Raw genomic sequence first — 260,035 nt, 5'->3', positions numbered from 1 at the left:
ACCTGCTGCCCTGCTGTACTTCCAGCTGAGTTCCAGTAGAGGACAGCATCCTATAATGTTGGGAGCAGACACTGGCAGGTTTGTACTGTATATTCTGATACATGAGGACAGATAAGATGCAATTAGTGAAAAGAAAAACACAGCAGGAACAGATAGTTTGATTCTTTCTCGTCTCTCTTTTCTGCTCTTTTTTCTCATTTCTTTTCTTTGCAGGTTCATCTGCCCTCAGTGCTGTAGAGTCTGGATCTGCCCCCATAATTAGTCTCATTAATTATTATTATTACTCCTGTTATTAGTCTCATTATCATTAGTTCTACTATTGTTATTGTGCGCATTGTTCTTGACTTGACCGGAAATTGTTGTCCTCAAATCATCAACAGTTTAGTTTCCTGACATAAATTAACATAATTAATTACTTAATTTCTACAGCTCAGTTTCACCTTTAAAGTGGCTTCTTAAATGTGGGTTTTATTTCTTCTTGTTTTTTTTTCTGAGGTACATACATATTCATGACAGCTATAATTCCACTAATATGTCTAAGAACCTATTATAATCAGTGTAAATTACTGTATCATTCCCACTGAAAGATGTGGAGTAGTGGATTCATACTGTGACTGCACTGACACAGGTATGAGTTGACACGTTGGACCAGTCCACAGACAGATAACCTGTTAGAATGACTTGTTTTAAAAAGTGTGATGAGTTTGATGTGGCGTTGCAGTTCCTCAGTGTGACAGCTGGAGTGCACCGGACACTCAGGATTCAAAATACATTCACGTCAACCACCAACTCCACCAACATCAAGGCAGCACCACCAACATTCACCGCCAAGGTAAAACAATAAATGTAAACTCCAGCACCATTCAAGTGTTTAGTGACACATTCAGTGGTTTGTAAGTCTATGAGTTGCTTAAAGCTAAAAGCTCTGCTCTTTTATGAGGTCAGTATCCTCATTTTTGATTCTACCACTGTGAGTGTCCAGAGTCTGTACATTTCAAAACGTGCACACGTGACCTTTGAATTAATTATAGATTAAATAGTTGTCTCAGGGCTTCTCTGCACAACAGAGAAGGACCTGTCAGACACATATGAGACGGACCAATCCAGAGCCACATCACAGATGCCATGTCACTGGTGACCTTGACCAGAGCAGTCTCAGTGTGATGAGAGTGAAAAACAGACTGAAGACCAAAGCAGTGACATTTAACATGGTGTTCAAAGTCCATCCAAATGGGGGTCAGACTAGAAGCTTAGATGTCTTTCTTTGCACTAAATCCTATATTCTGTAGATATACTACGTGTACTATATTCTACTATTTCCCTGGTAATTATCAGATGAAATCATTTCCAGCTCTCTGCATTTGTTAAGCCTTTAAACTCTAGGATGTATCACTCAAATTGGACTTTTGGGATTTGATTTCATTTTCTCCCTGGTACCCCTTATGCTGTTAATGCCTCCTTCATTTCCAGCCCCCACTGTTGCAGTGTCTTGATGCATCTGTGAAAGTCACTCAGATAGGAACCATTGCTGGCTTCCCACCCACAAGCACACTCTACTATACTAGTTGGAATACCATACTGGAGGAACCGCTGCCGGAAATCTTTTAGGTATCCATTTTTAGCTTTATTGTCGGTCCACATTTCTTCAGAGCGTCTGTTGCAATAATATTAGTTAAAGATTATCTACAGAATAAAATAACAAAGCTTGTGGAGCAGGAGGACTGGACCAAGAGCTGAGCCTAGTAGCCAACACTGGAAGAGTAGTATCATCATTATCAGCAGCAGTAGTAGTAACAGTAGCACTGGTTCCAGACACAATGAGAGTGGTTGTTTCAGGTGGGGTTGTCCTTTGAATCAGTGTTGCCGTCACAGTGTTTACTTGACTATGAAACCTGAGTCCAAACAGGATCCTTTGTGGAAATGCTTACTTTAGTCCCCCAAAAAAGTTTGCTGTGACACTCTTAAAAGAGGATGAGTCATGCTCCACACATTCGCTTTCAGCACAACAAGCCAATAACAAGTCATATGGAGACGTGTTATTGTCCCACACTGTGTTGAAAAGGAACCACTTCAATACATCCTTCTTCAGGGTACATGGAGGGGTGGGGGTGGACCGGGTTTCCTCTGCTGGGGTCGGTGTGTGTGTGGCAGTCCAGGCCAACTTCCACAACTCTGTGAGGCCCCGTTGATTTCTGACATATTTCCTGTTCCTCTGTCAGGCCCATGCTGAAAGTCACAGCTCTCCGTGAGGCTGGACAACACCTGTAGCTTCCAGTCTGGTTTCCCAGCCAATACAAACTGCTGTGGAGCATCACAGCACCGCAAGCTGCCAAGACAATCACGTTTAGGAAGCCCCCCTCACTGTGATGTGGAGGGACCCTTCCGTCTGAGGCTCTATTTTCTCTCTCTTGAGGGTAAGCATGTCAGTGTTATCTGAGTTTTGTGGTATTAGTTGAGTCATCCTAAAGGCTTGATGTCTCTCGAGTCAACAGGTACTGACAGGATTATTATGGAGTCTCAAAGTGCTGTGTTTCAGAAAGAGAAAGTCAGCAAGTTGATCATTACTCAGTGGAAATCAGTGAATTTCAGCAGGATTCGTACAGTAACTGTAAAAAAATGTTTGTTTTCTCTCTTCTAGTGCAGTCACGCTATCAAATGATCAGTTTAATGGAGTGCTAGTCATAGAAAATCTGAAGGTGGAAAAGTCAGAAATTGTAGATCAGGGTCAGGGACTGTCTGTCAGTGGTCTCTGGTAGGCCGGGCTGAAGCAGCGGTCACAACACACAGCGACACTGGTCAGTCCACGTGAAGTAGATGGTGCTGGAAGCTTGGTGACGTAGTGACCACTTGCAGGGCATTGACAAATGAGCAATCACACGTTGTCATGGGACACCGGCTGTCATGTACAACAACTCTGCTGGAAGGATCATTTCCCTGAATTTACACCAACTAAACAGCCCAAGCGGACAAACAACGTCATCAAAGGTAATGCTGAAAGCTCTGAGTCAAATAGGAACCAGTGGCGCCATCAGCGATGACAGCAGATGGCGAGTCTCCATGGTGAGGTGGTATGCCATGTGTGCTTTTAGGTTCCTGCCTGCCGGTGGGACGGTAAAAGAATTTCGCCTCATCTGAAGGGAGATGCAGAGAGGAATACTACTATTTGACCTATTGTCAGTGTAATTTACGATTGATAGTTCCAGTAACAAAGCGTGCCAATATTTCCCACATGTCATCCAGCCCGAGATAGAGCACTCATGATGAGGAGTATTCAGAACACTGGGTATGTAGGTGATGGTGCTGAGAAGTTCTTTCCTATTGGAGGATCTGTCTGTTTTTGTCTCAGGGCCCACTATAGTCCTGTTCTGTGGCCAGGTTTTCATAAGAGGGTCACGTATCGCACGTCACACTGAAATTCTGAGACACTGTATGGTCATGGACAAACGTGATATCTGAGACTGCAGACTACAGACAAGCTGAAAACACAACATATATATGCATATTATCACCTTGTAAAGTTGTTATTAGATAAAATAGGCTAAATATCTCTGTAGAGCTGAAGGGAATTTCACATGATGCATGTTCTTTTGATCCCCTTTCAACTGTTGACAGTTTAACAGAGCTTTCCTCTAGCGCCCTCCTCAGGTCAGAATGATTCATTTCTGTCCGTCTGTGTGTGGCACCCACCAAGCAGTTCATTATTCTGCCTCAGTTATGATCTCAAACACTAAATAAGTCCATTCTAGTTGTAAGTGGAGACTGAAGAGTTGGTAGAGATGAAGCGAGATGAAGCACACACCGCTGACCAGGGTCTGACTGTGGCAGTCAGGAGGTCGGAGTGTTCCTCCCTCCTCTCAGAAGGAGGCAGAGGCCAGGGTGAGGAATTTAGTGGTCGACCGTAATGTTTGTGCTACAGAGGCAGCCGGAGCATTGTGTAAGGCCACGAGGCAACAAGAACAGAGCTCTGGCCTGTGTACTGAGAAGCTTTGTGGAAAGAATAAGGCACTGCCGATCCAGGGTTAAGGGTTCCACTGTTACAGCAAAGAGCTGAAGGAGACGAGTGGGTAATGATACCTTTGTTGTTTTGTAAGTATATTCCCAGTCGCCATGTAGAAAACTACCACTGCCAAAGCTACAGCTCTGTGCAGGTCAGTGGACATTTTTTGGTCCATAAGTGACACCCCTTATGGAACCTGTTCAGAGGCCTATGGACAGTCACTGCAGGTTCCTCCTGAAAGTGCTTCCCTGCCAAGTAATGATTGGACAAAGTGTTTGACATGTGGTCCCTGGCTGTTAAGTGGCTATAAGCTTACAGTTTGCACAGTGCACTTTGAATGCGGACGAAGAGATTAAAGAATATTTCTGGTTCATTACAATTATTGTAATATTGTAAATGTGTTTGGGTCCAAACTGAAATAGCTCTATCTGACGGATTTACAGTGATGGTGAAATTCTGTGCAGACATTCAGAGCATGAAAGCTACTGACTTTGGTGATCCCAATTTTCCCATTATACAACCAGGAAGCTGATCGTTGTGAACATTATACCTACAAAATATTAGCACGTTAGCATGGTCCGTGTGAGCATGTTAGAATGCTGAAGTTAGCACTTAGCTCAAAGCTCAAAGCACAGTCTCACAGAGACGATAGCATGGTTATATAATCTCCATAGGTTTCCAAAGATTTGAAGTACAACTGCAAAGTCTTGTGATACATTTAATTCCAACATTAGCCAAAAAATAAGATGCATTACAGGTTATGTTTTTATTAGATGTACAGGAGTTTGCAAAGCATCCAAAGAACAAGTATAACATGTCTTAAATATATCTCCTCCCGCGAAATAAAAAGCATTGTATGTACAATCTGAAGGGGACACACGCACACACACATAAACTAAAATAAAATCACACCCCGAAAAATGAGGTGATCTTAGAACTTACCGCTCCACAATTAAGAGTGAAGTCTATATACACTGAATGCTTTAATCTATATACTGTGGAAGGATAATAAGCGAAACATCATAGTTTCCCATTCTTCTAACAGATCAATACACTTTCAACTATACACACACACACACACACACAATCAGCACATGAAGAAAACATTGTATGACAAAGTACAGGCCATAATGAACACACAGTCCCTATAGTCACTAATGAATATGTCATCTAGTTCTTCATCACTAAGTCAAAAGTATTAGAAGATGCATGAGACGTGCATCGTTCCTTTATCTACTCTAAACAAGCTTCTCTATGGCAGACGGTCACGCTGCTGGCTGTGGAGATTACACAAAGTTACAAATAAATAAAAATAAAACTCTCTGCCAGCCTAACACAGCAGCATCCTGTGTGTTCTCCTCAGTGCCGCCCTGGTCCCAGAGAGGTAATACACCACTAGGGTGGGCAAACTGACGTCGTCGTGGCATGAAGCTTAAAGTGCAAGCAAGTGTGTCGCCTGGTTGGGGAGGGGTGGGGGGGCACCCACCCAACTGACTGAAGGGGAGGCGGTGGGTTTAGGTAGGGATAGGTGCAGAGTCTGTTCGCCCAGAGAGCCAGGCCAAGGCTGGGCATGGTGAGTCAGCCTCAGTGGCTGAAGGTGTGGATGTCATTGTGTAGACTGACTGAAGGGCTGGAGGGCCCACTGCGTGTGTGACAGCTTGCGTTGCAACTGCAGCGCTGTATCCACATGACGTTCCTGTAGAAACCCTCTCCATCGGGGCAGTGGAAATGGAGACGCACGGTGCGGGAGAGGGAGGGCGTGCAGCAGCGGTCATCGGTGCAAGTCCCACAGGTGCGAGGGCGGTACCGCCGTGCTGTTGAGCATCCGGCGAAGGTGATTCTGACTGGTTCCTGGGGACGGACGGTTCGCTGACATTTCTTCCCCTTTTGGATGATAGAAACAGTTTTTTCATCAGGGGCAGTTGAGAATTTACAGATTTATCTATTCATTTTATGTGAAAATCATATTAAATCTCAGGACTACAACTGACAAATACAAAAACAGAGACAAGTACAAGCATCTCAAAGCCAGTTCACTACCAGAGTTTGTAATCTAAATCTTAAATCCTACTAATATTTTATATTTATCTCCAATATTCTTTGACTTTATCATGGGGATGCTCCTTAGCGTACCTTGCTAGCCACAGGAAGCTGCGGCTCACATTGTCGGACCTGGCAAAGCCTGCTTTCTTTGACCAGCCGACAGTCTGGGTTGTTATTGGTCACCCTGTTTGAAATGCCCATCCCACATGTGGTGGAGCACTCAGTCCACACAGTGGTTTGTGGGAAACAGGTGGATCCGAGTGATACCTCCGACGTGGGCAAGTACGCCCTCTCTGTGGTAGGGCCGAAGAAAGGCAAGGCGTTACAATCAAACAGTGAATCCCAGCACACATTCAACACTAGGATTTCTTTGTAAACATTTTGTCAGAGCCTTAGTTCAGTGTTTTGTAGAAGCCTCTTTTGCAGCAGTTTATTAGTTTTGGACAGTTTATCTCATTCTTCCTGTCAGATCCTCTAAGGCTCCATCTGATTGGATGGGAAGTGTCTGTGAACTGTTGTCTTCAGGTCTCTCCACACATTCTGTGGGGTGTAAGTCTGGACCACTAAAGGACAGACAGAGACCTGTCCTGAAGCCTCTCCAGTGTTGTCTTGTGAGTTTGCTTCAGGTCATTGTCGTGTTGAAAGATGAACTCTCTCAGCAGGTTTTCTTCAAAGATCTCTCTGTATTTGGCTTCATTCATCCTTCCCTCAGCTCTGACCAGTCTCTCTGTCCCTGCTGCTGAGAAGCAGCTCCACAGCATCATGCTGCCTCCACCAGGTGCTGCTCATCACTGTGTTGATGAGCAGCACCTGGTGTTCACCAGACACAGTGTTTGTTGTTCTGCCCAAAGACTTTTTGCAATTTTTGTCTCATCAGACCAGAGAATCTTTGTCCTCCTGCTCTCAGAGACATTTAAATGCTGTCAATCAACCTCCAGGCAGGCTGACGTGTCTTTTACTGTGGCTCAGTTGAACCACTCCACCATAAAGGCCTGATTGATGGTCGTCTTTCCTTGGTTTTATACCCTTGCTATGATCTGTGCTCCACCACAGTTGTATTGCTGAGGTCTTGGTTTTTGTCCTCACATGCAGTGTGAATTGTGGGACCTTACATACACAGGTGTGAGCCTTTCCACAGGTGGACTCTGATCGAGTTCTAGTTCTAGCTCTGTCAATAAGGAAAATTACGGCAAACAGGAAGCACCAGACCACAGTTTAAGGGCCACAGCAAAGCAACTGAAAACTTGTGTAAATAAGAAATTCCAGCTTGCAATTTTCAATGATGGAGGAGAAAGGTAAAAAGGTGACCCATCTCCTGCACATCAAATATGAAAAACCTCCTTCAGAGCACAGAAAATGCATGGCTGGTAAACACTGCCACGTTTACCTCTGAATGTGGCCCCTCTGGTGAGAGCCGGGTGCCGAGGCTGAGCCTGCGCCTGCGATAGGGCACTGATGTGGTTGGGAAGGTCCTGGCTGTCTGGTAGGGAGCTGTGCGTCGGCTTGTCGGGCTCCTCGCTGATGTGGTTGTCGTCGTCACACACCCATTCCTCACAGCAGCCGCCCTCTAGCAGGGCCAGCCGGGGCCGTGAGCAGCGCCAGTCAGGTAGGAGCACTTGGTAAGGACAGAGGGGTATGCAGCCCACCACGCCGTCCATACAGGTGCACTGGTGCTGGCAGTTGGGCTTAAAGTCCTCGCCGTGCTGGTACACCCCCCCGCTGAACTCGCAGGGCAAACCCTGGGCCTCAGCTGTCAACAAGCATACACAAAACAGGAAACAGAGCTGTTAAGAGACCTTTGAACTTCATAGAAGGACGCTGTAGAAAACACAACTAGCACGTCACAGCCTGTAGGATGAAACCGCAGAAAGAAATATGTTTTCTAAGAGGGAATATTTCATGATTTCATGCTTTTTAAAGGGGTATTCCACTGATTTTGTATCCTGATGCAAGTTTATCAGTGGGCTGAGGAAGGTAGCCATTGTTTTTCCTCCTTGTGTAGTATTTCATAAGAAAAGTATAAGAGGGAAAAGTTAGAAGAAGGCCAGCAAGCTTTTCTTTAATATTTGAATGACTCCATAGATTGTTATTAGAGCCTCGTGGGGGTCTGAACTACCAGGCTGGGAACCACTGATCCAGTTCTTAGCTGTGTTTTATATTTTTCACTTTAATTCACTTTTTATTGTTCACTACATGCAGGATTTACTTTCCAGAAGCTGCACAATATCCTAATTCTTTTTCTGTTAAATTATCTACATATGACAACAAGATAGCTATTAATTAAGTCTAGTTTGGTTAGTTAAATGTAATAATGTGCTTTTGCTCAGCCTTGGTGGTCGGCCTCACCTCGACACAGTCCTCTCTCGGGGTCTCCTCCAGCCCCAAGATGGCAGTGTAGCCCCTTGATGTGATCGCAAGGTTGTACGGCGCTGCAGTCCTCATTGAACTGCCGAGCACAAACTTTGCAGCAGCCGCAGCCGTCGGTCACCCAGCTGACACCAAGCGGGCACGGGGGAGGTGAGGGGGCACAGGAGCACTCAGCCGGACACTCTGTGGACTGGGTCAGAGGTCAGAGGTCAGGTCAGGATGTGTGACAGTGGTTGGTGTGAGATGACAGTTCATCCAATGTTAGCCATAATGACTCAACAATATGAAACTTCCCAAACAGAAATGAACACAGAGAAGCTTTAAAAGCGACAGTTCACGTCAACTCACCATCACTGCACCAGCGCTGCCGACCACAAACAGGGTGGAAAGGATCTGCTGCAAAATAACAGGGCTCAACATCCTGATGGCAGCAATTGAACAGAAAGAGAAAAACCTTCAAACCAAATAAAGAAGTGTAGAAGTAAGAAGCCGCTCAGATCCACAGTCCAGGAAGTCCCAGGAAGAAAGAAGTCTTGTTTGTCAGCTCCAGGATGAAAATGTATCCACAGTCCAGAGTCCATGCACTGAGACGTACACCAGTCTGCTCTTGTTTGCTCATCTACAGTATCTTGTTGTCAGCACAGCTCAGCTCAGCCCAGCTCCACAGAGGTCTCCCTGAGCGGGGCCTGTACTTATAGACACACATGCCTCCGCCCCCGCTGTGATATCACTGACTCTCCTCTCAAGACGGCTGGAGAGTGTCCAGAGGGAGGAGGAGGAGGAGGAGGAGGAGGCAGGTATATGGGTGTGAAATACTGACATACAAACACTCACAAATCCCTGTATAATTGTGGACATGTGACCTCAAGGAGAAATGTCAAGGTGTCAAAATAAAAGCCAGCGGCAAATCTTTAATAATCTATAGTTATACTGGTACTAGTCGCATATGAACAGGGGTGTTACTCAGGTTCAATCATATGACAGATGTCTGCAGGAAAAAAAAAGAAGACAGCAGCGGTGGGACAGGTGTAATGGAAAACCTGAGCAGGGAATCCCGCACCATCGAGGCAGAGTCTTTAACAGAGGGGAAGTGGTGATGTGAAGAAAATCCCTGTGAACAGCTATTCCACCAGCCACGGCCAACCAGCTGGAGCGGAGAGGACAGAGCCCAACCAGCTGGGCTCTGTCCTCCCCACTCACACACTCACACAGGACATCCTGCGTTCCCTCCATCTCTTTCCTAATGGGCTGCATTCCAGGAAACACAGACCTATCTTCAGGTTCCCATGATTGGAAGGAAAAACTCTGTATTCCCATTGTTATCCCAGGGGCACGTAAAAAAGTGTTTTGCTGGAGAGCAGGAAAGTCCTCACATTAAGTGTTGGCTTGCTGTCATGAAACATGGGAAATGTACTTTGTCGTATTTGATACTGAAGGGCCCCCTGGCTCCATGAAAACATAGTATGCACACGTCAAACTACTGAGACTTTAAAAACAGTAAAAAAACAATTTACAAGGGAACTTATTAGGCTATAATACACTCACACACGCGTGTACACACATGTTTTTTTGTCTATAAAAAACTGCACAGGATAACTACATTTTTGCTATCACGTCTGCTAGCTACCAGCCTTCTTCGTTGCTGGATAGCTACATTTCTTGGCACGTTACTGCCACCAGCTGCTGATCAGTGGATTAGCACAATGCTGTCGACAGGACAGCTTAGCTCTATGTGTCTGTTCTTGCTTTGTCCACACTAACAAAATGGAGACCAACTTCTAAAAACATTGCTCCATAGTACTACCAGTGGTCAGAAAGTCCACAGGGTAACCTCAGTCCACCACAGCCCACCCTGCAAACTTCTTCAGACTTGAATATGTTGAACGTTGGTCCCACTACACACAGCTCACTTCCTGAGAGCAGGTGGTGTTGCTCCAGACTGAAGCAGTGATGTTACTGTGCGCACACAGTCAGATCAAACCACACACAGTGCACAGACTTACGCAAGCAGGCACCCAGACACCCAGCCGGCTGTGCTGTAAAACCACTGAGGGGGTTCACTGGGATGAGATGGGGCATAAGGGGGAGGAGGTGGGGTGAGAGCACCTTGTTGGGCAGCAGCAGCAGGGAGGGCAGGAGTCTGGATTCTTAGCATTCCTGGCCCACAAAGGCAGGATGTGTGTACTGGCCACGCTGCGTCAGACACTGATGGAGGAGTGGGAGGAGCGGGGATTTGGGGGGGAGTCGGGGGTTGCCAGTGTCATGTGCCAACCATTGTTTGTCAGTCAGGCAAACATTTCCAAAATACATGTAGGTCAAGAGTCGTCCGCACTTCATCACACCACTGCCCACATTTATTTTCTCATCTCGATATCTCCCACCACCGTCAGCCTAACGAGTCCTTCCTTTAAAGTGTTTACACTTAAAAGTCTTTTTGTTTTTTTTGTTTTTTTTTTGTTTCAAATGCAAAAACCAGCTAAAATCCAGAATTTTCTTCAATCTCCTTACATTTCATAACCGCAGAGACTCTCTTCAGTGGGAGGTTTCCTTTACAAAAAGGACAAATCCTGCTGAACAACTCGGAGTCCCACTCTCAGAGCAATCCCAAGGATAAACAGGAAGTGTTTGCAGCATGCAGGAAGCGGCGCTGTAACGCCTGAGTCAACCACAGAGAACTGAGAGGACACAACAGGAACCCAGACAGGACCCACAGCAGCGCATGGATTAGGCAGAGTTTATATTGGACTCAAATAAGAGCTTGTGAATAGCAAAGTATGAGTCTGTACAAATGCAAAGGAGCGAATAGAGGGCTTACTGGGTTATAGAAGAAAAACACTCTACAGGGCCAATATGGAATGTCCTTAGCTTTTTGCCAACATTAACAAATAAGCACAGAGATTTTAGGCTGACTGTGTCTCCTCACAATTTGGACACTTCAAACAAATTCAAAAACTTGTCTTGTTGTTGGCTGGGAACAACATGACATTATGCACAGGGAAAGAAAAACAAGTGACTTGATGTCACAGGTATTTTCACTTCACGTCTGGCACATTTCTAATATAAGGGATAACCCCCCCCCCCTCATCTTACCCATAATGCTACGGTTGGCTGCACTGTGAACAGCCACACCACTTCTTTTTATGTTGTATTTCAAAGTAGCAGCTCAACAGGTGTTTGACACTGTGGGACCTGTAGTGTTAAACTGCACTTGCTGTTACCATAGTAACCACAAATGTCACCAAATAAACCAGGACTGAAATATAACAGAATAAAGCATGATCACTACAAAGATGTAATAAGGTGTGTTCTTCCCATATGGAATGCAGCATGAGCCTGCAAAGGTCTAGGGCTCATGGGAAATCAGAGCCATTAAAGAGCATTAAAGAACAGAAATATCAGAATAAACAGCAACATTATTATCCTTACCAAACCTACACAACATACTGCTGAGGAAGCTTCTGTTCCAAGGCTGGAGTTTTACTAATCTTCCTCACTGATTTATCTAACAACTTCAACATTCACTGGCATCAAACATGCAATTACTGCAGGCGAACGTATGTTCTGTGTGGAATCAGCTGTGTGTAAATGTGTGTGTACAGTGTGTGTGTGTGTCATGACACCACCTCCACAGGTTACGGCTCTGCTGCATTCCTCATACTAGTGTCCTTAAAAAGCTCCTGGTACGCTGCAGTCATCACTCATCCCATTGTTACCCTGAATGGGCTCCATTTTTCCCTCCGTACACATATTTTCTTTACTTTACGCACTGATACTGAGCGGCCGGAGCTGATCACCAGCTGAGTATTAGATTTCGTAGATGAGTGTGAGCAGATTATGTCATGAGCTGTGGTGCGTTTGGATGCCCATGACTGGCAGCAGGCATCTGCACATCAGCCCTCTGGTGCCCGCAGATATAAAGCTTTCCTTCATCTTGGTCACTTTCGACATCACCAGTCACTTTCCTACACACTGGGACACATTTTTTTGCACATGACAGTTTAACGTTTTATTTAAAAAGTCTATTCGGTAACAAAATGTGATTTAAATGATCAATGTTACCACATCTAAAACCAGCATAACTGCAGTAGCAACACCAGCAACAACAACTTAGTTGAATTTTAACATGTTTATCTTTTGGGGTGTTTGAAAGTTTAACATGTTTAAATACATAGATGTGATGTCACTAAGCCCTAACTGGACCAAAGAGGTGACTGGCTTAACAGTGTTTCAAATTTTCCTACAAATGATTTCTTTAATGTGACTTAACACAGAAATTCTCTCCTTGGCCATCGTTGCTATGGTGAAGAAGTCAGTCAGAGGCATGATTGGGAATTCAAATTGTCTTGTGGTGGCAGCTGTTAACAGAACATGGCACCAACTGATCTAAGCTGCAGATTGTGTTTTCGGTTTTCTCCACGGTGCAGTTAGCAGCATTTTATTGGATGTTTCTTGTCAAAATATACCTTGGGTGTCAGAGTTAACTTCTCTCTCAAAAACTGTATAAACTTAAGTTTGTACCTTTGACTTTTTTTTATCAGAGAACCAGATATTTTGTAATGCAGTTGTGAGTAATTTGGACTGATGATTGAATCAGGAGAGTTTCCTGCCAACCCAAGTCACAGAAGAGTTTCAGCTGTGAATCATTTATTGTTTTCTATGGGAAATTAGCCCCAGTCCTCTGAAGTCATTTTTCTAATAATCTCTGAAATCTCTGCCGTCTAAAAACTTGTTATTACAGACATGTCTGAGCTCGCTGCAGCCTCTTGATTTTGCTTATGGACTGGCCTCTTTTGTTGAACCGAGACGTTCATGCAACATTCACATGATGACATCATAATTATTAGTAACCGAGAGGGAAAAACCGTTCGCGTCCGCCTCCGACTAACCAGTCAGAGTTTGGAGATATTGGGAATGTCTGACTCCAGAGACATGTCAACAAGCTGCTGACAGAACGGATGAAAATGCACCGCCACAGCTACATCCAAATAAAATCCAATACTAACACTGATTCAACTGATTCAGCTCATCATAGAGGATTATACACTGTTTGTATCTCCTGTCACTTGTTAACGAACTGCTACACATTCATTACACAACAAAGGAAGCTGCTTTAGCCTTTTTATTTTGTGTGACTCAAATGTTAGCTCTAAAACTATAACCATGTTGGATTTAAGAATAAACACTCCCAGGCTCTGTTGCAAGTCTGGATTTTTAGTTAAAAGATTTGTTACAAACGTCAAAAGTATTTTCCATAAAGTTTCAACCAACTCTGCAGGATTTCCCCCCGTTTGTTAACGCTTTGTAAACCCTTTGTTTTTGTATTGTACAATACAGTACTGTTTTCTTGCCAGCTCCAACTAGTGGTCAATGGAAGAACAGCAGCTTCAGGAACTGTCACAGAACTGTCCTCCAGCTTAAAACCTCAATCATACTGAGAACCACTGTGGCTGTTCATTCAGCCTCCATGCTATGTGACAGAGCCTGATATAAGAGTATATCTGCAGAAATACACTTCCATAGCTTGAACACTCTGAATAAAAAGAAACGAGCTAATGCAGCCGATCAGTGTAAAAAGAGACTGAGAGGCTTATTCTATTTTAGTACTCATTTTGGGGAATTTATTCCAGCTATTCACACATCCTTTAACAAGGGTTTGGTTGGACAGGTTTTCATTAGCAGGATGAGGCAGTTCCTCAAACTCTTAAAGTCCTGGGACAAGTAAAAGTTAATGAAAAAATGGGCTAGTCCTGCATGTGGGGGAGGGGGTTGCAGGTGTGGCTCTGCTGCAGCCACATACAAAAGAGAGTCATGATTCGAGCTGGCAGCTGCCCAGGCAGCAGGGCAGAGGGAAGCTGTGGCCTGCACATTCCTCCACAGCATCTAATAGGAGTGATGACAGCAGGGAGCACAGAGCAGCAATAACTGGCCACAGTGCTAGCAATACTAGCAATAACCTGGCCGGTGTGTGTCTGGCATGAGCAGGTGTGCTGCAGGTGCTGACGGACGGACCCCTTCACAGAGAGGCTGAAGTATGTAACAAGTGGGTTTAACTAATAACTTTTACTGCTGCTGTGACCGAACGGCTTCTCCACGAGCAGAGCTTTTATTAAATTATTTTTGAAGTCAGGAACTTTGCCTTTATTTTAAGGTACGTTACCGAAACAAAAGTCATTATTTTTTATTTTTTTAAAAATGGATCAAATGATGTGAAAGTTTTCTCCCTCAGAGAATTATTACAGTTCTGCTCATTACCACTGAGCTTATTAGCTTCTCTCAGCTCATTACTTTCTGGTTTTCTGGGCAGAAAATTCCACTCTCATCAAACTTGTATAATTTTGTCTTTTTTTGTACGTGTATGTGTTTTGTTCCCCCCCCCCAAAAAAAAGATCTCTGATAAACCCACTGTGTGCTACAGCACCAAATGACTCATAGATACCTTTAAAGAGTAGCTGGTGAACATAGTAGAAGATTTTCTCAAAAGCTCATGGAGACCACAACAAAACCGAAAAGGAGAGTGAATATAACACATAGATTTATGTGGCAGACACACTAATGCTACACAGTGTCTGTTTACTAACAAACAAATGAGGTAAAGTGTAAGTTGTGCCGCCGCCAGCAAACAGCCTAAAAAAAAATCAGTTAATGCAGATTTAAGTAATATGTATGTCTGATCATGACATGTATGAATGGAATTACAACAATAACAACAGACTTTTCTCTTGCACTTTAAAAGTTCCATTAGAGCTATCATTATCGGATTTTAGAAAATGTGCTTGACCAGTTATACCAGTGATGATGAATTATTAAGAGTATTTTTTAGGTTTTTTTTTTTGTACAGCATCTCCTTGTCAAACAAACAAAGACTGTTAAACCTGCATTTATCATTACACTACGCTTTATTTGAACAGGTGTTTCTATTATTTTGTCCACCACATTTATATCAATGAAGGTAGGTTAAAACAACCAAAACATTTCAACAGCACCACAAACTATACAGCCTCAGTCATGGGAGCGTTGAATCAGCACCTCCAAAACAGTTTCAATAACATAACATCATAACCTTCATGAAGGAGAATTTACTGCAGGACTCTTTGTGTTTGACTGCATTTGTTTTAGCAAGGTGGACCTAATGAACTGACAACTGAGTGTATCATCAGACTGGAAATGTTATGTTAGCAAACAGCTGCTTTTTTTTTTTTCATCCAGCAGATACAAAGCAACATTAGCATTTATATCTGAGAAGACAGAAGAAAATCATTTGTGATATTAAAATGAACAGCTTTAAACAAATGATCTGGACTGTTTCTTTATGAAAGTACAAGATGTATTAAGAACAGGAACATGGGGGTCTGTGTCTCAGCTGCCTCCCATGAGTGCAGAGAGGATGTTGTGGTTATAGAGTAAAGGTTACAAGGGTACAAAGAGAGCACATAATCAGAACTGAAACTTTGTCTCAGAGTAAGTCCAGTATTCACTCTCTTATTTTTTTTTAAATCTCATGAAAACATGATGAGATTGAGCCCAACAGCAAAGCTATGGGCTGAAAAATCAAAACAATGAGCTAAAAGTCACTAAAACATTCTGTAGAGCTGAAGTGAGGTGAGTTCATGATGAGTCTGTGGGTTTGTCACTACAAGCAATTTCATATTACATACAGTCTATTGATCTATTGCTATTATTCTGAATATTAACAGGAAGCCACTTAAAGACAACATGGCCACGCTGGGAAATAAATTGGATTCTGTAAGTATTTAGCTTCACAGTCATAACTTTTGTACAGTAATAAATGTCAGTGTTTCATCACTATATTGTACATGAGGGGTGATTGATAGGTTCATGGCCTAAGGTTGAAGGAGTCAGGTTTAGAAAACATTTATGTTTCAGCACAGTCTCCCTCTACATTTACACTCTGGTGGCCACTGAGCTCCTTCTACATCTTAGGGACGCGATAGTCTGAGGGAGACAGATTCGGTCAAATCAGACCAAGGACCTCCTTGGGTGATCAATCCTTGAGACCAAGGCAGCAGATGGACAAAGGCTAAAGTGTCCCCTTTCTTTGATAGAGCTGATTTGCAAATTTCAATCACCCAAAACAGAAAAACCACATAAGTTATTAAGTTCAAACTTTCTGCATCATCACTTATCAGTCTTCATAAACCATAGCTGGACTATGGAGGATCATTTGGACTCTTTTCTGATTAGTGTGTGTGGATTTTTGAATCTAAAATGTTGTCAGTAACATCTCAATCCTTGCAGCAGAGAGTGGAGGACAATGCATACAGTGAGTTTATATTTAAAAACTGACAAAAAGGCCTAAAAAAGGAGGTGGGTAATGGGTGGAGTCACCCTCCAGAACATCCCAGACACAAAGATGCAAAAGAAGATACAAAAAGCCACAAAAAGAGAAAGTAAAACACAGTGTCAGGAGATACTGTACCCACACTGTAAGTATGTGTGGAAACACACTGAGCACAATTGAAGAAACAGCAGGATTTAGCTAAAAAAGAGCTATCGGTGCAGATGCTACCTTTCCCTCCAGTGAATCTGAGGTGTCTTAAACTGCTGCACATTTAGTCCACTAGAATAAACAAACTGGTATTTCAAAGGGCCTTTAGTGTGGGAGCTGGTGGTGTAGCCAACTGACAGAGAGTGTCCTGTTAGTGGGCAGGGGGAAAGGTGGCACCACTACACAGAGCTGCTTGTGATTCAGAGGGGAAAATGTTATCACAGTAAAGCCGTAAACAGAAAAACGTTCCAGGGCTCCCCTGCGGGAACTGGGACACAAACACATAAAGCTCACTATGTCTGAGGCTGCTGGAAAAGCAATATACAGTAAATGGGAATGAAGTCACTTTCGATCAAGGAATGACAGCACGGAAGGTATTGTATCTGCAGAGTAAGGAGCAGGCCTGGCAACACTCAACCTTTTCCCCCCCGCTCGCCGTTTCCTTCGGCAAACGAGCAAGATCATTTGTTTGCTCAGCAGCTAGCAGCATGCACTAATACCCGATGACAAACATTCAGTGTTATTGGCATCTAAAATTAGGCAGGAGTGTTTGTGCTGATATTCAGCTGGATTGAGGTCATTTATTCAAAGGGCTCTTTGAAACCTCTTCGAGGTTTTGGGCTGTGAACGCTACACGTAGCAGCAGCAGCAGGTAGCAGGACTTCCTTTATAAGAAGTGATTTAGAAAATCAAAACACACGACAACAGATGAGATCTGATCACAATGAGGGCAAAACCGTGGTAACACAACACCAGGTTGTGTTAAAGGTGTCTTAAAGGTGTTTCCTCCACCAGGCCTCATCAGTTCTTTAGAGTAGAGGGACGTCCCAGGCATTAAACCTGTGTGGGTCCTCCACATCCTGACGTCATGTTATGGTTACATAAGTCATTTAAGGAACCTTGTTGCCAGACAGGACATACCCAACCCAGACTATGTCCACTGATAATGTTTTTCTGGGATATCTGCAGATGACAGCTATGGGAAAGATTGCAGTCGTCGCAAATAAACTATGGTTAGTGTTAGGCTACTAAAGCACTCACCTAAGGTGAGGGAGAGATTGCGGCTAAGATGAATAAAAGCAAACATCAACTGTCTGTTGATTCTGGAAAGTGAACTACAGTCTCCCACAGGAAAATCTCATCCACTTCCACACCACAACTTTTCTGCACTACATAAAAAAGACACAACTTCCTGCATAAACCCGTGTGCTGCAGAATCATCCAACACAACTGCAGCTTCCAGGCCTGCTGGGCCAATGATCATATGAATAAGTACAGACATAATATGTTTGCTATTTCAGTTATTATACAGACAACCGGGAACATAAATCCCATTTGAATGAGTTGAGCTTTGAAATTTATTGGAATGTTTTCCAGTGTAATGGTTAATTTATAGATTTTATCTGTATTTATTTATAGGGTCATCTCATATTGCCTTGTTTATTTATTTAATATGGAACACTCTGGGCTCCTTGTAGGAAATATTTCACTTACTCACTTATTTCACTTATAAATAATTCTTGTCTCTGGTACTTTAAGTTGTCTTTTGTCATGTTAAAGCTGGTGTGTTCACATGAGCCTCAGTGACTCTATGGTGACACCTACTGCTCTACTGTGACAATAACCCAGAAATGTTCTATTTAACAGGAACCAAAGTCTGATCTGTCGCTGATGATGCTCAGTTTGAGCTTGTTCTTCAGATACCACGCATTTAAAGCTATTACATATTATTTCATTAGAAACTTTTGCTCACTTTAATACTGAGTTAGACAAGGACAGGACAGGACACGACTCACAGTCTACTCTTCATTGTTGGCCAGTGGATGGTTCTAAAGTTAGCAGGGAGTGGTTTGCTGGAGCTCAGGCTCTGTATCTGCCAAACATCTCAGATGTTTCTATAAAGAAAGAAAGACATTGCAGAAAATGCAGGTTGTTTTTTTTTTTTTTTTTTTTTTAAATAAATAAATAAATAAATAAAATAACTGATATCTTTTCAGAGGGCTGTCTCAGCACAGAGAATTATGTGCAAACTCATTCCATTTAATCCCGCACCTAGGCTTGATATTGTGTGTATTAGTGGGAAAAAAACAGGCTCCTTGAACTTTTTGTAGTACTGAATTTCATGGTGTTATAGACAGAGAGAGATTTGTGACTGACCTGGCTAGATTCACTGTGCTTGATGCCAGGGAGCTCTGCCTGGAGTTTAGGAGAGGAAGGCTTCCCTCATCCTGAAGATCTGTATGGTTTTTATTATCTGTGTTCGTGGCCTGGGAAATCCATGACACTGTTACTTCTGACTGTTTGTTTCTGTTGACTAGGAGTGGACACATTCATATTTTAAATACTGATAATTATGTATGACTTTGCAGTGAGATACAGACACTTACATGTTGTCCAGGGTTTTGGTGAAAGCAGGCTGAAAACCAAAACCTGAAGTCATCATTCCTAAGAAGGCTGTTCTTGGACGTAGTTGATGCCAGACTATAGCTCTGCCATGTCCCAGTTACACAGCCCATATGTCTGCATTTAGAGGGACCTGCGAATATCAAATATCAAAAATCAACTTTCTAGACTGATGAGAAACACATCATGATAGAACACAAACATCAGATACATTATTTTGGACCACAGAGCCACCATCAGGTCATTCTGGCAACAACAAGTATATCACACATAGTACAACTCATGGATGGACGTGGAGGTTTGGTGTCAGAGTTGGAGAATGGTGTATGGACACTCGGTTTGCCCCCACATGCATCACCCCCTCACCTGCACTTACCTGTGATTAAAGAGCTCTTGAACTGGTAGTGATAGCTCTGCACGGGCTCTGGGTGGAGGCTGTATGGGACATAGTCTGCCTTGTCCTCTGAGGATGCAGGACTCACACAGTCAGAGTTAACAGGCTGGCTGTGTCTCGTCCTCAGGTATGTTCGTCTGTTCAGACTCTCCCAGTCAATCCCATTGATTCCAGGCTGGGTTCACAACATAGAGAAGGAAGATTTAGCTTAGCCTATGTAAAATAGCTGCTAATCCAATACTACATCACCCAACACATAGATACTGAAAATGTGAAATGAACCCAGTAGGAAAGTGTTATGTCTGTGATGTTATCAGAGCTTTGGAAGCTGATGTCTCTTTTGCACACTTGCAGGGGGTGTTACTGATGGAGAAACACACACACACATGCTGTGTATTATCATGACCAACGGAGTGAGTGACAATCTTCAGATTCAATGACGTGTTTTATTGGGAGGAGGTGTGTGTCTAACCTTCAGGTCCAGTTTATAGTTAAAGGTACGGTGCTCCTCTTTAAGGTTCTTCCTCTGCATTCTCTCCCTGACAGGCTCAGAGACCACCGGCGTCTTCCTCGGGTGGAGGGTCTGGGCTGACCTGGATGGCTGCTGGTCGTCTCTTGCCTCAGGGGCTGCCGCCAGAATTTGACCCACAGGAAGAAGACAGCAAACGTGGGAAGGGGCATTCCTCACCTGGAGGTCACTGTCTGAACCGGGCCAGGCCAAACCAGGACCTGATAGGTCAGTGCTCTTCCCTTGCTGGTTCAATTGACACCTCACAGGAGTTTGCTGCTTCATCAGAGGCTTTTTCTTCAACTTGTCCTGTTTGAGTTTCTAAACAAAGCATCGCATTATATGGTTTGAGTGAACTCAAAGTTATACGTGTTCGCCTTGTACAGTAACTTATTATTCACCTTGTTTTCAACAGATTTATTCATCACAGCAGAGGGGAGGAGAATCAGTTCTTTAACAGCCAGCGCAGGCAGAGACTCAGCGCTGTGGACCAAACACAGACTACATGATGAGTAGTTTGAGTAACAAGAGATGGCACACACATCTAAACAACAACAAACAGAAGGCACTATGATTCTTTGTTTGTCATGTGAAGCTGTTTTACTGTTTTACCAATAACATGACCTCTGAACTTATATTACATTATGTGGTATTTAATTCCATGTAATGTGCATCTTCTACTGTGTGAAATCATGTTGTGGCTCTATGTCATGTCATGTTGTGTTGTACCATACTGTTATGTCATGTTATTACCATGCCATGTCGTACTCTGAGCTGACTGTAGAAAGATTATACATCACCTGTGTTTGCATTCATGAGGTGGAAGGTAACAAGAACTGGGCGCTCCCACCCCTGTGGCCTGTGAGGACTGGGACATACTGGTGGAACTGGGCAGTGGGCTGATGTGGATGGTCCTTAGCTGCAATAACAGGCAAAGCTTCTGTAACACTAAATTTACAGATGACAGCTGGTGATGTATGTGTACTGTGACCCCCCATGTTGCTGTGTAACCCTCGGTGATATGAAGAACCAACCTTGATTGTCTTGTTTCCTCTGCGCCTTTCCAGAGGAGCAGACGTGGCGGAGCCCAAATTGCGAATCTGGACCTTTTTCCTGCAGTGTGAAAGATCATTTACTTCGTTTATTTACATCTGTGCTTCACATATAGCCAACTTCAAACAAAGTAAAATAAAAAAAAGCTACATACTCTCTTCTTGTTGCTCTTGGTAAAGCTGCCTGGCTGATGAGAGTGTTGGTCGCAGCTTCACTTTGAAGAGGAAAGACCTCAGTGGGTGACCCAGCATTAGGCCACTCTGATGCATTAACCACAGTGATGGCTGGAAACTTGTCCTCTGCCAACCAAGAAATAAAACTATATGACTACTATTACTTTTAGTACATCAGGTTATATATACAGACAGTATAAAAAAATGACACATAATGCACATTGATTAAAAGTAGGGTTATAGGAGGGTCACAGTTGTGTCTACCTTCAGATGCTGTTGCTGAAGCTCTTTTAGGGGTAAAGGCCTTCACCTCTCGGGGTTTGCCTGCACGGATACGCTGCTCAGCCTCCCAACAGCAGGTATGGGAGCACAGAGGCCACAGACAATGAGGTTCAGCGATAGTGGAAAGGCTGCCCATGGCTCAGCTGACAGAGGGAGGCCACAGCCACGCTGGTCATACAGCCAAAGAATACAGAAGGAACTAATATAAAACCTGTAAGCTATGCAATCAGTGAATTAATACTTAATTATTATAATTACAAGATGAACACACATGAGCTTCCAGTAGAAGGAATGTGCTTAATAAAGGTGGGTCATCTGTCAGGTAGGACGTACCCATCAAAATGTTTCCCATGTCATAGCATGGAGACATTACAGGGGGCAAATCTGAGTTTTACGTAGGTTATTAACATTTCAGAGCAAAAAGTAAAAGTTTGTATAAGAAGAACATACTTGAGTTGAGTAAATGGTGACCTGTTAGACTTAGACAATGCATGCTAGAACAAAACATATTGATGTTTGGCTTCATCATCCGAAATTCCCATTTCCTGAATGAAGCATGGCGACATAACTAAGAGGGAGCGTGGAGTCGACTCTGCGCTGCCAACGGCGAGTAAGAAGCCTGTGGGAAATAAGTCCAAGTCCAAACAGAAGACAGTGAGAGTGAGAGTGCCGATGTCTCTGATAAGACCACACTGGATATACTAAGCCTTGAAAAGAGAGTGGAGCAGAGCAGCTGGCCAGCTTAATCGAGCAGACAGAACAAAGTAACTCCATGACTGCTAACCTAAGGAAGGCAGTCCAGTTCAACACACAGGTGGAATGAAAGAATGAAAGAAAGTCAAAGACCTGGACAAAGAAAACCACCAACAATGCAAAGAGAACATCAAAAGATGAAGAGTGGTGCTGGCTATGCAAGAAAAGTTTCAGCATAATATTTTTTCAATTCAAAACCCAATCTTTACTGAATGCAAAGGAGGACCATTAACCATTCGTTTTCAGCCTACATCACTGAAGCCTTACTTTATATCAGTCTGCAGGGTGCAGGTATTAAGAATCTACTCTCCACGCTCTGAGCTTGGGGGTCAGTATTCATCCCCGTTCCCCAGAAGAGGTGCACAACTTTCTCCCTTTAATTAATGAGAGTGAATAGTTTGGCATGCTCAGCTCGTCAGCTGGAAGAACAAATGTTGCTATGTGTTAATTAAATCCCTGACTGGAGTCACTTCTATTTATAAACGCAAAGTTTCAGTTGGGCTCAATGCCCATGTAGTTGGCTGATAACGTAATACACAAAGCTGTGTACGTTTAAATATAAGCAGAGGTTCACCGATCACACCCCACAGGACTGGACTGGCCTGCTTTCTGCCATCTTTCTCTGCCTGTGAGAGACTGAATGACCTTCTACCCATTCCTCTCCCTGGAGATCAGAGATCAGATCTCCTGTTGTAAAGCATTTTTGGTCACCACATCAGTCCAGGTTTTCCAGCACACACTGTCACTTTTCTACTTAGTTGTTTTCCTAGCAGCAGCAGTGAAGGGGATTTGAACTCGATGGCAAGCTGGTCCTTAAAGAGGTTAGAGGGTGATTGACTCTGAGATGGGGCATGGAAATGTGAATTATTTCCATCTATGTCTGTCACGGTTCTTCATGCAAATCTCACACAGAGCCTCACTGAGATTTGCTGCCTCTCCCTTGTCATTCCAACTCTCTCGAGCTCGCCATCTGTTTTTTCTAATTCTCCCTTCTGCAGAGAAGCTGTCACATGATGCGCGATTCTTATCGCTTCTAAATGGTTTTTCTTTTATTTGACAGAATATTTTGTTTACAAAAACTTCTGTCATCACACTCCTGTATCCGGGACTCCTTTAAGGATTTATGAGGATGAAGATGGGCTCAAACAAATCTCCATGGACAGACGGATCAGTTCTTTTGGAAGTATGTAAGGAATTTATTATTCAAAGCTTTAAAGGAGTGTGTACTGATGTAAAGCATGGAACAAGGTTTAATCACCCTGATCCACAGATCAGAAAGATAAGAGAATATTAGATCATTTGAGACCAATCACATAGTTTAATCTCAATTATATAATACTTTCCCGGGTTATTGCTGCGAGGCTGAGAAAAGGTATTCCAAGACTCAGTCTTGGAATCCAGAAGTTAACAGGTCTGTTAACTGTGTGGCAACTTACCATTAGTGTATGCTATGGTTTTGGAGATGCTATGTATTTTGATCAAAAACAACCGCAATGAAAGGTTTAATGTGATGGAAAGACAAATAATAATGGAAATAATAAACACGAAATAAAACATGATTATCTGCTGCAGCCATTAGACAATATCAAGATATTAATACATAAAGAAGAAGGTTAAATATTTGGGGATGGTTATTTCAGTACTGAGACAGTACTGAACGAAGCTAAACGCTGCCTCACACTAAGTTTTACTCAAGTATTTTCCTGTATGTTGCTCAGCCATTTTGAATTTAGCTTTGTACTAACTCCTCTACCATAAACACTTACAGCTTACCTTCCAGGTGACTGAAGTCAAACGTTTTTCTTTATCCGGTCAGCTGGTATGATACAGTCTGGTTAAGTTCACGGGCGCGCTCCTGTTGCTTGGTAACGGAGAAACTTTTCCTAGGGCCTCGAGCGCCCCCTGCTGGTCCCTGGCGGACACCACCAAAACAAAAACACACTCGATAGTTTAACTACTTAATAATTAACAAACGAATACACTTAGTTTGACTGTCTGACTGACATTAAATTCAAAATACAGTATTTAGGGACAATTTCATGCACAAGCACCACGTTTATTTATTTCAAATATCCCTGAAATATCTGAGACTAAATGCTAATATTAACAGAAACGTTGAACTACAGCAGACAAACCTGATTCCACACGCAAAAACAAGCCGGCAAGAGAAGAAATAAAGGCCACACTTTTCGTGTTATTTATTTTCTGGAATGAAATTTCAGGTTAGCAAAATTGTGTAAAAGTTCTATTCTTAAAGCAGCAAGCTAATAATTAAAAACCATGGTACAGTCTGAAACCACTGACAACAGGATTACTGCTGATTCAACAAGCTAATCTGCTACAGTGCCATGTAAAAAAAAAATCTGGTATTAAATTGCATCACCAACAGATATCACATAATGATAATGAACAGTTTTTGCTTTTAATTCGTCTGAGAATTGCTTGTTATTTCAACCACAGTAAGAGCCTCAGATTGTAGCTTTGTTCTCCAGGACGCTGAGGCAGCAGGAGTCAGTCCGCAGAACAGCACAGAGGGGAAGAGGCCAGGCTGCTCTGTCCACCCACATTCATCATCAGCTCAGGCCGCTCACCAACCTCCTCATCTTGCGCCTGGTTTTAGAGTCGAAAATTCAATTGCAGAATCATATTTTATCTGGTTCCATGTCAGTTCAGCCAGTCTAGATCGTCATCGTCATCATCGTCATCACCAAACAGAGGTGCAGGAGGTGGACGCCCCTTCAAGCTCTGGACACAGAAGAGAGAAGAAAACATGAACGCTGTCCAATGATGTTTTATTGATGGATTTAGCGACTAAAGCACAGAATTTAGTTTTTTTTAATAAGAACTAAAACATCACCGACTGACTTAACATTTACACAAAAAGGGGAGAGCAAGGGGAGAGCTGGGGCTGAGGCTGCTGCTGGATCAAATCTGAGAGCTCTGATTGGACTCTACAGATCCTTCCTCACCATCTCATCCTCCTCTTCCTCCTCGCTGGGTGACGCAGGGGGTTTTGCAGGAGTTGTGGTCTGGAAAAATGGCTCCTTTCCATTTTCCTCACCAATTCCCCCAGTTAGACTGAGAGAATAGCAGAAATAGGATGTAGGGTGGGTGGGAACGTACAGAGAGACAGAGAAGAAGAGAGAGAAAAGGAAAATGGGGATAAAGCAAGCAAGAAAACAGTTCAGACAGTTAGTTTGCAGGAATACATGTGTATGTCAGTAGAGATTGGGGCAGGGGGGGCACACGTGTTACAAGTATAGTCAGGCTAAATGAGATCTAGTTAATAAAGTTATATTGACATTTAAGACAGCATCAGAGTCCACAGGTCAAAATGCCTTCTTAACTGATGCCAAGAGATATATCATATATCACCATCAAATTAAGCAGTCATGTACAAACAGCATATAGATTATTCACTGGGCTCCTGTCTTCATCCCCACCACCAGGCTTCAGCTCATCTCAGCACAGTTAGGAGATTTTTCAAGCCTCAATATTGCTGCAAGCAACCCATTTTCAAAACTTTGTGGTGCATTCAAGGATGCTTTGATGAACAAGAATTATGAGTTAAATACAGGGGGAGAAAAAAAACAAACAAAAGAACAGATTATATAAGCAATGCTGTTAAGATTATAAGTAAGAATAACACAGTTGTGCTCATAAGTTTACATACCCTGGCAAAATTTGTGAAAGATTGTCCATTTTTCAGAAAATATGTTTGATCATGCAGAAACTTTTCTTTCATTCAGGGTTAGTTAGTTATTTATTATCACAGAATTATATTTGCTCTCTTTTTAAATCATAGTGATAAGCTGAAGCACCCAAACGGCCCTGATCAAAAGTATATATACCCTTCAAATATTTATTTTTAACCAGTGTGGTTTTCTGAGAATAATCTGTTTCAGGAGTAACCGTCTGTACCACGACTTACCATGTGTCCTGTCCTGAGATGTTCTGAACTGCATTTGGTGGTGGAGGGGGGTTGGCTGGGGGTCCAAAGGCTTTCTCAGAAGCAGCATTCATGTCTCCTACATGCTCTCCATTGTCTGTGCTCTCCTTGTCCACCTCACTGCTCACGGCAGCATTTCTCTCTGAGACACTTTCCTGTCCATCCTCAGGAGGTGAACTCTCATCAGGTCCATCGCCTGGATCTGCAGACTTGTCGGTGTCTTTTGGCTCTGTAGGGGTTTCAGGAACAGACTGCTCTCCCTGCTCCTGCTGTCCCTCAGACTCTGTTGCTGCTCTCTCCTGTGGTGTCTGTTCAGAGGAAGAAACTGGATGGGGATCAGGGGCCTGTAATGTCTCTGCCTGACTTTGTGTCTTTGACTCAGTTTCTGTCTCGGTCTCCTTCGCTGCTCCTCCTTCCTGATCCAGCTGGGTCTCATTGACTTGGTGAGAATCTGATTCAGCCACGGGTTCTTCCTCGTCCTTTTCTTCCTCTTTGATTTGTCTCTCTCCATTCACATGTAGATTGTGATGAGGTTTGTCTTCTCTGTGTTTCGAATCATCGCTTTCTTCTTCCTCCTGTTCCTCTGCTTCCTCTTCCTTCTTAGGGAGGACAGAGGGTCTGTCTGTGCCACTGAGCAGCTGCAGAGTTACATTCTTGGGAAAAGAAACAGTAGTTTGTTATATATAACATTAGTTACATGTGAACTGGACATAGGACGCCTCTTTCCATCCATAGATCATAAATCAGATGTATTTTCAGGCATTTTGTGTGTATGGAGCACTTAGCCTACCTTAATGGTGCTGACAATCACTCCCAGCACAGCCTGGCCAGTGTAAGATTCACCGAGGTCGAACTCCCCCCGCAGAGAATGAAACACTCCGTTCATCACGCGTTTCACCTGCGAGTGCACAGAGATGGCCTTTGGACTTTCATTGCTTAGACATGATGAGTGGTGTCACACGCATGCAAACCTTTACCAGCATGTATTATATTCTGGTAACATCATTCAATGAAATCACACATATATAAACCTCCCTAATATCACACAACCCTGATGACCTTTCCTTTACAGCCATCTTCAGCTTAAAAGAGACATCATCTGTTTCTGGAAGTATATTTGCGCTGCTGTGTTTATGTTTTGAAACTCTGTATGGTTTCCTGTGAGATGAAGTCTCCACAGGATTCCCCAGCTGTCAGTGCATCATGACGGAGAGAGTCCTGAGGTTTAAGGGGATGAAAGTGGTGAATGCCACGGGCCAGTTTTCTCCCAACCACTAACATGGCCACCTATTATGTATGATAATATATTCTTTCACATCCTACACACTTCCATGTTCATGTATGACTCCTCACCTCTGCTGCAGTGTCTCCTGAACTCTCCTGCTCAGCCAGTTTCTTCTCCAGTTCAGCCACTCTTCTTCCAAGCTTCTCCCTCACAGATGTTCCCTGCTGCTCCAAGGCTGCATACTGAAACAGAATGACATATAGTGACTGATAGTGTGTGTGAGATCACTGACAGGCGCAGGCTGACTGATGACGACTCATCCATCTTACTTTCTCCTGAAGGGCCTGCAGCTCCTCCGTCTGCCTGCGGTGCTGCAGCAGATTCTGCTCCTCTGAATCTCTCGACTGCTTCAGAACCGTTAACTGTTGAGAGTGAGAAAAAAAAGAAACAAGACAAACATCACATCACATCATATACTCACTCTTAGATCACACTATGTATCCAACTTTGACCTGTCCAAAGAAACAGAGACAAAAAGTTCCTTGCACCTCATTAAAGACATAAAGTTTTCTACTGAACATGTCTGATGCTTTTTCTACAACTACTGGTTTAACTTTAACAGTAGTTACAACAGAGAGACTGACATAAGTTGCATGGACTTGTGTGTTTGGGTCTTATTTGTCTACCTTTTCCTGTAGCTGGGTCAGCTTGTCCTGCAGAGCATCTCTCTGCTCTGTTAGTTCAGCCAGCTCTCTCCGGTGCTGCTCTTTAGCAGAGGCCAACATCTGCTCAGACTTCTTCTTCCAGTCCTCCTCAAGCTCTGCCTGCAGCTGAGACAACTGCAACACACACACACGGGGTGTGTGACATTAGTGTCCTTTGTAATGTGATGTTAACAGATGAACACTTCCACTAAAACGTCTTTTATTAACTGATCCAGAAGATATTCAGGACAGTTCAGAGAGAAGACTAATTGCAAGTTATTAAACTTTCACATTATAATTAATATTCCTTATATTCTTTGCAGAACAGCTCTTTCAGTGTATGCAACCTGTTCAGATGCAGCATTGTCAGTGCTGGTCCTGGCCTTGCGAAGCTGAGCTCGGAGATTGTCCAGCTCCTGCTGGCTGCTCTTGCGGAGCTCCTCCACCTCCTCGTCTCGACGCTGGCGCTCGGCCTGCCACTTCTTCTTCCTTTCCAAAAGTGTCTTAAAGGGGAGGGAAACTAACTGTCAGAATTTACAGGACAACTGTTTTACATGTTTTCAGAATTTTTTTTGCAAATGTATTAAATATCAAAAATTAAAAATTCTCATTGACAAAAGTATTCAGAGCCTTAGTTCAGTGTTTTGTAGAAGCCTCTTTTGCAGCAGTTTGAAGTCTGGACCACTAAAGGACAGACAGAGACCTGTCCTGAAGCCTCTCCAGTGTTGTCTTGTGTGTTTGCTTCAGGTCATTGTCGTGTTGAAAGATGAACTCTCTCAGCAGGTTTTCTTCAAAGATCTCTCTGTATTTGGCTTCATTCATCCTTCCCTCAGCTCTGACCAGTCTCTCTGTCCCTGCTGCTGAGAAGCAGCTCCACAGCATCATGCTGCCTCCACCAGGTGCTGCTCATCAGTGTAGTGATGAGCAGCACCTGGTGTTCACCAGACATAGTGTTTGTTGTTCTGCCCAAAGACTTTTTGCAATTTTTGTCTCATCAGACCAGAGAATCTTTGTCCTCCTGCTCTCAGAGACATTTAAATGCTGTCAATCAACCTCCATGTAGGCTGACATGTGTCCACCATAAAGGCCTGATTGATGGAGTGATGCTGAGATGATCGTCCTTCTAGCAGGTTCTCCCATCGCTGCAAAGGACTTCTGAAGCTCTGAAGTGACTGTTGAAGAGTTCTGGTAGTGGCCACAGGAACAACAGAAATCCCAAATGTCAGTCTCCTTACCAGCCCCCCTCTGTGTGCCCTGTCATTCAGGGTGTGCCTGAGAGCATGCTCTGTGTTTCAGGACTGGACTCACTGACCAGTCACTGTGCGTCACTTCCTGGAGGTCCAAGATACTGACTTCTAGAAAGAAAAGATCTGTATGCTCCATGACCACTGGACTTAGGGTGGAAATGTATGCTGAAAAGTAACTGACTCCTTCTACCTTGGGCTATGAACTTATCACCCCCCCCCCCCCCCTGTACACAGGTGTGAGCCCTTGTTTGTAATCTACGTCCAATCAATTCAGCTTGTCACAGGTGGACTCTGACCAAGTTCAGACACCAGAATAATTAACACAAACAGGATACACCTGACCACAGTTTGGAGTCTGAATACTTTTTCAAATGAGAGATTTAGGTTTTTCATTTTAGATCAGAAACATATGAGGTTATACACTTAATTGATATTAAGTGTATAACCTCAGTCAAGAACCAAAGGGACAAAAAGATGAAGCATACTCACTCGTTCCAGGCCTTCTTTATCTGTCTTCAGGTCCTGCAGTTCCTCCTCCATGTTGCTGACTCTCAGCTCCATGTCTTTGCGCCTTTGCTTTTCTGAGCGGTACTGGACCTGAGCCCTCTCTGCTGTCTCCTTCAGCTCTGAAACACACACACACACACAGTAGTTTATTTTGACTCAGTCCCACCATGAACCCCGTCCTTGAGCCCCAAATACGCACTAGAGCAAAAAATGTGGATTAATCTGCCCCTGAAAACACTTCCAAACAAATTTCTTTCTTCGAACTATTTCTTCCTGAGTAAAAGAAGCAAAAGAAGAGAGCAGCTGTTTTAGGAAATTCCTAAACCCTTTTAAAATGAAACCATATATTTGAGATTTGTTTTTAAAGATTCACTAATTTATCAGTTTGTTGCAAATTAGATTGTGTTTAAGACTGTTTGCTAGATGAGAATGAACAGGTTTGTTTTAGCTGGCTTCTGTCTTCTGTGTTTTAGCTGGTTTAACCAAATACACTCCAGTTGCCAGTTTAGTATGTTAGTTTGTTTGTTGAAGCTTTTTTTAAAGATGTGTAAAATCTTTTTTTGTTTTTTTTTTTTATTTGTGCTGCTGTTAATTAAGAAGGAGGGTTTATTCCAGGACCATTGTGGTTTCAGACCACCAGTGATAAAATGTGGTCCGAAAAGTTCAATTTTAAGCTGAAATCCAACTTTTTGCAATCTTATAAACCAATAAAAACAACATCAACACACACCTTCCAGCTGTGTTTCCAGGGCAGCGATGCGTTGGCACTGGTTCTCACTGTCCTGCAGCACCGAGCTCAGTTTGCTCTGCAGCTCCACAGCTTTCTGCTGGTGAGCTGTAGCTTCTAGCTGCAGCTGAGAAAGCCGGGCCGTGGACGAAGCCAGATCCTCGGTCAGACGGACCTGAAGGGGACGCAGAAGGACAGAGGGAGGGATGAGAGGAGGAGGTGCACCGGGGGCTGTCTACATTAAAGTAAAGCCCAGGCCACAAACAGACAATGTAAGGAAACAGTGACAGCCTGGATGAGTGGCTACTGGTGATAGTGGTGTGGCAGCGTGACCCTGTGAAAGAAAAATGGAGAGTGATGACTGATGGAAAAGGAGACAGACGGAAAAAAGGAGAGAGACAAGTCAGTTAAAATGTCAATGAAGTGTGATATAGAAAGGATTACTCCAGTGAAAGTGGTTATATCTGGGTCAAACAGTACGCACCACGTTATTCTTGCCATTTTGTGCAGAATGTTTGGAAGTAGGTGGTAATCAGGACAAACCAGATGATCACATTAGTTGTTTAGTCCCAGAATTACATCCAAAGTGAATTGGAAATCATTTGCAGACACTGTCTAAACTTACTGGCCACTCACAGGAAGTGTCCTGTGTCTTGTGAACTGATTGTTCATTGTCTCAGGGACTTACATGTTGTGCTCCATTGCTAAATTATTTCAGGCAGGAAGAGCAGGTTTTTCTTCCTTACTTTAAACAGACAATCTGTTTTTGAGTTTGCTTGCTCAAAACAGAATGTGCCTCAGTGAAGCTGCTGATTTGAAAATTTGAACTTTAGGAGTGTTTCCACAAATTCAATTTTTATTTTTATTTTTCCTTTGGTAATTTTGCGGATACCTTTTGACCCCAGTCTGGTAGCAGTACACAGAGAAAACAGGCTCACCTGGCCAGAGCCCAGGTCCTGAGGCAGTGCATGCTGAGAAGAGAGAGCAGTAAATGCTAGATTTTTTTTTTCTCAGAGCAGAACAGCAGCACAAACAACCAGGCAGAGAGCAATCGGCAAAGAGTGGAGCAGGTAGTATGAGCGTCAGATTTGTAACAGGAAAAAAGACAGGTGCAGGCTTAAGAAAATACCAACCCAATATCCTCAACCTGCCTTGTGTCAACAGTCCAGGCTGCTGCTGGTGGTGGTGGTGGTGGTGGTGGTGGTGGTGTGATGGTGTGGGGAAAGTTTTCTTGGTTCACTTTGGGCCTTAATACCAATCAGTCATGGTCTGAATGTCACAGTGTGTCTGAGTATTGTTGCTGACCATGTTCATCCCTTCATGGCCACAGTTCACCATCTTCTAATGGCTGCTTCCAGCAGGATAATGCTCCATGTCACAAAGATGAAGTGAATTCAGTAGACCACCTTTGGGATGTGGAGACTGGCACCCTGACTACCCTGTAGTATGTGTCACTGTGTATGTTTTCTATTGTGTTCTCTGTCAGTGCTGTGTGTGTTTTACCAAAAAAAAAAAAAAAAAAAAAAAAAAAAACAGTTAAAAGAAGTAAAAGAAACACATCAATGCTCTCTGGTGGACAAACTATGCAATGGAGACACTATTTCTCTTGGAGTCCATATGTTCCTGTAGCTTCTGACAAACATAATAATATGGATGTTTCTGTAATAAGCTTTTAATAAGTAATAAGCTGGCCTTTAATATCAGTTTGGCTCTAATTAAACGCCAACTGTGGCAAGATACATATTCCTCTGTGATTTGTGAAAACCACATCTACAGGTCTGAAGGTACATTCACAATATTCTGGTGCATGTGGTGATTATCTTCTATCACAGAACTACTATCCTCTGACAAACAGTGACGTCTCTCAGCACAGCAAGAGAGTAATACCATGCTTGTGCTTGAACACACGATCAGCCTGAATTGTTGGTTGGTCCATTTTCAGCAGCGAAGCCAAACACTCACCTTGTCCTGCTCAGCCTGTAGTAGTCTGGCCTGGTTCTGCTCACTGGTTGACTTCAGGGAGTCGTTTCTCTGTTCCATCAGCAGGTTACTCTGCTCCATGTGCCTGGACAACCACAGTAATCAGTTACATCCGCCTCAAACACATGTAGATTGAAAACTCTCCTCCTACTTTAAGCTGTTTGAGTCAGTTTGGTCTGGTGTCAGTGTTAAGATCAAATCACAGTATGAGTATGACGCTGTGAAGGAGCTATGACAAATGAAATCTTTTCAGTCTTTTCAATATTTCCCCCACATTTGCTCATCTTGTATGAGAAACACCTCACAGCTACAAAGGTATCTCAGAATCTGATCCTTAATTTATCCTTATAACCATTTCAAACAAAACAAAATAATATTAATCACCTGACGGTGGTTTTAAATGTAAAAGCATGCATCATCATCATGAGAGGAATCATATAAAATTCTGTTCCATGAGACACGAGTGGAAACAGTGGTGGGACATGATGCTCTGGTCTTCTGTCTGCCTGAACTGTGACAACATGTCATTTTCTGACTCACCTCTGGTTCTGGTTGATGAGCTCCCCGATCTTACGGTTTTGCTCCTCAATGCGAGAGCTTTTCTCGAACACCTCCTTTTTCAAACATTCATTTTCCTAAAAACAAAAATTCCAGAACACTTTTTCAGCCCTTAGTGCAGGAACACCCAAAGATGTAATGAGACAATCAGTATTTGTGTTATTAAAAGAGAGAACACAAGGCACGGCGCTATTCAGGTGTGTACCTGCACAATCCTTTGGATGTTATGTACGACCATGGAGGTTTCCATCGACATCCCAGACACACCCATGGAAAGGCTCCCCTGTCTCTGAAGGTCATCTATCTGTTAAAATTAGATAAGACAAGAAACCATGTGTATGTGCTTTCTGTTAAAGGTACTTCATGAACATATTCTTGAACACAGAGTTTTTTTTTTACCTTTGAGGCCAGCTGATCCACTTTATCGGCTACTTTTCCGACTGCTAACCGGATTTCCGTGTTGTGCTGTCGCGCCTCGGTCATCAAGAAGGAAGTCACATCACTGGAGCCTGGAGAACACAACGTAATCGTGACTATAACAGGGGGATGTGGGCTGCAACAGTTACACCACTCCAATCAAACACAAACTCTACTGCAGCTGTGTAACATTGTGAATGACTGAGGCTGCTGCTGCTGATGATGAACTGCGTCTCAAAATGGTAAAACAAACTTTAACACTCAGGTCCTTGTACTGAATACTCTTACCCATGTATGGGACACTTTGTGCTGGGTAGACCTGGCCGACAGGCTGCAGCTGAGATGGAGCCACAGAGGTCTGTGTGTAGGAGTAAGGCTATGAAACAATATGACACACTGATATTACCAGATTTGTTTTTCTTGTGTTAAGCGGTTAGTGATGATGCATTAGTAAAAAAACGGTGGTGAAATCTCACCTGAAAGGCATGGCTGCTGCCTGGCAGCCCAGGCTGTGGGGCGACGGTGGTCATAACAGGAAGTAAGGTCGAAGGCGGAGCTGTGTGAGGATGAGGATGTACTGCAGGAAGACCAACAGCATTTCACAGATCAAATTTAGGGAATATACTAAAAAAACATACTGTACATCATTGTAAGAAACTGGGTCCTGAGCTGCAGGAAGAATGAAAGAGAAGAAGAAGAAGGGGTAGAAGAAGCTAACCGTGTGCTGAAGCTGGAGCAGCAGCAGTGGACATCTGGACTGGAGATGAAGCTACGGGTCGATCCATCGCTCTACTGCCACTGGTGTCCTGGAGATCAACGTATAGTAGCAGAAATTTTGTAATAACGCCAGATCTGGGAGATTTTTAATGGAAGCACTTTTGGATCATGTTTCCAAGTTGGGGGATTTGTAAGAGACAAATTTGTTTTTAAACGGTCAAAAAAATCAGTGCAATGGAAGCTGAGATATCCTGACTTTAAGCCACTTAAACACTGGTCAGTCTCCAAAACTACTGCGTCCTACACTTCCCATAATGCACCTCAAAAATGTCTTTCTTTTGGACACTGCCTGTCTGGTACATGACCACATATTTCAAACTCTAGACGCCCAGCCCAACCTAAATAATTTGAGAGATCTTCCATCACTGTTTTTCTAATTGCCAGCAAATCCTATGAAAAGACTCAAACCAAGAATGTGTTAGATCATCATCACTTTTGACAACACTCTGACTTCCCCACTCTCTCTGTGGCTCTCAGCCTTAAACCTACTGGTTCCTCCTGAAAAAATTTTTTTTTAAAGTGGCTCACAGTGTATGGTTTCATGAAAACCTCAAATGATACACAAAAAAGATGCAACAGTGCATGTGTTAAAACTATTTTCAGCAGTGGGTTTTCATAAAATATATAGATATACAACCTAACATAATGTATAACATACATATTTCAGCAGCGAATTAATAAAACATATTTATAACAAACTTAAACTAAACTAGTGAGTACTTCAGGCAGCAGGACGGTGTATTTGGGACTGAGTCAAAATAAACGACAGCGTATGTTCACGGTAAAGAAGGAACATGCGTTTAGATCCTCTCGAGATATTTGCTGACTAGATAATAAACCTTCTTCACAAGGTTCCCACCTCAAGCTCGGAGTCACTGGATTCAGGCTGGCTGGCCACTCCTGTCAGAAAGGGTAACATGGGCTGGCCCATCTTTGCCATGCGAGAGATCAGCTTGGCTTTAGTGGTATCAGGATTCTGAAGTTTGAAAAGAAAATGACACACAACACAGCTTCAAAATGACTGAATACAATTATCTGTAAAAAGCTTAATCAAGAAGAAGAAAAAGCAGAGAGGGTGCTTACTGCCAGCTGCTCACTGAGAGAGTTTGACTTAGCACGAAGTGGTGGCTCCCTGGAAAAAAAAAAGGGAAAGGTCAGAGACAAATCAGGTTAAGTGACATGTAGTTAACAACTTACTGGGGATTAAATCGTACCCTGGTCTGCCTGGGCCCTGGACGGTCGTCTGTGCTGTGGGCTCTGGGGTCATATTCTCCACGCTGGGGCCTGGGGAAGGAGCAGGAGAGGGAGCAGCAGAGTCTCTGGAGCTGGCACTGGCCCGGTCAGAGCCACTGTCCTTGGAAAACTTCACCTAAAGCACAAAACAAGCAGAATGAGCTTCAATTTACACCTCACCAACATTACAAGAAAGACATTATATTATACATTATAATTATGTATTCATGTGACAGTAGAATGATCAGGTATGTTAGAGAAGGTAAAGGAGATTTCAGTGGATGTTACCCGCCGAAGTTCTGCTTCAAAAATGAGAGTGCTGTTAGCCGGGACGCGGTTGGGGACTCCCTTGGATCCGTAAGCTAGGCTGGGTGGGATGATGATGACACGGCGGCCTGCCTTCTTCATCCCCAGCATGCCTTCCTCCCAGCCCTGCTCACACAGAGGGGGACAGGCAGAGGGATAATGAGGTAATGACATGATAATATTATGGTGATGGTGATTAATATGATGCAGTCACAGTTTAGGCCGGTCATATGATGCTAGGTTAGTCACTTTAAAAAAAACCCTGTGTTACCCTGTTAGAAAGCATAAACAAATGAAGCCAACGCTGAGAAGTTTGAATAAAGTGAAATTATTACTTCTTTGCATTTTCTTCCCTTTTTTCAATTGTCTCATTCAGATGGGACACAGGTTTGTTTCTGCATCAGCCAGACTTCCAGTTTCACAGGCTGCTGATACCGTGAGAGGAAGTAACACCTGTCTTAACTTCAGTACAGCTTCAAATGTTGCTGAGCACCATTACCAATCATCACATCGACATTTTTCATTTCTCAAATTTCTCTTACTTGTCCCCTGAATGCGCCAACATGTCACATCCAAGCATCTTGACATTATCGATATCACTGTGCTTAGGAGTAAGAAACATCACTCAGTCCTAATGAACCATGTGTACCACCTGAGAGATCATGTTTTGATGGGGAACACTGAACTGTTTGATGTTTTATGTTTGGACTCACTTTGATCACTTTTCCAGCTCCAATTTTCAGTCGTAACAACTTCTCTTTGTTCTGGTTGGAGTCAAACATCTGAAAAGATATTTGAGATTCGATGAGTTGTGCGTCAGAGGTCTACAATTTCACACCAACTGGAGACAAAATGATAAAACTGATCATTAATTATTATTATTAAAAGAAATTATGGTGGAAGTGTGTGTGTGTGTGTGTAACCTGGCCAATGGTGTGGTTCTGCAGGAGCCAGCCTGTGTACACCACCTCCAGAGAGTCTCCATTCTCCACCCCCTGGCCCTCCCCGAGACTCAGATCCTGAACCACCACAGCTTCTAAAGAGGCTGCACTGTTCACTTTTGCCAAACATACCTGAAGCACATAAAAGGAAATAAGTTATCATCTAATAAGCAACACAACTCATCATATTTGGTGAAACCTCGAATCCAATGTAGGTCTGACAGATAAAGAGGTTTTGAAGATCGGTGCTCATACTTGTGGACCTTGTGCTATCAACACAAACAGCCTGTTTGCTTAGTTACTCACCCTGTTAGTCAAACAATAATCACAGTCTTAGCTGTATGTTTCCTCCTGAGTCACTAACCTGTTTGCAGAAGTCAGATAAAGTCTTCTCTGATTCAAACATCAGGGACCAGTTCTGCCTCTGGTCATCGTAGAAAGTGCAGTAGTTGTTTGGTTGTACCTGCAGGAGACCGAACGTGTGGTCAGGAACACAGAGAAGACAAGACGAGGAACACTTGAAGACATTATACATTAAATTCCTCGACCTAATACTGAGAGACTTGAGCAGAAAAGTTCCATAATGTTTCTGATGAAGATGTTTGGGGAGAAAGTTTTCAGGCCTCTCGTTCCCTTTATCTTTACAAAATAAACAAAATATATTACTTAGACAACCAACAACACTTCGTAGTGTGAACACAACTGATCCCAGTAGATTGTCAGTGGCTCTCCTACTGTTCTGTACTGTATATTGACAGTGTAGTGCAACGAAACAGTCAGATAACATTACTCTTAAAGATGATCTGTAAGAATCAAAAAATAGAGCAATGTGACAAAGCTTTGGACTTTCCTCAGGTTTTCAGATCTAAAAATGATCCAAATGTGTTTCCATACATTGTTTAACATAGGCATGCATCAGATTATCCGTTTGTTCATATGTACTTAATGAACTTTATGTTTCTACTCACCGTGAAAACAAAACCCATATGAATCTTGGCAGCAGTCACTTGTTTCTGTTGGCTCAAGTACAGAAGCAGCTTGTACTGCAAAAAAAAAAAAAGAGGTACATTATTCATAAAAATCAAAAGTCAAACACCGGTAATCTCAAACAAGTGACCAGTTAGCAAAGCTCCAACCTCTTTTGTTGTGTGGTTGCCCAGTACGGCTGCTCCCAGCTTTCCCTGCTTCACATACTGTCCGTTAATACTGCGTGAGATAAAAAAAAAAAAACAGCAGAAAAGCTTTTCGCTTGACTTGACTGTGACTTGTTTTGTAGAAATTACCATCATGTTTTTAAGCTCTGGAAAAGCACTTAAAAAAAAAAAAAAAAAAAAAAAAAAGTTGTGTTTTGTGTTTAAAATGTTAAAAACAGGGTGCTCACTATCTGAAGGCTTGGACTGCTGTGGCGAATAACACTGCTGGAGCTCCAGGTGATGGAGCCAGTTTCTGGGTTGCTGGTGCTGTGAACAGAACAAAACACATATATTCAGTTCACATCCACATCATAGCAAAATCTAAATTTACTTTTGTCTCTGTTGTGATGGTCTCACCTTGATTGGAGCTCTTTTTAGGCTGTTTGGGTGCTGTGTACTGAAAAGACTCATTCCCCTGACTGGCCTCCTGGTCTAGTCCAAACAGGGAGGCCAACTTGGCCCTGCAAGAAGAACGAGTGCAAAGATCATCTAGGTAAGGTTATATGTTTGCTGTGAAATTTATGATCTACTGTATGATCAGGTGAAGTTTGTTCCACTTTATGGTTACACTCATAGAGTAAAAATGTCCTGGGTTCAGATATTAGACATGGCCCTGGCTCCACAGCCAACACACAAAGGTAAAGCTGCTCATACAGACCCTCCACCTTCATTTAGGGGATTTCCTCAGTTACAGTAGCTGCCTGCCACACTTCAACAACTCCTAACACCATTTTATGTGCATTTTTTTTCCCGATCTGACCAAAAGTTCAAAACTTTAAACAGCTTTCTCAGTGTAGCTTGCTCACCATCAGGGAGACAGGCTCCATGACACCTGAGCAAACTCCAGATACTGAAGGCAACATGCCATGTGTGAATAGACTATGACTTTGCACTGATAGGAAACAAGAGAAAAGCTGAAAATCCTTATATCTGAGAAACTGAACAAGTGAATCTTTTGACATTTTTTCCAGAAAAATATTCCAGGTGTAATTAAATATCATATTGTCTGCGATTTGTCATTTTCTGATAATTGACTGATAAACAAGAACTATTGTGCTCAAGCAACGAGGCCATCCCATGCTGTAACATCATCACAACCACTACCTCAGTCTCATTACTTTGCACAGCAGGGATCAAACATGCACCAACGTTTCTGAAAAGGTTCTGTGGAAAACCGCACAGCCGCCTCGTACTGACCCCTGGAACTTCTTCCACTGGTAATCACTGCTATCTCCCAGAATGGACATGTTGAAAGCCCTGAGGCCCTCATCTCCAACGGTAAGGAAGTGGGATGAGGAGGAGCTATCTGTTTGCATGTGTGAGCCAAAATCCTTCTATTGTACGTTCCAACGCCTCTGTCCTGGGCCACCCCCGACCTCTTGTCCCCCGGTGCAGTCACACAGCCGTGGTACATTCAACAGCATAGCAGAAGAAACTGTTGGAGCTCCAACTTAGTGCTGGGTCTCCACTGAGCTGAGATGGACTGTAAGCAGAAGCCGTCACCTTACTCCTCTAACAAGCAGCATGTGAAAGGTATTAGCCACCAGAACACTCCTCCCTCTAGCCTACCCTACACTGGCTGCTTAGTCCAACCAGCTCATACACACAGTGCTGCTGCATCACACAATGGTCACGCAGTGCCAGAGAGCACAACTCGGTTGTCAGTCTGAGAATGTGGCAGGGCTGTAACTGAATGCTGCATAACTCAGAGGCAGGGTGTATTAATAGCAAGTGAGTCTGTCTCGTAACAAAGAGTCCCAGTTTGAATTCCTACCACATATAATTTGTTTGTCAACAGCGAGACAGCCTCCATTTTAAAAAGGGCCTCCCATAACAAAATGCACACAAGAACAGAAAACCCATCATCTACACAGAGAAAAACTTCAACCTATAGATCTGTTTGATTCTTTAGTAAGTTAGTAAATTATTAAACATAAATCATTTATCTGCCAGACATGAAACAGTTAGCTAAGCAGCTACGAGATGAAGGTGAAATCAAGTCTGATCGCAGACCTGAACATATCAGAGGGTCTGAGAAGCTTCATGCATGACAACAGAGGAGACATGAGAGCATGTGATAACTCATCAGACCAGCAACGGGACCAGAGCAGAGACACAGTCGATCTGGTGTCAGTGGAACTGTATCTGATACAACTTCCTATAATTGCTCCAACTACTCTTTAGTATGACACAGATATAACAGTTTAATCCGCAAGCCGAAGCCACTTTAGCCGCTAACTTTTCCATGTTGATAATAATAATGATTGAATCAGACAGCCCTTATCCTTCCTGGATACTGTCTTCAGAGGACAAGCAGGACAGTGAGGGGTCACTTCATACCGACTTTTGTGAATATCATGGGTCATTTTGTTCCTCTGAGCGGACATAATTTGAATAAAACCCCATCAGTCTGAAGTGGTTCATAGTGTTTTCCTTGGTGTTTTGGTGGAAGAAGGATTGCAGACACAACTAAAAAAGAACTATTTACCTAAATATGTGCTTCATGCTACAGAATGCAAGCTGAATGAGAAAAGCGTATAGGTTTTAAGTTATACTTTTCACTTATATAACCGCCTAACAAAGTCGAAATAATTTAAAGCCAGATTTAAAATGAAAAGTGGCCCATTCACGAGCACAGCTAACCCTGGCTAATGGTGCAAGCTAGTTAGCTCACAGGCTAAGAACATTAGCTTGGAGAACAAAAACAAACTCACCCTCCTGACGGAGACAAGAAATCTCCATCTTCATCGTCTCCGCCGAACATCTTTTGACTTTGAAGCTTCTTCCTCTTAAATAAAACAAGTGCACAAATGAGTTAGCTGTTTTTAAATGACCAGTTTGTTGAACTATGACTTCCCCTTCCTGTTTGCTTTGGGATCAGCTGACTTTCCACCTGATCTCAATTTAATTACCGCTGGCTACCACTGGAGGGCGCCAAAGACTATTACAGGCTGTTCTGTTCAGCTCTGTTAAACAGGATAAGATGCAATACTGAGGGAGAAGGCGGAACAAGGTCATCATGAGTTGAAAGTGCATCATGTATGCACACTGACTGCCAACCCTGGCCTTTGACCTCACGGAATAAATAATGAGTGGTGCAAAAAACAATTAAAACTAAATTCTTCCAGGAAACAAATGCCAGTGGAACTCACATTTGGAAGGAGGAAGCTGGAGAAGATTAAGGATTTTGCCTGGTAAGTTTTGTATTCCTGATTAGACCAGGGAAGGACAATTCACTATTCTACATAAAATCTATATGAGGATGTAAATGATGAAACATCAGTTCATTTTTTCTGTCAGTGCAAAATAATTATCATGTTTAAATTACATTTTCATTGTCTCTTTGTTTACATTTTGTTTAATATGCTTTTAATACTACTACTACTAATAATAATAATAATAATAATAATATTTTTTTGCTGTCCTATTTTATACATACTTTTATATTGTAACACGGAATATGTCACAAGCATTCTTATGGCTTGTTTTATGTAAGTACTAAATAATAAATAAAAATAGAACAGAAAGTTCCTGGATGTATAAGAAAACAGTTAAAGAGTGAATATTTTGTCAAACAGAAGTTGAGACAGATTTGTTTCAGCCTGATGAAATTCCTCAGGTCACGTTATGGTCCAAAGCTCACACTGGGACCTATTAAAACTGATCACATCATACATTTCACCAAATAGAAATATTAAACTCTTTGTACGAGATGTGGAACAGAATCAGTTGATGTGCTCTCACCAACTTGTTATCAAATACTTTCCTCTCATCATGGTAAAAATAAATCTCATTACATTAACAATCACATTTCCTGCAGTCAATGGACATTCAGTCTAAGGCTCATGTCCTCTGTCTTTGCCAAGTTAATTAAAAGAGCAACATGAGCTGGCCGAATTCCAAATAGCTTTTTCATCTGTCACAACATTGTGTCAATCCTGGCAGCACATAGATCTAATTCAGTCTACTCTGATGTGTGATATAAGGATTGGCGTTCGAATGAACTCCATAATTGCTGCACAGGCTGCCCTCATCCTCTTCACTCAGTTATTTCCTATATTTCACCCTCACGATGAGCCTGAGCTAAATGTCATCATCTGTTTTATTCCAATATTTTCTCTTCCTTGGCTCTGAGAAGCTGTTGGCATGCAGCGCACTCAGCATCATTCCTGCTGCTGGCCTTGTCTGTGCCACAAATATTGACTTCAGTGTAATTTGTTAGCGGTTGTAATTAAATTCTGTGTAACACAAACAACAGTTTATTCTTCTCTTAAAGCCTCATAAGTTTATATGTACCACTCCTTAATTTTTAGACATGCTAGCAGCATAGCATTGGGGATGGCAATGCAGTCTGGACCAAAGTGGTCCACCACATTGGTCCAGACTGAAATATTTCAACAACTTTTGTATAGATTTCAATGAGATTTGGTACAGATATGTATGGTGCCCAGAGGGTGACTGCTCATGGCTTTGGTGATCCCCTGACTGTGCACACACTGGGTTCACTGGAGTCCCAAAATCCAAAACATTCCCTCGAGCTCTTGCTCACAGTCGATATTTTGAAATTCAGCCATGACCTCTATTTAACACCAAGCTAGGAGAATGACAACATATCTTAAATTCACCAAGATAATCTTCCATATCTAGCTAAAAGATGCTAGATATGCCACAAGTATGTTTCAGATCAGATAAATAAATAATTTTTTCATAGAACTAATAGTGCTTATGACAACAGTTCCTTATTGTCAGTCCAAGTTGTATGTGTTTGACTGTAATATGATGTATTCATATATGGTTTTAATTTTTGTTTGCTTTGTTTTTGTTTTTTTGTTTTTTTTTTTGACTGAGGATTTTGCAGTTTAAGCTCAGATGATCTTTTTTAATTGTCTCACATCACTTTGAAAATTCACACATCAAAGTGTAATTTGGTTTACTGTCCATGCAGAATGTTAAAATCCTTGGAGGCCTTTTAACCTTGGAGATGTATGTTGTCAGCTGATTTAAAGGTAAGATAAGGCCTTTGTCACGCTGCTGCTTGTTATTAACCGTCCCTGTCATAATGTCCCTTCATCCCCCACCAGTCAACACATACACACAGGAAGATCAAATATAATCCATCTGCTTTACTCTCTTTCAGTATTTACAAATGATCATTTTACAGAAATATTACTTTAGATTTATGGCATTTTAACCATTGTTTACCTATCAAAAATATACAAAAATAAAATTGCATCTGTGTCTTTCAACATCGCAGCTGGCATCAGTCCATCTCTTTTGCTGCTGTGTTAGGAAGAGGTACGTGATTTCCTGTTCCGCTTCGCTCGACGTGTGGACGGAAATCGGATGAACTCAAAGTGTTTGCTTTGGTCCGTGTTGGGGAAGGGAGGGGGGCCCGTGTGCAGCCTCTTGATGAAATGGACCTCTCTCTGGTTCTCCCTTGTCCTGGAGGCTTTAATGGGCCTCCCTTTCCTGGTGAAAGCCACATACCAGCCCTCATACTTGGCATTCTGGAACGCTGTGTAATTGTTCTCCAATACTATCTCTGTGAAGATACAGTCCCTGCTCCGACCATTGGGCTGCGTGAGGAGACAGAATAGGTTTCTGATGTTAACGCTGGACTAACATAGACCCCATGACAGACAGATAGAAGCATGCATTTCTCTTTGTTTATATACACATCAGAAGTTATGAGCACACCCTAATAAAACACAACCCTTATTTAATTCAGAGCTTTCAGGAGTTTTCCTGTGTCCTTCTTACATGGTCTGGTACGACCAGTAGCTTATGGTGGCAAACGTTAGCAAACTTTAAATAGATATTGCAAAGGACATTGTAATGGACATTACTCAGTCACTTAGCATTAACCAGACCAGAGCTGTCACTGTCAGACACAGCAGCCGTTCTTAAGCAAAGGTTACACTGTCAACTCACTAGGTCTTTTTTAAGTTTTGAATTAGTATATAAAGAACGTCTGAACCTTTTAATTCAACACAAGTAACAACAATGTCCATGCCTTCAATTAACTTCTATTCAAGGAATAGTTTGACATTTTAGGAAAAACACTTGTTCACTTGGTTCTTGAAAGTTCGTTGAAATGTCCATTAAAGATTTGGCTACAGAAAGTAGATTACTCTCGGCAAGAGAGTAAATGTAAGTATATTTCCCTGCAAAATTTTTAATTTCTTGAGTTAAGTTCTGTTAAGTAATGAAAACATGAATCCAAAGGCAACTAACATTTTACAGAGATGTAAAAAAAAATATGTAGCCTCATTTCTTTTCCTGAAAATCTTTATGTACTATGGTTGTTTTATGGCATGTGATTAACAGGCAACATGTATGTGTAACATGTATCTAAATAAAAATAACTGTCACGGACAGACAGAGTGGAACAGCCACTCGTCTCAGTAGTTTGAAGTTGTGAACTTTAAAGTAAACTTTCATCAGTGCTTATTACACCGAAGTGCTGAAAAATAAATGTCCTTCATTTCATCCTGTCTTATGTGAATGTGGAAGCACGAGTGGTTCCCAGTAACAGACATTACAGCAGCCACACCTTCAACACTTCTGAGCCATGATGAGAAATAGATTTGTGACTTGTCATGACCAGAGCCAGATATGTGGACCCATCTTTTCCATTTCCATGAAGGAAGTGGAGAGTTGACTTATGACCAAACACACAGGCAGTGCATGATGGGATGGTACTTTCCCCTCATCGCTGTCAGCCGTGGCCAGTAAGACTGAACGACTCTCACTCAGTCCTCTGAGGATTCCTGTTTTCCAGCACTTCATGTCCTGGGGTTACTGACAAGCTATGAGACTACAGTGTCAGTAGACTGAAGCTTCAGTACGGGAGCTGCAGTGTGTATTTCAGTGGATGTGAGATGTGATGAGGCGAGACCGGACACAGATTGTATAGCTAGCTCTTCAATGGATTAAAATAAGTGTTTCACGTCTGTCTACTTTGGTTGGAACTGAAAGAAACACTGGTGGTATTGATTTTTTTTATTTTGATTTTTTTGCTCAGCAAAGTCTGAGCATTTTGAGGTGTCCTCGCTCTTTCATAAAAGAAATGCAGGAATGTGAATTGTACCTTTCCAACAAGTTTACCCTTCCGGTTCATGCAGAGGTAGCGTCCGCTTTCTGCGCCTCTTATCCTCACTCGACTGCCGAAGGTGTCCGTCTCCACAAACAGACGAGCTGCAGAAGACGAGAGAAGAAAGTCAAGTGAGACCAGAAACTATAAACTCTTTATTTGTCTTTTAAAATGTTTGTTTGTATTTTCAATAGTTCCATATAATGTCAAATACAAAAAAAAAATGTACAGCCAAAACATGCACTTCACTTGATGAATGGCAAATATTGTTTAGACTAAGCTCAAATCGTTTTCTTTTAATCCTGATGCTCAAATATGAAGAACTCTAATTTCTACTTTACTACAGTGTCAGACATAAACAGCATTTTAGGTCTGTTGTTTGTTCATTAAAGCCTATGCCAGTTATAATTTTGTATGTGAATTGTGATGTGTTTCATTAGATGATATCTCTGCTGAGCTGCAGTCTGACAGTATGAACTGCTGAGTCACTCACTGACCCAGGTGAGCCGCCTTAAATCACCTCTAACACCAGATGATTAAACAAATGATTCAGTGAATCACTGAGCGTTACAGAGCTGTATTAGAAGCAGAATATGCATTCTCTGCTGAATTTGTCCTGCAGTTAATTATGGCCATTGGGCATTACAACAGCCTTGTGTATTGGAGCTATAGAGACAAAGGACACGTCCTAATCAGCCGCTAATTCGCCAGACGATGGATTCATGGATACAGCAGGGAGGCTAAATTAACATACAGGCCTGAAAACACCTCACAGAGGGAGAAGCAGGCTGGAGGTGAAACTGCTGGTTGTGCCTGAGGACATCAGTGCCCTGCAGGGGCTCAGTGCTTACAGTGCCAGGGACCAAAAAAAAAGGTCATTTGATTGTTCCTCTGAAGGATATCTTCTTTTTTTTTTTTTGCCATTTATTGCAGACCAGGCTTTGTTAACCAAGAGCCAGTGTGCAAAAAAACACAATCAATATACAGAGTAAAAAATAAATACATAAAAAACTGATTTCAGTGCAGATTTTACATCCTGACAGTTTCAGCTCCGACTCACTGAAGTTGCTACTTGGCCTATAGCCACTGTTTTTAAATATACTGTCAATATCAGTCCAAACTATAGCCCCCAGTTTGTGCCTCTGGTGTGTGACCATTGCATACAAGTCACAGAGGTGAGCATCTGACTTACTGAATAAAATAACTACTAAGCAACCTTTAAAATTCTCAGAGGGTCAGTAAATAACACCATTACACTCTGAAGGTGTTTCCAGAAGACTCACAAATACTCAAACTATCATGATCCAAAAATATTCCTTTCATTGCACAATACAAAGATGAACAAGTTTCCAAATCCAGACAAAGACTCTACGACATGAACCAAAATCTTTAAATGTATTATCAGTCCATATTGATATAAACTGATGCTCCCTGCCAAAGTACTGGACTAAAAAAAAAATATGGCTGCATAGAAAATCTGCTTTAAAATCATTATCATTATTATGTGAAAACTTTTGATCCAGAATGTTTGAAGAGTTTTTGAGGATTCTGGAAATACCTTCACTAAAACATCATTCTTAACTCTGTGGCTGCAGTGTAGAGGTAATGTGGCTAACCCAAACCTGCTCTGGTCCCAGAGAAAAAAATAAATAAATAAATAAAAATCATATCTTTTATTTTTATCATATCTACTTAACACTGCTGTAGGGGGCTTGCGGGGCTACAAGAGCCGCTCTAGTGCAAAAACTCCAACCAGCAGAGAGCCAAATGTCCTACAAGGTCAACAGCAGGCCTCGGGTCAGCTCTTACCGTACATATTTCCATCCTCAGCTGTAGCGGTGACCCTTTTGCCCTGAATCTGGACGTGTTTCCCGCTGGTGCGGCTGTAGAGCTGGTAGACCCTGATCTGTCTGCGGCTGAGCTGGTCCGTCACTGCGCCCTGCGTCCTCACATACTGGTTAAAATTAGGAGACGGGTGATTCTCCCCCTTTTTTTTTTATGTAAAGGGAAAAATAAAATACATAATTTTTTTCTTTCTAATCTGGGATAAAGAAATGTAAAGCCAATTCTTATCATCCACCAGAAGATTTCCCATTTGACCACCAGACAAATAGAGTGAATAATAGGTTATATCCGCTATACTCACAGTCAAATGGTATTCAGAAATGAATTATTATATTTTTTAGAATTTTTTTTTTTTTACTTTCACTGTTGCTACTTAAAATCACTTCTTAGATTGGAAAATAACTTTCAGGGAGACGTCCAGGGTTTTGCGCTTACCTGAGCATGGCACCACAGCACGAAAAAATGAAATGATCTGCAGGGGTAACAATAAATGAAGAGTTGTTATTACAAAGAAATCAAACAATCAAGAGTGTTGAAATCACGTCTCCAGCCCCCGTGCGTCGTCTTACATGTAAATACAGCGCTGGTTTATTCCATACATTCTCCCTTTGATTCTTGGTGGCAGATAATCCCAGATGGATGCGATTTGTAAATCCTGTGCTCCCACAGTGTTGCATATGCACTTCTGACCTGTCCATCCACACCGGCAAAGTCTCTGATAGAACCAACGCGGAGCTATTTCCTCCTCACATCAAGGCTATCAAAAACCTGATCCAGCTGACTGAATACTGAGGAGCTCTTCAAAAGATCCGCGCAGCGCATCAAAACCAGATACATCCATTATTTTATTATTATTTTTTTTTTTTTTAAAAGAAGAAGTTCGTCTGAGTTTTTCTTTACATCACTGGGGTTGAAGTGTCAGGAATCCCCGGCTCTGTGAGGCTCTGCTTGGGTTAATTCCAGGTTTTGAAAAGCCCTCTGTCTCACCGGGATCAGGCTGCTCACTGGTTAAATGTTGAAAGGCAAAGTCCCTCCCTTAAATCTTCCTATTGTGGGTGGGCACAGCAACAGGACCCCTAACGATGATTTAATAGGGAAAACGCAGATGTGCAGCGAGAGAGAAATGATTCACATTCTTTAAGATGATCAAAAGGGATTTCATTTCACATTCTTTCATTTAACTGGACAAAAAAACGAAACTGCTCTGAAAGTTGTTTTGTTTTTGGTTTTTTTTATAGCTGAAGACCATCCCTCTGTCTGCTTCTAACACAGATCATTACAGTAGCATTGTATTTAAAAGGGAGAAGCCTAATCGCACCTTATGGGTGTGGCAATTAGGTGTTAAAGAGAGCGTCTCTCCCCCCCAACACTTCCCTTTTATCTTATGTTGACTGGCCACACTTCCAGCCCATGTAAAAGGAGCCAAAACAAATCATGTAGACAAAAAGCCAGTTTCATCTTTACATTTTCAATCCACATCCTGAGATGAGCAGGACGTCGTTTTTCCTCTTCCTCTGAAAAGAATGAATTTACAGAGAAGAGAAGAAAAATGCTTGATAGTAATATATTTTGGTTGCTTCTGAGCCCAGATGAGTCATAGTCTGTGTCCATGGACAACAGTGTAACATGAAGCTTCAAGTGCCTTCACATCTTTGCCCTTCTCACGTTCTCTTGACCCTGATCACCCCCTGTCTAAGGCACTAAAGTGGTAAAATGCAGCAGTGAGACACCTCTGATACACCCATGCATCTGACTGGCTGACAGGAGCCAGCAGCTACTGATTCCACATGCTGCTGTCACTTCTTACTGTAAGACACCATCAGTCCATCTCCTCCTGTATCAGAACAATGGATATTATTATTGCTGTCAGAAACCTAAAGAGACATTCAGTGATGTGAGTGGTGTGTACTGAGAGCGTGGTGCGTGGTCCAGCAAATGTGTGTGGTTTTATTTGCCTGAGGGACATGTCCATGCAGCTGGACCACAAAAACTTTGTCACCTTCAAAACCTACAGTATTTTCTGTATAAAGAAAACGTAACAAGCATGTGACTGATTGTAACCTGTCTGTACTATTAAAAATAAACACTGAAACAGTAAAGTTGCCAGTTTAATGACTGATCCGTTGATTGTTCTTTAATTCAGTGCTAACTAATCTTTATGAATGTGTTTTGTTGTACACCTTTTCATTGTTGTAATCAAATCCTTGATATTTGGGTAACTTGTGTACTACTATGAACTTTGAGCTAACCTAGATAACTTATTAGACTGTGTTTAGTTTTTATTTTAGGAGCAGAAGAGCTGGGCCTCAAACTATCACCTACATCCCCCTGCTGCATGAAGCCTTTATACTCTATACATGTGGACAAGCTAAAGTTGTGTGCTAAAGATGTTTAAATTTCCCTGATGGAAGCAATTTATTAAACTCATTTGTTATGGATTTTAGCCAGTGGACACTTTGCCATAGTTTTTCAGCTGATAAGCAGTGATTTGATGTCTTTATAGCACAGTGACATTATCACTTGTTTCTGACATTAGCTGATGTACAGTGTGAACAGTGTTTTATGTTGAGCTGTCATCCTATCTAACATAGAATCCATATAGTTTTCTGTAGTGATGTGGATCAGTGGTAATAAGCCAAATTCTTCTTTAAACCTGGCCATGCAGGGTTACCTGTGCTAATACAGGAGCGAATAAAACAAGGATAACACTTTCTATTGATGGTAGGTTGTAGGATAGTTTGATAGGTTGTCGCCACTGTGGAATTCACAGATATGTGACTTTGCTGTGTTGTCAGCAAGATGTTTAGGCAACGGGATATAGAAAGAAGAAAAAGAGAAGCAAGGGCCTCATGAAATGTCTAACTCTCACACTGCCAGCTTCAATCATCAGAACCTTTAAATAAGTTAAGGATGAAGTGAAAAATACTGTTCATTTACTGTGAGAAAAACAAATCAGCTTTTATTGTGTGTATACTGACAGCTGCATGATAGTTCACATGTAGTCCCTGTATGTAATCTGTGTTCAGTATCAGGGAAACAGCTGTTAGCTAAGCACTACATGTACAGGCATCTAGACAAGTTCAGTTTGGAGATGCTAACCAACAGTGGAGGCCAGGTCAACCCAGCCCAGCCGCAGAGGTGGTTCAGGAGAACAGACCTCCAACTCAGAGCTGCAGGCCTGGATTTCAGCCAAAGCCAACAGCAGAAAAATGAGGAGGTTACATGGGTTGGTCTGCTGTGGGTTTTTCGCTCTGTGCTCCTGTTTTCTCCCACACTCCAAAGGGTCAGGTGAATTGGAAACTCCAAATTGCCCCTCTATTGTTTTGCCTCCATCCATCCTCCCACGCATCTTCTCCTGCTCCTCCTTGGGGATCCTGAGTAAGTCACCAGGCCAGATGAAATGTATACTACCTCCAGTGCTCTCTGAGTCTTCCCCTAGGTCTCTTTGAATGTACCTGGAATAACTCCACATCAACACATCTAGATCAGATGCTCCTTTAATGCCAGATATGAAGAATTCGTGTGAGCCTCTTATTTCCATGATTGTGACGTCCATGTTGTCCGTTCTGCTACCCAGAGATCATGAGCCAGAGACCCAGAGATAACTCCATCATTTGGGGGCAGTGACTCACTCCCCAGAGGTTATTTGTTGATTTGTTCAAGTTGTTGGAATGTGTTTGCTCATCCTCCTTGTTCTGTTGGCAGCAGGACCTGAGGATGATGGTGTTGGTTATTTAGACCATCTAACACTTTAGTCCAGGTCAAAGCATAGTGATATAGAAATGGGACGTGGCATAAGGGAAAATGTCTCCTAGACAGCTCGGACACAAAACAGAATCAGTCTCACACACTTCAGTTTGCAAAGTGACGCAGAGATCTGAGGCCATGTAACCTGACCTTATTTATACGTGTCTCTGTGGCAGGCTGGGCAGGCACTCAGGCTGTAACAGGAAGACCTAGATGATGACAGAAATGCAGGCAGAACAGGTGAAGTTTTTAGCCATGTTGGCAGCATGGCTCAGAGGATGGCAATGTCTGTCTCTCTGTTTCTCCACCACTGTCATCTAGACTGAAATATCTAGACACCTATTGCATAGATTGCCAGCACCATGGCGAAGATACCCATTATGCACACCTGACGAATCCTCATGACTTTAGTGATGCCCTAACTTTGCATGTCGTGTCACTGTGAGGTTGACATGTGAGGGTTTGAGTGAAATGTCTAGATTGGATCGATTGCCATGAAATTTGTGACATTTGTGCTCTGCTTAGGATGGATTCCTAAAACTGTGGTGATTCTCTGACTTTTCATAAGCCAAGACTGGAATCAGGGGGATGGAGCTCACCTGACTCTGTGTGAGGGTAACAGAATCCTCCTGCTGGCACCTATAAAGCTCTCCAAATTTAATGGGTCTTATCTGTTTTTCTAATCTGTACAAAAAATTCAAGTGTAAAAACAACACTGTGTATGTGACGAGAATATGTAACAAAGGCAGGAATGTATTACCAGGTGGGCAAAGTAATAATTTGATTCATTGTAAATTAAATCTTATTTTCACTAAGGGATATCCCTGCAGGTTAATCCAGCTGTGGACGCTATCATATGTTTCCAAAACAACATTCAGTTTTTGGGATTTGAAAATCTCACAGATTAAATGTTTTGTTCATTTGCAGGATTCATTTGCATTTGTCTGTTTGTGAAATGAATTTACATGAACGATATTAACAAATAAATTGTGTAGTCTTCTTCATACAGGGAAGAAAAACCACGGCTTTACAGTCTTTTGAGCAGTTGCCAAAATTTTCCAAGACTTGAAAACAGTGAAACCCATGTCCCATGCAGCCGGGGCCTTCCTCGGGGCTACTGTAGCTCCAGTGACAAGTGAAAGGAGAACTGGTGGTCTCCAAACAGCTCTGACCACATCGTAAAAATCTCCGCCATAAAGAGCAACTGGCCACTCTTTCTGACCCTGCAAAAATAGAGGCAAGGGTTCAGAAAGTGGGTGGTCCCCTTTATGAATGATCAAAAGAAGAGAAGAGTAAAAAAGAAGAAAAAAAAAAAAAAAGACTGGAGGATTCATTTGGACAAGCAGCCCCGCTCCTCATCAGCAGCAGAGGGACTCTTCTTTCACATCCACAATCAGGTCAGTCTTCACTGCTCTCAGCTGACTGAACACTACACTAAAATATATGAACGTAATCTGTGATTGTACTTTTGGCCCTTTTTTTAAAAAAAATCTGGATGAACACTCGTGTTATACACTGAGAGGTGAAAATGTACAGCTCTGTGCTTATTACAAAGGCTGTTGACCCTAAGGTATCGCCCTGCCATTTGCAAGCTGACCATTTGAGCTTGCCAAATTTGACACAGCTGACACAGGCAATAAATTTGAACTAGTTTCCCCACCCCCCTTTATCCATAATGAGTGCTGCCCTGCAAAGCCTTTGAACACACACACACACACACACAAACACATGAGCACATACCAGCAATCCTAATGTGATAAGCACGGGATAAAGTTGTGTTATACTGTATGATGAAAGGCACAAGCAATCGACAGAATTGTAAATCTGTAGAAGTGTGAAAATGCGTAATGATGACTAAAAATGTAACATCGCAGGTCAGACTGGTGTGTGTGAATAACTAAAGAGGATATGTAAGAGCCAATAGGTGACAGACAACATTGTCAGGGTGACCAGACTGTGTAAATCCCCCTGAGTCCCCGAGCGCTGGGATGTCCGACAGGTGAAACCCAAGTTGCTGATCCATGATTAACGCTCGCCAGTTGTAGACAGGCTCTGACTGCTTCATCTACAGGCCAAGAAGCTGGGAACATGTCAGGCTTCAAAACTAATAAAGTGACTCACACAACTGGCCTTCTCAGAGCCCCGCAGACACTGAGAGAGAGGGAGGGTCGAGTGTGTGTGTGTGTGTGTGTGTGTTGGTGGTAATGAAAATAGCCGGACACTGTCCAGCTACGCCGAGACTACAGAGTCAGACAGGGCCCAGCATCTGTGTTATTTTTAAGGAGCAAAATGTCACTGAGCAATGAACATGCTCAAGGCGCATATCTAACAGGGTTAGATGCAAGGTCATGCCAAAGCCAGATCACTTTCTGAGGACAGACACTGTTGTAAATGGTAGTGACACAGATGCTGCTGCTTTGAAGTCGTAAATGAAGCTCCTGAGAAATTCAGTGTTAGCTTTCAATTGATTTTACGGCTATGTGCACATGTATACTCTCTCAGTTGTTTGCAGCAAACAAACTATGTGTATTATCATGTATTCATGGATGTTCAGCAGACATTTAGAGGCATTAGAATTTGTAGTGACCCCAGCTTTAAATTGTTTCATGGTTCTGTTCAGACTCTCTCAGCTCTTGGTTTAGGTTAGAGAAATATCCTGGTCTGTTTTAATACAGAAACAGTTCACAGTGACTTCAGGCACAACCTTCTCTTAAATCACCCGTTACACCATTTTTTTCTGCCCCAACAGCTTTCCTACTATGAAATCAGTGGTTATTATGGCACTCATAACTGCACAACACAGAGGTAATAACTCATCAAAGTAACAGTGTAAAGGTAAAACGTTTAAACATATTTTCACCGTGTTGATTATGACATATTAGTTGCAACTTGTAACAGAAAAGCTAAGAGGCACTCTTGAGAATCTGTGGCCAGAGAAAAAGCATGCAAACAATTTGACCTCTGAAAACTAGCATCGGGAAACTGGCCATTTATTAGAAATTAGTTATGGATGGAAAACATGTGACCTCCTGCTCCCAGAGGACACATCAAGCCATTATATTTGACTGGTTTGGGATTTCAAGGACTCATTGATAGCCATTTTCAAGATTTATTCTGTCATCAGTTGACGGCAAGACTAGAGACATATGTCACTGATGTCACCGGGCCTTGCAGTCAAAACACGTCTCAGACCCCCAAGGAATTCCTCTGAGGAATCCTTTCAAAATAAGAAGAAAAAGAAAGTATCTTTCCAGCTACAGCCAGGAAAAAAAAAAGTTTTCTTTACCCCTTTACCCCCTATCATGGAAATGGTAAATAAGTGCTTTAATAATTATCAGCACACAGAAAGAGAAGCATCAACCTGAAGCCAACACTGCAAATTGTTGTGCATCAAAAGAAAAAAAAAAGTGTTCCTCTTGTTTTTTCAATGAGTGCTTTTGCATTTGTTGATTCCAGCCTGTGGCGTGTGGTGAATGTTCCACTGCAGGGGGCAGATTTACAAACTGTCAGTCATTTTTACTGACTGCTCCCCGATACCAGTGTTCAACATCCAGCACAGACGCAGCTGCTGATAGGTATAATTACCCAGTATTACAAGCCATAGAATAGATTCTTTAATCACTAACCCAGCTTAGTAAAGAATACAAATGCAAAGCTGCAGCATATAATTTTACATCTGTTCCAAAATACCAAAAAACAAAAACCCTCCCCCTCTGCACTCAGTATGGAGATGGATTGAACTGACTGATCAGCAGCTCTCCTCCTGCGCCAAATCACCTTCAGGAGCTTCCACAGATGTTGCAGTAGCTCTGGACACTGCATGTAGATGGTGTAAGAAACCCCACTGGGCCCTGGGCCCTGGTGCAGATGCTGGTCATGCTCTTTCGATGACCTCCTGGATCTCATTCCAGGTGGGCTCACTCAAGTTGAACTCAGTGGTTTGGTGGCAGTGGGTTGATGAGACCAAGCTCCTGGTCTATTGATGGATCACTCAACTCAGATATGTTGTAGATATTTAAGTGAGAAACTAGTCATTTTCCCTCAGGTGGACTTTCTCTGCATCTACAGATAAAATAGCCAATGACTGTGTGTTTTTTGAACTTAGAGTATGGAGGACTTCACTGCTGCTTACACAGCTGAGGCTAAACCAGGATGAGAGGGAGCTGAGGTCAGTCAATAGCATGAAAGCTGATGGTCTCATGGTGGTTAGCCGACCTGCCCACATGCAGAGGAGTAGTTGCTGAGCATGCTGCAGGGGACGGGAGGGTGTGTCTCTCCCACTGGCTGGGTACAAGTGGAAATGGCCAAGCATATATACCTAATGCTAATGAGGGAGTGGGGAACAGGTGAGCAGATGGACATGAGGTTACTGCAAGGCAGGTAGGAGTGACAGGGTTTGAAATGACTAGACTCTAACTGAAAATAGCAAATTTAATGTAACATATAATAGCTTATACATATTGTTAGATAGCTTAGACGTAGCCCATAGTATCTACATTACGAGTAGCTCCATCCTCCTCATCCTCACCTTTTTTCAGGATTTCCATTTTCAGACTTTCCTGCAACAATCTTACTACTCCTTTGGTTTTGTTCACAGAAGCAGAAAAAGCTGACACTTTATGCAACAGATTCTCAGTTCTTCAAACATCTTTCTCCAGTAAATGTGTTCCTTGGAACATAGCTACATAAACATGGTTCCTAGCTGGAAAATGAGCGCAGGCAGTTTGCTGCCAGCCCTCAAAGAGTCTTGCAGGGATTCAGCAATGCAGTACATGAGTCATAGACCCCCCCACCCCATCCATCCATCCCTTAAGCTGTACCACTTATACTTTTGAGAGCCGTGGGGCTATCATGCTATCCTTCAATATTTCACTACACAAAAAAGTAAATGAATATATTGATAGAATAATACTCCTCCATTAATTGCCATAGTTCCCCTGCTTTGCATCCATCTTCCCCTAACAGCCCTCTCTCCACCACAGCATGGCCACCCTGGCTGTTCTGATGAGATCCACGGCCCCCGGTAGTGAGCCCTGGGCCCCAGTCCCAGCTAGTGTGCTGTAGTTGAAGGGCTTGATGTGGGGCTACAGCAGCTGTCTGCTCCCTCCTCCCCTCACTCCTCTGATCTCTGCTCTGCAGTTCACACCTGATCAACAACGACTGCACTTCACACAGGAATTTTCCATTTTCTATTTTCTGTCACCCTCCGCAGCCCAGCCCCACCACACCATGGGCCCCAGACCAATGGCAAGACAAGTGGTGCCCTACAACTGCAGCACGCCTGGTATGTCAGGCCTTCTTCCATGACTCTTGTTGTGGAGGGAATGAGACAGTTACTGGTCCTCCATTGTTAACAAAAGCCACCCATGTTAAGTGATGAAAGACAGTGAAAATCCTGACCACCACGTCGGAGCGAGGAGACAGGAATACCAGAAGAGTACCAATAAAGGTGCTATGATTAGCCTTTGTGCATCAGTACATCACTATCACATTCACTTTGAGAGATAAATGAATGTACCTAAACAAATAGCTACATCACATGCTGTATGTCCAGCATGTAACACTGTTTGATTCTGGGGAAACTACAAGAAAGATTCAGTTTCAAGTTAGTTATAAATGGTCAGAGTGAGTGTTACCTGTTAGCAAGGGCTATTATCATTCATCACCCTGCTGAATACTGAACACTGTAAATAACATCTTTTAAAATGTGAAGATGTTTTTAAAATAGACCTTAAACATTCTAACTTTTGGAGTAAATGAAATAGTTTTTCGCTCCAAGGCTAAAATTTCAAAGAAAAGACTTTTTGATGCCTTTTGCTTCCACATTCTACTGTTTCTAGACCAGAAATGACCAGAAATCAACAGCACTGGTCATTTGTTTGAAAGCTTAAAATGACCTGCTGGGATGTTTTTTTGTGTTGTGGGTGCATAAGAGGTTGCTTAATGGGTTGATTGCTGTTTGCATTGTGTGTGTTTTTTTTCTCCCCAAAAGTTAGTGTTGCTTTCTTTTAACCATGACCACAATCTTTCCATAACCTCAGCCAAGTAGTTTTAGTTGCCTTAACTTAATCACACATCAACCATGGAGATGGTAGACAAATAAAAAACCCTCCCATGGGTCTGTTTGAAATGGTCAATTTAGCTGTTTTGAAATGCACAAACAGCTATTTTGTCATTTTAGGAATGAAGACTTTGGTGTTGGTGTTTCGGGTCGTTACAGGATGTTTGGCTCAGATTTTTTTTTTTTTTTTTTTTTTTTTGCCTGTGCCCTCTGCATCAGCACCCCAGCTGTGCCAGTGCAGTGGTCTCACTGAAATGAGTCAACCTCATCAGTGCAGATGTGCAGCTGAACACCACCTCACCACACTGACAGCTGCTGGTTTTACTTGAGAGGGGATTGTTCAATAATCTGTCATTTGTACAGGTTTTACTAAGCTTCAAAGTAACTTTCAAAAATATCTTGTAAAAGTGGTAAAAGTAATTGAATCTTGACCAACAACTACAAAAGCTAATGAGAAAGAATAGAATAGAGATTTTGCTAGGTTTTTCAAATATATTGTTTATGACATGAGGAACTGTCTTACAAGGTAATCCAGTTGTTTCTCAGTGACTGAGTCCAGTGCTGTGGATATGCATTTGTCCCCAGCAGCAGTGATAGCAGGGCCACTGAGCCTGGGCTTTTACTGGCTGTGAAAGAGCCTCTGAGGGGAACAATGGGCCTGTAGAGTGGAGATGTGAGTAGAGATTGACAATTGACAGGGGTCAATGGCAGCCCTCGTGGAGGTTACAGCCAGGTAAGAGGGCAGCGCTGTGTTCAGAGGCACTCAGAAAGCCATCAGTCACATGTTTCACAGACATAATGACATAAACAAACAACGCCTGGTGGTACCTCAACTAAGAGGAGGGAAAACCGCCATCACATGGTAGTGGTAACAATAACAAAAGAATTAATATATGAAACAATTAACTGACATAGATTGACATCTTCAGTATTTACAAAGTAAAACCATCTGAAATCTTCTCTACTGAATTTTTATTGTTGAAATACTGCAGCTCCAACCAGACAGTTCTGCCCAGGTTAAAGGGAATAGGTGTCTCACCTGTGCAGGAGGAGGAGGGGGGTGGGGTCAGGTGGCCGTGGAAGGAGCAGCGTAACAGGACACTTTCAGAGACAGCACTTAAACACTTAAAAAAAAACCCCAGAAGTGCGTCTCCCGTTTCTGCTCACCTGTGAAGCCCCAGCATCAAACCCAGAGCAAGTCGCTACAGGACCCACTGCTGTGACTGCAAGTAAAGAGGTGGCTCCATTAAGCTGGATTTATATTTCTGCATTAAGGGCTGCGCTGTATCCCACGTGCGTAGGCTCAGAGGTTACAGGGAAAGCTACAGTGTCAATGACACGCGCCTGATCACAGATGTAACTACACATCAGGGGCACAGTGCTGACGGACATACTAAGCATGGACTGCAAGAACTGCGATTAGTTAGTTATACAATAGTTACTGCGGGAAATATACATTAAACACAATATTACCTGATAATACCTGCATTATGAAGGTGACATCAGCAGGTAAAATGCAACACACAGCTACAAAAAAATCTAAACCTGTGCTGTAGGTACCTGTGGCAGGACTTCAGTTTCCCAGCTTTAGGCCCTAACAGGGCCACATTAGTGCTGTCAGAAGGTTGCCTCTCACTTCTTGAGTAGCTGGTGGTCAAGTGGCCTCTATCTGAGGGTGCTCTGATAAGAGCGTTTGATCTTGTTTGCTTGAGTGGAAAGCAAACACTGGTGGGGGTCCAAGACGTTTACAGTAATGCCATTAGCCCACTCAACTGGGTCACAAGTGCATGAACTAATGGGGTGATGGAAGTGAAGCTTCACACAGGCGTTAGCACACTATCATGCAGCGAATAATTGCTTTTTAATTACACTATAATTGAGTAAAGCTGTTTTTCTTGATTAACATCTCACCTGCTGGGGGGAAGGGCTGAGCAGTATGTATCTGGCAAGAGAAACTAGTTAGTTCCAATGCTGGTTTGTGGTCTGTGAGAACTAGTTTGTAAGACACAAGTGTACCAACATGTCAGAAATCAGAAGCGTTTATACCTGATGGATAGCCATCACAGAGGGAGGGCAGAGAGGGGGGGGGGGCATTATTTAAAAACAGGGATGACTGCTCCTATTTTCTCCAGGAAGACGTCATAGTGTTGCTCTTGGTTCAGCTCTCAGCTTCAATCTCACCCCTGCACAGCTGGACAATTTCAGAGTGAAGTGGTGTGAACATCACTTTGTCAGTTTTGGATAATTTACAGAAATGACCGTAGCCATTTCACAAAAAAAAAAAAAAAAAAAAACCCATAGAAGTCACCCTCATGGTGGTCAGGGATCACCAAACACATTTAGATCCATCCTTTGGGAACCACAAATGTCAGTGCAAGATTTCATGGCAATACATCCAGTGGTAGATTGAGATGTCTCAGTCTGGACCTGCTGACCATGTGGGTATTTTCTGATTTATTTCATCGTAAACTGAATATCTATGAGTGTATGATCTGGTAAAGTATGATGGGCATTTGTTTTTGGTGTTTGGTTTTCTTTTTTTCTGACATATTAAAGACCAATTTTTAATATTTCCGGCATTTTCAAGACAATTAATTGCTAAATAGTTTTAAGATATTTAGGTTCTTAGTGGGACCCCATGAGAACACCTCAGTGTACCCCTGAATATTTGACCCCTAAGAGCTTCTGGTGCAGACAATTGTAATGAAACCACAGGGGTTCTTACAAATGTTTATTCACGCAAATGTCCTGATCAGAATGTTCCTGCAGGGATGCAGGCGGGAGGATCGGCTCCCAGAGAGGCTCTCAGGTTCAGACAGGAGGCATCAGCAGACTGAGGGAACAGTCAACAGCAGTGCAGAGACAAAGCGTGAGATCTGACAGCGGATACGGTTACATGTCACTTCTGATAGCTCCCAGCATTCCTGAGAAAATGTCTGCCTATACCTCACTTCAGCACTCCAGCCCCCTCTCCCTCCTTCTCTCTCTCTCTCAGTTTGACAGGCTAAGCAGCAGACACTGAGGTCCACAGCGGGGTGTGTGTGTGTGTGTGTGTGTGTGTGTGTGTGTGTGTATGTGCGGGGGCAGTGATAGACAAGCATTACTCCGCTCCCCATAGCTCCCAGTATAGCTCCAGTCACACTCCAATTAAAACAGAAGCAGCTCCCTGCTCTCAGGGCTGACTGGGTGCAGACAGCAGGTCAGTAACAGAATCAGACTGCCACTCCTGACAGCCTCTTCTTCTTCACAGAAGAAGAAGAAGAAGTTGCACGAGGAGAACCTCTAATCCGTCATGGCTGAGAAATTACATTTATCCCGACAGGAATCATAGAATTTAGATGAATAAATAAATAAAGTTTTACTGTATTTTATTATATGACTGCAGTGTGTTCCCCGGGGCAGTGTACAGTACAGCAGGGGTCACCAACCACACTCTGTTCTTTTCAAAGCAGCACATCTGCTCCTTTAATTATCACATACCATACACCTACATGCATAGAAATACAAAGCACAGACCGGGGGGTATGTATCTACCTGCAGGCTGAAACACACACACACACATACACACACACACACACACACACACACACACACACACACACACACACACACACACACACACACACACACACATACAATGCCAATCCTAGTAATGTGTAGTTAGTAATGTGGTCGTAATGCAACAGTCGTTCCTTCCTCTCTGAAACAGGAAAGTTGAGACAGCTCAACGTGTGTGTGTGTGTGTGTGTGTGTATCGTAAGAACACAGGTTGTGGCTGAGCAATGTTGAACACATTTTGTTTTGATATTTAATTCATAATCATAATTGACTCAGTAATGTTTTCCCTAATGATTTCATACATGTCAAGGTGCAATAGACACTGAATGGGCCTTAGGACCATTGCACTGCTCTAGCACACTCAAATGAAATCCTGATGAAACATTTTCAGGATCAGAGGAGGAGAGCAACAGACCCATCTTTCACACAGATGACAGCACTAAGGCCAAAATGCGAGCTTCACCTTTCACCACTCAGTCAGTGCAACCTAAACAGAAATCCAAAATAGCATATTTGCATACAGTACTGGAATTTATGGATATGAGAAACACTGGGATGCATGATTATACATTGTCTTTAAGGCTGTCTTAATAGGATGATGTGGAGAGAACTCAAAAACATAAAGATACACTAAACCAACAAATTCATTCCCGCTGCCACAAAAGATCAAATGAAGTCAGAATTTATTCCATGGCAGTTGATAACATGGACTGGCGAACTGTTAGATAGTTAACACTACCTGCCTCACCAGCAGACTGTACCCAGACCAGAAGACTATAACACCTGAGACAGTAAAAACAAAGTGAATGTTGCCGCTCCGTCTTTACAGAGATCTGACAACCACCCAGTCTTTAGAAAAGTCATGTATTTCATGTCTTGACAGTTGTTTAAGCCCCCCCCCCCACAAACTGAAAAAAAGAGCCGAAAAATGCAGGACAGTGGTGAAATCCCCACTCAAAAACACACACACACACACACACACCATTTTTTAACACATTCCGGAAACTGCCGATGAATGACATCCTGTGAGGTACTATCCGTCAGACCAACCCACCCACTGCAAATTCTGACTGCCTCAATACACAAGTGCACCTGAACCGTGAAAGGAAGGTGAAAATTAAGTCTACTTTGGGGCATTAAAAAAAAAAAGCCTGTGGCTTATCTCCCGGCTGGAACGATGCCCTCCCCTATCTGACACACAAGGAGGCAGGGAAGCTGCCTTGAATGGGGAACAACATGGCCCTTTACAAAGACCTGTTATAAACAATTAGTCCTGAGAGCCAGGGTTTTGATTTGACCATCTAATTGCCGGTTCAGGGTTGAGAGAGTGCGTGAGGTGGCTGTGAGGGCCGGGGAGCTGTGAGGGCCCTCGGGGAGAGCCACTGTCACACAATAGCAGCCTTTATTTCACATTCAGCTTCTACAAAGTGGGTGTGCTCAAAAGATTTAATCCCACATTCAGACCTGCCAAGAAAAGTCATTCATATTGAAAAGGTGGGTACAACACTGTTTCAGGTGCCTCCTGTCTACCTCCTAAAAAAAAAGAAAAAAAAGAAAAGAAAAAAACGCCATGACGGTGTATTATACTTTTTTTTTCTTCTTCTACAAATGAACAAGGCAGAGGGGGAACCTGATCCTTATCAGGATCACCTCTGAATCCTTCACTGGCGCTCCTCTAAACGGGCTTGCTTTTTCACAGAGGCCCGATCGACGAGGATACCATTCCTGACTGCAGTATGTGTGAGTGATGAGTGGCTGACACAAATAACAGAAGGCCATGCATGGAAAAGGATGGCACAGTGGTACAGGATTACAGGAGCCTCATCCGCAGAGGTTTGAGCCTCATACTTTCACCTCCTAACAGAGCCTCATACCTTCCACCCACCCCACCCCCCCAACCCCCTTCTGCTTCAAGAAGTCCATTCTCACATACTAAATTTCCCCCCTGCTCTTAAACATCACCTGCTTTCTGCTCCTGTAATCACCTCAGCAGACATTCCTTCATGCAGTTTACCTTGTGTACAGGTGAGGAAAGGTGAAGCAGTCCGTTGCAAGTGTAAGTGCAGCCATGTCTAAGGAACACTGGATGAGAAGAGCGCTTCACTGTAAATGCATGCATGTATTGAAGCTAAACTGTTTGACATAAAATGCCTGAATTTTCACCAACCACTGCATTTCATGCGATTTTCATACATGCACGCATTTTAGGTCTTGCTTTTGTAGTTCTGTCAAAAAATAAATAAGTAAATAACAGTCATAACATTGTAGTTAAACTGCCAAAATCAGATGTAGCAAGAAACAGCAGCAGTCCTATGCTCAGGCAGGTTTTAAACATCCCTCTGGCATTAGACATATTATTTGGAAGAGAAGGCAAGAAGTAAAACATCTGCTCTTTCAGTCCTACCACCAAATAAAGCAGTCACAAACCCTGGACTGAACGCCATGGGTCTACAGAGGTACAGGCCCAGGGACCCTGGAGATCAGTGGGCCAGAACCTCTGTATGAAGTGAGGGTTAAACTCTCTTGCTTTAGACACAAAAGTACTACAAAGAGAAGCAAAACAACCACAAACAGGTGCAAATGTGGGAGGAGTTGGGGGTGGGGGGGGCATTTTACTTGTCTGTTCCCAGGGGTCAGTTTTCTCATAATCAGAACTACTGGTCAGAAACTACAGTATCAGTATTTCCTGTCTCACCATATTAAAACATGAGGCAACATTTACATCAGTTTAACATACAGTCATGTCACAGATACTGTATATACTGTGGCAGCTCACGGTTGCAGGTTGTTATAGAAACTCAACACACTTTCTATTTCATGGGTTTTCCAAGTACATTGCAGTTAGAAACAATGACTGTCAGAGCAAGTGAAAGATCTGTCACTGTAAATAAGACTCAGAAGTATACTGGTAGAAGCAGAGGTCATAGAGGCGACATATACACCTCCCAGATCTCAGCCACACATTGTTTGGACCTATATATCATGCAAGCTGATGGACTGATCCCACTGCTGTTGGTTATTTGGTCAAAAAAGAGAGAAAAGGAAAAAAAAAACTCGAAAACATAGCAACAACAGCACGTAGAAGCATGCTTCATCCTTCAGCTTGCAGTTTTATAAACACTGTTTTGGCTGCATGTGGAGAGAGAGACGTCCACCTTTGTCCAAGTTCGTATTCAGGGTCCCATGATCACTCCCAGCGTCGTTTCTGTGTGAGCTGACTTCATCGTCTTTGGAACGCATGAAAAATAAGACAAGAAATTTCATGATAATGAAATCAAATGTTCTGAAAACACTCTGTTCACTCTCATCCCACATCCAGAGTGTGCACAGGTTCCATTCATTTCTGCTTGTGTACCTCTGAACTGTAAGCTAATTATTCCTTTTAAGGAAGTTAAAGGAATCAATTCAAACCAGTTGCGGTACTTTAATTCATTGTTCATTGTCAACTCAAACTCATCATCAACATCTGTGTGTCATGGAAAAAGTAAATCAACAGAAAAAAAACGTGTGATCCTCATGAACTGGTGTCAGGGTTTCAAAAAGTTTGGGATCCATTGGTTTAATTACAGTAATCTGGATAAACCTGTTTATAACCCACCTATTGTCTGACTGCTGATGTTTCTTGTCCCATCTAACTTTGCTGTAGTGATGTCACCATGTTCCCAGATCTCAGTGATTACTGTGGTGAGTACAGTGAGTTATCATTACTGGTAACTGCTAAAACTACTAAAATACCAAGTTGTAATAATAAAGTGGAGTTATCCTTTAATTTACAGTTCCAGGACAAACTCCTCATTAATTACTAGCCCTGTTAGTTGACTGTAATTACATCAGTGTCACATTAACCCCTAACTGTCTCTGAAGATAATCTCATTCAGGTTAGCACTCTGAGTTTTGCAGCAGGCCATATGCACCCCAATGTGTGCTGCATTCACATTCATCAGAGAAAACCCTAAATTTCTCTATCACCTCAGTCGACGGAGATGGTCACTTCAAAGCAGGGACCGAGTCACAGGGGCAATAGAAGCCTGGGACCGACAAATGCACAAGTTGTAAAACTTAACAAGGTGTGAATGCCCTCTGTGTGCCCTGGCTCTCCAGTATGCAGGGGCAGCCTGTGGAAGTTCTTAGGGCCTGTGGTACACTGCAAAAAATGTGGATTCTGATGACGTGTTTTCCTGTTTTTTTCCGTCTGAATACACTACCTCTGACAATACAAGTAAATAATGCAGAGAGGGTGTGTTCACCCGAATGAGACAAAGACAAAGCCAGAGAGAAAGTCCAATTCACACAATTTACATCCATTAGGCCAAGCTTTTGATCTACCTGATGTATGCTCTGATGAAGGTCTGGTATATTGAAAGCTTGGCTAAATGGGTGTTAACTGATCAGACAGAATGTTAAACATAACAATACAATTAACGAGGGACCTGAAGTCCATTGGTATCATGACAGTAACGATCAGCTGGGGAAACTCTGACAATACTCAAAAGTTTAGTTTAGGAAAGTTTTTAGGAAAGTTTAGTTTAGTTTCAACTGTCAAGACTCAGTCGCATTTCTGTGTGTTGTTCATGAGAAGCCATGAAAAGCAACTCATCACAGACTTTGCTTTAAAAATATTGCTGCTGTAGACCAACAGATGAGCTATTACAGTTAGATAATATTAATAGACAATACTGATTTTAGATGAGAGAAGTCCAGTCTATATACAGTCTGGGAAAACTGCATTTTTTTTGTATAGCTTGCAAAAATTCATATTCTGTAGTAAGAGATAGCAGCCACTGTAATAATAGTTAATGATAAAGCATAATGTAACATTTGTGTATAACATTTATACACAAATATTTGTCAAAAGTTTGCTGAAATTTACCACAAACAGCCACTAAAGCTGTAGCAGCAAAAGCCATTTCATCATTCTTTTTTTCTTTTTGTCTGGATGGCATGCTGAGGTGGACTTTTATTTTTTACAGTGTAGCAGCTCTTGGGGGTAGGAGCGAGTGTTTAGAGAGGAAACATCAGGTGGCTGGTTGGACCACTGGGCATGGACACTTCTGATTTATCTGTGCATTTCAGAATTATGTTGCTGACCTCTTCACCTCGCTGCCATTTGTGTCACCCCCAAAGTTCTGTTCAGGCAATCACCCCCACCCCCAAACCCCTACCAACCACAGAGAACACCCCCCACCCCACAAGCTGCAGTGTCATCTGCAGTTCGGTGCACACACATACACACTTGGTCAAAAATAAATACTAACTCAGACACAGACAGTCGAGCCTTGATTCTGTTCTGTTTGGATCATAGCCTGCAGGAAGTGAAAGTGAAAGGAAAGTGTCTGTCTTTCTTCTCTACAGGCTCCTTTTATATTTTATTGTTCTGTGTTGTGTTGTATATTAAAACATTTTGACCCAAGTGACTTACAACATAACTGAACAGAGGTCAGGGTTCATTAAGCTTTTATGCACTAAAATACAGCTGCAGACATCTGCATATTTATCAGGTGTTTGTTGGAAGATATTGAAAGTCTACAGTGTATACATTGTCTGGCCTTACCTATTTACATACACTGTATAATGTATTAGAAAACTTTTTAATCTGGGAAAGTGAATGCTGTTAGTTCATCTCAGTAAAGGTCATAAGGTCGTAGAAACAGCTTCCAGTATATTTATAAATATCTTTAGATTATGAGTCTATTTGAGTATAATTCCTCAGTTCCTGTCTTTTTTTTTTCTTGATGTGTTGTCAGTGTGTGTAAAGGACCCACTCTGACATTCTGTAGCATGTCGTCAAGGAAAATGTGCTTGTCATTGAAATCACACTAAAAAAGAAAGCTACCAAATCTGTGTCCTATTGAAACTGCCACTCAGAAATTAGAGTATAGTTCCCTCTAGTGGACGTAAAGCATTAAGGCAATTTCTCACAAATTAGACACAGCCAATAAAATTACAAGCCTTCACCAATACTAACAGTTTTTGAATTTTATATTATTAAATACAAGCAATGATTTATTCTAGCTCATTTTATAACTTGTGTGCATAATTTGCATCCACACCACCACCACCACCACCAGCAGCCTGTACTGTTGACACAAGGCAGGTTGGGTCCATGGACTCATGCTGTTGACTCCAAACTCTGACCCTACCATCTGCAGCCTCAGCAGAAATCCAGATCCATCAGACCAGGCTACGTTTTTCCAGTCTTCATCTGTCCAGTTTTGGCGAGTGTGTGTCCACTGCAGCCTCAGGTCTCAGACGTGTTGTTTGTACTCATAAACTTCTGTTCACCACAGTCGTACAGAGTGGTTATCTGATTCAGATGAACCTTTCTGTCAGTTTTCTATTAGTTTTTGTTTTTGGCTCCATTCTGAGTTCAACTCTAGAGACTGTTGTGTTTTCAGGAGATCAGCAGTGGCAGAAACATTCAAACTAGCCCGTCTGACGCCAACAATCCTGCCACGGTCAAAGTCTCTGAGTTCACATTTTCTCCTCATTCTAATGTTCGATGTGAACATTAACTGAAGCTTCTGACCTGTATCTGCAGGATGTTATGCGCTTGTCACAACTGGCTCACAAAAGTGACAAAGTGGAGAGGCCACACATAATCTCAACCATTTTACCATTTTTATTAAGGAAGAATAGGTAGTCAAACACCAACAGTTAGCAGGCCAGCCATGTCCAGGGCAAATGCCCAGTCATGGCTGCAGCAAACAAAGGAGCCCAACTGCTGTCTAAGAAGGCCAGGAGGAGAGAGAGCGAGGCAAGCCTGCTGGACCCTTATAAACCTTGTCCAACTTGCCAGGTCAGGTGTGCTGCATGAGTGCAAGATCAGCTCCGCCCAGCAATCACCTGCGCACACAAAGCAAAGGAGAACAGGAGCAACACACCTCCCTGAAAGGCCAACACACAGGGCCGTAACGCACTGAACTGCTGCCACGTGATTGGCTGATTGGATAATTGCATGAATAAGCAGGTGCACAGGTGTTTTCTAACAAAGTGCTTGGTGAGTGTATTAAAAGTATACTACAACTTTCACTATTTATGTTCTTTTTTTCCTCTTTCTGAACAACTAAGTGATCAGTTATCCAGTTTTCACCCTGCACTTTTAGATCCTCACAAATACATTTTTAAGTTCTGGAAAACCAGACCTACACAGACTTTATCCTCAGAGGAAGACAAAAACGTACCAGAGCTGATGCACCCATGGTGGGCCTGGCCCTGGAAGCTTAGTGGCAAGTTTCTCCTTTATTCTGCTGGTTGGAAATCTGCCTTCTCACTGCTGTGGGCTCCTCTTTGGAGCCTGAGCGAGCAGGTGCTGTGCTCTTCCCTCCTTTACAGCTCCTCTGATGGCCCCGTCAGTTTCTGTGTGGGTAACACCCAATTGTATGTCCCCTCAAGGCCTGGTACCAGCAGTGTTTCTTGTGCTATATCCTGTTTCGCTGAAATTACTTGCTGTGGCCCCAGCACTGGCAGTATTACCTGCTCAGTCTCTCATCTTCTCTGGGTGCCGTATCAAATGATGTTTGTAACGAGGCCTCTAACCAGGGTGTTATTTTTGACTGAGCTGTCTTTTGATGGTCAGGTGACCAAAGTGTTGCAGTCATACTTTGCCCAACTGAGATATTTAAGCAAGATCAGGTCATTCCTTTCATCTGCAGACTTAGAAAAGGTCATCCACGCTTTCATCTTTTCCAGCCTGGACCACTGCAAGGTCCTTTATTCTGGTATCAACAGGCAGAACATCCAAAGACCACAGCTGATCCCAAACGCTGCTGCCAGGCTTTAAACACTAAGAGAAGCAACCTCACCACCACCAACCTCTGCTGCCCTCACTGATTTACCTGTGAGCTTTAGAAGTGATTTTAAGATTTTGTTTTGAAAGCTGTGAATGATGAGGCTCCTGCCAACATCTGGGATCTATTAACTCGCTGTGACAGGCTCCTGTTAACTGTTCCACAGTCTCCACCTGTCACCAAAGGTGGCATGGCATTTCCTGTCTGGGCAACAAAGGTAACTATTATTATTATTAGTAGTAGTAGTATTAGTAGTAGTAGTAGTAGTAGTAGTAGTAGTAGTAGTAGTAGTAGTAGTAGTAGTGCAGAAAGTGGAGGACTTTGAATATTATTATTATTTTATGCCGTGTAAAACCAACTACATCATTCATTTCTTACAGGAAACCCACTTGTCTGCTTACTGACTGGGGCGTCCCATGAATGAGGTCGGCATCTGCAGAGTAAGTGTGTGGTTGCGTGTCAAAAGCATCGACCAACCCACAGCTGTCAGCTATTTAATGCACGCCCTTCGTTTCTCTGAGTTACCGTATCGGACAATACGCGTTCACGCGCTTTTACGCAGGGCTTCCGAGAGCATCCGAGCGCACAGGACCGGTTATCAAGTATGGGTCTCCGGTACACCCACATCATCCCTGCGGCGGTGCTGCTGATACTGTCCGTAGTCGGGATCCTGCTGGTGGTCCTTCCGGCTACAAAGGTGGCGACGCCTCCCGAAAACATGGTAATTAAAAGAATTATCTCAGTCTTTGACACAGTCAAAAGTCTGTGTGTCCAAATGTGCTAATGTTATATCATCATTATTAATGTTATTATTATTATTATTATTATTATTAGTATTGATAGTAGTAGTAGTAGTATGGATACACCTGTTGTGTCGTAACAAAACGAATGGATGGATGTTACAAATAGTTTTTCTCATACTACACTGTTGCCCATAAAGTTGGAATAATTTAGTTTTCAGACACATTCCTCTTTTTATTCCTATTTCTAATCACATCGAAAGAGACTGATCAATAAAGTTTTGAGAAGACATACACTTTATCTATCAAGAATAAATCACACTGTCGCAATCATTTCATGAGAAGAGGTCAAATATATTTTATTTTATTCCATACATACTTCCTTTTCAGCAGTCTGCACAGGGTTTACAGCTGGTGTGATTTTTAGCTTGACCGTCTACATTCATAATAGAATGAACATTGTTATTGTTGTTGCATGTTTTCCTTTGGCTGAAGGTAAAGACAATCTGACTATCCTGGGAGAGAAGGAGAGGTTAAGTAGATTCCTTAACTGAGAGTAACACATTGATTGTCACTGTTCATGAACAGGCTACATTAAAATGTATTGATTTTAGAAGTAGTTTGTTCACGTGTGAGTATCTCAGCTGTTACAGTTGCTGAAGCATCTCTCTGCTTTCGAGTCACCATATAAGGAGAAAGTAATGTTTGAAGTTTACGCCCTCGTATCTCCTGATATAAATTCGCTCAGACAAAAGCCTGAGAGTCAGTCGAACACTCAAAATGAAACTCGCAGCTCTTACCACTATGTGTGTTCCATTCATTTATCATGTGCTCATCCCTTTATTGTTAATGTGACAGACACTTTGAAAATCTTCTAAAAAGGTTCTTATTCTATGCTATTTATTACCTCTGCCTGCAGGGAAAAATGCCTGAATAGAACTTAGAGCTTTGAAGTTATCAATGCAAACGAGCACACAAAGGGAGACAAAGTCAAGACTGCTGAATGAGTTAAAAAACACTCCACAACACATAACAACATAGTGCTTTAGAAGTAATTACATTCACTAATTAGAGGGAAATCTGTTTGCAGTAAAAGAGCATCAGTCCAATGGTATAGGTGGTTTAACTGTTGCACATTTACCTCACAGCTATAGCAGTTTCCACATCCTGTTAATACCACATTCAAGTGCAAAGTTAGCAGAACAAGCCTACACAAGCTGCATCATAGAGGAACAGCACACGAAAATAATATCTCACACACGTTTTCTTTTAAATTTGTTATAAGTGAACCGGACGTGTAAGAGACAGAGACATATCATATGTCCTGTTAGGACTGTAGGATACACCAGCACAGCAGTATAGAGGTGCAGCCTTGTGCTTCCTGTTCTCAGCAGGATTACTAATGGCTAAAATTAGGTGGTAGATGTATTCTGTATGTTCTGGTACCATGTTGTATGTTTCTAACATTTATTGTTGTCTGTTTCAGTATGGAATTGTTCTGGATGCAGGCTCATCACACACCTCCATGTACATCTACAAATGGCCAGCAGACAAGCTAAATGACACGGGTATTGTTACCCAGCACAGCGAGTGTCATGTAAAAGGTAAGTTCTTTGTCCCGGGCAAGGCAAGGCTAACTTGGCAGGTACCGCTCTGGATGAAAAAAAGCCTTTGTGAGCACCTTACATAAAAACAATTATAATCTCTCGTGTCCTTACTGAACACATCCTTTATACATTCACAGAGCTGGTGGAAACAGTAAGTGAAATAAATAACTGGTTGAACCTCACACCAGCTCTTTCTGTAGCTGTGGATCAGACCTGAACAACATTCAGGAGGAATTCTGGACCAGTCTCCCTCAGACAGATTCTCAGGAGGTTGGGTGTCAACGTCTCTCTGAGCTCAGTCCACAGCGTCAGGTTGATGTTTAGGGTTGTTGTCCTGCTGCATCGACTTCTATTGATCTTCAGCTGGTGACAGTGAACGTTCTGCGTTGTTCCTTTGAGTCATCTTAGCAGAGTCTCTTAGCAGAACTAAAACTGACCAATAAACATTAAACTCTTTGAGGTCACTATGTAACCCTTTCCAGCTTTATACAATTCTTGACCCTAACTCTTCTGAGATCTTTCTAATAAGGCGTGGTTCACATCAGTTGATGAACAAACTCAAAATGTTGGAGTGTTTTTCTAAGTCAGAGCAGCTCGAACCCAAACCTCCAGCCTGATTTCACTGATTGGACTCCAGGTTCACTGACTCCTGACATAAATGTAACTTAGATGAAGATCTGGTCATATTTTAAGACAAATGTACATACCACTGCATATAAATACCACCAGAGGTAAAAATAATAATAATAATAATAAAATAAAAAATTGTGATTTGCCTGAACCCAGATTCACCTCCAGAGTACCATGGTGAAAAGGACACTCTCACTTCCACAGTGCCATTCTATAAGAACATATCCAATGACTTTATCAGAAGATGGCATATCATCTTGTGCAAGACTTTGTTCCTAACTGGTCCACTTCCTCACTAGAACCGTCTTGCATCTTAGTGTCAGTTCCTCTTCTTCCTTCTGTTTGTTTCCTCTTAGTAACACCAACCAGAGCCTTTATTCCAATGGGCAGTGTTTTTGTGAACTATGAACTGAGCGCATAATTTTTCCAACTGTGAGCGTAGACATGAGTTTCGCTCAGTCTGGAGGGAAATAACAACTTGCACCCCCATTCAGAAAAAAAAAAAGAAAAAAGAAAAGTTTTATGACATCTGTCAGTCGACATGCGATTTACAGCATACAGCCTGGCTGGTGCAGGTGAAAGAGAAGCCGCCTCTGGCTCTGCAGAAACACCTGATCCACACAAACATTTGAAGGACTTATTTGAATAAAGCAGTACAGATCCCGTCATGTTTTTCTGCAAATTGTGCCCGACGGGTCTGAAAAAACAAGTCCGGACATCCACCACATCATTGTCGAATTTGAAGCGACACATCAAGTTGAAGCATCCAGCCAGTCTTGGGAAACATCTGATTTGAGTGTCAGATTGCTGGACTGCTGTGAACAAGCATAAAGAATTCAAAATCCAAAATAAGATTGCATAATTTGGTTCATGCAGGCTAAATAAATAAATATATTGCATCTACAGTATTCCTTTGCTGCACCCCCTTTGCACTTTCTGTCCAATATGACACATTGTCTAAGTGGTAAAACATATACTGACATTGCTTTTTCTTGACTTTTAAAAGTAATGGGAAGTGAGTGGAAGCAGTAATTGAGGGCTGGGGTTGGATGGGCACGTCAGTCAGAGATTCTATTGAACAAGGAAAGCTCGAAGCTGCTCATTTGAAAAAAAAAAAAAAGAATGCGAACTGTTCATTTTGGAGTCTATGAACTTGGTTCAATATTAAAAAAATGTGAAGTATGAACTTGAACTAGTTCACTTTAATCTGTGCAAACTGAACTTGTTCTTGTTTAGTGTGAACTTGCACAACACTGCCAATGGGTTACTCATCGTTTGGGACAAGGAAGTCTTTGAGAAGGTCAGATTGAGTTCTTTGTAAGCAGATCTACTTTCTCTGTCTGTCTAGGCGGAGGGATATCCAGCTATGCAGGTGTTCGTGGTGGTGCAGCAAGAAGTCTGACGGAGTGTCTGGAGCAAGCTGTGAAGGACATCCCCAAGTCCAGACACCACCAGGCCCCACTATATCTGGGAGCCACTGCAGGCATGAGGCTCTTGGAGTCAGTAGAGTTTCCTGTTAACACAGAATATGACACTAATATTAGCACCATGTACCTCGTTAATTATGCATTAATGCATGAAAATCTTGGGAGAATTTAGTATTGTTTTGTTTTGCATTTAACTCTCACCACTCTTAAACAGAATGGTCAATGCCACGGAGACAGATCGGATACTGAAGGAAGTGAAAAGCAAACTGCGGTCTTACCCTTTCGAGTTCAGAGACGCAGCCATCCTGAGCGGACAGCAGGAAGGGGCATATGGCTGGGTCACTGTCAATTACTTACTTGAAAACTTTGCCAAGGTAAACTCTGAACTTTTTTGGTTTCAAACACTGTCCTTCTGTTCAACACAGGGAGTCACAGAGGGGGGAAAAAAATCCCTCCCTAAAGCATTTTATAACTTAGAACTGGTGGATTAGACTAGTGCTAGCACCAGGTTACATCTAGTGGTTCTACAGTTACATAACAACACTAAAACGCAACACACACACACACACACACACCTTGACACCAGAAGAAGTAGCCGGGGTAGAGCAGACGGGATGTGTCGATGCAGAGAGGTTTAAAATTCTATTTCTGCTTTTCTGAAGCATTGCGACACATCACTGCGACAAATCTTGCCACATTCATGTCCACATTAGGAAGAAAAAAATTAGCTTAGCTACACTAAGAATGCACACATTCAGGAGGAGAGTACGACAAGAATAATAGAATTAAGAAGGCGATTAAATTAAATTAAAGTGATACCATGATATCATTGTGATGATTCCTGTCTTTTCAAATTACAAGGAAGGAACCTTTTCTATCAGAATTGAATTGTTTACAGTCTCTAATATCCAATATTATTTTTATGAGTGTCACTGAAAAGAGCTGATTGTTGGTATCAAGTTAGTGGAGGTTCTGTCTTAGTTGTGTAGTGTTTGGACCAGAGTACACTGTGAATCCAGCATGTCTCAAACTTCTTCATGCCTATTAATTATTGTTTTTATTATAAACCAACTTATAGATATATTACCACCAACACACAGTTTGCTTGCTTCACAGTAGACTGTGATGAATTGTGGGATATACTTACCCCTGAATATCCCTTTGAAATGTTATCAGGAAAGTCTGCATCAAGTGTGGGTTAAGTGTACTGTGCAGAGTTTATCTGGCATTGGACACAATGTCCTAAGTGCTCAAGACCACACCTGTGGGTACTGAGACAGACCCTTACGGGCCGCTCACACTGACACTGCCATAGATCCATATCGGTTGTGTAGCTCCAAAAAACTTCCACAGACAGGGACTTTGAAAGTGTAAGTGCTGTTTGCTGGATGTTCTCCTCTGTGTAAACTATCTTCTCTTCCTGTCACTCAGTATGGTTTTGTCGGGCACTGGCTGAATCCAGGCAGAGACACAACCGGAGCTTTGGATTTAGGCGGCGCTTCCACTCAGATTACTTTTGAGACCTCGGAAAAGGTGGAGAACAGTGCTAACATGATGGAGCTGAAGCTTTATGGACAAACTCACAAACTATACACCCACAGCTTCCTATGCTATGGCCAAGACCAGGTCCTGAGGAAACTGATGGCTCATCTTATCAAGGTATGGTTAACAAAAAAAAAAAAATTTAATTTAAAGCAACACTTTTTAATCAGAGTAGGGGTTAATCTCTTTTAGGGTTAATCAGTTTCAGCAGCTTTGGTGTTAATGAAATAGAGGGGCAACAATGAGATGACCCCCCAAAACAGGAATGGGTTTACAGGTGGAGGCCACTGACATTTTTTCCCTCCTCATCTTTTCTGACTGTTTTTCACTAGTTTTGCATTTGGCCAGGGTCAGTGTCACTGCTGGTAGCATGAGGTGGTACCTGGACCCCACAGAGGCCTGATGTCCTCTAATGGACCCTGTGCTCACTGCCCAGCACCGTGGAGCTCGATTGGCATTTGCCATAGAATTGGCAGGTGGGCCACTAGTGCCCTGTGCTTTTCACAGATGAGAGCAGGTTCACCCTGAGCATGTTGACAGATGTGAAAGGGTCTAGAGAAGTAGGAGAGAATGTTATGCTGCCTGTAACATTGTTCAGCATGGCTGGTTTGGTGGTGGGTCACTGATGGTCTGGGAAGGCATATCCATGGAGGGACCCACAGACCTCTACAGGCTAGACAACAGCACTCTGACTGCCATTAGGTATTGGGACGAAATCCTTGGACCCATTGTCAGACCCTGCTCTGATGCAGTGAGTCCTGGGTTCCTCCTGGTGCATGACAATGCCCAGTCTCATGTGGCGAGAGTATGCAGGCAGCTCCTGGAGGATGTAGGCTGACCTAAATCCAACAGAACACCTCTGGGACATTATGTTTCGGTCCATCCGACACCTCCAGGTTGCACCTCAGACTGTCCAGGAGCTCAGTGATGCTCTGATCCTGATCTAGGAGAAGATACTCCAGGACATCATCCGTCATCTCGTTAGGAGCATGCCCCAATGTTGTCAGGCATGAATACGCGCACGTAGAAGCCATACAAACCTCTGAGTACCATTCTGAGTTGCTGCAATGAAATTACAGCAAAATGGACCAGCCTGCCGCATCACTTTTTTAACTTTGATTTTTGGGGCGTCTTTGAATTCAGCCCCCTGTAGGTTGCTAATTTTCATTTCCATCAAACAATGTGGCATCCTTTTGTTTCTAACACATTACCCAGTCCATATGAGTATGGATATCCGGCAGAGTTTTTTTTTTTTCCCATTGAGATTTGATGTGTTTTCAAAGTGTTCCTTTAATTTTTTTGAGCAGTGTACATTTCATAGTTGAGGCTTCAACGGTCTTAGAGTCAGACAAATCAAGTTACAGTGTGCACGGAAATTGGTTTAGGAACAGATCTCTACAGGGCCAAAATGAACGTGAGGAATCATCACAGAGGCAAAACCTGCTGCAGCATTCATATGAGCATGAGTTTAAAAAAAAATAATTTCCCTGTCCTTTAAGGATTCTCATTCTTCTTGACCACCTGAAAGGTCAAAGGTCGACATCAGCTAAATAACAGCACTGCTAGACCCCACAGAAATTCTCTTTCTTGCTGCAGTACACTTCTCCACAAGGATGTTTGAACCGACGTGCTCTGCTCCACGCTGACTGCATCAGCCTGCTAAATACTGTGCCTGAACACCTGCTGAGTGCACCCACATTAAGCACCGGAGCTGCTGCTCCACTAAAGTGCTGCTCTTACTACTTTATCTGTGCAGGCGTTCAATTCAATTTAGTATGAGTAACAGTGATCTGATCCCACTTAAGGCTTCTCAAGTGCTTCAAAGTGTATTTTATTATTTGGAATTCAGTGAATGTCAATCCAAAGTTAATCTTATTTTTTTAGTAACTCTCTGTGCGCTTTGCCTAAGAGTACGTACTGCATGATTACAGACAGCTGAGATAAAGTGCTGGTAAACTGTGAATGTTTGGCCGTTTCAGGTCGTGACCTTTCCCAGCAGACATTTTGACTTGTCATTGTGGAATATATTACAGGTGTAAGTGATAACATGAACAATGGCTCTGTTCTGTTTACACGGCCCAGTAAACCATGACAGTGAGACAGCGAGACAGCATGAACAATACCAGGACCCTGAGGCAGCTTCATGGAATACAGCCATTATTCATATGATCATTCACACATGCGTCTGTCACTTCATGTTTGTAAAGAAGGCCTACCGTATTATATGTCCTATAATACATTTTTTCCACTCTTTTTTACTTCTTTCAGACTCAAGGTGTGAAGCCCGAAGTGTCCCACCCCTGCTATCCACGACAATTCAAGATTTCTGTGGAGCTGGGGAAGGACATCTTTGATTCTCCGTGTACTAAGAGCTACAGACCAGCCAAGTTTGACCCCCACATGTCTGTAACACTAGTGGGCACAGGAGATTACCAGAACTGCCTGGACAATGTAAAAAACATGTTCTCCTTCGACAACTGCTCTTTCTCCAAGTGCTCCTTTGATGGAGTCTTCCAGCCCAGAGTGAGAGGAAGCTTCATGGTGAGGGACCCTTTTAGACCCAGACAGATGGACACGGGGACCCACACAGTTCTAAATGAAGGAGCAAAGTGTAAAAAAATGCAGGATACTTTTTACTCCTGTTCACATTTGGCTTTTTAAAAAAATCTCTATCCATGTGAATGTCAAAGTTGCGATGTTTGCTAACACATCATAGTGTATACTCATTTAACAGCGAATGTCTGCTCAACACACATCATGGTCATCACACCACTGCTTCCTGGAAACACTGACACACAACCATTTGTTGAACCATGTTGATGAATGCCCTGTCCTATTATCTACGATATAACCTCAGACCTGCAGCTGGTCCAGAATGTTGCCGGAATGGGGAAGAGTGTGTCACTCTGTGTAACTGTGTGTCCCCTCTTCTCCACAGGCTTTTTCCGCCTTCTTCTTCACTCACAGATACATCAAAAGCCTCACCAACATCACCGTTACGGTCCCCAGTCAAATGGAGACAGCAATCCAACTTGTCTGCAACATGACCATCTCTGAGGTACTTTGGAGCATCAGGATTCTCAAATGTGTTCACAGTAGGCCTCATTTTAGCCCCCCCAAAAACTTATTTGTTGTTGAATACTGTAGAAATTTCTACAGTGACTGTGAACAAGATCAAAAGGCCTAAGATTTGAATAACAAAATAAAAATCCTAACCCATTGAACTTCCTCTCACAGATGACTAAAAAGACAAACCAGTCAGAGAAATACATGAAGAACGTCTGCGCCGTCTCCAATTTCATCCAGGTCCTCTTAACGCAGGGCTACAAATTCGACAAGCTCTCCCTTCCCTCCATCTCTTTCCAGAAAAAGGTGAGCGACCCATATCAACAACAGTTTCTGCTGCACTGAAATCAGGTTGGACAGCTGTGCTTTCAGTGAGCCTCCTCCTCTTGTGTTTTTGCAGGCAGGAGGAGCGTCTGTCGGCTGGGCTTTGGGATACATGCTGCACCTGAGCAACATGGTACCAGCAGAGAGCTTCGGACTGATGACGGCTCTGCCCTCAGGGCCCTGGATTGGCATCCTCCTCCTCTTCGTCATCCTCCTCCTCAGCGCAGTGCTATACTTACTGGTAATTGTCAGAAACATGAGAACTAAGGAAGGAATGGTGTAAGAGCAAAGGTGATACACCCCTCAATCCGGTTAATGTTCCTCTCAGAGTATATGTATATCCTGCCAAAACTTTCAATCTCATTTGAAAAGAAAACTGCTGCAACATTTTAGATTTTTTTTTTTTTTTTTGCATGTGTATGCAAGTGAAACTGTCAGTGATAAAGTAATAATAAACATGTCCTACACAAAGTTTGTAGATTTTTGCAAATATACATACTTCCTGCTTGCTTGCTGAGACTCACGTCAGTGTGAGTAAAATCAAACTAAAGACTAATCAGTTCCAGATTCATTATGTAATACCACTCCCACCAACGAAGACCAGATTATGAAATAACTTTCTATGTTTTCTCCTTGTGACAGAAACAGCTCACATGTGCTTCAGAGAGATAACCAAGGCAATGTCAGCAGACACAAATTTCTACAACTTATGAAAGATAAAATAATAAACCTCACATCATTTACATAGTATTATCTGAATTATCTGGTCTAAATTGGGGCAGATTCATGTTTCTGGGCTTTCACTTTGAAATCTCAACCGTTTTTCTTGGGGATGGCTGAGACAAGAGGTTCTATAGGCTCTTTGCTCTTTGGCTGTATGTGTCTGTATGTTCGTTCTTTGGAGGCAAATTGCGTTATAGGTCACCAGTAAAAACAATGAATACACAGTCTCCGGATTCCTTAAATCACTTTAATCCACCAAACAACACATGATTAAACATTTTTTGGAACCCTGCTGTGATCAGTTTTCATTTATAAACATGAGTGACACATTTAAAATTCAGGATTCATCAAATACAGAAACAACATAAGAAAATTAACCAAAAAAACAAACAAACAAAAACAAACAAACAAACAAACAAACAAACAAACAAACAAACAAACAAACAAACGATGAACTAGTCCTGTAACATGTTTCCCGCGGAGCGTGGACCGGAACTCTTTCATAGCTGGTGTTTCTGACGGACTGTTTACAAAGTTGCAACACAGGAAGTTTGCTCTGACAGCGAAAAGCGTAATGTGTCGGTGATTATCTCGGCGGCTGCACACCGACACAGCAGGAGTCTTTATTCACACGTTATTCTTTCCATTGATGATTAAACCGAACCGACCATGTTCGCGGGGCTGCCTGAGCTCGGAATCTCCAACGGCGAGGACCTGAAGGAAACTCTGACCAACTGCACGGAGCCTCTGAAAGCTATCGACCAGTTTCAGGTGAGCCTGCGTTACACGGTGTTTGTTTGCCAAGCAGCACAACGCTATAGCAGCTCATGATAACGGCGTGTTTTCTGACCCGTGTTGTGTGTTCATTGTGACCTGCTGGGTCTGCTGTGTACCGTGTGTGTGTGTGTGTGTGTGTGTGCTGCTGGAAGACACGTTTAAAATGTAGATGAAACCGTTACGTGCAGCACGTTTTACACATTCACTTCCTGATATTGGTTTTATGTTGCAAATTCGGTTTCCGCGTGCCAGTATTCTCCTCTAAGTGTAAATTCGTTACAATACAGAGCCATGAATGAAATGCGTATTATCATATGAAGAGAAACAGTGATCCCTGCAGGTCAATTCAGTTATGGCGACATGTGAAGGTGATATTCAACATTTAGTACGTAACATGTCGTTTCTTAGTGTGAATGACTCTCTGTCCATTTTTTAGAAGCTCTGATTTAAAGTGGACACAAGGAAAGCCTGAGAGGATGAGCAGCTGTGCAGCATCAGTTACCATGGCGATGTGGCGATAAGAATTAAACCTGAGGTTACCTCAATAACCACAAATGTCAAACCTGGATCTGATTAACAAGTAGACAGAAATGTTCTAGCTGTGAAAACATAGAAAAGCTTCATTTTACTGCTTTGTTTACATCCAGACCACATTGGACCAGCTCATAGATCAAAAACTGTTGTACCCAGACGAGTCACATCATATAAGTCTCACAAAGTTTAAGTCTTGTGAACGACACAAGGGAGTGTTTTATATTTGGAACAGTTCAGTATGAAAACAGACCTTTATGTGCAGTAAACATCTTTCTGCTTTCAGTCCTTCAGTAATTGTGGCATGTGTAAAAGTTTGGGTTCCTGCTTAGTCAGTACTTTGGTAGATATCAGCTGCTACAAACACTTTCAGTAGCAGCTGAGAGTCTTTCTGGTCTGGATTAATGAATTTTCAGCCTCCTCCTGCAGATCATTTCAGGTTCTGAGGTGAGGTAACAGGCGAGGTTTCCTTCTGATAACTCTACCATGTATGTATATACACGTTAGTACTTCAGCACGGCACGCTGGAGCAGTGCATCACCACCCGTGTGTCAGCTATGAGTCATAATGAGGGTTTTACTTTGTCTTTCTGTCCTGCAGACCCGCAGTTTGATCTGCAGGTTTTCTTGGTCACATCCTGTCTTAATGACAGTATGGACAGTGGACATTTCAGGCTGGAAGTGCTTTGATAAAACATTGCTCCCTTTTTGCTTTGTAGCATCAGTTAGCTTCACTTTCAGATCCTCAGCCAGTTGCTTAGAGGAGCCCACAGTTGTTGCGTGACAGCATGTGGCAACCACTTGACTCTGCCGTGATGTGGACTCTGCTACATGTGCAGCAGACGGTTCCACTTCCTGTCAGCACACAGTACTGTTTTCTCTGGACAAGCTGCAAATAATAAATAATGAAAGTGTAACACTGTACTATTCCCCAGAGAAGCAAGTGTTCTCAGTATCATCCACATTATTTGATGTATTTTGCTCTGATAAATTTATGAAAGCTGAGTTAAACAGAGGAGAATATTCTTTATGGTAGTTAAGTAGGTTTCAGTTTATCAGATTTCAGCCTTTGTAAATAAAGGAAACGTTTATTCCGCTGACTACGAACAAATCAGCCACAGCCAGAGCTAATCCAGTTTTTCATGCATTACCTGACCACAGATGGAAAATGGCATCCTGCTGCCGACTCTCCAGTCCGCCCTTCCCTTCCTGGACCTACACGGAACGCCCCGGCTGGAGTTCCACCAGTCCGTCTTTGACGAGCTTCGAGACAAACTGATGGAGCGAGTCGCCACCATTGCAGAGGGCAAGGATGAGGACAGGTGCGTCATCCGTTGTTTCTGACTTTCAGTGATCATTTCTGAAGGAACCGGCTTGGATTTGATTGTGCTTTGCTCTTTTTGTTTTTTTTTTATTTACTTCCAGATACGGGAAGCTTGAAGAGCTGCTGGAGAAGAGCTTCCCTCTTGTCAAAATGCCCTCCATTCAGCCGGTGGTGATGCAGGTGCTGAAGCATCTACCTAAGGCAAGTGAAGACTGAAAATAGCAATACATCACAGAGATATGCACAGAGCTCTGTTTTCTTTGAGTTAGTTTTTTTTACCCAGACATCACAGCAGCAGACTGACTGTGAGTGACAGCAGACATAACAGATACAGCACCACAGACAGTGACTCTCAGCTCTGTCTTTATGTTGATTCAATCATGTTACAAGTGTTTACAAATGGACTTTATTAGGAACACCACACTGATACTGGGTAGCTCCTCCCTTTGCTCTCATTGATTCTACAAGATGTTGGGAACCTTCCTCTGACATGATTAATGAACTATCAAACAAACAGAGGTCTGAAGAGCATAGTTGTAGTTTTATGAATAATGTTGCTGAATGAATGAAGTAGATGGAAGTAAGGGCGAAAGATGTGGAAGAACTCACCTTAATATTAGTTCACCACTCGCTCCCTCATGCAGGTGCCAGAGAAGAAGCTGAAGATGGTCATGGCCGACAAGGAGCTGTACAAGGTGTGTGCTGTGGAGGTGAAGAGGCAGATCTGGCAGGACAACCAGGCTCTGTTTGGAGATGAAGTCTCGCCCCTCCTGAAGCAGTACATCGTGGAAAAGGAAGCTGCTCTGTTCAGCAGCGACCTCTCCATCCTGCACAATTTTTTCAGCCCTTCTCCCAAAACACGACGCCAAGGCGAGGTGAGTCATCAGATATCTGAGAAACACCGACCCGGCCCCCCCCCCCCCCCCCCCCCCCCCCCACAGTGTGCAGTGTTGCTGTTGTTAACGGTTCAGTGGTCCGTACACCGTAGGTAGTCCTGAAGCTGACCCAGATGATAGGAAAGAACGTGAAGCTGTACGACATGGTGCTGCAGTTTTTACGAACGCTCTTCCTGCGAACGCGCAACGTCCACTACTGCACACTGAGAGCAGAGCTGCTGATGTCTCTTCACGACTTGGACATCAGCGAGATCTGTTCTGTAGATCCCTGCCATAAGGTAAGGACACAGACAGACGGTGGACCAGTTAACATCATATCACTGAAGACCCGCGAACCCGGGATTTCCTGTGTTTTAGCTTTGTGTTACATGGTTTGCTCTCTTGTGTTTCCCTGTTGCGTGTTGTGAACAGTTCACGTGGTGTTTAGACGCCTGCATCCGTGAGAAGTTTGTGGACGGCAAACGAGCCAGAGAGCTGCAAGGTTTCCTGGATGGAGTGAAAAAAGGACAAGAACAAGTCCTCGGGTAAGAGGAGGGGGCGGTTTGAGTTTCTGAGCAGAGGTGTTCATGTCTGTGTGGAGTGGATGGATTAATGTCTGTGTCTTCCAGGGACCTGTCCATGATCCTGTGTGACCCGTTTGCCTGTAACACCCTGGTCCTGAGTATCATGAGGAACCTGCAAGAGCTGCTAAGTCAGGAGTCTTTACCCAGGGTGAGCACACTGTGCACGAGGACGCAGACGACACGATACAGAATCATGCCAACCAATGGTGTCCTGATATTCTGCTGACTGACAGATGGGGGCAGTGATGCTATAAGGATCTTTGCAAGTAATGTAGCCGGTAAAGAAGAGGAAGATCATCACTAACAAGCAAACATGGGTGGAAACAAAAAAAACCAAAACAAAACAGCTTTTAAAAACATTCAAAAATCAGGCTCTGCACATGTTCTCTGAGAAAGGAAATAAATCCATCATGTTTGTTTGAGCTCAGGGAGACACACAGTGTGTTCTGATGAGTAACACTTAACACAAACATAAGTGTTTATTTATAGAGAGAGAACTCCTCAGGTCCCATTTAAATCTATGATATGAACAGGAAACAGGCAGCTTAGTGTAGACTAAGGTGTGTGACCAGGCAAAACTCGTAACCGCCAACCAACTTGTTCCTGTAATGGTTCAGATATGTCACATGATTGATGAGAGGTGGGCTGATGGATTATTTTAAAGGTTGTACTTCCCAAAGTTAGAAGAGGATCAGTTTGATTACATGAATTGTTTAGTCTACAACATGTTAAAAAAAAAAAAAAAGAAGCTGGAACCAGAACATACCTCAACAATTATAAAAAATGTTATAACATGACATGAAATCTAATAGAGGATTAACTATAAGTCACAGACACAAAACTGATATTGAGTGGAATGTGAGCTTACACACTGTGGTGTGTGTGAATCTCAAGACGTCGCGTCTGTCTTTGTGAACAGGACAGTTCAGACCTGATGCTGCTGCTGAGGATGCTGTCGCTGGGTCAAGGAGCGTGGGACATGATCGACAGCCAGGTCTTTAAAGAGCCTCGTTTGGTACGTACAGCGCGGCACCTCGAGCGCAGCGCATCGAGTTTCATCAGTCTGTATGTAAATGCAGGCGGGTCAGTTATCTTTCGCCCTGTTCTGGTGAGAAGCCAGGAAAAAAAAGACAAGTTGTTGATCTTCTTGTGCGCACCACCTCCCCCCCCCCCCCCCTCAGGATTTGGAGGTAGTGACCCGCTTCCTGCCCGCCATGATGTCGGTGGTTGTTGACGATCACACCTTCACCGTGGAGCAGAAGCTTCCCAGTGAGGAGAAGAGCTCGCTGTCGTACCCCACCACCCTGCCAGACGCCTTCAACAGGTGCGAGATTTGCAGGGGGAAGCAGGGACCTAGCAGGACATGAGTTCATCAGCAAGTTATCGACAGGCTTAACTTTTCTATCTCATCCTCTCGTCGATCTATCACAGCTATTTCAGTTCTAGAAAAATAATAGTCATATATCAATCAGAAATCCTAATGATAGTGAAATGAAATGAGGATGTGCTGCGTTTCTCACCGGACCAGCATTTAAATGTAGCTGTTTCTCTGATTTGCCTGAAATGAGAATGTATTTCACATTTCCTCTAACTGAACTCTGTTTGATGATCAACATTAGAGATAATCAGTTGCCTGTTAGAAAAGACATTTATATGTAATATGGAACAAAGCTTGAGAGCTCACTTTACTCAGTATTATTGCTGATCTTGTTTTGACAGTTCACTTCATTCAGAGGCCTTAGCTCAGCAGTTAGCAGAATGCTGGTATTTGTGTGGGACTGACGGGGTTCATAGGGTTAACCCGTACACTGTATAATCCACAGTAGAAATCATGGTTAGTTGAAGCCGTGACAGGTTCTTGTTTATCTTTGGGTTATTTTATTTTTATTTTTTTTCTATTACCTCTGCGACACTTTCCACCGGAGACCAACTCTCTTATCTCAGATGAAGTGCACTGCTGTCTGTGTGTTGATGTCACATGTGATTGGCTGCGTGTAACCGACTTCACATCTGCGATATGAACATGCTGAGTTTGTGTGACATGTGACCCATTGCGTGACTGTCCGACAGCACACACGTGGTGAGATTAGAGCCACGTCTCCTTCTCTGATGTGTCTGATGTGCCTCAGTTGAACAGTATTATGATCATAACTGTTGTTGTTGTTGTTGTTTCCCTCAGGTACCTGCAGGAGAACAGAGTGGCCTGTGAAATGGGCCTTTACTACGTCCTCCACATTGCCAAACTGAGGAATAAGAATGCCTTACAGAGGTTACTGCCTGCCCTGGGTGAGTGACTCTGAATTTAAGAAGTCCTGCCATCATATGAAACCTTGCACTCTTGCACCACAGCCTTTTAAAGATCACAAAAATAAAACTGCGTTTGACACTTCAGAACTATTCTCAGGGACAGTACCTTTTTTTTGTTTTTGATCATCGTGTTAATTCTGGGTTCTCAGGGAAATTGCTGTTCATTTTGTTGTTGAAAACACGAAATCTTAAAGAAGCGACACTTTGTTCAGCATGTAGTTGGCCTAGGAAGACACTAACACTGTGTGGGTCAGCAGTGGGTCACAGTGGGTTGAACTGTCAGGCTGTGTTAACTTTGTCCCCTGATTTGAATTCAGGTCCAGTCTTAGTGGTTTTGAGGAAAATGTTTAAAAAGTTTAAGCTACCTTTATATAAAAGTCAGTGTGACGTCCTGTGCCACAGGTCAAACAGCTAAGTAAACATCTGAACAATATTTTAAATATGTTTGGCAGCAGGAGATACTGTTTTACTGATGAGGAGCTGAAGGTTACAGTGTGTGATCCTGCAGGTTCGTGCAGGATCACTGAATTGTAAATATGCATTGACTCTGCTGTTCACCCACAGTGGAGACCTACAATGACATGGCCTTTGGCGACATCTTCCTGCACCTGCTGACGGGACACCTCACCCTGCTGTCCGATGAGTTTGGCTCAGAGGAGTTTTGTTCCGTGGTCTTTGATGGTTTCCTCCTCACCTCTTTTTCCAGGTCAGTAGATTCTAGCAGATGAATTTTAGCTCATTAAAAACCCAAAGTGGACTGAAACAGACGCCGTTGCCATAAACCGATACAGAGGCTGGAGCTGAATGGTCACCGTGACCGTGAGTTTTATTCTTGACTCGACCTTTTGTTTCTGTCTGAATGTGTTCCAGTAAAGAGAACGTCCACAGACACACCCTTCGAATGTTGCTGCATCTGCAGCACAAAGTGCTGCCATCCTTCATGGAAACCTTGATGAAGACTCTTGAACCTCCCAAACAGGTTGGTCTCCCCGTCCAGTCCATTTCAGATGTTCGAGTCTTAGTCCCTGTTCAGGTGGAGTGGTTTTGGAGAACTCACTGTCCTTCCTGTGATTGAAGCTCAGTCCACAGAGACTCTTTGCGTTCCTATACACAGAGCTGTATTTCCTGTTACTGGAACATGTGCCTTTGGGTCTGACTGGAGAGTCAGGTTAAGGTCACATCACAGGTGGAGGGGAACATAACAGCTGACTGATTTCCTGTCTGTTCTTTCTGTTCCGTCCAATAATTCAAGTGCACTTGTTACACAGAGTGTGATATATATTCACATATATACTGGGCTGATTGATATGATTGAAAACATTATGAAAGTGTTTATTATCATGTGCATAGTGAGGAAACATGTTTCCCCGTGCGGTCCTTTGCTGTCCACACTGAATGGAAACCATATACACCATTATTAATAATACAAAGAGGGCAATTTTAAAGCAGCATGATCAGCTGTATGTGCAACAGAGAGCAGTGATTGTGCAATAGTGCAAACTGAGAATCAGCTCCTGTCCGCTGTTTCTGTGCAGCTGTGTATTTCACACCTCTGTAGCTCCAGCCTGAGGACAGAGGTGTGAACAGTGCATGCTGGGGGTGAGTGGGTGGGTGGGGTCCTTAAGGATGGAGGCAGCTCTCCTGTGGACTCTGCTGTGATAGATGCTCTGTAGAGAGGGCAGTGGAGTCCTGGTGGTCTTCACCACTCTCTGCGGTGCTGCCGAAATACCATTGTCACGATATTAGTAAAGTATACTTTCCAAAGTTTATACACATCATTTCAAAATCACATATAACATAATCACAACCACAAATGAACTGTATTCCATTGCATACATACATTTTGAGGATATTGTACTGGTTGTTTAAAGCTGACACACAGTGACTTTTCATATGTAACACCAATGACTGACCATTCCATTTCAAAAACAGCTGGCTGTAACTACAGCTGGATTATTATAGTGGTGGAACAACATTAGAAATAGAAAGCAGTTGTGTTCAGAGTGTTTTGTGTATTAAATGTACTGACACTTGTGTGATGCTGTGCCTGGTGTACCCACAGTGCAGCGAGCCGGTGAAGGAGCTGTACACCCAGCTGACGGAGAAGCTGGAGGCCCAGAAGAAGAGTCCTCCGCCACCAGACGAAACTCCATCCCTGGATCTGGGGCTGCACCCGGTGACTGTCCCCACCACGGCCTCCACACCGACCACGCCTCTCTGAGACACTGCAGGAACGGGAGAGAAAACACAATTCTGAATCAGTGACTAACTGTAAATACAGCCACCAGATGGCTTATGCAGTTTCAAAAAGACTGGACATTTTACATTATTGTATTGTTGTACGATTTTTTTTTCCATGGAGGTTTAGTTTCTGTAGATGTTGGTCTCAGAGAGGGTCTCCCAGCTGTGACCATGTGGTCCAGAGGCTGACTGTTTTTCTTCAAAGGGGGGGGCTTACTTTTCTAAACTTGCTCTTGCATTGTTGTCCAGATATACAATATTTTCCTATGTAACCGGGCTATCAGTGTGTTACAGTTGAATCGTGTCAGTAGTGCAAGAAGCCTGTAAATAAATGATTATTAGAAATACAAGGTGGTGTCGGTGTATTTCAGGCAAAGTGATAAGCTGCTGAACCACATCTTATGCAACACTCTAACTCCTCTGTCACTCGGTGACAGGCTAAAACTGAAAGTCTTGTTTTTGTAGATGTCTTTGGGCAACTCCCCTGGCAGCCACAGATTGGTAGTGTGAAAGAGAAGCTGTGTTTTACTGAACCCAACATTACTGAGGACAACTTCAACTCCTGTAAGGTCTTTTCACATTACCTCTTTACATGAGCGTGTAGACGAGGTTTTAAAGTTTCACCTATCTTATTATAAAATAAGGCTCCGTATCTGCTGTATATGTAAATATGTTTGCGTACCTGCATGGATGTGGTTTTAGTTTGTGTTCTTGGTTTTAAAGGATTGTGTTGCCATATGCTTTTAGCACTGAGTAGGACAGGAAACATGACTTGGGGTTGGCACATGGGGACCAGTACGACATCTCTTATCAGTACATTTCTCAGTTCCTCAATTATATTAGCAACAGGAAACTCAACATGATCACACTAAGTGTAGATGCTGTTAGCATCGCCCATGTAGAAAAAAATAACAGGAACTCCATACAATATTATGCAATCTGAACAACAGCAGCACCTAAAGTAGAGCTGCTTTCGTACGACTGAATTCTACTTTTCACTCTGAGAAGTACACTCCATGTATATTAGGGTGATGTCATATTAAAGTATTTTAATATGAATAAATCTTAATAATTACCATAAAACAAGACCATCACTGATGAGTACAGGTTCCTTGCTTACACTGGCCACTGTTCTGTATTTTTAATGACACCAACCCAGGTGGATTATGTAGTGGATCACTTCAGGCTTCAGGATACCCAGCCCAGATAGAGAGCTCACAACAGGGCAAAACTGGAACTGTTTGACTTTGTAAGTAATATTACTTCACAAATCATACACATAATATTTCCTCTCCTGTTAGGTGTCTTACTTCCTCCACAGCTCTTGTTTTTGAAGGGGAACTCCAGGGATTTTTAACAGGTCGATTTACTTGTCTATGTTTAGTTTTGCTCAGCCTGTGAAAACAGGAGAAGTTGTGTAATGTATTCTGTGGCTGTGAGACCGTGGGTGGACCCATCCACTAAGTATCACCATCACAGATACACAGTCGTGTGTGAGTACAAAGCTAGAGACAGTGAGATCCATTTGGCGCTTAGTATTTTTTTTGCATCTCTCAGTATAAATGCATCTCTGCTGATGTTTCATGCACACAGAAAAACTGTCTTGTGTTTATGTAAATGCCTTAAGAGTCATGTCTTAGTTCAGGTGAAGCTGTTGTTCAGTCAGGGTTTGGACACCTCATACCCTCCTGCGCTCGTACATTTACCGAGGTATCATAGGTGACAGTGATACAAGTCTGTGAGGGCTCAGGGCTTTGGGCTTATCACAGGGGGGGACACTGGAACTGGGCCAGACCCAGATCCAGGCACTGGGAAAAACTGAAGAGAACCACTTGACTTAAACTGAAAAAACGTCAGATGTCTGTCGTCCTAAACGGGCAACTCCACCCCCTTCCAGCTTCACATTTAGGTGTATGAAAGAAGAAACAGTTGGTGTGTTACTACTATTATTACTCACAGCACTGAAGACAACTTCAGCTCTGGTAAGACGGTTTTAAACTGCTTTCTGTACATGAGCAGACATTTAATAGCACAAAAAATTTTAAAATGACATTTTAGCCCGCTGTAGTAATTATTAAGACAGGTGCAGTGTATACAGATGGATGCCAAATGGGTGGAGAGGCTTCCATACAGGTCAGGAGGGCTCACTGAGGTGTTTGATGGTGCACAGACAACAACGTTAATGATTCTATGGCTGTGAGAGATTTCAGAGCAGAGCAGTCTCCTCCACCTCGTCATCAAAACAAGGGCCTCAAAACTCTGGTCGTAACCTGAAGTGTTCAGAGCAAGACTGTGATCTACTGACGTGACGGGTCTCTGACTGATGTGACTGATAAGTTCATGAAAACATAGCACATTTATGCTTCAACACAGTCTTCGTCTACATTTACACACTTAGTAAATGATCCCTGCTTTATAGATGTCGTCGTCATATAGAGTCTTGGACCTCCAGAAAGTGGTCCACGGCACAAAATGGTGAGCTTGCTCTTCATCTTGGGGAAGAGGTAGTAGTGTGAGGGGCCACATCAGGTAAAATCAGGCCAAAGACCTCCTCGGGTGATGAGCCCTTGAGACCGAGACCGAGATGATGACATTTTCTAAGAGAGAGCTGATTTGCAGTTTTCAATAACGTGAAACAGAAAAATCGCAAAAGTTCTCAACTTCAGATTCAGATTCAGAGAACTTTATTGTCATTCACTTTACTGTATGAATAATGAACGAGATTTCTTTGCACAGGCTCGAAAGATCACAGAAGTTAACGGCACAGAAAAACACAATAAGGTACAACAAACTAGAATAAGGAACAAACTAAGAATAAAGAAGGAAAAATAAATTACCGTAAAATAAATAAAATACAAAAGTGCACCTGTGCTCTTTTTCAACAAAAACTGTGCGTACCTGATAGGCTGAGGATGTCAAAATACAAATACAATATACAGTTAGCCATTAATATTGTTATATGTTATCGAAACTACAAAAGCATAAAATGCAGTACAATGGTATATGTATATATATATATATATATATATATATATATATATAGTACAGCATATACCATTGTACTGCATTGTACTGCATTTTATGCTTTTGTATATATATATATATATATATATATATATATATATATATATATATATATATATATATATATATATATATATATATATATATATATATATATATATATACACACATATATAAAGTAATAATTATTATTATAGTATATATAGTCGGTGTTGTGGTATACAGTATAAATATAAATATACATTTCCTGAGAGATGAAACAACAAAGTATTGGACATGTATGGAACAGCTGTACAGATAAACATAATATAAAATGTAAAAATGTGTAAGTACCAGGTAATTACAGGGTGGCCCAGTGACACAGTGTTACAGTGTCCATGTTGAAAGGCCACAGAGCGTTCAAGAGCCTGATAGCCTGTGGTACCTCTTTCCAGAGGCCAGAAGGGAGAAAAGTCCATGATGTGGGTGTGAGTTGTCTCTGGTGATGTTGTGAGCCCGAGACAGGCAGCATTTGTGTCCAGTGTCCTGGACAGGAGGAAGAGAGGTCCCGATGAGGGATAAGGGTCCTCACCACCCTCTGGAGGCTCTTCCAGTCTGCAGCTGTGCTGCTGCTGCACCACACAGAGATGCAGTTTGTAAGTACGCTCTCTATGGTGCTTCTGTAGAAGGTGGTGAGGATGGGGAGAGTGGGGGGGGGGGGTGTGATGTCCTCATCCTGTGGAGGAAGTGTAAACGCTGCTGTGCTCGTTTCACTAGAGACATGGTGTTGTCAGTCCAGGTTACTTTGTCTTTTAGGTTCAAGAACTTGGTGCTCCCCACCACCTCCACCGCTGTGTTGTCAATTAGCAGTGGGGAGTGACAGGGCTGGTTCTTCCAGTAGTCCACAATCATCTCCTTTGTTTTATCAACATTGAAGATTAGACTGTTTCCTCTGCACCAGTCCTCAGTGCGCTGATCCTGGACCTGGTCCTGTTGAGTGCAGAATCACTCAGAGTTGATCTGCACATGCCTGTAATGAGCTGTCAAACTCATCTCAGGCCACAGCCTCATCAATCAGCCTCCCAGACCAAAGCAGTCGAGAATGTGAGGAAACCTCAGTTTGAGGAAGTGCTGCCATAAAGTGTGATATGGTTGTATTTATAGACATGTTAGATACTGCATCTCTCAGTTCCTTAACAATACTAAGAACAGGAAGTGATTTTTCTGCATGAAAAGACCAAAACCACCCTGATCCACAGTGTGTGTGAGTGTGTGTGTACATGCATCCTGCGGGAGGACAAAATAACAGGAACAGCATGTTATATAATATGATCCAAACACTCAGTTAAATGTTAAAGATGTAAAAAAGGTTAAAAGCTTCACACAGTCATGTTGTATGGATATTCAGTTGAATGTACAAATCTGTGTTCATTACACTCAAAAACTGGATGATCCCGGTTCTCAGGGTGCTCATGACTCACAAGCGACTGAAAAGAAAAAAGTGAATCAAAATGGAAGCGACTGAAACTGACAGATTCTGATTGAAATTACTCCTTAAATGAAAGATCAAAGATTTAATCGCTTAAAGCTTTAACCACAGAAGCCTCTGTAAAGACCAGGCTGTGGCGGGTGTTTCAAACATAATATAATGTTCCTATTTACTCTGCCTGTCAGGTAACTGTTAGGCCACTTGCTGTTTTCAGGGAACAGGGAATTCTGTTCCTCCAGTGAGGATCCCTCACATTTATTATTCATTAGAAATGGTTATAACCCAGAAACATTTTAGTTTCAAATATGGTGCGAGATTACAGCCCACAACCTGAAACAGAATTTTTTTTTAAAACGTATGTGTTACATATGACCAACTGTACCAATAAACAATCTTGTATTTAGGAGGAACTTAGGACGGGGATGAACTTTACCTGCAGGGACCTCTTCTAGTCTTACAGGACACACGATGAACAGTACTGAGCAACAAAGCTTGAAATGTTATTTATTATTAATGTATTATTCATTTTCTCCTAACAAAGCTGTGGGACACGTTAGATGGCTAAGTGAACAGTCAGTTCTGGTGTTGGATGCAGGAGAAATGGTCAGAAGTCTGATCTACAGTGGCTCCACCTCACAGCTTACAGGACTTAGAGGATCTGCTGCTAATATCTTGGTGCCAGATACCATAGGGAATCAACAGAGGTTTTGTAGAGTGCATGCCCGGGCAGGTTAGAGCTGAACCAGCAGCATATGAGGCAGGAGTGGTCATACTGTTTTCACTCATCGGTGTGAAAATGTTTGTCATCAATATAATTTCTTTGTTAAATTGTTAATTGTTGAATTGTTAAATTCCATATAGACTCCAGACAAACAGAGACCTTCACGGTCCTCATCTCTTGCTCAAAATCCTACCAGACAAACTCTAAAGCTCCAAAAACCTAAAACCCTGTGTGATGGATTTGATATGTAATGGTTTTTTTTTTTTGGTTTTTTTTTGGGGGGGGGGGGTTGTATTTTGTGTATTTTTGCCGTAATATTTCTTTATTAATGTATTATTATTTTTGGTCCACCTCAAACATATTGTCATTAATATGAAGAAATTTGCATTTGTAACATATGATACTGAAGAGCATGGTTCTGTTCTTTTCCCTCAGTTGTAAGAAACAGTAAGATCCTGAAGAAGATGAAGCATCCAGTGGTTTCCTCACAGTCTGGGAACAGCAGCAATGACTCTGGACCTTGCCTCGGGGAGAACCAGCACGTGGCCATTCCCGTCTTCCTGTGCCTTGTCTTCTTCGTGGGTTTCCTCCTCAACACCTTCAGCCTCTGGGTCTTTTGCTGCCGGCTGCCCTGTTGGACTTCTGGAACTATGTTGCAGTTCCACCTGGCTCTCAGCGACGCCATCGCTACCCCGGTCACTCCCATGATGGCGGTATACTTCGCCATGGGCAACGACTGGCCCTTTGGTCGGTTCCTGTGCCAGGTCAAGATCTCTCTGCTTAGTTCACATTTCTACGGCAGCACCATATTCCTCACTCTCATCAGCATCCATCGGTACACAGCTGTGGTGCACTTCAACAAAAGCTCCTTCATGAAACGGAAGGACTTTATTAGGAAGCTGTGTGCAGGGGTTTGGTCTGTGCTGCTGATCCAGGCTGTAATCTACGCTTTCATGCTTCCTCCCGGTAAAGTGGGTGATAACAGTCAATGCCTCTCCATCCATCAGAGGAACCTGACAGACATTTACTTTGTCATTAACTTCATCCTGTTCATCTTTGGGTTCCTACTTCCTTTCCTTGTGTCTGCTGTTTGCTACAGCCGTCTGGCGAACACCTTAACTCGCCTAAACATCAGCACAGCTAAAGGTCTGAAAGTCAAGATGAAATCTCAGCGGATGATAGGCATGTGTCTGGTGATATTTGGGCTGTGCTTCCTGCCTCTGAACGTAGTGCGAACTGTGGGGGTGGTACTAAAAAAATACTACCCTAAGGAATGCGAAGTTCTCCAGCAGATCGAGACGGCGTACTATGCATCTTGGATTTTTGCAGGAGTGAACAGCTGCTTGGATCCGCTGTTGTACTGTTTCGGTTCGCAGAATTTTCGAGATGCTTTCCAGTCTTTCAGGATTGGGCAGAAGACAGAGGTTCCAAACAGAAGTGATTCAGAAATGACTGCAAATCAGGTGTGAGGGATATTAGAGACCCAGGATTCAGTGTTGGTCTAAACAGGTTTAGATCAAGTGACAGTAAACCATCCCTTAAAAACTATACAAACTAAGCTGGTGAGGCAAAAAGTCAAATTATTCCTTTAAGACTCAAACCAGCTAATAAAAACAATGGTTCTTAATATTTGGGTTCTGCCAAATTTGATACCCCCATTTCCTGTCCATCGTACATGACGTGCAGGGCTGATTGTTACAGCCAGAGAAAAGGAGATTTCTTAATAAATTACACTTGACAATGATTAAACCTTTGTACCACAAAACATCCTGAACTTTTCAGGTTGTGGTTGTGTAAGAACTGTTTTCCTTTCCTGTTTTCCTAAATTCTACTGTTTGCTTATAGCATTAAACAATTATTGCCATCATTTTACTTGAAATACCTGCAGACTGAAGCGTCATTGAACTGTCTAAAATGCTAATTAAATAAAATGTTTGAATTCCACTTGTCTCTTTTTCCAAGATCAATCTCCAGCATGTTTAAGGTTTCATTCATTTCCCTGTGTACATATCACTTCCATGATAAAACTGTAAAAGTTAAAAAAAAATAGTAGAGTAAAATAGAAACTGTTGTAATTCATGTACTAAAACAAGTAAAACTCTGTGTGTGTGACCTGCTGTGTGTTTGTTGGGCTGGGAATTCACGCGTTTTTCACAATGTACAATGAACAAGGGAAATATAATCTTGAGTGTTTAGGCTCTGGGGCTTGTGGTGCGACAAACCTCACACCCTCCATTAAACTCAGGTTATTCATGACCTGATCCATGCTTATGGATGGATTATGAGATAATGGTCCCCTGGGTACAGATGCCTAAAGGACCCCTCCCTGCTTTTTGTTTATGCTGAAGATGAAGAGAGGCTGTCTAAATCCTGCTCAAGGTTGCTGTCACAGCAGATCTACAGTAACACCTCTGTCCACAGATGCAAAATACTGGAGGATAATACTCAAAATGTAATTCAGAGCCGTCAAAGAAAACCTATGATGCAGGATCTGTTTTCTGTGATTCTGTTGTTAAACATATTTATTTATTTCCTGATTTCAATTTAGGCTTATGGCAGCCTATGTATGCACTGTTTATAATTATACAAGAACATAATCATACTCCATTCAGATGCTCACTGTTAAAGGATACAGCACTGGGATCACTGAGATCCACTGTACCCAACTTTAAGTAGCAACCAGCAACTATGTTGTTATTCCCCAGTACAACAAAGTACATCACAGTAAATCAGTTTCTTGAAGTCAGTGTTTTATCACTTGTCCTTTTCATCAGTATCCTCACATCACACTCGGAGTCCCTGGCCTCCTGCACAGGTTGGTTTTCAGCTTTCATTATCAGTAACTGGAGCATGCAGGTTCTTACCACTGTTATTCATTTCGGACCATTTCCAGAAAGCTGGACAGCTCACCAGTACCACTGGCCAGTGAGTTCAAACCCAGGACCTTCTGCAGCTGTCTTTATCAGGACATCATCCATTGAGAACAGCCTGACTATAACCCTAACCTAACCTCAATTCACATTTATCCAAAGACAAAGATTTCACATTCCAAAATTTGCAGAAAACCTGTTATAGATGAACTACTCAACAATATGATATAGCTTGCTCTCTTTCTCTCTATATATACAGTATATATAGTCAGTCAGCTACAGCATTCAAATACTGAATTAATAATAATAATAATAATGATGATGATGATGATGATGATGATAATAATAATAATAATAATAATAATAATAATAATAATAATAATAATAATAATAATAATAATAAGAAGAAGAAGAATAATAAGAATAATAATACTAATAATAATAATAATAATAATAATATCTGACAGGGAGTTCTTTTACTTTTGATATTTTAAGTACATTTTACTACCAATACCTTTGTATTTCAGTAGGCCTACAATTACGAATGCAGATTTTTATTTGTACTGGGGTAACTGGTAATCAGCAACCAATCAGCAGCTGCAGCATCATGGTCTGAGTCCGCTGGAGGGCAGAGCCGTGCTCAGAAAGGATCACAGTCTGCATCCATGATCTAGTGTTAAAATTCACGGACCGAGGGTCAGGGTGTGCGAGAGGTGTCCACGCCTGGGTCTAAATATGCAATAAAATGAAGGATGATGTCCTTCTGATCGTTACTTCTGCATAGATTAAAAAAAGGTCACCTCTATCTTAATTAATGCACCACAACAAGTTGTCCGAAATCAAACGCGCCTGCCATTTGGAGAGACCAGCAGGTGCTGAAATACAAGATGGTTGATGGCGGTGACTTCTACGTTCAGCTCAGTGTCAGAGCAGCAGTGATACAGAGAGGCTGAGTCTGCTGCTTATATCTTACACTGAGAATGAACGAGCAGAGAAAGTGGACTTTGAGCAGACTGTGGAGGACTCACACAGTGTGTGTGCAACAAATGACCGATTGTTGTAACTCCAAGGAGAGCATCAGCAACGACTGCGTTGCCTGGCAACGTAGCGTTGTGTCTGTGTTTGTCATCTGCAGCCGCTGAGGAGTTTATGTTGTTTGTTATAAGTGACAGACTGTTTGATTTATGCATCTCAACACTGGTACATAAAGCTGTGCTATTCAGGTGAAGGTAGGCTCACTAACAGACACACATGTTTGTATTATACAGCTCAGCAGCACCACACACCACACACTACACCCTGACCATGACCACAGAGCTGAGTCAACAACTCTCAAACAATTTTAATAAAAACTGAACATTGTAACCTTCATAACGGGAGGATTTATTGCAGGACAGTTGTATTAGACTGCATTAGTTTTAGGTTGATAATAAGAATAATGACAGTATATTTGTAATGATCAATTGCTGGCACTGGCGCAGTAATACTGATGTGATGCGGTCACAGGTGCGCGGTCACAGGTGTGTCTTCGGACGCAGCTCAGCCAATCACCATCAAGGCCTGGAACTATCCATTTTATAAACCGAGACAGTCCTTGCAGTGTAACCAAACTACAACCAGAGAAGGTTTGATTTAATGAACAGTGTTGTTGATGTGATATCATCACAAACACATGATCAGAGCATCAGCTTGAAAAACGGGTTGTTATACTATATATTATTATACTTTGTATATAACTGTTTTCAAAATACACGACTGTCATATTTATCATAGTGAATCCAAATAATACATTTTTCCACAGTAAGGTCCACCTATCTTTTTTTTCCATCTGAGAGATCAGTTACGTCAGGCGAAGGGGCGGGGACAGGGAGGCGTAAAGGTGAGTGTTGTTGTTTGTGCGCACAGGTGATCTTCGGTGTCGCTGTGGATCGGGGAGAACATGGGGAAGCTCCAGGAGTTTGCGATCACGTTTGACAAGAACAAAGTGGTCTACAGTCCGGGCGAGTCTATCTCCGGGACCGTGACCATCAAAGTCGGCCAGTCGCTGCCTTGCAAAGGTAAGAGGCTGCTGACAGCCATTATTCCACCAACAGGTCGGCACCAGGTGGGAAAACGTCGCCGTCGCCGAACAAGGAAGTGGCGGCTTTAGCCAAGATTTCATGTGATGTAATGTAGGCCCCTCACATTAAGATTCCTCTTTAGAAAGAGTTTGTTCTCTTTTAAAATCACTTTCATGTTGGTATGATAGTCTTTGGTGCTCTGTGGCTGTGGTTGTAATGGGTTGAGATTGGACGTGAGACTATGGCAGTGTATTCTCACAGCACTACTTGATCATAATGTCGCTGTAATGCTCTTAATTCTGGTTTAATTGAGGGAGATTGTGAGCTAATGGAAAATGATGTAGTTTTTCTTTTTTCTGTTGCCATAGAGCTAGAGCCAGGGAGGTAACCAGGATTGTTGGAATGCTGAGGTCAGGAGGCAAAGTCCCCCCATGTCCCAGAAATATTTTACCACACACCAAAAATGTTAAAGCCTCATGACTTAAAATACTAGTATAATAGGTATGGCTGTGAAGTACCTCACACAGGGTGTGAGCTGAGAGGTCTGAGGCTCCGGTGTTTATCCTCAATAGCCTGAATTCTTTATTTTGAATTTTGGTGTCTGAATTTCACCCATTAAATATGAGATCTGAGTTTTGGACTTGACAGAACCAATGTGCAATTTAAAAAAAAACGTCTTTTTTTTTTAATTACACACCATGAAATGACCTAGTTTACATTTCAAAGAGGGGAATTTAAACTGGATAACTTCATACAGGTGGTTTTCCTAATTCAGTGGGATTCAAATTAAAATGAAGTATTCAGCAGAAGTTAAATTTCACAGTTCAGTGTTCAGTGGTTTCTAAGATAGAAATCCTCTCAGCCTTTCTTCGCTCTTCCATTTCAGAACATCTCATCCTCTTTAAATCTCAGCGGCTTAACTGTGACAAAGTGCTGAATGATAGAGAACACACCTGAATGCAAAGCAGTGTCAGGAAAAAGCACAGTGTGTAAGGTACAAATACACAGTTTTCCACATTGTTCCTCTCACAGTATTAAAAATAAAATATGTAGTTTTTTTTAGTTATATCATCACTGAAATCTCAACAGTAAATGTAGAACAGACACTTTACCATGGAAACTAATCTTTACAGGTTTTAATATGTCAGTGTGGCTCTGCTGGAGCCGAAACGCCTGTTTCTCATAGGCTGCAATTTTTCACCCGAATTATTAAGTGACACTTTCCCCTTGAGATCATTCATAAGTACTCTGTCTCTCTCAGTGTGTGTGTGTGTGTGTGTGTGTGTGTGTGTGCATGTGTGCGTGTGTGTGGACTTGCTGAGAGCAGCTATTGTGAGTTTGGGAGTTTCTGTTTGAATGCTTGTGGGGCCTCCTGCCTGTTTACATTCCTCTTCAGGTAGAGCTGGTCAGACTGTCAGCTTCACAGCGTCGCCTCCCAGGAAACAAACTCTTTCCGCATGTAACACTTTGAATCACTGATGGACGATTAAATGGGTTGGGCCTCGAGATAAGAGACATGTTCTGGGCAAATATTGACGCTGTATTTAATAATCAAATGTGTTTTCAGCCGTCGCAGTTTACCTCAGATATGAAACAGTGGATGACGTTAGTACAGTGTTAGTGTAAATATTCTTCTGGTTTTACACTAAAAATAGTTCCAGTTTATTAAATATATACTATAAGTCCAAATCTATGGGGACATATGCTGTTGTTAGTCAGTTTTTTTGTGGTCTGGGCTCATTATTTCCAGTGAAGGGAAATCTTCATGCTACAGCACACCGCAGTGTTTTAGACAACAGTGTGTGTTAATCTTTGTGGCAACAGTTTGTGTCTGTTTTAACATGACATCACAAAGCCACATATATGTGGCGCCACAGAGGTTGACCAACCAACCGAGAGCTGCTGTAGCAGCTGGTTTGTGGTGTGATGTGCGGCTGTCCACATCATTTCATAATTATGATCACGTAGCGTAGTTGTGCTCTGACTGTTGGTAGCCTCAGCTCAGAAATAGCATGCTTAAAAAAAAAAAAACAATAGAAAAGAGCAACCTCTTTATTTACTGAACATGAAGAAACAATCATGGCCTCAGAAATAGTCAGGGAAACAGGTGCTGAGGTTAATAAATAGAATCTATATTTCAAAGTGAATGTCATTACTGAGGAGGTCACAGAAGTGATTTGGCACCTGTGTGTGCATGACACAAAATATTGTCAACAAAAATGAATGGTTCAGCATTTGCTAATCGACTTTCCTGAATGGCAGAGGCATGAAAAGAGGTATGAAAACCATTGAAATGCTCAGTGGATCAAAGGAACGTACACATTCTGTTCATCTTAAACCGCCTGGCTGAGTCATCCAGTGAGTTAGCATCACAGTGCTGTGCTCTGTTCCTGCAGTCGGGACAAAAACATTGATCCAAAATTCAAAAGTGAAGTTTGTCAAGTAGTTGTATTTATGCAGTAATTTGTTCTTTCATTTTATTCAGACCCACATTAGCAGCCTTTGAAGCTCAGTGATGATTGGAAGCTTCATACTGTGATGCACTCTGGGACTCGTGGTTTATTTAGTACTTGTGTACTCAGTGTTGTATGTCCGACTTTGTGCCCACATTGTTCTACATTGTTTTCATAGAATCTCTCCTCTTCTTTTTCTCTTTAACACTCTTGTTCTATTTTTGTTCCTCCCGGAGAGGAAGTGACATAAAGACTAATGTCTAATTGCATCATTTTCTTATGAGAAGAGTTTGATGCTGCAGCTGCTGGGAAATGTCTCTGTGGCTAAAAACTGCACTGCCTGTCTTTTCTTATCTGCAGCCATCAAAGTGAACTGCAATGGTTTCTGTGGCGTCACTAATAAGGTAAATGACACAGCGTGGACGGTGGAGGAGCAGTACTTCAACAGCACCGTGTCTGTTGCAGACAAAGGTAAGAAACAGAAACAAAGCTGATGCAGAGCTTGATTTGAGTTTGATCAGATACAGGCAGTTTGAGCCATCAGGAAAGTTCACACAGAGCCCAGTCCAGTCTCAGATTAGAGAGCTTAACTGACCTTGTACATCATGGAAGATAAAACTGGTGTGATAAAAATAACTGAAGGGTAAAGACTGTAGCAGTGTAGGTTCCCATTTTTCCACTGTGGATATGGCATGCAGCCCTCAGGCATATCCTCCTGTTGGGAAAGAGCGGGCCGCTGATGAGTGTTATCTGTGCTCTCTATCTCCCACACAGGAACCTTGAAACAAGGAGAACACACTTTTCCCTTCAAGTTCCTCATACCAGGTAGGATGTTGGAGTGATGGGATGAACACTTGTCACTGAACATTCTTTCCTATATTTATGTGTGTGTTTGTGTTGAGCCCTCACATTTCAGCGCCTGACAGACTTGTCCTGGCATGGTGATATTTACCCTAAATCTGTTATGGTTCAGTTGAGGATGGGACTCTTATCCCATCGTTCCTTGGGGCTTCTGAGTTTTGTGTGAAACATTGCACTGACTCCCAGTATTTATTTGATCCAGTTCAACTTAATACACTGAAGTAGCACTTTGAATTGGACTGTTTTAGATTAGCTACACTTTAAAGCTGCTATAATTAACCTGGATCCAGTAACTGTGTGCATTGTGAAAGGTATCACAATTCTCCGGTTCCCTTCAGCGCTACAGAACTTTTAAGCCTCTTTTAGCTTCTTTTTTTTTTGGTTTTATGACCCATAAAACTTTACCCTGTTTCACTCTTATTGCTAACAGCAGAACTGTACCAGTGTCCACTACCTGTCCAGCACCAAACACCACACAGGCACAGTTAGAGACCAGCTGATGAACATTGTGATAGTGGAGAGCTAGGTGGACACACACGACTCCAAATGAATGCTAACGTTACTCTGTGTCCGCTGGATGTGTAAATCAGCAATTGTTTGCTGAATTGATCATATGTGTCAGATTTCATGTTTGCAGTTTATTCCACTGCTCCCAAGTGGCAATAAATCAATAAATGCTACTTGGGAACTTTCATGTATAGTCTCTGTTAATACAATGGTTGCATTAACACAACAGTATTTATAATCTGGAGGAGAAAACAGAGGCTTTGGATTTATGTCTGTCTGGGTCATTAATCCATCACAGTTAACAGACTCACCTCCTGCTTCAACTCTGATTCATCATAATGATGTGCATACAGTTGCATCACAATGAGGGTTATTGCCACCATTTTTGGTTCAGTTTGACCTCAAAATAAACTTTGTTGTAGTGATGTTCCCAGATCTCAGCAATTACTGTAGTGAATACAGTGTTATTATGAATGAAAGACATGATGTAAAACTGTTTAAATAACCAACTTGTTGCAACTTTTGTGTTGAGATTATTTTCCCCTCCATCTGATGTTGAACAAAGCTGAACATTGTTTTGCTGCTGAAGTCTGTTGGTAAACATATGACCTGGTGTCACTGTTTCTGTCTTGAGGAAAAATGAAAGATTTCCCCAAAACCATCTGTTCGGTTCTAGTAACAGCTGTTGTGAACTTTACAGACTGGATCTCTGATATTTTAGAAATACAGACTGGGAACTATTATTGAAAATGTTATGAAATCGAGCATTTGAATGGAAAAAGAGAGGAGTGTGTCTTTAACATGCCAGTAGCGACTACTGCAAATCATCACATGACGTCCACAGAATGATGTCAGCAGCTGTCAGTATGTCCCATCAGACCACTCCCTCATGACGTCAGCGAATTTTCTGATGGACTTTGAGACAACAATAAGGGAATATACTGGTTGTGGCCGAACCATGAGTCAGTTAATCTAAGATCCTGAGATAACTGATTGTGAAATATTTTTCTCTGTATTTCTAATACGTCATAAAAAAAAAAGTCAGTGAAACTAAAATGTACTATCTCAAGAAAATGAGACAGTTAAGTTGGATTAAGAGAAAACATTTTTGACTTCTTACAGCAAAGAGATTAATAACTGGTGTTTTTATTTTTGTAGGCATTTTTGGTAAAGTCCTGATTCTTAGAGAACAGTTCATCTTGTCCCTCACTTCCTGTTTACACATTGCGGCCATAGTTTAGTATCATGGGTGCTCACGTATGAGAACACAGTAACTTGTGTTTAGCCTTTGTTAGGTTACTTACCTGCTGTAATCCATTGTGTAGGGTAAAGCCTCCACAGTGTGATGAGGAGCACCACAGAAATTCAAAACCAGCCCAACCGGTCTTTTTACTGCTGTGAACCATTTGAGACGCGTGTGTGCTTTCACTACTAGAGTGCCTGCAGGAGTATCAGTGCACTCTCTGGAGCCCTGTTTTCATGTTTACATTAAGAGTCAGGAGAACAACAGCCCATTTGTCAGATTTTGAAATGTTATGGAGCAGGAAAAGCGGCCAGAGACCGAGACCAAGTGTTAAAGTCCAGTCAAAAAGATACAGAGGAAAATAGAAAGTGTGCTCTCACCCTGCTATAACAACTCAGATCTGTAATTCTGGATTTGCTATTATGTGATAAAACTAATACGTATGTGACTTCTTTCCCACAGCCTCTGCTCCCACATCTTTTGAAGGCAACTACGGTAGGATCATTTACAGAGTGAGGGCTTTCATTGACACACCGCGGTTTGCCAAGGACTACAACACAGAGAAACCTTTTTACCTGCTGAGCCCTCTAAACCTGAATGAAGTGCCAGACATATGGGTGAGACACGATCACATGTGTGTGTTTTATAGGAAGATCATGTCAGGATTAAGGGTTCAAAAGCACATCCACCAATATATGTTCCTCGCTCATTTCATTGAACAGTTAGTGGTTTTAGGGGCAGCTTTGTGTTGGAACAGCAGTTTATCTGTCTGCCCATTACTTCAGTACTGATTGTCTCCATCTATTGTGTGGAGTGGTTTTAGTCTCTGTAAAGACACAATGGTACAAAACCTTGCAGCTTCCAGAGGTTGGGGCAAAGTCATTGTTCCGCAAATCACGTGTCCTGAATCAAATCCCTAGTCACGACCAACAAGTCCCAAGTCAAGTCCAAGTCCCTTGTCCTGCCTTGGCATTTCAGAACCTAAACAAGCCATTATGGACCTCTCACAAACCATTTTGGCTTGGCATAATTGCTTGGAGTCGGGTTGGACTTTCATTATTTTAGGTATGAGGTATTTAGTGTAAAAACTGAAGATCCTGATTCAGAAGCAGTAGCATTAAGTAGGTTTAACTGGGAGTTTAAAGTTAAACATTTTCAAGTCTGAATGTGATGTGCTGGTGTGTCAGTCACTGTCAGTCAGTGTTGATAAATCCATGATGTTTTGACATGCAGGGAACCTGTTCATCTGCAGTGACCCAGCAGTTCACCTACATGCTGGTGAAAACAGGCACAGTGGTCCTGAAGGCCCAGACCGACATGAAGGGTTACACACCGAACCAGATCATCCAGGTGACAGCCAACATCCACAACCAATCTGGGAAGTCCACAGGCAACATGGCGGCCAGTCTCATGCAGGTAAACACTGTTTACTGCTCCAAACTAAACCTGCGAGGAGCAGGTTATGTATAGACTATAGTCTATTGATTTTTTGATTACAAAGACCACATATGCTTTGTTTTTAACCAGCAGCAGATGACAACGAACACAAGGAGTTTGTGTTTTAAAAGATTCAGTTTACTTACTTGTTCCAAGCAAATGAAGCCTCACTGGAAACATCCATTACCAGGAAAAGTTACAGTCACAGGCTGTAAAGATGTATTGAATTAATCAGTACACCTTAAATGGCAATATAACAATATGTCCATTTGTTTTTATTGACTCTTGTTTGACATACACTTTAGTGATGACTGGATCTGCATCTTAAAAATATATATAAGAACTTTCAGCTGGATCATCTGAACTGTGAATATTCTGCTTCCTCACTTGGACAAAAAAAAGGTCAAAGCATTCAGGATTCATGTCCTAGTGGACCTCCTTGGGTGATCAGCCCCTGAGACTTGAGGTTGCTCATGACTACATGAAGGCTGATGTTGTCAGTTTTCTCAGACAGAGATGACTGCATGAATTAATTATGTGACAGAAAAAAAACCCCACGGAAGTTATTAACTTCAAACTTTGAGCTGCATGTGCATGCAGAAAGCTGTGTAGCTCATCTGCTACTACCTTACACCACAAACTTATCAGTCAGCCTCAGAGACATGTTTATTCAGTCACATGAGATACAGAATGTCACAAACCAGTATGTGTGCCATGCTATTGCACCTCACAATGTTTGCTCTTCTGTTTTGAGAGGATTCAGTATCATTGCATAACTACAATGATAATCTTGACCCTCTTTATATGTGGTTCATTTATATTTACAAGTGCTTAAAACAGGCTTTTGATCGTATTTCATTGTTCATCTCATGAAACAAATGTAACTCACTGTGAGATATCAACATCAAGGAGAGAACCAGTGAACCCACAGAGAGTTATCACCAGCCCTGCACTTCCCCTCAGCTCTACAGAGCTTTTCAGCTGGTGATAGCTGTGATAATCCCTCTGTAACACTACCTGCCGAGCACTAACAGGCAGACACACAAAGTTAGCAGCTAGCTGATAAACAAAATGAAGCACGTTGCAGCTGAAGAGTCAGATATTCTTCTCTGGAGCTGGTGGAGATCAAAACCAGAGCTGCCTCTGTGGAGTCTCTCGCCGGGTTCTGTGTCCAGTTTATAAGTCTCCGTGTCTGTTTGTTTTCAGAGGGTGACCTATGAGACGAAGAGGCCCACCCATGATCTGAGAACCATATCGGAGGTGGAGGGAGGTGTGGTGAAGGCCGGCAAGGAAGTGGAGTGGAAGGAGCAGATCATCGTTCCTCCTCTCCCACAGTCCTCCCTCGCCGGATGCGATCTTATAAAGATTGAATATTATGTTAAAGTAAGATGTTGTGTTTTTGATGGACAACTTATGAGGGGCATGTTTTATTCAAGCACTCCTTCATGTCTTAATATATAATAATAATAATGATGATAGTAATTTTTATATACAAATCATAAGGCAGATTAGGTTACAAAAGATCTTACCACCATAGTAATCAGACCACACTTTCAGCATTCTGAAGACAGTATCTACTAGAAAACACTTCAATGAGGATCAAACAGAAGATTAATCTGTGGTATAAATTCTGTATTCCTTCAGGAAATGTGACTAATGTTATCTTCTCCTCTGGTTTAACAGGTCAGTCTAAAATCTCCAGATGTCATGTTGACGTTACCCATCCACATCGGAAACGTCTCACTAGACAAAAAACTGCAGCCCTCCAAAAAAGCAGCTCCTTCTTCCTCTGCTGCAGCTGAGGATACACCAGCCTCAGCCCCAGCCTCAGCCCAAGCCTCAGCTTCTGCCACTGACACCTCCACCTCTGCCTCCACTCCCACACTGCCTCCTCGCCCTGCCCCAAAACCCGCTCCCCGTCCCATCCCTCGCTCCAGGATTTCCTCCCATAATTCCCCCAGCGCTCCTCCGGCTGAGTACCACCAGGGAGCAGAGGGCGGGACTCCGTTGAACGATGGCTTCCCCAACAAGCGGCAGTCTCAGCTGGTGTCGCCCAACGCTTTCAGCTATGCTCCCGGCCTCTTTTTCTCCCAGAACCAGCAGCAGGGCGGACCTGGTACTGCACCCAATGGGCCCATGTTCAGTGGGTCCTCAGGGGCCACAGCACCTTACCCCCCTGGGAACGGTGCTAGCTTAGGACCATCACCACTCATCGTGCCTCCAGACTATGGCACCTCAGGTTATCCACAAGGTCAGTTGGCACACACTCACTCTTCACTATCCAGACTGTGGTCATGACTGTAGAGTGAAGAAGGATGGACGCAGAGAAGAAGAAAGCTGCAATAATGTACAATCTAATACAAAGAAGAGTTAAGTCCCTTCAAATTAATACAGTCCAGTAAACCACCAGTTCTACGTCAGACCTCCATACAGAGTTGAAAAAATAAAGAGTGAACATTATAATCAGTGTTTGACACTTGGGTCCACCTGTCCACATGTCCAATGGTCCTTGTGGAGGACAGTAAACCAGAACCCCCGAATGGTTAGTCCATGGATATATGCCTGTCTGGGCTGCCTACTGTAAGCTGAAGGTCAGACACAAGTGGTGCAGCAAGTGTTTTGAGAAGTTATTTTACTCTGGGTTTTGGCTGCCAGGCTACATACTGACTGCCTTACCTGGTTGATAAAGGTTGCTGAGGCTATATTCAGTTTCAGAGGAATACCTGCAGACATTACTCAGGGCTGAAAAGGATTTTTTTTTTTCAGGTAGCCAAAAAAATAAAAAATCAGATGCAGCATTTAACATGTCCATTGACAGTTAATAGTCTCTTAAAAACATGACATGCTATAATTTTTCTCTGACAACCTTTAAAAAAACGGAAGTTAGTTGGTTTGTTTTGTCCTTTCATGAACAGACTCCTTCGACTTACCACAGTTTGTTTGCATTTACACGTTTGTCACAGCCTGAAATGTGAAAGCTGTCCCTCACCAGGCTCCTGTAGCTGAGGTGGAGTGGTGCTCTTGCTGATGATGTTGTATGTGCGAAGTGTGATATGAGTGTTTGTGCACTAACCAGCTGGGGTGATGGTGTGTTGTCTGTTACAGAGGCCCCTCCTTCCTATGATGAGAGCTGCAACACATGAAGTGGATCAGGACCCAGGAACCTCCCACCAGGATGACGATCAATTCACCCTGATATCAAACAAAATGTTGAACCCAAACTGAAGTTCATCTGCCATGTTGATGAATTTCCAAAATAAGAGTCCTGTCATTTGTAAAAAGTTAAAACTAACTTCGACTAAATGATTATAAGACGTAAAGGAAACCTAAGGTAACCTTCTCTGATAAGGTTATTTTAGGCCTCAACCCCCAGAGTTGAGCTGAATTTCAAGTTTTTCTAAATGTACCAGAATCAGCATTTTGAATTGAAATGAATGTGAGTTGAACTCGGACTCTGCTGCCTGGGGAACAAATAGCTGAACTAACCTAATGGGGTTTTTTCTGTCCTGCAAACTAGCCGTAGCCAATCGACACATTCTTTTTAAAAATCAATGGTTTTTGTTTGTTTTAAGCACTTTGAAAGGAAAGAGAAGAGGAACAGGAGGAACATGTTGAATTTTATTTTGTTCTTTGTACAGTAACAGGAGTCAAGTTTTTACTTGTGGGTCATTTAGATATATAGAAGTAGGTGGCATCTGTGATGTCAAGTTTGAAAGTGTCATGATAGAAAACAAAACATCTTATCTAGTAGTCTAATATCTTTCTTTCTTTTTTTTTGTTTTTCAAAAGCCAAATAAGAAACAAACCTGTGGGTTTTTTAAAGGAAACAGGTGAAATCATCTTTATTCTTTGAATATTTAAGACTGGATGAAAGATGTTTAGAAAGATCTTTTTTTTATTTGCCTTTGATTAGGTGTTTTCAGATTTATAATGGTGATGCTCAATCCCAATACTGCTGTTGGATGTTGTCTACATATAGCTTTTGATCCAATTTAGCCTTTTACAATTTCTGCCGTGTTTGATCATTTGTTGTGTTCATGTCCTTGACCTGTGTTGTGACTGTAGACTTCCTTCTAGAAAAAGTGTAGTGTATCCTCCTTCCCCTGCTGAATGTTTGTTGGTCCTGTTCATGCCAGACATCCCTTCTGTGTCTGATTTCTTTTAATAATTGAAGAATAATGCAACATCACTGTGATTTAATTTTTAATTATTAATATTTTTTGGCCATTTTTGATGTTCACATCAACAATTTCAATCACAGCTGTGTGAATGTTTTTCCTTGATTAAATTAAATCCATCCAACATGCAGAAAAACAACATTTATTTATTGTTTTGAGTGTTTTTCAGCTGCTGTCTGGATTCCAATAAATCTGTTCAACCTGCTCCTGTCAAAGAGTTTCTTCTTTCTGATGCTGGTAGAGCAGACAGGTGATGTATTTAAAGGGGTGAATCTTTAGTCAGTGATAATGTACATGTCAGTAACATGTCGTGTATCATGTAAAATCACTGGCCAGCAATGTGTGGAACATTAAACTGAGAACTTCCACGTTTTTTCAACATTTCTTCCAATGGCAGTAAGTGATCAGTAGAGGTCGCCATTTTAACAGATACATTTAGAGATCAGGCACCGCACAGAGTCAAAGACATGTCTGAGAGATGAATTGTTTTGGTTGCTGATATAAATTACAAGCAGTTTATTCTGATTAATATTTATGACACCAACAGTAAGTCATCTCCAGTGAGTTTATTTTTTGGTAAGTAACGGCGGAGGTGATTTGCCTTCAAATAATACAACTGCTAACTGTGAAGTCAAACATACATGTTTATAAATGAGAATTGGATATTTGGAGAAAGAAAAATCCTCAACAAAATATGTAAACATGGTATAATAAGAACTTCTTACAATCACTTATTGATTTTTAGCAGACATAGCACGATGCAGGTTCCATATAATAATAATAAATAACAATAAGACTAAAACTAATAATAACAAGACTAAAAAATAGACTCTCCAGCTCCAGAGGCAGATGTACCTGCATAGGGGAGAGAAGAGAGAGACGAGAAAGCACACCTATAGGGATAAGGGACTTCCTGAGTGTCGTAGTCGGACTTGCCTTTGGGCACACCGGGACAGATCCTGGTGGGTGGCCACACTGATGGGCCGATGGACTGTCAAAACAATCCAGATAGGTTGTCCAGACACGTTTAAACCATTGCCCTCAGCTCAGTGAAGCTGCTGACATGTTTCCAGACCTGAGTGGACTGAGGAACACTGGTTTCCACACAGGTTTGACCTGTTGCGCATATTCTACCAAAGCTGAACGCTGAGTAAACTTTAAAATCTGTACTGACTTACTTTGACGCCCTGTGGAAAAAAAAAAGTGTTTGTAGGCTTCATATATTTATTTATTTATTTATTTTAATTTATTATTTATATACTGCTTAAAACACAGCTTTCCCCTCTCGGTTTCTGACATTGTGTCTCATAAACACTCATGCATTTACTTTTTCAATGATAAACTCCGGGAAATACTAAGTTTATTTTTGTAAGCAGGTTGCTCTTTAATGTAGGTGGCTCATTGTTAAAACTATAACTAACTAACTGACTAACTGGTTAGGTGTTTCTGAGTCCGTCAGGACGTGAAAGCAACGGGCACAGCGCGTCACGTGGTACTCGGGCGGGGGCGGAAGTGGAAACTCTCGTCTTCCTGTCCGTTCTTCCCCATCTTCACTCGGATACAGCTACAGCTACACCGACTGGAGCTGGTAGGAGGGAAGTTTGCTGCTTCACTTTTTGTCCACGGCCTCGTTTTTAATTTTCGGTAATGTGTGTGAGGTGTTGTCGCTGTGTGTGTGTGTCTGTGGCTGCATGCTCAGGCTGCTGCTCCACTACGCTCATCTTTGCGTTGCCTTTTCTTTTTTTTTTTAGCATCTTTGAAACTCATTGTAAAGTAAAGATGTGATAACTTTTAACAGGCTCACTGTTCATTGTTTTGTATGTTGAACGTTGCAAAGGTGCACACACTGTACAGCTCAGCAGTGACAGAGTTTTCCACGGGGTGATTTACTTTGAGATAAAGTGTTTGTTTGATCTGACTTGGAAGTTGTAAAAGGTGGAGTAAAAGTTGTTTCAACTCCTCAGGTGCTCCTGACGCCCCCACAGGCTGACTAGCTTCAACAATCAGCCCCTCAGTACAGCAATGGATCACAGTGGAGCCAGTGAGGGGCCTGGGCCAGGCAGACGGCCCCCCATTCCCTTTGCTGGTGCACCCATGGGTGCCAAGGGGCAAGCACCACAGAGTGGTCAAAGACCCAAAGTAAAGATAACTCCCTTCCACAGCTCACCCATAGTCAGCAGTGATGGAGCGCTCTGCAGCAAACGACCTGGAGCAGTGTCTGGGAAACTGCTGGCGTCTCCTGGCAGCATGTTCCTGGATGCACCTGGACGCCTGACTGCTCCACCTGTCAGAGAGAGACTTGCTGCTGCTGCTAATGCTAAAGCTGTGGCTGCTGCTGGGAGCTCAGAGGAACAAACTCCCAGTTCAGGCTCTGTACAGGCTACAACAAGAGAAAAAGCACAGGCAAGTCCTCGTCTCATCAAGGTAAACAGATGTACTGATGAGCCTTTGAGTGGTGTTAAGCACTTTTGTGTAACATATTTCCATAAACGATTCAGATAATTTTTTAAAATTCCAACCACAAGTTCAGTCTTTTCATTTGTTGACCAGTAACAGAGTGACCAGCAAACTGGAGCTGTGGCTGAATTAGACACTATGCAAGCTTAATTTGTTTGTTACTGTATCATTAATATGTGAGTAATGAGAAATAACTGAGATATAAAAGAGGAGCTTCAAAATGATCACATGCTATGTTTACACATTTATCACAATTAAGCAGTGCTTTTCTTAACACAGCTCTAAAGTGTTTTAACAAAGGACATGAGATACAGAAGTGATGGTGTGAATTGTAAATGGTAACTCTTTGCACAGTTTGACATGAAAGCAAATGCATTGTCACCCTTAGTAGCAATTCTTGGCTCAGGAACTGTGAGAGAACTTTCCCCAGGCCAGTGGCAGGGAGAGATGCTTCCCAATAACTAAAAAAACAGAACTGAATAACATCATGTACTTGGTTTTCACTGATTGGATCTCAGTCAAAAATAACAACCAAATTTCTGACAGACTGCTTGGTATTGGATGGCATGAAAGTTTTCCATTAATTTCAACCGTTCAATTATCTATGTCTTATCATTGTCAAGTGAGAAAGTTACAAGACTTAAGACAGTCTTTAAATACAACCAAACTACAAGAATCAGTAGGGTTGACAATGGGACATAATTGTGTATCATCACCATAAAAATGAAACAACATGTTGTTTTTACTAATTCCACAATAAAGAGGAAGCATAGATTGAGAAAAGAATGGGGCCCAGAATTGACTCTTGAGGAACACCGCAAGAACCAGTCGAGCCAAGCTGCTGTCTAAAGGCGGGATTGTGAAGAAGAGCTGAATTTGAGAAAATAAATCATACTTCTCACTAGAGGCAGACAGGTTTTTGGTTTTATTGTACTGGGCAGTCCATTAGCTGATAAGCAATATATAGACAGTGGATTGTTTTTATATAAAAATAGTGTGTGTCCCCCACCATAACAGTGTAACCCTTCATATTATTACATGTGCTGTTTTGCTGTTGCTTTTCTTATGTGTGTTGTGTTCTCTCCAAAGCCCGCAAGCAGGAAGCCTCCACCACTGAACACAGAGCTTTGTCACAGCCAGAAAGGCAAAGGCAAAGAGAAGAGAGCTGTGCCCACCTCCGTCAAAGCTCAGTCAGGTTAGCTGATCCTTTCTTTTACAAGCTGTATTAGTTTGGATCAAACTTTTAATGAACCCAGATGGAAAACAGGATGCAGCTGCAGCAGCAGAGAGAATGTGTACAGTTAACTCACAAGCAGCTGCTGCATAGATATGGATAGTGTGATCGTTTTAGAAGTGATATTAATGTGGACTGTTTATTAGGCACAGGTGTAAGCAATAATAAAGAGGTATTATGTGTACATAGCAAAGGAGCTATGCTCATAAAATATCAAACTGCATAAGTTATTCATATTAACATATTGTAATTTAATTTCCTCTCACAGTGGGTTCAGTGTGATTAAACTGCGTTTACATTTGATTTCTTTATTTTTGGATTAACTTTTCACACTATACAATGTGACTGTATTTTCTTGTTAGCAGGGGGATCTCCTGGTTTGAAGCTGCAGGAATCTAAATGTCTTAGTGATATGAATAAGTGTTCATGTTTCAGTGCATCATCCTCCAGTTTGTTCATGTGTAGATGTGTAGTTAACAGACAGGAGTATTTTTCACACTGACAGTGTGTTATCATTACAATCACATGGGACTGAGCCTGAATGTAAAACGATCTTTTTGGTGTTCTGAGAACATGTGCTCTTTGTTTTTAAAAGTCATTGTTTTACTGAAAATACAAAAAAATATTGCTCAGAGTTAGAGCCCATTAATGTCAAGGTTACATTGATTTATCACAGTTTGTCGCTCTGTCTGCTCTTTTTAGCTGTGAAGAGGAAGAAGAGGAAGATGGGAATGTACAACCTGGTCCCCAAGAAGAAGGCCAAGACCCTTAAACAGCAGGAGAAGGCAGGTGCATTTGTTGATTTATTCCTATGTGTCAGACCTCCTACCAGACCCCATGTCAGCAGCTCAGGTTCACTTTTCCACACTGTTTATTGTACAGATCATAGTTATAGCCTGTAGAGAGTGACAGAAAACGTGGTGACAGAGACTGGAGGGCTGTCACGTGAAAAAAGTACTATCTTCAGTCTTGTGTCATAGATCAGTAACAGCTTTTGTCTGTTATCAGCAGCCAGCATACACTTCTCTGTCTACCAGCTATGTCAGCAGTCACAAAAAAAAACAAAAAAACATCAGCTGTATATGTGGACCCACTTGATGTAGTTATAATATCTGTATCCTGCTGTCACACTAATGCTTTAGCTCAAACAAAGCCACCATGTGTAGTCTCTACGTGGGCGTATGATCTTATCTCAGATGGTACCTGCCAGGTGAGCGTGATGTCTGGCATAGGAACGCTAGTGACGTGCTGTTTATGTTTACGGCATCAGTCTACACCCACGTATCTGACACAGGCTCTCCCCGGGCTAAAAGCAGCACAAACACTGCATTTTAAATGTGGTTGTTTGCTCTAATCACAGAAGGATTTTACACAAAAGGGCCTTTAATGGCAACAGCTCTTCATGTTGTGTTCTTGGCTTCTAATCAGGCTTGGGGCTCACTGTTTATGTTACACTATTGGACATGGACATAAAACATGAGAACCTATATGAGAACAAAACACATTTTTCATTTCAAAAAGTAAGTGACATGAAAAAGCAAGAAAAGTTATCAGTAACTGTTGTACATGTATTTGTGTGTGAAAGCTACATACACAGTTTATTTTAAAGTAACACTCTGCTTGTCTGAAATACTGATTCATACAAATGTCCCTTTTTTTCCCAATCAGAAAGAGGAGCCAGGAGCCAGTGTGCAGAAGAACCAAGCTGCAGCAGATGAAAAAGCAGAGAATCCACCAGAGGCTCTGAAGATCAGAGAACAGACGGCCACCAGAAGTGAATCAGTGATGGAAGCAGAAGCAGGAGAAGGCGGCCATGTTGAATACACAGAGCTGGCTTTGGACTGCCTAGACCTGAAAGCTCAGGAAGAGCTTCTCTCACCTCCTCCGTCAGGTGATCACAGCACCTCTGTCAGTGATTGGGTTTCATGGTTTTTAATGTCATTCCTATAGGTCACACAGGTCAGTTTCTCTGTGTGAGGTGTAATGAAATAATGAGACGTATGTGTGTGTGTGCGTGTGCATGCAGGGGCAGCATCGGAAGCTGCTGAGGTGACAGAAACAGACCTGGCTGAGGAGTTACCTCTATGCTGCTGTCGTATGGAGACTCCTCACTGTGGAGGCAGCCTGCCCACACTGGATCAGACCTGCATGGCCATGGAGAGCACGGATGGAATGGTAACATCAGCTGAATTAATGCATCGCTTTGATGTTGGAGGCATTGATGACGATGCAGGACAGTCACTGTATTTGTGCAGTGAATGAGTTCAAGCTTATCAGCTTAATCTTTTGGTTTAATGTTATTACAGTATGGAAGGCTATTGTTTTGAAACGCCCACTTGATTTTCTCTCCACAGCTGACCCGTTGCCAGAGGCGAGTGATGAAGCAGGAAATGATGCGACCCTCCAACACAGTCCATCTGCTGGTTCTGTGTGAGGACCACCGGGCTGGCATGGTCAAGCACCAGTGCTGCCCCGGCTGTGGACTCTTCTGCAGGGCGGTGAGGGATAGACACATGTTAGCCGAATTTTCTCCTCTGCCTTTCGTGGCTTTTTCTTCTCTTTCATTGCCTCAGGACGTACTTTTGAAATTGCCAGGGGTCACATGGACACATTTCAAGAAGTAAAACTTGACCAAAGCAACCTGTTTCAGCATTTCTGTTCTGTGTTTGTTCCTCAGGGCACCTTCATGGAGTGCCGGCCCTACGGCAGCATCTCTCACCGCTTTCACCGCGACTGTGCTTCCATATTGAAGGATTGCAGATTTTGCCCCCACTGTGGAGAAGATGCCAGCGGGGCGAAGGAGGTCACGGTGCCAAAGGCTGATCAGTCGCCCTCTGTACCCAGATCGAACCCCAGGCTGTCACTCCCAGCTGTGCCCACTGTGGCCACCCTGCCCTCAGTACCAACCACACCTGCTGTTCCACAGATACTCAGAGCTAAGAAGACCAGCCAGCCTCAGAGGAGCAGAGACGAGAGCCCGAGCAGGTAGCACAGGACTGATGCAACTTCTCATCTTCATCGCACCTCATCTTACATAGAAAAGATGGAGATAACACTTCCTTTTTTCAAGTCACTACACTCACAACTATGAAAGGATGATTACAAAATCTCACTGCTTGCTTTCCCTTCCCAGGTTAAAGGACGAGGCTGTGTGTTCTGCAGATAGACAACCTAAAGAGTCACTAGAGAGCATCCTGATGGCACTGGATGATGAGAAGTAAGGTTAACCATGAAATATTTTGACATCAGTTTGCAAAGAAATGCAGCACAGCACCACAGTTTGCACTTTGATATAAATTATTGATTGAGACCTTTATTTGCTTTAGCCTAAAACCAAAGAAAGTGAAGTACCCCACCAGGCAGCTGTACATCTCTGCAAAACAAGGAGAGCTCCACAAGGTCATTCATCTCTTAGGTAACTCAGATATGTTATTCAGTCAATCACTTAATGTACCATCACTTAATGTACACTCAGTGAGCACTTTATTAGGAAAGTCACACTAATACTGGGTAGTTCCTCCCACTGCTCTCAGACGCCCTCTGTTCTTCATGTCACTGATTCAACAAGATGTTGGAAACCTTCCTCTGAGATTCTGCTCCATGTTCACATGATTCATCACATGATTCATCACATGACCTGGAGATTTATCAACTGCACATTCAAGCTGCCAACAACTTTATCTTTGTGACATGGAGCATTATCCTGCTGGAAGTAGCCATTAGAAGATGGTGAACTGTGGCCATGAAGGGATGAACATGGTCAGCAACAATACTCAGACACACTGTGACATTCAGACCATGACTGATTGGTATTAAGGCCCAAAGTGAACCAAGAAAACTTTCCCCACACCATCACACCACCACCACCACCAGCAGCCTGTACTGTTGACACAAGGCAGGTTGTGTACCTGTATGTGCAGGATGTTATGCACTGAACTGCTGCCACGTGATTAGCTGTTTGGATAATTGCATAAATAAGCAGGTGTACAGGCGTTCCTAACAAAGTGCTCAAGTGAGTTTATGAGTTTTTTTTTAAATATCTGTATTATCACACTGGTTTACCAAACTTTGTACATTACAGTTGATGGGAAAGACCCCAACTTTCTGATGGAGGGCCAAAGTAAACGCACCCCTCTTCATGCAGCAGCTGCTGAGGGTCACCAGGAGATCTGCCATATACTGGTCCAGGTGAGCAGACTGGGGCTTAAAATCTCAGGCTGATGTGTTTTGGTCTCACCTTTAGGCCCTGGATTCAAAGCCATTTATCAGCTTTCTTAACTTAAAAAAAAATCACTTTTGTTTCTGCCTATATTTACAAGAGCTCCAGACGTGTAGAGGTATTTATGGATGACAGGTTATTAAGGTTATTAATAGATACTGTTTTGGTAATAATTAAATTATTTGACCGGCTGTGTGTGAGACACAAAAGAGATCAGTTCCTCTCCGCAAAAGCCAAGGTCATTGCAACATCACAGCAACAGGGTGTGTAACAACCACAGCTTCAGCAGTAATGAAACAAGCTGCATTCATTCAAATAATGGTTTCATTTATTTATCTGGTGCATGGTGCAGTGACATTTAAGAGAAATGTTCATGGCACTGTGATTCGTTTCCCAAGATGCAGCACTATTGTTGGTAAATAGAATTGGGTCTGGATAGACTATGTCACACATCTGAGCCAAATTATTTACTATTTTAAACTGTTGATACAGTTATTGTGCTGGATACATATGTACATTCTGCCTTGGGAACTTGGGCCCCATTAAAGTATTTAAAGTGATTTAAAGCTATAGCAAGCAGTGCTACATGTTAGCTGTTAGCTGTCATTAACTGTAACCAAACTGTTCCCTCCCCTGTGTGGACATACTGTGGGCTGATGTCAGTGTCTTACAGTAGTAAGTGATGTTGGGACACTTGTGTGTACACTTAGGCTGGAGCCAACCTGGACATGTTTGATGAGGAGCAGAGAACACCACTGATGGTGGCCTGTGAAAACAACCATCTGGACACAGTGAAGTACCTGCTCAGAGCCGGAGCAGCCATCAGCCACAAGGTGAGTCAGCACATGCTCAGTCTGCTGGATCGTCTCAGGCAGTGTCGGCTTTATCAGCCTGATCCGTGTTCAGGTCAAACTCTGCTTCTCCGCACATCGCTCCGTCCATCTCACTCTATCAACTGCTGCCACTGCTTATTCTGTTCTACAGCTAACTTTAAAAACACAAAATTCATATTATTTTTACCACCTGAAAAACAGATTGTTGGTGTTTGATTGGTGATGTAGCAGCACACGTACTGAAAGAACCAAAACCAGTTTGCAGTGAGAGATTTTTGACCCTTACGAAGGTATTTTGTAAGAAAATCTCAGAGTTTAATAGTTTCAAGGACAATACAACAACTAGCAAAGTGGCACTGGGTGACATTGAAAAAAAAAAAAATAACATGAGCACCAGTATTCTTGGACAAGCTTTCAGTATTTTAACTGAAAGCTTGTCCAGTTAAGAGAATTTGATGGATGCACTTGCAGGAATAAAGAAAGACACAGCAGATTCTTGCATGAGGCATAATGAGCTGAAAGAGTTGAGGGGAGCTGCAGAGCTGGGTGATAATTAGGAGCAACATCTTTAGCATATACTGTTAACTGCTTCATCTGCTGTTTATATATAAAACTGGATTGGTGCAGCTTTAAGTATGAGTTTGTGAGTGCAGTATGGCAAACTTTCCACTATAAGTATATAGAGTCCTGCTGTGACTGCTCAGGGGGGAAGGAGCACTCTCTCATTAAGTTACCGCCTTTTGAAAAGTACAACATTTTAATTAGCCTCTCCATCTCTAAGGCTCTAGAGGCTGGAAGAGGATTGGGTACAGATTTCTGAACTGTTAGACACATTCCTCTTCATTATGTCTTTTCCAATGTCCTGTTTTACCCACACGTTCTAACCGATGGAGTCCAGAGGCCAGTGAAGCGCCCTTTGTTTTGAGCTTTAACAGTGGTGGCAGCAGCAGCAGCAGCGCAGTGTTGTTCAATGTGAATCATGTTGTCATCCCAGGATATCATGGGTTTCACCTGTCTGCATCTGGCAGCTAAACTGGGACATTATGACATAGTCCATCATCTGCTGTCCAAGGCATCCAAACACATCAACGGTCAGGTAAAAACATACATTACCTCATTTACTAACTTGCTGCTCAAAGCTGATGGTGTGTAGATAAACAGTGTTGTGTTCAATCCGTGCCTGAGTTTTCCAGCGTGTGTGTCTGTGCAGGATGACGGGGGATGGACTCCCATCACCTGGGCCATCGAGTACAAGCACAAGGAGCTGGTCCACCTGCTGTTGGGCAGAGGGGCCGATGTTAACATCAGAGACAAGGTCAGTTCACACAACACACTGCTACAACCGTACACCACTCACACACTATAACATTCTGTTTTCACACCTCACACAGTGTTACAGCTCATCGAGGGTAACTCTCTGACAAGTCTGGTCTCATGGGGTGCATAATATTTTATTTTTTACCACTGAACAGTGAAATTTAAGTACAGTGTGCTGAGGAACCAGAGGGGCAGTGGGTGCTGTGTCACCTTGATCAAGGAGAGAAGCAGGCGTCACTTATTTTATGTGATGATGAAGATTAGAGGTGTTTTTGACTTAGACAGGAAGGATATCGCCGCGTTTCATCACTGTATAACTGTGCTCTACACAAACAGTGGCAGTAAGTCAGCCCTTTAAAATGTATTTGCATTTATGTGTAAATTTGTCTTAAAATGTGACCAGATCTTCATCTAAGTTTCAAATGGGAATAAACACGGTCTGTTTGTGCAAATAACACAAGTCATTGTATTGTTCTTGTGCATAATGAATACATCATTTAAACATTCACGTTTGGATACAGTATGTGATCCTCTGGACAAATGACACCAGCATAAAGAGACTGGAGTCAGGACTCAGCAAACCTGTCAGTGCAACCAGATCAGAGGTTTGGGTTCAAGCTGCTCTGACTTAGAAAAAACACTCCAACATTTTGAGTTTGTTATTCACAAGAAGCATCAGCTGATGTGAACCCTGCTTCTCAAAAAAGAAAAGTTAGGATCAAGAAGTGTTGATTTGCGTAAAGCTAGAAGGCTGATGAATAGATAAATAAATATTTGATGGATATTCATCAGTTCACAGTCAGACAAATCGTCTGTAAGTGGAGGCGATGAAGTTCTACTCTCCCTAAGAAGTGGACCTCCTGCCAAGATAACTCTAAAGGCACAACACAGAGTGATCACTGAAGTGAAATAGAAACATCTCTGTTCATTAGTCTACAATATGCAAATCATGGAAGCAGCTGCTCTCCAGTCTCCACGCTCTCCATCACTGAGCTCCTGAAGTTTGCCAAAGAGCAGCTTGACATTCTACAACACTACTGAGAAAATGTTCTGTGGATTGAAGAAAGTTGAGTAGTTTGTGAAGAACATGCAGCATCACATGAGTTGTAAAAGGAGCACTGCCTACTGACATGAAGAGGTTTGGGTCGGTGACAACGTTTATAAAAGCTTGTAAAAGTACAGGTTGAACCACCGCGTCAGTGCTGACCTCTGATGTGCTCCGTGTTCAGGAGGAGAACGTCTGCCTGCACTGGGCAGCTCTGTCGGGCTGCGACGACATCGCTCAGGCTCTGTTGGAGGCTCAGTGTGACCTCAGCGCTGTCAACATTCATGGTGACTCTCCTCTTCATGTCTCTGCCAGAGAAAACCACCTGGAGTGTGTGATGTGAGTGTTTGAAAAAAAAAATCACTTTGGTTACACAGACCTTTTCTAAGATCAGATCAGTCCAATGTTGATGCGGTGAATATGGTGCAGTCAGGGATGGGTTGGAATGGGGAGCCGGACTGGGACATGCACTCAAAGGAGCGAGTGGAAAACAAGTAAAAATACATTACACTCAAATCGAAACACTGCTTCTTGGCAATAATAAACATGTACAAACATCTGTTTCAAACTATATTTTACTAAAATCTATTTTGCTGAAAGTTTGTTTAACTTAGAGTGGACAGAAGTATACAGACACCTGTACATGTTTGTGTTAGGGGAAGTGTCTCAGTTATGATGCCCATGGCTTTCAGGGAATATCAGCAAACTTTGTTTAGGCTCCTCATGCTTTTAGCTCTAAAGTCAGCTACCATCAAATTTAGACCTGAAATATCTGCAGCATATTTGTTTTAGCTTTAAAGCCTCCATATTGGTCGAATCATCAGTTTACTGTGTTTTTAAGCTTTGTTGTCTTTGTTACAGGTTGTTTCTGTCTCGTGGAGCTGACGTCACTCAGAGGAATAAGGAGGGAGAGACACCTCTGGATTGCTGTGTCTACGGCTCCAATGTGTGGACGGCCCTCAACACCAACAAGAAGCTAACGGACGCCAGGAGAGGCAGGGACTGTCATGGAGAAAGAGTTCTCAGCAGGTAGACAGCAATACTGCTGTGTGTGTGTGTGTGTGTGTGTGTTTTGGCTTGGCTATTACATGTATAGAACATTTAATTTTAAAAACATATTGCCTCTGTCTGCTCTCATCTCTGTTTGGGTGATTTTAATCTGCATTGTTCCTCTGTGGCCTGAGACATTCCTGTCTGTCTTACTTATGAGACATGCACATTTGAAAAACAACTAAATGGAATGTGACCAAGCTTAAAAAAAAGCCTGTTTATATAATGTAAGGTATGGTGGAAGATACGTTCTCAACAGAGGGTGTCAGGAAATTTGAAGAGCTCTTTGGGGAAATCAGGGAATCACAGAGTCAAATCATTTCCTACAAACAGAAGCAAAGGGTTTTTTCATTACATGAGTCTCACTGGTTAATGTCTGTGAAGATTCTCTGTCATCCAGGTCATGGTTATCCAACAAGGATTTAATTGACTACTACTACTAGTACTAGAACTACAACTACTGAACTACTACCAGTGCATGTGACAGTGACTGAATGTGACAAACATGGAGATGATTGATTGGTGAATAAAAGGTCAATGGGCAGAGCCACAGAACCAAATAGGTTGTGGAAGGTCAACAGAGCTTAACAGCTAACCTAAATCTTTCAGCAGGGCCATAGAAAAGCCTTTCATAGCCTTCTGTTACATTTCATATTAGCCTCCTTTCCTTTGACCACTTTGCTTGGTCTGTAGCATTTAGTTCATTATGTGGTCAGATAAACAGTGGGAGTAGCCACTCTGGCTTCAAAGGGACAGTTGAATACTTTGGAACTTGCTTTCTTTCTTAGAGCGAGATGAAAAGATCGGTATCAATCTCATGTCGGTTTAGCAGCAGTAACATTACAGCAGCAACGCTAGCGGTGTGGACACACATGCATGCAAGCCGCAGCAGTTCAGCGCGATGGCCGCCATGCACACACAACGCACACAGAGTGTCCCAGCCTTGAATCAGAGAGCTTCATAGCTAAATAATGAACTTTCTTTTTTGTAGGGACATTTCTCGGGGGTACGAGGCAGTTCCTATCACCTGTGTTAATGGTGTCGACAAGGAGCCCTGCCCTGACAACTTTAAATACATACCAGACAACTGTGTCACCTCCCCACTGGACATAGACAAGGACATTACTCACTTACAGGTGAGATTTCAGCTCTCTGTATATTGTTTATTACGGTGCTCCAAAGACGAACCTATGATATCTGTCTGTGTGTATATAGAGAATAAGCCTTTGTGTTGCATGATCATGACACAGCAGTAATAAAATTGTGACTGAAGCTGCAAACTACCATAATACCTGACCTCTAACAGCTCACTGATCACTGTGTCATTCAGCACTGCAGCTGCACAGATGACTGCTCATCCAGTACCTGCATGTGTGGTCAGCTCAGCCTGCGGTGTTGGTATGACAGCGTAAGTCCAGCATCAGCATCCTTTACATATAACAATATTACAATTATAATTACAACTTTATTAAAATATGTTTTTTTATTCTGTGTTTCTCTGTATAAAATCTTTGTTTTTACTCCTGACAGCTGCTTGGAACATGTTTCATGGTGTGTGTTTGTGTCGCAGGAGGGTCGACTCCCACAGGACTTCTGCCAGCGGGAGCCCCCAGCGCTGTTTGAGTGTAACCATGCCTGCTCCTGTTGGAGGACCTGCAGGAACCGAGTGGTCCAGAACGGACTGAGGTAACATATTCCACTTGTTGAGTCCCTGTTTGCTGCTTCTTTAATGAAACAGACCGAACAGTGGCTAACTTCAGTGGAACTTGAGCTGGTGTCATCAGTAGGAGACAGAGCCTGTGAACAGCTGTTTCCACAGACCTCTCACTGACATTGTCTCACTTGGGAGCAGTTCAGGTTTTTGTCTGTGTCTTGGAGAGACGGTTGCATTTACACCTTTTCAACACCTGGCTTGAGTGAGTCTAGCAGGTAGAGTTCAGCCCATTTCTAATGCTTCTACCAAGTGAGTAAAGCTGCCACTGACCACAAGGATCTGATTCACATAAAGTATTTAATGTGTGTGTGTGCAGTTCACTGCGTGCAGTGTACTTGATGGTTCCCATCCCGTGAACAAAGAGGTGACAGTGTACATAAATAGGCTGGCAGGTGGTGGGGACTCATCTGTATTTTCCTCTGAAGCGAGCTGCCGCCTGATTCGATAATTGGCTGGTGGTTGTTTGTTTCAGAGCCCGGCTGCAGCTCTTCAGGACACAGAAGATGGGCTGGGGAGTGAGGGCCATGCAGGACATCCCTCAAGGAACATTCATTTGCGAGTGAGGGCGGGCTCTCATAAGAGAAACGGCCTTATGACTGGCTGTTTGACTGAATGAAATATTTAGAGGGAAGCTGTGCTCTGAGCTTTTTCAACCTCTAATGCCTCCACAGGTACGTCGGAGAGATCATCACTGACGCAGAGGCTGACAAAAGGGAGAACGACTCTTTCCTCTTCACCCTCGACAATAAGGTGATTTGATTAGTTGACACCAATTATTCAAGCCGCATGAGGCAACCCTGCACGTTGGCGGTGAGACACGATTGCACACGCGTGTTTACAAACTCAGGCCATTAGGGAGGTGAGAGAAGAAAATGATGGGATGTTAGACAGTCCAGTTTGCTGCAGACAGAATGCTGAGGTCGTTTTCTTATGATGTTAGAAAGCAAATTAATTAGTATAATTAATTTCAGACATTGTACAATGATGAACAATGGAAGGACAACCAAGAACAAATCGGCATAGTCTATTATAAACTGCACTGAGAGGAAGGAGATTAGTTTTAGTTGCAGTCTGATATATAAACATAATCGGCATAATCCAGTGTTCGTACAATGAGCTGGACCTTCTTTCTAACAGTAAATGTAAAGCAGGAGCAGGTATTTGGGGTGTAGCATCAAGACCAATCACAGTGTGAGATCTTTAAAAGAAATGGAAAGAAGAACTGGATCAGATATATTAAATACAGTTTTGATTTTGTTTGATTCTTTAAAAGTTAGAAGTAATAGACTGTAAGGAAACTGTAGAAAGCTAATCACATCTTAAATCATAAATATACAGTATCAGTCAAACGTTTGGACACAATGCCAAGAGATGGCTACTTCAAAGAATCTAAAATATAAATCTAAAATATAAAACAGTGTATGTCTATGCAAGGTTCCCGCAGTTCACACTGCATGTGAATTGATGAGTTGAAGTGTGGAGCCACCAGTTCTCCGCCTAGAGTTGGCATCAGGCCAAACTGAGTTACTGGGCAGGAAAAGTCTTGATCAGGAAGGAACCAAACCAAGAACCCAACAGTCACTCTAACACAGCTACAGAAGCAAACAAGTCTCTGTCTGTCCTTTAGTGGTCCAGACACCCCACAGAACATGTGTGGAGAGACGACAGTTCACAGACAGCCTGATGGAGCCTGAGAGGATCTGACAGGAAGAATGAGATAAACTTTCCAAATCCAGGTGTGCAGAGCTTGTAGAGACTTAACCAAGAAGACCCAAAGAAGCTTCTACAAAATGACTGAATTAAAGCTCTGAATGCTTTGATCAATTTCTAAAAACATGGGGAGAAATGGTCATTTTATCCATTTAACATTAAATCTGCAACAGAATGAAGTGTAGAAAAAGTGAAGGAATACTTCAGTGTAGATGGTAGTCATCTGACAAATCTGTTCTTCAATCCACTGAACATTCATCCAGAGTGCATGTGCTCTTATGTTTGGTCAAGAGGTGGAGCTGCAGAGTTGCTCTTCCACCCACTGATCAGTACATCAGCACTGTCTGTCCTCTGTCAGCAGCTTCACAGACGGTGGTTGATCCTATGATGACAGCTGCTTGATGGCAGCCGGTTGAACTAGTTGCCGAAGCAATTACTTTGAAATCACATCTCAGGTTTGAGTCCTCAAGAGCCGTTTGTTCTTTAGAAGCATCTTATGGAAAGATGTTAAAACCCAGCCTGTTTATTTATTCATTTTGCCTCATTATTCCCATTCACCTGAGTGTGAGGACGTATTAGGATGCAGCAGGCTAAATATAGACGGTCTCTGTCATGCCCCCCCCCACCTTTGGAAGCTGGAAACATTTCATCAACCAGCAACAATACTGGGAACGATAGGAACAAAAGGAGCCCAGGTGAATTTTTATTGAAATAAAAGAACATAACATCACTCCATGTTTTTTTTTTTTCCCCTGTGGTGTACACCTCCTCTGTCTCTGGTTCACACAATGAAAAACCCAGTTTGAGAACAGGTCTGATCCAGATTGTTTCCCTCACTAGAAGTTCTAAGTTAAGCCTTTATTGCTTTATTTCAGCCTGTGGCCTATTTTTTTTTTATAGATTTGTCCATCAGTTCTGTGAGTCATTATAATGTTGTTCACACCAATTTCAGCACAACAGTCTGACAAGATGAGAAACATGAGCAGTCAGACAGTCAGAGAGGCTGGAAACAAACCAACAGGGTTTGGTTGTTGGACCCAAACATGTGCTGTAAACATCCATCACAGTTTACAGACCCACTTCCTGCTTCTACTTGCTATAGTTGTGTGTACGCTGGCTTCCTGTGTGATGATTGCATCATTAACAACATTTCAGTGTGACCTCTAAATAAAGTGATGAAGATAATCCTGGGAAAACTTGTTTAACTGTCTGATCGTCTGACAGCTTGTGTTTATTGCGCTGTCATGCTTGTTGTAGCGATGTCACCACGCTCAGGGGACATGTGACCCCCCCCCCTGACTTTGGCTGTCATCCTGTGCAGGTGGGAGATATACACTGTATTGATGCGAGGCTTTTCGGCAACATCGGCCGCTTCATCAACCATCTGTGTGAGCCCAACCTGATGGCTGTGAAGGTGTTCACCATGCACCAGGATCTACGCTTTCCCAGGATAGCCTTCTTCTCCAGCAGGGCCATAAAAGCTGGAGACCAGATAGGGTGAGCTCTGTCTGCTGTCCTTTTCTTCCCCTCCTCACTAAAGATCCTTAAAAAGTTGAAACAAAGATAACATGATGGACTGGGGTCTCTTCCTCACTAGGTTTGACTATGGTGATCACTACTGGAGGGTGAAGAGCAAGTACTTCAGCTGCCAGTGTGGTTCCCTCAAGTGTCGCCACTCGGCTGCTAGCAGATCAGAACTCACTGATGACCCCTGATCTCTCCTCGGTCTCTGTGCCTCCTCTGATGTCAGAAACACTGCCCTCTGAACCTGATACCACAGAAGAGTGACACTCTGATTAGGTAAACACCAGCAGGATTTTATGGTATTCATTTGAATTCCCAGTTTTAAAGCGGCAAATGAAAGATAAACACTGTTAAATTCTGTCATCGGAGAACACTTGATGTCACTTATTTTATTCATCTATTAAGGCAAAGTTTCTATATGAAGAGCACAGCAGCTTATCACCAGCCAGAAATACTGTGTGTGAAAGAGGGACAAACTGGTTTTCAGTCAGGTTCAAAGATCTCAACAGATTACTGTAACATTCGAGGACTCTTTCTTTCATCTTTCTCAAGTGTCATATTTGTGAGCTGTGGAATTGTGGTAATGTTTTTGGTAGACTGATCTCTTCTATGAACTTTTTACTGCGTCTAACTAGCAATTAAACACATTTTAAAGCATCTTTTTGTCTATTTTTTTTTTTTTTTATTGATGAACTTTTATTGGCAAGAGAAAGCAGAGACAAAGCCAAAATTTGTTGAGTTACACCACACTGAGAAATCCAGCTGAGTTTGTATCATTGTTTTTGGATCATTGTCGGGGGAGAAACACAAACTGCTGACGCAAACTTGGAAGAGAACGTTAATGTTTCCCTTTATTGGAACTAATGACACCAAATCAAGAAAAACTGACCGCAACCAGGTACATGGACAACCATGTCCATATACTTTTGGCCATAAGGTGTCGTTTGAATATTTAAAGTGTTTGGAATCAGTGACTCAGCACTAAAACTGTAGCTCTGTGGAAACCTTCCACATCATTTCCTGTCTTCATTTCAAATGACTCACTTAAATTCAACCAGTCAATCAATCTTTTCTTTTCAATGCTGTACAACTAACTAAATTCCATTCAGCCCCATTATATTTTATTATAGTGGTGATATTTCAGAGACTGAGACTAAATAATAGACTATGATAGGTATAGGGAGAAATGAGAACGTTTTGGTGAAATGAATCTAAGGGGAAAAAAGTTCACCTCCCTGAGGCTCTGTAAAGTCACCCCAAGCACACAGGCCTTCACCTGAATACACCGCCACTGATAGAGTTCTTCAATTCAAAACACATTTTGATTTATTCTTAAAAAAATATGTTGTGTTCATAAACATGCTCTGATTTTGAAAGTATTTACGGAAGTGTCTTTAATTATTCCGTGTAACTTGACACTGATCTCTCTCAGTTTCAGTTCAGTTCAGTGCGCTTTATTGGTGTGACTGTCAGGTGAATAATATTGCCCAAGCATCGAGGGAAAAACTGTTTAATAACGAGATTTAAAAAAAACAACAACAACAATGTAATTAGGTAAATAAGTTAAAATAAATAAAAACAACAAGAGATGGCCAATAAAAACCTAAACGCGTTTTTTTTTTTTTTTTGCCTTTCTCTCTCTTTCTCTGGCTCTCTCCTTTCCTCTCCTCCTCCCTGTTGCTATGGAAACAGGGCCGGTCCAGGTGGAGCCACTGGCTGGCGTCTTGTGGATCACGTGGGGGTCTGAGGCTGAGGAGCGCTGGAGAAAGTGGTGTCTCTACACGCGCATCAACGGCGAGTTCACGGAAACGAGCCGCTCGGCCGTGACTGCTCCTCGGTTACCGACGGAAAGAACGGTGACGGGCGGCGTGTATTTCTCACCTGGACCGTGCGCGAGGCGGCTCGAGGAGGAGTCGTTCAGCGCTGAACTCGGATCGGAAGCGACACTTCAGGGGGGACAGAGACGATGTAGTTCTGTGGACGTTCCGTGGGGACAAATACATCTTGACAGCTCACTGTGACGGTTCGCAGTATTTTCAGTCCTCTGTGTTGTTTGTTTGTTTTTTTGTTTTTTTTTACACAGGCTCTGGTTGAAGGCGCATCCTGTAGCATGGACTTGTAGCATTGACGCCAGTCTCTCTCTCTCTCTCTGTCTGCTGTCTCCGAGGACCGGGGCAGTCAGCCGAGGAAGGAACACCCATGAAAAATGATGCATCATGGAAGCTGATCATCTAAACTTTGATCAACAATTTCATGTCGGGGACAGTGACAGCATGGGAGGCAGCAAAGTCGAGGAGATAACAGACTGACGCTAATGAAAAAGAGCCTCCCTCTCCCTTTTTTCTGTTGTGAATGTTTGACTCTTCTGTTCGTGGACGATACACGCCCCTGAAAGACCTGGAGGACGGGACGACAGTGTGTGTTGTGATGCTTCTTTTCCATTTCTTTTCTGCTGTCAGTTTTGGTTTCTCCAGCAAGATCCGTGCTATCCCAGAATGGCTCGCTTTGAAGACGAACTGTCCAGCCGCTATGGAGGCAGCTGTCCCGCGGGTCCGGCCAGAGGGGCCAGCCGACAGCCGGGGCCTCCGGGGGGCCAGAGGATGTACAAGCAGACGATGGCCCAGAGAGCGAGGACCATGGCCATTTACAACCCCATTCCAGTCAAACAGAACTGCCTCACCGTTAACCGCTCTCTGTTCATCTTCAGTGAGGACAACATCATACGGAAATATGCCAAAAAGATCACCGAATGGCCATATCCTTACTGCCCAGTCTAACCCTCATACGTGCCGTTCTGTCCAGGGTAACGCGAGATCACCTGGCCGAACTCCACCAAAAAATATGTCTATTTAAGGTTCCCTGCTCACCGGCTCCAAATACATATGTATGTAGGATATGATACATTACCTACACAAAACGAAAGGGCACAGCCTTTAATTCTGCTTATTTATAATAAGCAAAGGACTTCACTTAGATTAAAATAAATTCTCTTGTTTATTTTTGTTTAAGTATAGTGCGTTATGTCGAAATTCGGCTCCCCCCTTCAGATAGTGTCTCCCTCCCTTTAAAACGGTGTCTCCCGTGGCTTCCCTTTCCTCGGTTGGGTTAAGGCTCAGGTTAGGTTATGGTTAGGCATAGCAGAGGTAACTGGGGGAGGGTTAGGGAGAGGCTGAGGTCAGGTTAAGGGGTGAGGTTTGGATCAGATTTAGGTGAGGGGACATACAAACAGGGAGACAGACTCCGACACTACATATGAGCCGGTGCTGTGACTGGACGCTCCTCAGTTTCAGACCTTTTTTTTTGTTTTGAGGAACCTTAAAGAGTCATATTATTCTAATGGAGCTCTTTGGAGCTTTTTTTTTTTTTTCTTTTTAATCGATTATTAGTAATTACCAGAAGGTAGCAGTCAGGCTGGGTGCATGACATGTTGCTTGGTGTTTTGATTTGTGTCTCACTAAAGTTATTCATTTTATGCCAGGTCTTCAATTACAAGGGTTTCTTTGTCAGTGTATTATGTATCTGTATCTTAGAGATCTAAAGCAAAAGGTTTTTGTTTGTCTCTGTGATGAGCAGATGGAGCCTGGTCAGAACAGGCGTCTTGCCTCACGTTACAGTGCTGGATTCATGAATAGGGCAAGGCTACAGAGTACATCAAAGCAAGGTTTAAAGACGATTTATAGAGTTTGTACACCGTTACACCTTCGTGGACGAGTGAGCCTCTGCCATGTGGCTGTGGAGGCTGCAGTCTGCAGATGGTGCTGTCCAGAGTGCTGAACTGCGAGCACACATCAGGCTGGACTCAGCATCGAGGCGGTGGCAGTCTGCATGGGTGTGACACCGCACAGACAAGCCACAGAGATAAAACGCAGCAGGATGCATTTCACATTAGCTGCTGGTTCATTTTTAATTGATTTAGTTCTGCAGTGTGTGATTGTGTGTGTGTGTGTGTGTGTGTGTGTGTGTGTGTGTGTGTGTGTGTGTGTGTGTGTGTGTGTGTGTGTGTGTGTGAGTGGGGACGCCACCTGTTGACTTTTGTGTATTGACTCACCAACAAAATAACTTCTCACTGGTGCAGATACAGATTCTTTTTTAAAACAAAAGTCAATGGTGAACACCTCATATGTTAATGAGTGTTATAGGTGTTGCAATTAATCCACATTAAGTTGTGTAATGGCCTCCATTACTTAAGTCACTGGTTGGTTACCCCCCGGTGCTGAACAAACAATTTATCATGCTTTGATGTCGCATTGCATTACTGAGCCCTTTATCCTGATGCAGAGCAATCATGGCTACGCTACAGGATGATGTATCATGGCCCCCCGAGCAGCTGGAGGCCATTGGCCAGCTCCCTGTCCTGAGGATGCCCGCCTCCTGGCAGAGCTGGTATGGACCTGAGGGGATGTGGACTGGTACTGGACACAACAGCATTGCACTGCAGGGAAGGGAGACACCCAGTAATCTGTGCAAATCTGTCAATAGTATCTCAAAGTAACCAGGAAGTCAAAGTGACAGAAAGGTGATTGTTATTATATTATATATTATAAGAAGATGAGTGAACCTGTCTCTATGAATCATTGACATACAACTAGCTAACTAACTAGTTTTGTGGACATTAAGTTCAGTCACTTGTCATGAGAAGTAGAGTTGATAATGTCTTGACTGTGGAGGGAGTCTGGGAGGTAGTTGGTGATGTGTCAGGGTTATGTCAGCCTGGGTTTGTGACTTAAAACTTAAAAATCTCTTCGAATTAGTGCGTAGTAAGGATCTGGGGGCCTATGTTGTGCCTGAGTGCTGCGTCACATGCTGGTCTGTCAGAGTCTGTCAGCTCTTCTTTCACAGTTTTCTCCTGGTGTGTGTGTGAGAGCGAGAGAAACTCTTTTCTTTTGATTGTGTTGACATTTACCATTGATCTACGAGCAAGACAAAAAAAAAAAGCACCTGCTGTAAAACTTAATTGGAGCTGCTTTAAAAATTTATGGTTGTTACACATTATGTCTTTTGTTAGAAAGATACACCATCAAACACCAAGCAGCAAATCAGAGGGAAGCTCATGTTCCTCGTTGAGGTTTTTGAAGATTTTAAGATGGATTTTTGTTTTCCATTGTTTTTCATCTTCTTTCTTGTGCTTTCATTCATTAATGGCGTGGTTTGTGTTTGCATGTGTTGGACCCTGTGAATTTCCTCTCCTTCCTTAACACTCTCACTCCATTTGAGTACATGATCCTGGCCACCATTATAGCAAACTGCATTGTGCTGGCTCTGGAGCAACACTTACCGGCCTTAGACAAAACACCGATGTCAGAGCGTTTGGTAAGTAGCCACATGACTGCTTTTTATTTCCTGCTGTGTCTCATACAGTAGTGTGACCGTGTAACCACAGTGATGCTTTGCTTTTGTTATTTTTTTTTTTTTAAAGACATTTTGATATAAGTGTCTTTGAAATCTCTTGGTGAGTGGAATGCTTTTTGAATTGGCTCCAGTTTGCAGAGCAGCTCAAAGAAACATGGTGGTCTGGTTGTTTTCAGCTGCAGACTCTGCTGCAGTGAAGTAACAGACTCATGCTCTGTTTGATCCAACCTCTCCTGCTTCTGTGGTCCTCCTGCTCGTGGATTTGAACATTTCAGTGCCAAAATACTGAGTGAAAACATCAGATGTTTTAGTGGGAGCTGAAAACGAGCGGCATTAGTGACACAGTTTTCATGAATTACTCAGCAGTGTTTTGAATACAATGAGGGCTCACGTTTTTATTTTCCCCTCAGTGACAGGGTCCCTCCTCAGCGCTGTAGGTTAACTAGAACCCTGCGGAGCTGCCTTTGATCCCCACAGCGCATCGCTACCTCCTGTTACCCCCGCCCAGGCTCTCTTGTTAAGTCTTTCCATTAAAGAAGCTTGTGCTGTGAGCCTTTCTGTCCAATCAAAGAGCTGGCAGTGGCAGGGGCAGGGCTGTTTTAAGAATGAAATGTCACTCCTGAGGCCCCCCCTAGCTTTCATTTTCATCCTCTCATTGATCTGCTCTCTGAGATGGGCTCAAACCCTGTCTGACAGGTACATCGCAGAGTTCATGGTGATAAGAAGTGATCAGATGTGTCATCAGGACTGTGTCACTGCGTTATGAAAGCTCCTCTCCGGCTTTTCTGTCATACCCAGATATTACTACCTTCAATTTAAAGGTTTATCTTATCTTATCTTAATTTCTCCCAACTTGTTGTCCAAATTGCAAAAAGAACCAGGTTCAACATTTTTTCTGACAGCACTGTGCTTTTTTTCTCTTAGCCCTCTGTGTCAATGTGGTGGTCTCACTCAAAACAGTGCTAATGTCAGTCCAAACACACCCATTTCACGAGTTAATTCATGTTCGTTTGTGGTGAAGCAGTGAGTTCAAAAGATTCAAAAGGAGTCAAATTTAAACATACTGATCCTAAAAATACCACCAAATTAAACACAAACCATGTGTACATGGACAAGGACATTTTGAGGTCCTCAGGCTTGTCTAAAATACTCCCAGAGTCTCACGGAAAAAAAAAAAAAAAAAAAATCAGAGGACATAAGAAGAACTTTCTGACGATATTCTGCTTTTTCTAACAGGATGACACGGAGCCCTACTTTATTGGAATATTTTGTTTTGAGGCTGGCATCAAGATCATCGCCCTGGGCTTTGCCTTTCACAAAGGCTCCTACCTACGTAATGGCTGGAATGTAATGGACTTTGTGGTGGTCCTAACAGGGTGAGTAGCACTAGCCTAATGGCTTATACAGCTCCTAAGTGACAGAGCTGATGGGCAGCAACGATTAATGAGGGGGAGGGGATAGCTCTGCTCTCACTGTGTGTGTGTGTGTGTGTGTGTGTGTGTTACATTTCTAATGATCGGTAGAGCCGAGCCACTCCAGATGGCAGGGTGTTTTCTGTTTTCTTCCTGTCTGAATCTGCCAGAGTCTTAAGGTGTGTACTGTCTACATTAGATGTGCAGAAAAACCAGAGGGAAATCAGTGCAGACACACACGCACACACACTGCGGAAATTAGTGTAACACAGGATTTCAGGGAAATCTTTTTTTGTGCTGCTCCATTACCCATTTAGAAAAGATGAAAACCATAAAAAAAAATGTTCCATCAATAATAAGTTTTGCCTTTTCAGTTATATTTATTTGGAGTTTTCAGTGGCGACGAACAGAGCTGTTTTTAATGCAGTGTGTCAGAGCTTGTTTTAAAGGACGAGCACCGCGAGATTAATGACTGATGCTTCTGAAATCGCTTCATTACTTTGACAGTTTGGAAAGTTTACAGTGGGAGGATTAAAGACAGGAGAAGAACAGAGACATATGTGATCTACCCTGACATTTGAACGAACATCATTAGCGGAATCATCGTTTCAGCTCTATGTAAAACTGACTTAGCTCTAAAGGTGTTCATGTCTGATCAGAATGGACTCATAGTGTCCACCTGCTTATTGGTTCATGCTGTAGAAATGCTCAGTAAGCTTACGAATGCACCTAGACCAGTCGTAAGCTCCTTTTTCATTCTGTCATCTCTGATTTTCTGTGGAGTAAACAGAGAGATTCCCTTGGTATTGGATGAGAGAGCTAGTACGGGAATAGTGCTGTTGGTGTGGGGGGATGGAGAGATGGAGAGCAGAGGGGGCTGGAGGCTGGGGGTTGGTGCGGATGGGCGGGGGTATAGGCGGAGGATGCTGTTACACTGCAGGAAGTCCCCTGGGCGCTTGCTGGTTCCACCAGGGGACGGCCCTGGCCTCTCTTACATAATGACACAGATTTATTTGGCCCATCTATTGGGGTTTATGTCAGGAACCTCGTTGCAATAAACAGAGCCTCTGCCAATTCCCAAACCCCTCATCAACGCCCCTGCCCCTCCCACTGGGCGTCACTGGGACAGACTGAAGCTTTAATCCTGTTGGCTGAAAAGAGGAAGCAGTCAGTGGAAATGAGAAGAAATGCTATCCACCAGAATGAGTCTGGTTTTGTTGGAATGATGCAGAGATCTGTTTGAGTGTGTGTGTGTGTGTGTGTGTGTGTGTGTGTGTGTGTGTGTGTGTGTGTGTGTGTGTGTGTGTGTGTGTGTGTGTGTGTGTGTCTGCATATGCATCCATCATATATTGCTCCTCTGTGACATAGAGCTCCATTGTTGTTGCTTCCATACAATGAACACACACACACACACACTGTGGTATATTTTGACTCCCACATACACTGTTGCGGTGCTGTTAGGATCAGGTGTGCTACCATTAGCTATAGAAACAGACAGGTGTAATCGTCTCCTTGAAGAGGAGAGGCTTTTTGGTGTTAAGTCAAGGTGGGCTGGACACTTGTATGTATTGGAGCAGTCACTTTATCCCCCCCCCCTCCCTCTCAGCAGTGTCCCTCTGTTGGTGGTCTTAACCATCAGTATAGTCTTTATCCCCATGTGCTCTCATGCACCTGTACTATGTGTCCTGAGATGGAGTTGGAGTTTTATATCGTGGCTCCAGTTCTGTCATCATCCTGAAAACCCAAAACGATGCCAATGGGGCTGTGCGTCCTTGAACATAAATCTTGCCATCTTGTTACGAGCTCCTGGCGAAGCTCCTAAGGATAAGTGTGGTGAACAGCTCAGTTTCTGGTGCCTGATGCTGCTTCACTTGTGTTGCAGCAGCAGCAGCAGCAGCAGCAGCAGGTGAGTCCTCATTCACACATAAGAACCCAAAACACCTGCACACACTGCTTCTCATAAGCTTCAGTGTCGTGTCGTATCCGATCAGCTTGGCTTTGCTCACTACTGTCCTCCCAGTTTAGAAATCGAGCAGGTCATTAGAGTTTTGTTCAAGCCAAAGTTCCAGTTTTGAATGAAAACTAACCACTGTGTCACGGACATTCCCGTAGTTCAGGGGTGTCCAAACTGTTCCACAAAGGGCCGTGTGGCCGCAGGTTTTTGTTCCAACCAATGAAGAGCACACAGTTTGACCAATCAGCTGTCTGAAGACTGAGATCAGTTGATTAAATGAGTTAAGTCTGGTGTGCTGCTGCTTGGTTGGAACAAAAACCTGCAGCCACACGGCATTTTGTGGAACAGTTTGGACACCCCTGCCGTAGTTGGTGTGTGTAGTATGAGTTATAGCAAAGAGGCTAGCAGATGCTAAAACAACTTCATTGTCTACACAAGTGTGTTTGAGCTGTGTGAGTGCACCTGTGTGGATGTATGTGTGTTTGTGTATACATGTATGTCTGATCTTAGCTGAGTGTGCTGAGCCTTTAGGTGAGGGGTATTTACAGGTCGTCAGGGCCTGCATGTAGCCAAAGCCCTGTCCATTGTGTGTGTGTGTGTGTGTGTGTGTGTGTGTGTGTGTGTGTGTGTGTGTGTGTGTGTGTGTGTGTGTGTGTGTGTGTGTGTGTGTGTGTGTGTGTGGATGGGAGCGGCCCAAGCAGCCATGATTGAATTGGAGCTGAGCAGACTGACATGATAACCATAATTGAAGGGCCAGATGGTGGTTAGAAGCATTACAACAGCGGCCTGGACAACTTATCAGTGTCACGCTACACTGACGGGTTGAGCCACGTTGTCAAGGTGAGATACTGACTCGCTCATGTAGAGTGCGTGCACCTGAACGGACACACGTATGCAACCAGGTGCCCTTAAACATGCATGTACACACATACACACATACCATCAAATCTCTCTTCTCCATGATGATGTTCATTTCCTTCAGGGTGTGCTGTGTAGAAACCCACAGCAATCCGTCATTAGCAGTGACTCACGGATGATCAGCGTTCAGCTCATTTGGACATGACTCCAGCATATCAGTCAGCTCAGCAGCCTGTTGTAATATGAGCGGATGAGCATTCGCAGTGTTCTTTACTGTTAAATGAAAAGATGGGTTTGCTCTGCAGCTGCTGCAGTCAGTACAACAAGGGTCAAACTGTTACATATAGCTAATGTTACACTGTTTGCTTCCAGCACTTCCATTGGCTCTGGTTTCAACTCAGTGCTCTTTAATCATGAAAATGGTTGAAACAATTATGGTTAGTTATAAAATGGTCATCTAACGCCGTGGGTTCTCAAACTGGGGGCTCGCACCCTCTGGGTGGGCATAGAGCCACTCCATAGGACAAATATGGAATAAATCTAGGTTGAATTAATTTGATTTATTTAGGGAAAATAAAAGAGTTTGCTGATTCTGTCACCCTGACCTTTATTTCACTAAAGTTCAGCATGGATCATCTTATATTAGTTTAGTCATGTTTCATGCTTTGATCAGTCTATTTCAGTCTGCTCTGCTTCTGCTTCAGTCAGTGTTTCCATGGCTTTACCCAGAATGTCTTCTCATAAAATCCCAAGAAAGGAAGGTGAACTCTGCTGGGCAATTTGGTGGTTATTTATACACATAAGGAGGTGAGAGTGACAGATGTGGCACAGTAACAGGAAGAGAGCAAGAGCCTCCAGACAGAATCAGAGAGAGTCATGCTCCTTATTATTCTGGTGAACTGAGGCGGCTGTGGCCAGACAGACCGGTGTGTCTGCCTTTTCTGTGACAAGTCTCTCTGTGTGATTATGGAACAATATTTACTGTGGATGTTTTACATTGGATCTTCTGTCAAACTGCATCGTAGCTCAGTGAGAAACAGGTTGACACAACATGATCTTGTCTGCAGCCGGTTACACCAACCAGGGATAAAGAGGGGGAAACAGTCTAGATATGCCAGCTGCATTGTCATTAGCTGTGTACTGAAGTATTCAAGGATTTCAGGGTAGATTTTTCCTTTATTTCAGAATGATGTTCTTCTGCCACCTGAGTCTTAGCTTTGCAGTCTTAGGAACATTGTTCTTGTCATGTTATTTACAGAGATCTTGGAAAACAGGAGGAGTCAGGTGATCAGCCGGGGGGGGGGGGGGGGGGGGTGTAAACAAAGCCCTGGATGATTACAGCTGTGTATTTTTAATGGCAGCTGAATAGTTGGCCTGTTATGTAATAATGATAAACTGCTGTTAAGTCATGTCTGACAGGTTCTGATATCAGACAGTGATCAGACTGATGCTGTTGACAGCTGTAGTTTCACAGACTGACAGATGAGCTTAAAACACAGGTTTGGTGCGTTTAAATGTTTAACCGGCAGATTCAGACAGTCCCATTCGCCAGCTGTCTGTCATTTACATTTGACAACTGCCGAGCTGCCTGAGGTTACCCAGATTCAAGTCGAAGAGGGAGGCTCCACCGCATGAATATGAGACGAACATGATTTAAAAAGGAAGTGTTGGAGCAGAGTCAGGCTCCATGGACGTCACGACAGAGGGAGGTGCAGATCATGGGCGGAGCCCTCTGCAGGAGGCCGGGCTGAGCTTCGCCCAGAAAGGAGTCTTGAGTCTCTGATGGTGGTTGGGTGGAGTTGGGGTGGTGATGGACACAGGCCACTCACTGGAAACTTTCTCCAGGGTGAAGATGTTCAGAAACTCTGTTTTCAGTGTTGATGTTTAGGAAAACTTTTAGTTTTTTTTTTTGGTTTTTCGTGTAAAAAATATATTTTAGGTGGACCTCTACATATGGGGGAGCATTCAGTGAGCTAGGGGCTTGCATTGCAGTGCCCCCCCCCCCCTCCCCTTGGTGATGGGAAAAACAAGGAAACAAGATCCAAGTTGAATATTGCACTCTCACATTGTAAAAAACATGTACAAGATTCTCGTCTACATGAAGCGAGTTGGCACCGTTAAAGGTACTGAAAAGTATAAATTCTAGTGTATACACACACATACGTGGCTAACCTGAAATAATGTGTAGTATTGATGGGAGACATTTCTCCATCTTACTCTAACCCCATTACCATTTCGAACATGCCATCAATTGATCCCGGTGCACATCATGTATGTGTTTGCTCTCAGGACATGGGCCTGAGCCATCTTTCATGAGCTGCTAATCAGATCATGTGGTGGGCTGCATATACGGAAGAGCCTGGATTTAGGTCCCATAGACCAGGTCCAACCTCTACCATGTTCCAATAAGATGTGGGGAGTTGCTAATAAGAGCATATATCTGCCTCCCTGTGCTCCCACCCAGATCAATAGTGTATTGAGCTGAAAGCAGAGTGAATAGATTCACCTCAGCACTCCTCTTTATAGCTGGATCAAAGCAGCGGCTGTTGGATTTCTGCACTGGCTCATTCCTGCATTACAGGAATAAGGTGGCTCTGATTTAACTATTTAGATTTAACTATTTATAACTTTTACACAAAGATTCAAGAATATCTGAGGCCGTCTTCTCTTTAAGAGGTTAAATATAAACATATCACGGCATCAATAATCACTTTTGGCTTTAGTAAACTATTCACCTTCCTCACAGTGCAGATCACCTTGAGCATTAGCGGCAGATGATCATACTTGAGTATGTACTGGACCCAGTCATGAATACAACCTGTGACCTGGGGACCACGTAGTGGGGTTAGACCAGCCGTGTTAGCTCCTGAAATTATTAGCTGGTCAGGGTCCCTGATCTGATGATGGATCTCAGAGTCAGAACTTGATATTTGTTGCTGTCAAGTTAAGGGTCATGCTTTTATCGCAGAGTAAATGTACGGTGTTGCTCTGTTGTCTCTGTGTGGGCTGCTTTTGCTCTTTATATGTACAGATCTTGCCACACATAAAAATGTTTTAATGTAATGTAGTAATATAGATTACACTGAGGATAATGTTTATACAGGTATGTATAAGTGGAATCAGCTGAGCCTGGCTGAACTGCTGATAGTCCCAGCTGCACATTGTGAGTGTATAACAGTATTGCTAAAGGCCTTTGGTTTAGTATGACCAGCATCTGATCGATGGTGATGTTAGTTAGTGTTAAGCCCCATTCAGACAGGATTAACATTACAGTGAGAGCTGGGGAATGAACTGTTCTCTGCTCCTCTGTAATTCAGCTCATCATACCTGACGGCATTTTAACCTCTGCTTTTAAACTTGCCTGAGGATCATCACATTTCCTTTAGCATTAAAGTAATTCAGTGATATTTGTCATTGTGCACTGCTGATTTGACATACTTTTAATGGTTCCAGTGTACTGTAATGTAATGTAAAAGAAAAAAAGAAAAACAATAGAAGGCAGTCAGTGTGGACTGGATTTATCCTGCAGGACCAGTGAATTGTGAATTGTGAAAAACAGATAACTGCAGCTGAAATGATTACTGTGGTGGAGCTGAATGGGGTTTTAGCAAACTTCAGAATGATGCTGCTGTGTAACTGACCTCACTCTGCTGTTGTGCTGCTGCTACACATCTGGAGTCCAGTGGTTTATCTGGATTTCACTGGCCACTGCTCCTGGCTCCATCGTGTGCTCTCAGTCAGGTTACCTAATGTTAAATGACTCAAGTCAATATTTGGAAAATGAAGGAAAATTTGATGTGCCAGTATATTGCATTTGAAATTTATGGCAACAGCAGCTGCTGTTTTAGCAGCTACAAACAATGCATTGATCTGTCTCAGTTTCAGAATACCTTAATCATTTGAGCTGTGGATGTATAGTTTGTTGAACAGGTGAGTATTCCCCTGATCAGCCAGTCTCTGATTATCTTCCTTTATCGAAGCTTTGTTACTGTTCTAATAGCCTTGTTCTGTTTTTGTGCCAGAAAGATCAAAAGACCCAGAATTTTAGACCATGCTTGCATTTCTTCAAGCAGTCTCCAACTTGTTGTGCTTCCTTTATTTCCTACATCTCAGAGGAGTTACAGATCCCTCTGAGATGTACTAACTGCACCCACAGTGCGTGGCTGCGGTCTGTGCTGCCATAGTTTTGTGGTTGGAGTCACTGGGTTGGATAAATATTGGTGAGATATTAGTAAGTGATTCTAGCCAAGCCTCAGATTTATTTTCTGGTTATAAAAAAAAAAAAAAAAAAGTTTTTTGTTGAAAGAAATGGAGAAAAATAGGTGTTTGCACTCCTGTAAGCCTCCCCCGTCTGTTTTCTTTGATCACTGCAGTCTCAGATGTACTGTGGGGTGGCACAGCCTTGGTATCAGGCATATTGGGATGATTATGATAAGAGCCAGTTTGTGTGTTTGCTGTGTAAAAGCCTTGTGATCAGCAGAGGATCCTGGCTCTCTCTCTCTCAGTAGCATCCACACCTCCTTCTTAGCCAACACCAGGGGACTGCTGGCTCTCTGTGTTTGGCAAACAGGCTCACAGTGCCGATGGTATGTGATACAGCACAGTGCTGCAGACCCTTTATAGATAAGTACTGAGAGGCAGGAAACCAAAAGAGAAAACACAGGATAGCTGGATCCCAGTGAAAGCACAGTCAAACACTAGGGATAGATACTGTAGTTTAAATCATCATTTTTTCTTCCTTTTCTTAGGATTGAAGATCTGAAAATGACTTAATATCTGATATTTTTGCAATAGGAGACATTAAATGTGATGCATTCATGTTTAGTTTGAATTCATATTCCACTGCTCTATTTAAATCTCCTGCTCTCTGTGAAGTGGGTGGTGGTATGTGTGGTCGTGATCTGCATTTTTTACCTACAAGAGGAAGAATATGCTTGTTTCCAACTTGACATCTGAAGGCACGGTGACTTCGGTACGAAGCAAACCTGGCTCCATTCAGTTTGCTTGGTTGCTTGATGCTCATAAATAGAACTATAACACATAATAAACTAGTGAAAATCTATGTCTCAAAAGTCATTAACATAAGGACAATGATGCCTTTTCCTGACCTTTTTTTATTAAAGATATTTGTATTTAACCTGATATTAGCTGATATTCTCACAGGCAGCTTTAGATTCACTGTTGTTGATGATAAAGTTTTTATCATTGTGGCATGAATAGACATCACAAATGAATACAGCGGAATTGAGTTGAAAGTTGAAAGTTGTGTCACAGTCCAATATTCACTCTCTCTTAGTTCTGGTTTTGGTCACCAACTCCTGGGAAGAATATCTGGCTTTTTAGCTGCTGGATGCTCCAGCAAGTTTTCTTTATAGCTGTTAAGTTTGTATGTGTGTGTGTTCTGTTTGGTAATGGTCAGGATGTGTACAGTGGGTTTATCAGAGCTTTGCTCGCTGAAAACACTTGGTGCTGCTGCTGCTGGGACTGAGATTAGCTGGAAAACTAACAATGAGCCTCACGCAAGAACATTTTCTTTTCATTTTTTTCTTGTCTTTGTGTAAAGTGTTGTACAAGAGTAAAAAGAATTTTACACTGTGAAACTTCCAGTCTGTTGTCAGAAATCTGCAACCAGGTGTCAGTTGTCTTGTTAGAGAACGCAGAATTATTATAAAACTTTAATGGTACATCTGTCAGTGAAGTTTGGTCAGGGCAGTTCTATACAGTGACAGAAATAAAGAGGCAATGGTTTATGCTACATGAAATGAGATGTTAAAAAAATATCTCTTTAAAGCAAAGAGTCCATGAGTCCGTATCTGAGGTGGTCACAGATATTACTATTATATTATTATTAGACCAGAGAATATTACAGCCTACAGTAGGAGGAGTGAGAGAGTTTTCCTACAACTACTGAAAGATAGAAGTTGCTTTGCCAAAATACTGAAATCTGTTCTCTCAAATTGCATATATGTGCCACTGTTCATCCAGCTGGTTCTTGCATGAAGGCCAGTGGGTTAAAGGAGGCTGAAAAGCTCCACGGATATATGGGGAACGGCAGAGTTGGGTTTATGCCCAGAGAGAGTTCATTAGAGCTTTCTCCCTGAAAACGGCTTCTTGTTGCTGCTGGAAACCAGGATGAGTAAAGCAGAATTTACCTGAAAAAAAAAGCACTTAAAGACGCTAAAAAACTCTGTAGCACTGAGGTGAAGAGCAGAGTTGGGTGATATTCCTCTGTGGGTTTGTTGCTACCAATGACTACTTTCACTGTTTGTTAATATAAGAATATAAATTTGTGAAGCATGAATCTTAATGTTCCCAAAATTTATAAATAAAGCTAAAAAAATAAAGATCATTAAGACCAACATGAGACACAAAATGCTCCTGAAGCCCACAGTGGAAAGGATTGGGAAGTAGAAGAAATATTGTCGTGCAATTTTCCTTTCAAATAAAGAATTAGCTGACTTCAGATATCACTGAATTATCACTGAAGCAGAAATATAAAATAAAACGTCTCGGGCAGTATTATTGAACTGTTTATGTAGCTGTATTCCAGACTTAACTTTCTTTATATCAACAGCAAATTACACAAACCAGTTAATAGCTGGTCTGCCCATTTTTCACTAATAGCTAACCAACCTAATGAATCAGCTAACTCCTCCACTAATGGACAGACGTCACACTGTTTATCTTCAGATCACCTATTTTTAACCAGCATTGTCAGTTTGTAGTGGATCTATTCTGAACACTGAAGACTGATAGCAGCTAACCAATCAGGTGTTTAGGCTCCAGAGAGCTTCTTCAGTGATGCACAGAGGGTTATCAGAATCTAGACTGTGGATGCTGTGATGATGGCTCTGTGGTCTGGGCTAATGCACACAGCCCGCCATAAATCTCTTGGAGAAGGCAGACCGTGGCGTTTGTACAGTGAGCTCCTCTCTAATCAGCCTCTCTCTTAAGAGAACGGCTGGAACAAATAAATGAATAATTGATTAGGTTTCACTGTGGATGAATAAGCCCAGTTACAGAGTGCATTTTATCCTCTTTGATACGCACTGTGCACAGTATTGCGACAGTATACTTTACCTGAGGTGTATTATACATTCTACTGTAAGTGAAGTGTTGTAAAATGTCCAGTGTTATCTGACATTATGTAGTGGAATAGTGAAAAGCTTTAATCCTTATCTGCCAAAATGTAGAAAATGTATTTCCTATAACACTCAAAATGCTTCTCAGTCAGACAACTCAGCCATGGTCTCTGCTGTAAGTGGTTTTTGTCTGGTGTTCACAGTCTCAGTCTTACATCAGGACATTCACGTCTAACATCTTTGAAAAGAGACAGGAGTTATGATTCCCCCCTTCCAGTCTGTAAGAATATATGAGGTAATGTCCTCACACATTACAATAATGAAAGGTAATCACTGACCCCTCAGTCAGTTCCAGTGGCTCAGCTCACCTCTACGCTGACGACAGTGTCATGTACACATTAGATGAAGTGAGCTCACACCACTGAGCCACCTCTTTAACACTACTTTGGAACAAGTACCCCACTACAAATACCTGGATCCATAATTACCTCAACTTTCCAACACACATCAATAAGCTGCAAACAAAAATCTAATCAATTCTAGGTTTCCCGTACAGGAAAAAAATTCAGTTTTACTGCCATTTCCCAGCTCAAATCCTGCGTCCTTCCACTTTTTGACTACAGTGACAACATCTACCGCGCTATGCCTCAAAAAGCCCCCAGCTTAACAAATAGATACAAAATAACAGGGAAAAACCAGAGACTGTTTAACATCCACTGTGTACACAGTGACAGCCTTAATGGCCTCGGCATGCTTCAGAACTTTTGTAATTCTTCAAATCGTCTAACAGCATCTGAAAGCCCCTTCCTTCTTCTCAGACTTGACAAAGCTCCTCCACAGCCACAGAGGACATCATATAGATGTTTTTTTTCCAGCCCCTGGTTACAACATACCCTTACAACATCAGTTTTATTTAAGCTTAGTTGACAATCAGCTCAATTCAGTATGTAGAATTTCACAGTCTGGTCAATCAGCATGTGAATATTTATTGGGAAAATGAATTTGACTTTATAAAGTCACAAATTCAGAGTACTGTTCGTACATTTCAGGCGTAGTAAAGTCTGTTATGGAGGAGTTAGAAGTTAGAATGAACTTTAAGAAGGAGATCACTGGACATTTGTCATTTATTTTGAAATTTTTGGCTATGAAAAAGGTCAGCTTTAAAGACACTTAACGGCAGTATAAATGTCAGGTGTTTACAGGTACAGTCATAAAATAATTGTATCATCTTCCTAAAACCTACATCGGTCAAACTGTAGCGCACTTAAACTCTATATCCATTTTCTGCTCAGTGTGGCAGCAATGAGGCCTGATGGGGAATGAGGTGCATGACTGACAGCCGTGCTGTACGTGACTCTCCGAGCCATTTGTTTAAATGGACTTTGCTCTCGGGAAGTGGAGAATTATGCTGGGAAATGTGAGCTGTGTCTCGGTGCCCCCCCACCCCTCCACCCCGACCTACCAATAAACATCCACTGTGAGGAGAGATGTGACTGCAGCAGAACAGAAACTATATCGGAACATCTGTCCTGTATTACCAAACACAGCTGCTGTCCATTAAGATTCTGTGTCTTATTGTTTGAGAATATTTATCTGTAGTTTGTATTATTTCTTTGTGGTTGTGTAAACATCAGAAAAAGAAAGCTCTGTCAGTAAGACCTCAAAATGACCATGTTAAAATCTTTCCTTCTTTTATTGTGGGAAATCCACTGTGTCTGCCTGGTAGCCACAGTGTAGACATGTAGATATGCATAGCATAGTGTATGGTTAAAGAGATAGCTTTGAATAAAGGGTTATCTTGTTGGGTGGCCAGCTATAACAGTTTTGGCAGGAGATTCCAGTTTGAGATTCTTTGAGCTTTTCCTGCTTCCTGTTTCAAACTTGTGAATAACTGCCCACATCTTCCATTTGTTTGGCAGTTTTGGATAAACCTGGGATTGTGCCCACTGACAACTATTCTGACCACTATTTTTCTTGGCTTGAGATACAACTGACCAATCAGACCTTTGTAGGCAGGATTAAGGCTGGGGAAGTCTGCTTCGCCACATCACAACAGACATGCATAATAACAGAGAAGTGATAGAGATAGAAACAGGATCCCCCGAAATAAATACAACAATTCTTACCATGGTGAGAGTGATTCAGCTCTGAGAGGAGATAGAAATAGGACATTGTGAAACATAATGCACAAGAAAATCAGAAACAGAAAACAGAGAAAAAGAAGTCCCGTCACCTATGGGAACAACTTATTAGGGAGTTTGATATGAAAGGGGCCGAGAGGGATTGAAGGCCAGAGGCTGTCGAATGCCAGTGAAAGAGATGTTGCTGTGCAGTAAAGAGGCCTTAAGAGGCCAGAGGAGTAAGGTGTTAGTGCATGAAGAGGACTGGAGGCTTTCAAAGGCCTGAGGAGAGGATTAAATGTTAGTCTGTGATGAAGGCTGGTCATGAGAACTCAGAGGATGTATGTGGAGACTGTCTTCAGTACTACTGAAGGCTTAGACTACATGCTTAAAAAGTACCTGTTATGGCTCAACCAGGACTTAGACATGGGAAAACTATCATATGTTGAAAGAGAGGACATGATGTGTCAGCTGTTTACCTTATTTTAGAAACTTTTTATCTAAAACCGAATGCTAGAAACATCATTGCAGATATATGCGGCTTTCATTTTCACATCATTGCAATAAGAAATGAAACCACAGTTAAAATGGGATGAAGTGGCTGAGCTGACTGAGAGTCAGAATAAAGCCAGCGCTGGCAAAACTGACCCCAGACATCATCATGGTCCTAGTTCATGTATGTTGTCGTTGTCCTGCCATCACTGTGCTGTCTGACGAGCAAGTGGAACCTGATCAGCCGGCTCGGTGGAGCAGAGAAAGAGTGATTGTGGTTCAGTCACTGCTGCTTGTCCAGCTGGTACACTGACAGGTAGCTCATATTTCAATGAACACTATGGATATGGCGCTATTGCTGTGCTGGTCCCACATCACTGTTTCTCTAGGTGGAGGTTCCTACCAGGACAGGACACAGGGGAATTAGAGGAGTGGAACTTGTTATTATGCATCAACAGTTTGTTATTTCACATGACAGATTTTTTTTTTGTTTTTTTTTATATCACATTTCTGTGCACCGATCACCGTTTTATCAATTTTCCAAGCAAAAATAAAAAAAAAATCTATATCGATACATAGATCTGATATGATATATGATATAGATAAATCACAGAGTTGTGCAGTGTGGGATTATTAATGGGGTGTGATATGTCCATGTTTCCAGATTTCAGCAGTTTGATCAGCAGTATGACAAATCTGTTGTACAAGGCTCGACTTCTAACCAGACCCCAGAATTTTAGGTCCCCAAAAAGCTCCAGCTGTACTAAGAGTCAAGCCTGGGAACAGCAGAGGCAGGCAGGAGGGTCCAGATGCAGGCACAGAGAAGGCAGGGACAGTGAAATCATTTAATTATGAGACTTCAAACTTACAGGCGGCACGGGCAAGAGTGGAGACAAGCATGCAGGGAAATGGGAAAACAGGTGAGCAAGAACAGAACACAAAGTCCAGAAACTCACAGGAACACATGAACGCATAAATAACAAAGGGACAAACTGACAATGACTGTGAAGCACGGGGCAGATAGACAGTGTATTATCCACAACTGACTGCAGATGACAAACAGGTGAGGCGGGTGTGGCAGTCAGGTCTGGGTGATTAACACAGCGAGAACAAGTGTGCAGAGGAAAGACAGGTGAACGTAGAGGAGGGAGGAGGGAATGACAGAGCCCAGAGACGGATCCAGTTGTGACACTAAGTGGTTTGTGGCAGTTATATGATGATAGTAGGTATGTTTACTGTATGTTCTTATACTAAATCTGAATTTTTCTTTAACAAATTCATTGTAATGTCTATTTTGCAGTTTCTAGCTCATGATTTTTTTTTTTTTTTTTGTGACACACGTACAGTTTTAAGCCCCGAGGCCTCGTCTGGCAGCAAACTAAATGACACAGCCTGAACAGGAAAAATCTTTTTTTGTGGTTGGACAAACATGCACCGTTATAGCAAGAATCCTGACACTGGTGTTTAGATCCACAGCCTCAGGGGCCCAGCACTAGCTGTGTGAGCCAGGGGGGGGTCATCTCCGTGTTCCCTCATTACTGTGACGGGAGGAGACTGCTGCCACTCAACGTTACCCTCCTCAGCCTGCCTCAGCTCGTCACACCCTTTGCCAGAAAAGAAATGAGGTGGAGAACGAGACAGAGGCAGACGGACAATCTCTGCGCTGATGTGTTTTCTTTTTTGGACTGATGTGTCTGAGACTGTCGATCGATGACCTGGGAGGTGTCTCAGCCCCCCAACCAACACCACCAGCAGCACTCCCTCCTCCAGGGAGCTGATTGATCTGAGAGCTGGTTGTCAGGGAGGGTCGGGACCCCGCAGGCAGCCAGGCGCTGCTGTCTCTGCTCGGCTACTAGCCATGTATCTCTGCATGCTACCTCGTTTACACTTTCATCTGCAAAGGAAGCCAGCCAGAGAGCACGCTGGAAGAATCAGCTTGTGGCTACAAAGCTTGAATGACTGTGTATATATACAGGAGGATCAAATGAAGCCATGCATCTAATGTACTCTGGCTGAGTGCCACACCCAAATTGCCAGTCTTGAATAGGCTCTCTCCACAATTGCTTATTTTGCCCCATTCAGCCATGTTTTCCCTTTGTCCAGATGCCAGACAGTAGTTTATTGAGCATGGTCTGTCATTATGTTAAGCTGATGTCCATTACATGAAAACTGGCTTTGGCCCCAAGCTCTGACTGAACTCACAGCATTGATTTGCACTTACTGTCCATCACAGAGAGACGGCCCAGTCTCTTTGCACCAGCACAATGGACAAATATTGCAGCTGTGTGTGTGTTTCAACAGCTGGAGGATGACACGTGAGGTAACGTGAGGTACTTCAAAGCAGCACATAAAGTGTCCATCAAAAAGAGATTATTTTAAAAACATCTCTTTAATCCCAATCGTTTCCCCCTCTGTATGTTGTTGGTAGTCATCCATGCTTTTTCAGCTTTGTGACTGAGACATGCATCAGACAAACATAATGGTTTTTCTTGGACAGAGCACTGTGCTCATTTGTGCTGCAGCTGCATTTGCGTAAACGTCCTTGTCAGATTCAGTTGAAAACTTCAGACTCTTTGTTAAAGCAGTCGAGGTATAAAAGCACAGGCAGACTGCTAGCTGCTAGCAAAGAGCTTGATGATAATTTAACACCGTTGTAGAACTTGGCTCAGAGTAGGAAAAATCTACTCAAACCATGGTGGACTGAGTCTCCACACTGTGTTTTCTAAAACCTACTTTCTCCTGGTGGACACTGCTGCTATCTATGACATTATTTTCCCTGTTTGGGTTAATGGCTAACATGTGTGTCAAAGGTGAAATTACTGTGACACCATGGCAGGATTCATTTGTTGTCACTAAGATGATGAGCTGGGATGTTACGCACTGACGTATCACACATTTTACTTGTTATGTGGGCGTCAAGACACTCAGAGCGTTACTGTTTTCATTGTTACAGGCAGAACTTCCCCCAGTGTGTTAACAAAACAACTTCCTGGGGAATTGGGAGCTCACAAATACGTCAGAGCAGACACACACACACACACACACACACACACACATCTCAGGATGAGATCACATCGCTGCTATGAAAGCAGTTTGCCTCTCCACACAGGTCAGGTGAGATTAGCAAAGCTAAACAATCATGCAGGCAGACGGTGAGGATTTTTTTTTTTTTTTTTTAGTGGTGAAGCAGTTATGATGTCAAACACTGTGCAGTGATAAAAGGCACCGTGTTGTGAAACAGAACCAACCAGTATTGGAACTTAACCGCATCATGGTGTCTCAGTAGAGAAGAAAGTCGAATACAGGAGCTGAATACCTTCTCTCTCTCTCTGCTGGTTTACAGTGGCTGTTTTCTTGGCTCCACTCAGTGATTATACACGTTACAAATGTACAATGTTACATGTGTGTCACAGCTAACATGTGACATGTGCAGTGAATGAAATCACAGCTGAATAAAATAATAAAAATTCATTAATAAAAATGATTCATCCAGATGAGAGGTCATGTGAAACTAGACAATAAATACAAAGCAGACATGCTGATTGGTCAGATGTCTTATTTTTGTTCATTTCCACCTGTTAAATGATTTTAAGACAGTATGTAGGATTCCAAGGTTCAGATGCTTCTGTGATAATTACCATGCTGACTGTGCTGAAGGTCATTGATTTCATGTTTGCAAAGTTTTTAGCTAACACTATCTTAAGATCTTTAACACTAGCTGCTGCTTATTATTGTGTGCGTAACCTCATGTCAAATTTGTCAAGCCTTCTGTGACTTTGTTGACCACAGCAGAGTCTTCATATCCAAATCTGATAATCTGTCATCTGTTTGTCTGCTGGTCTGCACGAGCAAATTCACCTTTCCCTTCTGCGTACGCAACACCATTCACTGCAGTCAGATCAATTTGAAGTATCTCTGTTGTCAGGTAAACGAATCACTGTGTCTTTTCTTATCTTAACTTTATAACTTTATAATGAATTAGTTAATAATTATATAATTTTGGATAGATATAACATAGTACCTGCAGATGGCATCAGTCCCTCCATGTAAAAAGGCTAAAATCCAAGTGAATTCATGAGCCAGGTGTTAAAGTCGGAGCTGAGCTTATTTTGTCAAGTCATTTCCGAAGTCATCAGTTTCATAAGTTGTCTCTGACTGGACGTCAGGTTGTGACTCTGTGTCTCTGGTGAAGACTTTGACAGTTTTTGTGTGACAACAATAACAAGTCCAACAGAATGACATGAAATATTTTCCTTTCTCTCTCATTCTGTCCTTAGTTTGGTTCCAATCTGTTTTCATGGTGTGACTGGGAGGAAACCAGTACTGGCAGTCTGATACAGCACAGTAATAGTCCAGATAATAAGTATTAAGTAGTAACAAGACAAAAATTATAGTTATTCTCCTAATTATAATCATAGCACAAGACCAATGATTGAATTGAATTAAGTTGATTAATAGTGTATTACATATGTACAGATATGAATATGTTTATGTTAAGAAACCCAATCTACAGTCTCTCTCTCTCTGAGCCAGTGCTTTTCTCCTGGCTGTTTGTCTCTAATGAGATCACTGGATCCTCCTTTGTTTCTATGGCGACACCTCCAGTCGTCTCCACCGTGGCTTCCCCTCTCCAAGCATCTCTCCCTCCCTCCTTCTCTCTCTCTCTGTCTCTCTCTCTCTCTCTGTCTCATCATCTGTTGGCTTTGTATCCTTCTTATCCTCCCTGTTCTGCTCTCGTCTTCTCATCATCATGTCTGCTTCTCTACTCCGCTGTCACATTCGCTTTTATTAGCGTCATCAAGCTACCGGACGTCTCCTTCAGGGACATGTATGAGAAGGACTCGTGTTACATCAGTAAAGACAGAGGTGGAAAAGTTAGAGTGCAGCCCGCTCTGCTTTACGATCATCATGAGACAACAACCACAATTAGGAACAAGTATGGACGGATAAATAAGGTTTTTACTGCCACCCATTGGACATGATAACATAACATAACATGGGATAGTTGACAGGGTTGTTCATCAATAAACAAACAAACTGTGTTGAATATACCAATGCATTTGTTACAGATTGTAACAGTTCAGGTCCAAATAAAGGCAGCGTAGTGTTAGTTCAGTTGTGGGAGTTAGATTCCCACACAGGTGTGGAGGATAATTAAACACATTTCTCACACAAAAGTTCTACCAAACGTCTTTGTGAAATGTATGTGTTTTATGTTTTCGTGTTGTAAATTAGGATTTGAGGAACAGATAAAGTAAACACCAGGATACTTGAATTATAAAACAACACAAAAAAATGACTTTATTTAAAATTGTATATTTTCCACGTATGTCTGTCATTACTTAGTCACTGACCAGACTAAGCACACTGAACGTATCTAACAATTAAAACAAAGTCTGACCCATATTTCCTTTCTCTGTAGCCCTCAACAGAAGATAAGCTACAAAGTTAATAAATGAATATGAAACAGGTTTACCCCAGAGTCCCCACAGCACAGGCAGGTGTTACTGGTTTTATATAAGATAAAACATAGACCTTACCTACATGACACTAACATTAGCTAAATTTAAAACACACACACACACACACAGAAAAAAAAAAAGAAAAAAGTTGCTCAAGAGTTTGTTCGCTTGAGTCGAGGCAGATAAAAGGCCTAACTTGTGTTATATGTGTTATAAAATCCAAATGTTTCACCTAGTTAGAGCCTAATCATCATAAACAGCCTGAGGCCTGTAGCATGGGCTTCAGGCTGTTTCAGTTTTGTGGGGCCTGTAATTACCACAGCTTTAGTGCAGTGCAACGAGAAATACAGCTCATCCACATCTTCTTCTTTGGCCTGCTGTGTGAATGTAAACGTGTGTATGTGTCTATCTGCTTTGGTATTATCATCATTATTGTTATTATTATTATTATTGGTAGTAGTAGTAGTAATAACAGTAGTAGAAGTAGTAGTATTGTTGTTGATTATCCAGTTCTAAGAGACAGAACTCTGGATAATGGAGTTTTCCTCTCTCACCCTCCACTCAGCTTCCCTGATCATTTCTTTTTTCCATCTTCTCCCTTCCTTTTTCTACTTTCGTCCTCTCTCTCTGCTTGCTGGCAGTTCAACAAGGAGAGATTAATGAATAATATAGTTTATTGAGGTAAGCAACAGATTTTTTTTTTAGCGATTAGACTCCATCGATGTGAAGCAGATTCATGAGGCGGAGACACTTATGAAGACAGCAGATGGGACAGGATCCCCCAAAATAAATAAAAGTGTTGTCACTCTGGTGATGGTGATTCAGCTCTGAGAGGAGATAGAAACAGGACATTGTGCACGTGGCAGAAATCAGAGTGAGCAATAAGGAGCCCTGTCACCTGTGGGAACAACTTATTAGGATATTTGATACGAAAGGGGCAGAGAGGGATTGAAGGCCAGAGGCTGTTGAATGCCAGTGAATGAGATGAAGAATTGAAGGCTGGGTTTGGTAACAGGAAATGAAGGGGCGGCCATGAGGGGTAATGCATGTGGCTGAATTAGAAAAGCTAGCAGAAACATCAGCTAGAGTTTGTCTTTGTCTAAACAGATCTCTGAACTGAGACTGAATGCAGCCCTGGAGCTCTGCACTGGGGGACTGAGCACTACTGTCAGCTTAGCTGTGATTTACAGTGCGTCACTTCTTCGTGGAAAGTGTATTAAAAGACAGTGAAACCACAGCATCAATAATAATCTGATAACTTTGTCATAAATAATAGTTTGTGGATCGATTCATTTTGTGTCCTGTGCTTTTGTGCAAAGTTTTGAAATGACCTGTGACAGCAGCTCGGACCAGCAACAGGCTGAAAGAGTTCAGAATCCTGGAACAGTGATGTTGAAGGAGTGAGAGCAAGTAGTTTCTCATCTGAAGGAAATACCTAGAGACTAACTCTGGGCTTCAGAGAGAGAGCTGCTGGACACATTGTAGGGAGGATCTATGAGGAGCAGGTGGAGGACCAGTGGAAGTTTAATGTGTTCTACAAGATCCAGGTGGAAGCAAACGGCTGCTTTTAGTTTTCGTCTGAATTTAATCTGACTACAGAATAAAATTCAGAATCTCACTGAATGCCAAACGGATGCTGCAGGGACGGGTGATTTGCCAAGTTTTTTTTTTTCTTTTTGTTTTTTTTTTAATTTCTTTCAAAACAGTCAGGAACAAAGGGAAAGTGAATGAGATAATGACAACCGTGTATGTATGGTGCGTTGCAGACCGCTGACTCTTAGACCAGCTTTAGAGGTTTAGAGCACTATCTTGGAGACATGTTGGCAGCCTGTGGGATGGATGAACAGTCCCCAGCATCTCTACAGCCAGAGGAAAACGCAGCGAGCAGAACGCGATTGGCTGAGGGCTCCTCGCTCATTCGGTCGGGCTTCAGGCTGATGTTGCAAGATCTTGATCTGGATCTGTGTTTAGAGCTGATCACGGCTCATTCCACAAAAATAATCACAAACAGCTGAAAAGGTGAGTAGCAAAGCAAAAGGTGAGTGCTACATAAAGAGCAGCATCCAGGACTGTGGGCAGAAAGCTCATTGGTCAGATATGAAGGTGACAGCGGAGGTGACAGAGAGAAATAGACGAGGAGTGTACGGCTGATGCTGACCCACAGAGGAATAAAGCAGAGCATGAGGGAAGAGATCTTCCTCATTGAACTTTCACCAAAGCCTCTTTAGAATATTCAGTGGGATAAAAGAAAAGTGCAGTGAGAGCAAAGCAACAGATGCACTGTTCGTCTGGTTAGTCTCTGAGTCTCAACCCCAGCGGCCCCCTCCCCTTTCCCACCGTGCTGCTCTAGGGTGATATTTTCTCGGCTTCAAGCCAAGTCCAAGTATAGTTCTGTCATGAATATTCAACTGAATATGAAATTTCGGGGTCAGTCAGATCACAGAAAGCAGCACTGAGTGTTCAGCTCTGCTGAAATCAAGACACTACATAAGGCTGGATGAGCTTTTTCCTGGGTGCTGGTCAGTGATGGAGACTGATGGTCACAATCCACCAACTGGACCAAACCACAGACAGGCAGGGCTCTTCACAACAGATAAGGAACACGCCAGAACTATATGCTATCAACAGTATATGGTTAGTTTTGTATCACTTATTATTTTGTATTACACACTGATGTATGGGTCAGTGAATGTATTCATGCGTTTTTTGTTTCCAGATTTTATTTGAAATAGAAATCTTGGTATGGAGTGTAGGGGGGCAGCAGCATCCGTCTCAGGTTTCTAATCTGCCACCAATTATTTATAGAAGAAGCACGTCCATGCTGCCAAACAAACAGTGTGATGTCACTGGTAGAGCAAGACACATTTTGAAGATAGTCCAGCGAAGACTATAACCCAACATCTGGAGCAAGCCAGTTCACTGTATTTGCAGATGTCAGATTAAACACAGCCGTTCAAATGAACTGAAAATATTGTTAAACATGCTCTTGGTAACAAGTGTAAATCAGTGGCATCAGGAAAGTGTTGTCAGCAGCAGATAACTGGTGTGTCAGTCCTCCTCCTCTGTCCAGGTGTGGTTGGTCCAGTTTGACATGTGAGATGAGAGTTACATCTAACCTCCACCTGTTGTCAGTGCTGGAATGCCATTTGACCCACGTCTGTATAATTAAAGCTAAAGTTCATTTTGGTTGAACTTGATTTATTTTCCGTCTCAGAGTAAAATGAGAAAATCATGTATGAGTCAGGACTTGTCTCGTCTAGCTCAGCATAAAGCCTGGAAGCAGGGTGAATCAGCCTGCCAGGCTCTGATCAAGGTTCACATCCCACTGATACCTCTAATGCTCAGTAATGCTGTATCTTGTTTGTTTAATCTGTACAGAAGCTGATCATTGAAAACAACAGCTTGTTGTTTTAGACGAGTGCGGTGCGGTGACTCAGCAGTCTTGACCAGAACCTGTGCTCAGCAGCTGAATCTGGCAACCCGAGTCTTTGTTCTGTAAGATCATGAATTAAACAGGGGAAGAGGCTCTCTGCTCGGGTTGCTCTCACCCTTTACCTTGTTGGACTGACTTCACAGCAGGGGATGTTTGCACAGGTGCTGCTGTTGCCTCGCTGTCTGTGGTGAAGCTTTCTAGAAAATGTGAAGGCCTTGGATGCTCTGTCAGTGTGTTACCAATACACTTTGATCATAAGAACATCATGACAAGTCCTCATTCTTTGTATAGTCTTCAGGTTTTTACATTGAACACAACCAAAATGTGGGATCATTTTAAAACCAGGGTCCTCTTTGTGTCGTGACAGATCTCATGGTTTGTGACAGAACAAGAAAAAAGAAAGTTATTTCCTGTTCTAAACGTCTGCTGTCTGTCTGGTCTGTCCTCAGCTTAAATATCCTGCAGTTTTCTAGTTTGTGTGAAAGTTATTAAAAAAATCTTTAGTTGACAGCTTGAGCCAAAGCCAGTGCAGCTCGGGATCCACAGTTTTTAAATGGATTCATACATACATCAGGCAGCTTGATGCATCACAGCTGTCCAAGTCTACCTCCACTGAAGTGTGAGTGAAAGGCTGTTGATTTGGGCCTTTCAGAGTAAATGACTATATATAACAAAAATCTGCTTACGTGCGCATACAAACATGTGTCTTGTGTTTTTGCAGACGTGCATGTCCGATACTCTGTGTCTGCTTATGAACATGTCAGTGCTGCGCGTGTGATGTGATGACTGTATACTGCCTGCCTGCGTCACTGAATACACGGCCAGCTAGGTGTGTGTTTGTCTGCCCACGGAGTGGGTTTTTTTTTTTTTACAGCTGTAATTGCAGAGTCACCGAGCCTCCCCTGGAATGCAAATAATGGAGTTTTAATTCATGTTGAATGACTTGTTGGACAAACCGACAAATGAAGTTAACAATGAGCCGCATATTAAGCGCTCGTATGCCAGGACATTACTGTTGTCTGTGTCAGAGCACTGAGCAGGTTAGAACCCTTCTTAATGGCGTGTGAAGGAGAAGTGGTGAATTAGACACTGGTGGTGAAGAGGCAGCTCAGCAGCCCAGAGCAAAGCTTTCAGCTCGGATTTCACAACTAAAGCCTCTTAACATCCGCACCACGAGCAAACACAGAGAGGGATTTACATCTCACACTGCACGAGAAAAAGATTATAGTCATAATATCCTGAGAAATCATGTCTCTTTAAAGAATTTAGGCTAATAAATTAAATATACAATCTGGAATTTGACGGATCATGTATATACTTAAGTACAGTTAACAGACACTTGTGCTTTGCTTCAATATTTCCATTTTACTCTACTTTATAATTCTACTCCACTACGTTTACCTGACAGGTGTAGTTTGTCTCAACCCAACCGGTCAAAGCAGATGGTCGCCCACCATGAGCTGGGTTCTGTTCTTGGGTCCTACCTGCTGAAAGGCACTTTCCACCCTTGTGTTGCTCTTGGGAGTAATGTTGGGTCTTTGTCAATATTTTTATAAAGAGGACAGCCTTTTGTCTTATTGTCCAGCAATTACACATTGTCATTGATGATACAAATGAGATACTCTGTCCTCCATCAGTCTCTGTGGTCTGGACCAAGCTCTCTTCCCTCGTTACTTTGTTTTTCCTCTGCATCCTCTGTGTGTCATCCTCCTGATTTCAGAGGGGCTGTCCATTCCTCTAGCCGCTGTGTCAGTCAGCTTCAGTGTGATCACTTGGTCCCTGGCGTAAAGAATGTGACCACGGAGCTGCTCGCAACCTTAAACCACATAAACCCATTGTCTCGCGATCTGTTTCCATTCAACATCCCAACTGTCACAGAGAAAAATTTGGTGTGAATCAAAGCACAGAGACACAATAGGTTTGGGAGCAGGCAGACGTACCACTAACTGGTTAGGGGCAGGGTAAGAGGAAACCCTGATCGACTGGGAAACCAAACATTTTCGGTTGGTACTCTTTCACATTAAAAGCTTGGATGATATTATTGTGAAGCAGCCACAGGAAATGCAATTTGTCATAAAAAAAAATTAGCACCATTATTGTTTGACAGTGAGGCTGTACTGTAGTTGGACTCTATAAAATGTGCTGTGCGTGTGAAGGTATCCCAGTCAGATGAAAAGACAGCAGCATCTCACAGACCTGTACAAAAACAGATTCATTCACCAAACACTTAAAACTGTCAAAATAAAACGATCTCAGTTTTATCCCACATCTGCAAAACTCAGCAACGCATGTATGTGATCTCCCCTCAGGCTGCAGCAGTTAGTGGGTTGAACAAACAGAGTGGGGAAGGGGCAGTACAACCAGTTGAGTTCGCTGTTAACAAAAAAAACATCCCCAGTAGAGCTACAGGAGTGGTGAAATGGTTAATGAGCAGCCCAGAATATGATTTTGTGTGGGGTGGTGAGCACAGAGGCCAGACTGGTGGCTGAGGCTCTCCTATTGTTTCTACTGTAAAATAGTTGTTACACTGTTGTGTGTCAGATATTCAACATAGGCGTACTTGTCTCTTGTACCACACAGTAACTTCTCCTGTGACACTTTATTTAACTCGTCCTCAAATAGAACTAGACCCTCTGTAAGCCTTATATAAGATACATACTTTATTTATACTTTCCCTGTTTTATTTCAAGTGCATCTTATCATGATTGAGTACGTTTTCTGGTTTGCTCCAGTTTGATTCCTCGTCCAGCTTTTGTCTTGTGAGATTCAGTCACATTACTACACAGGAAGTGACTCGATGAAATTCATCCCAGCATCGTCATTAAACAGGAAATGCAAAAGGCTTTGAGATACAGGGACTGTTTGCATGGCTAGTTGATGAACTGCTCTAGCTGGCAAGCTAACATAATCTCCAAGTTTCTTTATATTTTCTCTGCACTCTGCAAAAACGAAGAGTCTTTGTGACGCACTTTATAATCTGAGAGAGGCGGTTAAATAAAATGTAGAATATAGAGTGATTCAACACAGCTAATGAGCTTTGTTCCTGAGAGTGAATCCACTGAATGCAGTCATTCCATTTAAATCAACTGACTGCTGATTTAAATTGGAGGTGTGACCACACCTTTAGCTCTTACGGTACAGGTGACTCCATCCCTCCTGAAATATTTTCATTTTCACCACAGAATAGTTCTGCTCCATTCTGTCCATCACATCAGCGAAGTGATTTATTTGATGTAGATAAAGACCGCTGGTATGGAAGGTGTCTTTCACCCGGTCAGATACTGTAGCCTACACCTGCATGTATACTGTATGTTCACAGGCTAATCCTTCTCCAGCTCGCTGGGTCTTTCTTGCGTCTGTAATTAGTACAGAGTCAGCAGGGAGGGTCTTAATCCTGGATTAATTAAGAGTGAGACAGAGAAGACTTTCTGATTAATTATTTCATCTTTCTCTCATTCTGTCACCGTGCTTTTTTCAAACAAGACTTGTTATATAACTATTTTTACTGTATGTCCAAAATTAAATGTATTATCTATGAGTGCTTTTATGTGTTTCAAGGAGATGTAACATGAGAACGAGGCCTTTCAGGAGAAACAATATAAATGTGTATTTGTTCTCCTTGTCATTTTATTATGATCTAGTAGAAACTATAAAATCCCTGTGTTGATTATCTGATGACACAGCACAGGTTGACTGTCTCACTGCAAGCTTGTCTTATACAAACAGTGTTTATATACCACTTATTTTCAGTGTCAGATACATAGTGGGATCCAAACACTTTTGGTATGACCTTAAATTCTAATAATTAAATAGAAGAGCTAGTCCGGTATTAGCTATATTCAATATGATAATCACATATATCACAGTGTACATCTGTTGTACATATGTAACCTGATCAGCAGCTGCTTTATCTTTTTTACTTTTTGTACTATCATATACTACATGTCTTCTTCCCTACAGGAACTTAACTGTAATTTAACATGTACTGGTTCTGCTTGTGTTTCCACTCTGGGGGAGAATAAATGAATACATTTTTAGCACTGCACAAGAGGTGGCACTAAATCATGAGACAACATTGTGTTATCTAACTTTTTCTGTGGCCACGCACACACACACACACACACACACACACACACACACACACACACACACACACACACACACACACGCAGACATATATAATGAAAGCAGCACAGCTGTCGTCATTAACCTGTATTTACGCTGATTTTGTCAGATGACCTCCTGACCATGAAACAGTGATTTGGTCAGCTGGGCTGTCTGGGCTGCTCCTTACCAGATGTTGGCTGTGATGCAGTTTTGTTGTTTGCCAACTGAAAAGAGGGCAAAGGAGAAGAGTTTAGCGGTTTTCACGCTGTGTTTAACACAACCGTGTTTACATTTTCGACAGTTTAGTGTAGATGTAGTCTCAGGGAGATGAAAGGCAACAGCTCACACGCAGCACAGACAACACGTCATTTAATGAAGCAGGTTTATTACACAGGTGATGTTCTGATTCAGAGTACTCAGTGTGCTTGTCTGTGTGCACAGTGATGGAGGATGCTGGTGAGTGTTGGGGAGTGGTTCTCTTTTTGACAGAATGAAGAATTCAGTGACACACATGCACAGAGCTCTGGATTATGAAACATAGTGGAAACACAAGCCGATACTGTCGTACTGTCAGACACTGCAATAGTGTGCAGTGTGTGTGTGTACATCCTGTGAGCCTGATTGTGTGTGTGTTCAGTGTAGCATGGGAGCTCCCTGTGGACCAGACAGCAGCAGCTAGAGGAAGAGCGGAGGACTCTGATTGGACAGATTCAAGCTCAGGAGCTGAATGCATTAATGTGTATCTACTCCTCTTCACTTTCTTCATTCACTTCTTCTCCTCCATCCCCATACTTTCTTTACCTCCCCATCCTTCTGTTGCTTCTCATCTTCCTTCCAACCGTTCCCTCCACCCTTTTCTCATCTCTCCTGTCATGTCTTCTATTTGGACTCTCTGACCTCTTTTCTGCTCAATCACTTTCTACTTTCCTTTTTCATCCTCTCCTGCCTCGTCTTCTTTTGTGTCTCCTCCGTTCACTCCATCCCTGCTTCCTTTCTTGCCCCATTTTTTTCACCTCCTCCTTGTACTCCTTGTTTCTCGTTCATCACTCACACTGCTTCTCCACCATTTCTACTTTTACTCTTTTTGTCCCTGCATCTCTTCTCTTACCTTCTCTACCTCATCTCCTGGTTTGTCTTCCATCTTGTAGCCTTTTTCAGACTCCTCATTCACTCGGGCATCTTCTCCTTTTTCTTTTTCTCCATCCCTCTCATGCCCCTCCTTCCTCTTGATTTCCTCCTAGCCTCCTCTGCTCCATCATGTTCTCCCTCCTTTCCCGCCCTCTCTTCCTTGCTTTTCTTCTGCATTCCTCCATCTCTCCTATTCTCCTCTTCTGTCTCATCTTTTTTTTCCCCTAATCTTCATTTTCATGTGGTTCTTGCTTGATACCATTTCCATGCCTGTGCTGTAAATGTGATTCTACCACCAGCAGCCTGTTAGCTTAGCTTGCTGAAAAGTGAAAATGATTGTGGTTTTAATTTGGGTGTGTGAGACTACGGTTCTGCCTGAAATCTCTCCCCTTGTTCTCTCATTCCCTCGCCTCGATTATGAAGTGCATTGCATTGTGGGATTGTTAGCAGAAAGTAGCGTATGGATCCCTCTCGTCTTGTGTGCTCCCCCTGTGGAGGAAGAAGTTACTGAACTTAATTCAGTCAGCAAAATCCCTCAAAGACCTTTTTCTCTCTTCTATGAATCTATTATTTTTTATTTTAAAAGTCTCTTTCTGTCTAAAAAAAACCCCAAATCAAACTAACAAAAAAAACCCCAACCAAACCACTACAACCCCTCATTTCCTGTGCTCTCTGCCTTGTTCCATGCCCCTGCAGCCTTGTGTTTATTATCTCAGGTGGAACATGAACTGAATCGAACACTTCTCCTTGATCCACTATGGATTTGTACGTTGCTTTGGACAAAAACATCTACCAAATGAATAACTGTAAACCTACAGGGTTCGTTCACCCTACACTTCACCGCTCATATAGAAAGCATGCCTTTAAAAGAAGAGAAGCTGTTGCCGCCTGTAATCTTGACTCCATGCTGTTGCTGTGTGTGTGTGTGTGCAGGATCCTGGCCACTGTGGGGGCTGATTTTGATCTGAGAACGCTGAGGGCGGTGAGAGTACTGCGGCCTCTCAAACTGGTCTCTGGCATTCCAAGTAAGTTCACCTCACTTCATCTCAGCTCATTTTTTTTATCACGATTAGTGATTAGCAATTAACAATTAACACACTAACGCTGATTATAATACAGCATTATCAAAGAGATCCCCGGACCACAGCGTCTGCATAAAGACTGGAAGCAGAGGGAACGGAGCTAATTAACACTCTGTATCTCCTCTGTTTGATCCATACATCACCAGAAAATGTAAGAATCACAGTTGTGGGTTTTAGTTGGAGCTATGTGCTCAAAGTATTTCTTGGTGAACACCAGCCTGATGCAGTGAATGAGTCTTATCATAACAGTGCGGTTTCCAAATTTGGTACCATCATGCCTGTTCTATCTGTTCTATTTGGCAACTAGGGCCACATGTGGAAACACTGCAGAAGTACTCTCATCACTAAACAAAAAAAAACATTTCCTCTGTTTGTTTCTTGCCTTCCTCAGGTCTTCAGGTGGTTTTAAAGTCCATTATGAAAGCCATGGTACCTCTGCTGCAGATTGGCCTTCTGCTCTTCTTTGCCATCCTCATGTTCGCCATCATCGGCCTCGACTTCTACATGGGCAAGTTCCATCGCACCTGCTTCAGGATGGACACAGGTAAGCAACAGGATCAGTGGAGGTTGAGCAAGGTGTTTGAGGCATTTTTTTTTTTTTAATGAATTATATAGTGAAGTGGAACTGATCCATTCGGCTCGTTAGTTCATTGTGCTCCAGCTGTCTGAAACATCCCACTGCCAAACAGCCTTCTGAGGGTTCTGCAAAGTGCAAACTGTGAGCATGATAACATGGCTCATTTTGAAAAGGTTCCTGACAGATGCTGTGACTAATAAACAAGTTTTTAAAAGAGGGAGCCCCACTTCTGTGATGTATCCCATTTAGCCTCACATTTCTCCAATTTAGAACATGAGAAAATGAGACAGAGGCAGAGCTGCTTTTCGCCTTTGCCTTTTATTTAACATACAAAAAATATTGAAGCAGGGCAGTTGGTTCAGGGATGTGGGAGAGTTGGATGGGAGATGGATACTGGAATTAGTTTTCTTGCTTGTATTTTTCATTATTTCATGTTTTCAGTTTTCATTTTTGTAAAATTTAAATCGTTAAGAGAGTGAAGGTGGCATGTTAACACTGTCAACTCACAGCAAGAACTCTCTGGGTTTGAACTTGAACCAGTTATTATTAAATGAAATAAGTTTGTCAGTCTCAAATTTCAAGTTCAAATATCTTAATTATCACTTTCAGTACTAATAATTGTGAGATCATTTGTCTAAATGTCCAGTGGATTGTTTACTTAATCTTACTCTAATTAAGTTATTTAGAAACATTGTTTTCACAAACGTATTTACAAGTACTTCCCAGCATGCATTGCATTAAGGTTGAAATTCTCCAGAAACTTGGCTGGACTACAAGAGCTGTTACATCACATGTACGTTTGCACATACAGCAGCCTCTAACTTTCTCTCTGATCATTTAACGAGTAAATATAACTCGCATAAACTCACAGCACAGCACAGGATTTTAGAACCAGGGCAGCAGCTTGGAAATGTCTTGAAGTGTCTGCTTGTTAACATGGATCTGAATGAGCCATGTTTCTGTTTTATACGTGTTCCATCGTCTGACAAAGGAAACAACAATTCAAACCATGATAAAGAGTCTTGGATGATGATGTTATGATCTCTATTGGGATTTTGAACATTTTATGGACTGTGCTTGGACTCTGTCATGATCTCTGTCGCAACTCCTTTTGTTCTGCTTGTGGACTTTTGTGGACTTGTGGTTTCTTGAACTTTGTTCAGTATTTCCTGTTTTATTTTGAAGTCCTGTTTGCTTCTTGTCTTTATCTGTTTCCCGCCTTTGTTGATTGTCTGCCCCGCCCTGATGTGGATCACCTGTTGCCAGTTACCTCTCAGTGTATTTAAGTCTTGTTGCTTCCCTTGTTTCTTGGTCAGTTTGTCTGTGGTTGTGTTCTAGTTTGTTCCTGTTGTTCTGTAGTGTTTGTATCTTTTGGCCTTGCCTGTATCTGTACCTGTACACCTGTCAGCAGTTTGAACCTGCCCTGCCTGAGTCTGCACCTTTCATCCTGCCTGTGTTTGCCTCTTGGTTTTTTCCTTTGTGTTAGATCCTCGTGTTTTCCCTTGGATTTACCTTCTCTGCCTCATTTGCCCAGTAAGAGTTTTCCTTTGAGTTTTGTTCCTATTTATCTCCTTCATGGATGATTTTTGTTTTTGTTTTCCTGAGTTTTTGTTTCCTGGCTAGACAGACTTTACGCCAGTGATTTTTGTGTTGAATAAAATAGTTTGAAAAAAAAAAAAGAGTTGAAAACAAGCTCCTAAGAGTTTGTAATGGGTGCAGCGTATACTTTAACTTTTAATTCAGAAACGTTACTTTAACTTAATTTTTTTTTGTCATGATATAAAATATAAAAATATGTCATACTAACTTGGAGTTAACAGAGGTAAAACTTAAGAAAAAAAATTAAGATAAATCCATTTATTCAAGATTTAGTTGATGTTTGGTTCCTTGAAATTTTTGCCCTGGAGTTTTCTCAGCTCTTTCTTTTTTTTTTCCCCAGTGCACACTGATGCTCCTCCTTCCACAGAACACTATAGGGAATCATTAAAGAAAAGTTATGATGCCGCAGACATTTTCTTAATGTGGAGTTATTTAGCTGTGAAATGTTTCTAAATTACTTAACTCATTTTTAATCTTTAAGCCTCAAAGAGCTTCACAATCTGTGCAGCATACTACGCACTTTCTGTTTAAGAAAAAACACTAAGAAAACACCTTTAACAGGAAAACACCAGGCAAACATTGGATCCCCCTTCTCACACATGTAAGAGATGTATGTGCAAAGTCGACAGAGATCACTGTCCTAAAATGAATGTCGCTTAAATGTTACCTTCTTATTATACATTAAATGGCATGTGTCTCAACATGAGAGGTACTTTTACCAACACTCAAGCCTTCGCAAAAACTACCAGCATGTTTGTCTGTTTCAGTGAGTGCGACTGTATGAATGTGTATGTTTGTGTGTGTGTGTGTTTGTGGCTATAGGCGAGCAGGCAGAAGAGTTTCCATGTGGCCTGGAGGCTCCGGCGAGGACCTGTGCTAACGGTACCGAGTGTAAGGAGTACTGGATCGGACCCAACTTTGGCATCACCAACTTTGACAACATCCTCTTCGCTGTTCTCACCGTTTTCCAGTGCATCACCATGGAGGGATGGGTGGACATCCTCTACAACGTGAGTCCACCTACAGGGAACATATCCGGGCCTAACTGTTGTTTCACAGTGTCTGTTAGTGGTTCCAGACCTCTGAATGACCACACAATTCCCTGATAAGCTCAGTGTTTTAAATGGGAGTTGTGCTCACTGATGGCTTTTTCCTTAGATTGAAGAAACAAATGACCAATCAGAGCTTTGTTAATGGGATTAAGAATGGGTACACCATCTTCATACTTAGCTGGCAACATCCATTATCAATAGAGATAGTAAAGAATGTGACCGTATGGATGAGACTGACACAGCTGAGCAGGCTGCTGGAGGTCAGCTTTCAGAAATAACTTTTATATTGACTTGTGTTTTTGAACATCATGAAGTAAGTCACACATATAATTGTTGTTCAGTTCAGAAAGCTTGAAAAATGCCTCTTTGTAAAGCTAAAGTTCATGTTTTTTCTTTTTTTGACCAAGAGTTCAAAACCCAGAATTTGATCTTACAAGGGATCTTCACATTTGAGCTGGAATCAGATTTGATGTCTCGAAAATCCAGCAGCAGTGTGCAGTGCCACCACAGTGGTCCCCAGTTACCTGTCCTACCAGCCTGTACAACACAGGCTGGTGCTCTCCACTGCACACCTCATGTAATCTTATCACACAGACAAGCAAACAGAACAAATTGTAGCTTAAAACAGAGAAAATACTTTTATGAAATATGACGCAATTAATGAAGCAAGTTTTGCTAACTAGCCAATATCATAAACATTGTTTATTATCCCAGACCAGATAATCAGACTTTGAAGCTGCTGTTTCTCCAACATGGTTTCTCTTCATTGATCCATCAGTTCTCTGCTGGCGTGGAGGTGTGTCATTCAGAGAACTTAGATACCTGTAAAATCAGCTCCTCCATCGCTTCCCTCGCTGTAGTTTCTGTGGTTGTCATAGTCACACAAAGGGCTGTGGGAGCAAGTTAAGGAAACTGAACCATCATGAGCTCCAATGGTAGAGCCGTGCACTTTCACTAGAAGGGGCAGGCCGAGGTCAGAGAGTGGATGATGCTCTACTGTGTGTGTGTGTGTGTGTGTTTACACTTGAAAACAATGGAGGGAGCAGAACTGCGTTCTGTGATTTCAGAAAGTTTTCATCAGTTGTGTGGATGTTTTTGATTACTATGGTTCAGTAATGAGGGGTGGCTGTGGCTCAGCAGGTAGACTGTGTAGCCCACTAATTAAACGCTGCTCCTGTCCAACGTGTCACAGTGTCAGAGACACTGACCCCCAAACAGATGACGCTGGCTGAGTCAGTGCCCTGCATGACAGCTAACGAGTGAGAGGCAAACTGTAGAAGCTTTTGGATGAACTCTTAATATAAATGCAGTCCATTAAACTGACATTATTTGAATACAGTTGGTTGATGACCTCCTGAAATCCATACTATTATATTTTTTATCTCAATGATATGACGTTTTGTTTTAGTAAGAGTTTAATAAGAGTTTAGTATGAGAGCTTATTTCAGTCTCCAGTGCCATTAGTGTCCTCAGCATTGCTCCATTATACTTTAACTGCTCAGTCAAGTGGCGTCAATATTTCCAGGAAACACATTTTTGTCACACATGCAGTAGATACCAACAACAGCTGGTGAGGGAGCATCATTCAGTACAAACTGTTAGGGAAATTAATTTTTTTTTTTTTTTTTTTGTTTTTTTAGTGCCCAGCCAAACAAGTTAAAAACCATCCTGTGGAAAGCACGTCACTGTGAATGTACAGGCTGTACATCGATGCTGAGACACTGTGCTGTTCCTGCTGATTGCTCCTTCCCCTCCCAGCCTTCCTCGGGGGGGATGATTAGAGGCAAGCATAAGAGCCTGTGGAGGATGACTCACACACACAGCCACAGCTCCCCATTAGGACCACAGCACGGCCGCTTTACTGCTCGCATGAAACAAATCACAGCTCTCTGCCATTTGCATAAGATTCAGAATTATATCATGCCAGGGAAACAATTATGTAATAGGTTAAATTATTAAACAGCTGTAGTGGGAAAAGAATGTGTGTTTAGCAGTGCGAGTTCCTCCAAGTGGGGCTGAAGGAGGAAAACAGAAAGAGAGGAAGAGAAGAGGGAGGAGAAAGCGATCAATAGTCATTTGGTTGCTGAGAGCAAGAAGAGGCGGGGGAGACAGAGGATACTGCTTTGCTTCTTTGATGTCAAATAATTGTATCCCCATTGTAACGGTTACACAAGTATTGGACACAGGAACATGGACTCTTTTTCACTCCTTAGAGAAAGAGTGAAAGATTAAGCACAGCAGGTGCTTTGAGTAATTTTTTTTTAAAATTAGTGTTCTGTGTGTCAGAGCCGACCATTTTAGTATTTATGATTTTCCAGCAATAGATATTTAGTGTGTTTACATTCTGCAATTGCCTCTCCACACAGTAGGTTTAATTGTTACTGATGGAGACTGCCGTTCCCACTGTGGATTGAAATTGGCTACTGACTGGAACCAGGCTGGTGAGGCTCGACCAAACAATAACATTGGAGACTGTAAAACCAAGACAATGAGCTTAAAAAGAGGCTAAAAGACTCTGAAGTGCTGAGGGGAACAGCAGAGTTAATGCAAACGTGCAGCAAAACTGGTAGCAGCAGCTTCTGTCATGGACCTTGTCTTCACACGGTGGAGTCTTAAAGTACATCCATGTGTTGGAGAGAGAGTTTACTCAAAGCTTGTACCTCATAGCTCTGAAGAAGGAAGAAAAAGCTTCTTCTTTTTCTTGTCTATTATACTCTTTCATAAAATGACCTGGTTATTTTTTTAACATCTGCTCCAGACTTTAACCAAAATATCTGTGGGACTGGTTTCCCCATAACCATCATGATTTATCCTAGAAAAAAAAATTCAAATTCTGAGTAGATTTTGATGAGATTCTGTAAAGAAAGTGTGCAGGTGTCAGTCTGAGTTCATGTGGCTGTGTTTTATGACCTGCCTTCCTCACAGAGACGGCCAGCTGAGTCCCGTGTGGAATGTCTTTGACCACCACTTTGGCTAAGTCAGAATAAACACCCCACATCCAGAGAGCTTCTGCTGCTTTGGTCCTCTAAATGCATCCTTATCAGTGTTTTCACCTTAATTACTCTAGTTACTCTCACTCTGCATGGAGCTGAGCCTGAGAGGGGGAGATGGGTGAGGGGTCTGCTGGCTGGATGCAGGAGAGGGGAGACACAAACATACATGTATATATATATATATATATCTGAAATAGCAAAATACTAATAATAATACTAACTGTAGTGGCATTACAGTACAGTTACTCACATTAATGTCCATTATTCTTCATTAGGAGATAGACAGTGTAATATAAAATGAAAATGGGCTACATTACCATTATTTATTAATGTTGTTGTTAATTTACTATGATGTTAATTTACTATGCTTTGTGTGTGTGTGTGTGTGTGTGTGTCTCATGTATGTTCTTTTGACAGTGTCAAGAACATACATGAGAATGCCTTTACAGCTGTATGCAGATTACACCACTTAAATCATATCTAAAATTAATGAAGTTATCTTTATTATGGATTATCATGGATTATGGATTTATCTAATCTCTTTGGCATCTTTTTGGTTATGAGACTTATGATCATGAGAATTTTCTCAAGTTGGATATTTTTTCCAGCGTAGAAACAGTGTGTACATTTTACATTTAAGTCATGAGGTTCAGGTTTGATGCAGAGTAACTTAAACTGAATGAGTGAAATGAGTTTACAGTGTCCTCTTAGGACAGCAGACACGTTGGCTTCTGCTGGGATGATCTCAGTAACATGATGTTGCCACGTTCTCAGAACTGTGAAGTGTTAATACTTATAATCATTAATCATTCAGTGGGATCATCCCTTCTGGCAGCAGCTTTATGTATGGCACATACATACACAGGTTTGACTGTCTCATTGTCTCAGAATTTGAATGAGTGCAGCAGGTGACTACAGGTGTTACAAGCTAAACCAAAAGAATGAACTAAAAGACACCAAAACAGCCAAAGCTTGGTGAAAGTTGGTGAAAATTAGTCAGTGACAGGCTTTTATTTTGGTCTCTGTACAGGTAAAAGACTGGCTGTTGTCCCCTGAGACACAGGTCCACTGCTGAACTCCCCCTGAAACCACAAACTCATTGGTTAAATCCAAATGGCAAACTAAATAAAACTTAATAAATGATTAGGAATGAATGACTTTTATTAACTGCGGTGATTTTAAAATCATAAATGATTTGAACACAACCACGATCACAGTGACTGAGGAGAATATGTGGGCCCCTGTGAATATACTGTAACAATAGCTTTTTCCTGTTTGAGGTTCACATCTTGCTTTTTCAGTGGATGATCCTGCTGGTTATGCTGATTTCAGCTTCACTTTCTAATAATTTCTATTAACATCTTCCCTTCCACCGTCTTCACTAAGATTAAAGACCTTTGCTCCATCAGTATCAGCTGCTGTCGTCATTCACATGATGAATAATCCCCATTAGACCGAAGTGTTAATCCAGAATTAGTCCATATGGGGTGTGAGGGTTGGAGGGTTAAGACCACTCCTTCATCCATCATTAGCCGGCTCTTCTGGATCTCTGACAGACTGGTAATGCGCTCTGACCGCGCGGACTGAGGTTACCGTTTTGGCTGAATATGATTGGTGGATTCTCTGATTGAATTGCCAAGGGAGGAGTGACGGCTGTCTCATTTCCCACCACTGTGAGACCCGGCCGTGTCCTCTTTATCAGAGTGGCCATCCATCATGGATGCACGGCGCCTCGTCTGTCTCTGCCAAAGCTGTGACTCTCTGATGGGGATGGAGGGCAAAACTCAGACTGTCAGTTTCTCATTAGGAGACCCCCAAGACCTCTCAGCCATATTTTCTGCTATCTGACAGGTGCTGTCGCCTGTTTATTCTTCCTCTGTGTGTAGGAAACCTCTAAAATAAAACAGAGCAGAGTAAATCTGGTTTGGAATCATTCAAAAAATATGAATTTTAAATAGAAAATAACAACGAGGAAGTTAGATTTAGTCAAACTGAATGAAAGCTAGGCATCACGTTGTAAACAATCTGATCTACTATAGGCAGAACAGTTTTGACACAAAGCTTTGTCAGGGCCCTGTGCCTCAGTCTAATGTGGTGGCATATAAAAGGACAGATGTCAAAACTGTAAATCTTTCTCCATAATACTCAATATTTATGCTCTAAATAGGCCAAAATACAAGCTGCTGCCCTCACTGCCTGGCACTGGGACAAACTGCATGATTTCCAGCTACACTATACTTTATGTAGCCATCAGGTGTGAAGTATAGATTCACTCACACACGCACACACATATATATTTATCAAGTCTTGAGAGTTAGAGAGAGAACCAATTCTCTGTGTCCATACTGAACCAACCAAAGCTAATATGAGGCCTCAGCAGTCTGTGTTTTCCAATCAAGTGACTATGTTCCAAAGTAACAATCTGTTTTTTTAATGAAATTCTCTCTCGATACTAAAAATGACTTTAACTTTGGATGATAGCCATGCTTTGTCTCAGTCTTCTGAGACTCAGATTAAATTCTAGATGAATTGCATTTGGAAAGTATCGCTTCACAGCCAGTGTGGACAGGAGGAATGATCACTGCAGCCACTCTGTCAGTGTATAAATGTAGATGCGAGTACTGAATTAAGACAGACTTGAAAAAAATAAGTCTTTCCTTTAATGCGGGTGTAAACACTTGAATGCCAATGAGCCCACATCAGAGGGTGGCCTGGCAGCACTGTGATCTGATCTCAGCCTGGTGGGAGATGCATCCTCTGTAAATCTGATCTGGGATATGCTATGTTTGAAGTCGTCCAATCGTGCCCACCTGAGGTCTGATCAATGGAGGTGCAATGGAGATAATCAGAACTCTTATTAATGACAGATGTAAATGCAGAGGTCAGTGATCAGGTGTCAGTATTTAGACAAGATATCCTGATGTAGGACACAAGTCACAGGGCTGTAGGTGTATGTGTGAATGGGACCATAGTGAATAACTCTTTGTTCTCCAAATACTCTTTATTATTACATTTGTGTATGTTTATCAGTGCAAGGGAAGATTTCTGTTCACCTTTGTTGCTGTTGTTTTTATTTTTGTATATTTGCCATTTTCAAAGTCTGTACTTTCACAGCATCTTGATTAAAGCGTTCAAGTATCAAAGTACATTAGAAATATACCAGATTTGGATTCATTTACAGAGGACAGCATACAGTATGAATAATTTAGAAAGTCTAAAAAAAAATCTTTGTTTTCCACATTCTATTATTGTTTTAACATTGAATATATGCAGTGACTTTTGTTAAAGCGGTAAACAGTAAGATTATCTTCATATTTGGTGCCAAATGCTCAGGGCTGTGGTGTTAAAAGAGCACTCCACTGATTCGACTCAAAATCTCTACAGCTCGACCAGAGATATAGTCTGTAGCGTCTATTTTATTCCACTCATTTCTCTTTGTCAGAATCTGGTGCTTAAATTATCCACAATGCATCTGGACCACCGACACTTAGGCTGGAGATTCAGGTGCGACAGCACTTGAGGCAATTTATCCGGATTCAGTGTAACTCCCTGCCCACTGTGTCCTCAGCACTTCAGCAGTGGTTTCTATCACTGTTGATAGTTTTATCCCAATAAATGCATCACTGCCTGCACATCAGATGCAGTCCCTCAGTGAGGTCCTACCTCAAATCGTTCATTTACTTACAATAGCAGCATGTGAACATTGTTCCATTCAAAAATTAAATCCAAGTTCAGCGTTAAGTTAATATGATGTTTCAGCAGTCTGCATTGGACAGATAAGCTGGCAGTCTTCCACAATCACACTGTTTTTATAATGTGACCCTCATTTCTTACAGTACAGTAACAATAGGAAGGGATCATTGCTTCATAGCAAGTGTGATTTCTTGAATGTCTTTGAATGTATATTGTATGAAGATGACAAACAGGCTGCGTGCACATGCTTTCTGTAGTCCTTCTTCCATATTGTAATACATGTCCTTGTGCTTTGTGTTGTCTGTCCTGTCGCTGTCTCAGTATGTCCTGTTTTAGCTAGGAGAGGGCCTTTTCCAGAGCTTGTCAGGGTTAGTTAGGGTCAGTAGCATGCGGACCCTCTGGTGAGTCAGTATCCACTCACCTGTGAACAGCAGGCAGACTTTTAGATGCTATCAGACGGAGCTCTGGGGAGCAGGATGTTTACAAGCTGGAGGACAGCAACAACAACCAACAACAAGATACAGTGTAGACCATTCACTGCCACTTGTCCTCCGGTACCTCTCACCCCATGTCTGTCCCTGCCTTCTCAGCATTTTTTTTTTTTACAGATATACTGAGTGGAGGAAAACTCGTTCCTTGCTATACTTTAATTCCTTAGAATAAAAATGTCAAACATAAAGATGCAGTATATTAAACCTGTCAGCTATCAGCAGTCGTAGTTTGAGTGTAAACACACTGCTGGTTTTGTGGTTGTTTGACTCAGTACCTGTTATTTCATGGTCTGTGTCCATGTCTCTCTCAGGCAGTATGGGTGTGGTATTGCTGTTCAGTTGAAGGCTGTCCTCAGGCTAATGCGTTTAGGGGCAGAGCAGGGCTACTGATGTCTTTTCTATTGCCTTCTGTGCTCTCTCCATTCTGTTAGCCGAGGTCTGAGGCAGCGTAACCCTGACACCAGCTGATAATAATGAACTAATACACCCAGCTCTCATCAGCCACTTCCAGCTCAGAGCTACATTATGACAGCTCCTTCTGTGGGGATTGACCAGCAGCAGCAGTTCGACACAGATCATCCAGCCCCTTCCTGTGTTACCACCTCCACCTAGCTCTCTTTGTCATGAAGAAGACAAACAAACACTGGCTAAGTTTTTGAATAATTGAATTCTCTGAAAGGATTTCCAGATGCCAGCCAGCACTGGTAGCACCCTGCTGGCACCGGTGATGGCCGTTGGTAACCTGGGCCTCGATTGATCCAGTATGGAAATCTGATTTATGCTCCAAATATCTTTGATATGAGTTAGGTTTTGTACTAGATGTGCTTTCTGACGCAACCCTCCCTATTTATCTGACTTGGGACCAGCATTAAGAGTGCACTGGCTTGTACATCCCCAGTGGCTGGGCTAAAAATAGCACAGGCAGCATGCAGAGAGCATAACCAGACAACAGGGAAGAGTTTGATTTTGTGTTTCATCTGAGTCCCTTCATTACTGTTCACTACAACTGACTAAAGCTGCAGTTGTTGCTACAATTGTCGTGTTAACAGTCGCTGCCTCAGACTTTCCACTTACAGCTTAATATTAACGATTTAAGTCAGAATTTATGTTTTGGCTCTTGTGATGAGACAGTTTTGCCCGTTCAAACCTTGATTTAGATATGAAAATTATTATTATACAAAAGTAGTTTGTACATCTATAAAATGTGAAGCATTGCACTGTGGGATTGCTAACAGATAACAAGTGTACGTGCGTCAGCTTTCTGTGGACTTCCTGGAAGTCCTAGCCTTTAATTCATAGTATTGTGGTCGTGATGGTGTGGTGATGTTGGTATTACATACAGAAATAATCAGACCTAACGGCCTGTGGATCATTAGTTGAGAGTTTAATATAAATATAATAGTTACTCTGCTTCTACGGATGCTGCGAAGTCAGCTGCTGAATCTAAGCACTGGATGTTCATCATTTATTAAACATTTCCGTGTAATGCAGCCTGACGTATTGTAATTGGTGTATGTGGACACCCACCCACTGGTTGAAGTGGTTAATGGCAGAATTGGATGTTAAATGACTTGTTTAGATGGTACAGCCCAGCTGTCACCCCCCTCCTTAGTGCTTCCCACTGTATGGTGATGAACAGGGTTAGAAAAAAGAGAAGTTCACCTGAGGAAACAGCTTTTTCTTTTTTTTTTTCTTTTTCTTTTGACAGCAGGCCAATTTTTCACGGCTAACAGTATAATCAACACAGACCCTGTGTGTATGCCCCGGGCCTTACCCTCCTGCCATCTCTGTGTGATACAGTATCCATGTAAAAACAACAGAATAGCTAAAAGGTCTGAATGCAGCCGTGGCAGCAGGATATTTTGTGATCAGTTGTCTCTGCAGTCCCTCTGTGCTAATATCCTCTGTGGTGCCAAGTAGGAGTGTGGCAGCAGTTAGACTTGATTTAATTAAGACAGACCTGTTTTTGGTGTTCACTGTAGTCTGCTCCTGTATGTTTCCCTGCTGGCTCACAAGATATTTTATGAGGATTTCAAAGGTTTCTCTGTAAATCTAATTCAGCTTTTCTTAAATCGTCATTGTTTTTTGTTGTAGTTAAAGTTGCACTGCAATGTTTTAACATTAAAGGTGCTATAGGTCAATTTTTGTTATGGCTACATAGCCAAGATTGGCAACAGCTGTTGTCTTACCAATCGAGAAGAAACACTGCAAATTCAAATGCTCCACTGTGTTAACCAGCTAGTGTCTGTTTACTGTTTGTTGTTTATTGTCTGCTGTTTGGTGCTGAGCAGGTAGGGGACAGAAAGGACAGAAGGAGAGTGAATGTTGGACTCACGTTCATCAGGTGGACACAGTCATAGCTCCGAATGAATCCTAATATTTCTCTGTGTCTGCAGGATGTGTGAACAGATAATCACTGATATCACACTGACCATGACAGCTTTTAAAGGTTATATCAGTGGCAGACAGTTTATTCTGGCCTCTTGCTTCTCCTGTCATGTGTGTTCTGAGTCATGCATGTTATATTGTATGTAAGCATTTTACCCTCTGACTAATCTTCATAATACCTCTGTTGTGTGGAACAAGCAATTATAGTGCTGCTTAGCCCAAAAACAGCATTGAGACTATTCCTTTATCTGACAAAACAATTAGAAAATCTATGGAAATGCAAAAAGACACATTTTACCTCCATAGACAAGCTTTTGAATGATAGCACGGCATCACAATGGCTTTCAGTAAGTGAGCGCATCACCAGACAATTTCCTGCTATCAGATTAACCTCCCAAAGTAATAATGTGAGTGTGAGTGCCCAGTGTAAGAAAGTCTGTAAACATTAATACAGCAGAAAGGCCTCAGGCAGGGTGGAAGTCACGATAGAGAACACGAGTGTGACAGCTGCATCTGCTGTTACTGCTTCAACAGAAAACCACATACGCACAAACAAACGCACCTCTCCTCCACACCAACGCCAGTACCTGTTTTATTGACTTGTAATTCTAAATGAAGCCGGCGATGTTACAGTAGAGGCAGGGTAAAATGAGGACAGGCTTCATTACAGCAGTGGAGCCTAGTATTTCTCTCTTAAGTCCTGTTCTTAACCTCACAACTGATTGAGAAGGCAAATACAGCTCAGCACTTTTCTCCCATCAGCACTTCTGTGATATCTTGTGAGTTGTGGATTTTATCTTCAGCCCATCGAGGTGCAAAGCTGAAATGCCTTTGAACACACTAAGCGATGTCTTTCTCTCAGTATCAGTCTCTGTATGGCCAAACGTATGTGGGCGCCGCCTGTCTACATACGTTTGTGTACTTTTAGAGCAGTTGTCATGGGCTGGAATTCTCTCCACTGAATGGAAATCTTAATTCTGGTGTGAAGTATTTCACCGGGTTGCACAGAGCTCTGGACTCAACCCCATCCGACACCTTTGGGATGAAGTGGAAAACCAACTGCAAGCCAGGCCTGATCAGTGTTGGACCTCACTGATTCTCTTGTGGCTAAAAAAGAGAAAATGACTGCAACCTGGTGAAAGTCTGAAACCAGATGAGTGGAGGCTGTTACTGCAACTCATTTTACCACTGCACATATAATGGTGATAAAGACAGAAATTTCATTTGTTTTATTTTTCTGTTCAAATAATCTTATACATCTACATAAATTTAAAAGATACGTCTGGTGACAGTCTAATGTGTCAATAAATCTCATGTAGTTTGTGTGTACAAAGCCTGATATATGTTATTCCTCTGCTGCCCCAGAGACTCACTAGAGCCCCAAATGTCAATTAACCCCCCAGTGAAAATAGTTCCTAACAAATGTTCTGTTTCCTTACATTTGAGTGATGTTTGTTAGAAACCACAGTGGACATCAGTGTCAGGAAATTATTCAAACTGAGCTGTCAAAGAACATGAACATCCTTTTTGCAGGTTTTTATGGATTTTATTAACAACAAAAATATTGATTAATGCTAGCCTTATGCTTAAACTGCAACAACTCGACAGTATTAATAGTCCTGTTCTTTATATCTGTGTTTATGTATTTAGGCCAACGATGCCTCAGGGAACACATGGAACTGGCTGTACTTCATCCCCCTCATCATCATCGGTTCCTTCTTCATGCTCAATCTGGTGCTAGGCGTGCTGTCAGGGTGAGTACACACTGTGAGGGTGACCTGAGCACAGCTCCACCCCACTTTTAACCTGTTTGGTCGTTTGATGGTTGCATTTGCTCAAGATGAAATAAAACAAGAAACCTTTGCTTTAGTATTTGCCTGTCTCTATCTTACTGTCTGCCATAGTGAATCAGTAGAGCAACATAGCAAACTGTTGCAAAAAGCTATGTTGGTACAGGCAGTGGGCACAGGGATGTTGTGTGTGCCTGCTTCCAAATGTCAGTGATGTGTAAACTCCACTTTTAATTCACAGTATCAAATAAGAGCTGACAGTATGGGTTACAGGTTACTGCAGCAGTAATCACCTCAGGTCAGTGTTATAAAGAGGCAATAATAATATCTAATGATATCTCTGATTATCATGAGGCCTTGTGCGCTTCAGCAACAAGGAAGTGTACCAGCACCATATTTTGTCCTTTCACTTCCTGTCTACATCAGAAGTGGGTATGTGTTGCATTATTTAGTTTGACAGCTGCTGGTTGATGGCGGCACAGTGGTGCTGTGGTTAGCACTGTCGCCTCACAGCAAGAAGAAAAGACGGAGGTGGATTCAAACCCAGGAGGATGGGTTTGAATCCACCCAGACTGGTTCTTTTCTGTGTGGAGTTTACATGTTCTCCCTGCGCCTGTGTGGGTCCCCTCTGGGTCCCCCAACTTCCTCCCACAGTCCAAAGAGACATGTCACAAATCAGGTTAATTGGTGACTCTAAATTGTCCATAGTTATGAATTGTTTGTCTCTATATGTCAGCCCTGTGATAGACCGGAGACCTGTGCAAGGTGTCAGTGTCAGCTGGGATTGGCTCTTTTCCAGTTTTTGGGTTTGAAGAGGCTGAAAAAAGACACCACCCTCTAAACGCTTGAGGTGCAGAGTATTTCTGTACACAGAGCTTTAACAAGTGGAGAAACTCAGAGTTTGACAGGCTGACGGCGGCCTACTTATTTTTGCTGAGCTATAATTGGACAGTCAACATTCAGGGGAGAAATTTAGCAAACAGTCCCTCAAAATAGTAAAGAGTGTAATAGTAAATAGTGAGAAACACTAATGGGGTAACTCAGAAATGTCAACATTCAAACATCCACCAGTAAGAGACTTTCTCTTCATCCAGAGTAAATGTGCTTATTTAGCATTTACTAATTTAGGCCAATTCCACATCTGTGGCAGCCTCCATGTAAAATTCATGAGGTTTTATTAAAACATAAATTCACATGTTTATACGAGCCTGCCGCTCCGTGAGCAGATGTTACACTGTGCATGGTGTGCAGAGCCTTTCAGTGTAATTCTGTGGAAAACACTCCCTCATTTATAAAGCGGCACAAGTTGCAGGCATTGAGTTGTATGTCATCACCACTGAAAAGAGCATCATGGGAGAAGGCCGTGTTTTTATTGCCTCTCTTGTAATATTGCCTTGCAGTTATTAACATCTCTCTTCAGCACCAGCAGTCTCCCCATCCTCCACTCATGTGCAACATCTAACCCACAGTGCACCATCCAAACCTAATCAGGACAGGAATGTAATTTTTCTATGGGGTCAGGTAGATGGATAGAAACAGAAACACTGACAATAGATTAAGACGTGTAATCAAAATCCCCTCGTGCCTATAACATACCTTCCTTTATATTCTTCTGCCTCATCCATGTGAGCTGCTAGTGGTCAAAACCTGAAATGCTTATTCCCACACAGCTTTAAAGTGTGCATTTTTTGGGTTTGTGGGCTGTTTTCTGAACTCCTTTGGTTTGTGTGGGAACTATTTCTGGACTGTTGTGGACTCTTTGTTGGTTCAACCCCTGGGTGAGCTTTAGTATTCTTTGAGCACTCTGTAATTTCTGTTTTATTCTGTTGGTAATCTTGTCTCGCTTGTTTTGGTTCCTGTGTGTTATTCAGTATTGTTTTAATTTGAAATCTTGAGTATCTGTTCCTGATTTGGTTCAGTATTTCCTGTTTTACTTTGAAGCCTTGTCCCTAGTGTGTCTGGTCTTAGACTACCTCGTGTCTTTGTCTACTTTCACGCCTTTGTGATAGTGTGTCCCACCCTAATGTGATTCACCTGTTGCCCATTACCCCTGTGTATATAAGTCTGGTTGTTTCCTTGTCTCCTTGTCAGTTTGTCTACTTGTGTTTGCACCTGCTGTTCATGTGGTGGAGTCTCAGTCCTTCCTGTTTCTCTGCGTGTTACCTCCTGGATTTGTCTCCTGTCTCCCTGTGGATATCCCCTGTTATTTTGTTTCATCCACACTTAAGGACTTTTGAGTTTTGGGACTTGAGTTTGTGTTTCTGCAGTTTTTTTCCCCCCTTCTTGGCTGATTTTTAGTTGCTTTGGTTTTGTTTCCTGGCCAAAGACTCCATGCCAGTGGTTTTGAGTTTAATAAAGGACACTGTCAGTGTCCGTCTGCCTTGGGGGCCTGTGAATGGGTCCTCTCCCTCATGTTCCTGGTTGCATTAACAATTTGTGGACTTTTAGTGTTTAAACAAGTTAAATTCAAAATCAAACGACAGTGGGAAAACAATGTGACAGTGTGATGTGGAAAGAGGTTTCTCAAGCCTACAGAGTATAACCACCTGAATCCAGTCAGTGAGTGAGTGAGTTTTTTGGTTCACGCTTGCAGTTAAAGTAATAGGAGTAAAATAATAAAAGCAAACTGCTTCTTCAGTCCATGTCAAACCTCAATATCTCATTACGATGCAAGCTTATCGCATAATAACAAGAGGCTTTTCTTGTTGTAACACATACGGTTTATCTCGATAACTTATCATTATCATGTAAAATGTTTCACATTATAACGTGAAAAGTTTCTTGTTATAATGTGATAAGTTTGGTGGTGTGAGAGTGGTGTTTGTGTTCACTCTCCTCTGCTCTAATGTTGAGGTCAGTCATTTCTGAAAGAAGCCACAGTTCCAGCTGGCTGCTCTGCCCTTGCTGATGAGGTAACGTTTCCTCCTGCTGGTGTGGAATCTGTTTCCTCTCTCTGGAAATCTTTTTGAAATCACATCGGTTGACTTAAAGTACTTTTTTTTTCTTCTAACTTTAATTCCTGCAGCTATTTTCAGGATGGAATAATGAGTTTCAACTTTTTCTTGTTTGCTTAATTTTGATGGCGGTTAATTGGGTGCCATGGGGAGTGGAGTTTGATGACTACGGCGAACAAACTGCAAACTCAGCTCAGCAGAGCCGTTAGTGTGTTTCAGTTTGCAGTCATTTTCATGTCCATAATTCTCCTCTTTATCTTTTTCCATGACAGTGTGTAAACTATTGCTCCTATCTGCTTCCAACAAGCTCCAACAAGTAGGCAGTTTGACTGATAAGGCTTTTTAAAAGACAGACAAGTACAGATTTTTTTACTCTCAAGCTTTATCATTAAATGAGATTATTTTTTAAGTAAAAAAAAAAAAAAAGATAATGCTTCAGTTTTTAATCCCAGATTAAGTTCTTGTCAGAAACACTTGCTGCTTCGTGTCCTTGATCCCAGTCATGAAAAATGATTGTTCACTTCCTAAATTGTTATTCCTCGCAAGTCTCTGAAAATGAATGAACATTTAATGAACGAGAGTGACATTTTTGAGAGATTTCATCTTTTAATATTATTATTAATATTAACATTGAAATATTCTTCCCCTAACACTAATCTCACTTGATGTACCACAGGGCCTAGTTTTAGATCCCAAGATTTTTTTTCTTTACTCTTTCTCTTCACGATTATAATATTAAGATTCTTTTTTATTCTGACGACACTCAGCTATGTACTTGTAACACCTGGTGAAGCCATAAGCCCAGTTTGACTAAGGGCCCTTTCGTACTGAAATATGCAGTGCACACCTCTTCCCAGCACACAGGACTTTGGCTTTGGGATAAGTGCCCTACACACACCATGTGTTACTGCAATTATGTTGATTATTTTGATATAAAATGGCATTAACCACATTTTAGTTTTGTTTTCCTTTATGTATATCATGTACACATTACATTACTTACCTTTAAAGATGGAACCATTCTAACCATAAAAGCAGAAAAGAACAATTATGAACACACAAGACCGCAGACCACTGAAGAACATTGCGATCTGCCGGCTTCTTTTCACCTTCCTTAAAGAGAGCTCATTTGTCTCTCTCACCATAAAAATCTAGTCAATGAATTGATGCTCTTTTGTTTTTGTTTTTTTCTAAAATGAAGTCTTAATTAATTCTCCTGCTGACCTGGAGAAAGTTATTTATGCTTTTAATAGGCTGGATGTCAGTAATTTACCTGATATAAGCTAAATTTCCTGCCTAAGCCTGCATTGTCTCTCATGGCAGCCGATTAGCCCAAAATGCAGCTCCAGCAATGTTAACCAAATGAAACAAAGCGTGACCACATCACCCCTGCAACTATTTGATCCTCCCCTCAGTGACTTCTGATTTCTTTTAGAATTATATTCATTGATTACACACAGAGCACACTTTGGGTTTGGCTCCAAACTACACACCTGAATATCTGAGCTCTTATTAGCCTGTTTTACAACCTGAGGTCGCGTCATGAATCTCGTGACCAGTTTAGAGACTACCTGTGTTCCAGCGTTTGCAGTCGAGGCTGCTCAGCTTTAGATTGCCTTGTCTGATGAACTGAGGCATTTTACTTTCAGGTCCCTTCTGTTAACCTACTTCTACTGTTAAACATCTTAATTTTAATCTTTATATATTTTTATATTCTCACACATGCACGCACATACTGTTCATCCATACTGTTTATACAGAGAGGAAGGCTTGACAAAAGCTTTAGAGGGCAGGTAGCCTTTAGCTGCCCCCTCTGTGGTTATCATGTCCTCTCTGTTTCCTGTTCTCTCCACAGAAGTTGTCAGATGGCCTTACAGTTACTTTGGAGGTGGAAGGTCACTGATGCTGTCTGGCAGGGCCGTGCGGGGGCAACGTCATTGCTTAAAGGTCACGATCTGAGCTTCAGAGCAGGCAGGAGAGCAGATACACGCAGGGTTGAGAGGGTGCAGAGCCTCAGGGGTGGTCAGGACCATTCATTCAGCTTTTTTTCCATCAGCGTGGATGGACGGGCTGGGATGAGATGTGTGCTGTGATCAAAGTTTAAAACCACAAACGCTTATTCTGAAAACTCCTCTCACACATCTCTAGTTTGTCTAAGGTGTTTGTGGACGTTATCTGTAACAGCTGCCTGATGTGGTTGGCTTTTTTCTGCTTTATCTTTAGTATTATCTTGTTGGTTTGTTCTGTGCGTCTACCGTTTGTTACATCATTATCAAGCTCCACCATATCCTTTCCTCATTTGCCATTTAACTGTAAATGTTCAATAACAGGACTTGTAGAGGTGCTTCAGTGAAGTACAGGGGTTTCCTCCATTTTCAGTTCATCAAAATACAGCTCAGGCAACTGTATCTAACATCTCATCTGCCATCTCATGCATCTGAAAAGACCGCTTTAAAATAGTTAAAGCAGAAAGACAGTTAAAGATTCTCCAACTTAAGGAATTAACTGGGCATTAAAAGAGATGGTGTAAAGGTTTAATATATAAATATATGTAATAATATATATAAAATATATATAAATAATCAAACATGTATGCTTATTATTATTCAAACCTACAATGATCAGCAAAACTTTATATTTTATGTTTACATTCATACAGGTAATGAAAACATGAACTTAAATAATTAAAGAGCTCAAATCCCTTGATGTAAATAAAACAGTAATCCATGATAATTTAAAATGCACACAAACATAAATAAAACATTGTCATGATAAGACATTTCACTTGTCTTCTAAATACTACAACTATAGAAAATCAGAAACAGAAAGCAGATGAGCAGTTTTGTACAGAAACAACTATGAGCATAGATAAACAGCTCTGACAGAGCAGAAGCTGCTGTAGTAATGCATGCTGTTGTGCAGCCCTACCATTACTAACATAATACAGTAATAACAAGAACAGCACAGCACCAGTATATTTGTGGCTAACTGGCTCGAAATGTTTCCTACATGCATAGGTTACATGGTATAAGCAGATTTCCAGTATTCTATAACATTTTTAAACATGCCTGGAATGAGCATCATCCCACAGTTTCCTCTGTTTCCTCTTCCCTGCCTCTGACTCAGGACGGAGGCTCCATTATTCATTTTATTATTTCAAGCAATTATGTATATTATCTTGTTTTGCCTATAGTGGTCTAATGGAGCCTATTGTAGTTGTGCTTCATCTTAAATGCCTGGCCCCTGGATGAGTCAACAGAAAAAAGGGGTTTTCATTCTGATATCATTAAAAGATGAGTTCAGCTGGTGTACCTATAGTCCTTTCTGTGTGCCTAACCCTAACCACATCAGTATCTTAACATATGTATTTTGTGTGTGTGTATGATGGTATGTCCTATAAATTGTACACATGCTGTGCATTGCTTAAATGCAGTGTATTGTACTCAAATATATGCATATAAGAATTGGTCTGTGTCCTGTGTGTGTATGAAAGCTGGTAATTATCTAATTTAGTGAGGATGTCACTGTGTGCTCATGCTGGCATACAGTGTTTATCAGTGTGTATGACTGTGAGAAATTGTGAAAGTGTGGCTGCAAGGTGCTACAATGCTGGGAAATCCTAGCTGCCACAATATCTCCCCTGTATACACACACATACACACACACGCACGCACGCACTCACTCACTGAACACACGACCAGCACACGTGGATGCACTGCACACACACAGAGAAAAACATGTAGCCACAAAATTCGATTTCGACACACTGGCAGGCACATATACAAACACAAACACCCTCAGGAAGGCAGGCAGCTACTGCAATGCAGAATAGAGCTTCCCCCTCTGCTGTGTGGGAGACACACCAATCACTGACGGGTGGGGGTGGACTGGAGATCCCTCGCTCTGTTATTTCAATAGTTTGTCTCCCTCTCTCTGTCTTTCTTTATTGGTCTCTCTGCCCCTGTCTCTATTTTCCTTCTGTGATTCCACCCCCCCCCCCACACCACCTCATCTCTCACATATCTCATTTTCCCACACATTTAAAGTGAAAACTGCCTTATTGGAATGACATAACCCGAACCCTGACGTTGGCAAAGCAATACAGTGGCAAAGAAATCTAGAAAATAGTGTGGTATTTGTACAAAGATATTTTTATCTGTTTTAAGAAGGTTAACATTTAATATTCTCACAATAGAGAAATGATATATGTATATAATGATATATGGATTTAATATTTACATATTCTGTTAGTAAACAACTTACCGACCGATACATTTGTTGTTTCTCTCTGCCTCTGTATTCTGTTCGCTGGCCTTAGTTGTGTCTCTGCACAGATAAAAGGGGAGGTTAATAACACACAGTCTGAGTCTCCTGTGCTGCTCCAGGCTGCTTCATGACACAGACACAGATATTTGTGCTAGAAGATGCTCGTGTATTTCATTCTGAATTATTTTTTAGTTTAGTTTGGCTCTTATTTTTAGACTTTTGCTCATTTCTATCTGATATGATGACACTGATGTTTACAGTTTAGTAATATAACATTTCTACCAGGACAGACAGAGCTGAGGGCAAGACGCTGCACACTTACGTCCAAGTGTAGTTTCAAGTCTCTGGTGTTGAACTGCAAATCTTTCTTGATCTTATCGAGTCATGTCTAAACTCATCAGACTTATGACTCGAGTCCATGTCACATGACTTGGCCCCTGAATGTTCATTATGTAGAGAAAGGACAGGAGACTGATGTAGACTGATATTAGCTTGTTATATAAGCATGAGACTATGTTGCTGTTGATGCTGAGTTCAGCTATCCCACAGTGTGACAGGACACAGTCTCTGTCTTACCTGCTGGAAGTCAGCGTGCTGTATACCTGTCAGCCTGCTTCAGGGTCTGTGTTGGCCTGTCAGATCCAATAAACATTACTCTGTGCGTGTGTGTGTGGTTGTGTTGTGGTTTCTACAGGGAGTTCGCTAAGGAGAGAGAACGGGTGGAGAAGAGGCAAGAATTCCTGAAGCTCCGCAGACAACAGCAAATAGAGAGAGAGTTAACAGGATACCTGGAGTGGATCTGTAAAGCAGGTCAAACACACACATCCTCACTAATCATTACAGTTCCATTTCAGTGAAATACTTTGCTGTAATTGATATTGACACACATACGATCTAGTCATGACCGCTGTAAGTTCAAGTGTGGTGTTTGTGTTGCAGAGGAGGTGATGCTGGCTGAAGAAGACAAGAATGCAGAGGAGAAATCTGTGGATGGAGCTTGGTACAAACGAAAACAGAACAACTCTGGTGAGGACGGCCATGGTGACAGTCAGTTGTGTAGGTAGAAAATAACCAGGTTTTTTTTAAAAATCACATCATTTTTCAATTTAGTGCTGTTCACCAGCTAAAGATACCAGAGCTAAACCAAAAATACAGAGACTATATCTAACAGAGATGATGATATGAGGCTAACAGGGTCATATTTGTTTAGCTTTAAGCTGATAATGTGACAGATGCTCTGTTAAGGTACATTTATTTCCTGCTCTAAAACATTTGCAAAGCCTTTGTTTATAGCAGCTGTTGGTCTTTCTTCCTCCTCTCCTCTTTTATTGTCTGCCTATCTTCTATGTTGCATTACCATCAACAGCTGTCTATGTATCACTGCCATCTACAGTCAGCAGAAATTTGCGAAATTTGCTGTTAGGACACGATTGAAACAACACAGCGGAGCAGCACCCATCCATAGTGTTCATTTAGTTCTTGTCTGGTTCATATTCACACCATCACAACTTAAACATGACGGCTAACATGTAAGACAGGTCACTTCTTGATTGGGCCATTTTGCTGATGTCATCCTGCATCATCAATACTATGCACCCACAAGGACATATCACATTTGGTGACTGACAGCAGCTCCTGTAGCACATGCTGTTTCTCATGTGTTGATTACTGTCACTGTGATTATAAAGGAGCTTTCACACCCAGCTGATTTGGTTTGGTACTCAGGTGCATTTGACCAGTTAGCGCGGTTCATTTGGTGCTGGTAATGAAAGCTGTCAATCAAACCCTGGTGTGGACTAAACAACCAGCTGCATGAAAACACAGACAGACCACAAGATGTTTTGATAGTGGATTTATGATTTTAGCATCACTTGAAAGGCCAAACTGCTATTTAATCTATCTGCTGTTTGAATTGATCTTATAATAAGTGCTTAAGTTGTGTTTAGGGTTGTCAAGAGAGAGAGTGGACCCCCCTTTTTGTGGAATGACAAAAAGTGTTCCCCCAGAAAGTGTCTAGGAGCACATTTCAGAGCCGTAGGAGTGGTTTGGACCCCCCTTTTTGTGGTACTTTTTGTCAAGCTGAAGTTGGTGTTTAGGGTTGTCAAGAGAGTACATGGGTTGGAGCTTTAACCAGGGTCAGTTTTGACCGATACTCAGGGGAGCAAGATAGAGACATGGGACCTTGTCCCCCCCCCCCCCATTTGTGTGTACCCCGAGTCCAACGGTACCACCCTTGAGTCTCTAGCACATAGGGTTCCGGAGTTATGAGCATTTGAAGTTCCCCCATATTAGTGAGTTGGGAGAGTGAAAATTTGGGGTTTTAACAAGGGTCAGTTTTGACCGATCCTCAGGGTAGAGACAGAGATAGAGACATGAAACCTTGTCCTACCCCCCCATTTGTGGATACCCCGGGTCCAACGGTCCCACCCTTAAGTCTCTAGGACTTAGGGTTCCGGAGTTATGAGCATTTGAAGTTCCCCCATATAAGTGAGTTGGGAGAGTGAAAATTTGGGGTTTTAACAAGGGTCAGTTTTGACCGATCCTCAGGGTAGAGACAGAGATAGAGACATGAAACCTTGTCCTACCCCCCCATTTGTGGATACCCCGAGTCCAACGGTCCCACCCTTAAGTCTCTAGGACTTAGGGTTCCGGAGTTATGAGCATTTGAAGTTCCCCCATATAAGTGAGTTGGGAGAGTGAAAATTTGGGGTTTTAACAAGGGTCAGTTTTGACCGATCCTCAGGGAGCAAGATAGAGACATGAAACCTTGTCCTACCCCCCCATTTGTGGATACCCCGAGTCCAACGGTCCCACCCTTAAGTCTCTAGGACTTAGGGTTCCGGAGTTATGAGCATTTGAAGCTCCCCCATATAAGTGAGTTGGGAGAGTGAAAATTTTCCTAAGGGTGAGATGCCAAAAGTGTTCCCCCAGAAAGTGTCTAGGAGCACGTTTCAGAGCCTTAGGAGTGGTTTGGACCCCCCCTTGTTTTGGTACTTTTTGTCAAGCTGAAGTTGGTGTTTAGGGTTGTTGAGTGTACAGGGCCTAAGTGTGAGATGCCAAATGTGTTCCCCCAGAAAGTGTCTAGGAGCACGTTTCAGAGCCGTAGGAGTGGTTTGGACCCCCCTTTTTGTGGTACTTTTTGTCAAGCTGAAGTTGGTGTTTAGGGTTGTCAAGAGAGTACATGGGTTGGAGCTTTAACCAGGGTCAGTTTTGACCGATGCTCAGGGGAGCAAGATAGAGACATGGGACCTTGTCCTACCCCCCCTTTTGTGTGTACCCCGAGTCCAACGGTACCACCCTTGAGTCTCTAGCACATAGGGTTCCGGAGTTATGAGCATTTGAAGTTCCCCCATATTAGTGAGTTGGGAGAGTGAAAATTTGGGGTTTTAACAAGGGTCAGTTTTGACCGATCCTCAGGGAGACATGAAACCTTGTCCTACCCCCCCATTTGTGGGTACCCCGAGTCCAACGGTCCCACCCTTAAGTCTCTAGGACTTAGGGTTCCGGAGTTATGAGCATTTGAAGTTCCCCCATATAAGTGAGTTGGGAGAGTGAAAATTTTCCTAAGGGTGAGATGCCAAAAGTGTTCCCCCAGAAAGTGTCTAGGAGCACGTTTCAGAGCCTTAGGAGTGGTTTGGACCCCCCTTTTTGTGGTACTTTTTGTCAAGCTGAAATTGGTGTTTAGGGTTGTTGAGTGTACAGGGCCTAAGTGTGAGATGCCAAAAGTGTTCCCCCAGAAAGTGTCTAGGAGCACATTTCAGAGCCGTAGGAGTGGTTTGGACCCCCCTTTTTGTGGTACTTTTTGTCAAGCTGAAGTTGGTGTTTAGGGTTGTCAAGAGAGTACAGGGGTTGGAGTTTTAACCAGGGTCAGTTTTGACCGATACTCAGGGGAGCAAGATAGAGACATGGGACCTTGTCCTCCCCCCCCCATTTGTGTGTACCCCGAGTCCAACGGTACCACCCTTGAGTCTCTAGCACATAGGGTTCCGGAGTTATGAGCATTTGAAGTTCCCCCATATTAGTGAGTTGGGAGAGTCAAAATTTGGGGTTTTAACAAGGGTCAGTTTTGACCGATCCTCAGGGTAGAGACAGAGATAGAGACATGAAACCTTGTCCTACCCCCCCATTTGTGGATACCCCGGGTCCAACGGTCCCACCCTTAAGTCTCTAGGACTTAGGGTTCCGGAGTTATGAGCATTTGAAGTTCCCCCATATAAGTGAGTTGGGAGAGTCAAAATTTGGGGTTTTAACAAGGGTCAGTTTTGACCGATCCTCAGGGAGCAAGATAGAGACATGAAACCTTGTCCTACCCCCCCATTTGTGGATACCCCGAGTCCAACGGTCCCACCCTTAAGTCTCTAGGACTTAGGGTTCCGGAGTTATGAGCATTTGAAGCTCCCCCATATAAGTGAGTTGGGAGAGTGAAAATTTTCCTAAGGGTGAGATGCCAAAAGTGTTCCCCCAGAAAGTGTCTAGGAGCACGTTTCAGAGCCTTAGGAGTGGTTTGGACCCCCCCTTGTTTTGGTACTTTTTGTCAAGCTGAAGTTGGTGTTTAGGGTTGTTGAGTGTACAGGGCCTAAGTGTGAGATGCCAAATGTGTTCCCCCAGAAAGTGTCTAGGAGCACGTTTCAGAGCCGTAGGAGTGGTTTGGACCCCCCTTTTTGTGGTACTTTTTGTCAAGCTGAAGTTGGTGTTTAGGGTTGTCAAGAGAGTACATGGGTTGGAGCTTTAACCAGGGTCAGTTTTGACCGATGCTCAGGGGAGCAAGATAGAGACATGGGACCTTGTCCTACCCCCCCTTTTGTGTGTACCCCGAGTCCAACGGTACCACCCTTGAGTCTCTAGCACATAGGGTTCCGGAGTTATGAGCATTTGAAGTTCCCCCATATTAGTGAGTTGGGAGAGTGAAAATTTGGGGTTTTAACAAGGGTCAGTTTTGACCGATCCTCAGGGAGACATGAAACCTTGTCCTACCCCCCCATTTGTGGATACCCCGAGTCCAACGGTCCCACCCTTAAGTCTCTAGGACTTAGGGTTCCGGAGTTATGAGCATTTGAAGTTCCCCCATATAAGTGAGTTGGGAGAGTGAAAATTTTCCTGTTAGATGCCAAAAGTGTTCCCCCAGAAAGTGTCTAGGAGCACGTTTCAGAGCCTTAGGAGTGGTTTGGACCCCCCTTGTTTTGGTACTTTTTGTCAAGCTGAAGTTGGTGTTTAGGGTTGTTGAGTGTACAGGGCCTAAGTGTGAGATGCCAAATGTGTTCCCCCAGAAAGTGTCTAGGAGCACGTTTCAGAGCCGTAGGAGTGGTTTGGACCCCCCTTTTTGTGGTACTTTTTGTCAAGCTGAAGTTGGTGTTTAGGGTTGTCAAGAGAGTACATGGGTTGGAGCTTTAACCAGGGTCAGTTTTGACCGATGCTCAGGGGAGCAAGATAGAGACATGGGACCTTGTCCTACCCCCCCATTTGTGTGTACCCCGAGTCCAACGGTACCACCCTTGAGTCTCTAGCACATAGGGTTCCGGAGTTATGAGCATTTGAAGTTCCCCCATATTAGTGAGTTGGGAGAGTGAAAATTTGGGGTTTTAACAAGGGTCAGTTTTGACTGATCCTCAGGGAGACGTGAAACCTTGTCCTACCCCCCCATTTGTGGGTACCCCGAGTCCAACGGTCCCACCCTTAAGTCTCTAGGACTTAGGGTTCCAGAGTTATGAGCATTTGAAGTTCCCCCATATAAGTGAGTTGGGAGAGTGAAAATTTTCCTGTTAGATGCCAAAAGTGTTCCCCCAGAAAGTGTCTAGGAGCACGTTTCAGAGCCTTAGGAGTGGTTTGGACCCCCCTTGTTTTGGTACTTTTTGTCAAGCTGAAGTTGGTGTTTAGGGTTGTTGAGTGTACAGGGCCTAAGTGTGAGATGCCAAAAGTGTTCCCCCAGAAAGTGTCTAGGAGCACGTTTCAGAGCCTTAGGAGTGGTTTGGACCCCCCTTTTTTTGGTACTTTTTGTCAAGCTGAAGTTGGTGTTTAGGGTTGGTGAGTGTACAGGGCCTAAGTGTGAGATGCCAAAAGTGTTCCCCCAGAAAGTGTCTAAGAGCACGTTTCAGAGCCGTAGGAGTGGTTTGGACCCCCCTTTTTGTGGTACTTTTTGTCAAGCTGAAGTTGGTGTTTAGGGTTGTCAAGAGAGTACATGGGTTTGAGCTTTAACCAGGGTCAGTTTTGACCGATCCACAGGGGAGCAAGATAGAGACATGGGACCTTGTCCTACCCCCCCATTTGTGTGTACCCCGAGTCCAACGGTACCACCCTTGAGTCTCTAGCACGTAGGGTTCCGGAGTTATGAGCATTTGAAGTTCCCCCATATAAGTGAGTTGGGAGAGTCAAAATTTGGGGTTTTAACAAGGGTCAGTTTTGACCCATCCTCAGGGAGACATGAAACCTTGTCCTACCCCCCCATTTGTGGGTACCCCGAGTCCAACGGTCCCACCCTTAAGTCTCTAGGACTTAGGGTTCCAGAGTTATGAGCATTTGAAGTTCCCCCATATAAGTGAGTTGGGAGAGTGAAAATTTTCCTAAGGGTGAGATGCCAAAAGTGTTCCCCCAGAAAGTGTCTAGGAGCACGTTTCAGAGCCTTAGGAGTGGTTTGGACCCCCCTTTTTGTGGTACTTTTTGTCAAGCTGAAGTTGGTGTTTAGGGTTGTCAAGAGAGTACATGGGTTGGAGCTTTAACCAGGGTCAGTTTTGACCGATCCTCAGGGGAGCAAGATAGAGACATGGGACCTTGTCCTACCCCCCCATTTGTGTATACCCCGAGTCCAACGGTACCACCCTTGAGTCTCTAGCACATAGGGCTCCGGAGTTATGAGCATTTGAAGTTCCCCCATATAAGTGAGTTGGGAGAGTGAAAATTTTCCTAAGGGTGAGATGCCAAAAGTGTTCCCCCAGAAAGTGTCTAGGAGCACGTTTCAGAGCCTTAGGAGTGGTTTGGACCCCCCTTTTTGTGGTACTTTTTGTTAAGCTGAAATTGGTGTTTAGGGTTGTTGAGTGTACAGGGCCTAAGTGTGAGATGCCAAAAGTGTTCCCCCAGAAAGTGTCTAGGAGCACGTTTCAGAGCCTTAGGAGTGGTTTGGACCCCCCTTTTTTTGGTACTTTTTGTCAAGCTGAAGTTGGTGTTTAGGGTTGGTGAGTGTACAGGGCCTAAGTGTGAGATGCCAAAAGTGTTCCCCCAGAAAGTGTCTAGGAGCACGTTTCAGAGCCTTAGGAGTGGTTTGGACCCCCCTTTTTTTGGTACTTTTTGTCAAGCTGAAGTTGGTGTATAGGGTTGGTGAGTGTACAGGGCCTAAGTGTGAGATGCCAAATATGTTCTCCCAGAAAGTGTCTAAGAGCACGTTTCAGAGCCTTAGGAGTGGTTTGGACCCCCCTTTTTTTTGGTACTTTTTGTCAAGCTGAAGTTGGTGTTTAGGGTTGGTGAGTGTACAGGGCCTAAGGGTGAGATGCCAAAAGTGTTCCCCCAGAAAGTGTCTAGGAGCACGTTTCAGAGCCGTAGGAGTGGTTTGGACCCCCCTTTTTGTGGTACTTTTTGTCAAGCTGAAGTTGGTGTTTAGGGTTGTCATGAGAGTACATGGGTTGGAGCTTTAACCAGGGTCAGTTTTGACCGATCCTCAGGGGAGCAAGATAGAGACATGGGACCTTGTCCTACCCCCCCATTTGTGTGTACCCCGAGTCCAACGGTACCACCCTTGAGTCTGTAGCACATAGGGTTCCGAAGTTATGAGCATTTGAAGTTCCCCCATATAAGTGAGTTGGGAGAGTCAAAATTTGGGGTTTTAACAAGGGTCAGTTTTGACCGATCCTCAGGGAGCAAGATAGAGACATGAAACCTTGTCCTACCCCCCCATTTGTGGGTACCCCGAGTCCAACGGTCCCACCCTTAAGTCTCTAGGACTTAGGGTTCCGGAGTTATGAGCATTTGAAGTTCCCCCATATAAGTGAGTTGGGAGAGTCAAAATTTGGGGTTTTAACAAGGGTCAGTTTTGACCGATCCTCAGGGAGCAAGATAGAGACATGAGACCCTGTCCTACCCCCCCATTTGTGGGTACTCCGAGTCCAACGGTCCCACCCTTAAGTCTCTAGGACTTAGGGTTCCAGATTTATGAGCATTTGAAGTTCCCCCATATAAGTGAGTTGGGAGAGTGAAAATTTTCCTAAGGGTGAGATGCCAAAAGTGTTCCCCCAGAAAGTGTCTAGGAGCACGTTTCAGAGCCTTAGGAGTGGTTTTTGTGGTACTTTTTGTCAAGCTGAAGTTGGTGTTTAGGGTTGTCAAGGATCTGTATGAGAGACTTATATGCAAATCATCTGACAACTATAGTTACATGTATGTGTGGTAGCATGAGAGTCCTGGGATGTTTCCTGACAAATCAGGAAGTCGGAAAGTGCTGCATGAACGGCTGTCAGTCCCCAAAATGTGATTTCCCCATATGGGTCCAAAATGCTGATGAGCAACAACATCACCCTCAGCAAAAAAAAAAAAACTTCTTCAGTTTATTCAGCTAATTAAAAAATTAGCTATACACTGTTTGGGCTCACTTGTTGATGAATTGTTAACGTATACAGTACAGTAAATACTTACAATATACAACATACAATATATACATACACAGCACAGTAGCTATACAATATGTATGATATTAAAGGATGCAATAAATACTTATCAATTTAAAAGGAGCATAATGTTAGACATACCACCACCAGAGCAAGTTCCTAACTCAGTAATCAGCATGTGGCTGATTCAGGTCATTCCCACTGGCATCCCCCCTTTGAGGTGTGTGTGTGTGTGTGTTTCCTCATTCTTGCGTTCACCTCTTATCAAGGCCATACTGCCTCTCATCTGCAGCCTCACCCAGGGTAACAGTCACTGTGATTATGGGTGGAAGGGTAATGAGATTAGAATGAAGTACAGAGAGTGAGACTCAGCAGAGTTCAGAGTCAGCGTGGGAGTATGAGGGCCCTTCACACAGTTTCAAAGCTCTTCTCCTCTCTGTAGTTTTCATACTCTCCTTTATGGTTTTTAATAGCCCTCAAAAAGAAAACTAAGTTACACAGGAAAAGGTTTAACAGTTAACTGAGAAGAAAACTGGACCATTTGGCATAAAGTGCTTGGTGAGTGTGTGTGTTTACATATCTATGTCTGTGTGTGTGTCTCAGTTTGACAGTATGGTAAAAGCAGAAATGATGGGACAGATGAAGAAAGTTTATGAATGAAGACAGTGGAAGAGTGAGAGAAAGGATCTTTCTTATTGGGGGGTCAGGGTCATGTAGCTTGGGGTGTTTTATTTTTTCCATACTGTATTTGCAGTGCTGAAAAGGACGAAGAAGAGTAAGAATGACCTCATCAATGCAGAGGAAGGCGAGGACCACTTCACTGACATCTCATCTGTTGGTGAGGACGATTCCTGAGACACAATATATGCCATTTTACTGCTAGTCCCCGTACAAACCGTGTTGGTTTTATAACACACAAACTGCTTGTTCACCCTGAAACAAGTTTGGTTGGTGTATTGCACTGTGACAGATTCAGTGTTACACAATGGATTCTAACAGAGTTACACTGTTTTGTTGTGTTAAAAGAGCCTGGTACCAAGAGCTAAATGGGTGACATTAAGAATATCTAAAGCAGAAACTACTCTGATAAGGAAATATATTAAGATGGGCCTTAAAACATGAATGAAAGAGAGTATCAGGACGACTCTTGCTAGAAAGAGATCAGCTTTTAATGATATCAAACAGGAGCTGTATAGAAAATGGGTCTGCTTTACCTCTGCAGGAGAATCAGTTTAATTTGACTGCCCTACAGGAGCAAAAGACTTCTGTGATCAACAGATCGACCAATAGACTGACGGAAGACTATTTAGTAATGACAGGAAGAGGCACTATCAGACTCGTCAGTTGGAACGTTTAAGGACTTAACGGCCCCGTTAAAAGAGTTTGAGTCTTCACGCATACGAAAAACTCAAAGCTGAAATCATTTTTTAACAAAAGACACATCTGTTGACAGGAAACCAGCTGAGATTACAAAAACCTCAGGTTGGTCAAAATTTTCATTCTAATTTTAATAGATTGGTGTGCTGTAACATGCATACATGCTCATGGACCTCAAGCATGTCCAGCTGCCTTTGTATAGCACTTGGAATTTTCTGAATCCCATCAATAAGACATCATCTCTTTCTGTTATATTCAGCAGTCCTGTTCTCGAAGATACTGATAAAACTCTCATTCCATCAGTGGCAAAATGTTCTGCTAATAGCAGAATCTGACGATCTACCATTTGTTTCTTACAGAATCCCCACCTCCTATGGAGGTTCAACTCTCTTCTGCTTGGGGATAAAAGTTGTTGTGACTTGATAAACAGAGTTATTGATGATGATTGATTTCTCATAAATAACCAGAAAGACAATGTATCTCTATCTGTTCTTTGTGAGACTCTTAAAGTTGTCATTAGTGGGAGGGGGGAGGACTCAATGAGTCCAAAGTTAGACAACAGCTGCTACATGCTCTTGGATTTCATTATGGATAGATGAAAATGCAGGAAGGTCACTGGTTCATCCACTTAAAATTAAATCAGCCTCTCAGCCTATAAGACAAATTAAAAACATTTCTGCTGATGTGACAGCAATTCCATCTAAAATGAATGATACCCTCAGAGACTAAGTTACCCATCAGAAAGCCGCCCCAATAACACGCACATATCAAGAAGATTCTCTCTTTCTTTAATATTGATAATGACCTTTTTTTCTGACAAAGAAAGGAAATTAGTTGAACATGATCGAGATACTAGAATCATTTAAAGATTTGCAAAGCGGCTGACCACCTGGGCCCCGTGGTTTTCCCATCAAATTTTACAAGAAAGTTTCAGATAAACTGGAACCACTTCTGCTAAATATGTTTAATCTCTCTTTAATCCGAGGTGCCCTGCTACAGACCCTTACAAATGCATCGATTACTCCATTGTTAAAAACTGGAATGGATGCAAATTATAAAATAATACTGCTGAAAGTCTAAGCCTTGTGCCTGGAAACAGTTATACACCATGTCAGGTCTGTCGCCTGCTTTATTTATTTATCTAGTGTGATTTGTTCTCTGTGTTTAAGAGAATTTGGAGATAAGAATCAGGTGGGGGAGAAAATGAAAAACTATGTGTAACCCTAACACCAAAAAAAAAGTGTGCACCTGCACACTGATCGGGACTGAGACAACAATCTTAATTTGATGTTGATGATTAGAATGCAGATGTAGATATTGCCGGATAATTATAGTAAAATGATATCATTTTAAAAAGGTATAAGATTATTGTAAATTAACTTCTTTTGATCGTGAAGGACTGTTTAAAAAATAGTTTTTATTGTGATAACATAGTATAGATGGATTTGTGTGGGACCTCAGGTGATACAGTATGAGTCAGATGTCTGGATTAAAATAGACCAGGAAATAATTAGCCCACTAGTCTTCCTGTGCCAGTAATGAAATTCTAATAGAACAATTTTTCTCCTTCCCTTTTGTGTCCTGTCCCACTTGACATTTGGGCTTGATTTAAGTTACAGAAGGTTTAATATAGTACAGGCTAAATGGGAGAAAGGAGGGGAGAGGTGAAGACCATGACACTGTGATCTAAAAGAGGCGAGGGCTTCACTTTGGTTACATCACAGATAAAACTGGTCAGAGCATGAAAAATCTCCTAATGAGGGTGTATAAGTTAATTATTTCACATTTAGTCCATTTGTCCCTGTGGTTCTTCCCTTTTTTAGTGTGGGAGAGGAGGTTAACCCACCTTGGTCTTAGGCTCGGTAACTTTATCGCCCTTTTGTATGTTTTGTTCCAACTGCCCCCCCAGGGTCGCCGTTTGCCCGGGCCAGCGTGAAGAGCAAGAACGAGAGCTCGTCTTACTTCAGGAGGAAAGAGAAGAGGATTCGCTTCACCATCCGTCGTCTGGTCAAGTCCCAGAGCTTCTACTGGACTGTGCTGTGTCTGGTTGGCCTCAACACATTGTGTGTGGCCATAGTGCACTATGACCAGCCGGAGTGGCTCACCTACGCACTATGTGAGCAGCAGCAGTTGTTACTGTCATGAAAAGCAGTATAACTATATTGTGTCACTATACACTATAGACCAATCTCATAAAATCCTACCTATTGTAATATACTTCAGGTAACTGTCACATAACCTTGCCTACATGCCATCAGTGATGCACCTGCTCTCTTTGTAGCTTCTGCTCTGATTTCTGTTAAATGTCCACTTTGCTCCACTGTCCATCCTGGGGCAGCACAGCGGTTATTTCCTGAAACAACAGGCTCTCTGAGCGTCTTATTCGCTGTGGGCACAGCTGAACAGGCAGCAGGAGCTCAGCTCTATTGAATAGTGAAGATCAGCAGCAGGGCTCTTTTCAACCTGCTCATTGATCTGTATGTTTTCTTCTTCTCCCTGGACAGACTTGGCTGAGTTTGTATTCCTGGGCCTGTTTCTGGCAGAGATGTCCATGAAAATGTACGGCCTCGGACCCCAGAACTACTTCCACTCCTCGTTCAACTGTTTTGACTTTGGCGTGAGTCTTCCTGTTCGGCTGGGAGTTCAATCAATGCATGAGCATGTGTAGTGTAATTCATGTAATTCAGGGCTGCTGCTGCTTCAGAAGAAAAATGTGTTTGATTATTGGCAGAGTAAAGTGTTTGGGATAAAGTGCTTGCCAGCTGTATTTATCAGAATGTGTTCACAGGTGATTATTGGCAGTATTTTTGAGGTGATCTGGGCTGCCATCAAACCTGGGGCCTCATTTGGGATTAGTGTCCTGCGAGCTCTGAGACTGCTCAGGATCTTCAAAGTCACTAAGTGAGTCATCACATATATCTGTTTATGTGCTGGGGATCACTGATTACGTCATATATGTTCATACAGTGTATCTCCGTGTGTGTAGGTACTGGAACTCTTTGAGGAACCTGGTGGTATCTCTGCTCAACTCCATGAAGTCTATCATCAGCCTGTTGTTCCTCCTCTTCCTCTTCATCGTGGTCTTCGCTCTGCTGGGCATGCAGCTGTTTGGTGGCCAGTGAGTAATTTATTTCTAATGTTGCTGCTGCTCGTAGTGAAGAAATAAAACACAGCCATCTTGAGGGACTTTACACTGACTCCATACAGAATGACTCTGGTAAAACAAGGCTTAATGGATTTGATTTGAATGGATCGTGAGTTTCTCGTCCTTCCATCCTTTGACAGTGTAACAGCATCTGGCTACTTATCTGTTAGCATCATCTGTGACAGCTGTACTTCTTGGCTGTTTGACAGACTTTCTCGCTGTTTGACAGATTCTCCCACTCGTTAGCCCACTTTAGCTCCTGCAGGTTAAAGTGGGCTAACAAAACACATTTAGGACTGACTGACTGTGAAAGACTCAACATAAATGGACTTGAAAACATTTTTAAGCCAACAAACGTTATGACTACAAACTCCAAAAAAAACTGAGCAAAAACAGCCCAGAGGTCAAAGGGTTAAAGAGGAATATAATATTTTGTCACTTATTCTAGAAACATGGACAGAGCATCATGATTCAGCCCTCAGCCGCTGTCAGCATCTCTCTGCACTTGGAAATAATGGGACATATAAACAAGTTAGAAATCAAGTCTTAAAATATAACAGTGAATACTTGAATCTTAAAAAGAATCTTGGAATAATTAAAGGAGTAAAAACTCCCAGCAGAATATGATGAAAATAAAAACACATTTCAGAGCAGGCCTCTGGAACAAATGCAGTTTTCCCTCTCTCCTCTCTGTGGCTGTCTTTTAATGAGACTCAGACAGAAAGAAGCTTTCTCAGATTTTCAGAAGGCACAAGACAGATTCTGCTGCCATCCCAGCCTTCTCTGTTTGCATCCCTCGGTTTTGGGGGGAGATGTAATTAGGTCCCAGTAGACAGACAGAGATACAAAATGTCAGCATTAGCACAAACTCATCCATTTGAGAAGAATAAACACTCAGACATCATCCATAAGGTCACACAGACCAGGCACTCAGATGACACAAATCTAATGGGCATATATTGCACTGGAATAATGTGCAACAGGCTAATGGAGAGGATAATAAAGTGCCCGATCCAGCTGTAGGTGGAGGAGTGAATGTGACTGTGTCATGGCTTTGGAGTTTGATTACATTCAGAGACTGTTCATTTTCTCCCTGCAGGTTTAATTTTGAAGACGAAACGCCGACAACTAACTTTGACACGTTCCCAGCAGCCATTCTCACCGTCTTCCAGGTAAAGGTCAACTCCATCATGCATGTTTTTTTTTTTTTTTCATCCTGCTCTGCTTGTTCCTCTGAGCTAGACTCAGAAACCAGCCCTGTGTCTCTCCTGCAGATCTTAACTGGGGAAGACTGGAACGCAGTCATGTACCACGGCATCGAGTCGCAGGGGGGCGTTCATGGGGGAATGTTCTCCTCCATTTATTTCATCGTTCTCACTCTCTTTGGAAACTGTATCCTGCCCCATTGATCGATCCAGATCGACTGGGCCTTGTGGCTGTCAGGCAGCCTTATAGCACAGTGAACGAATTTATCATTGATTTAAAGAACAGCTGCAATTATAAACGCTGCTTCTGTGTTTATCAGACATTTATAATCTTTTCCTGAACCCACAAATAACCAGACACACTCCTCAACGTGTTCTTGGCCATCGCTGTTGATAACCTTGCAAATGCCCAGGAGCTCACTAAGGTACAGTGATTCTTTATGGCTTTATAGGGGTTTGGGATGAGGCAGTAGCACTGTCTTACCCAACAGCAGCCGTCAGCAGAAGTCATATAGCTTAAATCATATCCCACAGTTACTTGCTTTTTTTATCCCCTTTCTTTACAACATAGTAAATATTCATAGGATATGAGGGTAACTTGGGTAACTGGTTTTCGCAAGACTGTTCCCTTTGGAGGTGTGTGTGTGTGTGTGTGTGTGTGTGTGTGTGTGTGTGTGTGTGTGTGTGTGTGTGTGTGTGTGTGTGTGTGTGTGTGTGTGTGTGTGTGGTGGGGAGGGGGGTGGGCTACTGTAGTATGACTGATGTAATGCTGCCTCTGTAACTCAACATAATCGGCAGCTGTTAACACCTCACACTGAGGAAGAAGCTGTTATCCACTGTGTCACTGACTTCTTTAAGAGGCTGTAGTCTTATTGATTAATCCTGCAGCATCTCTGTGTACACATTGTGTCCAGTTACAAATCATACTGAGTAAGAACAAATCAGATCTTATTCATAAAAACGGAAGAAAATCAATGAAATGACTCCATAAAAGTGGCTCCTAAAATAATGACAGTCTGGAATTGTAGGCCAGTAGTGATAAAGACCGGTGGTTGTTCAGGGCTGGGTGAAAAACTGGGGGGAGGGTTGTAGAATCACCTGTTCTATAATAATTCACAATAATTTTAGTATAATTAACATTTATTTCAGCACTAATTGCATCATATAACATCAGAGTCATGCCATTCTCAGCCCTCTGCTGCTCTCACTTTCTGTGCTCTAATAAAAATATTGTTTTTAATCACTCACTCATTTCACTTCTTTCTTTCTTTTTAAATTGATTGCTGTTCAGCTGCTCTCCGTGAAACTTTCCACAGGTTTTTAACATTAAAAAGCACCAGGAAAAGGTAAAACTAGGTCCACTGACCAGCTGTCAGACTCTGAGACTCTTGTTCTGATGTGAAACTGCATGAATCTATGCAGTGTTGAGTTTCACTGACAGTAGTTTAACAGCCTTCCAAACAGGAAAGTGGAAGCGAGTAGGTGAAATGAGTGAATCGAAAACGTATATACTATTATACTGAATTGATCAAAATAGCAGGTAAACTTGTGCTATTTGTACTGTATGTATGGTATGTATGTATTTTGCCAATACTGTCCAGGATGAGGAAGAGCAGGAGGAGGCCATCAATAAGAAACTCGCCCTCCAGAAGGCCAAGGAGGTAAAGGAGGTCAGCCCCATGTCAGCCGCTAACATTTCCATCACAGCGTAAGTCAACCTCTGTAATCCAATGTTCGTTCCAGCCTTTCTGAAATCTCTGTTCTTTTATTTTATTGCTCAGCTCTCACCCACAAAAAAAAAAAAAAAAGACCCACGGGAATTCTGGGAATTTTAGTTCTACAGCTACCCATGCTAAAGAGCAGTTCACCAATATGTCAGCACTCATGACTCTGCAGGGCACACGTCCATCCTGCTCGGTGATTCAATTCTCAGGTTAGCGTTTAGCTTAGGGCACAAACCCTTAACCCTAGCCTAAAAAATGGGAGCAAAAAATAAAGATGAAAGGCAAAAATATAAAACAGCTATGTATACAGAATCCTCCAATAATTCAGTATAAATATAGCAGAATGTTAACATCTCTAGGTCGTTATTTTTCCTGTTTATTTCAGGGAAGCAGAATATTTAGACAAACAGACAGCATAGTCAGAATTTTCTTTTGATATCTTCGTACTTGGTCCCTGTTTGATTTAGCTCTCGGGGCTGCTTTTCCCAGATGACAGCCACATGTTGAAACAAAGCATGCTGTTGATTAACATTCTCAGAGTCAATGTCCCAGTGAAAGTCAGTGCTACTCTGCTCACCCACACAGTCTTTTCTTCACAAAGCAGATCCCCCGCTCTCTGCCTCTCAAATGGCCTCTGCTGTAGAGTTCTGCAGGGTCCCGGAGAAGAATCATAACATCAGCAGACAAAATACTACTCACAAGTGAAATGAGAAATGTTTTACACTCTTAAACAGCCAGTACGTCCATGAGATCCCATTATATTTCTGACAACCAACCATGGGCACAGACATACAGCATATATGATACTGGGATGGACAGATATTTAACAAAAAGCTTTTCAGAGGAAGCAAAGATACTGAAGCTGTTGTGCGATTTTAATTATAACCATTCAATAAGGTTCAGTCTCAGTTTTGTGTTTCTGAGCTTTGACTGTCCATTACATTGAAATGCGATGGGAGGGGCTAACGGTCACATAGAGAAGACAGAGAAATGTCGAATGGTGTCTGGCTGTTTCCCTGACTTCATCCTAAATGATGTCCCCTCCCCCCTCCCCCATTTTTGTTTTGTGCATGTGCAGTTTTCTAACACGCAGTCGAGGTAACGCGCATTCTAGCAGCTCATCCATCTGCAGCGTTAACTCACTGTGAGTTATTACCTCTCTGATACACTTTTTAAAGTCCTCTCATGATCCTTCTCTCATTCCTCCTCTTCTGCTGCTAAACCCTTTCTTCTTCTGGTGTCATCATGTCTTTCTTCTGTGTGAGTTGTTCAAAAGAACGTGGCAGCTCTTCTGTGCTCACAGAGCTGTGTGTGTGTGTGTTTCAGTATTTCCATGCACGTGTTGTGTTTTCATTATTTACCTGTGGTCAACAAGGGTCACAAGTGTCTTTGTCAGTGATGGTAGTATCTGACTGTCTGTGATCCACATCCTTCTGTCTCAGAGCGATTTCTCACTGACTGCACTTCTTCTTCTGTAAATCTCAAGATGCTACATATCACTGTTCATTCTGTATGTGATATGATTCATTGCCCAAGCTGGTTGTAAATATGTGTTGTACGTTATAACTGCAGTGTCAGCTGTATGCTTGTGTTTTACAGATAAAGAATGGGACTGCTCAGTAGAAACACAGCAGCTTTTGATAGCAGTTACTATCATTCTTATTTGTACAGTGATTTGTGGTGAGTCAGAACGATGTGGGACTTTGACGGCTGACAGTGACACTAGTGGACTCACGCTGCTGGGGAAATTTTATAGAATTTTCATATTGTCAACAATTCCCATGAAAATGAATGGAGAGTATTTATGTAGCACTTCTCTTGTCTTGTTTGATCTTATCGACCACTCAGAGCACTTTACTCTACAGGCCACATTCACCCGGTCACACACACATTCATACGAATGTTTTTATTTTGTCTCAATCCCACATGCACCATCCTGCTGCCTCGGATACAGATTAGTGCACCAAAACAGTCTCCAACAAATGAACTATTGAGTAACGTTTGCTAAAAACCACAGTGACCAGCTATTTGAGGAAATTACTGAAACTTTTTAAAAAATGAAATTATATATTTGTGAGGTGTGAGGTTTAAAGGTTTACGTCTTCAGTAAGCAATGAGCTAGAGGCTTAAAGCCACCGAGACAAGCTAGCATACTGTTGGTTTTAATCTTTTCATTGGATTTGTTGACAATAAGAAAACAATTTTTAAAAAATTGAGTTATTTCCCATATTCTGTATTGTTAAATGCAACAATCTTCAAAGCAACAAAAGCACTAAATGAAACCTCATTAACCTTATAACCATGAAGATTTGGTAGAAAGCTCTCAAGTGACTTTTCACTTGGCCATCAACTAAGGTGTCTTTACGCCTACTGTGGTCATGTGTAAATACATAGATTACACTGTAACAATAATTCGTTACTAGATTGCATACACTTTACCAGACTATCTCCAAAATTGTTGTAGCACTTTCAGTAAGTGATACTGAGATAAGCAGCTAAGAGTTTCCTTCTTTAGGCTGCAGATTCTGTGATATCCAATATTTGTTGCCAGCAAGCAAGAAAGGGTTTGCCCCCCTAATCTCAGATCAGATCACACATCTTCACTCTGTAATTATAAAGCAGCTTTAGGTCTGGCAGATACTGAGGGTCTAACAGCTGAAAGACAGAATTAGTGTTGTAATTGGCCATAAAACTGTCATTTTTGTACTATTTTCAGTATTTGTTTGTTCTGTAATTTCATTTGTATAAATAATGACAGCTAGTAGCACATATATACACATTCTTCAGTTACTTGTGCAACCCTGGTTCTATGAGTAGTTTGAGTGCGATGTCTCAGTGTGGGATATGCTCCCATGCGCCTCTTGCATTGCGACAAAGACTATGCAAAACTATAGTTTACTTCAGTGCAATGGAGGCAGATCCCATAGTGAACTAATGCTATAAACGATCAATCAGATCAGTCAAGCCAAACATTACACAGCTCTTTTCCACTGTAACGGCACAAGTTTGCATTCAGAGTTCAGTATTTTTATCTCCTGCCCCCCATTATTACCCTGCTCCCTCTCAGCACAAACAATTTAAGTTGGAGTTTTTGTATAATTTTGCATCTCTACTGTACACGTTTCTCCCCTCGTCAGTTTCCTGAAGCTTATTTGCTCCCTCTGTGCTTTTGTCTGTAACTTGTTTCTGTCCCTTTGAAATTCCTTCTCTCCCTCTGTTTGTTTCAATGTTGCTCCCTTTATGTGTTTGTAGGAGTTATGTCTGCACCCCAGTCCATCACTTCCTGAGGTAAACCCAGCCGCCTGCTAGCAAGGTGGTGGATGATGGTGATGATGATGATGATGATTACATACGTAAAAACATACATAATCATTTTCTCATTATTTACATCCTTTGAAAGCAAGACCACATAAATAAAACAGACCTGCCCTGCATTGCTGTCATACACACCATGTTACGGGCTTTCCCGTTCATTCAGTGAGTCCAGTCCCATGTTGTCCATCTACCCTCTTAGCAGGATCACAGTGCAGTGTGTTACATAGTTTTACATATGTAGAAGGTGAGTATGAAGAATGTAACGGCAGGATGATGGAGCATTGAAAGCATGGACTAAAGTTACATTTTGTCCTTATAATCTGACTTATTTGACCCAATGCCACGTTCGGAGATGGCATGGTTACATGTCATTTTCCAACTGTAAAATAATGTGAAGAGATAGCACTGTTAAAAGTTCACACAGAGTCAACAGTGCATGCATTCAGCCATTCCACAGTGCTGTATTACACAGACATTGACAGAAAAAAAAAGGTGTTTCATGTCACAGCATGGTTATGTGGCCATGCTTGGCCTTTGTTCAGACATATCCATGGATGAGCCCTCTCCACAGTACAACTGTGATAAGTGAACGCAGTGGTTTGCTGTGTTGAAAGCTCCATTGCACCTTGTTCATACTGTAAATCATTCAAGCATGTAGGGACTATGTGTGCCATATATATATAAAATGAAATATACTGCAGGTTTTATGTGCCATGAAGTATAAAGTACATACATACTGAATGTGTCACAACTCAACAGAAAACCATGCCTGCCAGTGTATCCATTGGAAATGCTTAAATCCTTTGTAGAAAAGACAAGTGTTGTGAAAAAACTCTGTCACCGATATCAAAGTAGAGGCATTGGTAAATAATTTACATGGGATTTTGTATTGTGGTGTCAATGTTTTCAGTGGTTGTGATTTGTCTGTTTCTTCTGCCCCTCCCTTAGTAAGGAGCAGCAGAAGTCAATGAAGACAATGTCGGTGTGGGAGCAGAGGGCCAACCAGCTGAGGAGGCAGAACCGGGCGAGCTGTGAGGCCCTGTACAGTGAACTGGAGCCTGAGGAGCGCCTCCGTCTGTCCTCGGCCCCCCACAAGACCCACCATGACCGGCCACTGCTTGTCGAGCCCTGCGACGGGCCTATGCTGGGCGGCCACCAGCACCACCATCATAAGCCCTGCATGCCAGAGGAGGGTGAAACTGCCGCCGACCCTCCTGTGCCTCACCAGCCTCGTCGCCACCACCGCCACAGAGACAGGGGCCGCACCAGAAATAAAGAGGAGACAAATGATAACGGTGACACTGGTGGGAGACACCACGTCCATCACAGTCGCTCCAAAGATTATGATGGCAGTCGGGGCAAAGAGGGGAAGAGCGAGAGATCCCGCAGCCGAGAGGGAGGCAGGAGGCATCACCATCAGAGCTCGGTGGATGACAGCGGAGGTGGAGGAGTCACGAGCGAGAGAGAGCATCGCCATCATCACTCACACCGGCAGTCCCGAGGGGGCAACGGGACAGTGAACAGTGGAGGGAGGGGAGAGCGAAGATCCCGGCACAAAGATGGACGTTCTTCTCACAGGGATGGGGACAGGAGTTCCAGGGGAGACAGCGGCGCCAATGGAGAGAGGAGGAGACATCGGACTCATGGATCCAGGGGCCAATCCACAGTTGAGGGAGAGGAGTCCAACGAAAGAGAGAAGACTCATGGTCACAGGTAAAAAGGATTGAAAAATCAAAGCTACCACACAGTCAGCACTCTTTCCTCTGAACAGACTTTGTAGGGCTCTAAGCTCATTTAAGCCAGTTGTAGTTTCTGTCATGCTGTAGCTGATTAGTGGTGAAGAATTCATTCAATATTCATTTAATATCTGTTTTTGTTTTGTTTTTTTTCTTTGGTAACAGTCATGGACCACGCCCACATGCACCACACAACATGTTACTCCTGATTTTTGTTACTACCTGTCCTCCAGGTTTTGAGATACATGTTTTTGGTATCTGTGGCGTCCACTATCAGTGAGGCTCAGGATGCTTTGGTAGGCCTACTCCCAAATCCAGTCTGAAAATATCTACCAAGATTTATGATGATTGGACAGATCGTGAATGAGTTATGGACAATTTCCAGCCAAGTGCACAACACAGGGAGGAGAGGAGACTGGAGCGGAATAGAAGAGTATTTATTGCAGGGTTAAAGGGATGGGATTTGAGCCAGAGGGGATGGCTGGGAGCGTGTGGGACTGGGCTGGTGGCTTCGCGGAAAAGCCAGGGCTGAACCCACCAGAGTGTCCAGACAATGGGAAGCTGGGCCGCTGGAGACAGGGGCAGACAGGACTGCAGGAAGAGGAGAACAGATTAAGCAACAAGGCAACAAGCAAAATATATATTAGAGTGGTACCATGGTGGTAGTGGCAGAGCTGGGTCTTTGTGGAAGTCTTGATTGCAGGATGGGATGCAGCTGGTGGTGGGTTCTGCTCTGAGTCCAGCAGACCTGTCTCCATACACAGGGAAAGGGAGACTGCAGGCTTGGCGGGGGAGGTGACAAAATGGTGTTGCTCCTGCTCTGTAAATGTTTATCCAGATCCAACAGCTTTTATTCAGCCAAACTAAATGTCACTGACAGTGGTGACAAGTAGCACAGTCATTTCTTCCCTGAAGGGACTTAAGAATGGGATGTTATTTGAGAATATTCTGTATATTAATATCTAAACTCCTGTCTCTGTTCTAGGGACAGGTTTGGTGACTCAGAGGGGGAGTCCCTAGCCATCTCCCCTCAGCAGGACTCTAAGGGGGCCAACTGGCCTCCTGACGGACCAGAGGACTCAGACAACCAGCGGAATGTCCAACGAACTGGCCGAAGCTCCATCCAAATTCCTCCTGTGACTATCACCTCCCCACCTGGAGAGACCACCCTCATACAAAGTCAGTATCAAGCCGCACATATAATGTGACTCAGAATACTCGAAGGTTTATTCATAGCCACAGTTAAAACAAGAACAGTTCACAGAGAATTCAAATACAGATTAGACAGATGTAGATATTCATCAGGTCTTTTCCCTTTCATAGAGATTGAATAGTGATTGAATATTTGGCCTTAGGAAATTATTTTTTCTGATTTCTATCGAATCAATTCAAGTTTTAAAGACATGAGAAATAAAATGGGAAAAGAAAATTGCAAAAAAAGAAAAACAAAAAGAAATACTCCTCTGAGCCAAAGGAACACCATGTTGGGGATACCAGCATGCTGAGACCAAACAGAGGGCTTAATTACTCATGTGTTTGTACACCTGGGAAGGTTGAGACGCCCTCATGCAGCTCACACACTGACAGGATCTGCTCCAGCCTCGGACTGTAACAGACCTGGAGTTGGCGTCTGGGCCAATCATATTGCACCTCTTTGGCATTCAGGTGTTAAACTGTGTGGTGTACAGCTCTCTGTACACTGAAATCCTAAAAGGCAAAAATAAAAATGTATATGGCGAGTTGACAAAAAAGATTAAATGAATAAAACTAGTATAGTAATAATAGTAAAATTAAATTGGACTGGAAATAAACCACAAAAAGTTGAGTTTATCCATTTCAGATGACCAGTTTCTTGCTTATATGAAAAATGGTCCCCATAGAAAAGAATAGGATCTTTATATTAAATAAATTTTTATCAGTCAGTATAGAGATAGCAGGAAATGAGGGAAAGAAAAATGGGGAGCAACATGCAACACAGGACTGGATGTGAACTGGGAACATTATTGTCTGTGGTTGGCACCTTGATCCTGATACATGACCAAAACATGTGACAGCAGGTCACTGGAGACTGACAACTCCCATCGCAAAGAATTTTGATTTGCTCATGTATCTGTGACAGCCTGTGTTTGGTTAAATGTTAATGGTAAAGAGCCTACGGGCTGTGTACGGGCTCTAGAAGAGGACAAAGAAGAGATCTAATTTCTGTTCCACTCTGTTCAATACCACCATGTTCTCAGATTGTTGCTGCAATTGAACTGTCTGTCTTCCCAGTGAACAGTATTGACTGTGAGACAATGCCCATGAATGAGAAGACCCTGGAGGACCTCGGTCAAAGTGGTCCCAAACCCATCCTGCCTTACAGTTCTATGTTCATCTTTGGACAGACCAATCCGTGAGTCCCCTCAGCCTTGTTTGTCCACTCACTTTTTGTTGTAGAACCTCCAGTATGTGATGGAAGTCGGATCCTTCAGAGACTGGGCAGCTCTTTTATTTCATATCTATAAACTTGCTCTCTGCTGATTTAGATGACCTTTATTTATGAAGTCAGAGTGACAGCATCTAGTTATATCGACACAGTCAGATGAGAGGTTATATTCATGGCTGTGGCCTCTTGTAAGCCAGTGTTTCAATTCATTTCATTCATACGGTATTGTTGAAACATTTAAATGATTAATCTGCATCATGATTTCCATCGTATATTCCTCCAGTGCTTGTGTATAGTAAACATCCTGGTATTTCTTCACTTGTTTGACAAGTGAATGAAAAAGCAAGGATGTGCTCAGTTTGGTGTCATTATGAGAACTTGGTTTTGTCTTTGTTAAACATTTTCCTTGATGAGGTGACTGAGATCCTGGCTTTATTTAAAGCCTAAGATTTAGACTTAATAACTTTAGACTTTAATAATAAATGGTGAGGAAACAGAAGCTGCTGCCACAGTTCAACCTTTGTTAAATCTGTGTCTCCTGTTGACTGTTGGTCTCCCTGTCTCCCGTCTGTCTTTCCCTGCCTTCTTCTCCGCAGGGTGAGGCGGTTGTGTCACTACATTGTGACCCTGCGTTATTTTGAGATGTCCATCCTGGTTGTCATAGCTATGAGCAGCATCGCTTTAGCAGCAGAGGACCCTGTCTGGACAAATGCCCCTCGCAACAATGTGAGACACAGTGCACATAAACATACACTCAAATACACACTACATGCATATTATACACTTGATTATTCCACACCTATACATATGTACATATACATTATGCAGTGCTAATGCAGTCTCTGTTTCTGCAGGTGCTCAAATATCTGGACTACGCCTTCACTGGTGTTTTCACTTTTGAAATGGTGATAAAGGTAAGCATGTACATGCACCATTAAAAGAGAAATAACCTCAGTGTCTCTTTGTCTTTCACTGCACTTTTCGTCCTCTTGAGTTAAACTGTCTACAGACTGAAGTGATGAATGAGGAGAGGACGGGGAGGCAGTCAGTGCCAGGACCTTACGTCACTGTGACAATTATAGTGCACTCAGGGGATCAGGATGCATTACCTTTTTTTATTGATAATCCACTGTATTTTCATCTAAAATCATCATCATTTACTGTGTGTCACTGATTACTCTAACACAGTGGTGTTTAAACCCATTGGTAGTTCAAAATGAACACTTTATAAATGTTAAATGTTTCTCTCCTTTAACCCCAGTACATCTCCCTGCCACCCCCCTGCTGATACCCACGGTGTTTCCTGGGCCCCTACTCCTATGCTTCTGCCTGAGCTACACCCAAAAGCTGCCCTTCACGGCCTCTTCCGCCAGATCTTGAATAGCTTATCAGTGCTTTTTCCCTGTCACTCCCATTTCACTGAGAACTCTAGATGTTGAGAAGTTGACAAATCCCAGCATCCCGCCTCCTCAGGGTGAAGGAAGGCCCAACATCCAGCCTCTCTACACTCGGTTGCCAGGCCAGAGTACTTTGAGTGCTTTCGCTCATCGGCAGCCTCTAACCCCTCCTCCCATGGCATCATGACTTCTGTGTTGGGCCAGTTATCTCCCTCAGTAACTGGAGCTGCTTTCCCAGGTGTGAGGAGTCTTGCTGATTCTCTTAGGCAGAGGCCTTTGGCACTCTCAGCAGACCTGATGAACTGAATGAGATGCTTGGCTGAAGAGGAAGGTCTGCTGTTTGGTTCTGCCTGCATGTCTCAATCACTTCAGCCAGTTTCCTCAACATACTGCCGTCATACATCCTGACAGGATGTGCTGGAGACAGCTGGGCTGTCCATCATTCCTCACAGCATCCTCCAGCCTGCTTGACCTCTTTCATTTTAAAATGAAATGCACATTGAATTGGTAACACCATACTTCATACTTGCCAGGGTGCTGGCTCTGGTTGATACTTGAAAGGCCATCTGAAATCTGTCTCTGAGCTACTCTCCCCGTCTCCCTGTCCGAGAATCTCTTCCCCACCTGCAAAATATGTCATCTCTTCTGATCCCTTTTCGGATAAACAGACTTTGCGTCTTGAAGGGCTTGATCTTCTTTCCAGCGCATCACAAGCTTATCTAGCCTCTTCAGCAGTCATGATGTGCATCCTGATTTCTGGAGTACGCTTGTGATGTTGTCCATATAGCGTCTCAGTGGCAGAAGCCTTTGTCCTGATGGTAGTTTCGCTCCTCCAACAATCTGTCTGTGATGCCTACTTCTGGCTGTGGCCAGCTTGTGGTGGAATCTTGGAGGGAACAGCACATTCAAACATCCTTGAAGCATTTCACTACCAAGCCTCTGATTCAGACAGGCATGTCGAAAAATTCCAGAGCAACGTTGCTGGGGAACAAAGCCATATGCATTTTTAAAATCCAGCTCTTGGCCCTCTGGATCTGTTCATCCTCTTGGCCATGACAGAAAAGAAAATTTTCCCCTCTACATCCGTTCTGATGACCTCTGTCACCTCACAGAAGGCAGGGCCAGGAACACAGCTGGGTGATCCTAATGGGACTGCCTTTGCTGTACGACACGGTAATTTCCAGCTTCCCACACCTCTTGTCCTCCAGTGTGCTTGAAAGGATTCTCACAAGGAAAGTTGCTCCTTTCGTTCTCCCTCTGCGCCTGTTCTCTGCCCTCTGCAGGCTGACAGCCTCTGCTTCACCCCGTCCCACAGCACCTTTAGGCCTAGCTTCTTCCACTCCCTTTACTTTAATTACAGCAGACTTTAAAAGTCTGATGTGATTAATTTTAAAATGCTTTATGACTTTTTTTTATTATTATTATTAAGTCTAATCAGTGATCATCAACCACTATAGTAGTATAGCAGACTCACCCAGTACAGGTCTAATAACATAGTTCCATATCAGAATTAAGGTGATTTAAATCATTTGAAATTTAATCCTATTAAACATCCTAAAATAAAATGAATTAAACAATGAATAAAACGACATAACAGTGGTGTTTTTGGTTTAGATGGTGGACTTGGGCCTGCTGCTTCATCCTGGATCCTACTTCAGAGACCTGTGGAACATTCTGGACTTCATAGTGGTCAGTGGGGCGCTGGTGGCTTTTGCTTTTTCGTAAGTTCAAAAACTCCTACCCTTCTGTCATAAAATGAGTCGTCTCCAGTTTGTAAGTTGTTAATCCTGATTATCAGATGTGCTGGATCTGGTTTGTCAGGTATGATATACAATTTAAACCAAACCTCAGTGAGAAATATTGGAGTATGTTTGGACGGTGGGGGGCGGGGGGGGGCAGAAACCTGTGGTGCAGCTTTTAGTCTGCCACATGTTCAATAGAGGAAAAAGGACCAGTGTGTTTAAACTGTAAACCAGAAGGTAATTAAACAGTAGAGGAAGGTGAGCTCATCTTTTGGCAAAGCTTGTTCAAAGTGATTATGTCTTACAAGTCAAGTTCTGTAAACATGTGGGACCCTGTCCGTCTGCTACCCTGCCAGTTCAACCAGATGCTGAACGTTAGTGGATCCAGTAATTAGTGAACATCCCTTTTTTTTATGAGAGTCATATTGATGGACTCATCCCAGGTTGGATGGCTGAGCTTGCGTTATGTAAACGTCATCGTATGGATCCACAAGGATGACACTGTCAACCCACAGAGCCCAGTCAGAAGACTAAAATATAATCATCAGTATGGTGTTTTTAGGTGACAGTCTTTTATGTGACAGTTCTATTGTTGCGTTATATTTGTGAGTCAGTAGTGTCTATGTGTGTGTGTTGTGCTATTGTGCTGTGTGTTTATTGACATGATCCTCTCCCTGTTTCTGTGCTGGGATCGTTGTGAAGGAGCTTCATGGGGTAATGCCTCCTCTATCTCTCTCACCTTGCTTGTCTGTGTCATTCTCTGTGTGTATGTATGTGCGAGAGAAAACATACATGACTCCCACTGCAAAAACAAGTCATTTCCTCACATATTCAGTCTTACGTCTTTCACAGAAAAGAGTAAAAAACATTTTTAAAAAAACAGAGTTTGTTTCAGAAAAGTAAATATGAATTTGTTAAGTTCAACCTGAACCTAAAGAATTACAAGATGCATCACTATCAGCTGTGGTGTTCAGCAGGTGTATTTTCCCTTGAAACGACTGTAAGGCAATGCAGTATGTGGAGTGAAATTACTTGTGTGGACGGGTGTGTATTTTGCAGTGTTCACGGGTTGCGCCTGGGACACATTCCCATCTCGTCGTCCACCTAAGACCTTCCTGTACTTGACCCTCATGTGCTTGGCTAAAGGTCCTTCCTCCATGCTCTCCTCTGTTATAGAGGGGCATGTGACCTGCGCGTTCATCATCCTTATCTTCCTCGAGCCTCTGATGGGAAGTATTTTCATCAGCACTTTGCCTCGACACGGCTCTGCTTAGGCTGGAATGATACCATCAATTTCACATTCCCTGTTATTAATTCACCCGAGGCTGCTGTCGCAGGGCATGAGTACGACTCAGGGAGTATCAGCCTTCTCTGTGATCTTAGCATGCACATCAGATGGACTTATGACATGTATGCTGTTAGCTGTAGGTTTTTAATGACCGCCCTATGACCATATTGCCCCGTCATTTCCATTTCCATTCAGTTTATTCTATACTTTCCTACTTAGCCTGTATCCGAGTGACTCAGCATCCTGCTGCAGATGGAGATATATTCATATGGTTTGGATCCAAACCTGTGCTGAATAGCATTTGTGAATACTTTTTTTTTTCATATACAGAACTTTTCAGGGACTGACAGCCTGTCTAAGTGTTCAATATTAAATAAGTAAGACCTTATGAAATGATGCTAACTTCTTAACTATCTACATGGTAACCTAGCACTAGTTACAGGGAAAAGAGTTAGCATATCATTAACTAACTACATTGGTTTGTGGGGTTAATGGTTATTCAGGACTGACACATCCATGGTATGTGGAAGCTGGTCCTGGATGTTACCACATATCAGCAGCTCCTTTTACCTTTAACTGTTTGCTAGATACTTTATTTCATCCTAATCCTAAAAGCCCTTTGATGTAATGTTAAAAGTCAAAACATACTTTTTAAATATATGAGCAAGTACATGAGCTAGGCTGCCAGACGATGTTATGTTAGAACAGTACGTTTTTTTCCTGCCATGCTTAGTACTGATGAGCTCTACATTTAATTTTTACCCGGACATGCAGCTTTATCCTGGGTGTTTTAGGACAATATAATGGATTTGGCATATTTAAGATAATTTATTTTAAAATTTGTGATCAAAAAATCAGGAGACATTATCCCAGGATGTTAAAAGTTTAAAATAAATGCCTTGGGTGATATTAATCTGCAGTAATCTCTGTGGTTGGAAAAAGAAACAGGATGAAATTCAGTTTCATAATATATGGCTCATTGATTTATTTACTATAGAACACTTAGGATCACCTTGGTTGTGATTCTGCCTTGTTCTTCGTCCCACTCAGATTCTTCAGCAGGTTAAATCAAACTCAGATAAATTATTTGCAAAGGCTGTTTGGCACCAGGTCACTTCCACATTGGCAGTTACAAATAGAAAGCCTTGTTTGATTGACAGCTGCCATTCACTCACCATGCATGTCTCCGGAGCTCGGGCTGCCTGATTTCCATTTGATCGACTGCCTGTGGCAAGGACAACAAACCATAGCATCTCCATCAGAGCTGTATCTGTGAATGTGTCATCTCACCTACTGGAACCTCGAAAGTGTTGAGCTTAGTCTGCAACTTTTTGGTGCATTTCACGTTTGATGCTGCAAAGTGCAATACTGCCATTTAATGTCAGCTTCAGGTGCTAGAGATAACCTGTTTTTCAGGGCTGGGATGATATTTCTATTTGTTTTCTTAGAATTATTAGTATTATTATTTAGATTATCTCATGTTTAGCCCTTTGTTGGCATTTGCTTTTTATTATGTGATGTTTTGGTTGAGACTGAGAAGTTGTAGCAGCGTACAATTACAGAACAAGGGCTGAACAAATGCCTGTTTCAACAACCAACAGTCCTGATTTGTGTTTGACTTCAGTGATAGGCTACCTCCAAAACTAACAGGCACATTCAGCATCCAAGCACAGCTGCTGTTTTCTCCTCACGTGGCCTCACGTGGCCTGTAGCTGGATCCACTGTGGGGCCTATTCTTTACTGGGATTTCCTCACACAGTTGTCTGCTACCAACCAAAATATGAACAGTTTTACATCTGTTTTCATTAATGGAAACTATGGTGTTGTCATCTGATGCAAACATATGCTTTATTTTGTTTGTATGTGTGAAGCATCCATAAATGTGCTGTACCTTGTTTTACCACTGTTTTCCCCCAAGTAGATCGCAACAAGGTGTGACCAGGTGGGGAACCCTCCTATGCCACCCCGACCTCCTCCTTGACTCCTCACCCTGTACCCATACCTTACCCCAACCCTCCTCCCTCAAATCCAACCCTCTCTAACTACCATTCTTCCTATGCTTAGATCAGCTCCATGTATAATATATTAAACCCATACATACAGTGAATCAAATGCCGTCTGAACACATCAGTAACCTCTGTCTGACAGCTTTCAACTGAAACCTGCCTCTGCCTCCCAACACCATCCATGGTTTTGGCCATTTCATTCCAAATTGCTATTTTGCCCCTTTTTTGGGGTGGAAATATTTTCCTGTATTTATTTTCTATTAAGTAGAAATCATGACTTCAATAAACAATAAAGAAGAGTTCTTTAAATGAACTTGATAATTATTTTAATAGTATCCAGTTTCAGTAATAGCCAGTGATAATCAGTGTGGTAGTAAATAGTTTAAAGAAATTCTTTATAATGCATCTTGGAATGAAACCTGTCATTTTGAGGTCAGTGTCTTTAAAAAGCAATATTTTTGTGTCTTTGTTCACGACATCCACTGTCCGCAAACTCAGGTCTGTTCACACAGAATTTCCCTTCTTCCAACCTGAGTAACATCAGGTACCACAGTAACAGCATTATAACACCTCCCACCTCCCACAGTGCACATACAGCCAGTGTTTGCCAGCACGGAGAACAGGTAGCCAGTGGAAGGTTGTTAGGAGGTGAATGAATGCTGAATCACACAAAACAGAAAAAAAATATAGGTTTGTGTTTATAATTGTTGGTTGAGAAAAGCAAAGTGAATACATTGTAGGGAATCCTATGAAGAGTAGCACTGTACTGAATAGAAGGAAATCCTTCACTTGTTTGGGGAATGTGTGATAACTGGGCTACTTCCTGCTGTTTAAGACACCAAGAGTGTAAATATGGACATTTTTACTGTTGAAAATGTGAGTGGCAAAAGATTATTTACCTCACATTCCATTATTAATACAATAATACAAGAGCGAGATCAGTTTGGTATTTCTAACACTACAGTCTCCCCCCTATAGGATACAATAATGTAGCCAAAATAATGTGTTTACAATAGATAATAAATCTGTTCTTTTATTATTTTATCTTTTTACTCAACCTGAAAAAATTAAGAACAAACATTTTAAAGGATTGGTTCAGATTTTCTCATACTCATGTCATATGTAGTTTTAGAGGGTTACTGGTTACTGTAATTGTTCTTTCTCTCCACACTGACCATGAAGTGATTCCTTCCTACGTAACTGAAATGAAACAATGAAAACGATGGCGATCAAAGTCCAGTTCTTGTTCTGTGCAGAAATGCCTTTCTGAAGTTCAGCTGAAGCCTGTTCATCTCACAAAGTGCTTTTAGTACAAATTTCACTGTGTGAGACACAGCTGAGGAAAATCACTGGTAGTTTCATGTAGTTTGATTTTGTTGCTGCGACACAGTGCCAACAATGAAAGCTACATATGATCACCACAGTGAAGATAGATAGTAACGACTTCTGAACCCCACTATTAGCTCTGGCTAATGTCAAATAATGGGACACTAAGGAACATGGCCAATGGGTGTTGAACACACAATCAATGTGAAACCTTTTCAGCTCACATGGGTGTGTCTTTGCCTCAGTTGTCTCGCCCACTGGCTTCTGTACATTAACACATATTTACTTTATTTTACCGCTTCTATGGGTGTAATGCTTCATATCTAGTGTGCAATGAATGAAATCTGAACCTGTCCTTTAAATTATTTTTGAATGCAGCTGGCCTGCTGAATATTACAGGCCATATTCTGCAGGATGGAGTGAGAGTGAAAGGGAGAAATTGAGACAAACAGACTCTGGACTGTAATGGAAGTGAAAACAGAGCAGTGTTGAGAGAGTTGCAAGAGGGATTTTGTTTTCAGGGTCCAGCTTTCTGTTCTCAGTCCAGGAATATGATGATGAACAGTTGTGGCCTCAGCCTCATCTGAGCCAGATGTCCTCATTATCATTTGAACCTTCACATCCCCATAAGCGTCACATTTTAGCCACTGAAACTAGTCCAATCTCACTTTCTCTCCTGTTTCCTGGCTGTATCTGGGTGTTGAGGGGTATTCTTTGAAAGCTATCAGAATATCTTATGTGGTTGTTCCCTTAGTCCTCTTTGTAAATGTGTGAGTGTCTGGTCTAAAACCACTCTGGCCCCCTGGTCACTGTAAAGGCATGCTAGACTAATGTGCATCAGAGCATGGAAGTTGTTGCATGTGGTTGTGATTGGAGTAAAGGGACCTCATAAGGCCACAGAGGAAGACAGAAGCCATGTCATCGTATCACATGGATGCCACGCTGTTTGTTACACCAGAGCTAATTGCTGTGGAGTCCAGGGTCATTTTAGGGCTTCTACAGAGCCTGTGGCACCATAACTGATAAGCTTTCCCATGGAGGCTGAGCAGTCTAATATGCTACAGCAATAATTGGAACATACCATCAGCTCCCTTTTTTAAAACCACCCTGGTCTGCCAGTTCAAGTACCTCTCTGTCTTGTTCACAAATGAGGGTAAAATGGGCCGTGAGGTCAACAGATGAATTGGTGTGGCCTCTGCAGTAATGTGGGTGTGGTAGTGGACCCCTGGGCTGAGGAGGAGCTGGGCAGTCTGTCTGTGTTCCCGCTCTCATCTGCAGTCAAGATATTTAGGCAGTGACCTAAAGAATGAGAATGGAAATTGAATCTGTCAGTTAGCATCTGATTGGTCAGGTGTGATGGGATGAGGAAGTAGACAGGGTTTGAACCTTGATCTCAAGCTTTTTTTTTATTTTTTATTATTCTTCACACAGCTTCCACCATCACTTTACATGTTTACTAATGACTGCGGCATCATGTGAACCTTTAAGCTAAACGTGCATCCATTAACTTATTCCCATTTCTATGATTCATCATGTCTTTCTATGACAGCAGGAACTTTACCCTGCCACTGAGTGTGGCCATTCAGAAAAGCTATAGAAACACGTTGTACTACTGAGCAAACTAACCAAGAGCAGGAACCAAAAGGATGTCACGTCTTTTTGTCAAGACATGGTGTGAGGTGTCACAGATGCTGTGTCACTGTCCTCCATGATGACTCACCACACGGGAGGAAACTAGCCCGATGTTTATTTTTGTACCTGATGCCCCACAACTGACGGGTTAGGACTATTATCTTGGAATTACACTGCAGTAGTGTTGGGAGCCAATGCCTTCTGCCGTATTGTGAGTACAGAGAAGGACACGAAGGGTGTTGTATTGATAAAGACTTAGCTGTTTTCAAATTCCTCTGTTGATGACCTTGCAGCTTCCACTGGAGGAAACTACAGTGGATCTAGTGTCACACCAAATATAATAGTTATTTAATAATACTTTAACACAAAAAAAAAAAAACGTAACAACCCTACAACTGTAATGGGATGTTGATTCAAATAGTGCAAATCCTCATTTGGATCCTTTTTGGTGCCCAACTGAGCTCCGCCCACTTCAGATCAGTAAAAATAGCACCAACAAAAACACAATTACATCAATATGTCAACTCTTCAAACCTTGGCCGAGAATGTTGTGGTCATGTATGAGCCCATCGTTCATGGTAAGAGGCTGAAACTGGTTAAAAAAAAAAAAAAGGCTTTAAAGGCTTTAGTGTCATAAGAATGTGGCAGGGAGAGTTGTTGAGAGTCAGTCTGATATACTGTTTTATACTATTCTCTAATGAGCTCTGGGTATTGTTGTCACTTTGACATACGTGTATTCATTTTCCATCAGTCTCCAGTATAGACAAACTCTGGTGTTAGCTTGTCCTCGTCCTAGAAAATCCACCTCAGACACATGAGAGAAGCATCTGTTGTTACTTGCTGTGCAGTGGTAAGTTGATCAGTTTGTATCAGACTCTGTGCTCATCGTGTGTTTCTGACAAAGTCATAAAATCGCTGAATAAACAGAAGAAAAGAAATAGAAACTGCAAAGATGAAACTCACAGAGGTTTATTCAAACATCTCACCCCAGACAGTGACATGATAAATTTAAAAAAATGTTTTGGTTTTTTTTTTTTCCTTTTCAGTAGCAGATTAGTTTAAGATCTTAATCACTGAGGTGTCCACTGGACATGTTGTTGATTAAGATCCCTGATGCACAGTCTCAAGTATGATCAGATTTGCATGGAGAACAATGGAGTCCTCCTTTAACTAAAGGACAAAGGAAGCCTTCCTGTGAATTACCTGACTGACTGCATGTTCACACACAGATTTCACACTGACTTGTTCATGTAAACCAGGATTACATGATACACACAGCTGAATGGTTGCGGGGGGGGGGGTGCATGAGTGTACCCCAGTTAGTGTGCTTTAAACATATTCCCTCCAACCCCATACAGTCATGTATTATAAGTATAGTATAATACATATTTTACCATTTACATATGTTTAAAAGTCTTTCTTTGGATGTTTGTTTTTGATAGAATCAGCTGTTTCGGCCTTTCTACAACATGTTGCTTTATAGTAGATTATAATAGAGGGTAAAGTCAGTGATTCTCTGGGCGGCTGTGTGAATATTCTACTCACAGTGGAAAACAGTGGAAACACATTTGAAAAGAAAAAAAGTGATTATGTTTTTGCAGGCCACTCTGTGGTATACGATATGGCTAAAATGTGCATAATGATTCTAAAGTGGCTGTGAAAGGAACAGTTTCTTGGAAACAGGCTTATTCTCCTTTCTTTCTGAGAGTTAGATGTAAAGACCAATACCAGTCCTTTACTTATACTGAAGCTTCTGCTATTTTCTCTACTCTCTCTCTCCCTCTCTCCCTCTCTCCCTCTCTCCCTGTGCACTTTGTTGCTTCATGCACCTGCAGCCTTGTGGCATATTTGTAAAGTAAAATAGACACAGAAGACAACCTAAAGTTCAGAGGTTGAAGAACCTGAGCATAATAAAAATACATAAACCATAAATACTTACAAAGACAACTCAAACCAAAATGTACCTTTAAGTGCCACAGGTTTACCATTGACCCTCTTCCCAGTGGAGCAGTGGAGAAAGGCACCAGTTCTGTGGAGGCTCAGAGTTAATTGTATGTGGGTTCAGCAGAAAGTTGGAAGTTTTCCTTCCTGCAACAAGTCAAGAATCCAGAAGCTTCAAAAGAGTTTCTCTGGGATTAACTGTATTCATAACTGTAATCAGTTAATATACATACAGATGAGGAAACCTGTTTTTTAGGCCCAGGCACCACAGCTGGATCCTCCAGCTGGAGATGACCGACAGACCTGAACCCATTAAAAATAGAGGTTAAAATATGTTAAAACTCATTTCATTTACTGGCTAATTTTAAATTATCCTACAACTCGTCCCTTCCCTTCTTCAAATCTGTTATCTCCTGTAAACATTTCCTCATCCCTCCACCGTCCCCACTATGAAATCTATCCTCCAGTTTCTCTTTGTGTTACCTTCTTGCTTGTTGCTCTGCTCTTTCTGTTTCATACAGTATTTGGCAGCTTTATACAGAATTTTATCTCCACTTTGAAAAGCAGCATTTTGTTCTCATACACTGCTTTAAGACCCGTGTTAAACCAGGGTTTGCTGTTACTATAGAAAGTCACTGGCTTAGATGGGAGGCCGCAACATCTTCACTGTAACTGAAATAAGATGTCACTGTGTTCACCAGTAAAAGAGCAAGAGTCTGTACAAACGTCCCAGATGATGCAGTCCAGGCTGTCCATTAACCTGCTGTTTGTCACATCTGACCATGATCTCATTACTTTGCTTACGCTGGAGTCTGTACTTGTACTATTTTAGCTGATGAGAACTCCTGGACATGGCACTAAGGTCTGGATCTGAAACATGGGGGTCTCATGGTCCAGAGAGCAGGATTGTGATAGCTGGTGACCATCCAGGCACCAGCAGTTGTTAACATGGAATCAGACAATGGCAGAATGGTCAGCTCCATACAGGGAGAAACCAGACTGCTCTATGGCTGCATGCAGGACTCTGGAAGTGAGCACACATAGGTGGACCAGTCCTGCACTTTGTATGTCTCCCACCCACCCTGACCACCTCCCTCTAGCGTGGTACTTAAATCCAGCACTTCATTCTCTTGAAAAAAAATGTTGCTGAACATAAGACAGGCAGTGAGACAGGTGTTGAGGTGATGATTACAGCTCTGCACTTAACACGCAGACACTGGTATCAATCTTCTCATCTCAGTCTCTGAAAGAAAGCGAACAAGTGTATTTCCTAAAAGGTTGAACTGTTCCTTTAAGTATAAAATCTCTCTCCACCATGGTATCCTAGAAATACTAGACATTTTCATCCATGTATGAAGAAGAAAATGTGTCTTGGTAAATTAAATTAGAGTAGTGCCAGCTACATTTCTTAATATCAAATGGTTAACATCAGTGGTGTAGTTACCAAGGTAATGCGACAGGATAACGGATAGGAAGCCAGTCACAGGGTTACACTGGCTGCAAAGATTGGCCTCCTCTCTGCCCAGCCTAACACTAGTACTGATGCCCTGAGCATTAGGAGCATTATGCATGAACCAGGATACCTTACATAACAGTGTTTCCCCCAGACTTTCCATTTTTCTCATTGATGTTTTTGTTGATACCCAGAAAAACCTGTTGTTGTTGTGTGTCTCATTAACCCAGCTGATCTAAACACACCTGATTCATATCCTGCCACATTTCAAAAGTAGTTACAAATGAATTCTGACTACGATGTTAAAGTCTGAAAACCAATTTCTGCTACATGTGCTGTTTATCAGTATTAGTAATACTGACAGATCTGATTACTGCAGGCTGTGTGTGGATAATTATGTGTGTGGTGTAACAGTGGCTGCTTTCCACAGGGGGACCAAAGGCAAAGACATCAGCACTATCAAGTCACTGAGGGTTCTCCGAGTACTCAGGCCTCTCAAGACCATCAAACGTCTGCCGAAGCTCAAGGTTCTGCTCCTTTACTGTTCTCTGGTTTGTTTTTGGTTCATTTAACCAGGTTAGCAGGTCTCAGCTGTGATTAAGGCAGGAAATCTTACTGCCACAATACTGTTTTCAGTTTGAATTATCTGTGACATACATGGAAAATGCTGATTACACCATACACCATAACCACCTCATCTGTAAAATTCAACAGACGAACAGTGTTACTCCATCTTCCCTGTGGTTCTCAGTTCCAAGCCCATTGGTTCCCACTTCAGTTCAAATATACAGCTTCATTTTCAAAAAAACAGAAAATAGTTCCTTTGTGAGGGACTATTTATTTGTTTATTACCTTTGGATTATAAATATAATAATGTAGAAGTGGTAATTGGCATCAGTGCTGCTCTGTTTCATGAGGCAACAAAAAAACTTAGAAACTAAGTCCATCATTTTGGATGAGCTCAGCAGAAACCACAGCAGCTGTTTTCATTCATGCTTGTTTGAACTGCAAAATTCAAACTGCAGAAATCTGTTACATGTATATTAACAAAAAAAAAAAAAAAAAAGCGAAAAACAAAACAAAACAAGGTTTTAAATCAGATGAGAGTTTATCTGTCTCATTGTGAAAACCGGACCCCAGCTGTACCTGTACCCTACACACAATACATGTTCTGTTTCTGTTTTTCTGTATGTTGTTTTCTTCATGTAATGGAGTCACATTGGGGCAGTATAGTGTTTACAAGATTTTGTTTTGTCTGACTGTTACTATTATGATATAGGCTTTATTTTTAAACTACGTGGTTCTTACCTTTTTCCTCTGACAGACGTGGGGCCTCATGTACTAACGGTGCGTACGCATCAAAATGTTGCCAATGTTCCACGCACACGTCGGGATGTACAAAAATCAACTCTGCTGGGATTTTTTTCAAATTTTCGAGCTGCCGTGAGAGTGTGCGTACCACCACGCAAACTCTGTCATTTGATAGTGCCAAAATACAAAGTCGAGAAACTCTGTTTATACACAGAATATGTTCCCCCAAATTTTCCCTATAATTTGCCCTATAAATGGCTGCGTGAAGTCACGCGTAATTGCGCAAGAATGGCAGCTTAGGCACAACTAGAAGATAGTGCTATGATGAAATCTGAAAGCTGTGCAATCCTTCTTACATGAGGCCGCTGGTATCTTGTTGAGCATAGGGTATGAGTAACTTACACTGTTAAGCTGCTTCTCTCAGAAAGCTGAGCCTTTCTGCTCTTTGTTTGTTCCTCTCAGCTCCATTTTGTTTTTTTCCATCCTCCCTGTGTTTGAGTTGTTGCAAAGTGATCTTACACACGTGAATTGATTATTAGCTGCACGCCTTATAAATGACATGCTAATGCAGGAATTGTCCCATTATTGGGACAAGGTGCATGTTTGTATCACTGAGATTAATATAGAATCAAATTCAGATGAAAAATGCCATTAACAGATGGAACAGGTAATAGTTTTCATGTTTTGTCATGTTCCGAAATAATTTTCCACTTATTCCCCAAATGAAACGTGTGTGTGTGTTTGTGTGTGTCCTCAGGCAGTGTTCGACTGTGTGGTCAACTCTTTGAAGAACGTGCTGAACATCCTCATCGTTTACATCCTCTTCATGTTCATCTTTGCCGTCATTGCAGTTCAGCTCTTCAAAGGAAAATTCTTCTTCTGCACAGACGAGTCCAAGGGCCTGGAGAAGGACTGCAAGTTGGTCTAAGATCCCCCAACTTCCTCATTTCTTATTTTAGCAACTTTTTAACTGTGAACCATCGAACGTCGGTGTGGTCAAAACCCGACCTCATGCCTGTCTATCCCCACTCAGCTGTATTTATGCCTTCATATCTTCCAGAGGACAGTTCTTGGACTACGACAAAGACGAGGTAGCTGCCATGACCCGAGAGTGGAAAAAATATGATTTCCATTATGACAATGTGCTGTGGGCCTTCCTGACGCTCTTCACTGTCTCCACTGGGGAGGGCTGGCCAACGTAAGTGCAGTTGATGTGACTCCCTCTTTGAGTTAAAGACGTGTGTGATGCTGTCAGAGTGGAAATGACACTCACCTGAGGTGAATGTGACGCCTTAAAAAATAGGATTCACCCAGGATTCATAAATGTTACTTTAACGGTTCCTGTGGGAAAATTGGATCATTGAAAATGCAAGTAGGAACAGAAGACTACAAAAACTTAATCTAAATACAATAAAGGGAAGATATTCAACTTAAAATACTGATAACGTACTGTACAGAGTGGATCCATCTGTATGTAACTGACATGGATTTGCCTTCATTTTCCTTTGGGCTCAGACTGAAGGATCATTTCACACAGATCTAACCTGTTCGGTCCCACTCATCCAGCAGTAGGCCAGTCTTTACAAAGTCCCTCTGCGCAGCCAAACATGGTTCAGTCCCACAGAGCTTTATTTTGAATTCTAGTGGAGATCCCCAAATTTCCAAAGATTCACAAAATCTGAGGCTGAATTTTGGATCGTGTGTTTAGAATTAAGGTCACGTCATCTCGAATATCTCCATCTGCTTAAATGATGCAGCCATTAAGAAAAAGCACATGGAATCTTTGGTTTAAATATTTCAACAGCATGTAGCTTCAGTTAAGAGCCTGATCTTGGCAGACAGTGTGGAATTGGATGATTTTTCCCAACACTGAAATACTGAAGCTGCATTCATTTTTTTTTTTTGGCCACTTTTTTTGGGGAAACAAACTGTGCCCACTGCTTCTGAAAAGTGCTGTCTAAATAAACTTGTAAGTCTAACTAGATCCGGTTTGGTCTCCAGCTCCAGCTCCAGAGAAACATAGCAGAGCTTTCTCTCTGAAAACAGCTGCCTCCTCCTCCTCCTACAGGAAGCGATCAGAGAAAAATCACTCTGATAATGTCAAAGTGACATCAAACTGGGTTTGAGATTTTAAAAATCTCATAAACACTGTGCCGAAATGAAAGAGCAGTGGTGATACACCTCCTTTCCCATTCTGTTTTTCATCAGATAACCAGAACATCGCCATGTGTGTCACTCTCTTAAGGCTCCTGTTCACATTTCCCATAGATGCAGATACACATTCTTTCACTGGCAGTTTCCTACAGTGAAAGGAGGGAATCGTTTTGTTCTTTCTCTGATGTTGCTTTTCAGATGTTGCAGAAAGTGCTGGAGGGTTTTGTTTGCAGGTGCAGCTGAAATATTGCTTTGTGACGGAGTTATTTTTGGGGCCACATGAAAAAGATTGAGCTGGAGGAGAGAATGGTGTTGGCAACAGGAACACACTGACCTGTTACCTTTCAGTCATAAGACAGTGTTGGGATGGTCACTTGTCCACTGGGACCTTATTATTGAAGACCTCCTGGTCTGTTTGCAGTTGTCAATGATATACACCTCACTGCTAATAACCTGAAAGTTGAATTTTAACACTGTTAGGCAAAATACTCCTTCATATAACAAATGCTGAAAATTAATTCATGTCTATGACACATTCACAAAAGACTTTTAGATTCTTCTTTTTGGTAAAGTTTTTTTGAACATATGAATTTTAGCTCAGTCTGTGGAGCTGGGTAAAAAGGTTCTCTATTTATCTTGTTTTATTAGAAAAAGTAAGTATTGCCACATTGGAGCATAACGTTACAGAGTGGATGTGTTACTGTATCTCACCACCTGACTTCATGTTGTGCTCCTCTCTCCCTGCAGTGTACTGAAGCACTCTGTGGATGCCACCTTTGAAGACCAGGGTCCCAGTCCAGGCTACCGGATAGAAATGTCCATCTTCTATGTGGTCTACTTTGTGGTCTTCCCTTTCTTCTTTGTCAACATCTTCGTCGCTCTGATCATCATTACCTTCCAGGAGCAGGGAGACAAGGCCCTGTCTGAGTGCAGCTTGGAGAAGAACGAGGTAAAGCACAGACATGACAGACAGCTCAGAGCTTTATGTTGTTTTGGCTGCCAGTGTCTGAGACGTTTGAGCACAGCCAGCCACAGACCGTGGGTCACAGACGATTCCCTCTGCTCACATCAGTGCGGAATCTGAATGATCAGTAACATGTGTGTCATTTGAATGGAGACAGTGAAGCAGAGGTGTGGTGTCTGTCTTTGTTACAGAGGGCATGCATAGACTTTGCCATAAACGCCAAACCTCTGACACGCTACATGCCAGAGAACACGCAGTCCTTCCAGTACAGGATGTGGAAGTTTGTGGTCTCAGCTCCGTTTGAGTACTCCATCATGATCATGATCGCTCTCAACACTGTGGTACTCATGATGAAGGTAAGAACTATTGAAGAAGATGTTAATAATTAAATGCAGATTTGATATAGTGGGTTAAGCTTGTTCAGATGTGTTCAGATGTTTTATGAAGTCAGTCCTGGATTCATTAGCTTGAGGAAAGAAAAGACATTTTGAGACACAGTCCCTTTCTCCCTGAGGGTTAGATGTTCAGACGGATACTGCTCTCAGGTCAGTGCAGTGAACATGAAGCTACTGTTTAGCTTAGAAGACTAAAGAATAGACACAGAGGGGACACAGCCGGCCTGTGTCTGTCCAAAGGAAACACAGTCTGCAAACTAGCACCTCATAAACACACTAAATAACAGGTTGTGTGTCGTGTATTTCATCGCTGGTGCTGATCTTCTCAGCAAGAAAGCGAGTTGGCCTATTTCTTAAAAATGTTGAACTGTTCCTTTAATAGTCTTACAGCTACAAGTCAGCAAGGAAAACCTGATGAGCAGAAGTGTGCCCTGTATCATCCCTCACCTCTGTCTTTCAGTTCCACGGAGCTCCAGAGTTCTATGAAGCGATGCTGAAGAACCTCAATATAGTCTTCACCACTCTCTTCTCTCTGGAGTGTATCCTCAAGATCATTGCTTTTGGTCCTCTGGTGAGTAACGTTTACCGAGCACAGCTTCATGTCCTGAATTTAAAAAAAAAAACTAATGATTTTCAACTGCTGTCTCTCAGAACTACCTGAAGGACGCCTGGAACGTGTTTGACTTTGTGACAGTGCTGGGCAGCATCACTGACATCCTGGTGACTGAAATCAATGTAAGAGCACCCTTCCCCACCCACTGCACCCTCACCTCAACAAGGCTGAATGCACTGTCTCCATACAGCACTGCTCTCATGGTAATGAGCTTGGGCAGGGACAGTCTGTACAGCAAGCTTTCAGCAAACAAGTTAACCAGCCATATCAGCAAAGACAATCACATGGCAGTGGTCCAGGGAGCCTGATCGCTTTAGATGCAGGGAGAGGGGAGGATTGTGAGGGAGTCTGTTGTTAATAGGCAGGATTTATCATACAGGGCTGATACAGGAGCTGAGGGCTTCTCTGAATCCAGCTCAGAGACTAATCTTTAATGCGTGCTTTACACTGGACAAATACCCTGCTGTGTTTTCTGTGTTTGACAGTTTCTTTGACAGATTTACATGTGTGTATTTGTTGACCTGTATCAGTTTATGTTGTGCAATATGACTGTTCCTGTTCTCTTGCTTCTCCCTCCTCCCTCTTCCTTTCTGTTGTCCTTACTCTGCCTCTCTCTCTCTCTTTATATCTCTGTATTTTTCTGTCCTTCTCTCTCTCCCTTTACATTTTCATCTTGTTGATTGTCGTCACTGGTGTTGCCATGCCCTGGTCCCAAACATCACTAGACTACGGTGAGTGACATTCTGTTGCCATCTTCTGCTCTTAGCTTGCATAGTGTTTTCTTTAACATATAAAATGTTACTCCTGCTATTTAGTATTGTACTGCCATGAATGTGGGGAGGTCATGAGAGAGGCACTAAGAAGAATGGTCAGAGCTGATGTCACACAGGCTCAGATATCCCGACTTTAGCCCCTTTCAAACATGGTTCTTCTTGCACACAGTGAATGAGCTGACAGATGTTTTCAAAACTCTTCACACGATCAGTACAACAGCAGACAGACTGTAGATCAGAACTGTTTTCTGACTCACACTCATCCACCACCTTAACTCTGTGTTCACAGTCCATTTGCACATGAGTACATGCTGTTCTCAAAGTTGTTAAATTCAAATTCTAAACCAGACATAACACAAAATTAATGTGAATGAGTCTGTAATTTCCTGCGTTCTGCTTCATTTACACCTGAAAAGAAATTTTTAAAAAATGCATTTACTCCAAATTGGGCCTTAAAATACCGAGCACCTCGTTTCATTCCTTGATGGCCTCTATCAAAGACCTGTGCCGGTGAGGAAAGAGGCCAGGTGAGACAGAACCCAGAACATGTTGTAATCATATGGGACACTGTGCTGTTTCACCATTCTCTTCCAGTCTGAGTGGTTTACAGCCAGTCTCAGGACAGTGCCACTTTCCCCTCCACCTTACTCTCCATTCCTGAACCTCATAGAGAAAGTGGGAAAGTTTAGGATCACCAGCCACAAGATTGTCAGGATGGATCAGGCTGCTTGTTGGTAAAGAGGAGTGTGGGAAGATTTTTGAAAAACTGACGTCAGTGCAGAGAAATGTATTTTACCTACTGTAAAAAACAAAAAAAAAAACAGTAACAGAAAAGCGGCAGCAGCACAAGGTTTATTACACTCAGAGAGAAATTAAATGTACATATCAATAATATAATCAATCACTTAACTGTCACTTCATTTGCACAAAGAAAATCAAATCAGTCTGACACAGTTACAATGATCAAACCTGCACTGCTCTCTAAGCTTTTCCTCGTTCCATCAATGGGAGCAGCATGAATGATTTTATGAGCAAACCCTTTACATACAAATGGGTATTTGTATGGGTATTAAACAAGTCTCCACTTAATGTCTTGTCATTTTATGTTCTGTAAAACTGGAAGCAGAATTCTGATAAACCATGAAGATGATTAGCACGTTTATTAGTGGGTTCATTTGAAAAGTGTCCTGATGGTCATTAGTCCAATAGAACAAGGTTTAAAATGCTTCACAGATGAAGCCTGTGAGAGAAGAGAGAGCAGACGTCTTCCTTCACATCTTCACATGGCTGCTTCTTATGCAGACATCAAATATTGCATAAACACAGTTTATCTGTTTATCTGTTCTATATTTGTAGCCTTCTTCCTTACTCTGAGATGACTCTGCCATCATCAGGGTTGCTTCCTCAAACCTGACCGAGCTCCTCCAGCACCACACACAACCGTTTCCTCAAACTCAGTCGCACTAACCGCGCGATGGTTAAAATTGTATAATATGTTGAAATATTGAATCATTGGAGTGCTCCTCTGTGGCAGGAGATGGGTTTGTCTCTAGTGGGCCATCACAGCGTGTTTCAGTGAGCTCAGCTCGTCGCATGAGAACGTTCTTCTTCTGGGGGTGTGTGGAATGATTCACAGCAGGGACAGGCTGTCATGTTTAGTGATGGGCCAACAGTCTACACAGTTTCTTTGCTGAATGATGCCTTCAACACAGAGTGCCCGTCACCAGCTGATAATCTGTAACCAGCTGAAGTGACTTTTAAAATAATGAAACTCTGATAAGGGTGTGTTTTAATCAGAGAGGTGAGAGGGGTATTTGGTTGGTAAGTGCTTGATGTCCCACGTATGTCTCACAGGACAGACTGCTGAACCTGAGCTTCCTGAGGCTGTTCAGAGCCGCTCGGCTCATCAAGCTGCTGAGGCAGGGATACACCATCCGCATCCTGCTGTGGACCTTCGTCCAGTCCTTCAAGGTGCTCACACACTGTGTCACATGCTCACTTTGCACACGCACACACACACATGCTGTGTGTGTATGTTAGCATCCACATTGGCGTGCACACAGACTAGTTTACTTTCACAAACTCGCTTCACAGCCATGTACAGTATCTCCCTGCACACGCAAACTCAAACATCCTGGAATAATTCAGAGTGGATATTAATAATTAAGTGTGTTTTGGTTTCCCATTGTTCCCTTTAGGCCCTGCCTTATGTTTGCCTGCTGATTGCTATGCTGTTCTTCATCTATGCCATCATTGGGATGCAGGTGCGTGATGCCGCTCCGCTGTGGTCACAGAGGTCATGATACTCATACAGTTTAAGACACATCATTAAATTGTTGTGGCTTAAACATGAAAAATATTAATTGCACCTTGCTAAGACAGGACAAATCCATTTCCCTCTCTGTGTCTCTGTGTCTGCAGGTGTTTGGAAACATTGACCTGAATGAGGACACAGCCATCAATCACCACAACAACTTCCGCACATTCCTCCAGGCTCTCATGCTGCTGTTCAGGTATAAGAAGCCTTATTATATAAACATAAATACATCACATGAGCACGTTAGAGCACTTTGACCAAACACAGACTGTTTTCCATGAAAGAGTCATCACTTCCAGTTGGGCAAACAGCCCAGTAGGTAATGAGCAGCTGAACCAAAACCATAGTGTTATTTAAACATGAAATTGTACCTCATCTATATTTGATGATATCACAGCTACAATGGCAGTTATAGGGAAAGGTATAAACAAGGCACAGTAGTGTGTGTTCAGCAAACATGGACAGAAACCTAGAATTAGTCCACTGGGTATAATGACTCATTATACAAGAACAAGAACTTGGAGGGGAAACACTCTGGACCTGAAGACACAGTCAGACAATCCATCCTATCTGTGAGACTCTTATAAAGTGAGGCAGGAGAGGAGGGAGATCCATTGTCATTCTTTAGGAAACTACAAACTAGTCTATGGTCCTAACCTGCAGCAGCACAATCAGATCTTTGACTTACATATCCATTAAAGGTAATGACCCAGGTTTATCACCCAAAATAACTACAGGGTTAAATAATTACAGTATTAGTATTCTTGGAATATTAGTACTTATGTATTAATGTATAAGAAACATAACATTTTTGCGGCTTGTCGAGGTGAAATGCAAATGCAATATTTTTTACTGCTAAAACTAAAATCATAGGAGTAGTAGTACTCGGATAAACATCCTCAAACTCTGAGTACATCTCTGTTACACAGATGCTGCATTTTAAAGCTGATGGGGAATTTAAAATGACCGTCCATGATTGGAACAGTCAGTGTTCGGGTTTGTGATTTGGCCGTGGCTTCTTGTTTACTTGCGGCCTTTTTTCTTCTGAAACAAATTATCCATTTCATTTGAATTTCTGCAAATACTTGGATATCAGCCATGAGGTGAATACACTGAGAAACAGCATATCATCAAACTCAGTGGGCTGGATGGTCCCTTGCCAGGAGGGATCTCAGGTGGCAGCAGATTCTGAAGTTTTAAGAAGTTGTATACTAAGAACGAGTCAATACATCCCCACTGAAACTGTAATTTGTGAGAACAGTGGAAGACACAGAGCACTGAGTTCATTCTTAACCCTAGAAACAGTAATGTGACAAAAAAGGTTCATTTCCAACGTTTACACTGCACCGCTCTTCCTCAGTGGATGGAGTTTGCTGAGTTGGGCCTCTGTTGCTCTGTTGGAAGAAGGAACACTTTGAGATCTAATCAGAATTCTGTCCCGTCAGTCAAATGTGATCAAACCACAGACGCACAGTGCTGCTGAAGCACAGAAGCCGGGTCTTTAAGGATGTTTTTTGTTGCTTGTTGTGTTAAGATTTGAAACCAGGTTTATAGGATCTTTAAGTAAAACATTGTTACAGCAACACACAGTAAAACGCAATCTGCCAGCCAGGTTCGCTTTAGCTTCAAGCCAGCTGCACATTTTTAATTCAGCTCCTGCAGCATCTGCATTATCTGACTTTTTCTGTAAGAGGCGTTAATTTAACATCACTCAGCTCTAATTAAATTCTCATTTGTTGAAGCTGAACAGTAACAGACCTGTCACATGCTGCCAGTCCTTTTATGTGTCTTCTGTGTGTGTGTGTGTCTGTGATATTCTGTGTATCAGGAGTGCAACTGGTGAGGCCTGGCACGAGATCATGTTATCATGTCTGAGTCGCCGACCCTGTGACGAGCGATCAGGGACCCATGGGAAAGAGTGCGGCAGTGATTTTGCCTACTTCTACTTTGTCTCCTTTATCTTCCTGTGCTCCTTCCTGGTCAGTACTGAAATACACCAGCACTGTAGCCACTGTAACAGCTGTGGCCTCTGATTCATTCTGTCAGGTCACAGTGACAAAAGCTTGTGGTTTGTTTGTAGTGAGTGTAAACAAATGTAATTTGACTTATTGTATATGTCCAATCATATTTTTTACAGCAAAGTATAAAAAAATAATAATAATACACAAATAATATTGTGTATTTTACAACAAAATACACAATATTAATGTTACATTGTTATAATCATACATATTATCATACAGCCATCTAACCACTAACAAGCTAGCCGCCCTATGATACTATAGCTATGGACACTCAGGACTTGAGTTCCCTCAATGGTCAGCACTGTCAAGATGTTGGTATTGTTCAGCCGTACAGATTGACACGTCAAAGTTCGTAAGATAAGACATAAGATATGTGTGGATTTTCTTTGCCTCCACAAGCGTCTCGGCTCATCATGCCGGTGCCACTGAGATGAACTGATCTGGCTCCAAACGTACTGTTTTAAACACTAAACCAGAACAGAGGTGTAAACCCAACCTAATGTCTGTGTTCCAGATGCTGAACCTGTTTGTGGCTGTCATCATGGATAACTTTGAGTACCTAACCAGAGATTCCTCCATCCTGGGACCTCATCACCTCGATGAGTTCATCCGGGTTTGGGCCGAGTACGACCCAGCTGCGTGGTATGTTCAAAGCTCCCTCTGAGCCCCAGAGGATAAAATACAAAGTAAAGTGGAGGGAATAGACAGCCTAACCTTGCTCCTCTCTTCCCCGTTTGTGATTAAGGTGACTTAATGAGGCCTCATACACAGGCCTCAGTCCTGTACCTTGTTGTATGCAGTCAGCCCACTGATGATCATTGTTTTATTTTAAGCTGTCCTGAACGTTTGTTTATTTATGTGCTTGTTCTTTTCCACAGCGGACGGATTTCCTATAAGGATATGTACAATTTGTTACGCGTTATCTCACCCCCCCTTGGCTTAGGGAAGAACTGCCCTAATAGGGTAGCATACAAGGTTTGCAAATACCAGACATTTCCGTCACAAGGGTGCTTTGTGTACCTCTATACCAAGAAACTTTGAACTGAATGGCTGTGCACCAATGAAATCGCCTTTAGTCTAGCACCTGCCCCTCCAAACTGACTGGCTTTGGTTGATGATGCCGGAGTGGAAACAAAGCTTTCAAAGCCACGGCATTGTCCCAACATGCCGCCTGCCATGCCTACTTTCTCCTGTCTGTAATGTTTAGATGGCAGAAATGTTTTACCTCACATTTCTATCAGATTCAAATGTAAAAAAAAAAAAGTATTGAAAGAAAAAGTCTTGAAAGGTCTTCAAGACTTTGAAAGAAAATCACCCTTGAAAGTCTTGAAGGACCCGATTGCTACACAGCTGAATCAGATCAAAAGCCTTATGAAGAGTATGATTTGATCTTTACATGAAGACGTATTCTAGAGGAAAGTCAGGCTATGAGTGAAAGCCCCAAACCAGAGCTTGGGCTGGCATTGAAACCTTTGTCTCTGTGTTCCCTGGTTGAAGTACCAGTGGGATGTTTGCAAGCATGCTGAGGCAGACATCCCTGTTACAATGCTGTCATTTCTCTTCCCTCCCATCAGCATCCTGTGTGTTGGGTCAACCCATCGTCCTTTCTTCTCTCCCCTCCTCCCCTCTCCCACCAAACTCACTCTTCACCATCCCATGTCTCCTCTCAGGGATCCTGAGGTCCACAGCGATGCATCCCCGTGCCCCCACGCAGTGGCCGAGGATGGCATCCACCTAACATCACACTTTAGGAAATCTATTAACAACAGATTTCTGTTTTTCCTTTCCATTATTCTCTTGTTTTGTTGATTTCCTCCCTTTGTTCCTCTCCTCCTTCTCTAACTCCCCATCCTTCTCTGTTTTGGGTTTTGTTTGTTTTTGATTTCCTTCCCTGTGAAGTGGCCGTATCAAGTACCTCGATATGTATCAGATGCTGCTCCACATGTCCCCACCATTAGGTTTGGGAAAGAAATGTCCGCCAAGAGTCGCCTACAAGGTAGACCCACTTCTTCCTCTACCTTCTTCCCTGTGCTCGACAACCTTTCTTCCACTGGCGTGAACTCAAAGCCAGTGTCTGTGCTCTGCAGTGTTCCCTCGTTTATTCACTTTGTTTTTGCTAGCGCTCTGATATTTTTGGTGTAAGCCCCCACCTCATCTTTACTGTCTTTACTGTTTCTTTGAGCATAGCTGCTTGTGTGGGGCTAAGACCCATCACTAATGATAACAGCATAGAGCTCAATGAAAAAAACTTTAAGACGTGTTAACTAAGATATATTATGTTTATGGAGGAAACTTGCTCCTATGTCAGTATTTCCTTTGAGTGGTACGCCCTAGTTGGGGTTTTATTTTGTGGAGCAGTGTGTGTGTGCCTGTGTGTGTGTGTGTATGTGTGTGTAGTTGGGTGTGTGCGTAGCTTCTGTTGCTTTTCTGTGGAAGATCTTCTTTCTATATACGATTTTCACTGTGTGGTTCTGTCTTTGCTACCCGACCCTCTCATTCTTTCTCGCATTTCATCTCAGTCTATCCACTGTTGGAAAAGTTGTGTGTGTGTGTGTGTGTGTGTGTGTGTGTGTGTGTGTGTGTGTTTGTGTGTTAGAATGTTACTGCTGCACAACATCCACAAAATACATCACTGTGATTTTGATTTTATTTATTTATTGCTGAACATTGACTGATATAAATGAGAAAAGCCTCCATTTCCACCTGATATTAATGTGTGATCAGTATCTGGATGTCTTATCTGAGTCAGGAAAGCCACATGTTGCAGGGGATCAGGCGTGATCATCATTAGCACTGGTCATATTGGGATCAGATCAGATCTAGCAGTAGGGTTAGCAGGGATCCCAACTGGCTATGATCAGTAACATCAGCCTAGTTAGCAGGGCTTCCATACACGTATTATGTATATACCCATTTCATTCCAGTTTAAGCTCACTGGACTGTTCATCATCTTACAGCTGTTTCTTTTGTAACAGGTGTAGATGAAAATGAGTCTCTTGAACAGATCCATTGTGTTTATTAAAAAGCCTACCAGCTCTGAGTACCTTATAATGTGTGTTGAGATCTACTCACAAGCTGAATCCAGATGATGATACCAGGTGTAAAGGCAAAGGCCCATGATGAGATAACAAAGCCAGATACAGGTTGCATGTTGTTACCAGGTGGAGGTTGTATGAAGTCCACACGGACCCAATGATCCATATCCACAATTTTTCACTTATGCTGTAAAAAAGGTTTGCAGATAAGACCTGGTTAAGATTGTCTTTAAGTACAATCTATGATCTCAGTTATTTAGTCTTTAGTTTCTAGTTGCCAGTATTGCTTTCTCTCTAACTGGTTGTGCAGCCTGTGGTTGTGTGTACGTATGTGTGGGTGTGTGTGTGATCATATGCAAATTAACATGGTTGTATAGTGTATATGTGAAGGTGTGTGTATGCGTGTGTGTGTGTTTGCCCCTCAGCTCTCCATCTCCGTCTCATTCTGACTCTGGTCTTTCTTACTCTCTGCACTGCCACTGAGAGCACATGTATATGAATGCTTTTTGTGTTCAGGGGAGCTCAACTCTTTCAGCAACAATCCCACATCATTCTGATGCATCTTAGTGCTTGCTATCAGTCCTATATGAACCAAGTCTTCCTGCTACGGCTGCCCAAGCTTGGTGGAATGGACACTTTTTTTTATTGTTAGCTCACACACTCAACCTCCTCAACTCCAAGTTGACGATTGTTAGGATGGCAACCACAGAGTCGAGCTCCTGCGACTGCCGAGGCACCTTCATGGTTATGCGTTACATGCCTTCTCTCACCTTTTCTTTCGGTCAATGTCAGTCTTGCACCAGTGCACTTTGACTTGCAGCGTATTGCATACTGTAGCCAGTAGCAGTGAATGTGAATGTCCAGTTTGTCTCCTCTGTACGTACTTGTAGAGAAGGCTTTTTGTGTGCTGAACTGAGTCACAGTAACATTCTGTCAATACGGCCATAGTTCAAACATGAAACAAAACGCCTTTATGCTCAGAGAATGAATCCATGGAGGGTATTTGATCACAGCAGCACACAGATTGATTTCTCTGGGTGGACTGTATGTTCTGACTGGGCTGTTTGTTAGAACTTGGTTGTGGTGGTCTAATGTCAGTCTGTCACCACTTGTCTCCTCTTCTCAGCGTCTCGTCAAAATGAACATGCCCATCGCTGATGACAACACCGTCCACTTCACCTCCACCCTGATGGCCCTGATCCGCACCGCCCTGGAGATCAAACTGGCCTCAGGTCAGAGAAACGCAACACAGAAGATAAATATGATGTTCATATTATTTAGGTTGAATATATAGTTAGTCACCAGTTAAACTACTTTATTAAATATGCCATTTTTTTTGCAGTTCACCCAAAATGTTCCCAAATAACTGATAAAGTCATAGCAAATAACAAATGACTTCAAATGTCTCAAACTCCAAAATCTGCCTCACTGTGATGTTATGTGAAATGCCACGTTTAGCAGCCAGCCAGTCCCAACCACAGTGACAGATGTGTGCAAGAACCAGCTGCTATTTATTGTTCTCAGAGCTGCAAATCTCCCATTTGGGCTCATTACACATCTTTGTGCTGTGCTGGGTGTGTCTGCTGGATTCTCTCTCCTGGCTTCACTGCCTCTGAAGCCTCAGCTTTTTTTTTTACTGACTTCTCTTCATCCCTCGTCTCAGGAACAATTCCTTCACAACTATGTGCTTTGATAAAGGGGGTTAAAGGTCTGTCTCTTTCTCTTTCTCTCTCTCTTTGGATTTTTAGGTATGGTAGCCCAGCGATTATCTGACGCTGAGTTAAAGAAGGAGTTGTCCACAGTGTGGCCCAACCTCTCACAAAAGACCATGGACCTGTTGGTGACGCCACATAAACGTAAGCATTCCACCATCAGCACCATCACAGTCACCTAAATATCTGGATCTCCTAAAAAGACGTTCTCCGTAATGTAGAGTAACATAAATTATAATTTCTCTACAAATGATGTCTTTTCTTCACTGAGCACTAACTTACTAATTAAACAAAACTGTCTTTATGTGAAAGTTCAAGCGTAACTTTTCACACCTTATCTAATCTTTTTTCTCACATTCATAAAGGACAGTTCATCATTAAGTAATTAGCCTGGATGTCTCAGGGTTATTACCATGGTGACAGTACGTAATGAGGCGTTGTGGATGTTTTTATTCTGCACGACGTGCTTTGGATTTGTCCTCTTCACCATCAGTCAGAGCCCCTGATCTGGAAAAATACTCACGCCTATACATTTTTTTCATGTTTTTTTTTTTTTTTATATATATATTTCATATCAATTGACTGTGACAGCCCACTCTTCAGGGCTGAAGCCAACCCAGAGATGCCAAGATACAATAGAGAGTTGAAGTCATGATGTATTGTTCCAGCAGGTGGTCTCTGCTCTGCTGTAACTCACTGCAAACTCTCACTCAGCTTTTCTTTAATCGGTCGCTCTGAAAGCTTAAGCATGTTCCTGAGATTTACTTTCCATATGTTCAGACAAATTAGATCCAGTACAGCACTAATCAGAATTAGAAAAACTTTATTAAGTTTCAGAACAAACATCAGAACAAATCCCAGAGCTGAGTCTAAAATCACTCCCTGCTTACTGTAGAGGAGAGATGCAGTCAACCAAAAAAAATCTTGGCTGCCTGAAAATGTACCTACTCTTCAACCACTCAGTTGGTCTCAGGGAAAAAAAAAATCTGCACGTGAGCTCAAGATTAACTAAATCAGCCACAGTGTTCTGAGTGCACTCTAGCTGGCAGCCTTATTAGCCTGAATGAGCTAGTAAAAATGATAAGCTGGGATTAGTTAACGTGTCAGTTACTTTGGGTAAATGTTCAGTAAATGTACAGTGAACGTTGAATAAAATAAGTCTCCATTAGGTAGTGAATGCTTTCACTGGTAGTCTGTCCCTTCCACCGCCCAAAATAATGGGTTAATCCAGGAAGACCGCTGATGATTGACTGATTTCTCCTTATGAGATCAACATCAGCGATTGTCCAACCAAAACGTCCAAAACGACAAAACGCTGTGTGGGAACTGTCAGTGATGACAAAATGATGATGATTATCAAGTGTCCAAAATCTCAGGTTGCCTCTCACGACTGAAAAAGCAACTACGAGTGTCTTTTATTTACAGAGGATAAGAGAATCCTTTATTAGTCCCTCAGTGGGGAAATTGCAGGAGTGAGGAGGAGTGAGTGAGGAAAGGATTTTGGACACAGCTTAAAGTTTCTTACTCCAAGTGATGCCACAGATTTTTTTTGTCAATTGTTTGCCATTTGTTTACTGACTAAGAAGTTACAAATTCTTAAACACAAGCCTGTTTTCTGTCTTGTACCATGTCACTGCCAAATCAGCTCTCCTGGGTTCCACTCAGAGCCAAAGACCCACGTCCTTTCAGAAACCTACACACCACAGACACCAGGCCCAGGTTTACTGGAGTTCATCTCAATGCAGATTTTCTGTTAAGGCTTAAAGTTTTGTTGAACTTTTTTTGTTTTTGTAGGTATGAGAACATTTTTGTGAAATATTCACTATCAACTTCACATTTCAAACATCACATCCTTGAAATGATGCAGTCTTTGCTCCAAAAATGTTTCTATGGGATCGTTTTTTAAAGATGTAGTATGTATTCATCAAAACTCTAAGAATCACACAGAATCAGTTCTCTGCTGATTTATCATTACGGTCAAAATCACATTCCTCTACCTTGTTGCCCACATGACAATTTGACTGCTGACAGCTGGGTTGGAGGGTTTGGGTGTGTTATGCTAACTTGTAGACTCAAGTGACATCACTTGAGGACATTAATCAGACTTCACACAGCTGGAGACACAAAAAGCTTTATACAACCTCTTTTACATTATGTGGTAGTACACCACAACACCTGTAAACTGACTGTATGAAGTGGAAAGAAAAAGAAAACAAAAGTGGAGCAGGAAAGAAATTCTGCTGCTTACAGATGATGAGCATTAGATAAATAATATGTTATGTTGGTAATAAGTACCATGTTGATAATTCTGGTAAATTAAATTAAAATTAAGAGTATAGGTGAAAGTAAAGGGTTTGATAAAGTACAGTTTGGTCAGTGCAGTGAGTGAGTACCTGTGCATGTGTCCCTCCACGTGAGTGCATTAAAAGACGAACCCTCCTGTGCAGCTGTGAGCTTTGCTTTTGCTGCCACCTGTTGGTAAGAAGTGTTCACCACCTATCTACACAGAGGCATTTTCAGTCAGCTCTTTCATGATGCTCTTTTTGTTTACATTAAAAATCTATTTTAATTACCTGCTGTGAATTCATTAAATCACACTCATTAAGAAGTTTCTTTTCTTAAAACTAAACCATTAGGGAGACGAGCAGGCAAATAGAGATGAATTGAGGAGGGAGGGATGAATGAGTCAGCAGAATTTCCTCCTCTGCTCCCTCCTTTCTTTCCTGTACTGTCCTCCTTCCTCACATCATTTCTTCTCTCCTCTCTCTCCTCACCAGCCAATGAACTGACGGTAGGGAAGGTTTACGCAGCCCTGATGATCTTCGACTACTACAAGCAGAATCGAGCGAGGAGGCTGCAGCTGCAGCAGCAGCAGCAGCAGAACGCGTCAGGCTCCCAGGTACAACATGCACACCACACGTACCCGCAGCTACACACACACACACACACATGCACATGCACTGAAGCACACCCACATTGGATGCAGTAGTGCAAACCCGTATGCATGCGCCCACTTACACTGTGTATGCACACACACTGACCCACACTTTGACTGTATGCCTGCATGCATACACACATGCAAAGAAGATGCTTTTGTATCCACCAGCCGTTCAGCGGTGGATGACAAAATCAATCAGCTGCTTCCCCAATTTAATATTTCCACTGTAAAAGCACCCAGTGATCGGTTACCTATTACTATTGATCCAGTTTGCATTGAAGGCGCACTCACAAGCCACAGCCAAAGATGAATCTGCGTTTGGCTGCTGGTCGGTAGTTATTTGCAACCTTGCACATCTACTGTACAGGTGTATGTTTGTTTCTGCATACACAAACACTCACACAGATGCACACAGTTGTACAGTGCTACATACAAGCATGACTGCGAGAAATGAATATTCTGGCCCCAGTCTCTACATCTGGGTGGCACTGAGCCCCCCGCTGTCAGATCTGGGTCCGACAATATTCTGCCTGCTGCCTCTGAATGTCTTCAGCATGTTGCCATCCATCTCTCCTCCACAGTGCAAGGTCGGGGCTCTGTTTAAGCCATTGCTGCCTCTGACTCACATGCAGGAGAAAGGCCTGCCTATGATGTTAAACAGTGTGGAGCCTCCCAGCATGCTTCAGTCCCAGCCCAAATCCAATGCCAAGTCCCAGCCACAGACCAGACCTAGCTCCAACTCCCTCAACAATGGAGGCACGCTGTAAGTTCAACGCTTCAGGAACTAAAACTTCATTTTCCACATGAATTTTAAAACCTGCAGTTGGGTTCACTGCATCCAGAGTACAAACCAAGTACCAGCGTTTAGATTAATACTAGATTTTGGTGTAGAATACTGCATCCAGGCTGAAAATTAACTTCTTATTTACCATATAAATGTAAAGACTGAGGGACATATTTACTTTTGGGTCACAGTCTGAGTGTATTCAGATGACATAATGATAAGCATGTTCATGGGAAAGACACAAAAACTTCAGCCATCGGGGGGGGGGGGGGTGCAGGTCCAGCAGCTGGGGGCAGGAGGAGGTGGAGATGGTGTTGATGTTAGTAATGAGGTAAAATACAGCAACACACTCACTTTAATATATCAGAAAAAAGAAAAGCTTAGTTGTATGTTTCGTCATTGTAATTCTATATTTAATGCATATATATATATATATATATTTCTGCTGCTCCATCCTGACACGTGGCTCTTGTAAATCCTCTCTGCACTGTTTGTGCCTTATCTACAGAGGCTGAGAACTTAAGTACATTCTTGTCTTGTGTTTAATACACCAAGACAAAAATCTAAGATCAGGTTTATCACATGGAGACCAAACAGTATGATGTAATTTAGCACAGGAATACAACACATTTAAGCTGGATTTACTACATAAAAACTAAAACCTACGTTCACATTTACTGTGTCAAGACTGACAGTTAAGACAAGGTACTATGCACCTACTGTAACCTGCAACTGCTTTAACCTGGTGTACCAGGAGTATATAGCATAAGCACATGGTCAGGTGTAAGGTGTGATGAATAAAGGCTCAGTAAAATTCTCTTCTCCAGTAACTGTGGCCCCTATGAACAAAGGACATCCATGAGTGAAAACACTGCCTCTATTCATTTTGTTTGTATAAAAACCCCAAAGTCCACAGAGATGTTGTTAAACTGCCCAATAACACATGTATTTACTATGTATTCAGCTTTACCTTCAGATAAACTGACATCAACAAATATTATATTTAAATCTGAGGCCACATTTTATCATCCTAAAGGAATTCAATTGTATTTCAAAAAGCTGTGGACAACAGAGCCAGCCGTAAATTACCAGAGGACTTGCAGAGATAAGACAGGACACTGACTGTCTTGCTAGTCTCACCCAGAAGGCCTTTCCTCAAATGTCTGAAAATGTCAGATCACACGGACATTACTTGGATAAACTGACCGCATGTTTGAAATCTAAATGGTTACTTCCTCTCCTGGAAAAAATATCCCACTTTAGTAAAGGGTTAGGTTATTGATATAAGCAAATAAATCTGTCGCTGCTTATCCAAATCAAGCCCATCACTCCAGAGCACTCCTGGTGCAGCAGATCTGTGTTGCATGTGTTGTTGTATTTGTCACATTTCTGGATTTGTAGCGTGTTTCCCTGAGTGTTTGTGTTTTCACTTTTGTCTGTGTTTTCATATCTGGAGCGTTTTTGGTTTTTTTTGTATTTGTATGTGCTTTGTCCTTAGGGGCCACTGTACAAAGTCAATGACTCATGATTACTTTAGGATTATAATCTACACTGTCAGATAATTCATGACTCATCCACACAGTGTTTAGTGTTGAGTTGATGGGTAACTCCTACTCTGAACTTTAAATCAGTCTGAGTGTTAAAGGCCACTGAACCTTGAGAGAGAAGCAGATCTGCTCTTAACCAGCAGCTCAGGCTAATTTCCCATCCTGATCTTACGTCTGCTCAGATGAGAAGGTTTACTGCAGGGGATGTGATTCCAAGTTTGTCTGCTGTACTCTATGTATTTTCTCTCTGGCAGTGCTCACATGTTTTTCATTCAGAGAAATAAATGAGCGTACTGTATAACGGGGGAAGAGAGCTAAGTCAGAAGCAGCTGCTTTAGATTCTCTGAGACGTTTCACCTCTCATCTGAAAAGCTTCAGGTCTGACTGACTGGTGGTGAGTCCCAGGCCTTTAATCTCTGTGGGGATGTTCATGCTTTGGCTGCTCTCCCCCTATGCACTAGATTATCAGATTTTATGTTACTTATCTTATTGTTGTTAAGTAAAGCACTTTGTAACTATGTTTTGAAAAGTGCTTTATAAATAAAATGTATTTTTCCCCACAATGAAACCAAAAAGTAGTATGCAGTAGTAGTATCTGAGTGTCTGCTACATGGAGAACAATGAGTGAGTAAACAAGGAGGGGATGTTGGACACAACCAGTGAGAGTGGTTGAGGTAACGTGGGTCATTAGGCCACTTGGTATTTGTGTCCGAGAATATTCTACATTACGGAGAATATAAAAGATAATGTAATAATGTAATAATGATACAACACAATGTAACATGGTCTCAGAAAAACCTACCATGCTAGAGGAGCTTCTTAAACAAAGAGTGGGTTTGCTTTTACTGTTTCACTCACATTTTCATTCAAAATAATATTCACAGAACCGTGTGTATCAAATATTGGATAATAGCTATATAGATGGTTCAAATCCAATTAAAGGTTTCACTCAAACCACTGAACGGTGCTCACACACTGAATGAATACAGCTCTAAGTGTGAAAATGTTAACCTGTTACTCTGTAACCTGATTTACACTGTATGATGATGATGATGATGATGATGATGATTATTATTATTATTATTATTATGCTGAGCTGTGACTGATATAACACACAGGCCAGGTCATGATCACAACATCAAGCCATCACCTTCCTTGGTGATGGAGAAACCCAAGGCTAAGAGAACCATATCCAGGGGCCCGTCAGAGGACACACCAGACACTGCCGTCATTCAGGTACCGTCCAACACGTGGTGTGTATGTGAACCTGTACACATGTTCTGATCTGCTCCTGTTGAATGTGACAGGACTTAGTTGTTGTACTGATGCAATTAGTACTGTGGAAATGTACACTATAGTAAATTAACTGAGTGAGTCATTATATTAAGTCCAGCCTACCTGTGTGTAAGTGCAGGAGTTCGCAGGATTCAGAGTTTGTGTGAACATTACAGTAACATTGATCAGCACAGGGTTCAGGCTGTTTAACATCTGCTGCTTAAGGAGAAGTAAAGAGGAAAAGTAACTCTCAGTCCACCCTACCCCTACACACACCAGTGATGCTAATGGGCTTGTGTTTGTGTGTGTGTCCAGGAGTCAGTGGAGATGAGGAGGATGGAGACCAGTGCCAGCAGTACGATCCCAGTCCCTGGCACGGGTCTGGAGAACCAGGGCAGAGCTGCTTCTATGCCTCGCCTTACTGCTGAGCTGCAGGTAACATCTCATCTGCTCCACATTTGTGTTCAAAACTTAATTAGACTCAGTTTTAGTCTTAGTCATCTGACAAGGATGCATATTATTTATAGTCACATCTTAGTTGTTTCAGTCAATAACTAAAACTAAAGATCTTTATACAGTTTTAGTCAGATCTTTGTCCTGCATTTTTAATTCTGATGTTGTGTTTTTCTAGCCTGTTGGGAGATTAGGAGAGAAAACACTGTGCCTCTTCATAGCAGAATGTAATGGCTCACACACACAGTGCTCATGTCATCCTGCTCTGCAGTGATACAACAGATCGACTCTCCTCAGTAAATCCACCTGTCGTTCCCAGACTCTGGCTGCTTGAACAGAGTCGCCCAGTCACTCCTGTCCTCTCGTCTGCAGAGCAGAGGCTGGATTCACTCACATATTCACTAAAGCACTGTTCAGTATCTGGGTTTAGCTTCAGATGAGCAACTTAAGCCAGCCAGATAACATTTTTGCAGTAATATACCTTTAGAGAAAAGCTGCAGTAAGATTTAAATGTTTAACATCCTGCTTAAATCCAGCACTCAATCCTTTTTTTTCTCGCCCTTTTCCTCAGATGTTTTATCTAATTTTAAATGGGACTAAAGATTCATTTAGTCTGTACAATTGTGACATTTCTGTTATATTACACATCTTTATTACACAGGAGCTGTGAGCAGCACATTAGCAGAGTGTCTGCAGCAGCTTCATGTGTTCTTCATTATGTATTTATGTCTTTAAGTGTATTTAGTTTATTTGTTAGGAACAGGTTCAGTTGCAGAAGCAGTGTCCGATGTACTGTTCATGTGTATAAAGCTGAAGCTAATTTCCAAAGGGAAAGATTAGTTCATTTGTCCATTCATCTCCTCCCACAGTTTTATTTGTAGACAGAATCTGTAATAAAATTCCTCATAGTTTTTGTTGAAAAGATCACTTTTTTCAGTTTATTGCTTTGTTTGTCTTTTTAAAAAGTGTTGTCAATCGATTTGCTTTTTTTTGGTCACAGTTTTTGTTGACTGAAGAAACACTGTACCACACCTACAACTTTCTGTTAACTTCTACCACCACCAGAGTGTTTGGAACTTTCTTTCTTTAGCGAGAGGGCTGTTAAACACATCATATCATAGCTCTACATTTTCAGTGAGTGAAGGAAAAGTGTGCTGTGCTTACATTACTGAAAATAACCCAGAACAACAGTCAGTCAGTGCTTTTTTTTGTAACAGTGTAGTGAACCATCACATAGAACGTTTCTTCTGAAACAGCATGGAAGCATGGACTCACTATTCATCCGGTTAAGGCTGAAAAACTCTAAATGAATCTTTCACTAGAACCTAAGAAATATAATAAGCCCCTCATTTCCTGAGTGATGTTGATATTGATCGATTCATGCATTTAAAGTGCATTCCTCTCACAGCCCATTTGGAAAGAGCTGTTGTTGATCCTACTTTCGCTGCAGAGGAGAAGTCTACAGTAATCTGATTAGATCCTGGCCGGTCGCCAGCTGTTTGTCCAGTATTGTTTTTCTCCTGCTGCCAACTGAAAAGATGGTAGTGGCTCCAAATGGCTTTGGGCACAAGATGCATGGGAGAGGAAGACGGTAATTGGGTTACTGTAGAAGTGAGAGAATCTAGAGTAATAATGAAAGGATGTAAAGAACAGGGGCGGGAGGTTGCCTTGTTGACTTGCTGTCTTATTTTTCTCACCTTTTGGAACAGAGGGCAGGAAATCCTTTAGCCAATTCAATTAATGCTGGCCTTTTGGAAGTTGCCTGCGGCTGCTGGAGTGTGCTGGGAACTGTACCGTGCAGTCTGAACTCTGGGGCCTCCGCTCCTCAGTTGCAGGAGTTTATCTGTCATTCTTGCTATTGCATTTCTTTTGCTTAATTTGAGCTGAGGATCAGGAGGTGACATGTGTTAAGACGTGTTCTGCTCTTTAAGATCCTTCTTTGTGCTGTGGTGACATGGGAAACCTGAGTGACTCAGTCAGTCTGGCCTGTCTGTTCACAGTGAGGTCGCTGAGAAAGCAAAGCCCCACTCTCTGTTCCTCTAACCCAGGTGATACTGGACATTCAATCCTGATTTATGCAGTTTCATCACCTTTTAATACAGTATGTGCCGAACCCTCATTTTAATCTGTAGGATATGCTCCGGTCGGCCTCTCTCCAAATAACAAGCCTGGCAGGCGAGAACAGAGGGAATCGATACTGGTATGTTCTCCGAGTTATCTGACAGAGTCACGGAGGCAGAGTCCAGGATGTGCTGAAAGAAGCAGACAGAGTGAGCACTGGACAGAAACCCACAGAAAAATGTCTGTGTTTCATCCTGTGCAGTGTGTTATTTTTTTTTTTTTTCTCTCTGGCAGCTGATGAAACCTGCAACAGACATCACAGAACAGCACATGGTTCAGTAAAGTAGCTGACTGAAATACAGTGTTGAGGTACCTGAGTGTTTCTGTGTCATGCAGCTTGATACCTATTTGTTTTTTCTCCATGATTTTTAGTTACTTTACATATTTTACATGCCAGATGTAAATATGTAAAGTAACTAAACCACTTGCTATCACAAAAGACAGACAGTAATACTTGCCACTACCCCCCTCTGTCCTAAATAACTGTAAAGCATCAGTTTTCAACAGGATTGTGTCATTTTTCTACAAACAAAACGACTTTAATGACATAAGAACTGCACAGAAGTTGGCTGTCAGTGAAAGATTTGATCGCTTTCATCAGAACAAAACTGTAGCTGCTGCTGATGTTGCTTAATGTCCCTCCTCTCTTTCTCTGCTGTTCTTTTTTTTTTCTGCTTCCTCTCCTGTGAAACAGCGGGGCCACTCACGACACTCTCCAGGGATCCATCTACCTGTACGTACACGCTGTCACACAGCCTACAGTATATACCTGTTTATGGTTCCTGTATTGAGTGTATTGTATTGAGATGGTGATGTCAGATGATCACATGGACTCACATGGACCAACACCAGCATACAACCAGAATCACTATTATTCTGGATCATGAGCCTGAATCGTGTATGGTCCCGTAGCTTTAAAGCCCCTCTGTGTGGCATGTGAAAACTTCCAACTTTGACGCCCCCCAGTGGCAGGATTTGAGAGGACATTTTTGCCACTGCATCTGTTGTTACCAGCGTATGTTAAGCTATTTGTATAGGTCTTGTCATTGTTGATGCAGTTGATTCTGTGTGTCTAATAACATGACACAAAAATACATAGGATCCAGACAGGGCTGTAGTCTGGATCTTTGAAACCCTGAGGTCATGAGTTAAAACTGCTCCAGCAGAACTCTTATCTAAGTCTTACCTACGACATTTCTGACCAGGTATGTAATTCTGGTTGAGGATCTAATGTCAAATTCCTTAATATTTAGCTTAATTATATATGTGTATGTGCAGTATATATATCTCATCACACATTAACAAGTTCAGATGGTTTCCTAACGAGTCCTTGTAAACAAAGGGAGTCTGTTTTAGCTAATGAAGGAACTTCCACTTTGGATGAAACACCTGCTCCTTTATTCTTCAGCGGTACAGTGGAAATGTGGTTAAGTCAGAGCTGTAGGTGCAGGAGCACCAGGTGTTCCCACTGCTGCAGTCCTTATATAAAGCTATTAAAAGCTTTACTCTTCTATATGGCAGCACAGTCAATTTGTTTTAAAACTTTATGTATACTTTCATATCATTTCACGCCTTAATTGTCTTTAATCACGTGGTATCGTGAATAAAATTCTGGTGTTTTAATGTGGATTCATACCATCTGCAGTGGGAACAGTCAGATCCTGCTCAGTGGAGCGTGTCAGAGGGTTCAGTAAGTGAGTCAACAAATGAGCACTCAGAAGAATCAGGTGTAGTCTTAGTATGAAACTGGAGCTATATGAAAACTACAAGTGCTCAGTGACCCTCTCTGTCCCTCTATCCCCCCTCCCTCAGTCTGTCCCTGATGCCAGTCCCATGAGGCGCTCAGCCTCCACTGTGGCCCCACAGCGACCCCAGGAAGTCAACCTGAGGGACTACACCCTGGAGAAACCCAGCCAGGAGCGGCCCCACCACCATCACCACCACCACCGCTGCCACCACCGCAGAGACAGGGATAAAGACAGAGAGAAGAGGCAGAGGTCTTTGGATACACCTCTAGGTGGACAACCTCCAGCCTCTGCTGGTTAGTCAGCACACACACACACACGCACACACAAACACACTGTGTATTCAAAAGTCGCATTTGTTGGATATTTCTTCCAAAACACCCTCAGGACTGTCTCCTCAGTAACTGGTTTTAATGTTGTGGCTGATCGTTCAGTTGTTACAAAATAGAAGAAACAAAAGAAACAGAAATAATGTCAGTGGACAGTCACACTGGCTGCCCTGTAACCAAAGTCCAGTCTTAAAATACAATAAAAAAAGAAAATGAAATTCACTCCCTCTCATTTTGGTGGAGAGCCTCTGCTGGTTGCCTGGCAACTGCTAAGCAACAAGTGTCCAGCACATGATCCCCATCAAACAGTAAATTGTCATTTTTAATATTTTTTACAGGTTAAGTAAAGGAGATGTTATTTAGTGGTGGGAGACAGAGTTTGTCCCCTATGGACAGAGCCAGGCTAGCTCTTTCCAGTATTAATGCTAAGCTAACGGGCTGCTGGCTGTGGCTCTAAATTTAATGAATAGATATGAGAGTGGTATTAATCTTGTCATCTCTCTGCCAGAAAGTTAATAAGTGTATTTCCCCAAAATGTTTCCCTTGGACAAAATTAATCATTTTATATAAGTGTCCTTGACTTTGACGACACAGTGCAGTTTGCTGCAATGTACATTTTGGTTTAAACCTTTGTTAACAGTCACAGTTTATGGTGCGTTTCAGAAATGAAATTCAATGCTACATGTGATCACATGTAATAAGCCATCTATAAAAATGTGTAAGGGTGTTAAAGAAGTGGAGTGGAGACCCTGCAGGGTCTCAGCTGTGATAGAGATCAGCAGTGGTCTCTCTGGGTCTGACTGTGAGACGGCAGCTCCAGACACACACTCAGATAAAAGAGACTGAAAGACATGACGACCCATTGATTAATAGGTAGCTGCTCTGCAGGGTGAAGCTGTGGAGAAAGGAAAACAGTCAGTAGAAGGGATAAAAAGCCTTCACTGTCTGTCTTAAGGCTGCTGCAGAGTTCTCTGCTTCAGCTGAGGACAGAGTGTCCAAAGGACCAGCTTCTCACTGAGTGTAGACAGAGTGGTGTTTATAGGCAAACAGTGAGGCCAGTATTGTTGGACTGAAGATCCTCTTATCTGGTATTCTATCATTTTAGGTTCTTTTTATATTAGACTTTAAGCATTTACAAAGAATGTTGTTCTTGTGAGGGTGGACGAACATCTGAAAAAGTAAGAACATGGACTGTTGTTGTTTTTAACCGGTGGCAAGAAAGAATTACAATACAGACTGGATCTGTTTCTTGGCATGTTCCAGACAAGTTTTTTTGAAAATTTCGTTGTGGACAAAGTTAGCTTATGAGATTTGAGAACATGAATGATTACATACAGGACACATTCATATAAAAAGAATGTGGCCTCCAAACATGGTCTGACTGATTGGATCTCAATGTGTCTTGGGTGCATTCACACCTGTACTTAGAGCTGTCCACTTGTGATCGGATCACCTGAGACTCTTGCTAATACCAGGTCTGAACAGGGCCTCAGTCTTGTAAGTGATTTCCCAAATATACACCTGCGTCACCTGCAAGAGCACACAGCTGCATTTTCATTTTGACATGTGACCTCAGGAAAAGCACGTGTGTGAATGATCAAATGCACAATGGCTGAATTCCATGTAGCTGCTTCAGTTTCAGGGTCCTGGTATTGTCCATAGTGGTACACTGTCATGATTTAGTGGGACACTGGAACAGAACAGAGCCATCGTTCATGTTAGTAGTGAAACCTGTGCTTTTCCTACTGTGACAAATATCTGCTGAGAATAATAACGTCTTATTTCATACTGAACAGAAATAAATGCCATGACAAGTAGACTGGCACTCCAGAACCAAAGTAAATCCATCAAAAACTCTAATTTTATCTAGAGTAGAGAAACGTACACTTTCACCCTGTAATATTTTCCTAATCCCCGGTTGCACCAGGAGAGCCAGGGTCTGACCCAGCTGCCTCCAGAGAGCGAGCCCACGACCGCGGACGCTCCCACGAGAGGAAACACCACCACTCCTCAGCGGACAAGCAGCGCTACTACTCCTGCGACCGCTTCTGCAGCCGGGAACACTGCCACACCAAATCTGCCACCGCTAGCTGCGCCGCCTCCCCCAGCGAGGGGCAGGAAACCAGCAACAAGCAGGTGGGAGGGCACAGGCGTGTAGAGTAGGGCCAGATGAGACTTAAGACCAGGTGAAGAGGATTTCTAAAGGGTCTGTGGTTTCAGCCATTGCTCAAAATGATACTTTATACTTTTCACAGCAGTTTTGATGGCTGATTAAAACTAATGCTGTTATATCTGATGTGTGAAGTGTGACTGTTACAGTTCATCCACCTCCAGACCAGCTAAAATCTACCTGCAGGCTGCAGATGTCCATGTAGGGAACTGGCCAGCCGCTACACAGGCACAGCCTATGTTGTATTGCTAACACACGGCATGTGGGTGTGTGTGTTTGTTTGTTGGTGTGTGGTAGGGTCCCCTTCAAAACATGTTGCAGTGTGTACGTTTTGTTGTGAATATTAATGACCCATGTGAGATTTCAGCTTAAGTAAACCAGCTTAAAGAGCAGCTCCATTAAGACACACACCACCTTTCCACTTCATAGTAGTTTTACCTCTGTGAAACTAGAGGCCTCAGAGGCCTCTGTGTGTAAATGGATCAGTTGCATCATAAATGTGTCCTAGAGGTGAACTGCTTTGACCAGATGTGTTTCTTAATACAAGCTCGTTGTCAGTCTGCTATACATCTGCATGTTGATGATGACTGACGCAGCAGCGCGGCCTTAGACCAGCATGGTGCAGGTAGCGTGTTGAGTGTAGGAGAGGCAGTTCAGGAAAAAGTGAGAAGAAGCAGGGAAACTGAAGGCTGATGATCCCTCTGCATGCTCGTATTACTGCTTTCTCCTCTGTCTGCCTTCAGTGCAGCCTCTCATGGCCTTTCACTTCTTTTCCCACTTTCTCTTTTCATCATTTTCCATCCATTTTGTCTGTCTGTCGTTACCTTTCCGTTAGTGTTTGTTCTTTCATCCTTTGTTCTGTCCCTCATTTGTTCTGTGTCATCACATATCACATTTTGATGTCTTTCCTTTCCTCTCCTCTCCTCCCTCTGGTGGCCCTGTCCCTGTTTCCTTCCCTTTACCTTTCCTCTCTTATATATTTTGCTCATCGTTCTCTCGTTTCAAATTGCTTGTTCAATTTTCATCTAGGGCAGTGGTTGGGTTAAAGGCAGCCCAGTGGCACTGAGTTCCAGTTCTAGCACGCCAAGCCGCGGACGTCGGCAGCTCCCCCAGACCCCCCTCACCCCACGGCCAGGGGTGGCCTACAAGACTGCCAATTCTTCCCCCGTGCACTTTGTGTCCAGCCAGGCCTCTCTGAGTCCTGGCCGGCTGAGCCGCGGCCTGTCGGAGCACAACGCCCTCCGGCACAGCGGCTCCCGCCACTTCCCCTGCCCTGTCACTCGTATCAGCTCCGAGCCCTTCTTGGGCCGGGGCCATGGCGATGCCCTGGGCAGCCCCTACGGCAGCCTCCGGGACCAGCTAGACGTCTTCCAGGATGTGGCGTCACTGTCGCCCAGCCCCCGTGCCGGACGCTCATCTTGGACCGCACTGCCTCGCATGATGGGAGCCCTGCTTCCGGCTCCACAGCAGAACCTTGGGGTGCCCAATGGGTACCACTTCAGCTTCGGGGGCAACACCAGCCCAGGCTCTGGCGTCAGGGCACCCAGGTATTACCAGGAGGCAGAGGAGGACGAATGGTGCTAGCATGGCTTTAAACCAACCTTTTTAATGCATTTTTGAGGAACTGTGATGAGTTTTATCATCTTCTTTGAAGGCTTTAGTTTACATTGTCACTGTGTGTGTTTAATGCTGTATTTTAATCCAAACTTGGAGAGCTAAGTTTAGGGAGAACATCTAAACAGGGAGAACACTTGAAGTGGGTAATATTTGAATGTGAACAACAAATTGTAAGGGCACATAGCGTTATGAAGTAGACTTTTTGCCAACATCAGATATCTTACCGTAGCTATCCTTGATTTGCTTTGACCAGTGTTTTGTTGACACCACCATATCGACCCTCAAACTGCATTACATCAGAAACACAGACTATACACGAGTATAAAAATATTGATTAGTGCTGCTTTAAAGTTAGATTCTAACTATCTGTTTACCAGGGAAAATTACTTTTGCAAAGATCTACATGATAAAACGAGTTTAACAGCGCTCCACTCTGTGTACCGTCAAATCTCGATGAGGCACATATGCAAAATCAGTTTTTTTCAGACTCAAGATGAGTTGTGCTCTCTTTATCAGCCGCTCTTGCTTCTTCCACATTATTATTACACCCAACAGGGCAACATAAAGTCTAACAGACCGTTTAATTTTTAAGCTGTACGTGAAGTCAGTTATTGAATCAAACAGTAGCTGAAAGTGCGTTTGAGAGTCAGTATGGCAGTTTCAAAAGAAAGTGATGGCACTGCACGTCATGGAAGCAGGACAAAAAGCAGCTCAGTAGTTCAGTGAAATGATAGTTTAAAACGTTGGAAAACCTCAAAGACATTATGACACTGTACAAATAGCTGTGATGTTCTTTAGTTTAGGACTCTACCCTTCTATGATTATGCCTAATCCTTTATGACATTCCCTTTGTGTCAGTCGAACAGATGAAGTGCTGTCACACAGGCAGCGGTGATTGTTTACCTGTTAAATGTTTCTTGCAAACTTGAAGAGAGAAGCAGCCCGTGGTAGTGAGAAGTACCTGACTGACTGATTTGTTTTCTATTAAAATGTCCTTGTATATGTTTTCTTTGTCTTTTTTTTTTTTTTTTTGTATGACGTTAAAAAAAAAAAAAAAGACCACAGTGTGTTTTACGTGAACTGCTTCTGGTTTGCCATCGTTTCAGGTCTAATGTTTCTTACAGACTTCTTTGCGATGTTTTAAGACAAAGTGCCTATCCTTTTAGATATACTGTAGAAAAAGATGCAATGTCAACTGTTTTCTAATGCATCCACACTTGGAGTAGGTGTTTGGTTCATTCTGTATGTAGCTCTGCTGGAAAACATGTTGTACAGAAAGCCTTATCTGCAAGGAGAGAAACGATACCTACAGTACGCTTAAACGACAGGAATCAAAAAATGACCTTATGAAAGTTGATTATTTTTCTTGTTTTTGATAAACCATGAAAAACGTTGTGGAAACGCTATGAAAACTGCATAAATATATGTGTTCCAGCTACGTTAATGCCAGTAACACATTGTGCATGTTTAGATGGTAGACCTGGCCAGCTACCTGCTATGACCACCGTGTAGAGTTTCTTTTCGATTTATTTATTTATTTGTTTTTTGAAAGGGTGTCCCAGTGTGAGCTCCCGTCTTATTTGAGCTGCTGAGTGCATTGGTCAGCTGAGGTCTGATGGGACTGAGTGGTGGGGAGGTGTGACAGAGTCTGCATTGTCTGATTTGGGACCCAAAGTAGCAAAGGGTAATGTAGTCTGACTCTTGATGGGTATTTGGGTCAAACCAGGCGCTGTGTATGTGTGTGTGCATGCATGTGTGTTTGCACGTGCGTGTATGTGGATTCAAATTAACATTGGTAAGCATCAGCTTTGGTGGATACATTTTACATATCTGGATCCAGTTTGTTGTTTCGTGCTGTTTCTTCCTTTAATTATTTATTTTTTTCATACTCTCATGTATAACTGGCAAAAAAAAAAGAAAAAAAAACTGATCCTGTATCCTGTCATGCCAAGATATTTCCAGCACTTACTGTACCATGGAGTCTGACAGCAGGAAATGTTACAGCAATCTAACTCATTCATATTAAAGATCAGGCTTTGGTGTCAGAATGAAAAAGTTTTCTTTCTCTAGAGCCGGTGAAGGAGCTGGAGTGACTAACATCTCCACCCACATCAACAGCAAACAAACCACAATACAACTGCATCATTCACTGTCCCAGTTCCATACCACATACTAACTCTAAGCAGGTTTGTTGAATGCACAGTGGAGTGTTCACACTGAAAAAAAAAAAAAAAGTATACTCAAAGATGTCATTCTGTGAATCTGCTTGGCTTTTTGGTGGACAATGAAATGCAAAGAGAAACTTTTAGAGAAAGGGATTGCACACAATAACAAAAGTTATTGTACTAGGACTGCAAATAATATCAGTAAACGTTTTAAAAACAAAATGTACCTTTTATATACATATACATTTTTTGCTCAGGCATATTTTGCTTTCCTTTTGTTAAGTTTAATTATCAGTTTCATTCCAAATTTGCATTTTGATTGACATCTGTTGATGATCGTCTTATATCATTTGTTATTAGTAGAAAATGGTAAAATAGATTGATTATTTGTATATTATCTGCTAAACAATATATTACTGAATGCTGGATTTTGTAGCTGAGACCATTTATCTCTATTTAAGTTTAAACTATCTGACAACAGATACTGTAAATTGTTAGTATGTTGTATGGAACTGAGACACACCTCATATGTCCACACACACACTTTTAAACGAAAGCAAGAAGTTAATGCCTTTTTGCTGGAGCTTGGCAAGATGCATTCTGGGAAATGTAGGAAATCCCTTTAGAGGAGAAGTACTGTAGACGTAGGAGATGAGGCAGACTGAGGGAGTCTTGCATGATCAGCTACTTTAATACTGAGACTGAAAACCAAGTTTAACTTTCTGCCTCAAACTAACAAAATCTCATCTGGCTCTGTGAGACTGGAGAGAACGTGGCAACAAGATAAATCACAACTCAAATCACAAAACATCTACTGAAACAGTACAGAACTACGACCTTTTGACTGATGTCTAACGATGGTCAGAAGTGGATCTGACAGTGCTGGAGGGTGGATTTTTCCTTCAAGTTGTCCGACTGGCCAACAGCTGCCCTGCTGCCTCACTGATCTCTGCTTCCAATTTGAAGGAAGAAATTCTCCTGCTGTCAGATTTTTAGAAACAAACATCTTCACAGCATCTACCAGTCACAGAGCTCTGGAGGACTGACTGCTGATGCCTGAAACTATAATCTGCTCTGATATACGTAGGCTGATTTACACACAAACAATATTTGTTATATGCAACTTGCTTGATACACATGATTGACTTCAATATCAGATTGTCTTTTGTGAACTGTTGATGTATTGCTGAGCTTTTACATCATGGTAAGGGGGGGGGGGGGGGGGGGTGTTAACCTTTGCAGCTGCTGATTGGGTAGAAGGTGTTTGTGGAGGATTTCTTGAAAGACCCCCCCCCCCTGTCGGTCAGAAGGGGGAAGATAGGGGCCTTGTTTAACCACAGTGACACACACTACAGGGGCCAGACACAAGACCACAGAGTAGGGCTATGCAACAAGACAAAACCCATTTGTCCATCCATTCTGTAGCTTTACATGCTGGTCTCTTCAGATTCAGGCTTCAGCATGAGTGTGACCAAATGTTTTATAGAAAATGCTTTGAAAAAAAAAACCATGCAGACGAAAAAGACTGAAAATACATAAAGGCACAAAGTGTAAACGAGAAGCAGAATATTTAGGACTACAGCAACTTTATACATATATTTGCATGCATAACATTTAGCCACTTTGAAAATGTCAAATGGAAATCCCACGGCTCTAAATGGGAGGAGCTGTTTCCTGTAATAAAAGGGGTTTTCAGAAAGCAACCCTGAATACTGTCAAAGTGATTCTTTTTGTTAAAGAGGGGAACACGTTCTTCTGCAGATCGATCACATCCATTATTTTAAAGTTACGTCACACTAAGGCAGAGAAATCCTCAAAGTTCCTGTACCTTCTTAGACTACGTGGCCTCTGTATAGTGTCAAATGAACCTGTGTCCAGGTCCGGACCAGTGGACCACCAAACACGAGAAGCGATCCAGTCTCTTTCTTTCTGCATCCTATTGGCAGTGTAGATGTGGCTTTTTCTTGAGAAAATACAAATGTTTGCATGTTCTAACAATGTATGTGCATGTAGAAAACTTAGTACTTTTAGATACTATGTGTTATTTTGTTGTTGATTTTTAATATTTGATATAAACTGTGGGGTTTGTTGAAAAAAACTAATTTCTATTAAAAACAGTATTGAACATTGTTGATAGTTCCACCCCATGCAGCAGAGCTGGAACATTCCTTTATTTGGGTCTTGGGATTCAGTGAAATGTTTGTTTGCCTGATTTTCTGTTTCTTGGCCAGACTTTGAATTCTACAGTTGTTTCTACATTAAACATTTTGTATGAAGCAAAGTTCCTTGAAATAAAAAAGAATGAAATTAAACTGTCTCTGATGAGCTGAATGATTTGAGTGTTTGGATACAGCTGTGTTAAAATTTTAAAAAAGCGTTTATTTGATTTTTGTTTTAAAATACAAAAAAAAAACAAAATTTAAATACGAGGCATTCTATTTTTTGTGGGTCTGAAGTGAGTCCTCGAAATTTAAAACTGACTTAGATTTTCTTCTTCTACTTAACGCAACAAAATACAAAATCACGCAGAGGCAGAAACGAGAATAGACGGTTTTCTCGTGTCCACAGACCGGATGTTATCATTGTTTTCTTCTTCTTCTTTTATGTAATGGAGACCTGCTGCTGCTACCGGCTGCAGGATTGTCGCCACCTACTGTTCTTTATCTATAATAACCTCGCGTTTGGGCGAACGGTGGAATCCAGCAGCCAGGAAGAAGAAGAAGATAGCCTAGTTCCTGTCAGAGCGGCGCGCCAACCAAAATGTCCCTGGAACCTTACAGCCACATTATTTTAGCCATGGCTAAACAAGGCCTTTCCTCTGCAGAAACCTCTGCGCGAATTTCACAAGAAAGCGGCGGCAGAAGAGGATTTTCTGCAAGAAATATCAGAAAAGTTTGTGCCGAAAATGGCTGCAGTTTAATGGGACGGCCCGACACGCATTTGGACGTGGAGGTGGTGAAAGCCATCGCTGAGGTATGAACCTCGTCGTGCTACAGATGTCATTTTATGCCCATTCATCGCTACTGCGAGGAATCACTGGTATCCTTGTTGGTTCAGTCTGATTGGATGTTGTATTATTCCCTGCATTAGAAGTCTCAGTGTAAGGTCTATTGACAGGTCAGTCACACACCAGATGGCCTCTCTGGCTGAGACTGGTCTGCTGATTTGTTTACTGATTGGATTCTTCCTCTTTATGATGATGATGATGTTGATGTTTAGGTTTTGACTTCTTGTATTTTCCTCCAGCTTGCTATCAACCTAAGGACGTCTGTGTCCTACAAAAACAGCTAAATGCATATTTTCCCATATATCAGCTAATGATGTGTCTACTTAAACCTATAGGAATGTAGTCACTGATCATATGATAAGTTTGTTAATACTTTAATGTGACAGACAATGACTGTCTAAAGAATTTTATTTGACTTCTCATCAGGAAGAAAGTATTTTTCCACCACACTTATATACATGTGGCCTGTGATAAATGATATGAGAAAGCTTTGGAGATTCCAACAAAAAGGGTTTTGTTAAAGCTCAGGGCCTTAGATACATCATACTAAAGCACCATTTGTTTCTGAACAGCAGCCGTCCACATTTTCAAGAAAAGATCACTTGCATAATAATTTGGCACACAGTGTAGACTCCATCATTTTGTTTTTTCATTCATTCATTTATTTATTTTCTCTCTCCCACAAGATCCTACTCTTCACCCCTCCACCATCATGTAAATTTGTATATTGCCAGTTTTTACTAGTTTTTACTGTTTTTGTATTTTGTGTACTGTTTTTTTGAAACTTTACTTTCTTTTTTCTTTAGATTGTAAATACAATTTTTTGCACATTGTTCCTTATACTTGAATCACATGCACACTTCTGCACTAAATCCTTTTCTTGTCTCCTGTTTTTGCTTGTGAGCTGCCTAATAAGTGGATTTCCCTGCTGTGGGATCAATAAAGTGCTATCTTATCTTATCTTATCTTATCTTATCTTATCTTATCTTATCTTATCTTATGTCAGTTACATTCTGTTGGGCAGGGTCACTTTCTGTGTCCGTAGCTTGTTGGCCCTTCTTGTCACCTATGTTTGATGTCTTTTAATGAGCTTTTATTTGTTTTTTACTCTTTATTATGTGTGTAAGTCCAAATAAACTCTGTTGTGTTGCCTCTTTTGATATTTCTTAACTGTTTTGCAGACACATTTCCCAGTGAGGACTGTTGAATGGATTTGACACTTTTACTCTGCATGAACTGAAACAATAAGACATGCCTCATGAACCTTAAACACTAATAAAAGAGAAATCAAGTGAGCTCTTCCTACTGAGAGCTCTGTGTGTATGTGTGGAGTGAAAATATAACTGGAGATTTTGCTGAGTAATTGTGATGGGAAGGCCACAGGTGACACACACCTTTGAAAGAAATTCACTGTGGCCCGTTTGAAGTAGGGAACTTTCGGTAAACTTCATATTGTAACATGGTTATAATGACCATGATGGAAGACAGTTGACAGCAGATTCACTGGTTGACTTTTTTTGCTTTTGAACGCACCTTATATGACATATATAGTTTGCATTATCCAGATTCAGACTGACCCACTGCACTATTGCTATTTGTGGCAATAAAGTAGTTGTTCTGTTGGTTGTGTTGTTGTTCTGTAGTGCCTGAGAGCAAAGGAAAACCAAAGTCAAATTCCTTGTTTGTATCATAAATTTGGCCAATAAAACGGATTCAGATTGAAGTCTTTAATGCATAAAGCCATGGAGTCAGATTGAAAGTGAACCTCTGGTGATTATTTCAAACACCTGTTCTGTGTTGGACCCGCATTCAGATGTTACTGCTGCTTTATGAGGGCAGTCACCGCAGGTCTCTCCTACCACTTCACGTATTAGTCCCGTCCAATCAGAGTCCAGTTTGAGCCGCGCCAAAACTCAGCCGCACCTGTTACCCATGCGCTAATCAAACCCATGTGACCGGGGAGGAGAGGGCTCAGCCAATAGCAGGGCAGAGTTTTTCTGCAGGTGCGGGGTAACGCTGGCTCGAGTCTCCCGTGAAATACGGGAAGCGTCGGTAACGTTCTGGTTTGCCAAACTCGTTTTCTGGTAAGTGGAGCGAACTGAACTCGTTACCTGTGGACAGAGGAAGCCTGTGTGTTCATGTTTCACGGGTTATTTGTTGTTGTACAGTGAAAGCTGTGGCTGAGAGCAGAGAGACGATTCAGGCCTAGAGGAGCTGGAAGTTCGGCGTGAGCCCGAGACAGGCGTGTCCGGAGCAATGCAGAGGAAAATGGCGGACGTGGAGGCAGGTAAGGCCCACACAGAACGTTTAAAATGCAAAGCTTGAGTTGATTTGAGACCAGAAGCTAACATGTTTGATAATGTGCCGGGTTTCCGCAGGACGGACGAAGGGATCCAGCGGAGCAGCCGAGACCATTTGGGAGAAAGCACCGCGTTTGGCTTCGCTCATCGGCTCTACACTTATGTGCGTGTGTGTGATCTGAGTGTTGGAAGTGCAGGCTTGTATCTTTAGCTCGGTTGAGATGGACTTTGTAACCAGTATAGCTGCTTTGGAGTTTGGGACTGGCCAAGTGTTGGAAAGGTTTAGTTGTGGATGGATTCAGTGAGTGGAAAGCATCTGGCCTGCATAGGTTTGGAGCGCGCGTTTGATATTGCTGCGTCGTTGCGTCGGTGTTGTCGGTCTGTGGAAGCATATATGCAGTTGTGATCCGGACACAACTGTGTATATGTGGAAGCCTGTGGGCAGATGGTGTTGGCAGCATGGATTGAGTTGCGTGTCGTGTTGTCAGGTTTGATTGTGGGTAGTTGTCAGTGTGCATGGCCCTGAGGTCCGTGTAGGGTGTGTGTTCAGCAGTGTGGATGAGGCCATGGCCAGGGTGGTGCCTAGGTGAGCCCTCAGCTGCACCTTGAAGTGCTGCTGAATGTTTAAAATTCTAGGTTTAATATCCAAAGCCTGTGTGTGAGTGTGTGTATGCATGAGCTTTCTCTGCAGGAAGGATGAGCTGCTCCAGAGGATCATCAGAGGGTAAGAGAAAGCATGGAAGTCAACATTGATCAGTGTTTCTACATTTAAACATGTAATTGTCTGTGTGTGTTTAGCAGGTGGCTGCATCTGGCTGAGTGGGGCTCCAGCTTGGATGAGGCCATGGCCAGTGTGGAGCTCAGGTACGCCCCCTGCTGCATGTGGAAGTGTTGTAAGATGTTTTAACTTCCAGGGTTTGACTTACCTAGTACCTATGGCTAATGTTGAGTGTGTTTCTTTGTGTGTTGTGCAGGATGGAGGAGCTGCTGATCCAGAGAACCATGAGGATGCATGTTGGCCAATACTGCTCAGTGTTTCTACACTGAAGGATTCATCTGTGTACACTCCCAGCAACTGTGTGTGTACTGCATCAGAGTGGAAGACCTGGGGAGAAGAACCTCAAGGACTCATCAGTCACAGTGGTCACGTGACTGTAGGCCTGCTGAAGCAGGGATGGAACCACTGTCTCTCAACGCTTCTGCTTCAAAAGATGGACACTGTATCGAGAACATCTCTAGTTGTGCAGGATGGAGGAGCTGCTCAAGAGGACAATGAGAAGATGCAACTTCGCCAATATTGCTCAATGTTTCTGCATTGAAGGACTCAGTTGTATCTTGGTTTTGTTTGTTGTGGGGTTTGTTTTTTTGTGTTCCTTTGTGTCCAGCAGGTGGCTGCATCTGGCTGAGTGGGGCTCCAGCTTGGATGAGGCTGTGACCAGTGTGGAGCTCAGGTAGCCCTGCTGCAAAATCTTGCAAAAAAAAAAAAAAAAAAGACTTTTGATCAGATTAGATCCAGAGGACCCTTTGAGAGCAGGTGTGTGAATGCCACATGGTGCAGTGTTTCTACCCATATGCACGCACTGTTTTTACTCAGTTTGTGAGTGTGAGTGTGAGAGAGAGAGAGTGAGAGAGTGAGAGAGAGAGAGAGTGAGAGAGAGAGAGAGTGAGAGTGTTGTAGGTGTATATGGGGTGGAGCCAGTGAAGGTGCTGCTGGTGAGGATAGAGCGCCATCCTGTGGGAGTGAGGGACACACTGCAACTGTTGTGTGTTGTCAGAAATCTTTGTGGTAAGTGGATTAAAAAAATAAATAAATAAATCAAGTGCCATTTCCAAGGTGGTTTGAGTGCTGATGGTTCTTGGTTGTGTTTCTCTTGCAGGATGGCAGAGCTGATTGGGAGAACCAAGAGAGACCAGGTGAGACGCTGCCTGTTGGTTAACATTGTTTAGTGTTTCTACACATGTGCATGCATTAATTTCTGCGTGTGTATGTATGTGTTTTCTCTGCAGGAAGGATGAGCTGCTCCAGAGGATCATCAGAGGGTAAGAGAAAGCATGGAAGTCAACATTACTCAGTGTTTCTATATTTAAACATGTTGACTGTGTTTCTTTGTGCTGTGCAGGATGGAGGAGCTGCTGATCCAGAGAACCATGAGGAACCATGAGGATGCATGTTGGCCCATACTGCTCAATGTTTCTACACTCAAGGATTCATCTGTGTACACTCCCAGCAACTGTGTGTGTACTGCATCAGAGTGGAAGACCTGGGGAAAAGAACTTCAAGGACTCATCAGTCACAGTGGTCACGTGACTGTAGGCCTGCTGAAGTAGGGATGGAACCACTGTCTCTCAACACTTCTGCTTCAAAAGATGGACACTGCATCGAGAACAACATCACTAGTTGTGCAGGATGGAGGAGCTGATCAAGAGGACCATGAGAAGATGCATCTTAGCCAATACTGCTCAATGTTTCTGCATTGAAGGACTCAGTTGTATTTTGCTGTTTGTTTGTTTGTTTGTTTGTTGTTTTCTTTGTTCCTTTGTGTCCTGCAGGTGGCTGCAGGTGGCTGCATCTGGCTGAGTGGGGCTCCAGCTTGGATGAGGCTGTGGCCAGTGTGGAACCCAGGTAACCCTGTTTCACCATCTTTTAAAAAATAATAATAATTAACCAGATTAGTACCCAAAGTCAGATTTTTTTTTAAACTTTGATTTTATTTTTCCTTTTTTCTGCAGGTTGGAGGAGCTGATCCAGAGGACCCTTTGAGAGCAGGTGCATGAAGGCCACATTGTTCAGTGTTTTTACCAGTATGCATGCATCCATGTCTGAGTGAGAATGTGTCTATTAAAATCAGAAAGAAGGAAGTGCCTGCTTTTGTCTTTAATGCACTCTATATGGTGCTTAGATCAGTTCTCTGGGGGCGGTGCACTGGGGTCCAACTAGGTTTGCAGTGTGGGTTTGCTATTTCCAGGCTGTTGCATCAGTGTGTGGAAACACATTATGCAGTTGTGATCCGGACACAACTGTATATGTGTGGAAGCCTATCAGCAGGTAGTGTTGGGAGCACAGGCTCTATTGTGTAGTTTAGTATTTTCAGTCTTAGTTGTGGCTATTTGTCACTATATGGATGGCACTGGGGTCAGTGTGTGTTTAGTGTGTGTGAGTCATAGTTGGTGCTTGATGTAGAAGAAAACTTATGCATGCATTAATGTCTCCTTGTTTCTTTCTGGGTGCGGCTGCTTCTGGCTGAGTGGCCATCTGACTTTGAGGCCATGGGCAATGTGGAGCTCAGGTAAAGCTCCTGCTGCAGCTGGATGTGAAGCAGAATATTACAAGTTCAACCATTGACCTGATCAGTATCCAAAACCAATGTGTTGGTGTTTTTCAGCAGGAGGGAGGAGCTGAGTGAGAGGACCATTTGAGACCAGGTGAGCAAGAGCCACGTTGTAGTCTTTCTACACTTATGCATGCACTCATTTTTTATTTTCTGTGTGTGTGTGTGTGTGTGAGAGTGTGTGAGTGTGAGTGTGAGTGAGAGTGAGAGTGAGAGTGAGAGAGAGTGTGTTGTAGTTGTATGTGGGGTGGAGCCAGTGAAGGTGCTGCTGGTGAGGATAGAGCGCCATGCTGTGGGAGTGAGGGACACACTGCAACTGTTGTGTGTTGTCAGAAATCTTTGTGGTAAGTGGATTAAAAAAATAAAAAATAAATAAATAAATCAAGTGCCATTTCCAAGGTGGTTTGAGTGCTGATGGTTCCTGGTTGTGTTTCTCTTGCAGGATGGCAGAGCTGATTGGGAGAACCAAGAGAGACCAGGTGAGACGCTGCCTGTTGGTTAACATTGTTTAGTGTTTCTACACATGTGCATGCATTAATTTCTGTGTGTGTATGCATGTGTTTTCTCTGCAGGAAGGATGAGCTGCTCCAGAGGATCATCAGAGGGTAAGAGAAAGCATGGAAGTCAACATTACTCAGTGTTTCTGTATTTAAACATGTTGACTGTGTTTCTTTGTGCTGTGCAGGATGGAGGAGCTGCTGATCCAGAGAACCATGAGGAACCATGAGGAACCATGAGGATGCATGTTGGCCCATACTGCTCAATGTTTCTACACTCAAGGATTCATCTGTGTACACTCCCAGCAACTGTGTGTGTACTGCATCAGAGTGGAAGACCTGGGGAGAAGAACCTCAAGGACTCATCAATCACAGTGGTCACGTGACTGTAGGCCTGCTGAAGCAGGGATGGAACCACTGTCTCTCAACGCTTCTGCTTCAAAAGATGGACACTGCGTCGAGAACAACATCACTAGTTGTGCAGTATGGAGGAGCTGATCAAGAGGACCATGAGAAGATGCGTCTTAGCCAATACTGCTCAGTGTTTCTGCATTGAAGGACTCAGTTGTATCTTGCTGTTTGTTTGTTTGTTGTTTTCTTTGTTCCTTTGTGTCCTGCAGGTGGCTGCATCTGGCTGAGTGGGGCTCCAGCTTGGATGAGGCCATGGCCAGTGTGGAGCTCAGGTACGCCCCCTGCTGCATGTGGAAGTGCTGTAAGATGTTTTAACTTCCAGGGTTTGACTTACCTAGTACCTATGGCTAATGTTGAGTGTGTGTATTTGTGTGTTGTGCAGGATGGAGGAGCTGCTGATCCAGAGAACCATGAGGATGCATGTTGGCCAATACTGCTCAGTGTTTCTACACTGAAGGATTCATCTGTGTACACTCCCAGCAACTGTGTGTGTACTGCATCAGAGTGGAAGACC

At 42.4% G+C, this 260,035-nt stretch overlaps 9 protein-coding genes across 15 annotated transcripts; 6 read left to right on the top strand and 3 right to left on the bottom strand.

The window, feature by feature from the left end:
* Positions 1–4,702: 4,702 nt before the first annotated feature.
* ccn1l2 (cellular communication network factor 1, like 2) lies at positions 4,703–10,902 on the bottom strand. The gene is made up of 5 exons (XM_041041930.1): positions 8,756–10,902; positions 8,387–8,597; positions 7,428–7,790; positions 6,131–6,333; positions 4,703–5,884 (listed from the first exon to the last, which is right to left on the bottom strand). Exons 1-5 carry the CDS (start codon positions 8,825–8,827, stop codon positions 5,582–5,584), a joined length of 1,152 nt encoding a protein of 383 aa, XP_040897864.1. The 5' UTR covers positions 8,828–10,902; the 3' UTR covers positions 4,703–5,581.
* A 13,751-nt stretch (positions 10,903–24,653) lies between these two features.
* fkbp15b (FKBP prolyl isomerase family member 15b) lies at positions 24,654–41,113 on the bottom strand. 2 transcript variants are annotated; one of them, XM_041041928.1, is made up of 29 exons: positions 40,958–41,113; positions 38,601–38,704; positions 38,432–38,510; positions 38,187–38,256; positions 38,019–38,093; positions 37,415–37,513; positions 37,033–37,182; positions 36,823–36,891; positions 36,092–36,235; positions 35,785–35,939; positions 35,654–35,702; positions 35,430–35,546; positions 34,512–34,599; positions 34,270–34,370; positions 34,082–34,169; positions 33,776–33,885; positions 33,582–33,680; positions 33,359–33,453; positions 32,801–32,903; positions 30,842–31,013; positions 30,094–30,230; positions 28,705–28,860; positions 28,340–28,492; positions 27,983–28,075; positions 27,782–27,895; positions 27,219–27,326; positions 26,411–27,081; positions 25,449–25,557; positions 24,654–25,224 (listed from the first exon to the last, which is right to left on the bottom strand). In XM_041041928.1, exons 1-29 carry the CDS (start codon positions 41,005–41,007, stop codon positions 25,144–25,146), a joined length of 3,639 nt encoding a protein of 1,212 aa, XP_040897862.1. In that variant the 5' UTR covers positions 41,008–41,113; the 3' UTR covers positions 24,654–25,143. The 2 variants fall into 2 exon arrangements, with proteins under 2 accessions (XP_040897862.1, XP_040897863.1); XM_041041929.1 differs by having other exon boundaries at positions 34,082–34,151.
* Positions 41,114–43,351: 2,238 nt separating this feature from the next.
* On the bottom strand, positions 43,352–48,124 carry fgf17 (fibroblast growth factor 17). 2 transcript variants are annotated; one of them, XM_041042390.1, is made up of 5 exons: positions 47,751–48,124; positions 47,617–47,653; positions 47,146–47,323; positions 45,334–45,440; positions 43,352–43,819 (listed from the first exon to the last, which is right to left on the bottom strand). In XM_041042390.1, the coding sequence occupies exons 1-5, from the start codon at positions 47,780–47,782 to the stop codon at positions 43,529–43,531; spliced, it is 645 nt and encodes a 214-aa protein (XP_040898324.1). In that variant the 5' UTR covers positions 47,783–48,124; the 3' UTR covers positions 43,352–43,528. The 2 variants fall into 2 exon arrangements, with proteins under 2 accessions (XP_040898324.1, XP_040898325.1); XM_041042391.1 differs by having other exon boundaries at positions 47,146–47,290.
* A 20,704-nt stretch (positions 48,125–68,828) lies between these two features.
* LOC121185116 (ectonucleoside triphosphate diphosphohydrolase 2-like) lies at positions 68,829–78,645 on the top strand. Its single transcript, XM_041043120.1, has 9 exons — positions 68,829–69,055; positions 70,561–70,678; positions 72,660–72,810; positions 72,953–73,112; positions 74,170–74,397; positions 76,549–76,821; positions 77,219–77,338; positions 77,518–77,652; positions 77,747–78,645. Exons 1-9 carry the CDS (start codon positions 68,939–68,941, stop codon positions 77,951–77,953), a joined length of 1,509 nt encoding a protein of 502 aa, XP_040899054.1. The 5' UTR covers positions 68,829–68,938; the 3' UTR covers positions 77,954–78,645.
* Positions 78,646–78,941: 296 nt separating this feature from the next.
* On the top strand, positions 78,942–87,376 carry nelfb (negative elongation factor complex member B). Its single transcript, XM_041043112.1, has 13 exons — positions 78,942–79,164; positions 80,862–81,022; positions 81,126–81,225; positions 81,669–81,899; positions 82,013–82,198; positions 82,332–82,444; positions 82,529–82,631; positions 83,403–83,498; positions 83,665–83,807; positions 84,663–84,769; positions 85,355–85,496; positions 85,661–85,769; positions 86,853–87,376. The coding sequence occupies exons 1-13, from the start codon at positions 79,063–79,065 to the stop codon at positions 87,009–87,011; spliced, it is 1,752 nt and encodes a 583-aa protein (XP_040899046.1). The 5' UTR covers positions 78,942–79,062; the 3' UTR covers positions 87,012–87,376.
* A 137-nt stretch (positions 87,377–87,513) lies between these two features.
* On the top strand, positions 87,514–94,292 carry LOC121185114 (P2Y purinoceptor 4). Of its 2 annotated transcripts, none has more exons than XM_041043114.1 (2): positions 87,514–87,595; positions 92,680–94,292. In XM_041043114.1, exon 2 carries the CDS (start codon positions 92,709–92,711, stop codon positions 93,711–93,713), a length of 1,005 nt encoding a protein of 334 aa, XP_040899048.1. In that variant the 5' UTR covers positions 87,514–87,595; positions 92,680–92,708; the 3' UTR covers positions 93,714–94,292. The 2 variants fall into 2 exon arrangements, with proteins under 2 accessions (XP_040899048.1, XP_040899049.1); XM_041043115.1 differs by lacking the exon at positions 87,514–87,595 and adding an exon at positions 88,974–89,013.
* A 2,731-nt stretch (positions 94,293–97,023) lies between these two features.
* arrdc1a (arrestin domain containing 1a) lies at positions 97,024–108,057 on the top strand. The gene is made up of 8 exons (XM_041042900.1): positions 97,024–97,171; positions 99,988–100,098; positions 100,402–100,452; positions 102,701–102,855; positions 103,472–103,654; positions 104,882–105,058; positions 105,359–105,926; positions 106,781–108,057. The coding sequence occupies exons 1-8, from the start codon at positions 97,054–97,056 to the stop codon at positions 106,816–106,818; spliced, it is 1,401 nt and encodes a 466-aa protein (XP_040898834.1). The 5' UTR covers positions 97,024–97,053; the 3' UTR covers positions 106,819–108,057.
* Positions 108,058–108,769: 712 nt separating this feature from the next.
* Positions 108,770–125,615, top strand: ehmt1a (euchromatic histone-lysine N-methyltransferase 1a). Of its 4 annotated transcripts, none has more exons than XM_041042826.1 (23): positions 108,770–108,815; positions 109,818–110,277; positions 111,400–111,505; positions 112,247–112,329; positions 113,213–113,435; positions 113,571–113,719; positions 113,899–114,042; positions 114,222–114,529; positions 114,678–114,761; positions 114,871–114,959; positions 115,626–115,732; positions 116,474–116,596; positions 117,591–117,692; positions 117,807–117,911; positions 119,143–119,297; positions 119,820–119,987; positions 121,000–121,144; positions 121,339–121,416; positions 121,579–121,694; positions 122,195–122,281; positions 122,394–122,472; positions 124,754–124,929; positions 125,030–125,615. In XM_041042826.1, exons 2-23 carry the CDS (start codon positions 109,876–109,878, stop codon positions 125,145–125,147), a joined length of 3,147 nt encoding a protein of 1,048 aa, XP_040898760.1. In that variant the 5' UTR covers positions 108,770–108,815; positions 109,818–109,875; the 3' UTR covers positions 125,148–125,615. The 4 variants fall into 4 exon arrangements, with proteins under 4 accessions (XP_040898760.1, XP_040898761.1, XP_040898757.1 ...); XM_041042827.1 differs by lacking the exon at positions 108,770–108,815 and adding an exon at positions 109,368–109,497 and having other exon boundaries at positions 109,818–110,256; XM_041042823.1 differs by lacking the exon at positions 108,770–108,815 and adding an exon at positions 109,368–109,497.
* Positions 125,616–127,064: 1,449 nt separating this feature from the next.
* LOC121185246 (voltage-dependent N-type calcium channel subunit alpha-1B-like) lies at positions 127,065–250,059 on the top strand. The gene is made up of 49 exons (XM_041043316.1): positions 127,065–127,711; positions 130,161–130,266; positions 131,542–131,681; positions 159,287–159,378; positions 159,827–159,979; positions 162,434–162,621; positions 173,879–173,982; positions 181,933–182,048; positions 182,178–182,264; positions 190,578–190,661; positions 193,110–193,316; positions 193,705–193,817; positions 193,989–194,101; positions 194,187–194,318; positions 195,445–195,517; positions 195,620–195,737; positions 195,908–195,975; positions 197,152–197,258; positions 198,353–198,418; positions 201,538–202,302; positions 203,311–203,504; positions 204,597–204,717; positions 205,347–205,476; positions 205,605–205,664; positions 207,762–207,868; positions 217,966–218,062; positions 219,604–219,764; positions 219,907–220,044; positions 221,748–221,949; positions 222,156–222,320; positions 222,820–222,930; positions 223,011–223,094; positions 223,698–223,703; positions 225,600–225,716; positions 225,944–226,009; positions 226,167–226,258; positions 227,891–228,041; positions 228,601–228,728; positions 229,986–230,082; positions 232,248–232,353; positions 232,870–232,977; positions 235,611–235,732; positions 236,353–236,534; positions 239,221–239,338; positions 239,693–239,812; positions 242,646–242,684; positions 243,764–243,992; positions 245,953–246,161; positions 247,225–250,059. Exons 1-49 carry the CDS (start codon positions 127,452–127,454, stop codon positions 247,777–247,779), a joined length of 7,107 nt encoding a protein of 2,368 aa, XP_040899250.1. The 5' UTR covers positions 127,065–127,451; the 3' UTR covers positions 247,780–250,059.
* The last annotated feature ends 9,976 nt before the right edge of the window (positions 250,060–260,035 follow it).

Source organism: Toxotes jaculatrix, chromosome 7, assembly GCF_017976425.1.
Source record: "Toxotes jaculatrix isolate fToxJac2 chromosome 7, fToxJac2.pri, whole genome shotgun sequence".
Classification (NCBI taxonomy): Eukaryota; Metazoa; Chordata; class Actinopteri; family Toxotidae; genus Toxotes; species Toxotes jaculatrix.
This window is presented reverse-complemented; position numbering and strand designations above follow the sequence as displayed.

Bases quoted from the DNA above. Each gene is read 5' to 3' on its own strand.
- ccn1l2 (XM_041041930.1), bottom strand. From the start codon at position 8,827: ATGTTGAGCCCTGTTATTTTGCAGCAGATCCTTTCCACCCTGTTTGTG. The intron at 7,791-8,386 runs GTGAGGCCGACC...GCTTGTTGACAG, and splicing joins CGAGAGAGGACTGTGTCGAG to CTGAGGCCCAGGGTTTGCCC. The intron at 5,885-6,130 runs GTACGCTAAGGA...TCTATCATCCAA, and splicing joins AGCTTCCTGTGGCTAGCAAG to AAGGGGAAGAAATGTCAGCG.
- fkbp15b (XM_041041928.1), bottom strand. From the start codon at position 41,007: ATGTTCGGCGGAGACGATGAAGATGGAGATTTCTTGTCTCCGTCAGGA. The intron at 38,257-38,431 runs GTGAGCACCCTG...TATCTCACGCAG, and splicing joins GCAGTCCAAGCCTTCAGATA to TATTAACGGACAGTATGTGA. The intron at 25,558-26,410 runs GTAAGTCGTGGT...CTATTCTCTCAG, and splicing joins ATCTCAGGACAGGACACATG to TCTAACTGGGGGAATTGGTG.
- fgf17 (XM_041042390.1), bottom strand. From the start codon at position 47,782: ATGTATGGAATAAACCAGCGCTGTATTTACAT. The intron at 47,654-47,750 runs GTAAGACGACGC...TTACCCCTGCAG, and splicing joins AACCAGCGCTGTATTTACAT to ATCATTTCATTTTTTCGTGC. The intron at 43,820-45,333 runs GTACAATTCACA...CTCCTCACGCAG, and splicing joins AGGGTAAACTTGTTGGAAAG to CCCAATGGTCGGAGCAGGGA.
- LOC121185116 (XM_041043120.1), top strand. From the start codon at position 68,939: ATGGGTCTCCGGTACACCCACATCATCCCTGCGGCGGTGCTGCTGATA. The intron at 69,056-70,560 runs GTAATTAAAAGA...TGTCTGTTTCAG, and splicing joins CGACGCCTCCCGAAAACATG to TATGGAATTGTTCTGGATGC. The intron at 70,679-72,659 runs GTAAGTTCTTTG...CTGTCTGTCTAG, and splicing joins CAGCGAGTGTCATGTAAAAG to GCGGAGGGATATCCAGCTAT.
- nelfb (XM_041043112.1), top strand. From the start codon at position 79,063: ATGTTCGCGGGGCTGCCTGAGCTCGGAATCTCCAACGGCGAGGACCTG. The intron at 79,165-80,861 runs GTGAGCCTGCGT...ACCTGACCACAG, and splicing joins AAGCTATCGACCAGTTTCAG to ATGGAAAATGGCATCCTGCT. The intron at 81,226-81,668 runs GCAAGTGAAGAC...TCCCTCATGCAG, and splicing joins TGCTGAAGCATCTACCTAAG to GTGCCAGAGAAGAAGCTGAA.
- LOC121185114 (XM_041043114.1), top strand. From the start codon at position 92,709: ATGAAGCATCCAGTGGTTTCCTCACAGTCTGGGAACAGCAGCAATGAC.
- arrdc1a (XM_041042900.1), top strand. From the start codon at position 97,054: ATGGGGAAGCTCCAGGAGTTTGCGATCACGTTTGACAAGAACAAAGTG. The intron at 102,856-103,471 runs GTGAGACACGAT...TTTGACATGCAG, and splicing joins ATGAAGTGCCAGACATATGG to GGAACCTGTTCATCTGCAGT. The intron at 105,927-106,780 runs GTCAGTTGGCAC...TGTCTGTTACAG, and splicing joins CACCTCAGGTTATCCACAAG to AGGCCCCTCCTTCCTATGAT.
- ehmt1a (XM_041042826.1), top strand. From the start codon at position 109,876: ATGGATCACAGTGGAGCCAGTGAGGGGCCTGGGCCAGGCAGACGGCCC. The intron at 111,506-112,246 runs GTTAGCTGATCC...TGCTCTTTTTAG, and splicing joins CTCCGTCAAAGCTCAGTCAG to CTGTGAAGAGGAAGAAGAGG. The intron at 116,597-117,590 runs GTGAGTCAGCAC...TTGTCATCCCAG, and splicing joins GAGCAGCCATCAGCCACAAG to GATATCATGGGTTTCACCTG.
- LOC121185246 (XM_041043316.1), top strand. From the start codon at position 127,452: ATGGCTCGCTTTGAAGACGAACTGTCCAGCCGCTATGGAGGCAGCTGT. The intron at 203,505-204,596 runs GTCAGTATCAAG...CTGTCTTCCCAG, and splicing joins AGAGACCACCCTCATACAAA to TGAACAGTATTGACTGTGAG. The intron at 242,685-243,763 runs GTACGTACACGC...CCCCTCCCTCAG, and splicing joins CTCCAGGGATCCATCTACCT to TCTGTCCCTGATGCCAGTCC.